The sequence below is a fragment of the Bombyx mori genome, chromosome 9, assembly GCF_030269925.1.
Source record: "Bombyx mori chromosome 9, ASM3026992v2".
NCBI classification, from domain to species: Eukaryota; Metazoa; Arthropoda; class Insecta; order Lepidoptera; family Bombycidae; genus Bombyx; species Bombyx mori.
Window position 1 is genome coordinate 12,698,441 of NC_085115.1, and position 288,358 is coordinate 12,986,798.

General features: G+C 37.5%; 8 protein-coding genes and 2 long non-coding RNA genes across 28 annotated transcripts; 4 read left to right on the forward strand and 6 right to left on the reverse strand.

Moving 5' to 3' along the window:
- The first annotated feature begins 2,633 nt into the window (after positions 1-2,633).
- Positions 2,634-51,387, forward strand: LOC101736107 (histone-lysine N-methyltransferase 2C). Of its 10 annotated transcripts, none has more exons than XM_062670189.1 (53): positions 2,634-3,271; positions 6,228-6,315; positions 7,537-7,747; positions 7,820-7,960; positions 8,052-8,336; positions 8,409-8,670; positions 8,768-8,882; positions 10,833-10,952; positions 11,215-11,384; positions 11,770-11,960; positions 12,215-12,348; positions 12,489-12,589; positions 12,874-13,129; positions 13,208-13,368; positions 14,285-14,531; positions 14,875-15,034; positions 15,157-15,413; positions 15,742-15,840; positions 16,014-16,253; positions 16,465-16,602; positions 16,756-16,931; positions 17,174-17,417; positions 18,001-18,155; positions 18,398-18,513; positions 18,906-19,018; positions 19,485-19,687; positions 20,408-20,524; positions 22,880-23,015; positions 23,618-23,887; positions 24,346-24,468; positions 25,147-25,263; positions 25,670-25,776; positions 26,176-26,375; positions 26,843-27,059; positions 27,368-27,484; positions 28,172-28,246; positions 29,606-29,798; positions 30,489-30,583; positions 31,620-31,679; positions 34,276-34,581; positions 34,765-34,923; positions 35,031-36,026; positions 36,106-36,165; positions 36,511-36,601; positions 36,683-36,786; positions 36,872-42,547; positions 43,419-43,637; positions 44,615-44,770; positions 45,382-45,520; positions 46,408-46,672; positions 47,542-47,671; positions 48,055-48,237; positions 48,887-51,387. In XM_062670189.1, exons 2-53 carry the CDS (start codon positions 6,228-6,230, stop codon positions 48,977-48,979), a joined length of 14,787 nt encoding a protein of 4,928 aa, XP_062526173.1. In that variant the 5' UTR covers positions 2,634-3,271; the 3' UTR covers positions 48,980-51,387. The 10 variants fall into 10 exon arrangements, with proteins under 10 accessions (XP_062526173.1, XP_037868931.1, XP_037868934.1 ...); XM_038013003.2 differs by lacking the exon at positions 2,634-3,271 and adding an exon at positions 5,893-6,079; XM_038013006.2 differs by lacking the exon at positions 2,634-3,271 and adding an exon at positions 5,893-6,079 and having other exon boundaries at positions 23,654-23,887.
- On the reverse strand, positions 4,230-5,475 carry LOC101735759 (peroxiredoxin-4). Its single transcript, NM_001309566.1, is given in 4 exon segments — positions 4,230-4,286; positions 4,431-4,836; positions 5,129-5,246; positions 5,313-5,475. Coding segments are annotated over 4 exon segments (744 nt in total).
- A 4,300-nt stretch (positions 51,388-55,687) lies between the features above and the next one.
- RpS14 (ribosomal protein S14) lies at positions 55,688-57,225 on the reverse strand. 2 transcript variants are annotated; one of them, XM_062669984.1, is made up of 3 exons: positions 57,034-57,225; positions 56,552-56,796; positions 55,688-55,962 (listed from the first exon to the last, which is right to left on the reverse strand). In XM_062669984.1, exons 2-3 carry the CDS (start codon positions 56,786-56,788, stop codon positions 55,744-55,746), a joined length of 456 nt encoding a protein of 151 aa, XP_062525968.1. In that variant the 5' UTR covers positions 56,789-56,796; positions 57,034-57,225; the 3' UTR covers positions 55,688-55,743.
- A 295-nt stretch (positions 57,226-57,520) lies between these two features.
- LOC101735890 (GTP-binding protein SAR1b) lies at positions 57,521-64,031 on the forward strand. The gene is made up of 5 exons (XM_004931110.5): positions 57,521-57,892; positions 58,167-58,217; positions 58,937-59,056; positions 60,208-60,509; positions 61,227-64,031. Exons 2-5 carry the CDS (start codon positions 58,175-58,177, stop codon positions 61,341-61,343), a joined length of 582 nt encoding a protein of 193 aa, XP_004931167.1. The 5' UTR covers positions 57,521-57,892; positions 58,167-58,174; the 3' UTR covers positions 61,344-64,031.
- A 1,328-nt stretch (positions 64,032-65,359) lies between these two features.
- On the reverse strand, positions 65,360-89,739 carry LOC101736372 (cytosolic carboxypeptidase-like protein 5). 5 transcript variants are annotated; one of them, XM_038013102.2, is made up of 20 exons: positions 89,207-89,730; positions 88,579-88,730; positions 87,629-87,754; positions 86,722-86,932; positions 86,234-86,355; positions 85,656-85,927; positions 85,224-85,314; positions 83,177-83,359; positions 81,258-81,425; positions 79,883-79,965; positions 78,280-78,421; positions 77,740-77,856; positions 76,134-76,226; positions 75,568-75,672; positions 74,925-75,087; positions 73,759-73,897; positions 71,444-71,672; positions 67,927-68,064; positions 67,075-67,122; positions 66,779-66,909 (listed from the first exon to the last, which is right to left on the reverse strand). In XM_038013102.2, exons 1-19 carry the CDS (start codon positions 89,307-89,309, stop codon positions 67,117-67,119), a joined length of 2,643 nt encoding a protein of 880 aa, XP_037869030.1. In that variant the 5' UTR covers positions 89,310-89,730; the 3' UTR covers positions 66,779-66,909; positions 67,075-67,116. The 5 variants fall into 5 exon arrangements, with proteins under 5 accessions (XP_012550160.1, XP_012550163.1, XP_012550164.1 ...); XM_012694706.4 differs by lacking the exon at positions 67,075-67,122 and having other exon boundaries at positions 65,360-66,909; positions 89,207-89,739; XM_012694709.4 differs by lacking the exon at positions 67,075-67,122 and having other exon boundaries at positions 65,360-66,909; positions 71,459-71,672.
- A 2,442-nt stretch (positions 89,740-92,181) lies between these two features.
- On the reverse strand, positions 92,182-197,255 carry LOC101736201 (uncharacterized). Of its 4 annotated transcripts, none has more exons than XM_004931112.4 (7): positions 196,890-197,255; positions 102,179-102,375; positions 100,897-101,025; positions 99,114-99,233; positions 96,044-96,206; positions 95,173-95,301; positions 92,182-94,504 (listed from the first exon to the last, which is right to left on the reverse strand). In XM_004931112.4, the coding sequence occupies exons 1-7, from the start codon at positions 196,958-196,960 to the stop codon at positions 94,258-94,260; spliced, it is 1,056 nt and encodes a 351-aa protein (XP_004931169.2). In that variant the 5' UTR covers positions 196,961-197,255; the 3' UTR covers positions 92,182-94,257. The 4 variants fall into 4 exon arrangements, with proteins under 4 accessions (XP_004931169.2, XP_037868656.1, XP_037868654.1 ...); XM_038012728.2 differs by lacking the exon at positions 196,890-197,255 and adding an exon at positions 153,906-154,140; XM_038012726.2 differs by lacking the exon at positions 196,890-197,255 and adding an exon at positions 153,810-154,120.
- LOC119628866 (uncharacterized) lies at positions 127,499-128,966 on the forward strand. Of its 2 annotated transcripts, none has more exons than XR_009973884.1 (2): positions 127,499-128,252; positions 128,798-128,966. It is a non-coding gene; the product is annotated as an uncharacterized LOC119628866 (long non-coding RNA). The 2 variants fall into 2 exon arrangements; XR_005244989.2 differs by having other exon boundaries at positions 128,182-128,715.
- Positions 197,256-197,971: 716 nt separating the features above from the next.
- Positions 197,972-200,710, reverse strand: LOC101736333 (uncharacterized). The gene is made up of 2 exons (XM_004931113.4): positions 200,215-200,710; positions 197,972-198,728 (listed from the first exon to the last, which is right to left on the reverse strand). Exons 1-2 carry the CDS (start codon positions 200,389-200,391, stop codon positions 198,573-198,575), a joined length of 333 nt encoding a protein of 110 aa, XP_004931170.1. The 5' UTR covers positions 200,392-200,710; the 3' UTR covers positions 197,972-198,572.
- A 3,612-nt stretch (positions 200,711-204,322) lies between these two features.
- Positions 204,323-216,184, reverse strand: LOC101736454 (sorting nexin-4). Its single transcript, XM_021351261.3, has 10 exons — positions 215,966-216,184; positions 215,785-215,891; positions 215,201-215,339; positions 214,313-214,490; positions 213,605-213,743; positions 212,588-212,715; positions 208,740-208,902; positions 207,901-208,062; positions 207,359-207,473; positions 204,323-206,539 (listed from the first exon to the last, which is right to left on the reverse strand). The coding sequence occupies exons 1-10, from the start codon at positions 216,041-216,043 to the stop codon at positions 206,489-206,491; spliced, it is 1,260 nt and encodes a 419-aa protein (XP_021206936.1). The 5' UTR covers positions 216,044-216,184; the 3' UTR covers positions 204,323-206,488.
- An 11,951-nt stretch (positions 216,185-228,135) lies between these two features.
- LOC101736584 (uncharacterized) lies at positions 228,136-229,946 on the forward strand. Its single transcript, XR_209990.4, has 2 exons — positions 228,136-228,774; positions 229,626-229,946. It is a non-coding gene; the product is annotated as an uncharacterized LOC101736584 (long non-coding RNA).
- The last annotated feature ends 58,412 nt before the right edge of the window (positions 229,947-288,358 follow it).

The following is a 288,358-nucleotide window of genomic DNA, read 5'->3' on the forward strand; positions in this document are numbered from 1 at the left end:
AACGTTGTTTTTTTTTATTTGATTTTTAATTTACGATAAGTTATGCAAGTGTTTCCTTAGAAAAATACGAGGGCTGCACTAAAAGTATCGGGAATGGAATATTTCCACTGTTTCTGTCATATTAAAATCTTTTTAATTGAAAACTCCTTGGTTTTAAAAATCGAATACCATTTATTTATTTAAAAAAAGATTCTCGGTCTTGTCACAAGGTTTTGTCAAACTTGTTTAGTCGTTGAGAAAATGGAATTGACTCGAGAAAATTCAAGAGCGATGATTTATTATGACTTTCGAAGTGGTTTAACACAATAACATCCATCCAAAACCACAATTTATCGCTGCTTTGCTGAGTTTCAACGTGGACGTGTCAAGCTCAGTGATGATCCCCGTCAAGGTCGTCCAAAAACTGCAGTCACCCAAGAAAACGTTGATGTTGTGCGTAAGCTGATTGAGGAAGATCGACATGTGACATACCGCGAAATTCAGGCAACTTTAGACATTGGCATGAGTCAAATACAAATAATCTTGCATGAACAATTAGGTGTAAAAAAGTTGTTTTCCCGATGGATACCGCATTCGCTCTGTGAAGAGCAAAAAGCGGTTCGCGTTACTTGGTGCGTCAGAACTCTCGAAAGATTCCACGCAGGATCCTCAAATGCTGTATACAACATTGTATCAGGTGACGAATCCTGGATATACGCGTACGAACCCGAAACAAAAAACAAGTCACGAGTTTGAGTGTTCGAAAATGAGTTAAAGCCAACAAAAATTGTTCGTTCACGGAGTGTTGCAAAAAAAATGGTGGCCACGTTTGTCTCCAAAACCGGCCATGTTACGACTATTCCTCTTGAGGGACAAAGAACGGTTAATGCAGAATGGTATGCTAGCATTTGTTTGCCACAGGTCGTTTCTGAACTCCGTAAAGAGAACTGCAACCGCCGCATCATCCTCCATCACGACAATGCGAGTTCTCACACCGCGCACGGAACAAAAGAGTTTTTAGAGCAAGAAAACATAGAATTATTAGACCATCCGCCGTACAGCCCCGACCTAAGCCCTAATGATTTCTATACTTTCCCTAAAATAAAGAATAAATTGCGTGGACAGAGATTTTCATCACCTGAAGAAGCTGTGGGACGCCTACAAAACGGCCATTTTGGAGACTCCAACTTCCGAATGGAATGGTTGCTTCAATGATTGGTTCCATCGTATGGAAAATTGTGTCAAATTTCGCGGAGAATACTTCGAAAAGCAATAAATACATTTTTAAATAGTAATGTTGTGTCACTTCGTTAATTCCCGAAATTTTCAGTGCCGCCTATATAGTAGTACAATTTTACCAAAAACACATTTTTGTAGCTCCGTAATAAAAACTAATAACTATTAAATACTTAGTCTGGCCATAAATACGGTTACAATTTAAAAAAAAACTATTGCAAATAACATTTACAGTGTGTTAGTTTAATACATAAATATAAAAAAAAAGAAGTATAAAAAGCTTATTCGAAATGGTCTCCATTGGCTGCAATACAGTCCTTTAAACGTTGAGGCCAGTTATCAATAGAAGCACGCACTCTTTCCATTGGAAAGTTTTTCACTGCCAATCGTACGGATTGTTTTAGGGACTCCAAATTATCATGGCGTTTAGAGCAAGCCGTACTCTCTAAAACTGACCATATATCATAATCCAGCGGATTAAGATCGGGATTAGACGACGGCCAGCCTTCAGCTCTGATGGAGTCCGAAACGTTCGTTTCCACCCAAGACTGCGTAGACCGAGCTTTATGACCTGGCGCCGAGTCTTGCTGGAAGGACCATTCTTGATTATTGAACATGGTGTTGTTAAGGGGCTTCACTACCTTCTCAAGAATGGTATCTTGATACACTTGTGTCGATGATTTGATACCTTTTTCACAAAAGGATGGCTCAGTCACTCCTTCATAGCTAATACCCCACCAAACCATCACTAAAGTCGGATAGTGCCCACGTTGCACTCTGTCGACTAATTGGGAAGCTTCCTTAGAGCTTTGAGCATAAATACGGTTATTTTGTTTGTTAAAATGTTGCTCAATTGTAAAAAAATTCTCATCCGTAAACAGAAAAATTCTATGACCTCCCTTTGCGTACCGCTTCAGTAGTTGTTTCGATTTTACCACCCTATTCTCTTTTAAATTATCGGTTCAGAAATGACCAGTACGTCTCATATAGGCTGCAAGTCCTAAGTCATCTTTTAAAATACGCGACATGGTTCGAAGTGCTATCTTCATCTCCCGAGATAAAATCTTTTGCTTTCGGACAGGATTTTTTCGAATTCTTTCCCTTACTGCTTTGACCACCTTTTTCGTACGAACACTACGTGGACGGCCAGATATTTTTCTGTCACAAACAGAGGAGGTCTCATTGCACCTATTATTAGCCCGGTAGGTACACAAACATTTTACTAATACCAAGCGTATGGAGAGTTTTAAAAATTGCATTTGGCTCTATACCTACTTTGTGTAATGCAATCACAGCGATTCGGTTCTCTTTATCACCCCACTCCATTTTAATATCGCAAAATATTGTACAATGTATTGGCGCCAAAATGAGAAAACTCAATGAGCAATCATATAAAAATGACAGATTCCAAATTCAAAGGTAATATTTTGTTTATTTTTAATTGTAACAGTATATATCACTAAGTATAAAGGGTTCGTTATAATTAAAAATCTTCGATCAATAATAGTTAAAAATATATTTTTTTATTTAAATAAGTTATCAACAAAACAATAAGTATATAGTTGTAAAATAGGATTAATTCTCTAAAAACGATTTATTCCAAGTTTAGCTAGAATATTTAAGAAAACAATTAAACAACTTTATTGTCCTGCAACCTTGTCAGTACTTAGGCAGTAAAATTAGACAGGAGAGTAGTTTTTTTTCTTTTTTTTTTCCTACGTAAGCTGGTAGCCTTGAGAGGCTATTCCAGCGTAACCCTAACTAGTAGGTGAGCTCACGGGGCTCAAACCTGATGACGTTGCTAACACGAACCCTAACAAGAGCCGTGCTTCGCAGAATCTTCCACCGGATCGGAAACGCGACCCACTGAGAAGATCCGGCGAGAAACTCAGTGGGCTGTGTCTGAGAGTTAATTTAATCGTCGAGCCCTTCGTCGCAAGCGACGGGTTCGACGACAACGGTTACCGGTGCTGGAAGTACCTAGAAGCACCGTCAGTGGATCGGGAGGAGGAGAGTAGTATTTACGCTTTCCGTCTTTGTGCACACAGACCCCAAAGTAAGCGTGTCAATCCTATTTTATATAGTTTGATTTACAATGCCAAATTCAAACAGTACGCCCATCTGAATATTTTTTCCAAAGCTCGTAAGGCAAGCCTCGGAAGAGGATGAGTCAAATTCTATATGTATGCGCTCCTTAATAAATCTATTTGCCTTCTGAATCCTGATTAAAATTAAAATCCAGCTTTTAAGTGATGTACGAACTTTTTTATAGTGATACACAAAAATCGATTTCGGTTATCGTTCAATTCGGTCATAAATCATAAATCTCCATTTATGGGCTAAAAATATTTTGAGTAAGAATTCTTAAGAAGGCTTATACATAAATTTGTGATAAGGGCAAGTGGCTGAAAAATAAATATATTAAGCTATTTCAAAAACAAAAATAAAACACAAGAAAACTGTACTAAGTCATTTTTTTTATTTAAATATTAGAATCTGACGTAAAAAATAATTTTGTTTATGTCATGTGATAGGACCCAGATAAATTGAACTCCTATACTTATTATATGTACCAAAAACAGTAAAAATAATTTCTTTATTAATGCATTATATCTGTAATTTATCAGTCTTATCTTATTTCCAATGTGATGTATTAAGTAGATTTGGAGTATTTTGTAGGTATAAATTTCCAAATTGCCTGCTACGACGTCATCAATACCATTTCAATGATTTTAGTGTAAGCCAGACATTAACATATTTGTATTACTAATTGTCAAGATGTTTTGTGGTTTATATGGGTAGTCAGCCACTGGAATATCTAGTTTCAAGTGAACTTAATGCATTATCACATAAATGGTGTTGCACATCTTACGGCATCTGGGCACCGCATCATGAATATAGCTATCTTACCCTCGAAACCATTAATAATAATAAATTATTGGATTTCATATCAACAGTACAGAAAATAGTTCCCTATACATACTCCTTTTTGATTTTGATAGTAATATTTTATTTTAATTTTTAGCAACCTTTTCAAAATATTTCTTCTTCTCAGAAGGATTTGGTATAATCTGAAACAAATTATAAAAACGTCAGGATTATATCAACATAAATTATGTAAAATATGGTAGCACGTAAATTATATTAATCTTCATTCTAGTAATGTTATTAAGTTAAACAATATCAAGATAAATATAAGCATGTTTATTACTCACTGTGTCCTGACCAGGTTTCCAGCCTGCTGGGCAAACTTCACCATGATTATCAGTGTATTGGAATGCTTGAACAAGTCTCAATGTTTCATCAACTGAACGTCCTACTGGCAAATCATTCATTGTTATTTGTCGTAGAATTCCTTTGTCATCAATTATAAACAATCCTCTTAAAGTATGGCCCAGATCCTCCAAATAAACCCCGTAGTCTTTTGCAATAGAATGTGTTAAGTCACTTAGTAGGGGTATGTTAATCTTTCCTAAGCCTCCCTCTTTACGTGGAGTATTTATCCAAGCTAGATGAGTGAAATGTGAATCAACAGAGCATGCTACAACTTCTGTGTTTATTTTCCTGAATTCTTCAATTCTTTCAGAGAAGGCCAAAATTTCCGTAGGGCATACGAATGTACTGTAATAAAAAAAAAGAAATAAAGTTAGTGTTATCATTGTCATTAAATTTTCTATTGGCATATTAGATATTTTAATCGAAAGTTACTTCTGTACCCAGCGTTTCTGACATTTGTGGTCAAAGGTTACTAATTGTCATTTCCTATTTATTATCACCTACTTTCGACTATACATTAAATAAGGTCTTAAGTTATAAATTGCTTAAAAATACTTATATTGAAATATATTTTTTGTATATTAAAAAATATCGATTTATGTATTTAAAATATATATTTATAATAAAGAATACTCACAAATCCAGAGGATAGAAGAAAAATACAAGGTACTTTCCTTTGAAACTTGATAACGAAAGTTGAGTGAACTCTCCATTAACTACAGCAGTAGCCTCCCACTCCGGTGCCGGTTTTGAAACTGTTAAAATGAGAAATTTTTGTACACAAGCTTTTTTTTTTGTTTATTTAATTCAATGAAACTCACTCATAGCTTTTGTAAATTGTAATTTATGATCGATTTTTCGCGCTCCACCCGGAAAAACATTACCACTTCCAAACGAGTAACACGAATCACCATCAAAAAGTGAAGACGAACAAGTCATTACACTTAAAAGCACAGTTATGATGATAAATAGCATGTTTTTCATAATGTTAAATTGTAATACAGCTCTTTATTAAATACAAGACGTAGACACATTTAGCACAGCATATAAAGGATAACTTTCTTGTTGGTTTAATCAAATGCCAAATGCGAACTTGCCAAGAAATAAAACAACGCGACAGAAACATTACAATTGGGTTGCAAACGTACAAAGAGTAGCCACGTCAGAGATAACAGGTATAACGGCGATAACACGACCATTGTGGTATCACAATATGGATAACATAAAATCTAACTATTTGTTTAGTATGAAATTAATAAATTCATTTCCACCAATTTTACGACACGATACATTTACTTTAAACTACAATTTTAATAAATTTAGATGTATTTCAAAATCGATTTAAATGAATCGTTGAACGAATTAACAACCAAAAGTGTTGTTGACATATCCACAAGTTCATTCGTTTCCCGTCTCTCATGTTCGTAAATTGTAAATTTACACCACTACGAAGCGTTTCATTTCGTTCGCATTTAGCGAATTTAATTTTTTGTGTTTTGTAAATTGTAATACGAAAATGATTTAGATTTTTCTTTTTAATTTTCTTCAAACTTTAAATTAATTTTCCGGTCCATCGCAAGTTCTTGCGGTAAGTTAGGCAAGTTTTGGATCTACTTGTTCATTATGGCGGTCACATTAGTTCGATGCTATGGTTGTAAATAATTTCGTCACAACCATAAAGATGCCTTGTTTTTCGTGTCATTATTATACCAGCGATAAGTAAAATTGTGTTTTAGATGGAAGTACCGGACGAAAATGTTCTAGAGGTAGATTTGTTAGCTGATGATGGATCAGAAGATGAAGGCGAAGCCCCGCCGTCTTCAGGTAATTTCAATTTCTTTATATCAAAAATTAAAAAGTGATGTTTTCTCCTGTAAATTTTTTCATCAATCATTATTATCAAAGTAAGATTTCCCAAAGCTAACATTATGTTCACACATTGATTTTTTCATAAATTATTTTATGAGAAAAGCTTTTTATTTCAAATTGTGCCAAATGAATTTTACTTGAAGAAAATAACCTGAATGAGAAAAAATAATAGCTCATAACTAACTTATAAAATCGTGTTACATGCATTTTATTTTATGCCTTTTCTCAGTGAAATTTTGTCAGCATTAAGTTTTATTTTCTAAATAACTCTCACTATCTAATATAAATTTCTTAAAACAAATTTCCTATTCGATATATCTACTACTAAACATCAGAACAAATTCCAAAATGTATTGTAATTGTGATGCTATTTTAGCTCCCGAGGTCTGCTATTATCTAGGCTAAAATGCATAAGCAATATGTATTTCTTTGTACTGAAAACATTTGGAAAGATACCATTCAGGTGCTGTCATAATTTGGTAAAAGTACTAAGATCAAAGCTTATAAAACTATAAAAAACGTGCAATAAAAAGTTTGATTGTTGTTGTTGTTGTAGTCCTAAGGTACCACTCTGGTACATAGGGCCCTCATAAGTTATCTCCCCTTCACCCTGTCTTGCACTTGCTCCTTAACATTGCTCCAGGTCAGGCCGGTTTGCTTGTATTGCATTAAAATTCTCATTTTGCAAAACAACACTAAACAGCCATTAAGGCTTCATATCTGAATCTGTTGTCCATAATCATGAGTCAGCATCATCAACATGAACCTGCCTCACAACCTCCTTAAAATAAGTGCTACCTACTCCGCAGAGAACTTTCCTATAAATTCTAAGATGCTGGTATTTAATTTCATCTAATCTGTTAAATATTTTAAATAGCCCCCTAACTTTCTTCCTCAAGTACTTCACCAAACAAACATTCAGTTCATACATTCAGGGAACAGTAAATTTAGTTGTCTTTTTGTTTTTGACCATCATCATAAACATCACTTGGAAATACAAAATCATTTTGTGATAATTTAACCAGATGCAAATACATTTTGCAGTGGAAATATTTAACTTACAAACAATGTGGAGAATATCTAATAATTTCATATTCATGTTTTGTCCAAAACATTATTTTATAACCTATTGAATCAAATGTTTAATAATAAATATTTCATGCTTCACATTTAAAGAATTTTACACCGGACCTGGGTCGACACCAACATCATGTGCGTCATCTCCTCGAGGTGAAGAACCAGCATCTCCCCATGCAGGTCTCACACAACCATCCTTCTTCCATCATCAAGGTTACACTCGCCCGTTTTTTACCTCGGCCAGGCGAGGTCCGGGTAGACCACGGAAAGAAGGACCCAAGTTAGCTCGTGAAGGCAAGATTGTTAGAAGGTGAACGTTTAAAAATCTATTTTGTTTCTTTTGAAGTCATGTCCAAAATAATAATAATTAAACTGTATACAGATACAGAGGAAATCCAGGATCTTTAAGAGGGGCAAAAAGACATCGTGGTAGTAGGGATGATGCATCTGAAGACATGATGGACGAAGATGATTTTACAATACCACCTGTCCCCGAGGAACCTCCCTATATGCCCGAAAAATGGTAAATATGGACTATATCTAATGAACCTAATATAAGCTAACTCTATAAACTTATCTATTTTAATCAATTAAAAATATTAAATATATTTTAGGCCTGGTAAAGTTTGCTCACTTTGTAACTTGGGTGAACGCAGTCAACTAGGCCAGGGTGAAATGAGACAAATTCATTGCAATATTGGTGAAGCAGAGGGTAGTACGACACCTTTAGTTACCAATTCAGGAGGAGCCACACCAACAAGCATTGCTACTCCTACTAGTACTCCAACGACACCTGTCACACCAGGCTTAGTTTCTCCTCCACCAGAGCTAGTAGATCCCAACCAACATCCTCTTGGGCTACCGCTCAGCAGGCGCCAGAAATCTTTCAACAAGTGCAAGTAAGGTTTCATTAATCTTAAATTGACTTTTTTTTTGAAATTTTCAAATTATGCTTCAATATAATGTTTTAGAACACCACTCTACAATATGGAACACACAGATGAATTATCAATTATCGGTCACAATGACTCTCTAGAAATACAAGCAGTAGTGTCTTCTGGAGCATTGTACATTCACCGTTGTTGCCTTGAGTTCAGTCCACCATTCCAAGCAACATCATCTGAGGAAGACCTTGAGCAAGCAGAGGAGACGAGAATCAGAGGAATAGTCACTTCTGCTCTTACAAGAAAATGTGCCTTTTGTACTAGACATGGTGCAAGTATTCCTTGTAAGGTATGAAAGATAAATTCAGTGAAGTAAACATATATCAATCAAATTGTATTGCATAAATTACATGGAATGCTAAAAAATAATGTTTCTTTTATTGCAGATGAGCTGTAACAAATACTACCATCTACCATGTCTTCTAGCATCAGGTGGTTTTATGGATTTTCAAAGCAAGGGCTCATTTTGTAAAGATCATTTATATCAAGTTCCCCTTGTCTGTAAGTATATAATTTTTATCATATAAAAATAAAACAAAATTTTAAAATTACTAGCAATCCATGTCTTAATTGTACATGTGGTTTCACAGAAACATATACAGTAGTAATATTTTCTAAAAAAATATATGCAATGCATGCATGCAAAATATCTATGTCCAGATTAGGGATGAAATAAGAGTTTTTATGTTGTCATGTCAATTTAAATGGACATGTAAAGACCTAGTTTAATCAAAAACAATTTGATATTGCTTAGTGAATTCATTTACAACCTGCAAGAGGTTCATAATGACAAAAAATGAAGCGTCTATAGTCGGATTTTTTATTAGACGAAGTCAACTGACGTTTACTGTGTTGTCAGTTTTTGATGAAATAAAAATAGTGTTGTGACAAAGTGAACGTATGAAAAAACTCCTGAATTAATGAAACTGCCTCGATTGTCTAGTGAATAGTTGGTGTGCCGAATTGCCGATATCGGGTACGGGGTTCGTATTTTAGGCGTGCTTTGTACATACCAACGAGTTTTCGACGAAATATTATGTTCCTATAGTATCTACCTGTACTGAATACCGAGTGTTTTAAACATTAAGAAAAACATTGCGAGGAAGCTTGTAAGACTGTCCTATTTCCAATACATCATATAGTTGAAATTATAGACGTATAAAATATAACAATTATGGGTAGGTAATGAAAAAAAAGTGTGTGTCCGCTCCGACGCACGACTGGAGTTTACTGGATATAAAAAATTAAACGAAACAATACGAGAAATAGTTCTATATTACGACAACACGATACACTACAGATTATTAACAAATTAACGAGACACAAAACAAACGACTAACAAATATATGAAAATACAATAATGAGAGAAACGCGCGATCAGTACGAGGCTTTGTGGCGGACTGCCGGCGCAGCAGCCCGGCGTCACCTGCGATAACGCGGCCGCGCGTTGGCTCCCGATTGGCGCGCGCACGCATCACGCCATCAGGAGCCAATCAGGCGCATAACGCATTTCGTGTGACATGCTAGTACGATTTTGGTCCCCATAATTTTCATACCCCGGGCCTATATATGTAAATCGATTCTAAAGGAGTAAACTCCAATAAAAAAACTGATACTACTAGTAACATATATTGGAGCACTTTAATACAATTTTATTGTAAAATATAAATAATATTCTTTTATAGTTTGAAATTAATGATTAACTCTTTACACTCATTGTTCATTCATGTGATTGAACGAGAACTGAACGCATCACTATTACTTTAAATATAGCAACATTATTTCACAAAGTGACATTAGCTACTGTCAGCTGGCTTCGTCTAATTAAAAATCCGACTATATGTTAATTTCTAGCTTTTAAGCCTATTATCTGAATTTTACAATAAATACAAAAATTCGTCCACAAAGTGCTGATTGTGTACTAACATTATACTTACTTATAAACTAATATATATAGTTATCTACACATGTAGTAGACTGTTTAATAAGATAAATCGTCATGAAATCTGATCAGCAAGCATCTATTTTATTTGACCCTGCCATTATCCAATAATCAAATTAACTAGCCAATGAATATATATGATTCTTTCATCATCATAAATGATATGACAGCAAGCAGACCTGGGTAATTTCTTCTATGTCTGCTAATATAAATGTGACAGTTTTTTTTTATGTATTACGTATTATTATCGACTTACAGAGTTATAGGTCAAGCAACTCTTTATCCTATGGAAGTTTCTATCAAACCGAAAAAAAAGTAAGGGAATGGACAAACAAACATTCTTTTTTATTTATTAGTTAAAAAAAACCTTATTTTCCCGCCTGGGCGGCCTCATGCGTCGCCGAACGAGATATTCGACTCGACTTATTTGTTGATTAGTCCCTGCCCCAAAAGTTTTTTTAAATATAATAAAAGGCATTTCAAAGATGTACATTGAATTTAATTTGCAGGTACATCAGAAATCGACTGCAGGACTTGTAGGACTATCGGCGATATTGCGAATCTGATGACTTGCGTGGTTTGTGGAGCGCATTATCATGGAACTTGTGTCGGTCTTGCTCAGCTACCAGGTAGGTTTATCGCTTTTATTGCGTTGTAGATAGACGAGCTGACTCCACACCTGCTATTACGTGATAACTAAAGTCTATAACACGAATGCTGCTGAAGGTAGCTAGGTACCTTGAGACATAAGGTAAAAGATTAATTTGTTGTATAAGAATATAAAACTGGTCTACCATTGAACATGGAGTATTACTAAAAGCAGCTCAGCTGTAAATATAAAAAAAAAAAAACTATTTAAATACTGCAATTGCATTGCGTGTCGTGTTACAGGCGTCCGGTCGGGCTGGGCGTGCCGCGGGTGCCGCGTGTGCCAGGTGTGCCGCGAGCCGGCGCCGGGCGAGGCGCGCGCCGTGTGCTGCGACCACTGCGACAAGCTCTACCACGCCGCCTGTCTACGACCTCTCATGGCCACCGTGCCCAAGTACGGCTGGAAGTGCAAGGTAACTAACACTCGGCTGCAGGCACTGCAATATCTATCTATATATATAAAAATGAATTGCTGTTCGTTAGTCTAGCTAAAACTCGAAAACGGCTGGACCGATTTGGCTAATTTTGGTCTTGAATTATTTGTGGAAGTCCAGAGAAGGTTTAAAAGGTATATAGGATAAATATGAAAATGCTCGGAATTAAATGAACATAACAATTTTGTTTTTCATTTGATGTGTCCCCCGTCGGACGAATTCCTTTTGTTTGTTTTAAGTTTATTTTATACAAAAGTTTAGGTCTTTTATTTATCGATTGAGGCACTATGAAGTCTGCCGGGTCAGCTAGTCGGTCACAAATTAATAACTACGTGTACAGTTGAAATTGAATCCGTGTCGGCAGTGTTGCCGGGTGTGCTCCGACTGCGGGTCGCGGTCGCCGGGCGCCGGGCCGTCGTCCCGCTGGCACGCGCACTACACGGTGTGCGACTCGTGCTACCAGCAGCGCAACAAGGGCTCGTGCTGTCCGCTGTGTCGCCGAGCTTACCGCGCCGCCGCCTACCGCGACATGATACGGTGCACGCTCTGCAAGAGGTACCTTACTACCCTTCACACTTGCTGCTATACTCCAATACTCATATTATGACAACTTCAGGCACAGTAAAAATTGCTTACTAGTAAATTTCTTTTTTTCTGTTCATTCTGAATTTCGAATAAACATTTATCAAAAGAATAGTATACATAGTAATCGGAAAAAAAACCTTTAAAGTATTGGTATTGAAATATTCATCATCATCATCAATCGTTATTCATCCAGTATTAAATGTAAAATGATTGATTTCTTTAAGATACGTCCATGGCACCTGTGATCCAGATGCGGAGCCTCAACAGTATAGGAAAAACAAAGATCAGAATCCATCTTATGAATACAGCTGTCCTATATGCAAGAGTCAACTTGCACTGACCGGATCTAAACCTGGGTGTAAGTAATAGAGTACAGAGTAATAAATATAACACTTATTTCCTGAAACCTGTTATACTTAAATGTACTTATTTCACCTTTCAAATGCTCATCTCAGTATTTTTAAAATTCAAACAACTTCATTCTAATAATTTTAACAGCTTTTGAAGAAGATAGCACTGCTTCAGTGTCTCAAGATTCTTCATATGGAGATGACAACTCTAATTTACAAGATCAGGACCCACTTGCGATTGAAACAAAGGTGATGATCAATTTACTACCTATAACAGATTCAGAACTTTATATGAAAATTCGAATGGCTTATGTCTTATTTAAAGACAGGTTCATGAATGTGTATCTTAATAACATGAATTATATTTTCCATTAATTGGGTAGATTGAAATATATAGGAGTTCTGAAAATTTAGATTGTCAGTCCAGCCCATTACAAAGCACTGTTTTATTCAGTTTCAAATAAATTCTCAAGTCAGAAGTATTCAGTAAAAGGCAACATCTGGCCCTTAGTGATGTTCATTTTTTATTGTAGCCTGATGTTGGTCTTGGAAAAGGAAAACCTTTCTCAGTATCTTCAAAGGTAGCCAAAAAAAAAATTGGAGGCTACAAACTGAAAGGTGGATTCCCTGCGGGTGGCAAGTTGGGCTTCCAGAAACGCCAACGTTCTCTGTTGGACTTCGGTCGGAAAAGGGCATCTAAACCTAAAATGCGAGGAGTTTTTGGAGTACCAGGATTGGGGCTACAGAGACCCCAAGCTCCTGACAGTAAAAGCTCTGAGGATGATCCAGGTATGCATAAATACAAAAACTAGTACAACATTTTTTTTGAATTATTTCTTTGATAAAATTGTAAATGATTAATTTTAGGAATGGAGAATAAACTAGTGCTGTGTTCAAGCAAAGACAAGTTTGTGCTCACACAAGATTTGTGCGTTATGTGTGGTGCTGTCGGTACGGACTCTGAGGGATGCCTTATTGCTTGTGCCCAGTGTGGACAGACTTATCATCCGTACTGCGTAAACATAAAGGTGATACAAAATTAAGTTACATTTTTGTAAATCAAATGATATAGGATTTACTATCATCAAAACTGTCCTGTGAATTTTTGCAGCATTGCTTGCTGCTCCCATTAGTTTTCGATTTTGCCAGTTTGCCATATTTCCAGTAAAATATTCACCTTTCTTTGATTCTGAAATAGTTCTAAAATATCCACGAGTATTCATTTGGAAGTGTAATTGAATATGCAATTTCGAAAAGGGCGCATCTCTGAAAATGTAAAATGTCCAGGAAATGAACAAAAAAACTGATTATTTTCTAAAGCAGTGTAAAATTAAAAATATTAATTTTTGAGATATATTTTAGTGTTAATTAGCAATTGAAAATTACTGGAATTATTATAAAATGGGTGTGGGTAATTCTCAAAACTACATGTATATGAAAAAAAAGACTTTTTGGCGGGAACGCGAGCAGTGAAGTTGTGTGATTTGTTTTATTTTGTCTATTTAGTGTTTCTTCAGGTTTAAATGTGTAATAACGGTGGTTTATTAACTTTTTAATATCTGTGAAAGTGCACAAATGTGGGAAAATGAAACAAAGCTGCTGGACGTAACTTCACGGGTTCCTCCAAAAAGTCCACTGAAAAAATCTCAGTAAATGACCACCATTTTACTGCGATTATATTTCATCCCATATCATCTCATTTCATTAAATTTCATCCCAGTTGATTAATGTCTCAAATTAATCATCTTCATTTCATTTCACTCCATATTATCATTTTTCATAAAATTAAGAATATAAATTAAAATAAGACATGACTTAAAGGTCTTACTTACCAGGTCATAAAATCTCTTAAAAAAAAATATATATATGAAAAAACGTATTTGATAAAATATGCGACATGTGCCCTTTTCGAAATTGCATATTCAATTGAAGAGCGCGTTATAGGTATCTCAAGTGATAGTGACGTTGGGGTGGCGCTGCCTGGACTGCACCGTGTGCGAGGGCTGCGGCAACCGCGGCGACGACATGCTGCTGCTGCTGTGCGACGACTGCGACACCACGTGGCACACGTACTGCGCGCGCCCGCCGCTGGCCGACGTGCCGCGCGGCGCCTGGCGCTGCGAGCGCTGTCGCCGCTGTCTCACGTGCGGCACGCGCGACGCGCTCTCCTGGTGCACCGACAACTACACGGGTAACTACAAACAGACACGGCCCTCTCAGTGGGTCGCCTTTCCGATCCGGTGGTAGTGTTAGTTCGTGTTAACAAATTCGTCAGGTTTGATCCCCGTAAGCTCACCTACTAGTAAGGTACGCTGAAATAGCCTCTCAAGGCTATTATCAGTTAAAGTAGAAAGAAAAGGGTTACTATCGCCGACGAGCTGTATTCATTTGCAAAAGAAATAAAATAAGGTTAGAAGATTCATACTACAAACATAATAATATGGTAGAAAGGTATTAGTTTTGGCTTAATAAACTTCTTGTTTTATAAAATATGTGCTTATATATTTTGTAATGCATCATTATTCTGTTTCCAGAATGTGCACCGTGCGCTTCCTTAGTGATGTGCTGTGTGTGTTCCGAACCTTATTCAGATGGAGAACTAATCATTCAGTGCGAAGCTTGTACTCGGTGGCTTCATGCATCCTGTGATTCAATTCGCAGTGAAAATGATGCCGAAATATGCTGTCGAGCTGGGTGAGCTTCTTCTTCTTGTGTGATGAAGTGTATTGGAGTAATTGACATGTAATGAAATGGGAGTATGAGGATGACGATTAGATAAGCTCAGAGAAGTGAACGAGTGATTGATGTGGCTGCAGGTACAAGTGCGTGGGATGCCGCGGCGCGGAGACGGCGCCGCCGCACGTGGCGCGCGTGGCGTGCGTGCCCAGCGCCGCCCGCAGCGCGCCGCGCCCCACGCCGCAGTCGCTGGGCTTGGCGGGCGAGTACTACGTGGACGACGTGTGTCTGTCGCAGCGCGGCGCGCACCACATGAAGCAGCTGGAGGCCGACCTCGGCATCACGCATACCAGACGAAAGAGGCGTTTCAAAAATGAGAACCCCGACAAAGATGCCGGTACTTATCTCCTTAGTCATCTTCTTATTAATATCAACATTCCATTCACGCTAGTTTAATACTTTTCCATTTTTCATTCAACACTAAACACTACATTGATGCTGCTCTCGGTTGTAATTGATGACTAAGATTTACTGAATTCAATCTTATGTAGGTTATAAAAAGATGAATTATTTCGATTCTGTTTCGAATTTCGATCGCTATTCTGACGCTTCATTCCCGTTCGTAATTTTTACATTTCATCAATCCTTCAACTAAGAATCCAGAATATACGAAAGCAGTATCTAATCTGAGTTTTTGTGTGTGGGACGCTGGCATTTTGGAATAGAAATAATGGCATCTATTGAAACAGTGGTTCAGAACGCTGACGTCGAGATGGCCGACGACTCCAAGCCTGACAGCACAGCCGAAGTCAAAGATGAACCAGGTGCGTTTAATGTTATCATATTTATTTCGTCAACAAGTATTATATATTTTATTTTGTTGAGATAAATCAGTCAACATTGCAGTTTAATAGAATTATAAATATATTCTGATAAATTCCCAAATTTTGTTATTTATTTTCTTGAGATTTAATTATGTTTCTAATACTCTTTCCAGGTCTTCCTCCTAACGCAAACTTTAAAGAAGGAACTCTGTGGAACATTTTAACCGACGGTCCCCCTCCTGAGGGGTTCACTGTATATACAACAGATTCAGGACTGACCGTACTCCGAAGGAAACGACAAAGAAACCTCAATAAATTAGGTATTGGAGGTTTCGTGGTTAGACAAAGACAGACTACAATCAAAGCTCAGGCAGATGAAGACAAAGATGGTGACGGCACACAGGCTTCTGGAGGTAAAACACTGATGGCATTTTGTTTTTCTCTATAATATATAGGAAGAAAGTACTGAAATGGTTATAGTCTTTTATAAAAGAAGTTGAATCAGTTATATATTATAGAATATAGGCCCTTACAGTACAATATCCTGATTCATCTATGCTGAATGAATCTATGAATGATCAATTTAGCGTAGTTAAAATGCCAGTACATCCTCTTTTTATTTAGAATCCCCAAGCAACAAGCGCAAACCTCGTAGAAAGCCACGGTCAAAACTGATGGAACAATTTCCACCTTACATGCAAGAAGCTTTTTTTGGAAAGGAACTCCTCGATCCCCAAGTCAAATCTGCTGTTAGTTCCACTGGTGAGTTTCGTTTCATTTAGTATTTTATCATACACAAATTAAGTATATAAGAAAAGGATCAATGGAGTAGGCATGCCTCTAGAAGTTGCCTCTTTGCCTCTGGAATTGCGTGCTTTTAATATATAGTTACCCTTGAAACTTCACTTATTTCAGGTAACCCTTCAGAGAGTCCAGCTGGTACTCTGAGACCAAATACCCCAGAAGGATACCGTGAACTGCGAGACTTTAAATTTGACTTTGAGAATTCTGACAGTGAAGGCGAAGATGTCCTGGCTGCTTTGACTTCTTTCAATGATCATGACAACACTGTTATCATCACCCTTAATAACGTGAGTTTTGGTGTTGTCTGTTTTTGTTGTTTTTGTCTTGTCATATCTACAAATTATTACATAAGATCTTAGTGGCGTCATCTATGTTGTGGTGTTGATGAGCTTCGTTCGTCTAAGCGATATAAAATAGCAAAAAGATAATAAAAAGAATAATTCATATTTAGAAGCTTAAAATTTATCTACAAAAGAAATCTTTCAAATGGTATGTTACATAAAAAACAAAATAAAAATTTTTAATACAGGAAGAACTAGAGTTAATGCAATCACTAAAACCGAAACAAGAAAAAGAAGATCCATCCAACACTAATTCTGACGGTGTGAAAATAAAGACAGAGTCAGATGATGGTCAAGTGAAACAAACTGAGGATTCTACTGCCCTCAAGAATGCCTTGTTGGGCCCCCAGACCAACGAAGGAGAATCGACAGTGGGTGCGGCTGAAAGCGGATCCGCCACCCATAGCACGAAAACTGAGAACCTTAGCAGCGGTAAGATCACTTAAAAATGTCCTAACCCTTAAAAACAAACCTTTAGAAACACTATCGAAATTACTTTTTTAGAGGTACTAAAAATGTATATGTTGAAGAGGAGAAAAAATAGGTGCTTTCAGTTGGCGATGACGTAAATTGATAGGGGACCCCCTTTATCTATTTGACAATAAAAATGTCTTTGATTTTAGATACTAAAGTTTCAAATTAATAAAGTAAAAATTACTTTTGAGTAAATTAAATTAAAAATTGAAGTCACCCATTTAGGATATAGGCAGTATGCTTAAATAATATATTGTATTTTTTATTTTATTTTATTGCCCTTGTAGGCAGACGAGCCCACCTGATGGTGAGTGGTTACCGTCGCCCATGGACTTCAACAATGCCAGGGGCAGAGCCAAGCCGCTGCCTACCGAAAGTATACAATAAGATTGTTTCAATGTGCCACAATAACACAATCGGGTATATAAAAATGCATGCCTTGTATAATACGGGCAAACGCGCAAATATAACATCTTTATAGTTGGTACTTTAGCTTAAATAATAAGACAAAACGAGATTAATTAACGATTTAACAATCCAGAGACAACATCATCTCAAGCGTCGACAATATCTCCGAAAGATGACCTGTCGCTGCTGGGCGTGAACTTGGACGCCATGGTGCGCGACACGCTTCCCGACATGGACAGCAACGATGTCGACGAGATATTCAAGGGCGTCCTTACTGATGACTCTCAGGTACAGGAAACTGACATGCTCGTTCTTATCTACTGTACAGGTTAAGAGTATAATAGGTATAGGTATAGGTATAGTATATCCCAGGTAGAAAAAATAAGATTGATTTGTGTAAGTTGTAAGTAACAATATTATGCTAGTTTCCCATTTCTCAATATCCATTCCTTGTTCATCTCTTCAGTATTTTCTGATATAACAAAGTTAAATTATAAGAGATAAATATTACATTATTGGTCTGTAAACAGGAATCACAGGAATCATCAGTATCCTATGTGAATGCAATGACTCCATACTCTCAGAGACAGCAGCTGCAGAGTCCCATGGAGTACTCGTCACCCTACCATTCGGAGTTTGGGAACAGGTAAGTTCTACAAGTTGACTCGTTATGAAATAACCGTTCCTTAAGCGAATGTCGTAATATTTAAACTAAACAAGAAGTGCATTATTTTTCAGTGTTTTGTTTTTTTTTTCGTAGCTTAACGATTCGAGCGTTGTTAAGAATATTTGTGATTATAAAAAACAAGAAAATTATTTGAAAAACTGTTAAACCAGACTTTACCTGATTAAAATTACCAGATTAGAACTGATTCTTCAATTTTCATACATCACCAGCAGTGTAATTATTGAAATGTATACTTATACATAATGTTAAATATTCATCATGGATTGGATTTCTCCCAATAAATTTCGTTTATAATTGTCGAATAAAGTATTCGCTCCATCACAAGTAATACGAGTTTAATATTGTTGCAGCAGTGGGGGCGCGCTGAGTCCGCTGGTGAGCGAGTCCACGTGGAGCGAGTCCGCGCCCGCCCCCGCGCCCTCCTACAACCAGCGCAGCGCCGACAAGATGCGCGCCGACGAGAGTCAGTATCGCCACTCTAATAACTAACGGCCGACTCTATAGATCTGTACTTAGTTGTAACTGCTTTATTGGCGGTGTGCATAGTTACGGCGCATTGTTCACATTAAATAGAAAAATTAATATTAATGTAGAGGAGACCTGAACTTGATTAGTTAACTGTGTAGTCTGAAGCGTCTATAGTAGCATAGCATTTATTGTAATGTAAATGAAACTTGCAGAAATTTTACAAATTTACATAATTAGTAGTTGTACGGCATATTGTAAACGGTAGCAGATAGATACCCCAGCCTTATCTATTTGTATCGACATTACAATACACATCCGAGCTGGATTTGGTACCTCTTAGTAGATGGCAACATTTCCGTTTTAGACCTACACTCAGTATAGATGAAAAATCTTTAATTAATGCGTTTGATTGATGCGTTTCGATCATTGCAATAAAAAACTACTCTACCGATTCCATCCAGGCTTAGGTTCTGCGGCTACGATATCCGCCGTGCTGTACGCGAACACAAACCACCCCGAATGGAAAACCGAGTTTCCCAACTGGGTCGATCGGTGCAAGCAGATCCTGAAGAAGTGGCGCGCCTTGCCCTCGGAGCACAAGGCGCCCTACTTGCAAAGGGCTAGGGACAACCGGAGCGCCATTCGCATGAAGAAAGCCCAGCAGGTATGTGTGTCTGTGTGCTCCGTCGATGTGCAGCGTGCTAACCCAACTCACTCACCACTGTGTTTACATCGTGTGCAGTTCACTATACACCTTGAGGACGAGATCACTAATATCTGCTAGAGGTAGAAAATGGAGACGAAATATCAGACTCTGTCCCTTTCGATGTTCTTTAATGATTTCCTGATTCATTTCATTCATTCATGTTGTTTGAAATGTACTTCAATCTCAAAATATAGGTAATGCAATATCCCACCTACGTGTATGAAATTAGATGTTTAACTGATATTTGGTCGCTTTATAGCGATAGTTTAGAAGGTCTATTTGTGTTTAGTTTAGGTCACAAATAACTATGGAGCTATAGAGATTATGCTTGACAAAAATCGCAAGATTGAATATTTCGATTGGGAAGTCCATTGAGAGAGGGACAAACAACATCTCGGCCATAGCTGCCGTTTGCTTGAAATCACTGCTGTAGATTCTATCGCTTGATTCAGTGTTAAATATGTAAATATTCGCGCACAGAGCATCGCGATCGCAAATGGATAAAACGGATTTCGCTTTATTAGCATTATAAAATTGAATGCCAAAGCAACGTGACGTCAGACGTAGTGTGCCGACTGCACGTGGAAGCGAGAGGATCTACGGTAGGGTTCCGGACGTCCCAGGAGACGTTCGTTGGCGTCCCGATGCAGAATAACAGTAGTGAGTGGCGCGCGACAGAACTCGAGCGGCTCCACCGGCGACCGCAGCCCGCCCGCCCCGCGCGCCGCCAGCCCCGCGCCCCCCGCCGCCGCCCCCGCCGCGCCCGCGCTCCTCCTGGCGTCGGTCGGCAGTCCGGTGCGCGCGCCCAACGTCACGGTCACGGCGGCCGGGCTCCTGGAGGCCGACGCGCACATCCGCGTGCTCACCCCCTCCGAGATCATGCGCACGCTGCCGCGCCTCGCGCAACACACGGTACCGCGACACGCGCGCCCTCGCACACGCACCGCCCGACCACCACACCGCTACCGCATAGTGACTACTGATCTAGTGTGGAACGTAGCTTACAAATATTAAATTTTTTGGAAAAAAAAAACAACGAAGTTATAGGAACATAATGTGTAATATTTTCGTCTGTTTGCGACCTTTCAGTACGGTTAACTATTTCAATTTTCGAATATATTTTTTCCGCTACAACATTAAATAACCTTTCACTACAGAAATAAGTTAGTCGCGTCGCTTCGAGATGTGGTTGATAAGACGCATTGTGTACCACTCGACGCCAAGACTAGTTCCACACCCCACTACCAACACAGTACACGTCAAACAATTACCCGCTACAAATTTGCAATGCTTGTAGTGATCGCTAAACCGTAAAGTCAATCAAAACACACATTGTAATTATTGAAGAACAACACATAACTCTGGCCCGAGGGTGCGTATGCGAGTATCGTTCCGATATTGTTGGGTGATCGCACGAACTCGCTACCGCGGTCCTTCGCGATACCTCAATTAAATTCAAAATTTGTAATCACTCAACAAGACTTTTGGCTGCTCGATGGCGTTGTGAGCTGTGTGATTATTTTGTTATACTTTTCTTTAAGCTTTTTATGCGAGGACGATGACCTTCCCGTTGTATCCCGATATGCCTCCCGGAACCGCGTCCTCTGTCGTCCGTAATGTTTATTTTATTTTATTTCCGCTTCGCCTTGGTAGTGTTGGCTTTAACATGGAGCAATCGGTGGCTGGATGTGGCGTGCTAACAACTAACATATCGTAGTTTCTGGTTCTCGATTGATTTGCGAAATTAGCCTTTATTGTACTTACTGTAAGCTTTGTGATTTTAAGAATTGGTATTGTTTTAAATTCGGGAAAATCAAATCTGTATTGATTGAAATTTAGCAAACTCAGATTAGATTTCACCGAATTGATACGATAGTATTTGGTAATAAGTGTTGTATAAATTTTGGTTTTATAATCTTGATATATAAATCTAGAGTAATTGTGTATCTTAGTACCTACCATTCTTCAAGTTGTTACTTAATGTTGTGTTCATGTTATTAATTTTCATATTTAACTTAAGAGTAATGGTAATACATATGCCTGTCGTATAATTACTAAAAGAAAATTATTGTAATTTAATAATTTCGATAATATATTCTTAAATTACTTCGTATCCTATACTATAACAGCGCATGAATTACACTTAAAAGAAATAACAAAATCATATTTTAATACATTATAATCTAAATAATATCATATATTACACACTTGAATAATTTATTCTTGTGTACTTTGTATTTGGTGAAAAGCTTGTAACTTGTTACATTGAACGAAAAAATAAAACTAAATAATTTTGTAACAATGATTTCTGAATCTGTGGAAGTGTCCTAATAATAAATAGTATATCTTAATTTCACTTAGATAACTAGGAACTGTTCTATAAAATCGAACGATGGTAGTGATGTTAATTTCTGACAGTCGAAATAGAAGAGAGAAAACAAAAAATATGTATTTAAAAAGTTTCTTAAATAGATTAACCGTATAAAACTTCTAATATGAGACCCCGTGAATGATCATCAGGCCACAGTTCGCATTACTAAACACTTCCGTTTGGATCAGTCTGGCCTCGGGACCAGTGCTGTCTGTACATTTATAATGTTAAGCAGACTAATGTAAATTGTCTACAATAGTATGATTATAGTTATAATCTGCCTGGGTAGAAAACGCATGTCAGAACTAATGTCATCTTCAGCTATACTTGATATCGTCATTGCATTATTTAACGCGATTCTAATATTTTTTCAAATTGAATAAATCTAACGAAACACGATTTTTAATAAGGACGACGTCAAGTTAAGTGTTCAGTTCCAACACTGATTCAAGCGTAAAACGATTTTGCTGAAAGAAAAATGTTCGACGCTTGAAAGGCAAACGTGACTAAGCGACAATAACTGCTTTATGTATAAATGATAGGAAATAACTATATTCGATGCGCAAAAAATATGTACTTCTATGTCTATTAAAATCATTTCAATCCTACAGCTAGATTCGTTAAAATAGATTTTTTTCAGGTATTCGCTTAGTCACGTTTGCCTTTCAAGCGTCGAATTGTGGAAAATTGTCATTTTAAATTTTAAAACTTGAGTCAGTTTAGGTTCTGTACATTCTATTTGTTTTCGCATGAATAATATGTTTGTTTATATGGTGTAGGAACAGGAACGGGCTTGTGGACAGCAGCGTAGTGCTCGAGAGGCCGAGCAGGAGAGGGCGTGGAAGAACTTGCAGCAACAACGCCAGCAGCAGACCCAGCAGCAACAACAGATCATACACGATCAACGGATGCAAGGTACAGACTTGGCGACACTGCCTAAGGGATTTTGATTATTTATTATTTGAAGACCTGAGTGGATGAAGGGGATATGATACAATTTGTTAATTTTACCAATTTGTTAAAGAAAACGGGCAATAACCTTTTGTTACTTGTACTTTGGTCTTCGTACATAATTCCTTCATCTTAATGTCTAATATGGTTTATAAGCACATAACATCTCTGTTCAATGTAAAAAACTCGAAAATCTTAAAAATGGTACTTAACCCCTTCATCCACTCATGTCTTCATTTATATCATAAATGTAAAGCTACATTCTATTGACTATTGAATGGCTACTAACTTTGAATACATATTCAGTTTCTAACTGCATGAATGGGGGTTCAAATGAAAGGCTTCAACAAAAGATCAATAACCTACTACTAGCTTACTTTATATTTTATTATAATTCATATACAACTGGAGATATGCAATATTTTCAAATATACAATTTAATAGGGCTTATAGATTTTATTACACAGAGAAACAGAAGTCATTGTCATAATTAAGGCAATAAAGTGCACTATAAATGAAATCGTTTTATCGTTTTGACAATGTATCATTTCGATTGACACACCAAGAACACGTACGTAACGAAGTCCGGTATGGTACGGCAGCAGCCATGCAGAGACTCCGTGCCGGGGACGGGACGGCGCCGCCTCCCTCGCCGGCCCCCTCCCCCGCCCCCGCCCCCACCCCGGCCCCCCAGACGCCCAGTCCCGCGCCCCCGGACGCCCCCCGCGCCGCCTTCACCGCGCAACGCTTCCCGCTGCACTACGGGAACAACGAGGACATCAACCGCCAGCTGCGCGACCTGCTGCAACGACACCCAGACAAGATGTGGCCCCCGCGTACGTACCGTGTACCCAACATTACCTTGATCTTTATTTCTAAACTTTATCTTATGGACTCGTGAGTAAATAATTAATCCAAACTTTACGTTTTAATGATAAACGGGTAGTCGCTTTCACGACCCAGTGATGTTAATCAGTTACTGGAACTCATTGACACGATTGTGAATATCGCCGTTAGCCGCGACACGAGATCTAAGTTTCCCTGGCACAGCAGTTGTTATATTCTAGCCTTTTAAACAAAAATACATAATTAGTTGGTAGAAATAAATAAGATGGCAGAATCAACCCGAACAGGCTTGCCACATGTACTTAAGGTCGGAAATAATAGAGAACTCTATGACTCACGCACACCTTTAGTTTAACAGAAATACTTATTAAATAAGACTCTGGCTATATTATGATTGTCCATCATTCACTTTTTATTTAAAAATTATGCTACTAATTTTTATATAAAGGTATGACAGAAGAAGGTGGTGCAAATACAGTACAGAGTCAAGAGGGCCAGCCCTTCCGACCTCCGCTACCCGTTGCGTTGCGCACGCGGACCCTGGGACTCCCACAACACAGACCAGAACAACGTTAGTGCTATTCAAATTCTCATGACTAGCAAAATGGCTAATTTTCTATACTAGTGGTCCCGTGAATTATGGTTCTATTGTCAATAACTATTATACTTCTATAACTAAAGATTTCGCCAAGGCTATGCTATAGACAAGTAATATTAAAGATAAACAATATTAACCTATTCTCAATTTGACCACAAACTTCAAGCAATAACAAAAGTTTGACAATAAACAAAGAGTATATATATTATTATGTATGTGTCAAATACATGGTAGTGTGTGTAATGTTTTTATTATGTGTAATTTAAATAAAATACTAACATTCTGCACTCCTCTATATTCTATAAATTTTGGGAAATCTCATATCCCCCCGTCCGCGGAATTTTCGTAAAAGGTGTACAATTTTTTGCATCACGTATTAATGTATAGATATTATGTGCTTTTGTGTTTAAAAAAATTAGTTCGATTTGAAAATCTCGCAATTGGGTTACGCTGTCGTTGATCACTATACGCAGTTTACATGACCTATATGAAACGGTTAAAATTAAATAATTGCCTTTTTATATACATGAAGTATTTTATGTTTCTTGCCAATAAAGCCTTTTTATATAATAAAACGAGAATTTAATCCAAGAGCTGAACTGAACTGGAACTGTTAATAAATGTAAAAGAAATTTAACACTAACGTTTCAGTGATCATGCAGCAACGCATTATAACTACAGAAAATGTCCAAATGCAACAGAATGCTGGAAACTCTACAATGCAACAAGTCATTGAACAAAAACAAAGTGTCATCGCCCAGTCCCATGGCAAGTATACTGTAAAACTATTTCTTTTTTTTTTTAAATACGTATATTGTTAAAAGTTTCCATGTCTATAATAAAATCTCATACTCTCCATGTTGAGTAGATGGTATTTGCTACACTACTACTAATTTTCATGAACAAACATGAAATGTGAAGCAGAAAAAAATATATAATCATGTTTAACTATTATTGTAGATCCTCTCCACAATCGTTCTTCAAGTTGACTAAAGACATTATCAACTTGATTTTAGGGTGGAGTACATTATGAGGTAGAATGCAACACAAACTAATCTACGAATCTAAATGTCGTATGATTTGAAACTTGAATTACCAACAAATCGAATGCTTACTATGATGTTACATTGTAGCATTGAATAAAGCAGAAAATAATATTGTACATCTCTCATAGCTGGTGCTGAGTCTAAGCAGGAGCACGGTAACCAGGAACATGGCACTGACGAAATGGACATGGCCGACATGGACAAGTTGGAACAAGATCCTGGAAATATTGGAGAGGTATATTAGCATTTAATAACGAAACCCTACTTGACGAGTGCGTGCACCAAGCCGCAGTTCGCAAACTATGGAAAACATCTATCAAGGCTTTTTTAATAAACAAGAATTCCACATGCCACGACTGCTCTGCCAAAAGCAACCGACTACGACGATGATGATAATAGCACTTTATTATGAAATTATTTCAGAAGAAAATTACCAAGATATTTCTCAATGGAGTTTTTAGTTAATATGTTTCTAAAATTATTTTTTGGGAGGAAATTGTTTATGGATTGATAGAAAATTTTAATGTATAGTTAATGTTTTTTGTCTTAACTATTTATGGTCATTTTGTAGATAGTTTTATAGGTAGTTTGAATTTTAGTAACAATTCTATTCGATTATATCCGTCGAATGCAGGTGGGCGACATCTTGACCGGGCTCGGCAGCGAAGACGACGACAAGCTGCTGGAGTCGCTTACGTCAGAGATTGGGGAGCAGTTCAACATCCTCGAGTACGCGGACCCCGAGCTCGCCGCGCTGGACGACGCCGAGCACATCCTCGACCGCCTCGAGCGGGCCGATGACGTCACCGACAGACTCGCCAAGCGGGATCGCACGTTAGTCATCCCCCTTAAGTTACTGCTTTACAATATTTTAAACAGGATATTGGAAAAACTCTCAAATGAAGAAGAATTGTACAACGTGGTGGTAGTCAGTCGACTATTGTGGCTGTGCGGTGTGTGTGTGTATAAGTGTATATATATATATATATATATATTTATTGCTTAGATGAGTGGACGAGCTCACAGCCCACCTGGTGTTAAGTGGTTACTGGAGCCCATAGACATCTACAACGTAAATGCGCCACCCATCTTGAGATATAAGTTCTAAGGTCTCAATTATAGTTACAACGGCTGCCCCGTCCTTCAAACCGAAACGCATTACTGCTTCACGGCAGAAATAGGCAGGGTGGTGGTACCTACCCGTGCGGACTCACAAGAGGTCCTACCACCAACAAACAAATAGTAATAATATTATAAGCAGCTGGAATTTTTTTCATAATAAAATAATAATTTTGTTTTAGCGAGGAACACGAACATCCATCGGAAACAAAACACTTAATAATTCAGAAAACTGGAAAGATTATAGACGGTAACATTACGGAAGTGAAATCAGAAACAACAGAAATTAAAACTGAAAACCAAGATGTTAAACTAGAGGGAGCCCCGCCCGGCATGGCACACATGTACGCTGAGGGAATTCAGAGGGTCATCACACAGAACCATCAAATGACTATACAAGTGAGTGCTTTTTTTTTTGTAGCATATGATTAAATGAATGATGATGAATGAATAATTTATGCCACACTTGAGCTACAATATTGAAGTTGATGGTATGGGAAATTGAGATTTAAAAATAATCATTAGCAACTTGATTCTGCCCTTTTCACAGTATCAGATGATAAGTAAGCTCATGTACCCCGACCACAACAAGAAACAGTGGTTACCCCCCACCCTTCTATCCCAAATAGTAATGCGATCGCTTTGCGAGAGAAGTTGAAGGGCGATGGTTCAAATTACAGCTCATTTATGAATAATTTGTTTGTCAGTCTGCCATGCAAGCAATCAAGTCTGAAGTGAAGCTGGAGAGTGATGACAAAACACAGCACCCCCCATTCCAGCCCATGTTCGCTAACGCACAGCAACGTTTACAAATACATCAGCAGGTTTGTTTTTTAAACTTTTAATGACCTTTAAATTATTTTACAGTATTTTCATATTTACAAAACAGTGGTATTTATTGCGTTTCTTTTACATACATTATATATATATAAATTACGATTATGATATGAATAATAATCACTTGACCAGATAATGTTTTCTGAAGAACAGAAGTTTTTTTTTTTTTTTAAATGTCAATGTTGGTTTTTTGAATATTAATGGTCGATTTCCATCATCCTGCTTATTTCTGCCGTAAAGTATTTAAGTATTCCGGTTTGAAGGATGGAACTGTTGGTACAGTACCCGGCGATAAATATTGCACATCGACCGTGGGAAAAAGCCGGTTAATTTTTGCTTTGTAGAGCGTTATATCTGTCGCACATTACCTAATTGAGATTTAGTCTCCATAGATACAGGATCGTTGGTGTTTCGTCGCACACAGGTAACGCTCTACAACAAAAAACTAAAATTAGACGACTGTCTCTTTCTAAATATCGATGTGCAATATTTATTGCCTGGTACTGTATAATATAATACAATTGAGACTTCGACACCCCGTATCTGAAGGTGAGGAGCGGCATTCACGTGACGTGACCGTGACATGAGGTCGTGCACCAATCTAAACAAAAAAGCGGTAGGATCTACCGATAATAAAAATAAAAACAATATTAATGATGTAACGCATCGTGCAGGGTACACAACTGGTGCCCGTACTACAACGAGCGCAGCCGCAGTACGCGTCCGCACACCAACTGCACTTCACACAAGTATGTATAGTTATAATCTTTGTACTAAAGATTTTCGCTTATCCGTTAAGCTATTGCTACTGAGCTGGGGCTCAGGATACATAAAAACTCACCGAAATATTAATTAATACTCGATTAATTTTTTACGACAATTAAGGTACTTCACTATCACAATTAATTTCTTCGATTCGCTTCAGAAGATCCGTTCGTTATTTTGCTTCGAATAAAACTACTTTCATGTGCATGTGACGCTTTAATATTTGTTTCGACTATGTTTACAATTCTCCAGAACATTCTCGACAGAACTTGAGTAATCATCAACAACAATGTTCTAGGCTCGTTTTGTCTATGTCAAAAATATCAAGTCAAGAGCGTTAGAACACTCGATGGGACCAGAATGTTCGAGAATGTTCTGGAATATATTAGAGACTTTCTGGTTGTTTCGACATCCGTTTTTGCTCTCTGACGACAGATGGTGTTATTCGTATTGGCATAATACAATCAACTTTTTTAAAAGCATATAAATAAACAGATAATATGATTTATAAAAAATAGTATTTGAACACTTTACAAGGGCTACTTCCGCAATGAAGGAGCAACATCTATACTCTATACTAATATATAAATCTACAGTGGTTTTTACGGATGTTCCGTTATAACTACTGAACCATGCATCCGATTGACTTGAAACTTGGTATCCCTGTAGAAAATACATGTAATTAATGGATAGGCTAATATTTATATGAGTGTTGAACTCCCTAATAATTATGACAATAAATAATAATGTTCATTTTAAATGCTTAAAATCAAATTTACATTTTATTTATTTTAGGTTTATTACTAACAGTGGTAGACTATTCTGAACCCATATCTCTTAGCTGAGCCCAAAGATACCCACCCGTCCTGGCAAAGGTCGAAAAGCTAATAGCAATTATTTGAATTAAAAAAAACCTTGATAATTGCAATGAAAATCCAACCTATTATTTAAGGTGGCGGCGGCATACGATCTTCTAATGAGATATTTGCCCAGTTCTGTTAGTAAAGTATCATCGAGATACTCTACTAGACCTTTAGCCATAGTCGCAGCTTACTGAGCTCAAGTTTCGCTAGTAAATCATATATGTAGGGCAAAAAAAAACAGTATATCGTACAAAGTAAAAACATTTTCGTATAAACTTTTATATGAAGGTTGAATTTTTAAGAACTATATCAAATGAAAGCTATAGGTAAATATTAAAGTTATAGACACATAACAATTTTTTTTATACGGTAGATAGGGCTGTGAACTATACGAAAAGGTCGAAAAGTAAAAATCTTAAAAAGTGCACATAGCTAATTGTGGTTTGACAACGACGTTATGGAAATTGCGTATGGGTGCAGAACCGTGTGCAAGGCGCGGTGCAGAGCGGCGTGAACACCGCCAGCATCGTGAGCGCCATGACGGCGCAGGTGAAGGCCGCGCTCGCCACCGGCCGATGCATCGCCGCCGGCACGCAGCTCGTGGGGGCCGACGGCGCCGTGGGGGTCGTCCGCGAGGACCGCTCCGTGGCGCTCAAACACCTGCCCTACGCAGGTCCGTACTCTCGACCTTCTCTACCTACCTCTACCTACAAATAACAAACGAAGTTAAGTGGGATTAATTTCCGAGCGCTATGACATGTCCTTCTTCAAACGAGGCTTGTGGAAACTATTTAATAGTAGGCACCGGCTTGGCTCGGCCCCTGGCATTGCTGAAGTCCATGAGCGACGGTGACCACTTACCATCAGGTGGACCGTATAATGCTCGTTTGCCTACAAAGGTAATAAAAAAAATTAGATTTTTTGTTTTATTATTACTATTGCTTTTGTTTTATTCCGAGATTGTAATTATTGTTTTTATTTAACTCTGGTATAATATGAAATGTTAATGAATGTAATAATAATATGGATGCAAAATCTGAAGCTAATGAAATAAATAAATATTTTTTTTTGTATCTTTTTCACAATGCAATCATTGCATTCATTGTCCTATTTCGCTTATGAGTGAATAATAACTTCATTCGATTGTAACGCTTGTGCCATGATGTTGTATTTTTGCTTAGGAATTCCCTGTAAAACTAGATGATAATCTCAGACGTAATATCATACTTACTGTACTTGTCCTGAATGAAAGTAGCATACATAACATAATTTATGTATCCATTTATCTATGTATAGACTTTACAGAATACCGACGCAATAATATCATATTATATAGTAGCAATAATATGAATTGATTACACAGCGACCGTGGGGGCAGGCAACGCGCGGGCCCCCCCGCCCCCGCCCTACCCCGGCACGGCGCGGCCCCCGCAGCCGCCGCCCCCGCCCTACCCGCAGGTACGCACACCACACTCGCTACCCCCTACCCACACGACCTGCTCGTGCAGCACGCATCGACAAACGTCTTTGAAGTTTACACTGTCGACGCCTATACAGGGATAAACGTGAATTTCATTAAAATTATTGTTAAAATCTGCTGTCATTTATCTTTCACTTTAACATTCTAAAATTAGTTGCAACCCATTAATAAATTAATAATTATACACTCTACATATTATGTAACATGTCTATTAAACATAATAATATAATTTTAATTATATTCATTTAAAATTTCATTATCTTCAAAGACGTTAAAACAAAATCGACATAAAGTAAAACATACAAACCCCGTTGCTGTTTTTTTTCTCTAATTTATTAATAGTCAATATGAATCACGTAAGAGTACCGATTATATTAACGGTATAAAATTATTTAATATTGTCGTGCATGAAGTATTTTTTGATTTCCGTGTCCTACTTTGAGTTTTATTCGACGAACCATCGAATAGAATTCAGCAGCTTTAAGTGTATGCCAGACGCTTTGGTTCACGTTGTCGAGTGCTGATTTGTGATGACCGATTCTGACGCGTATTGTATAATTATACGGACCGGTAATAATTATGTTCGTGAGCTTCTAAGTTGACCGCGTAGCAGATGTGATGTTTGCGTTCTGATATCCAGAGCAATATTAACGCCTTCTTATTGGTGACGGTGATAACGTAACGAATCCCGAAATTGTAACACGGTTTCCATTCAAAATTTAAATACATTAAAAAAAATTTAAAATATTATACCTTATAACACTTTGAGATCTAAATTATAGCTTACATACTCGAGGACTAATATTGCATGGGTATATTGAATCGTTCGCCTTCCGTGTACCACTTCAATTGTTTCGTTCGTATAATTTTGGAAAATGGTATTGTACTATAAATGTGTGAGATTGAGAGTTGTGATGCTGTTTGTTGAGCTGGTACGTAGCGAGGGCGACAGGTAGGCAGGTGTACAGCGCAGTACAGGCGTGTTGTTTGCATGTTGGTTGTTGGCGCGGGCAGGTGCCCTATGAGGCGGACGCGTGGGCCGACTGGCTGCATCGCCGCCCGCTGCTGCTGCAGGTCAGGACACACACTCATCCACCTGACTAAACCCCCGCCCCCAACCCCCCTCACCCCCTTCAGACCTTCGTGCGTATTACGAAAGTCCGCATTACTCTTACAAAATACTAAAAAAAATTCTTTCAAGTATACAAATTTAATTTTGAAAATGATTTTCTTCTTGCGTTCAGAGGAAAGCGAGAAAAATCATCAAAATTTCACCATTACATCCATTAACAACCAATGTTCACATTTACCTACATGACTAATGTTGTACTAACATTATCTGGTATCGCAAGTATAAACTCCACTGATGATCCCTTTAATTATTTTTATCTTTTCACAATAATGAACTATGACTAAAATATTCTAATTAACTAACAATTCGACTTTATATTTAATGGAAACATTTCGTTAAAAGTAATTAGTATTAAATTAATATCTACAATCCTGTCCTACGTTCATATTTACTTTAGATATTTCCCGTTTCCTTCTCTAGAACGGGTCCTGCACACGACGAGCATAGAGGGCCTTGTCACCGCTAACCACCTTTGTGTCTGTTTTAACGCTTATTACTATGCTTTTGTCGTAAGCACGCATGCGCACTGACTAACCTTTTTACCTTTTCAGCATCCTTCTAAACACTAGAACACTATCTTTCTACAAAAAAAAACTAATGTTATCAACTAAAACAGTAAAAATTATTGGTTACCAAGAAATAGGTTGTAAAAATTATCTTGTAACCATCTAAAATACGCAGCTCATATACATTGTGTACTAACTAAAACATTATGCATTCATATTCGATATTCTAACGTTTAGTGTTTAAATTGATTGTAAATATAACAAAAATCATTAAAAGGCATGGAACACAAGGACTAGAAATTATATATTAATAATTACCACATTTCATTTATATGTAGGATTTTGGTGTGAGATAAATATTTTAGCGGGTTCATTTGCGATTCTATAACAAGTATGAATACATTACATTTTACTCAGCTCATATTCTCTTTTAGTAGGGCTTTTCGTTAACAAACCATACCCAATCCTGTGGACCGAATGGTAAACAGCCGACGTCGCCCTAGACACGTCATTACGGATCCTCCCGATCCATTAACGGTGCTTTTAGGTACCTCAAGCACCGGTCACCGTTCTCGCCGAACCCGTCGCTTGCGACGAAGGGCTCGACGAGTAAATTAACCCATAGACACAGCCCACTGAGTTTTTCGCCGGATCTTCTTAGTGGGTTGCGTTTCCGATGCGGTGGTAGATTCTGCGAAGCACTGCTCTTCCTAGGGCCAGTGTTAGCAACACTCCCGGTTTGAGCCCCGTGAGCTCACCTACTAGTCCGGTTACGCTGACATAGACTCTCAAAGCTATCAGCCTAGGTAGGAAAAAAAAGTTATGTATCGGCATCTGGGATATCACGGCCGCGAAGTCTACGTCCCGTATGAGATTTTGACTTGTTTCGAGGTTGATGCATTTACGTATTATATAGATGTCTGTGGTCTTCGATAACTACTTACCACGAGGTGATCCATAACGTCCACTCGACTAATGTAATATAAAACTACCCGCCATCTAAAGTAAAGTCCCTAATTCTGTGAGATCGCGTTCGGTACAAGAGAACTTTTTTAAATAGCGTTTTTACTTTTTTGTTTCGTAATGTTAACTTTACATAAACAATAAGCATTTAGTGATATGGTTTTGTTATTAACCAGACCTGTCTGTCTATATACACGTAAATGGGAGTTCAATTTTTATATTGGCTTAGCTCGTTTGAAAAACTAAATTGCTCTTTTTTTGTTATATCTACGTCGGTAGATACATTGTAGTAACATTCAAATATAATAAGTATAATATAAGTTTTGTGAGGTCGTCATTTTCTGCTTTTTCAACCAGACCATATGATAGTTAACTATACAACGATGATAATCACAAACTCCAATTTCATCATTGAAATCCATAGCTACATGGATATAAATCATATAAATATACTTTACACTTACAAAGTCAGCTTTTATTTCTTAATCTTGAAATTAATGTAAATGAGCTGCCATTTGTAGATACAAATTAGACGGTAATTTCTTTCAAAAAATATTTTCATTTAATCTAAGCTATAAATCTAGGTTGCTTGTCTCATCTGTCTAGTTATTAATGGTGGAGCTATTCAACTTCTAGCGCGTCAGGGATGGTGACCGTTTAATTTTAACAGTTAGATCGTTTCATTATCTTAATTTCTGTATTGTAGTTAAAAAAAACTGAACTTCTTAAATAGTAATTATTGACACAAATGAAGCATTGAATTTAATTAGCCTATTTAATGATTATTTTTTGCTGTAGTTTGTGATTAGACTGCACTTAGTTTTTTAAATAAAACACACTATGAAGACAATCACATACAGTGTTAAATTGATGACAGCCCTAAAATATTACCGAAAACTTTTATTAGTTTCTGTAATATATAAAGAGAATTGAATTATACATTTCTCATATATCAAGATGAGACAGGTAACTTAATGATTGAAAACTACTGAAATAGTAAAAAAATTGAAAGAAATTGAAATATCACCAATGGGTGATAGCAACGTTTAACAATTAGAACATAAATCAGGAGCAACCGTTGCTTCTCGAGGAGCTTCTGGAGCAGGAGAAGCGCGAACAGGAGCGGGAGGGCGAGTGGGGCGGCGGCGCAGTGGCGGCGCCGGCGGTGGTGGCCCCGCCCGCGCCCCCCGCCGTGCCGCTGTTCGCCGGCGTGCCCCCCGTGCAGCCGCCCGCGCCCTCCGACCGCTCGCACTCCGAGGCCGACCTACACGCGCGCCGCCTCTACGAGCAGTGGCTCAAGCAATTCAATGTCTTCGCAGTTGAGCAACAGCGATACTACGAGCTCGAGGTTCAGAAACTTCGCAAGATTCGCAAGGTGAGCTCCGTAGTGCGCTTTCGTGTTCGTAAGCTTTGTAGTGCGTAGCAGAACCCCCTTTGTTTTGCTTTTCGTTTTGGCAATATTTCCCTCTTCTTTATTATTTCGAGAATCCCCTTGGGATCCTGCACTCTTTATTTATTAGTTGACTTTTGTTCTACACCGGTGTTTTTTATTTTTCAGTCATTAAATAGCAAGCAACGGCAGCTACGTAAGTCGGGGAATGAGTTGCTACCAAACGACGCAGCCGAGCTACAGCGCGTGTCAGCAGAACAGCAGGCTCTTCAGAAACACTTGGACGCCGCCAGGAAGCAAGCCAGGCAGCACAGTATGTTGATCCAGGTGAGTTAATGTTATGATAACTACTTCATGTTTAATTTTCTTATCGTATATGAATTCTTAACGAACTACAGTTGTATCATCGCGATTAACCACTTTTAAAATTCCAGGAATATGAAAATAAACAACGTCAACAAAATCCTCAGCTGGCTCAGCAGACTATAATAAATCAACAGCAGATAGCGACAAATCAAGGCACGCTCAACCAGGCTCAGACTATGAACCAACAGCAGCAACATCAGCAACAAACTATCAATCGACCTATGCAGTTGGGCATCCAACAGCAACAGACGTTGATTCGGAGTCAGCAGACGGTTCTCAGTGGTGAGCAAAGGATTGGACTGGTGACGTCACCGCTGAGCGCTCAGAGCCGGCTCGTACAAGGACGCACGCTCGTCATCGAACAGAGCGCCGTCCCGCAGCCGCAGCTGGTGCGGCAACTGTCGGGGCAGGAGCGCGGCGCCGGCATGCTACAGTTCGCAGCGCAGCGCGCGCCCGCCCCCCGCGCGCCCGGCCCGCGCCCCGCCATGTCGCCGCTGCACGTGCAGTCGCAGTCGCCGCTGCACTCCCTCGCGCCGCAGTCACCGCTCCATCATCTCACCTCGCCGATGCAGTCACCGCTCCACTCGCAGCAGTCGCCGTTGCATCACACCTCACAGTCCCCGCTGCATCCTTCCACTCAATCTCCGCATCACACGCAACAGTCGCCACTTCATTCTCAACAATCACCGATGCACGTCCAACAGACCAATCTGCCTCAACAATCTCCGCTGCATCCGCAACAGTCACCGATGCATCCACAACAATCTCCGATGCACCCCCAACAGTCACCGATACATCCTCAGCAGTCTCCGATGCATCCGCAGCAATCGCCAATGCATCAGCAGTCGCCGATGCACGCACAGCAACAAATGACCACACAACATTCTCCGATGCACCAACAGAGTCCGATGCACTCTCAGCAATCGCCAATGCACGTCCAACAATCTCCAATGCATACTCAACAATCACCGATGCAAACATCGATGTCGCCGCAACATTTTCTTCAACAACTACAAGCTCAAAGAACAAGTCCTCAGCTACCTACGCCCAGTCGGAGTCCACAGGTAAAAAAATCTTCATTTTATTTTATACTTAAAATAAACACGAAAATTCTAGTTTTTAATAATTAAAAACATATTCCAGATTTATCAGCAATCACAAATACAAAGTCCTGTATCATCACATTCGCCACAGCTACAAAACGTATGTATTGAGACAAAATAATTTAAATGACTCTGATTTTTAGCTCCATGATGTAGGACTCCATAGGACAAGGATAGATTGCCTACATCGATACAGAATAGGTCGACATCACTTTCATTCGAGTAATAGCTATCCCTTCAGACCAGAACGTATGGACTGCTTCCTGGTCGAAAAATATGGTATAGGTCAATGCGACTAATAGGAAGTAGTGGGAAGGGTAGAAGAAGTTATGTAGATAAGTAAAATAAAGATATTTAACTGCAGATGGGTTTTGGGTTTTCAAGGAGGCTGTATACAGCATATTTTTTGTGTAGCTTTTGTGTGATATGATCTGACCTATTTCAGGCGGACTTTAGTGGTGCTCGATTTTCAAGACCGGCTTCTGGATGTTCACCAATGCCCACTCGGTTTGCTCGGCCACCTCATCATCAACAAGGTAAAAAAGAAAAACTTAATTATAAAAAAGTTAGTTATAACACACTAACAACTTTTATGCATTTTTCGTTTGTTAATGCAGGAATGAGAGTCGGTGTTGTGCCTTATGGTAGTCGGCAGCAAACTTCTCCTTTGGGGAGTCCACAACCACTGCCGTCTCCGGGCAATCCTAGTAACGAGCTAGCTGTGAGTTTATTTACACACATTAAGTAATTATAGATTTCTGAAAACAAATTTTTCAGTAACTAATCAATAAATTATCTTTGTGTAGAGACAACAAATGTTACAACGTCAGCAATACAGCCCAATGGGAGGGGCGCCGTCATCACCTTCGATATCGAGATCTCCGCACGTAGCGCGCACGCCCACGCCCTCGGCATCTCCTGCCGCTTCTCCAGCGCCCGACCACGGCGGCGGCTCCATGCACTCTCACCACGCCGCGCCCCTCCCGCCCTGCTACCGCTACTGCCGCCCCGGGCTGCGAGGGGGAGCCCCACCCTGGCCCCCCGCGCGACCCAAGCTCACCCTACTGAAGCGACGCGCATCTCCGCGCCCGCGCTACCCCGCCGACCAGTCGCACCCCGCGCTCGACGCCGGGCCCGAGACGGACTACGTGCTGTACGCTCGCACCGACGACGAGGACCCCGACGAACTCGAACATCTCGACGACGACGACATCGTGCTCGTCGAGCCGGGCACCATCTCGCCCAGCGAGCGTATCGCCACCGAAGAAGACTTCGAGGAACTGATAGACAGCGGCAAACCTGAAGATGAGGAGGAAGAGGTACCGACACCTCGCACGGAAACCGCCACTAAAACCGTCGCGGTGATCAGCCTGTCGACGGGCTCCCACCAATACAAGCTGATGAGTCCCGCCACGCGCCTGGCCGTGCTCTCGCCGCACGCCAACACTAAAATTCTAAATGAAGTATCGCAGGCGACGGTCGCCTCCGTCTCTATCGCCAACCAGACTATCTCTGTGCCTGTTCTAAAAAACCTTTCCGTGCCCATAGGAAATGCCAAACAGAACCAAATGAAAAAGATGCCACACAACATCGCCCAGTCTCTGTCCATAAACGTATCGGCACCGCCACCCTCGAAGTCGATCAGTTCAGTGATAAGCGTCATATCGAACGTGCCGAAGGTGGCCAATGTGAACAATCCCGTGATCACGCTCGCGACTTCCGGTGCTGGTCCGTCACGCGTTCCCGTCTCTATTTTCACCCAACATCATGTCAAACAAAAGATCGTAAAAACGATCGAAAAACCGATGGGATTATCTCTTTCGAGCGCAAAACTCTCCAGTTTATCTGTGTCTCATGATGCAACTCTTCCTGCAAAAATATTCCAAGATGATGTCGCATCACCGGACAGCACGGTCGCTGTGGACAGTGGGTCGGAACGAGATTCAGGCCCCAGTAGCTTATCTTCGACACCACAACAGAATATTTTGTCCTCTATGACATGCTTGCAGGCACAGATAGAACAGAGAACGACCACTCTATTCAAAGACCCTAGTAAAGATATTGATATAGAAACTGAGATAAGTCAACAGACTGAACTTCCACATACATTGTGTTTGAGTGATCGTCCGCCTCTTCTGTTGGGCAAAGCGGACATCAAAAGTCCTGACCCTATTCCTGAGAAAATTCCAGACAACATAATGGAGGGCGATGATGAAGATAAACCTGAAGATGAAATTCAAAACGATTTGCTACTTTCGTACAATAAGACAATGGCTGAGCCGTTACCACCGCCACCAAATCCTCCGCCTCCAGAAACGAAATCCGATGATGGCGTCTTAAAAACGATCAAAGCGATCGCCAATCAGACGAAGGAAATGGTCATTGACTCAAACATGCAACTCACGTCAGATATGGCGCAAGAGTCTGTCCAGATATCTATTCCGTCTCCGACCCCGTCACAGGAGAGGTATCTCAACGACATAACCATGCAAGAACACCATGAAACAGTCGAGGGTAATTCTAAACATGTAGAATCGTTTGAGGACATGCTCTCAATGTTAGAAAATATATCAGATGAAAACAAACCGTTCGAAATGAAACAACCCAATCAGAAATCTAATACGTCCGCTCAAAATTCAAATGTACATTCAGTTGCGAAAGCAGAAAACAAAGACAATCAGGAACAATCATCGTTTGCAAAACGAGAAATGGAAAGACTAATGCCACAGTCGGCGGCGATACCGCAGCTATCTCCGCTCTCTCAACCTGCGGAGTTGACGTCCAACATGGCGAATGTGTCGCAACAGCTCCGCACGATTATGTCTTCGTTGAACACCAACTCGGCTAAAACTGATAACCAGCCTGGTCTGAGAAAGAACAGTGACGCTACGACGCCGACTCAAGTCAATTTTGAAAATTTACTGCCCTCCTCTAAAGTAGAGGTGGCTCCTCCGAGACCTTCGCCTATTCAACGGATGGAAAAACCAGCGACGTCAATGCCGAGTCCAGATAACATGCCGATGAGCGCTGCCCAGATGGTGGGCTCCCGAGTGAACACATTATCCACTATAGGGCAAATGAGGAAGTCGCCAACTGTGTCACCTATTAACTCACCTGTGGGTGGTATTCAGAACACTCTGATGAAATCCCCAGCCCAATCGCCATTGATTTCGAATCAAACTTTTACATCTGTTGAAGATAACAGTCCAGGATCTGTACCCTCTCAAGTTATACAAATGCCAGCTCTTTCTAAGATTCAAAACAATCCTTCAGCTGCTTCTTCTATCATTCATACCAGCAACACTATTACAACCAGCATTAATACTTATCCTAAAAATCAACCTTTGCCCACTAGTATCTTGGGTCACACATTATTGCAACCTACAAGGCAAATAAACGCAAACAATTTACCTTTCAATCCACAAAGCATTAGTTCCAGTCAACCTCCGGCATTAGTGATGACTTCGAGACCTTTGATTGGAAATAAAGAACCGCCACCAAACGTTACGGTTAGAACGCACAACATGGTAACACCCGGAATGGGTCAAATGCAAGCCAAGCAAAGTCAGGGGTCGTTAAACTTTATTACTTCATCAAAATTACTCCACACGCAATTGACGTCTCCTCTCAAAAGATCAAAGTCAACCGATGAGCCTAAGAGTGAAGTGATTGTAGGGCATATCCAGCCTACGAAACGACATAGCGTGGAGGCTGTCGTAGTAAAGTCGGAACCTATGGAAACAGAGGATTCAACTAATACATCAAGCGGTAATGATATTTCCGGAAAAAATTCACAACATTCGAATGCAAACAACCAAAGAAATGATGAATCACAGAATGTTTTACTCAAACAACTCTTACAGATTACCACAACGGCATCCAATGTGGTTCCGCAACGTACCGTCACAATTCAGAGAACTGCTCCAGCTCTTGGTACGATACCGTCTTTAGAAGCCCAGCTGGCTAGACCTTCGATCCCACCACCGACCATAGCGCTTAGTCAGGAAGTAGAGCTTCCTAAAAATTCTCCGAGGCAAATGACAACCGTAAGTTCTCCCTTCACAAGCCGACCTATGCAAACTTCCATTCCTAGTTCTACTATTTCTACGCTTATTCATCATTCATCGACCCAATCTCTTATGGATGTAAGGAAGCCTCCAATAAAAATGATTACCAAAGAAGAAACCACGCCTATCCCAGAAAGTTCGCCAACCATGAAAACTATGCACATATACCAAGCTATGAATGCGGATAACCAACAAATGCAACAAAACATTAAAAAAGAAATCACACCGCCGCAACAGAGTCCTGTACATCGTCCATTCACTCCCATGGACGTCAAAAAAGAATTGTTAGATGAAAGCTCGCAACAATCTGCAACGTCGGGCGTTTCCACTGCATCCGATCAAGGTAAACTTGATCAACCCATGAAAGAAGAATACCCAGAAGTTGGAGGCTTAGATCCCTCTTCTGAAGCTAATGCACCTGAAACGCCCTCGGAAGCAAAGAAACGAAAACGGCGCGAATATCAACAGAAGAAGAGAAAAATGCAGCTAAGTATGAAAGCTGCCGCAGAAAATAATCTCAACGCAGCTAACGCGAAAAAGAGGCCGCGCAAAGGATCAAGATACGAGGAAGACTATGATACTTTTATAGATAATTTGATGGCACAACTGCGGTTGTTACCTCCTATGCAAATACAAGAGCCCGCTTTAACAACTAATTTTGCAGTTTGTCCAGTGTTCGGATCCGGCGATTTGACTAAATTAAAAAGTAAGGATTGTGATATATTAAAAGGTGACCTGATAGGAGACTTTGGTAATGCTAGAATCCCAAACGTGGCCGATTATTATAATACAAAACCGTTTGGAGACGAGGAACCGCTACCTGAAAAACCACCTGCATCAACACAAAGAGGATTTTACGATCAAGAATTTCAACCAATCATGTTTGATGAAGATCCCGAAGATAAAAAACTAGATTTCATCTGCAAGGAACGTGACACTGACACTCCTGATAGCATTGTTAGTTGTTCTAGTCCAGAATGCCTCGACATCGAGCCCTCTAATAGGTTCCCTGGTCTCAAACTAATCGATGACGAGGAAGAAGAAGAAGATAGTGACTCTGGTTCAGGACGCGTGTCCCCTATCATTCCTATGATTGCCCCCGTTCCAATAAGAATAAAACCAGTTTCCATGTATCAACTGAAAGAAGAGGATGATAATCAGAAGGCCCTCAAATGTCTCGACACAGATTCGCCTAACAAGCCTAAGATGGAAGACTCTCCTGGCAGTACGGAGAGTAATGAAAATGTAACCGTTACGCTTACGCTTACTTCAGGAGCCGCAGAAGATATACTTGGAGTTCTCAAGGAACTTGCTGGCATTTTACACATTCCACCACCGACTTCCTACCAAATAATAGAAAGAACTGCTACTCCACCATCGCATAAACTCGGTTTGTATCGATCTAAAGGTAAAGACGGCAAAGAAGGTACGCCGATCGACATACAGAGTATTCTCAACGGAGCTGCGAAGTTTTGTCGACATTGTGACGTCGTCATCTTAGATTCTGTAGTACGAGCCAAAGCCTCAGAATTTCCTTTGTTATCTGCTAATAAAGGAAACGCCGGCGAAATACTTTGTGATAGCGATTCTGAATTATATTTCTGTAGCACACAATGTTACGAAAGATTTGCATGGCGACCGACCAATATCATTTTAGATGGAAAATCGAAAACTAGTGTAAAGGACGATAATAAGTCGGACGTCGAAACAAATCTGTCCAAAGATCGAGACGACTTCGATACCGCATCCACAGAGAGCATGGAGACGGATGATTTAGATATGAAACCTGACATCAAGGATGAAAAAATGGATCTCTCATTCATGGATTCGCTGGACAACGATGAACTCATGAAAGAAGTCGGCGATGACGTCAGCGCCTTAGACGAAGATTTGAAAAGTGTCGAACAAGACGAGAAGAGTAATCAGAGTACAGAAAAAGAAAAATACCGAGGCATAAGGTACAAAGCTTGGTCGCCGGGCTGCATCGGTCCGCCTGTGAAGTACAAGCGTCCGACAGACAGGGAACTCACAGAGTTGGTGTTCCGCACCGGAGTCGCCATCATGCCTGTGACGAATGAAGACTCTCGCAAATGCGAACTGTGCGGGATCCAAGGAGACGGAGTGGCCGACGGGGTGTCGAGATTACTGAACTGTGACGTAGACCGCTGGGTCCATCTCAACTGTGCACTGTGGTCGGAGGGAGTGTACGAGACCGTGAGCGGAGCGCTGATGAACGTGGAGACAGCCTTAGCTACAGGTTCGAACTCCACGTGTGCGGTTTGCCGTCGACTAGGAGCTACAGTGAGATGTTTCAAAGTCCGCTGTGGAAATGTGTACCACCTCGGGTGTGCCGTAAAAGATAGCTGCGTGTTTTATAAGAACAAGACTGCGTACTGCGCGTCTCACGCACCGAAGGTGAGCATTCAATATTTTACATTTATTTAGACTTTACAAGACTCCCAAAAGCAGACTCAACTATTTTGTAATAAAAGGATGACGCAAATTTATAAAACTTCCAATGAATGCTTGTTGTTTTAGTAACTTCATATTTTGTGATCCCGTAAAGTATCCATAAAGACGACTAACAATCGCCCTTGCTATCTTGAGACAGAAGATTTTGTTGATTTATTGTTATTGTAATACATTGCGTGCTATACAAATAAACAAGTTTTTCGGAACATCTTTTTTTCTAGGAATCGTGTTCGGAATGTATCACATCAACTGGGACCCTTTGTTTTGAACAGTTTCAATATTTTTTTCTCCTACCTACGCCGAAAGTTCGGTTTTCGTCCCGCTGTACAGGGAAGAAAGTGTAACTTTTTCTCCCTGGGTACAAGTGCGCATGCGCGTTAGTGTCTACGTCTGCTCTCACGCACCTAAAATTCTCCGCCATTGTTGTGCTTGGGTAATTTGCAATATTGTGTTTAGTGTAAAAGTTAAATAAACAAAAGGCAATAAAATTTAATAGTGAAGTATTAAACAAAGATGAGTTCATCAGACAGTTCTTATTCAATTAGTAGTAGTTTATTTAAAAATTAAAAATAAATTAAATTGTTTTTTTTATAAGTACGGGGGGGGGGCCTTACCCCCGGCCAGGGCTTCGCCCCTGGACCCCACCGGGACTTCGCCCTTGGACCCCGGTTCGGTACTCCACGAACTTTCGGCCTAGTAGGAGAAAAAATAGTATGTGCACCGCGGGAGTACAATGTACTATTTCCATCATACAATTCAAAGTTCATACTTAAAAGTTTATAACAGATTTGTTAATTTGTAAACTCTTCCTTAGAATGAAAAAGACAATGAGCTCACGACGCTGAGCGTGCAACGTCGCGTATACGTGTCCCGAGACGAGCAGCGGCAAGTGGCCTCGGTGATGCTCCACTCCGACACCAACCATCTGATCCGAGTCGGGGGCCTCATATTCCTCAGCCCGGGCCATCTGTTGCCGCACCAACTGGCCGCATTCCACACGCCCAACTACATTTATCCGATTGGATATAAAATTGTGAGTTTTATTCACTTAGTAACTAATAAAGATCAGCTTTTAAGATGCAGCAGTAGATTGGGGGGAATATGGACTAGAGGTAGAATTTTTTTACTGGTGGTAGGACCTCTTGTGATTCCGCACGGGTAGGTGCCACCACCCCTCTTACATCTGCCGTGAAGCAGTAATGCGTTTCGGTCTGAAGGTTGGCATAGCCGTTGTAACTATACTGAGACCTTAGAACTTATATCTAATATATCCAAGGTGGGTGGCGCATTTACGTTGTAGATGTCTATGGGCTCCGGTTACCACTTAACACCAGGTGGGCTGTGAGCTCGTCCACCCATCTAAGCAATAAAAAAAAAGAATGGGACAAATCTGGGATGTCACAATACTTTTGTTGAGTTGTTAGATTTAACCTTGTTGAATTGAAAATGACTTTTATTTAGTGTTTAAGAATATTAAATAGCTTAATTTAGACATAAAAATTTTGTAACTCATTATAGATATTAAAAAGCTCATTACCTAAAGTTAGGTATCTAACTAACAACTAAATAGTGCCAGCCCTATCGAAAAACTATTGTCCCCATACGTAACCCGATTCACCCCAAAACCTGGTTGAAAAGGGACAAGTGAGTTTTTTATAACTTTTTATGATTATTCTTTAATAAACTATATCTTAATGCATTATAAATAAAAATGTAAACTACCGGAACCATTATGATCTCCGTTTTACTACTATAACTACAAAACAAAAACGATAACAATCAGTGTCAAACTTAAAAATTGTCCCGATTCCCCCCATTTTACAGTGTTCAGAAATAATGAATTAATTTTTAATTAAAAATTAATGTAAAACTAATTTGTTGTAAAAGTTTGACTTGGAGAAAACATAATTATATTCACCAAGCGTCTTGCGGTGGGTCAGCAAATACGTAAATTGTATTGGCTTCTTAATAGAAAGTCTGACTTTACGTATTCTATATCTCGTATTCCAGGTGCGGTTCTACTGGTCCACTCAGCGCGCCAACAACCGGTGCCGCTACCTGTGCTGGATCTCCGAGGAGGAGGGGCGGCCGCGCTTCCACGTGCGCGCGCAGGACGAGCCGCGCCACGAGGCCAGCGCGCCCACCCCCCGCGCCGCCTGGGCTAATGTCCGTTGAATCTCCCTACTGTCATTCACATTGTCCTTAAAAACCGTAGCTGAGCAAGTCGTAAATTATTATTGATTTTATGAATTACGCATCTGTTCTACTATGGAAAATTGTAGTAGAAATAAGAAATTGCAAAATATATATTTTGGGTATTGATAGAACCGTGCCCAGTCATCGTTCTCGTCGACCCGTCGCTTGAGACGAAGGGCTCGGCGAGTAAATTAACCCACAGACACAGCCCGCTGAATTTCTCGCCGTATCTTCTCAGTGGGTTGTGTTTCCGATCCGGTGGTAGATAGTGTTAGCAACAATGTCAGGTTTGAGCTCTGTGAGTTCACCTACTCGCCCGGTTACGTTGAAGTGGTCTCTCAAGACCATCAGCTTGGGTAGGATAAAAAAACCCTGGTCATTTCTGCCGCGAGTCAGCCAGTCGCAGGATTAGGGCAGCCGTTATAGTGTGTATTATATTGTGACTCCACCTTATGTTTCAAGGTATGACGAACTTCATATTGTGATGCATAGGCATAAAGGAATAGGAATTCCGGTAACCACTTAGACCGACTGTGCCGTGAGCTCGTATATTCATCTATATGTATGCAATGAATTTTCAGATACTAGATGCCGTAGCCTCTCTACGTGAAGGACGAGGCGAAGAGGGCGTATTAAAATTGTGGCCGAATTATGTAACTGGGGAAGATCTCTTCGGTTTGACCGAGCCTGCAGTTGTTAGAGTATTAGAAAGTTTGCCTGGTGAGTTTATTTTAGATGTTATTCAAAGTGCCGCAGTATGCACTTGAAAATTAAAAAAGAAAAAATGACCAAGTATTTTGGACCTCCTAGAAATATAATTTACATTTTAATGTTGTGATGCTATATTCATAAAATTGTAGTTTTAGTTAATTTTCAATATGCTCCAGAAAAAAATTGTATGAAAGAGCATGATACCTATACTTTCGAGTATGTTATGTGGTTTATTATTTTTACTATAAAATGAAACATGTAGTAATAAATAATAAGCTATACTTGTTTGTTGTTGTTCGTCACTGTAATGCTAGCGTGGGCATGTCAAGAAAACTTTTATTATAGTGCCCGCCACTAACTTAAGATAGAGCGCACTCGAGTAGTGTTAAAAGTAACAAGTCTTTATCAAGTTGTATCGAAGCAGCGTGTTCAGCTTTATTAGTATAATATAATTAATATGACATTCTTATCCGACCGCGACGGGGCAACGCAAAGCCGCCGTCGCCCGAAACTTGTCTTGTCGGATCACCCGAATTCACTCCTGGTGCTTTTAGGACCCTCAAGCACCGGTCACCGTCTTCGTTGAACTCATCGAATTCGTGGATTACGACGAAGAGTTGGACGAGCGAACTAACCCATAGATACAGCCCACTGAGTTTCTCGCCGGATCTTCTGAGTGCAGAAGCACAGCTCCGGCTAGGGCTAGTGTTAGAAAATTCTCTCAGGCTGAACCCGTGAGCTCACCTACTCATCCGAGCGTAGCTGGAATAGTCTCTCAGGCTACCAAGGAAAAAGAGAAAAAAAGTTGTATGATTTACACGGTAAACCATGGATGCCTTTAGCGGCATAGATGTGTAGAAGGTCGCACACGGTACTCACACGCGCTTGTCCCGCAGGAGTGGAGACGCTGACGGACTACCGGTTCAAGTTCGGTCGCTCGGCGCTGCTGGAGGGCGGGCTGGCCGTGAACCCGTCGGGCTGCGCGCGCTGCGAGGCCCGGGCGCGCACGTGGCGCCGCGCGCTGCTGCCCGCCACCGCGCCCGCCGCCGCCGCCGCGCCCTCCGACACGCCCTGCCCCTACACCAAGCAGTTCGTGCTCACCAAGAGCAGCCAGTACAAGAAGATGAAGATGGACTGGCGCAACAACGTCTATCTCGCTAGGTAACTTCACATCTCGAGAACCCGGTGACTCGAGAACCCGAGAACCCATGAGGCGACAACGCACCCGGTGCATTCGTATCGATCGATGTAACAGTGCCGATGTTCGAGTCCCGTAGGCAGGTGTGCACCGTAGGCACCTATGAATTTTTGTAATGGAATACCTACTTAACAGAAGTTCACGAATGGAGGATAAAGAAATAACATCGTGTAAAAATCAAACCCGCAAACATTTTAAAAACTATACAATTGAGACTTCAACCATATGTTTCAAGGTGGGACAGCATTTACATTGTGATGTCTATAGGCTAGGAACCAACTAATACCAGGAGTTTGTGGGCTCCTACACACAACAGTGCAAATAAAATATCGTCGATAGAGTCGATACCACCATCCTAGTTCTGCTATGAACCAAACACGTATTTTAGTATGAAAGGTAAAATAGGCGTGGTTTCAATTCAATAGGAGTTTCGATCTCGCGTATCATCCATGCTGGTGAGCTGTGAGCTCTGTCAATCTACTTAGTTAAAAAAGTTCTTTCCCAGTACGTATATTGAAGGATTCAGTAAATGGGATTGATGTACACAAAAATTTAATTTAAATAATTTAATGTACTCTAGTATGTTTTATCTTCTCAACTCTTACACTAGTTACAAGTAGATGACGGCAGTCCCGTTTTAATGTCTATAGTCACGTGTAACCGCTTTAATGCAGGTGGCCGTGAACTCGTTCTTCTAACTATTAAAAAGCAAATAAGGAATACACTATATATGGGTACAGAGTTACTAAACCCTAAGAATAGTTTCAACAAAACCACTAATTTAGTTCACTTTATTTGAATTTGTGTTTAAAATATTTCAATTCTATCACAGATCAAAGATACAAGGGCTGGGGCTGTACGCTGCACGCGATCTAGAAAAGCACACTATGGTGATAGAGTACATTGGCGAAATAATACGATCAGAACTCTCAGAAATGAGAGAAAAGAAATACGAATCGAGAGTAAGTGAACGTTTCTATTTTTTTTATTTTTTTTATTGCCGTATATGAAGACGATCATACGGCCAACTTGATGGTGAGTGGTTACCGTCGCTTATGGAAGTCAGCAATGCCAGGAGCAGAGCCAAGCCGCTGCCTGTGGTTTAATAGTCTCTACAAGCCTCGTTTGAAGAAGAATATGTCATAACGCTCGGGAAACACCGTGGAGGGGAGCTCATTCCAGAGCCGGATGGTACGTAGCAAAAAAGGTCTGGAAACGCATTGTGGATGAGCGTAGTGGCTCCAGGTAGTATGGATGAACTCTACTCCGATGGCGGGCGGCGCGATGGTAAAAACGAAATAATTCACATGACTTAATCCTAATCTGTGTGAATATTTGTGGATAGAATCGCGGCGTTTACATGTTCCGGCTGGGTGAGCGGCGAGTGATAGACGCCACGCTATGCGGCGGCCTCGCGCGGTACATCAACCACTCGTGCCAGCCCAACTGCGTCGCCGAGACCGTGGAGGTCGACCGCTGTCTGCGGATCATCATCTTCGCCAAGAGACGCATCTCACGAGGAGAAGAGGTACACTTGACTCATTCATTTAAACAATCGATCTTAAAGTCAATAAGCTGTACATGTCTTGTTATCGGTGTTACTGTACCTTTCATCTTTGGACATTGACGTTTTACAGGCAACATTTATTAAATTGACTAACTGTTTTTTTTTTACTTTTATATTGTCCTAAAGTAAAGTAGCTGTTTTTTAAATTTCTAATTAATAGTGTAGTGTGAAAAAGGTGCACTGTGAGCGCGTTTGACTATTTATAATCATTCATGACTATAAACATCAAAATCAGCTTTAATATAATAGCACTCAAACATGTGGTATACTGCCTACCCACAAACAAGCCTGCAAGATTCCATGGCAGCAAAAACAGATGGTACTATGATACCGATCCATACAGGCTTGCGACACGCTCACTCAAAATCTATTTCTTAACCTAGAAGAGATCGTTTCTAAAGCCCAAAACTGTTAATGACTGAACGAACATAAATGGAAAAATTAAAATTAATTTGATATTTATTTTATTAAATGATTTTATCCTTGACTCGCAAACTAAAGCATACAGATCGGTTGTTATGGAACTTAGATTATTAGTTGTATATTGTTTTCACAGCACAGAGTACTGTTTATTGTGTCAATATTTTAATTTACTTATTTTTCTCAACAGCTCACCTATGATTACAAATTCGACATAGAAGACGATGCTCACAAAATCATGTGCATGTGCGGCGCGCCCAACTGTCGCAAGTGGATGAACTAAATGCTCAAACAAACTGTTGTTACTACATTTTAAAAGAGTGAATAAAATTTATTGATGTGATTCATATTTGTATATAATGCTGGATATGAATTCGTTTGCTAGGTTGATCGAAGGTTATAATGAATTGTGGTCCAGAGAAGGCTATGAAATATTATGTTTACCAAAGGAACGGATCAACCGTGAATGTTAAGGTTTATGAATTTAAGTAAATATTCACAAAGCCTTGTGATCTAATAAATAAGACAATATCAACAGAATTTTATTAATAAATTTTAACAATTTTTATATAAATTATGTTTCTACTATATATTGTAATTAGTAAGTCCTCAACACACTTTTGTAAATAAAACTAGATTCGTGTGAGATATTGTTATTGAATTTTAATATTTTAGACGTGAACGTTTTATAATAGTCGTAGATTGTAGAATTAGTTTTGACTTTTATTTTTCTATGAATATTTTTTTATTTCAAAACACTAAAGTATAGTTTTGGTTATTATTTAATCGATATTAGTGTGTACCGGCACGTATACTACGATAATCTCAGCTGTAGCGTTGCGTTAGGTTAAGTTACCAAATAGCGAAGTATGCATTTAGTTTCCACAGGTAGCACAAGCGTCGTTTCTTTACCTAAAATATATTTAATAGATGTATAAATAAATGTAAATAATCTTATAATGTCACATAAATGTAAATTTTATATTAAATTAAGAATTTCTTTCGTTTTGTAAAATTGAATTTTAAATGCCGTAATTTAAAGAAAATATATAATGTAAAGGTTAGACATACACAAAGAGGTAACATTAGACCACCATGTGCCTGACCTAGTTCGTGGTAGGATAGATTACGGAACGCCACATCGCGCCTTCGGAAAAATCTTTTACTTGTCGTATTTTTTAAGTGAATGTGTTGCACTTTGCCGGATTGCACCACCCCGAAGAAAGATATCTCACTTTAAATTAAATATCACTTAGGGACATTACAGAGTACTCAATAAATTCTATTATTAATATAAATACACAGTTAATTTGATTGGATTTGAGTTTATCGCGTTGCGTTCAGTTTCGAACCTTTTTATAATACTAATTTGCTAATCCGATTACTTAATTTTTCTAATTTGACATTTTGTGAGTCCATAATGAAAAACGTACAAACTCGTCGCCAAAATCGTACTACCAACGGCCGTTCCATATTATGTACATTGTATTAAATAATAAGGTCCAAAAAAATTGCTAGCTTACTTATTTTTACCTCGTAAAAATTATTATTATATAGAGTGAACCCGCAAAAAAATTCTTCCGAAATTCTCCAATGAATTTATATTTATCCTAGACAGTATATACTAATGCATGCTATGTTACGCTTTGTATTCCCTGCCCAAACCGTATACAAACCTTGATTAGTATTACAGATAATTCCCTATCCTCAAACAAATTATATCTCTCATAGAACTTAATTAGTCATTCACTTTTCAATATATGCGTATAAAAATTTAATTACAATCTTTGAACTAGTCGTTTTAATAATAAATCGACTAGACCAATGTCCTAATTTTTTAATGAATTTGTCTCAGTTTTAGAATAACTACTATAACATAACAACATATAACTACTACAACTGATCAACGAGTCTGCACTGCTTCCATTGTGGGCTCAAAATATTTTTGCTAATATATTCGTAAATTAGCAATAAGAATTGTTACCTTAAAAGAGTAAATCATTAAGCTGCATAATTACCTTATTTAAATTGTATTTCTCATAAAATATAAACGGAATTTAACTATACGGAATGGAAAAAAAGTCGTGAGCTGTAGTTAGAATAATTTTATGTAAATGTAATAAAGTAGTCCCAAAACGTGTTATTACCTCACATGTTACGCACGTATGAAATTTATTGTGATTATAATAAGTAGAATTTATGAAAAAAAAAATTAGCTACGCATTATTAAATATTTACACCCGCTGAAGGTTTTATAGAAATTTGCATAAGGTAGTGTGTGTGTAAGATCTGGTTTTAGAAGAAATTTATCGAGCTGTAAAAAAGTTTATTAAATAGAGTGAATTATTTTCAAGCTGGATGCCATTTATCTATGTTATAAATTCAAGTGATTTAATTTTAAGTGTTAAATGTGCAATAAATAAACATATTCATATAAAATCAGATTCTAAATCTCTTCAGCAAAATGACATTTTTATTAGATTTAGATAATTAATGCATTGTTTAAGAAATGAAACTTATCTTCATATTTTTCTCACTGCTCTATTTATTTGAAGCATTCCTGCACGCTGCACTGTGTAACGTAAACAAAGAATGTTGAAAATGTTGTTGGTAAAAAATACCGCGAAATAATCTACATACATTAGTATTTTATTATTGCATTATTTTCCTATCATTAAAGTTTTAATTAGTTGCATGTTTTTTATTTGCATTCCTGTGTGTGGCTTATTATCGACATACAGCAAAAATCAGTACAATTTTGAGATGTCATTTGATGAGAGGTCTCAATGGGCCATGTTTCAGAAATCGCTTAAAAGAAGATAGGCTATGGTCGGATCTTACAATCTATAATAAATATAACTTCATATGTAATATATACCTAGTCATCCAGCGCAATGTTTGATTGGTCTAGAATAATAGTACTTAATAAACTAAAAATTTATTTAACCTGAAAGATGCCACAGAATGTAATAAGGTGTTGGTTTAAATTATTATTTTTATTTTGCATAAATTTATAATGAAGTCGTAATATTAGATTAGGTATCACTGTATACCTACCTAATATCTATTAATACGCTGAACGCCATACTGCCTACCGGTGGGCCTAGCGTACCTACTACACCGGTCGGGCCTAGACAAAATCAGGGAATCAGTAATTTTTATCAACTAGATTTTTATTCTAAAATTTATAAAATGCGAATATGGAAGATAACAATTAGCGACCTTTACCGTTTAGTTTTTAAGATATTTTAAAAGGCTTTAACTTTGTTAAAAACTTCAAGTTTCTATAGGACTTGAAAAGCACGCCGTGCAGCTAAAGGACCACGCGGGTCACTGATAGCTGCAATCTCTTGACTTGTAGGAATCGTTTACGTTGGAACCCTCACGCGGTTCGCGAGTGACTCTCATGACCCAAACGGTTCAGTAAGATATGGCTCATCGGTGAGCACTGTAGCCTGAATGAAAATACTCGATTTTTCATTTGGCGCTCAACGTGCTACGGCAGTTCGTCAAAATCCCAAATGACTAAGGACTACAACATGATCAAATCATTGCAAATATTTGGAATAGTAGACTGGACAAACTTTATATACTTTAGAGGCTCCTCTACATGATGGCCTAGCGAGATGGCCACGCGATTGTCGAAACGTAAACACGATGGCGACATTCGGCTGCGGCAATATATTTATACAGCACCTACCATTATCGTTGTGTTGTTTATGTTTGGGATTCTACATCATGCTTTCTTTCAGATATATGTTGTTTGAAAAAAAAATATAATTTCACTATGAGGTTCATGTATTCATGTTTAGTAAAATTTGTAGAATAAATAAAACCAACGTCCACACTTAACCGCGTTAGGGTCGATTCGACCAAACAAGAGTAAATCTTATTCTTAGAATAACTCGTCAGTTAATCGAGAGTAAATCAATTTTACGTTTTACCAACTACAATTCTAAGAATAGTGGGCCTATTCGGGAATTGTTACTATACCGCCGTTTCGCACGGAATAACGGAGCTATTCCTAGAATAAAGTAATGGCGTCTGTCAGTCCAACATCTGATTTCTGTCATTTCATAAATATTTATTCTGTTTTAATTTCAAGTCAACGCAATGCACTAAATGATTATTAATAGTCTGAATGCAACGTTTAAACGAAAAAAGATAAAACCACACGACAAAACTTGACAATTCCCTCAAACAAACAAGAAATAAAAATAATACGTTTGACAGCTGGATATCTTACACAACAGCTACTTTTTCACACTAAAATACGGCAAAATCGAGTTGACGATTTGTATGCTCTTACACTATGCCGTTGAACAACAACATTTATTTGCCGGATTTTATTTTTGTTCACCATTCACTCTGCTATTCGCGTATTGTTATTCCTAGCGCAAGTATACGTGGAAAAACGACTATGAATTTACTCGAGATTAAAATCATGGAATAGGTTATTCCTCGTATAGTTACTCGAGTTTAAATTTAAGTTTGGTCGAATCCGCCCTTAGAGGATTCGTTGGAGAATGGACCACGTGTAGATGCGTACCACCATCACTAGCCCGCTTACCTTATAGTATTATTATAGTAGCTCTACAGTCTACACGATAGGTCATCCCGAAGTTTTTTAACGTTTTCCATAGCGTAAAAGTTACCTAACTCAAATTTGTACATAGATTATACACTTAATATAAATTTGTATGCAGTTGGGACAGCGCCCCTAGCGGCAAACGGGGCGAACGTTCCAACTCCACACAAACTTGAGTTAACTTTAACGCTATCGAATACGTTAAAAAACTCGCTCTGAGCACACTGTGTATTTGTTACTAGAACGTATAGATCCCAAATGAGAACTACATTACCATGAATTCTTTTAACTAGATCTCAATTGTAGTTTCACAACTGATATAATCCTCCAATTGGTTCATGGCAAAAACCAGCAGATTGGTGTTATCTACTCGTGTCTGCTGAAATTTGCTCTATCACTAGTAATTTACTCAACCTACAAACGAGAACAGAATGAAGGATGCAGAACACTTAACGGCAGAAATAGGCAACTATTATCTACCGGCAAAAGCTTATAATTCTAAAGACTATAATTTAAATGAAATTTAAATTATCAAGGTTTTGGCATTTCCTCCTCCTCCTTGCGTCGGTTTCCTCATTACTGAGAGTCGTGGTCATGGCCTTGAAACAGTTTGTTTTTTATAATGCACCGCCATCTGTTCCTATCTGTAGCTGAGTGCAGAGCATCGTGCACTGTGGTATCAAGGGCTGCATGAATCTTGTCCGTCCAACGGGTCCGGTTCCTGCCTCTTGGTCGCTTGCCCTCGACCTTTTCAGTGACCACCAATTTCTCCAAGTTGTCACTGTCTTTCCTTGCAATGTGGCCAAAGTATTCAAGAATCCCTTGCAGGCAAATGGTTGAGTCTAGTCCGGATTTTGAGCTGAGCTAGGATGGATACATTAGTGCGGCGTGCGGTCCAGGGAATACCCAACATCCTCCTCCAGCACCACATTTCGAAGGCATCAATCCGATTGCGGTCAGCTTTCTTTATAGTCCATGTCTTTTTTTTTTTTATTCCTTTGTAGGCAGACGATCATATGACCCACCTGATGGTGAGTGGTTACCGTCGCCCATGGACTTCAGCAATGCCAAGGGCAGAGCCAAGCCGCTGCCTATCGCTTAATACTCTCCACAAGCCTCGTTTGAAGAAGGACTGTCTCTGCTCCGTATATGAATTTTGAAAACACTAGTGTGCGGACTAGGCTGCTCTTGGTGTTCATAGAGATATTTTTATCCTTCCATATTTTGTCCAGCTGAGACATGTCACCTTTTGCCATCCCAATCCGTCTGCGAATTTCCGGTTCACAAGAGCCATTGTTCCTGATGTTGGAGCCCAGGTAAACGTAAAGTAAAGTAAAGTAAAGTTGTCCGTTACTTCTAAATTAAGTGTACCGCTGAGCTCCAGTGTGCCTGTGCGATCAACGATCATGACCTTTGTTTTAGATCTGTTTATCGCGAGTCCGAGGTCTTGGCTAGTGCGCTCCATCCTGTCCAAGAACCAGCCCATCTTGATTTCGCTGGCTGCCAGGAGAGTGGTGTCGTCAGCGTAGCGTAAGTAGGAAATTTTACAGCCTCCGACGGTAATGCCACCATCCCAACCATCGCATGTTTTCCTGACGATGTATTCGCCGTAAATATTGAACAGGATGGGTGACAGGATACAGCCCTGCCGCACGCCCTTGTGAAATTTGAACGAGTCAGATGCAGTCCTATCGACTCTCACTACTCCCTGGCTGTTGTAGTATGACTGAAGGAGTGCAGTAAGGTGGCGAGGGACCCCAGCTCTGTGAGGACATCCCCTAAGCAGTTTTGGCATTTAACTGTCAAAAAGTCTGACAGACAGACAAAAATATAAAGAAGTCGTCGTGGATCAGACGTCCAGTGCATTTGTATCCACCGACGCACCGATGTTCGAGTCCCGTCGGCAGGTACCAATTTTTCTAATGAACGAACGCTGACGTAGTTAACATATGTTCACGATTGACTTCCACAGTGAAGGAAGAACATTGTGTAACATTTTATTACTGGTGGTAGGACCTCTTATGAGTCCGCGCTGGTGGGTACCTGCCTACTTCTATTTCGTGAAGCAGCAATGCATTTCGGTTTGAAGGGTGGGGCTGCCGTTGTAACTATACTGAGACTTTAGAGCTCATATCTCAAGATGGGTGCCAGCATTTACGTTGTATATGTGTATGGGCTCCAGTAACCACTAAACACTAGGTGGGCCATGAGCTTGTTCACTGACCTAAGCCACAAAAAAAAGACAAAAATGATATAAAATTTATACATTATTTTATTGTCTTTGTTTTTAAATTCAAAAGATCTAAAATATTAGATTTAATTCTCATTATTTATTTATTAAGGATGTAAGTGTTTTATGGTATATATGTACGTTGGTTTTGAGTAGCTGGAAAGTAAAAGGTATTTGTTGTGTAAACTTCTTTATTGAAAGTCCACATTGAACTTAACCTAAAAGCAGATTACAGCCTGCGTCCTCTTCGGCCACCCTTCCTACGGGTCGAGTCTGATGGTACGGGGGTGACATCTTCAATGCGGCCAATCTTCATACTTGAACGAGCAAGAGCCCGAAGTGCAGACTGAGCACCAGGACCAGGGGTCTTTGTTTTGTTTCCACCAGTAGCACGGAGCTTTATGTGCAAGGCCGTTATGCCAAGAGTTTTGCATTTCTCTGCTACATCCTATGACAATTAAATAAATAGAATTATTTTAGGTAAAAACATAATTTTAATAAATTAAGTTATCAAAATTACTAATTTGCAGCTGTTCAAGTATAAACAAAATTAATTTAACAATAACCTCTAATTTACACATTCTTATGTTTTGTATAATTATTATCAAATTTTCTGATAAGTAAACTCTAGGTTAGGTCCTTTAAAAGCATTATCTGCCATAATGGATAGCCAGAACTCCTCATATCACATGCAATTATTTGCTGTCCTTTATGTAGTGTAGGTTTATATTTATGTGCATTGTTTTCTTCTTTAAATGCATACAATTAAAAACGATCGATATTAAATATTACTGTAACAGGAGTCAAATATATTATACATTTTTAAAACGAAGATTAATCAAGTAAGTTCCCTCCTACAAGTATATTTTTATAAACAGAGTAAAATGTACAAAAACTGTACATAAAATTAAATTGCATCTTTGTGAAAAGATTGAAAAGTAGAAGAGGGCTGACAAAATATGATGAACATTGTAGAAAGAGAACTTGTTTACAATACAACCTTAACAATATTTTTATTCTTGGTATTGTTTACTGACCTGTGCCGCCAACATAGCAGCGTAGGGTGACGCTTCATCACGGTCAGCCTTCACCTTCATGCCACCAGTGACACGGGCGATAGTTTCCCGGCCGGATAAATCAGTAACATGAACGAATGTGTCATTGAATGAAGCGAAAATGTGTGCTACACCAAACACTGTTTCGCCCACTAAATGCTGGGGCCCGAGGGTCACCTGGACCTCCTCTTTAGCAACTTTGTTTTTTCTCGGGGCCATGGCTCAGCCTGAAAATAACAACATTTTCAACACTTGTAACCTCAAAAAATCTAGTTAATCTTCATTATAGCCACCACAAAATATATCGTTAACGTTGCGCCTATTCTCTATATGTTTGAACATATAATTATTTTATTACAAATCTAACTATAATCACATATTTCTTTAAATTATGAAAATACCTTTAGCTTGAGAGCTGTCAAAATCTAAAAGAAATTTGGCTAAAAGATCTACTAAAAACTGACCCTTAGGTGTTGCCAAGGAATGAGAATATAGATTACCAAACAGTGTCACAGGGTTAGATTGATTAAAAAAATGTACCTAACATATTGAAATACAAATAAAATGAAGAGTTCAGAGGTGGAACAGTTTCATTATGCCAATATTGCTTTTTATTTAGAGCGTCTGGTAGCGTCTGGTAGGTACATGTCATGCATAGACACTTTCAAATAATGTGTATTATCAATATATAGATACTTAAGTCTCATGTCCTGAAATTTTGGTGATGGTATTCACGTAATGATGTCTGGGTTCCAGTGACCTCTTAACATTAGGTGGGCTCTGATCAAGTTCACCCACTTAAGTAATGAAAATATCAATTTAACAGTATTTCTCTTTTCGTTTTCGCATTAACAGTCTTAACCGGATTTATCATTAATAATATTGTCAACTTTTTTGTGAGAGTTTTGTTAATTATAAAACCACTCAGTGGATGACATAGATAATACACTTAATATTTAATGTGGAGGACAACATGCCTATCTACTGAAAATAATAATTCTGCTGTACATATTCTCTGTTCTGAATTATACACTTGTTAATAATCGATAGTACAGGGACCAATACTACCACCGAATAAAAAGAAGTGGATTCAGGAATCGTTTCAAATGTCAGTACATTTCTAGGAAAACCATTTTTCTAGCTGGCAGTCCCTGTGACATCCGGAAATAGCGTACGTCATTGCCAACAGATTCACAGTTTCATCGCAATAATCATTAGCTAAAGAAATTATCCATTTTACAACGTAACATATTACAAATAAGCGCGAAAACTCGTGATACTCTTCCTTTAGGATTAGTTATTAATATAGTTCAATTTAATTATGTGAGTATTTCATTACGTGTACTTTACGTCCTGAGTGTTTCATGAATGACAATCTGTCATATTACCCAATTCAATAATCCTGCTGCGTTTTATATTTGTCTAGTCGTGTGTGACGGCATGGAGGCTATAAATTAAAAATCTTGTGGTTAATTCTAGCTCTTGATGCTGTTACGCAGTTGAAACTAAAAAATATTTGCAAGTCATTACCATTGTGCCTTAGTCTTTGTAAGAAAGGTGCAAATCCTGAATGTATAGTTGTTACGTTACGTTCCAGATTCAAAAATGTTTATCCTCGACTGGTTCACTGGAGTGTTGGGATTTCTTGGTAAGTTAAACTTTCGTTATCACTTACGTTATATTTCAACTTTATTCATAAACATAAAATATTTAGTTTAATAATTATAAATAAATTTGTAACAATACAACATAAGAGATATAATTTTCTTTAAAGTCTTATTGTTATGTTTGAAAAAGCTTTCCTCTGTTGGGTAAAATCTAAATATTTTTGTCAATAACTTCTGTATACTTTTACAGCATAGTAAATCCAGTAAAATTAAGTACATAATCAAATGGTTTTGTAAATTATTTTATATGCCACAGATCAAAGAGTTTTAAGGGGTTATTGAAATTACTACTAAATAACTAGTATATTAAATGGAAGGGATTTTCAAGACAACAGAGATAAGTTGAGGGTGCAAAGTGCAATCATCTGGCATGACATGAATTGATGATCACTCTTATTTACTCGACAACTACTAATTTTGTAGATTTAAACTTTTCTAACTTACTAGTCTTAGCAGTCCAACTGAATGTAATTAAATTACCAAGGTCACAGTCTTGACTATTGTTAAATGTTATAAATACATCTATTTATTGAACTTAAATAAGCCTTATCTGTTATACTTTGATGGTAATATGACAGAAAACTTAACAAAACAGTCAACAACAAGACTCAGTTTCATCACCATCAGCTGAACGTCTTTGGAATGCATAGAGAACAAACATACTATGATAAATTTGTTAATTAACAAAAGTTGTTATCAGGTCTATGGAAAAAGTCGGGCAAGCTCTTGTTTCTGGGACTTGACAATGCAGGGAAGACAACACTCTTACATATGTTGAAAGATGATAGACTTGCTCAACATGTACCTACTTTACATCCTAGTAAGTATCAACTTTTGTTACAATTAAAAACGGTACTCATTCCTGCGTTTAAAATTGTCGAGATAAAAGTATTTTCAGAAATGGGTTGTTTGAGGTGGAAAAAAATGTGTTTATGATAATATTTCTTTATATATATATGAAATATTGGAAAAGCTTTCCAAAAAACCCTGTTTTGTTAAATATATCTTAGCCTAAATGAATTGAACAAATCACATCCCACTTGTTATCATGAGGTTACAGGAGCCCATGGACACATGGTAGCAGTTGACGATTTTTAAAACTAGAGGTCACAGTCTGTCTTATATTGGAATTGTAATTAATTACTGCTTCACTCACAAATTAGGATCGTTATATCATTTTGTGAACTTGTCTTACCACTCATTAGCTGGTTACACATACAATGACCTAAACCTAACATTTTCTCTTGTGTTATGTGTATTGGTAACAAACAATTGAGACAAGCATTAGTACACATCCAGATCTCAAAAGCAATTTTAAAAGATGATGATTTTGATTCGCAATCAGTCTTTAAAAGTAGTCTTGTAAAACAGTTGTTTTAGTGGACTACTTGAGTATGAGGAAATTGTCCAGAGATCATATTTAACTATCAGTGTCACTTCTATACTAATACTACACCAATGATGCAATTACATTACTGAGAGTAGCCCAAAATATGTATAAATGATTTTTTTGAAGAGTTCTATTAGTTAGTAGGGATTCTATTAGTTAATGACTTCCCTTAGTATGTATCTGCTCATATGCATATGTATGTATTTGTATGTAAAATATAATGTAAAATGAAGAATAACCTTTAATAAAAAAAAATTAAACAATATCCAAATTAATACAAGATTCCTGTAATCTGCATTTGTATTATACAATAAAAAAAATTTATTGCTTACATGGGTGGACGAGCTCACAGCCCACCTGGTATTAAGTGGTTACTGGAACCCATACCTACGACGTAAATGCGCCACCCACCTTGAGATATAAGTTCTAAGGTCTCGAGTGTACTTACAATGGCTGCCCCACCTTTCAAACCGAAACGCATTACTGCTTCACGGCAGAAATAGGCGGGGTGGTGGTACCCACCCGCGCGGACTCACAAAAGGTCCTACCACCAGTAAAGAAATGGAAATATCAATTTTCAGCATCCGAGGAACTGTCAATAGGCAGTATGCGTTTCACGACGTTCGACCTCGGTGGGCATCAGCAGGCGCGTCGTGTGTGGCGCGACTACTTCCCCGCGGTGGACGCGATAGTGTTCCTGGTCGACGCGTGTGACCGGCCACGTCTGCCGGAGTCCAAGGCTGAACTAGACTCGTTGCTCACTGACGAGACGCTCAGTAACTGCCCTGTGCTGATTCTCGGCAACAAGATTGATAAACCCGGTGCTGCCAGTGAAGACGAACTACGTCACTTTTTCAATCTGTATCAGCAGACCACTGGAAAGGTTAGCATATATAACTTGTCAATTAAAATTAAGTTTGCTATATATTTCTAAACTAATTTGTAGAAGTATTAAGTAGGAAAAGCTAAACCCTGTTTAATTTCGTTAAGTGAATATGTTGCAGCCAGTGGTGGATTTACACTCGAGACAGTCGGGGCAAGTGCCCAGGGTGGCAAAGTTTAGAAAGTTAAAGTTTTTTTTTAGTCCTATCAAGATTGCTGTTATTTCTATTAATTAATACTTTTCTGTTTAATTGATAGTTCAATAAATTCAATTCATCCATTATTTGTGAATTATAAATTTGGCACTTTTGGTCAAAATTAATAATCAAAATTATTTAAACAATTTATTTCCTTGGACATTTAAAAAAAAAATCGAAATTTCCATTTTCTGGAATTAAAGAAATTTAATTAGGTTTTTTTTTATGTAATATAATTATGAGCAAGGTGGCAAAGTGCAAAATTTATAATTGTTAGAAAAAAAACAAATATTTATTTATGTTTTTGGAATATATATAACATATGATAAAGTTTCTGCAATAAATTAGTTATTTTAATTGTGAAAAATAAAATATATTAACTATATAAGTTTAGGTAAAATTCCAGTATTGGGGCGGTTTTTTTTCCGGTGCCCAGGAGCGGCATTACGTCTAAATCCAGTCTTGGTTGCAGCTATCATTTTAATTGAAAGAAATAAGTCGATCCACATTTTTATTTCCAGGGAAAAGTATCAAGGTCCGAGCTTCCCGGTCGGCCGCTGGAGCTTTTCATGTGCTCGGTGCTGAAGCGTCAGGGCTACGGCGAGGGCTTCCGCTGGCTCGCGCAGTACATCGACTGAGCGCGTTGCATCCGCGTCATCAAGCTTCGTCAACGTAGCTGCATATTTACTAAGACCAATACTTTATTTTACAATTTTTAGCCATGAAAAATATATTCCTGGTAAGATATTAAAAAAAAGAGTACTGTGAACTTACCTGTCGTGTTATATGATAAAACAGAGCAGATACATCTTCTGGAGCACTAATTACTGGTTTCAAAGTTATTGTTAGTGATGAATACTAAGTATGGCTCCAGAAGGTGCTTCTCTCTGCCTTTTTTTTATTACAACAAACATTTAAGGAAGACAAACGGGACTTTTGGTTAGAGTCGATTTTTAGAAAACTAAACAGAATATCTCGAATTTTACGAACCGTAGTAGTCTCGATAGAAATATTATAATAGTATAAAACTGAATTAAAAGACATTTGAATGTTTCCAAATGTTATGAAAAATTCTTATATTAAGTTTACAAGTAACATTTCTACAGTAATGTATCACATTGAAGAGGAAACACTGTAATAAATTAAGTTGTAATCAGCTTAAAGTATTTTAAAAAAATCTATCGAAATGAACATGAGAGGAGACTAAAGTATGTACCTGTTTAAAGATTCATCGACATTGAAATGTTTTAAAAATTGAAATTTTATAAATACAGAAAAATTAGATGATATGTTCTTAATGAATTTAAATATATTTAGTGTTGTAGTAAGGTAAGTAGCTACGTTTACAAGTAACATTTTAAACTTCATTATAGTCTTAACGCGCAACGCTTACAGACAGGCTCCTTCTCTTGATACCAGCGCCTTCACTTAAACTTTATTGTCTTCATAGGGCCGTTTCTACTGCGCTTATAAATAGTATGTATTGTTTCATTGTTATTTTCGTCCTAAAATCTTATGTATAATCACGATTCAGTCAGTTTTCATTTAGATGAATGATTTTCATGCGGTCAATGGCTTAAGTCAACATGTGGAACAAATAAAATCATGTATGTTATAATATTCTTATCTGTAGTCTAATATTCAGACCAGAGTTTTTATCAGCTAATGTCGTATAGATGATATATGGCATATCGATAAATAACCTTCTGTCGGCGTTACGTATTATACTCGTTTTCCAGTAATGTTTGTTTGAAGTACTGCTACCACTAAGTTCTGTAATGCGTATAAGATTTTGTGACTAGATTACACTAGACAGGTGCCATGTTTCTCCAACATGTTTATTAATATTTTTTATGTTGTGATTTTCTTATGAAAGCTCAATGTTACAATGTTTTCGCCTTAATATCGTGAAGCGTATCCGAGTGCTGTGAAAACAAGCATTCCTAGAAAGCGAGTTAGTGATATTTATAAAATGTTTTGTGCCCTAGTTTGGACTGTAAGTATTCGTAATTCATATATTGAATCATTAACCTTAAATCTAAAGGATGAAGGTTTATTCTTGTAATTCTTTAGGTTTATGAAACCTTGTTTTTCTTTTTAATTCGGGCAATGGTGCAAAGCATGTCCAGCCAGATATATCCTCATGATGGGATATTAATAATATTTATATTTGCGAATTCGCGTCGCATTCAATTAAGCAGATTTTAAAAATTCTCCCGGTATGTTTATTTGTCATTATAATTTATATTATGTACGTATCGTCTTTGGATTCAAACTGTATAAAATAATAAATAATAATTGAAATGACATTATATTTATTTTCTTGATTTCATTCCAACATTGAGTGATGGGCGTTCTGCAAAACTTCAAATCGTAATTAATGTTTTTGTAAATTATTTTCTTGTATTTTTTGGGCTTTGTATTAGAACGGTTAGTCTGAATACTTAACGGCTATTAATTATGTAATTGTAAGGATCATCTCAGTATGATATAATAGGGTATGTGACTATTTAAATTATTGTTCGTTTAGAGGCCTCAAACTCTGGTGACGTCACACGTTGGTGAACAGACTGTGACCTCGTCTGACCTTGTTTCTGTCCAAAAGCATTTTTTATATATTTACTGTTATGTTACGACACAATCACGTGACTAGAAACAATTATTTGGGTGGTTTAATAATAGAGACTTAAGTACAGATTTTTATTGTACTAAATTTAAGGAGCTACAGACTTACTGATTTAAATATTGCATTCTCTTCTTTTTCTAATTAATTTTAAAATGATTTTCTCAAATATATTTTCACTCATACAAGGCGGGGATGCCGTATGACTATAAATATAAACACTATAATAAAATTATTGGTTTTACTAAAAATAGCATTTATTAAGGTAAAAAAAGGAAGCAATGTTGAAAGCTATTACATGTATTTTGTAGCGAATTCTTAGAAACTGCTCAGGCGAAGAACATCAAATAGAAAATATATTCCCCTATTTTAGTTATTATTATTTAATCTAAATGAATTATTTTGCGTGTGCGGCCTTAAAACTTTGCAATACATTACTTTGTAACATCTAAGGTGATACCGTGTGCCCCACCCGCAGTGTACAGAAAATAGTCAAGTACCCTATATAGTTATTTTTGTTTGTTTTTTGAACATCACATGTGTCTGTCGAGTGGGCAGTATTGGTGGGTTGGTAGACAAGCCGTTCTTGGTTCATTCGCGTTCAGCTGGCTTCAGCGCTGCGCCCTGCGTCATTTATACATTTGTTTCGATAATCTGCAGTTTGTCTTAAAAACAAAGTTTGTAATAAAATTTGTACGAAATATTTGTTTTGTTTCAATGTTGTTTTTAGTTTTTATACAAATACATTGCGATACATACTATATGTATTACTTTGATTTTTTTAATTGAAACTACGATCCTTTTGTACGTATTTTCAAATTTGAAATATATTATTTGAAAACAATGACAGGATATTATTTTAAACAAAACGAAAAAATTTAATAGTCAGATAAGATTTCGTATTTCAAACATAATAAATGGGTTTCCCTATTGTCAATCTTGACTGAAGTCTATCATCAGATTTTCTATTATAAAATAGAAAATTGACCTAAAAAAACTATTGTTAAAAGACGTTAGGGCATACATTCTTATCGCCCAGAAATGTAATGGCACATTTGAATTATTCGCTAGTCGGTTACTGCAAGCTCTGAAAAGTATAAACATATCGACGCTTGAAAGGCAAACGTGACTAAGCGACAATAAATGCTTTGTACATAAATGATAGGCAATAACCATATTCGATGCGGAAAAAAAATATATTTCTAAGTCTATTAAAATCATTTCAATCCTACAGCTAGATTCGTTAAAATAGATTTTTTTTAGGTATTTTTCAGGTATATTTTTAATTAATTTCAACATTAAATTAGTCTACTGTAAATTTTACGCATTGTCGCTTAGTCACGTTTGCCTTTCAAGCGTCGATATACGGAAACTTGTGTGATAGCGGCATAGAAATTATTTATTAATAGGTTCAGCGCAGAACTAAAGGCCTAAACCTAATTCGTTCGGTGCATTCGTATCTAGCGATGCAACGGTGTTCGAATCTATGTAGGTACCAATTTTTCTAATGAAATACATACTTAACAAATGTTCACGATTGACTTCCACGGTGTAGGAATAACATCGTGTAATAAAAATCAAACCAGCAAAATTATAATTTGTGTAATTACTGGTGTTAGACGTCTTGTGAGTCCGCACGGGTAGGTACCACCACCATGACTATTTCTGCCGTGAAACAGTAATGTGTTTCGATTTGAAGGGTGGGGCAGCCGTTGTAACTATACTGAGACCTTAGAACTCATATGTCAAGATAGGTGGCGGTATTTACGTTGTAGATGTCTATGGGCATCGGTAACCACTCAACATCAGGTGCGTCGTGAGCTAGTTTACCCGCCTAAGCAATAAAAAAACGCATAAATTGATTGCCTTTGAAACAGACAAGATGGCGGTACTGATACGTGCGGGCTTGCAGTTCGCTCTATTACCATAGACATTGATTTTTTTAAAGTTTTCGCTTTTCGTAAGCAAAGGAACATCGATACACAAAACGATCAGTAACTCACCCATATTTATTTAAAATAAAACACGTAATTTTGAGTTTTTCATAATATATTTATTAATATTTTAGTTGAATAAATAACTACAGTGTGATTTCTAAAGTAAACGCTCACAATGTATACAACTTTGAAAATTTTGAGGTAAATCCGTACGATAATATTCGTATATTTAAAAACGTATAAAACACGAGTTAGTAGCCGAACAGTTATTGCACAATTACGGAGACCACGACTTAACGACTATTTTGTGAATTAATTCGAAATATTTTATAAGTAGATAATTATTTTATGAACAAAATTGTTTTTTTTTTATCACATTTTTTTTAGTATCATCCGTACCCATCATTAAATAAAATTACTCTAAGTAACAACTACACAAGTTTACATAATATGCGATGGGATAAGACGTAAAATTTTCGAGACGAGAGCGCTTTTGAAGTCAGCTGCTTTGTGAATGAGATCAATATTACACGACAATATTAGCACGAAACGTGAGGACCGCTCTAGGAGCGCGACATCAACTGTACAATTCATTAAAAATCTGTATAAAATCATATTATTAAGTATTCGATTATGTTTTTTTTTTTGTTTTATAACATCACTGACAAGGAACATAAAATATTTATAAAATACAAACAGCAATTTTATTTCACAAATCATTCGATTACAAGGTTCTGTGACGTCACAGGCGGCCGCCACCACAAGCCGAGCTAACGGTTTAACGCTTGCAATTCTTATTACATATCACTATCCTCAAATATTTTCCCGCTATTATCATTATTTACTAAGTCCGCTCGCGCCGATCGAGAAGATACTTCTACGGTGCGCTGTTTAATTCATTACAATATAATATTAATTCTAGCGAAATAAGTATTCACGTCACAGTTAGGTTATGTAGTTAGATTGTTATTTTTTTATTTAATTTAAAAGCTAGCAAAGTTGATCTATAGGTCAGAGCTGAGATTGTCGCTACAAGGTCGGCTTGAGTCGGATCTTCTTGAGATGCGAGGGCGGCGGAGGGAAGGGTCGGCGCTTGGAGGGCGCGGCCGCCAGCGAGCCCGCCGCGTCCTCCCACTGGGCCGTCCCTCCCGCCGACGACGACGACGACGAGGAGCCGGCCTTGCTCCGGCTGGCTTGCTTCGGTCGGATGGAGCGCGCGAAGCTCCGCTTGCTGGTCAGCATGGAGGGGCGGCTCCCGTCCGACTCGTCCGTCGGCCGCCGCGCCACTTTGTTCTTGACGACGCCGCCGACTTGCGTTTTGCTCGAGTTCGGTTTCCGTATCGCGAGAATGTTCCTGCGCTTCGTGGACAGAGTCTTCGGTTTGGGCTCGTTCTCTGCGAGGTAGCGCGTGCGCGACGTCGACTTGACCGGCTCGTTCTTCTTGACGAACTTGACGTTAACGTTGATGATGTCGTGTCCGGAGCGCTGCGCGAGTACGGGCGGGCTGCGTCTGCGCTCAGAGTCGGTCCTGGCGGCGACGTACGCGTTCTCCTTGCGTTCGTCGGTGCCTTTAGTCTTGGCGCGCGCGTAGAGAGGCGCCCGCGGCGGTGACGACGCTTTGGGCCGGAGACGGGACATCGTCAACTGAAAACAGACCGGCTCGTTGACTAGAGACGGTGCCGGAGCGGCGCCCCGGACAAACGAAAACCCTGATCCCGCTCGTGAGATTTAGTACGCGCTAATGTACATATGTGGTGTTATTGTTTCGAAATGGGACAACACGATAGTTCTGATAATAACTTTTCTTACCCGGACCAATAAAAAACGACTGGCGATTGTTTTTATTAGTAGTTAACACTGAAAATTAAACAACACATATTGTTAAAAGAGTAATTGGCACTTAAAATTTAAAGTAAGTGCATAGTGTTGGATTTGCGTTCTCCGAGAAGGAAATGTGTGGCTGTGTGTTTAGGAAGCGTAAGTGTGTAAGTGATGCAGATCGAGGCCCAGAGTCGCGGGTACGATTATCTCGATTATATTATATCGATACATTATCTAATAAATCTATATATCCAAACGTATATATAACTAAAGTATGTATATCAATGTTTGGTTTCTATTTAACAAGGAATGTTGGAAAAATTAAATTAAACTATTAGGTAGTTGCTTTTTTTTGTTAGTTCAATTATAGCACTATATATGTAGTACCACGCATTGTACTTTTTGTGATGAATGTTTTGCCTTTGTTTTGATATTTATACCCGTATACAATAAAACATATTCTAGTCGACTCGAAGCGTCTCACATTCGAACTACCCAAAGATACAGATCTTTTTTTCTATGTACCGGAAATACATGTGAGACCAGACTATTTCAATGGTAAGATTCATTGACGATAATTCATTTATGTCAGCCCGTGAACACGCGATTCGTATTTCCAATATTATTTTGTGGCATATCCAGTTCGGTGTACGGCTTAAAACGCTTAAATGGAATCTTGAATTTACGGTAGGCAGCGGCTTGGCTCTGCTCCTGGCATTGCTGAAGTCCATGGGCGACGGTAACCACTCACCATCAGGTAGGCCGTATGCCGTCTGCATACAAGGGCAATAAAAAATAAATAAATTAAAGACAGTTTTATTTAGCACATTGTGTTTTTACCTGGGGCTTAGCAGTTCGTGTGTGGGCTCGGAGCCAGTCCCTCAGCGCGGGCAGGGATCGGTGCTCCGAGCACGGGATGCGGGAGTTCGGATGCTGCCCGGTCAGGTCCAGGATCGATGCACCCAATGACTTCCCCACCTGGATATCCGTGCAACAACCGATACAACAACAGCACGATTTAAACGGCCGTCTCGTGTAGTGGTAAGCGACATGGTCACTACACAAGGGGGTCGCGGGTTCGAATCCCGCCAAGCGAAGATATTTGTATGATAAATATAAAATGTCTTTTCCAGGGTTATGGATGTATATTATATATATTATGTATGTGTATAATAAAAATCTTACATTAATTTCCGTTATCTGGTACCTGTAACACAAGTTCTTTACGAACTTAGCACGGGACCAGTTAATGTGGCGTGATCGTTAAAAAAAAACAACAACAACAACACGAATTTTCATTTTTACTACCTCATCATAAAGCTTATTTTAAGAAATACGAGCAGTTTTTTTTTCGTGCTAGACAGAGATAGCACTATAGAGAAATGTGACGTCAAACTTTATAAGTTACACGAGTTTTAAAAAAAATTCATTTAAGCTGAAAATGAGGACTTTCCTATTCATATTATATTTAACAATAATTAACAGTTTAACAAAGTGAGCTTTCAAAGTTTGATGTGAATACTCAGTGAAGTGTGAAACGTGACATGTTTTCTATAAGTGCTTTTGAGGTGTGTTTAGAACACCCAAACATAAGTATGTTGTAATTAGCAACAATCTTGCAAAATTTTTAGGTAAGTAAGTTAATGTTTTTTTTTACTTTTGTAGTTAATGGTATGGCGTGTGTTTGTAGTGCAATTTTATGTGAAAAAAAACCTGTGTTTCTTTTATACGATTTGACCGAAATGTACGCACAGATGCCTCATGTTCCAAAAGGAATTAATTACTAAAACAGACACTAAATACAATTGAGAAATTAAATTGGTCGTCTCGTGGTGCTTTTTTTTAATTCGTTTTTTTTTTATTGCTTAGTTGGGTGGACGAGCTCACAGCCCACCTGGTGTTAAGTGGTTACTGGAGCCCATAGACATCCACAACGTAAATGCGCCACCCACCTTGAGATATAAGTTCTAAGGTCTCAGTATAGTTACAACGGCTGCCCCACCCTTCAAACCGAAATGCATTACTGCTTCAAGGCAGAAATAGGCAGGGCGGTGGTACCCACCCGCGCGGACTCACAAGAGGTCCTACCACCAGTAATTACGCAAATTATAATTTTGCGGGTTTCATTTTTATTACACGATGTTATTCCTTCACCGTAGAAGTCAATCGTGAACATTTGTTGAGTACGTATCTCATTAGAAAAATTGGTACCCGCCTGAGATTCGAACACCGGTGCATCGCTGAACACGAATGCACCGGACGTTTTATCCGTTAGGCCGCGACGACTTCGTTGCATATATTTCGTATTATTAGTGAGACGGCGAAGCTAGTTTGTGACAAAAGTAATCTTAATTTTTACGTTAATTGTTATCCGATTAAAAGCGGATGTATTTTATGCTAAATCTTCGTAATAAATATCGGTGAAGCTGTTTTCGTATTTTGAATTATATAGCTGGCATTAATAGCTACGTGCAGCTTGTAAATTTTAAGCGATGTGAACTGAAGCCGTGTTTGTCTGGAGATTTTTGAAGAGATCTTTTATAAAGCGGTGTTTGTGACTACTCTTATTCACTATACACGATATTAATGAACGAATCATTGAAAATGAAACATCATTCACTGCTGGGAACAATCCGATCCTAAACTAGTATTAATTAATACAATTTGATATTGTCTTGATTTTGACAAATCAAACATGATTACGAACTCAAACTTTAAGTGTATTATTATCTATGATTACGAACTTCGAGTCGGAATTTGACAGCACAATTATTTGTCACTGTCAACGAAGCTGAACATCGTGCAAGGTTTTTTTTTTTTTTATTGCGACCTTGCTACCCTTGTAGGCAGACGAGCATACGGCCAACTTGATGGTGAGTGGTTACCGTCGTCCATGGACTTCAGCAATGCTCAGAGCAGAGGGGCAGAACCAAGTCGTTGCCAAACGTTAAATTTCAATGGTAAAATCGATATTTTTATTAATGACGTAACGAAACCAGTAGTCAATGATGTTTGCTTCTATTAAGATACTTAAATATATGTACATTGCGTCTATTACATACATTATTAATAGAATTCGGCAATGATACAGACAAACCTTTAGCGGGTCTGTCTCTTCGAAAACCTCCAGAAACATTGACCGGCGGTTCCTGGCCTGTAACGTGTTCCTCTGTATTCATACGAAATCCATTGAAGACATGAGTGGATGAAGGGGTTAAATACCATTTTTAAAGATTTCGGCATTAAATAAAGGTGTTATGTACCTATAAACCATATTAGACATTAAAAGCTCGGGTTTAAAGGCTATTTTTAGAAATTGCATAATTATGATGAAGGAGTTAGTTATATACGAAAAAATAGCACAAATAACAAAAGTTTGTTGCTTGTGCAAATATGTGAAATTTAATTGTCGTTAATTCTCAAAATTAGCAAATTGTATCATATCCCCCTTCACCCACTCATGTCTTCAATTATATCTTTATTTAAAAAACGAAAATGATGGAAACCATTACTTAGCCATCTTTAGAAAATTCATTGCTTGTAGCTGCCTTTAAAAATAGTTTAAGCCAGGGATTCCCAAACTGTTTTCGGCAAAGGATCCCTTGTCCAAAATGAACTGATAACTTTTCTTTTGAGGAGGGAGGGAGAGATTCTTGTGGCTAGGAGGTCTTCGGAGTTTTATTAGGGTGAGTGTGGACTCAGCCGAGATCACAGCGGTGGGATTTGCTAACAGCTGTCCGAGTGCCTCCGAAGCAGACTTAACAGGTCAAGTATACGAACTTGTACGACCATATCGACTTTTTTAGTTTTTTTAAAGTACAACAATGACACTTTCTACTAAAATATTACTCATTTTTATAACAACTTGTTACACGCAACACAACATAAATAGTATCATGAAAATTTCAAATAAAAACTTATGAATACAGTGGTCTATTTTTAGGGTTTGTCAAATCAAAAAATAAGTTTTCGTTTATATCGACATCATGGGTAACCGATATTGACTCCGTGTAGTCGATATGGATCACTTTGGGAATGCCTAGTCTAAGCACTTTATCTATCTGTTTGATGAATAAAAGTTTGTCCTCCATGCGTTCTCAAAGCGTTCATCGGTATGTGATAAAGCTTGGTACAGTTGTTGTTGGCATTCTGGGGAAGGTTTCTGTCAGAGTATCATCGAGCTGGAGTGCGAGTGGTTTCAAATTAAGCCGGCCCTGTGTCAGTAGATTTTAACTTTGTAGACTAAGAGTATCGGTTGCTAATACTAAATACAGTGTTACAAAATTTCTCGAACTACCCGCAAAGTCAACTTTAAAACTTCATACCGAACCTAAAGCCATTAGACTAACGCACAAACCTGGTACGGGTTTACCTCTTCGAATATGTGCGGCGTGTACTTGGGTGGTGCGGGGGGTCCCGTGGTGGGCGGCGAAGCGCGTGGGGGGTCACGCGTGGTGGGGGGCAGCACGTTGACTAGTCGCCCCGTGTTGTAGTTGCACTCTAGGGTGTAGGACCGGACCAGACCTGTCGCTTTCAGTACCGCCACCCGACCTGAGCCCTCGCGGGACATTCCATCGCGACGGTCCCTGGGTCATCACACAGGTCTAAGTAAATTGGTTACTATATTAGAGTAGGCAAAGTAAAAGTAGTACTTCACGTGATTAGCTAAATTCGCAAATCATGATTTTTCGACCGTGTGACGTCATTTGAGGCCAGAATGTACGACAATTGAATTATAGGTGTACCAATACGCACAGATTCCCTACGTAATTGGTGCTTAGCCTGACGTAAGAGATAATAGAATTATTTAGATTTAGTGATTTAAAATAAACATGTAGCAATACACTACCAATCATTTAAGAAATATTTTTTTAATGAGTGTATGTATTTAATTGGCATTCCTTAGAGTTTATTCTTGCGTCGTTTTGTTGCTGGCGGTTTGCTTTATGGGCTTAGATGGATGAATAAATACATGTTCGGTGAATACAGGAATAAAGATAAGGCCATACAAATCAGAACATATGACTGCTTTGCGATAGAAATAGGCAGAGATGCGCCTACCTCTGTGGGCTTACACTACAACCTAATATGGGTTAATCTTTTTCCCCTACGTATTCGCGGAAAGCCTATGGGGTATTCCAGCTACGGACGGGTAGGTGAGCTCACGGGCTCAACCTGAGAGAATTTGCTAACACTAGCCCTAGTAAGAGAGCAGTGCTTCGCTTCTGCGAAGCACTGCTCTCTTATATTCTTATATTATATTCTTATACCACCGGATCGAAATCGAGCCCAATAAGAAGATCCGACGAGAAACTTAGCGAGCTGTGTTTATGGGTGCGCTACACTTATACACAACTTTTATGCTTTTACATAAACCAATTTAGAATTGAAGTGGTTTAACTAACAATTTTAAGAAAATGAGTTTTATATTTCGACCGACTTATAAAATATGTATTCTATGTATCTATTGGTTAAAAAAATAATATTTTTTAGTCTAGAAAAGGACAAAGTACAAATACCGTCTCTTTTAAATCAAGCGTATACGTTAAACTTTATGGTACGCGCTTTAAGGCTTAAAGTATTAAAATCAAAATTGAGAGAATTACAATTCTTCAATACAAATATTTGGCGTTTACCAAACAACAAGACTTTTGGATTACCTAAGCCGCTTCAATTCTAAAGGTGACTTCATTGGACACCGAGAACCAGATTGTTGTGACGTCACCTAAATACGCCATCGCCCGCCCTTCAATTGCAGCCTAGCCGCAACACTACTTTTTTGTTTTTTTTTTACTACCGTATAGGCAGGTGATCGTGCAGCCCACCTGGTGGTGAGCGATTACCGTCGCCCATGGACGTCAGCAATGCCAAATTGCTGCTGCTTATTCATTCGTGCAATAACGTCACGTGTTCCGTGCGTGTACTGACTGCTATCATGTAAAAGGCTAGTTTAAACTTGATTAGATATTTCGTAAGCCAGCAACGCAATGCGTACAAAACTAGGGTCAATGACTTCAATGACAGAATTGTCATGTCGTCTTTTCGCATTAAAAGTGTACAATTTCCTGAAATATTCGAAATTGAGTTAATATGCGGAATTATCATTTGGTATCACCAGTATTTTTCTCATAAATACTGTAAAAAGAGCGTAGTTTTAGTTTACCTATGTTTTGATTACTATTAAATTATTTTAATTACTATTAAATTAATACATAACTTTATCTTACTTTTACTAGACAGATAATGTAACTGGTAAATAATAGAAAAATAAATGTTGCAAAGATGATTAATATTAAAAATATCACAATTTTTTTTTATTACTTAGATGGATGACGAGCTCACAGCCCACCTGGTGTTAAGTGGTTACTGGAGCCCATAGACATCTACAACGTAAATGCGCCACCCACCTTGTGATATAAATTTTAATATCTCAGTATAGTTACAACGGCTACCCTACGCTTCAGACCCAAACGCATCACTGCTTCTCGGCAGAAACAGGCGGGGCGGTGGTACCTACCCGCACGGACTCACAAGAGGTCCTACCACTATTAAAATACCTTTAAAACACTCTCCTGTACAATTAATAAGTTTTGAGATTATACAGTTTTAATGCGAGAAGACGATGTGTATTGAATTTTCTAAAACCATCCCCTCACGACCGGCGCGACTTACTTGAGGTACATATTCTTCTCTGTGAAGTTACATGAGGAGAAGTGGAAGTGAAGGTTGTTGAGGGACATGATGCGCGGCAGCAGCATGCACTCCACGCAGCTCTCCGGGTCCTCGAAATGATTCCCGTACATGAATATACCTGTCCATACGACAATATAAAATTTAACTATAGTAGAATTGTTTTGTCCGTGCAGTTTGGGTCATAAAAAATCGGAGCGGTGAAGCGAGTATTTTGCTCTCTCTTCCACTCACGAGCCTTATGGACGGGCATAGTGATGCGCATTATTGTTGTCGATAAGCGTTATCGATAGTGTATTTTGTGGGTTAGTGATAAAAATGAAAGAAAGAATCACTAATCGAACACTTACACCACATATCACCACAGCAAGTTAACGAGAACGGCAGAAATTAACACTTTGTTTCTTTTCGGGATTTATTTTTATTTCAGTGAAAAATTTTAACACATTGTTGATAACAACACGTGCAAATATTATTTTGAATAAATTCTGCCGTTTTGATACAAAACAAAGGAGTAGCCATTGTGTCACTAAATAAATTCAGACAACGAATGCATAAAAACACATTTCTCTTCAACATCATGTACTATAATTCGCAGGTAAGTACAAATGACTCATAATATAGCAATGCCTCACCACCCTTCGTATACCACCCCGCCGCCTTCGATGACTCATTTGTTTTTATCGATAATGGCGTTGCGCTCGCGCAACATGCTCACCGCCCTAGCCTGGCTATGTTTTATGACCTAAACTGCACGGACAAAATAATTCTACTATAGCTGTACCCGTCCGCTTCGCTGGCCATTTAAAACTAACATTATTATTTCTCACCCCCACAAAGATTCTCAGCATTAACGCCCCCGCAACTGTTGTAGGGAGTCCAACAACAAAGTCCAAGGGAAGGGCGGGGCAGCCTTTGTGACTATACTTGAGACCTTAGACCTCATATCTCAAGATAGGCGGCGGTATTTAGGTTGTAGATGTCTATGGGCATCGGTAACCACTTAACACTAGGTGGGCTGTGAGCTCGTCCACCCATCTAAGCAATAAAAAAAAATACAATTTTATAATAATGATAACTTTAAAAAAATACTAAAGGGATCGTGAAACCCCCTTTTTTATTCGAAGTCGGTTGTAAGGCAATATTACCTTTTTTAGAAGCGTGTCCGTGTAAATCAATGTACAAGTATAATCCAGATTCCTGCTCCTTGTGGGCGCTCCGCGTGCTGACTGCTGGAGGAGGGAGAGGCTTCTTCTTTAAAGCTTTGATCCCGGATTTGACTTGTTCCTCTTTCGTTGCAACAGCTGATTGCTGTGTAAGCACAATTTTTAATCATTTTCTGTTTAAAAAAAAAGCTCAAATAAAATTTTCATTTCATTCCATTTCATTTTATTCCACTAGCTGCCAGCCAGTAGACATCACAAAATAATTGTTCAGCTTGAGGCTTGAGGTCAAGTCTCGTTTGTATAACATTTGTCCCACACTTTAAACTGGGACTTTACTGTAGATTAGTGTTTTGCGACATAAATAGATTGCATGTGTCAGTTAGGTACGTATTTACTGAGCAATATAATTAAAACAATTTTTTGACGGACTATAAAGGTGTTATTCGTTTGACATTTGTTGACGTTTGACGGTAGGCACCGGCTTGGCAACCACTCATCGTCAGGTGGACCATATGATATTCTGCCTATACGGCAATAAAAAAATTTTTGAATATTGTGCTAACTACCGTCAATAATTTTTTTTTGTTCCCACAGTGCGTAATACATAGCTATAATGAGTAATTACCGGAGTATTCGATACTTCAGTGATCGGTTGTGGTTTGGCGTCACCTTCGCCGGTAGAATGTGCCGAAACTGCCGCGCTTCCAGACGAAGCCGCTTCCGATATTTTCTGAAAATTTATTTCCAATATCCAATCATGAGTTTTCGTTATATGGGGTGTTATTTATAAAAAAAAGAAAGTAGAATTGACATAAAGTAAGTTACGAATTGGAGAATATCTCTAACATCATCATCAACAGTCCACTGCTGGACCTATGTTCAATGGCTTCTCCCAATTTACACCACTAAGTTCAGTCTTCGGTTCTTCTCGTTCATTTGGAGATATCACATATTGTAAATTAAGATATAAGGAATATAGTTCTTGAAAATTCATGGGGACAGTTTTATTTTATTGCTTTGATGAGTGACAGGCGTGGTTAATGGCCTCACATGATGCAGACGAGATGTCTTCTAGCTGTTTTTGCTTGGGTCGACGAATTTTATTATTTGAATCTTATTTTTTACTAATATTAAAGTCCATTATTCCCTATTCAATTTCTATTGCGTCCCGTGTATGAAGATAATACTTACAACTTCCTCATTGAGTCCGGTTACGACGTATCTCTTGAAGCAGTTTGCACAAAAATATACAGCGTCCTTCTCTTCGGAACTACTCTCGCTCAACTGCAACGAGACGACATCCTTTTGTGAGCCCTCATTAGAAATATTTAAGGACGCATTTGCTTGTCTATACATTTAAATAAAATTGCAGTGTCTGTTTGTAATATTGAAATAACAGGTTTTTACTACATGCATATGAATATACGGTACATGCACCAAAATAACATTTTTTTAAATTTTTGTCTGTCTGTCTGTTTGTTCCGGCTAATCTCTGGAACGGCTGGACCGATTTTGACGGGACTTTCACTGATAGGTAGCTGATGATATAAGAAGTAACTTAGGCTACTTTTTTAGACAAGCTTCGCTAGGCGGCGGCGACAATAACCGCGGGTAACATCGCGGGACTCAGCTAATATTGAATAAATGTATCAAATCGGGCTAGTAATGAGCTTCAAATGAGTTCAATAGCGATCCAGATCAGAACGTAGACTTTAAATATAGCTTAAAAAGTTGAACAAGCTCCCGGCCTTCATGTTGTTAAGTGGTTTCCGGAGTCCATAGACATTAACAACATAAATTTCATCACTCATCTTGAAACATGAGTTCTAGGTCTCAGTTTTATACGTACAACGGCTACCTGGCCCTACAAGCCAGAATGCGTTGCTGCTTCATGGCAGAAATAGGTTAGGCGGTAGACCATCACCGCCACACCAATGTTTTGGTTATTCGGTAAACAGGATAATTAAGTTTTGTAATTGTGTGATGCGGGTGTGTGAGTTAGTCTTTTGTTTATTTACTTGCTTCTCACCGTGTTTTTTTTTGTTTTCCTACCTAAGCTGATGGTCTAGAGAAACCATACCAGCGTCACCGGGCTAGTAGGTGAGCTCACCGGGCTCAAATCTGTCGATGTTGCAACACGAACCCTAGCAAGAGCCGTGCTTCGTAGAATTTACCACCGGATCGGAAACGCGACCCACTGAGAACATCCGGCGAGAAACTCAGTGGGTTTTGTCTATGGGATCCGATTCCAATCCAAGTCCAATTGCTTCCAACGACTCGTAGAACGAATGTGAAGTGGCCGCCGTTGCAAATAGCAGAATAGGCAACTAATAAAGCTGCATTCGTAATATAGTTGCCGTCTAGCAAATCTTTGCTTACAGAAAGACTATGCGAAATTTTGGTTCACTGGTTCTTTTTTTTTATTGCTTTGATGCGTGGACGAGCTCACAGCTCACCTGATGTTAAGTGGTTACTGGAGCCCATAGACATGTACAACGTAAATGCGCCACCCACCTTGAGACATAAGTTCTAAGGTCTCAGGTATAGTTACAACGGCTGCCGCACCCTTCAAACCGAAACGCATTACTGCTTCACGGCAGAAATAAGCAGGGTGGTGGTACCTACCCGCGCGGACTCTCAAGAGGTCCTACCACCAGTAAAAAGGTTCTCGTCTGGATTGTCGCTCTTTTTAGGACCAATCGTAAAATCTATGTTGTATTAATGATAATCCGGGGATAAATGGGGTTCGGAAGAATCGGGTTCGGTTTTTATGCTATTGACGTTACACAATTTTTACCATTTTCTGTTGATAATCCAACTGCTGTCTCTGGTGTTCTCTGTATTCGTCTATGGTATGACACTTCGGGTTCTCGGAACGGGTCTGGGTGGGACCAGGGATTGTCATGAAAGGATCCTAAAAGGATTGTCTAGTTAAAATAAAAGGATTCATTCATAATTGTCAAACATTGAGCATCTGTGATAGTGCAAAAGTGCGGGAGAATTAAAGTCGCCGGACGCGGCTTCCCAAGTTCTTTCCAACATACCACTTCTCTCAGTAAATTCTCACCACCTTCCCGGGACTATTTGATTTCATTTAATCTCATCTTGATTCATTTAATATCACCCCAAATGATCACAATCTCATATAAATCAACTTCACCTAAATGCGATCTGAATTGGAATTAATTATAATAAAAAATTTTTTTAATTATAATAAAAGAATATTTTTAAATATTGTAACTGGCAACAATGGGATCGTATGAAATCGATTGCCATACTAAAAAAAGGAGGGAAGGTCGCGTGTCCCTTGGCTGTTTAATTACAATGGTATAGTTACCACGTCGGGCGTGTACCCGGGCAGCATGGCGGCCAGCCCCGGCGCCGTGAGGTCCAGACGCCGCGCCGCGCGCCGACACTCTGCGCACCAGCCCACGCGGACGTTTGACGTTATTGACTCCTTCCCCTCCGTTGAACTGTCACTAAACATTTTTCTCAACATTTCAGTTAATGGCGCGTTTTTTTTTTTATTGCTTAGATGGGTGGAGCCCATAGACATCTACGACGTAAATGCGCCACGCACCTTGAGATATAAGTTCTAAGGTCTCAAGTATACACTATACTTGAGACTTGATAAGTATAGTTACAAAGGCTGCCCCACCCTTCAAACTGAAACACATTACTGCTTCACGGCAGAAATAGGCAGGGTGGTGGTACCTACCCCCGCGGACTCACAAGAGGTCCTACCACCAGTAATTACGCAAATTATAATTTTGCGGGTTTGATTTTTATTACACGATGTTATTCCTTCACCGTGGAAGTCAATAGTGAACATTTGTTGAGTACGTATTTCATGAGAAAAATTGGTACCCGCCTTGGATTCGAACATCGGTGCATCGCTCAACACGAATGCACCGGACGTCTTATCCTTTAGGCCGCGACGACGATTTATATAGACATACTGCCGGTAACAGGCAAAGTAAGCGGAGGGCCCAGATTCAGAAGCCCAATGCGGTGGTCGGACTGGATACGACCTACTCTCAACACCTCAGTCCACGACGCCATCCGAAGATAGACAAAGCTAGCGTAAGATAGCATTAAGGACTATCGACACGAAGAGGAGGATATAGATGTGTATGCAATCTTTTTCAGAATAAGACCTCTTTAAATTTTTAATAATTATCTCAAAAATTTTTTTTAATAATCTCGTGCCTTGTTGATGGTATTTTTTGTACTATCTGAGCTTATGCCAGACAGACAATAAGTATAGCCATAAATAAAATTAGTTTTTTTATAATATATCAGTCTTCTATATTCGCAAAATAAATAGTTTTAAAATTGCCCCGATTCGAGTTAAGATTTAACGATAGGCAGTAAGCACTCTTTAGTGTTGTGCTATTCGATTATTTAGAAAATAAAACATACTGGGCACCTCGCTGCTATGTATTCATTATCTTAATGACTAAATATCTAAAGTGTTGCTGTGTAGCTAGTGTTGCTATGCAATTATAAGTTATAACTATAATACATTGTTATAGAAATATTATATATTTCAAGGGAAATTATGTAGTATATATTACAGTAAATCTCTTCATAACTATGAAGAAATTCTAAAGCTATCGATGATATCTAAAGCGATATATTTCTAAAGCCTAATATTTCTAAAGATTATACAAAACTATCGATAATATCTAAAGCTATATAATCTAAATCCTATAGATTATACATGCCAATTTTCATCTTCCTGTCTCTAAAATATAATATGAGTTATGAATTTTTGTATTAGTTTTATGGCTCTGGTGTAAAGTTGGATTTTTCAAGTTACGACTATTTCGCTTTTTTCCGTCGATATAAACTTTCATTTAATATTAAAGGTTTGAAATTTTAAGAGAATACTTTGTAAGCTCTATTAAATAAACTGTTAGCTTTTATACTTAACTTACCCAACAACCGAAGACGATGATTCCATAAGAAGACTGATGCTATTTTTTAATGTATCTCGTAAAGGCCGCAATGGATTGTTTCCCTGCAGGTAAAAATCAAACAATATCCGTTAGCATTTTTTTGATAAAAACAGAATTCCATAGTTAAGTTCTCTTTTAAGTCTTCATAAAGAAACTGTTTTTTTTAATAATTTATTTACGGGCATTGACTATCCGTCCTTTTAGCAAATCTTAGTTGTTTTATTACAACCTTCACCTAATTTCTCAATGAAAAGGCGGGTATCTGTTGACACTTCAATGGGCCACTTGGGAATATCCATGAAGCAACATCCAGATATTTCATTACATTTGCTTATACTTTTCAACTGTCACAATAGAATACGTTGAATTTTCTTCTAAGCCCATCTTGAGACATGAGATATTATTCTTAAAGACATTGAAATAAGAGCTATATTGTGATGTATTGGAATAAGTACGTACAAAAATTAGGCGGTGGGTCAAAACGAAAACCTATAAACGAGTAAGATTCGTCGAATGCAAATACAAAACAAAATATGCGAGAGGTCCCGGATTCAAATCTCGGACGAGCCCTCAAAATGTAAAATCGGGATTGTGGCACATAAAATAACACTATTCCACTGTTGCAGATTTATAGTAGTTCTCTTCTCAAATCTTTTCTATTTAAAAACAATTAAATTGACAGTGACAACTTTTTTGTTTCCTACCTATTCTAGTAGCCTCGAGAGGTTATTCTAGATTCACCGAATTAAGAAGTAAGCTCACGGGGCTCTAACCTGACGACGTTGCTAACACTGACCCTAGCAAGAACAGTGCTTCGCAGAATCTACCACCGGATCGGGTTCGATGAGAATGATGATCGGTGCTTGTGGTACCTAAAAGCACCGTTAGCGGATCGGGAGGATCCGAAATGACGTGTTTTAGGCGACGTCGACTGTTTACCATTCGGTCTACAGGATCGGGTATGTTGACAACTTTTTTAAGTCATTCTCATTTTATCGTCCTCGCCATCTTGCTTTTGTTCTTTCATTTTGTTTCTCCCTTTCTAACAGTTTTGTTTTTATTGCTTAGATGGATTGACGAGCTCATAGCCCAGTAAGTTAAGTGGTTACTGGAGCCTATATACATCTACCTTGAGATATGAGTTCTAAGCTCTCAGTATAGTTGCAACGACTGCCCCGCCCTTCAAACCGAAACGCATTACTGCTTTACGGCAGATATAGGCAGGGCGGTGGTACCTACCCGTGCGGACTCACACCTTAACGCTCCGTTCCAAACTCTTTTCGTACGTTCCGTTCTTACCAATCCTACAAGAACATATATTTTATGTTATGAACATTATACAGTTTGTGTTGACCTGTAGATTGAGTTCTTCGCTGGTGCTCAAATGCACGTCGGAGCCGAGACAAGTCCGCAACACGTTGCAGGTCAGTAGGGACCTCGGGTCGGGCTCGACGCAGTCCGACGCTTTTGATGAAGCGTCGCTGGTCTGCGACGGCATCTCCTGCAGTTTCATATCGTATACCTGTTCACGAAATTTTGTTTAATTTTATTATGACTGACTAACACTAATTGTATTTGACAATAAAATTGAATTTTAAACATTAAATGAATCTCTTGTACAGTTGCCAAAATTAAGCTTAAATTAAATAGCCTTTCATCCGTCGATATGATTGCGGTAATAAAGTTCTTTCATCACCATCACCATCATCATCATCATCATCATCATCAACAGATCACAGTCGTACACTGCTGGACATATGCCTCTCCTAATCCACAACATTGAGTCCGGTCTACGGCTCTCCTCATCCACTTCTTGCCGGCCACCGTTCAGAGGTCATTGCACCACCTAGCCAGGGGCGTCCCACGTTACGTCCTCCGTTGCTCGATCTCCACTCGAGAACCAGTCGAAGTCCTTTCATTAAAGGTAAAATATAAAAAAAAAGCTTGTTCTATTTACATCACTAATATTTATATTTTATTAATACACAACAAATTCGTTATTTTATTATAACCTTGACATTTAACGTTATATCGAAAAGCGAATACTTTTTTATCGCGTATGTGGCTTTTTCTATTGCAGTATAATTTAATTAGTAAGATAAAGTGTGACGCGATTGCGGATGCGTGTACAACGCACGTAATGTATTTAATAATAGGGTAAGTAATAATACTGTATTGTATAAATTAGCTTCGTAAAAAAAAACATATTTTTTTTGTAATATTTAAAAGATACAAATGTTTAGTGTGGGTTATCCTTTTGAGATAAATGTATACCACCGCGGACTTTTTAAGATATATAATTCCTTAGTACATTAATTTGATCTATCTCGTAAGCCAGCTTTTGCGATTTTAACGCATAAAAATATTACACACATTAAAAATCATTGAACAATACACATTTTCTGCTTCGTAATATATATTTATTATATACATATAAACCTTCCTTTTAAATCACCCTGTATATTGTTGAAAGCTGCGTACATAAATAGTTTCAAAGATCTAAGCGAATAGACAACAGAAGCTACTTCATTTTATACTTTTTTCTACCTAAGCTGGTGGTAACCTTAGACGCTATGCCAGCGTAACCGAGCTAGTAGGTGATCTCCCAATGTTTTAACCTGAGGAAGTTGCTAACACTAGCTATAGCAAGAGCAGTGCTTCGTGGAATCTACCACCGGATCGGAAACGCGACCCACTGAGAAGATCCGGCGAGAAGCTCAGTTTGAAGGATGTTTATAAACATACGAATACAATGCAATTGAGACTTTGATCTTGAGGTCGTCGTGGCCTAAACGATAAGACGTCCGGTGCATTAGTATCTAGCAATGCACCGGTGTTCGAATCCCGCAGGCGGGTACCAATTTTTCTAATGAAATACGTACTCAACAAATGTTTGCGATTGACTTCCACGGTGTAGGAACAACATCGTGTAATAAAAATCAAACCCGCAAAATTATAATTTGCGTAATTACTGGTGGTAAGACCTCTTGTGAGTCCGCGCGGGTGGGTACCACCACCCCGGCTATTTCTGCCGTGAAGCAGTAATGCGTTTCTGTTTGAAGGGCGGGGCAGCCGTTGTAACTATACTTGAGACCTTAGAACTTATATCTCAAGGTGGGTGGCACATTTACGTTGTAATTGTCTATGGGTTCCAGGTACCACTTAACACCAGATGGGCTGTGAGCTCGTTCACCAATCTAAGCAATTAAAAAAAAAACTTAAACTTCAAGGCGCATTTCATATTGTGATGTTTGTGGACTGAAAGATAAATACCTGATCTGCCAGTTGTCCTGTCTCGTTCGTGTTCTTGATTGCGTTCTTGTCTTTACTCGCGTTCGCTTGTTTGATGCTCGTGCTAGACTTGTTACAGCCCACGGATTTGCTCGATTTCTCTCGTTTACCGTATTCACCAATTTTATAAGGGGACAAGCTTTTCTTCTTTTTCGTTTCGAGTGGCTGTCGTAAAACAAAATAGAGTTTTTAGATTAAAAAAAAAACAGGTGTGGCACTCGGGGACTGCCGCAGTAAAGTTATTGCATAACATTTTTTATCAACTTATGCAATTATAATTAGACAATAATAATTTAATGTTAAAACAATAATAAAATAAGACCACGCTATACATTAACCAAAGCAAAATTATTTGTCCCCTTCACACTCATAAGCTAGACCGCGCGAGAGAGAGAGATGGGCAGACTTTTCATGATGCGCATGTAGTGCGACGCCACGCCGCGCGCTTATTCATAAACACTACACAAGCACAATGTGTGAATGTGTTGAACGCGAGCTATATGGTAGGCGGAGTGGGGGGTGTTAGGTTTTATTTTCGTTACGGAATTTTTTGATTTGGTCACCGCGCTCAAAGTCCGTAATAAAAGCCATGCAATAGCTTAATATTTAAATGTTAACTTAGAAAGTCAAGCGAATTAATTCTGAACTAGATAAAGGAAATAGAACTAGATAGGGGTAAAAGACGATTTGGTTTAAGTGACATTTTTAAACTTTTACACATTTAAAGTATAAAACAGAAAAAATATCAAGACAAAAAACTTTTCAGATATTTGAATGGGATGAACATAATTAGAGTTTAATCATTAACGTCGAATTGTTGATGCTAATACCAACAAAACGCACCTTTAATTACGAAGATAAATGTCGCGTATTAAGCCTAATGTCGCTTAAACCAAATAGTCTTTCACCCCTCGATATGTGTATCGTATAGGTTATGTTATATAGTTGAATAAAACAAAGTCGCTTTCTCTGTCCCTATGTATGCTTAAGTCTTTAAAACTACGCAACGGATTTTGATGCGGTTTTTTTAATAGATAGAGTGATTGAAGAGGAAGGTTTATATGTATAATAACATCCATTAAATAGTGGAGAAATCAATAATAAATTACAGTTTCCGAAGCGAAGCGAGGGCGGGTCGCTAGTGTTATATAGATGAATGACTCCGTGGCTCGAGAAATGGGGTGGTACAGAAATACTTGCAGAGCGCACGATTCCTTTGCAACATTTATCAGAGTTTCATCAGAGAGTGGTCGGATAAACAATTGTGAAACGGTAAAATAAATAATAATAATAATAATAAAATAAATAAAATTAGGGATGATTAAAAATATTTTTTTTCATTAGTAATCAATAAATAAAATGATGTATAAAGCTTTTTAGCTGATTCTCTTGAAATATTTCCGTGTAAACACACAAACAAAGTGCATTAATTAATTAAACAAAAAAATCATAGAGCAGCGATCAAATTAAGATCGATTATCGATAATCGATTAAACTAAGTCTATTCAAAATTTTAACATTTTTTTTTAAAGTATTGTAAATTGAAAGGTGATGATAAATAGGATAATTTGATACTCTATAAATAAATTATAGAGTATCAAATGGACTTTATGGCGGGAACGCGAGGAGTGAAGTCGTGTGATTTGTTTTATTTTGTCTATTTAGTGTTTCTTCAGGTTTAGATGTGTAATAACGGTGGTTTATTAACTTTTTAATATCTGTGAAAGTACACAAATGTGGGAAAATGAAACAAGCCGCTGGACGTAACTTCTCGGGAACCTCCAAAAAGCCCACTGAAAAAATCTCAGTAAATAACCACCATTTTACTGAGATTATATTTCATCCCATTTCATTTCATTTAATTTCATCCCAGTTGATTAATGTCTCAAATTAATCATCTTCATTTCATTTCACTTCACTCCATATTATCATTTTTCATAAAAATAAGAATATAAATTAAAATAAGATATGACTTAAAGGTCTCAGTTACCAGGTCATAAAATTCCTACAAAAAAAATATTCCACGCACCTCGCTTGTCTCGTTGACATTCTGGATGCTGCGCATGGATAGATTTCCCTCCTCGAAACTGTCTTCTTTTTCACAACCAAAGTGATAATATCTGTTTACAAGACAAACAGACTGAACTCAAGTAAAATGTTTTTATAATTTGAGATCCGGCCGCACCACCTTGGTGTCGTGAGTATTTCTTCAAAAATTCATGTCTGGCGGGTAGTCATCACACAACACAAGATATTTGACAGATGCCTGAATCTCGCTTACGACATTACGACGTAATAGTAGATCATAGACCTTACCCATATCTGCTAAAAATCCCTTTTACATTTTGACTTAAGTAATCACTTATATAATATAAGTAGAAACATCGACTTCATGTTTTAAGGTGGACCACAGACCACACGAAGGTTTACGGTCGGTTAAAAAAGTCATAAAGAAACTCACCTTATCAAGGCCCTCGAAGCGTAGACCGTTGGATGGTAACTCAGAGATGGATTTAAATAAACTCTGTTGAGATTAACGCCCCTCGTGTCGGTCCTGTAGTGGCCCCGGGCGACTCCGTCAGGATTCAGAAACGGTATCATCTTGAAGACGTATAGTTTCCGCAACTGTATCGCGACCGGATCGTTCCTCGTGAGGAGTAGGTTCAAAAACCCATTGAACACGAAGCTGGACGGCGTCTCGCCTGGATGTACCCGCGCCGATATGAACACTACCTGTGAACGAATTCACCTTCTAGTATTTTTAAATTATGTTCAAAATATGCATAAATAAAATATATTAATTAACATGGACATAGAGCATGACAGTTCTTGAACTAGCTTACGTGAATTATCTGTGACATTATCTCAACAATAACAATATCTAAGGGGAATAATTAAAAAGTTAGTGCTCATTAAATGCTAAGCGATTAGCCATAATTAAAAACTATAAAAAATAGTTTTATATAGATTTTATTATAATGGCCAAGAGTAAAAAGATATTATGTAAGCATGTTCTGAAATTTATCTAAATATTTTCACCTTTTTATTAGGAAACTTGAATGGCCTCTCTTGGTTTTCCGGAAAGAGGTTCGTTAGTTTTTCTTCCCTGTCAGTTGATATACCGTGGTATGATGATACAGTTAGCAGATCCACCCGCCTACCTGAAAATATATATTTATATCTATAATCATAAAACACTTCTTATTATATTATATATTCTTATTATTATAATATAAAATTTGTATCCACATAATCTCAAAATATGGTTAGAATTGCATCGAGCTGGTGATACTTATCTCTGGGATAAAATCATGTGCATATTAGTTTAGTCAGTTAATACCCTTGAAATGTTGCTAAGACGCCAGTAAAAAGTAGCAACAAGAAATTAAATATGTGTTCCACCTCTCTCATGGACGGTTGTCTGTTTATCTGGAGGCTTTGGTAAAGCCGGTATACTTGATATGTTATGTATGGTATGACCCTTAAAATTTGTAACACTTCAATAGATAACGTAATTTAGTTCTTACCTTCTAGTGAATGTATGAGACATTCTCTATAGTAGTATATGTCGTCTGGTGACTGAGGGGGCGGTAGAGGTAGCATTTTTAGGTCGATCGAGTTCAAAGCTATCTGTAGTTCGGCAAAAGAGAACGGATATGTGAAGGCAAAGAATGTCGTTGCTTTCAAATTATCTGCCGTTCTGTATTTGAAACTTAACATGAATGTGTTGTCGTCGGTCTGTAAAAAGGTGTAGTCAAAATAAGTATTCTTAAGAATTACAATGGTATGCAAACTTATCAAACTCATATGCAACATCATCTCTATTTATTTTTATTAAATCCTAACACCATCCACCAATGGAACGGAAACCTAGGGCTAATGCACTCTCAGACACTTTTGGAGTTCCCTACAGGTTTCTAGAGTGCCATGACACTTCCTTCCTTATTGTTATGAACTATTAAACTAGTAAGGTCTAGGCAGCTGCTCAACTGTGTCTTTGGTGTCGTTGATGTCGAGGAGCATGACCACTCTTCATCAAGTAATATATATACTTGACTTTAAAGGCACACAAATAATAAAGATTGTATGTTTTGTAATGAACATCAATTAAGAATATTCTCAGAGTGACATGTCTGCTAAACTAGCAGTTTTGCGTTTACATTTTCTTTTTCTATTACATTGCATTTCTAACAAGCATTTAAGAGACAAATATCTTAGTGATCCACGGATTCATCGTGCAGATGCAGGCTTCATCACCACTGGTCTTACAAGGCTACCTACGCCAGAGTTGCAAGAGAACCCCACCGATGAGCATTAAGTCTACCTCCATTCACTGAATTCCTCTCCATGCTTAGTCAAATTGAATACGAACCTCCTAGTGCAGCTTTAGATGCTATTAAACAGAAACAATTAGATATCATTTAAGTAATTTACCGAATGCACGGGTCTATCTCTGATCCTCTCCCACTGTGGTTTGCCTGGTAGGGTTCTGGTAACTGGAGCCATACCTTGATTGTACATCTTTCCTTGTTTGTTTAAGTTTACCAAGTTTAACCGCACCTATATATGATTTATATTTCTCTGTCATTTTATCACTATAAAAAGCTAGTTGCTTTATTTAATGAGTACAAAATTGATGCTTTTATAAAAATATCATTTATTATAGAATTTTATTTCTGTAAATAATAAAGAGTTTTCTTATATTTATTGTTAACTAAACTGATACTTTCTTATTACTGACATTTTCATTTTATCAGAATTTAGAGATACAAATATAATTAACAAAAACATATTTTTCATTTGATTCCATAGTTGCTACCATCGATACATAAATAGGCAAAAAGAAAACAGTTATGTATGATTTTCTTCTCTGTATATCAACTGACTGCCCTTTCCTTTTTGACAAAAAGTTATTATTGAGCTTTAGTGGAAATAATACATTTATTTGGAATCTAATTTTTTTAGATCAACCCTAATCAAACCAAAGAGAAAATAATAAATCAATAAAATGAAAATCTTGAGCTGTCAGTGATTACAGAAAAATATCCATCAATGGGCAAGCACTTGTCAATATGAATGTCTAAAAATCATTATTTTAGTCAGCTTGTTGCTATCTTGAACAATTACTGATGAGAGAGCCCAAGATACAGAGCAGTGGAATAGTCGGAGGACCTATGACACATTTAACCACCAGTAATTATGTACATTTATAAAGTTCTGATAATTACTTATTGTATAATGTTTTGCAGAGTGAAATAAGTCACAGAGTGAAATAAGTTGTTATTATCAAGCCAGATCAATGAGATCATAAAACTACAATATCTGAAACACTGCTCTTTGACATTAAAGAATTCAGTCCTTCATATTTTTAGGGCAATACTTACGAGAACATTTTGCTCTGTTGCTTGAACACCAAAGTAGAACCAGGTTCGGTTTCCATTCTCAAATTCGGTACCAGCACAATCTGGACGCGTCCATATATTAAATTCATAGTCTGGTGTTTCAGGTGCATTTGTTTTATGATTTATGCCAGGAGCTACAAATGGTTTTTAATGGGTCATTAACAGAAATGTAAAAAAATGTGTTTTTTTGAAAATGGACTATATGATACATACACTTGTAAGAATTATCTCAAGCTATTTCTGCGGGAAACAAGGATAAATATATTTTAACATTTATAATAGATTCACTAACAATTTGTATAATTCTGGTATTTTATGTTTGCTAATAGGTGTATACAGGAGTTATTCGATAGCTTAAGGGGCAAATAAAATTGTAATAAATTATCTTTGATACATAATTATTTCTTTTGGAACTTTGTTTTATAACAAGATTTTTCTACAGACGTTTAAATGTATTCTAATATCAAGAAAAACTGGATTCATTGTACTTTTATTTAAAACACCGAAGCACACTTTTAAGACCATGATTGATGTGTTGGCATTTTATCAGAGAAAATGTTTATAGGATTTGGACTTTGTATTTTAGGGTTTTAATGACTGAAACCCTTACCTATAAGCTCTGTCGGTACTCTTTCGACATGTCCCAGATTCCCAGAATCAAAATTATGTATAAAATAAAATCCTCCACATTCTATAATGTTATTTTGATCCATTGTTTGAAATTTTATGTTGGTCTACATTATACAACAATCTTCATTACGAATTTATCTTCTTTGAGCATACATTCACTGTAACAATTTGACTTTTGAAGCATAAATAAGAATTTTCATGATTGATATTTTCAAAAATTTGACACTATCTGTTAGGCTACACTGTTTTTCTAAACAAAATTACGTAATTTTGTTGACAATCTGACATCGATTGACGGATAACAGCTGATTTGTTTTATTGTCGATCTTTTAAATTTTAAATTTTATTTAAAATGGATAAAATTCTAAAATGTGCTAATTTTAATTAAGCACAACTTTTATAAATGTGTTTATTATATGTTCACTATTTATTTGACTGAATTTTGTTTTTATTTGGAAAGACACTAACTACATCACGAATTTCTATTCAAGATGGCGACAAGGACATTCTTCTGCTTTTTTTGTTTTTATTTTTTAAGGGATTTTATGACTTGGTAACTAGGACCTTTAGGTCAAGTTTAATTTTAATTTTAATGAAATCTTTTTTAATAAATATGAAAAATGATATTATGAAATGAAATTAAGTTGGTTAAATGAAACATGGCATGAAATGAAATGAGATGAAATATAATCTCAGTAAAATGAGACATTTTTTGGAGGATCCCGAGAAGAGACGTTCAGCGGCTTTGTTTCATTTTCCTACATTTGTGCACTTTCACAGATACTAAACAGTTAATAAACCACCGTTGTTACACATTTCTTCTCAGTCGTATGCACTCTTGGCAGAGTGGTCGTGGTCATCACTTCGTTGTGGTTACACATTTACACCTGAAGAAACACTAAATAGACAAAATAAAACAAATCACATAACTTCACTCCTCGCGTTCCCGCCAAAAAGTCCCTTTTTTATGTGTCTCACTCTTGCCAGCTTTTGAATTTAAAAACAAACAAACAGTGCTCTCATATCAGTCTTACTTTTTAATTAATTTTATTTAGTTAAACTGGTAGGGGAGTAGAAGAATAAGTTAGCACTATGAATAATAATAATGAAATTTAAACCATTTCTGAAAAACACATAATATTTATTAGTTGTATTGTTCTGCAAAAATGATACTGTCGTTAAAATAGCCCTGTAAAATTAATTGTCTTATTGGAATAAATAAGTATAAATTAAAAAAACCTTCTTAGTTTATTTTTTTTATTTATGAATATTTGGGTAGATCCAAGGATTATTACTTTATGGCCAGATTAAATATTTTAGAAAAGACCATTAAAAAACCTGTAACATTAACATTGATTGATCCATTGACAAGACAGTGACGCTAAGTCGCATGTCACAATTAAAACAAGAAATCGATAATAATCATGGTTTTTTTCGGTTATGGTTCAGATGTAAATTTCTTGAAGTTCTTTCAAACCCCTACTGCTTTCATCATGATGACTGAAGCACCATTTTCAATAATGTTATATTACACGTTCCTCATATCAGAGTATGTTTACAAACATTACAGCATCAACGAAATCCCCTGTGGCGACAACAAACTCTTTCACCACTGTATGGACGAAGTCGTCGTAACCGTTTATGTAGACCGATTTAAAACTATTTAGAGGGAGTCAGGGACACTCACAGTAACAGAGTTTGACAATGACAGGATACTTCTAATTACATTAATACGTTGACTACCTTGTAGGCCACCGGTGCCCCACGTGGGGAACTGGAGTAGTTATGTCGATTTCATTTACTAATCGCCCGGATTGCTTAACTTTGCCTTCTTTTGTTTGTTAATGTATGTTTTAATCTTTTAGATATCTTAGAAATAGATTCATTTTCAGTATCTTCGGACACGTCTTTCCTACGTCTACTAAAAATTCCGGCGCCCTAGTAAGAAGTTCGAAGAGAGAAATCGACATAATTACCTCAGTGCACCACGTAAGGCACCGGTAACCTACATAGAGCAGTCAACGTTTTAAAATATTTACATAGAAGAGTATTTACTTAAAAAATCTTAGATAAAGGTCTTCATCTTCGTGAAGGACTGACAGCGGCCGGCCCAGTTGTTACAGCGAAGCGAAGGTGATATCAGTAGTAAAATGTAAAAAGAACATGACGAGTCGTTGACCGTCTCTACTGACCCCTACTTTTTTTTTTTTATTGTCCTTGTAGGCAGACGAGCATACGGACCACCTGATGGTGAGTGGTTACCGTCGCCCATGGACTTCAGCAATGCCAAGGGCAGAGCCAAGCCGCTGCCTACCGCATAACTTTCTGCCCCGATCGGGCTGGCAGACAATACATAAACTTAAAATAGAGTGTATTATTTAATTAAGACAGAAAACACTCGCAGTAGATGGGAATTTTAACATGGAACATCTTAAATTTCTAATGAGGTCGAATTACTGGTCATAAATCACAAAAATTCCCAATTTTTGGGTACCTCAAGCACCGGTTATCTTTTTAGTCGAACCCGTCCCTTGACGAAGGGCTCGGCGAGTAAACTAACCCACAGACACAGCCCACTGAGTTTCTCGCCGGATCTACTCAGCGGGTCGCGTTTCCGATCCGGTGGTAGATTCTGCGAAGCACTGCTCTTGTTAGGGTCAGTGTTAGCATCTTCGCCAGGTTTGAGCCCCGTGAGCTCACCTACTCGTCTGGTAGGTAACGCTGATATAACCTCTTAAAGCTATCAGCATAGGTAGGAAAAAAAACGAATTCCTTAGCATCTCGCTAATCTAGTTTGAGTACGGGCAGTGACTTTGACAGTGCTAATTTTTCTTTAAAACTGATAGCGTCTATTTCGCCGTATACGTACGGCTGTAGTGATGTAACTTTCAACGATTTCCTTATTATATGGGAAATTTTAACTATTTAAAGGAAATAACTTTAAAACAAAAGACATTTCTCAAATTCATTCTTATATTTTCATTTCGTCCTTACGTTAATATAATAACAATATTAAATAGGCTTAATAAGTATACAATAATATTACACGTTTAGGCGTGGGCCGTGGCACTTATCTATTGATTATAAAATAAAATACATTTCTTATGTTTTCGATTAACTTGGCCATTAAATGCCTTCATCACAAATTTTACAAGTGATAGAGTAATACCAACAGATAGGTAGTGATACATCTAAAATAACATGAGAAATATTTTAACTAATCCATGTCACACACTAAATTGTCTTTTCTGAGCACATAATGTGATCTAAGTATAAAACAATTTTTAGATGAATAATCATAGGTTGTATTGCATTAGTGGACGTGATGAATCCTTACTTTGGCAACTTTTTTGGCTCCCCACCAAAATAATGAAATAATGAATGAAACAAAATTTAGCAATGAATGAAAACGACACAGATAATACAAAGTTCGATTTAAAATAATGATTAGTTATTCAACGAAATAGCTTCATGTACGAATTAAAGGAAAATATCACATTTCTGAACTAAAACTAGGTTATGTTATTGTTTACTGTACCTATTCTTATATTAATAATCTTATACCTACTAACATTAAGTTTAAACATACATCATACGTGTATGTTTGGACAATTTTCTATAAATATCAATACATACTTAGTAATTATATGGAACAATAATCCTAGTGAGCCAAAAATGTTTACGTTGGTACACCGTAAACGCGCCGAGGTGACAAGTCAAAGGTTTGTATGTCAACGACTAGAATGTGGGATGATCATTTGAAAGTTAAGTTCTTTTTACTACTGAAATTTGAAGCTCATACCATACTCTGAGCGCTTTGCTTTTGTAAATTTTTCGAATCCCGATTGAAATATTAACTTGAAATTAGACCAGTGTGCTTAGTGCGAGTTTTTTAACGCTCTCGATAGCGTAAAAGTTAACTCGATTTTGTATGGAGTTGGAACGTTTGCCTGCGTTTGCCGCTAGGGGCGCTGATCCAACTGCATACAAATTATAGTTTACTTTTACGCTATCGAGAGCGTTAAAAAGCTCGCACTAAGCACACTGAACACGATCTTGCGTATTCATCTTTTATATGTTTGATCTTTCGCACAATTTATTAACTTTTAACATTATAACTCATTTAAGCATACATGAAACCTACTACTTTAATTAATGGCTGATTTGCACTAAATAGGTTCTTCGAACACGACAGGCGGCGATAGAACTTCACCACTTATCGGTCAATTATAGACCCCAAATGTCTTTTGAGATTATCGCTTCATTGATGCGAAATTTTTATCAGCGTGAGAATTATTGAAAATGATAAATGTCCAAAACGACTACTTTAAAAAGCTTCAATAGCGAACAATAAAAAGCACCCGCACGGTTCAAGAATATCTTTTTGAATAAAGCAACATTTACTTCAAGCACACGTTAAAGTAGGTATTTAAAACAAATTCAATTCATACAAAAAAAATTAGACAGTTATAAATCTAAAACCTGGAAATAAAAAGATTTTAGTTCTTGGTCACACTCAGAAATAACAAAAATGCTCAGTTCATTTTTTAATTTGGACGAAGTTGTCTTTGTTTGTTCTTCAATATTTTTATACTCTAAATTACTACACATACTTTACTATACTATGTTATCTAAGCAAGATCACCGACTACTGATCAGTAAATATTTGGCGCGTAAATGAAAAACAATTAACGGGTTATTGTCGTTTCTATTTATTAATTCAACTCACACTTTCACTGAAGCATCTAAATAAATATTGGAATTCTAGAAAAATGAAAGCTTTCTTTTATTTCATTTTAGTGAGATTTTTCATCAAACTGGAAGTGAGCACAGCGGAAGACGAACATTCAATTGAGCAGAAGTTATTGCAATTTGTCGATATTTATTTATTAATCGTAATATAAAAATGAAACATTGATTGTGAATATAATAAACACGCCAGATATTTCGTCTTTAGAATTATTTCTGCCCGTTATGAACGTCGATTTATTTAATGTTTGTAAAACTAAAAAGTCCGTTTTTTGGGGGTCGTTAACCTTTCCCTTCGTCTGGTATTGATATTGAAACAGAGACAGGTCTCGTATGTTCGTAGTCAGGATTCTTGTGTACGTTAGCATTGGCCGTAGTAACGCGTTTATGTTCGTCGAAATTACTGATTTTACATTCGACAACGCGGTAGTTGCAAGTAGGCGATCCGCAGTCGAAGTCCGGACGTATGACGATCGAATTCGGGATGTTGTCTTCGAGACTCTTCGATTCGTCCTTGAAAGGTGGGCAACTGCAATAAAAACACTTTTATAGTCTCGTTTGTTAGCTGTAATAACAAGAATTACTCACGCCGCTTTCGGCTATGGTGACTGGCGTCTATATTTCAAATATTTTCAATGAATAGTTTTCGCGTTAAATATTGAGAAATGAGATTATTGTCAGACGTATTTATCCAAAAAGTGTCCATTAGAGACGGTCAACGACTTGTCATGTTCTTTTTACATTTTACTACTGATTTTACAATACATTGCACGCAACGGACTACAATTCTACCGAAGCATTCGCTTTTCATTGCAGGTTAAAAAAAATATGTTAACGGTCGTATTGGAAATGTGTTATTCCATTGAGTTTTATAAGTCTGTTTGTTATGTATTGATAGCACAAAATGACATTTCATTCGTATAATAAATGTATGGTATGACTATGGTACAAATAACTTAATAGAAAAACTCTTCTATACGTTTTTTTTTACCCTTGTAGGCAGATGAACATATGGACCACCTGATGGTAAATGGTTACCGTCACTCATGGACGTTAGCAGTACCTCTGAGTACTTTCCGCCAATCTCGTTTGAAGGACACATTATAGTGATTGGGGAACACCATAGAAGGCAATACATTCCAGAGATACATTTTATGATTTACGACACCTCAAATAGCGTATGGCTATATGTATTACCTCAAAGGTGGTGGAGTTGGCGAACGCGAAAGCGGGAAACTGGCCACTTCTCTTGATATAGCCAAAGATTTGATGGACCCAAATGTTTGTTCCGGGCTAAGGGGAGCTCCCAGTACTGACGCCATACCTCTGTAATACATTACACATACTTTTGTATCATTAAGAAAAATATGACTTTTTTTTTGTTAAACTAATAAAATTGGTTCTTATCTTATTGGTTCAATTATATTTACTGTAGGCGCGCGAGTTCATGTCCATCCTGAGGAATGCGGTAGTGCTGTGACCTAGTTAATTATGGTAACGTCGATAATAACTACCGATTTAGTCAACATCTGGCAATTTGGTTTAATGTAACATAAGGTAATTTTGCAATGTATGAAATAAAATAAATGTGATAAGTAATTACTTGTTTATTTTTAATACAGAAAATTATTTTTTTAATTCCAATTCAATCACTATCAAATGAAAGACAACCGACAGATCAGAGTCGGAATCAGTATGTATCTTTTTTCAGTATCTATCTAGCTCGCGTCACAACCGTCACGGACAACAACACTCGACGTCAGACAAATGCGGGGAGGCGGGCGAAGGCGGAGCGAGCTGTACCCCGCGCGTCGCCTCTGGCCCCGATGGACATGAACTCGCGCGCATACAGTAGGTGTGTAGCCGGCTGACAGTTACAGGGTCCTTCTGATGTTCGTCGGTAATCTGAGTCTGTATAATATATTTTTTTCGAAATTCGAATTGCATGTTTAGGGCGTATTAAGCCCGCACGTTATATAGGTTTTCCTTGTTTCTTTGACCGTGAACTGGCTAGCTCACCGATGTATTTAAAAAAAACTGATTTCTAAAATTTTCATATCATACTTACACAACAGAATCGGATGGCACTAAGAAAGGTAATGGGGGAGGACACGGCGCGTCAGCACGTGCCGGGGACGCGGGCTCCGCGGAGCGGGGACACCGCGGCGCTTCGCCCTCCTCCACCAGGCCCAGCCAGCTCCGCAACCTGTGCCATAGTCCTGATGGACTGTCTGCACAAACGAAACGAAAACATTAAAGAAAAATCTATCAACTTCATATTCAATGTAGCTACAGCTAATTTTGTACACCTAATTTTTTGAAGCCACTGGAATTAGATCTTAGCGCGCACCCAGTATTTAGAGGAATCCACAGATATTACAAGGCGAAACCGTCTTAAGATTTGCCGTCGACGGCTCAATTTTATTATGAAACTTTCCTTCCCTTAGTAGGAACTCATTATTGCGTAGCCGTAGAAATAAGCAGGTATGATAAGAATGGTACTGTCTCTTTCAATATTGAAAAGATATATTTGACTCAAATACGTGAAGCAAAAACGTTGTACCCCTTTTTACGGAAATTGCGTTGATGGAGGAGTATGAAATTTCCTACATTTACAGAGAATACATAGAGCAGGAGTGCAGAGAGCTAATTTTTTTTTTAATTATACAAAAAAATATATTATTATATATTAAATCAATAAAAAAACATTACATTCACTAACATGTATTTGACACACACACACACACACACACAGATATATACTCTTTTTTTTATTTTTAGTCTGTGGTCAAATTGAGAATAGATTAATATTGTTTGTCTATAGTGTAGCCTTGGCGAAATCTGTGATTATAGAAGTATAGTCTTTGACAATAGAACCATAATAATGCTCAAATTGATAACTTAAATGAATTGTGGTCGTATTTCGATCACTGGGCGACCACTGCTTCATATAAGTCACGCAGCCGCATAGCCGCGTAGCCGTAACATTGCCGTAAACGGGTATGGGTGATAAAGACGGCTCTATTATCTATATAACCGAGGCCGCTTGTATCTAGTGAATCTTGGTTCGAGTTTCTAACCACTAATAATAAGTAACTTGAATTATTAATAACACGTATACACGTACACAATAAACACGTAAGCAAAGACAAAACAATCTTTAGTGTTGCCATTAAAAAAGTCTTCATTTTTTCTTTAAAAAAAAAGATAGGTACATAACTAATGAAAGATAATTTTCTATAGATATTTTTTTATTATATTTTTATATCATTTAACTGCCCTTGTAGGCAGTAGGAGTGGGTAATATCGGTTTTGCCGCGTATCGAATCGTATCTATATATCGAGGATCAATATCGGATATTGAATCTATATATTTTCTGAATCTATATATTGATGGATGCTAGTAGATTTTCTCGATTCATGATATTTGAGATTTGAAACGATACGCTGATATAATATCGTAGTAGATATAGATTTAAGTCAACGTTATACGGTTGGTTTTCTGATATCAATTTATAATATGATCTTAAAGTAATAAAAAGAACATGAAAATAAAAATATCAAAAAAACTTTCCTTCATGCTTTTACCAGGCTTAGGACTGGCTACATTATTTTTAGTTTTTAGTATTTTGTGTCTTAATTTAAAATTACAAAATATACCAAAAGAGTGTAGATTTCAAAAGTTTAATACTAAATATAATAAACTCAATTATTTGGATTCAACTAAAAATAGGAAAATGTGTACTTTAAAAATCAAACACAAAAAACTTTTAAGTATTTTTAAACACTTGTCCAAAAATTCTAGTTCAAGGTCAAAGCGCGTGAAATTAAATTCAACGATGCAAATAGGCTATACTGCATTCAAGTTAGGGTCGAAAGTTGAAACTTCTTTCCTTATTTGTATCCTGCTGATACGCTAAGAATAATCTACAAACATATGGACTTAAATATAAGGTTTACAATTGTATGGATAATGCCTGTTTCTGTTTCATTCATCACATGATATCCCTATCGTGCGCTCACTCACTCTGGCCGATTCGATACGAACCAAACGAATATTGCTGATATTAACGAATCGGTACGATATGCCGATGCGCATCACATCGAGCAATATCGTGTATCGGCTGATATCGAAATATAGATTTCGATTCACGAATCGGTCCGATATGGCGATGCGCATCACATCGAGCAATATCGTGTATCGGCTGATATCGATATATAGATTTCGTGCGGGGCGATATCGGATTCAACGATATTGCTGCGATATATAGATATTGAATCTATATACGATTTATATCACCCACTCCTAGTAGGCAGACGAGCATACGGTTCACCTAATGGTGAGTGGTTACCGTCGCCCGTGGACTTCAGCAATACCAGAGGTAGAGCCAAGCCGCTGCCTACCCTTATTAGCTATAGCCATTCAGTATATTAACTGTAGTCACTAAAACTTATCTGTAGCTCAGTTATCAAATTATAAACTTTATTTTATTGAACAGCCAGCATTTCTTTATTATGTCAACAAGAAAACAAAAGAGAAAATACGTTACACAAATCCGAGTTTTAAGCTGTCAGTGATTATGATCGAATTTCGAATGGTGGTCAAACACTGATTATATATATCAAAATTATACTAATTATAAGGCATCATTTCTTTATTATATCAACAAGAAAATAAAAGAGACAATGCATTACGCAAATCCGAGTTTTAAGCTGTCAGTGATTATGATCGAATTTCTAATGGCAGTCAAACACTAGTTATATCTTATATATAAAATTCTCGTGTCACAATGTTAGTTACCATACTCCTCTGTAACGGTTTGACCGATTTTTATATTTTATATGCATGTTCAGTAGGTATGAGAATCGGCTACTATCTATTTTTCCTAAGTGGTAAGGGTTGTCCCTAACTTTTATTTTTTGGACAATTTTTTTTTGTTATAATGAGGCATTATGTGGTTGAATTAGGTTTTGTTATTTTTATATTCCCTCATCGTTCACAGCGCTACATGCCTCTTTCACTCATTTACCACATCCTTACACACTTACGATAAGTTTTTTATTACAATTCCTTAGAAATCTTATATATGGCAAAACAACGTTTTCCGGGTCAGCTAGTGTATGTATATAAAACTTACTGGTGTACTTTCTTGTGTTCTGCGGACTGAGCGGATAGAAGTCGCCGTGGATCGGGCAGTGGAATGCGAGGCGACGCTGACGACGTTGGGCGGCGCGCATCAGCATGCACAGGACGATGCCTACAGTAAGAATAATTAACTCATTATCTAACACCATTGGATCAGACGCACGTGACACACACAACCGAACCGATTTATAAGTACAAAAAAATAAATAAAAAGTTTAAAAAAACTAACAAAATCCAACAAAAAAATAGAAAATAAATTTTAATAAATTTGAATTAAAAATAGTGTAAGAAAAAAATGATTTTATTGTAAAAAAGAATGGGGTGCTTTTCAGGATATTATCAAAGAACCCTTCTATTCATATCTGTTCATAAAATAATATTAATAACTATTGATACCATGCACCCCACGCTATTTTTACAATAAAATCATTTTTTCTTACATTGTTTTTAATTAAATTTTTATTTCCTTTTTTTTAGTTGGATTTTCTACAAAAGCGTATTTTGTTAGTTTTTTTAAACTATGTATTATTTATTTTTCGTTTTTTAGTTGAATTTCAATTTTTTCAATTTTTCGAGTTAATCCGACGTTTTGAAGGGGGTCAAAATCATGTTCAAAGATTCCGTTACATACTAACATACATACGTCTGAAGCTAATAAAAGCGTATTAATAATGTGATATTTTTGCGTGGATTTATGAATGAGTTTACGGCTCATTTCTTGTTTAGTAATCACCGGAGTCTATAAATTTAATATCACAATTCGAATATCTCACCAACCATCTTGAGATGTAAGATGTGATCAATATCGTTCGTATTAACGCTTAAAGACAAAACAAAAGGTGTCTGCGTTTGTTATTTTAAATATGTGAACATTTGGAAAGCATAATACAAATTTTTAACAAAACAAAAGAATGAAGACAGCTTCAACAATCAAAAAAAAGAGAATGTCGTCAATGTCGAAGTAAATTAAATATACATTGTTAATGATAACCAAAAAACGACAAGTCCAATTTTAGTAAAATCCAAATGGAAACGGCTTCCAAATTTAAAAATTTTTTTACTATAAATCAGTTCACCTAGCAAAAAGTTTTTAAGTAACACCTGAAAAATACAGTCGAATTATTATTGATATCTATCTTCCTTCTTTGAAAAGTCAAAACTATATAATAATTAATTATATTATCTATGTGTTGACGGTATTCAAAACAATTAAGTTCTATGTAGTATTTTATTCGATTTTCGCGAGTCGCGGGCATATTTAAAACTGACTGTACGGTTTAATCTTGCTTATATCGTTATTATCAAGAGGTGAAAGGCTATTTGTTATAAGCGATATTTTAGCAATTTTACAGTAGAGCCATTGAAGTTTAAAATTTAGAAAAAAAATGTTTCAGCTATGAGTAAACTTAATTGAAGTTCAATTAAAAGCACCCAACTGCTGATGCTAATACCAAATAAAGCGCATCTTTGATTACAAAGATAAATGTGGGGTATTAAGCTTAAGCTTTTATTACCGGCGGTATGATCTCTTGTGAGTCCGCACGCGTACCACCACCCCGCCTATTTCTGCCATGAATAATGCGTTTCGGTTTGAAGGGTGGGGTAGCCGTTGTAACTACACTGAGATTTTAGAACTTATATCTCAAGGTGGGTGGCGTCATTTACGTTGTAGATGTCTATGGGCTCCAGTAACCATTTAACACCAGGTAAGCTTGACCAGCCATCTCAGCAATAAAAAAAAACCAAATAGCCCTCGATATTAGTATGTTGTTTACCTGCGATTGTCATGAGAGCGCCGGCGACAATGCAAACTGGTCCGAGGACTCTCGAGTTCCCGGTGAAAGCAATACGGGCAGCGTAGTGGTCGGGCTCTTCGTTCTCACCACAGCCGCGGTACGATGCCGCTGTGAACGTCCAAATTTATGATTAAAATCAAATCAAATCAAAGCAAAATTATTTTATTCAACATAAATGAAAGTACATACTTGTTGAACGTCAAAAAGAACTACTGCCAATTCACAAAAACTAGCCTCCGTCCTGAGAAGAATTGGCAAGAAACTCAGCGGGCATGTCTTTTTTTTATATTAGATTTTTTTTTTTAATTTTTTTTTTTTTAAATATTCATTTTTACATCAATCAACACTAGATCATTACTAGAGTTTAATCAAACGACACAATTCGCACCTTTAGAATTATAGAGACCCGTTTCGTAATTTTCGAATTTCGAATTTAATTCAAAAATGGAACTAGAACGACCTTTTTCAGGGACTCTTAATAATCAAATCACCAAAAGTAACTTAGAAAGGGACAAACTTATCCAATGGTCTCTTTTAATCCGCCCCCTTCCTTTTCGGTTTGAAAACTTTATTCGAGGTTTTCCCAAAACACTTTTTTAGTGTCGGGTCTCTATAATTCTAAAGGTGCGTGATATGTACCATAAATATTTTTTTATGTTTTTAATCATTTGAACGATACAACACCACACGTTGCCTATTTATTTAAACTAGTGGCTACCCAGTAGTCGAAATTCGATTATAATTATTGATTTAAACTATAAGTTTGAACATTATTATGTTTCTATTGTCAGACTTTACTTCTTTAATGAGAGATTTCGCCAAGGCTACACTATAGATAAATAATATTAAAAATAAACAATATTGATCTATTCTCAATTTGACGACAGATTTTAACAAAATATAGGCAAAATATCTAAATGTCTAATGTTAGCTACTATAACTTCGTTACTAGTTGTATCATATATTTATATATGTTTAAATTAAAGTACTAGTAGCAAGTGTGATAAAATCCGAATAATATTATTAATCAGATGATGCGTCCGTTTACTCATGTTAAAGATAGTGGTATCAATGTTCAACTTTTAAAATACATATATCTAAGGTGTGTCTATATGAGACGATAAAGGTATAATGGCGCGATATATAAATAGAATATTCCATAAATATATTTTTGGCAACATTCCCGTCGTAGCGTCTATAGGCATTGATAGTTTCCTCGCTGACAGCAAAAATAAAAGCTAAACTTAGTAAATATACTAACCGGTTAGGACGCATCCGACAAGCATGAACAGGAAACCGAATATCGGTAGGATGATTTGGCAGTTAGCTGCGACCACCACTCCGGCGACCGCGAGGCCGCCTTCCACCTTCTCCAAACGAAGCCGAGAGATGGCCGGTGGACATCTTGGCTTCCCCGCTGGCGCGCGTACTAACGGCTCACCAGGTGGCGACGTTGTCCTGTAGAACAAGAATTATTTTTGTTACTTTTTGGTAATGGATACGCGTACATACATACATCAACTTGTGTCGCGATTTCAATCCGCTGATAGACTCATTTTTTTCCCCTATCTAAGCTGATAGCCTTGAGAGGCTATTTCAGCTTCGCCCTAACGTGTAGGTGAGCTCACGGGGCTCAAACCGGAGTGTTGCTGACACTGGCCCTAAAGCAGTGCTTCGCAGAATCTACCACCGGATCGGAAACGCGACCCACTGAGAAGATCCGGAGTGAAAATCAGTGGGCTGTGTCTACTATGGGTTAATTCGCTCGTCGAACCCGTCGTTTGCGACGAAGGGCTCGACGGGGACGGTGAAGAGCCAGCGAAGCACTGCTCTTGCTAGAGCTAATGTTAGCAAATTCACTCAGATCAAGCCCGTGAGGTCACCGACCCGTCTGGGCGTAGCTGGAATAGCCCCTTAGGCTACCACCAGCAAATAGGTAGGGGAAAAATAAATACATCAACGACCCACATATTGGTTCAACCAGACATCTTTAGTTGTATTCTTTTAATTTGAGTGTTACTTTAACATTGGACGTAATATATATATTTTTATATTGTGTGGGTGTAAAAATCACAGGTATTTGTAACCAATGCAAAAAATTAGTATGTAGTAGGTATATATTTTTGCAAAATGTTAATTAGCATAAAACGTTGGCAAGATATTCTTGGCTCAGCCTTGCCGTAGCAGAGTTTGAGTATTTTTGTCATTTTCATACAGCTGAATGCTCTTAAGATCTCCATTGACGAGCCAATATTCTAGAAAACCAGAATCAAATCGCGATAAACTATAAGTAATGTAGAATGACTTTTTATTATTTGTTTTAGTCAAAAAACATTTCAACTGAAGTACATTTACTGTGCCAGCTGTTTACTACGAGTCGAAATCGACATTAAAAATCAATTTACAAAGTTCAACGGAAGTCAAAACTAATTTGAAATTTTTAAATAACCAAAAAAAAAGTACACTAAATGTAGGTTTTTTTTTAAACATTCCGTAATTCCGGAAACATCAATTAAAACGCTGTTTGGACTGCGGGCTGACCAAGAAAAATAAACTGAAAAAGAATCGTGCAATTTACATTACGCATTGATTGGTCGTAAAACAATACCAGATGCAATCCCGTTTACAAAACACAGGGAAAAAGTCGTTAATACGAACAGACTGAAAGCGATGAACGATAAAATATTATGTTTAATGATCCCCGAGGTTATGTCAGGGACCGCAGAATTTCAGGGTATTATGGATCAAGGAGAAAAGGGTCGGTCATCAAACTGGAACTCTCGGTGCAAACGAATTCCCAGCTAAGCTTGAGCCGTAAAAGGATTGAGTTCAGTGTTGCCAATTTTACGACCTTTAGATGTCAAGATAATTCGGTTATATAATAGCTTTAAACGAAGTTAAGTTTGTTTTTATGCTCTAAGGTCTAAGGTTGCAGGGTTTTCAAGTTTTGTTGATGATTAAACAGATCATATTTCTTACGTTCAGTAGTGTATGCTTTTTTTTTGTTTCACTAGCATGTACCTGCATTATTTGAACGAAATAAAGTTGTTATGTGCGCATTGAATTACGAATTGCCGAATACATATTTAGGAATTACGGAAAGTACAAGGTAAATAATGAAAGTGTAATCCCAAAATTTGCAGTAACTTCATAGTAATTTACTCAATAAATACACGAAGAATAAAACTGTAGCTTCGAGAGAATTGTAACGGAAGGTAGATGTTGGTAACAAAAACTATTTTCCTACCTCAAAGAGTTTGTTGAAGGATGCTCAAAGATGCATTCGTCACTTTGATTTATAGCGTGAATTAGACGAGATATTTTTATTTTGTGCAGGGGTGAGTGACACTTTATTGTAATCTGTGATGTTTTCATTCGCAGAGGACAAACGTACGCATATGGTAGGTATACCCGAATACATAGTAAATACATGCAGTGAACACGATGGGGTGTGAGGAGTCTCCTACGTTTTTAAAGCGTTTGGTAGAAATATATTTCGGACTTTATCAAAATATGGGGCGCTTGGTTTCTATACGTGTAACTAATGCTAAATTATTTAAATAGAATATAAACTGATTGACAGTGTACATCCAAATTGATATTATAAAGGCGAAAGTGAGTTTCTTTGCTTAGTTAAACTTTCACGACTTAACTAGTGACCAGTGATTATTGCGTATCCATAATATGATTATTGCGTCCAAGTTGTTAGAAGCACAGAAATGGATACGGGGTACTTTTCATCCCGAACAAGGTCTTCATCCTAATCCTCATATCACAATGAACTTTTTAAAAGCGATAAAATTCGAACTAAGAAATTCCAAAGCATCATTATGAATTAAAATTGCATATTCTTGTGAATATGACACATAGGGAATCGGCGTGGCCTATAATAAAAAAACTCCTACGAATCATTTCCTCGATTTAAAATTAGTCAACTAATCTATTAATAGTTTCAAATGGAGTATCGAATTCATAAGACATCATTAAAATTATATCAATACGTTATATCAGTACAATAGTTACGACTTAAGTTAATTAGTACGTCTATTTATTAGAAGAAACGGGTATGCGATTACATATCGGGTAATTGCTACTCGTCTATAATGTATCATTACTACTGATATATTATCATTCTACTTTCCTTTTTTCCCTTACCTATTCTGATAACGTTGAGAGGCTATTTTAGCTTCTCATTGACGTGTAGGTGAGCTCACGGGGCTCAAAACCGGGAGTGTTGCTAACACTGGTATAAGAGCAGTGCTTCGCGGAATCTAACACCGGATCGGAAAGGCGACCCACTGAGAAGATCCGACGAGAAACTCAGTGGGCTGTGTCTATGGGTTAATTCACTCGTCGAGCCCTTCGTCGCAAGCCACGGATTCGACGAGGACGGTGACCGGTGCTTGTGGTACCTAAAAGCACCGTTAATGGATCGGGAGGATCCGTAATGACGTGTAACTTTCATCGGTCTAACGTAGACTAGAAATATATTGTTAAGCAACGACTACCCAAACCAAGAAATTTACAGGATTCTCCAAGATCACGTTCACAGCGTGAATTCTGTTTTAACAGGCCATTCTAGATATATATTCATCTCTTTACTACAATAAATGAAATTGATGTTACAGGTTTTGCGGGACAGAGAAGTCTAGGTTTTTCTTAGGCCATCGCAAGGAATTTACGGATATTCATTAAACCTTTTTTCGTACTTAAATAAAACAGTATTATTTGCGAGCGGTGTTTCAGCAAAAACAGTATGAGAATCATAGTACCACAGTATGTTGTATAATAACAAGTGAAGAGAAAATTAAGAAAAACGAGTTTGTATTTTCATAAGATTAACATGATAAAATATATTCTGAAGAGTGTTTCGATCTCGCTTGGAGAAACATATTAGGGATGACATACTGGATGAAACACCACGTAGAGGACTTCGTATCAGGTTCTCAATGAGTATAGTTTAATGACACCGAGCGTTGTTATTATCATAGTCAAAATTTCGTCTCTAATTAAGGACTGTTCATATTTGGAGAACAATACAATACTTCAATCAGTCATAAGTTCAATCCCATTTTTGTCTAATACATAATTCATTGTCCATTATATTGAATTATTAGGTACCATAAACAATGTAGACTATTAATGAATGCGGCCCTATTTAGAATACAGAATTCAAAATAATTTACGAAGAATCAATTCAACTCCGAACAACTTTATATTTTAGTAAAATTTTGTGAACTGGCTACTATTTAATTCGGTATTATTGGTTCTCGATAAAAACTTATTTATGACTTTAGCAGCTGTAATGTAAGAACGGTGTCTGTTCACTTCCACTACCCACGCCTATCAATAAACGTCTTCATCTAGAGATAGCTAGGAGATATAGCGCAAATTGAAAAAAAACGACATCAAAGTAATTGAATTGAATAATTCTGTAAAATGCATACACAGCGCCTATAGATACAAAAACCTAATACATTTTTTTTTTAATATCTACCTGTTCGATTTTTCGTGTTCCAGAAATGCTAACTTTGACTCTGATATATTTATCATTAACAGCTCCCTTATAGTAGAGCATGTGTTCGCATTTATTTCGTTTGATTTAAATCTCGGACAATTCGAATTCTTGCCTCAAGATACACAGTGGCTTGTTGGCAGCTGTAAAGAAATTAATCTATCTATCTCTTAGGTTTATGGCGTTAAAGAAATTAATTTTATAAAAAATGAATTTAAACAAATAGCTGTAATTCATTAATTGCGTCACTAGACAGAAATGACAGCTCATGTCAGATACGATGCAGTTTGTGTTTAATAAGTCCAAGTCTCTAAATGTAAAACTATATCTATATATTAATACGTGAAGTAAAAACTTTGTATCCCTTTTTACGAAAATTGCGCGAATGGAGGAGTATGAAATTTTCCACACTTATAGAGAATATAGAGAAGTGCACAATGCTAATATTTTTTTTAAAATAATGCATAAAAGATACATTAAATCAATAAAGAAAACATTACACACACTACCATGTATTTGACACACACACATATACTCTTTGTTTATTGTCAAATTTTTTTATTGCTTAAAGTTTCATTTGAGAATAGGTTAGTATTGTTTATCTTTAATATTACAAGTATTTGTCTATAGTGTAGTCTTGGCGAAATCTGTAACAATAGGACCATAATAATGTTGAAACTTATAATTTCAATTAATTATAGTAGAATTTCGACTACTGCGGGACCACTAGTTGATATAAAGGAGACGATTCTTCACCGTTGTGAATTAAGTTTGATTTAATGTAGTTTTAATTTAGATTATACATCTTACATGTAAGTTGTATAATCCAGTAAAAATGTTTGAAATTTGAAAAATTCTTTAAGTATTTCTTTTTTAATGCGTCTAAGGCAGCGGTATATGCATCTTTATTACTTTAACTCGTTCTGCTGTAATTGCGGTGTACGATGCCTATCGCTCTAGCTAGATTCTATAATAGCGGTTAGATTATTAAGATTGACGAACATAATGAGGTATTCAAAGCGTGTTATGATCTCATAGAAACCGGACGTGGCCAATTGAAATTTGATTTGACAGACTGTACTTATTGAATGTGTGTGTAGTATTATACAGATTTTAAAAAGCCCGAGCATTCGGGGCTTGAACCATTAAATTTTTAAATAAATGCTTCGCCGTGTTTAATTTGGAAATAGGAAGCAGTGTTTTTTTTGGCAACACTATAATTTGATGGTACTGTGTTGTTAGCACGGAATATTATCTATTCCGTGGTTGTTAGGCTTGAATTTAAATATCCTAGGTGGAGTTTTTATGCAGTTTTGAAGCTGATTTATTGGACAACCCATTGATAAGTTTTAAAAAAAATTTGAATTCAGAATTATGAAGAAAAAAAACGTGATATCGTATAACTTATCGCTATAGTATCTATGAAATGTTTTCTCCGAATTTCAAACTTTTCGTCGAACCCATTCAAGCTGTGTGTTGTCTGTTTGTCTCTCGTTTTGATATCTATAGCTGTAGAATTTCCACATTTTCATTCCATTTTGTTTTTTGAAACCAATGGGCATGCGAATTGTAATCACTGATAGCAGGCATGACTGCTACAAGACTTTCGTAGTTTTTGATGCTATTTTAAATACCATCTAAGAGTCTCACTGCACGCCCTTCTATGGTTAGATGACAACTCGGCCTATTGTCAAGAACTGTGTTATCTGTCCAAACTCACAACAGATGAATGGTCAAATGTAACGGTTCCGGTTCGGCGATGCCGATTTACTGTGACTTCCGACTCGGTGACCTCGTAATCATTTACTGCAACATTTTCGTTCCGAATTCTAAAATGAGTTTTTACTGGTGGTAGGACCTCTTGTGAGTCCGCGCGGGTAGGTACCACCGCCCTGCCTATTTCTGCCGTGAAGCAGTAATGCGTTTCGGTTTGAAGGGTGGGACAGCCGTTGTAACTATACTGAGATCTTAGAACTTATATATCAAGAGGTGTGTGGCGCATTTACGTTGTAGATGTCCATGGGCTCCAGTAAACACTTAACACCAGGTGGGCTGTGAGCTCGTCCACCCATCTAAGCAATAAAAAAAAAAAGAATTCGCAATTCTTTTTAGTTAACTTGAGCTTTTCATTCTAAATAGCGCAAACTTGATATCACTATACCTATAGTATAAAACAAAGTCGCTTTCTCTGTCCCTATATCTGTCTGTCCCTATGTATGCTTAAATCTATAAAAGTACGTAACGAATTTTGATGCGGTTTTTTTAATAGATAGAGTGATTGAAGAGGAAGGTTTTTATGTATAATAACATCCATTAAATAGTGGAGAAATCAATAATAAATTACAGTTTCCGAAGCGAAGCGAGGGCGGGTCGCTAGTTGAATATTAAGGAACGAAGCTCTTCGAAACAATCTCTACGTAAACGCTAAAACAACCATTATGAAATATCATTTCAGATCTCACGGGATGATTTATTTCAGTTAGTTTATTCTTGGAACGGACGGGGGACAATTTGCAATCATTACTATGTGCTCGTCGGTCGAAAATAGTCATCCGACCCCCACACAATTGGCTGACGAGAGGACGCTCTGGAGTACATAACCTCAAATTAAAGATATCCGTTAAGGCGAAACGTGTGCCGCTCAACGTTGTACTGTGACGCTCTTGGCTCACATTGCACAGGTCTTTTCTTTTAGGCGTTTTTTTGTCTTCACACTCCATTGTGTCGGACGGCTAAAATAGATTTATTTATAACGTACTAGTGGTCCCGCAGTAGTCGAAATTCGACTATAATTAATTGAAATTATAAGTTTGAACATTATTAAGGTTCCATTGTCAAAGACTAATAATACTTCTATAATCATAGATTTCGCCAAAACTACACTATAGACAAATAATATTAAAGATAAACAATATTAACCTATTCTGAATTTGACCACAATTTGACTTTAAGCAATAACAAAGTTTGACAATAAACAAATAGTATGCATGCATGTGTGTGTCAAATACATGGTAGTGTGTGTAATGTTTTCTTTATTGATTTAATGTATTTTTTTGGCATTATTTTAAAAAAATATTAGCAAATATTAGCATTGCACTGCTTCTCTATATTCTCTATAAGTGTGGGAAATTTCATACTCCTCCGTCCGCGCAATTTTCGTAAAAAGGGGTACAAAGTTTTTGCTTCACGTATTAATATATAGATAGACGCATATTGAAAGGAAAACACGAACTAGACAGTTTTAAGAACGTCCGAGGATGGACTGGAGTTATTTGCGCAAAACACCGACTGACAAAGATTAAAACTACTTGGCACTAAGGGAAGTAAAAGAAGTCTTTTTAAAATAACACACGAAAATCTCATGCCGGTCTGTCTTATTGTGAAAGAGGATGTTGGTTCAGCAGTAAGATTGACTAGCGTTATATTTTTATAATTAAAAAAGGTTTCTCTGGCCTAATGACAAACCGCTTTAGTATTAAGTAAGTAATATTTCCATATTATGCTGATTTTTTTTTCTTGAATGAATGAACTACGGTCTGTTGTCTGAATTATTAATTATATATATTTGGAATGAATTCTCGTTCGTTATTAATTATCGTTATTTTTATGAAATTTACAAGATTCATTCAACTGATAGGGATATTTAAAGGCATATTTGGGTTTGTTTATTTTCGATTCCATACCGCGCATCATGTCTCTAACAGCGTCAGGAGATTTACGAGTGGCGTTTCGAGTAAGTAATTGGGGTGAACGTTTGATCTAGATTCCAGGTAGACGAACTCAAACTTGACCTCTAAGAAAGGTCGTTTTCCAAATGTGTTACAATAAAAAAATCCTTAAAAACGAATAGAAGTCTACAGATAATTAATTTACGACCCGTCTATCTGATTGTTTGTGTCCGTATCTAAAAAGTATTTTTGAAGTTATACTTCTTTAGGCGCGTTGTGAAAAATTGATGAGAGTGAAATTTTACGATGCGCGCGCACCGTGACACAAAATTAACAGAAATGAAGTTGCCCACTAAATCGCTCATTACAATACGACCGACGTAACTTGGCGAGTCTGAATATAGCCGCAGGTGAACTTTCGCGCATGTACATTCGTAAAAAAAAGTGTTATAGCATTGATTTTTTAGTAATATAAATGACAAAATTATTATTTAATATAATTCATACTAAATATTATTAAATTATTAACGTTAAATATTTATTATTAATTATTTAATATATAAAAAAAAAAATACGCGCGTACATAAGTACACGCACCCTTTTTTTTCTCCTACCTAATCGCTGGTAGCTTAAGCCATTTCAGCTGCTCACGGACCAGTAGGTGAGAACACAGAGCTCAACCTAGCAGTTGCTAACATTGGCTTTAGCGAGAGCAGTGCTTCGCGGAATCTACTACCGGATCGAAATTGCGGCCCACTGTGAATGTCCGACGAGAACCCCATGTTTTGTGTCTAAGGGTTAGTTCGCACGTCGAAGTCTTCTTTCGGGATCGTCAAATTCGTCAAGAACTATGACCGATGCTTGAAGAGCCTAAAAGAACCGAGACCGGGTCCGGAAGGTCGGACAAGACAGAAAATGTAATTCATCAGACAAGTAGCAATAAACGTAGCCTTAACAAATGACTAGAGCGATTGCAATTGCTGTTTGTACGAGGTGCTTCCTGATTACCGCTCTCGTCACGCCCGTGCAGCAATCAAACCGAATTAACTATTTAACTCGGCAAGATGTGTTTTATATCATACCCTTTTTGTATAATGGAAAAATCAGCGAGCCTCAAACAAGGAATGGAGTTCTACGTTCAACAGCGTAGTGTGTTACAGACATTTACATATATGTATGTATTTTTTATTTATTTTTATTGCTTAGATGAGTGGACGAGCTCACAGCCCACCTGATGTTAAGTGGTTACTGGAGGCCATAGACATCTACAATGTAAATGCGCCACCCACCTTGAGATATAAGTTGTAAGGTCTCAAGTATAGTTACAACGGCTGCCCCACCTTTCAAACCAAAACGCATTACTGCTTCACGGCAGAAATAGGCAGGGTGGTGGTACCTAACCGTGCGGACTCACAAGAGGTCCTACCACCAGTAATTACGCAAATTATAATTTTGCGGGTTTGATTTGTATGTACGTACGATGTATGTACGTATTTAAAAAATATCTTAAATATATAACCTATTATTGCATTTTCAAGTCAATAATCTATACTAATATATAAATCTACAGTGGTTTTTACGGATGTTCCATTATAACTACTGAGCCATGCATCCGATTGACTTGAAACTTGGTATCCATGTAGAAAATACGTGTACTCAATGGATAGGCTAATATTTATATGAGTGTTGAACTCCCTACATCAGTTGCGGGGGCGTTAATGTTAAGTCTTTGAGGGGGTGAGAAATAATAATGTTAATTTTAAATGCCCAGCGAAGCGGACGGGTACAGCTAGTATTAAATAAATTGGTTAATTTGATGTAGCTCAGGTATATTACTGACTGATTTACTTGACCTAGTTGTTGGTCTAAAATGAAATTCGATACTGATCCTCCATCTATGTGTGTGTGCGTGTGATAAAATTCGCCACACAGAATGTTAGGGCAGACACATTGAATATCGGATAAACTGTAAATTATTTCTGGAAGCAATCTGTGGATATCTGCAATGTCTCTATTGATAGTTTTCGTTGTACTTTCACGCAAGCATCGATAAAATAAATTACATTTTTTATTGTATTATGATTAGATTGGCATTCTATATTTGTTTTGACTTTTGTCATTGACCTATATAACAGGAATTACAGGAAATGTTTGTCATGTGTATAGAAATGTGATCTTAGTATGAGGTGTTAGTATTGTAGTTCTGAGACTAACAACTGATGCATCAGCATAACACGAAAATCACAATTGTCTGGAGCCACTACGATCGTTCAAAATGTTTTTTCTGAGATTTAACTTGCTACGTACTATTCGATTATGGAATGAGCTTCAAAAATGAATAGTGCTGGTTGTGAGTGGTTCTTTAGACGAGGCTTTAAAAGATTCCTTAATTGCTCGAAACGATTTGGTTGCATCCCTAGCAACATCGATGTGTAGTGACAGGTCTGCCTACGAAAACAAGATTTTTTTTGTTAAATTTAATTATAAGCACGTGGTTAGAACGAAAACGCGAATAGCCATTTTAATACGCTTTTATTAGCTTCATACGTATGTTAGTATCTATGTAGTATGTAACGGAAACTTGAACATGATTTTGGCCACCTTCAAAACGTCGGATTAACTCGAAATTGGGCACACTTATCAAGGACTGATGACAATTCAATATTTTAAGCAGTTAGATCTGTTATTTACTTTCGGCAGTTAAAACAATTTCCGTTTCAGAGATTAGCCGGAACAAACAGACAGACAGACAGATAAAAATGTTATTTTGGTGTATGTACCGTATATATATTCATATGCATGTAGTAAAAAGAGGCTATTTCAATATTACAAACAGACACTCCAATTTTATTTATATGTACAGATTTCTATTCCCTATTACTAATTATTGTCCGTGGCAAAATTTAGCATGTCTAGCCCTGAGAAATTTTATATTTCGAATTTTTTATTTAAAAAAAATATATTAAGTTGGATATCATTTAAACTCGTACGCATTTGTCGTTTTCCAATGAACAGATTTTAGTTGAAGCACCGAAGTGGAAACCAGACGGTGTCAACGTCCCGACAGGTCCCGTTCCGTCTGTGACTACTGCCTTGTATATAATCTGTGGTAAATACTGACTGCACTTAAGATGTAATGGAATTTAACTAAAATTATGTAGGCATTCGTATTTTTCTGGATTCCAGTCATTTAAAAAAAAAGCAATACTGAAAAATTTGTTCGTTAATTAATTGGCACTTATTAGATTTTTTTTGTAGAAAATGTATGTTTGATTATGTAAGAGACGATTTAGAAGAAAAAAAAAAAGATATCTCGGCAGTTGATATGTAAGCATGTCAATGAGAAGGGAAAAAATTAGATGCGAATGAACTCACTGAACGCCTTTTTAATTATAGTCCGTAGTAGGTGAGTTTTCATGTACTTTTAAAATCGGTAATGCTAGATCCTATCAAGCATCTGTTTTAAGTTCTTAATTATTGAAATTTGTAGAAAAAAACTTTAAATTATGTTATTAAAGTTTCAGCAAAAATTAATTTGTACAAGATAATTTGTTTGTTAATTTGTTCAGTGGTGGTTAAGAAATGCTATATTAATCGACTGTGCACTATTTATAGATCAGCTACGCATGTAAATTAATTAATATTATTTTTAATTTGCTTTGGGATCTTTATCTGAGCTAGTTGTAACATGAAGGATCTTTATCTGAGCTAGTTGTAACATGAAGGATCTTTATCTGAGCTAGTTGTAACATGAACTACTACACTACTAGTTTTTATTTCGTTTTTGGCTGTAAATAATACAATTGTAATCTAAGCGCATTCCAACACGGAATAATCCTTTTTTTTAATAGTAAATGTACATATTCCTTCTATCTTCAAACAATTGTAGCGGCCATTTTGAAAAAAAAAACTTATGTTTGACGATTGCCTATGATTTTTTTGGATTACAGTAGATTTTTTATTATAGTTTTATTGTATTTGAGAAGTTACGTATGTATTTGTAAAGTCCTATTTTGGTCGACACAAAACCATACATGCATTCCAGAGTTCAACGACATTAGTTTCGTTTCATTCCGGTTTTGTACCTGACGCGTGTCTCCCGTCTACACTAGCCGAAGTACCGAAGCCTAAAATTTTAGTTATTCATGTTTAAATAAACAGAAAGCTAATTTTGCTAAATAAATAATACATTTAATCGCGTACAAATCACTAATAACTCGTTGATAAAGCAGATTTATCATATTTTTTTAAATATTAATTTGATATCAGTTGACACTCAATACAGTTATCAATGTAATCCTTCTAGTCAGTTCGCGATATTTCAGCGCTGTTGCAAGATTATGGTAATCGGTAGGCGCAAAACAACATTTGAACGTCGTGGTCCAAAATCGGCGTGTCAGTTTTCGGGTCGCGATAATTAAGGGCTTTGGTAAGCAAGCCTCTCAAACGAAGCCTAAAGTATAAAATTCGATCACCGTAGCGTTCTAGTTTATTATATATTTTCATTTTACTCCGAATTCAATAAATATTTACCAGTTTACTCGTAATGACACCGCGGTTAATTTTTAGGGCAGACTTGAAATTACCGAAATTATATAGGGTGTTGTTTGTTTACGAACAGAGAAAAAGTGTAATGAAATAAAAGATATAATATTAGTTTTTCGTTTAGTCTTCCGTCAACAATTCATTCGTTCTAGTTCATTTTAACACCAGTTAGAATGTGAGCTGGTCTGACCCCCTGCCTTGATGATATTTATGAATAAAAAGTTCTTATTAATTTTGGAATTGTCTGTAAAACTACATGCTTTACTTAAACTATGATACGGCGTTACGTCAAATCTACTTGGTGGGAGGGAAAGAGAAGATATTATAGTTTCGAATTGAATAAAACAGAAATTTAAAATTAGCTTTTTAATTTTACGCATCCTTAATAATAATGTTATTATTGTTATTTATGTGTGTATGTATATATGTAGTCTGATATATTATGTATTAGTGTTTTTATTTTATTTTTATTATTGTTATTGTTTAGATTGTAAATTGTAAATTGATTAGATTGTATTCTTCTACCCACTCATTTAAAGCTTTCCTTCGTTAAGAACGGTTAGCTGGTAGAAAACTCAATTGTTGAGTTAAGCTCGCCATTTTTATATATTTATCGCAATTACTGTAATATTAACTGTATGTACAATAAAAAATAAAGAATAATGTATTTAAGAAAATTCAGAGCATAATTTTATTTTCACATAAGTAAATTTACGATGATGATGACAATAATTTCGCGGCTTTTAGTATTTTGAAATTTACAACAAATTTATATGAAATTTTAAACGATTTTAGTCACGTTTACACTTTGTGACGTGTTTTAGCGCGAATAAATAATGCAATCAGATTCAAATAATTATTAACACTTCATATTCTGCACGAATGACCGTCACAACAAATACCTACACGATGAGAATCGATCGAACACGTTAGCGAATTGTTAATTCAATAAATATACCTACTATGGATTTAAAATCACATAAACTTGAATCAACTCTGAAGCCGAAACAGTAAGGTTTTATAACCTACATACCTATATATACCGACAAGGAATAAACAATTGAGTTCCTTTTTTACTTGATGTATTGACGAACTTTAGTATTATAAAAAATAAAAACAATACAACAGAATTATCTATAAAAATAACAACCATATTCGACAAAAACAATATCAAATTATATCCATATAATTTTTTTAATAGTTCTATAAAAATATCGAAAGTGTGTTTTTACATTAGAAACTCAACTGTTATATGAGTCGACTATTATCAAAGCCGGCAATCTGACTTTTGGATAATTATATTGGTAAATCAGAAAAACGAATTATTGACTTTGTATTCCATTGGTAGTCACAAAACTCTTCGGAACGACATCTTAGATAAATAACAGGTTAACTATTAACCTTTATTTAATGCAGGTTTTGAACCGTATTCTTTGAAGGAAACGATTATATTCAAACCAATCTGTATTGACATAGCAATAATATTTTTTTGTCCAAATGCACAGATTGCCACCTTTGATAATAGACGACTCATATGCTGTATGCCCAAGAAGAAATTTTGTTTAAAAATATTTCTGTACATTATTCTCGCAAATAACATACATAGTCGACGGTATTTCACTGCCTAAGCTTCCCCGTTAGATCCGTGCACAGGATTTGTGTCGCCGTTTCCTATGTCAACTTAAATATGGCGCCGTGAAGACGCACACGTCCATGGTTTGTTTTCTTTATACTAAACTACATGATAGGTATAGTATGAAATAGACTAGGGATTATTGTTAGAATTTTGATTAAGAAAACACGATTGTTTCAATAACAGAATGAAGAATTTATGTTTAGAATTCCTGTTCCCGTCTATTGTTAAGTTTTTTTATTGCCTTATAGGCGAACTAGCATACGACCTACCGGATGGCGTGTGGTTACCTACGGAAGTCTGGTGGTAGGACATCTTGTGAGTCCGCGCGGGTAGGTACCACCGCCCCGCCTATTTCTGCCGTGAAGCAATGCGTTTCGGTCTGAAGGGTAGGGCAGCCGTTGTAGCTATACTGAGATTTTAGAACTTATATCTCAAGGTGGATGGCGCATTTACGTTGTAGATGTCTATGGGCTCCAGTAACCACTTAACACTAGGTGGGCTGTGAGCTCGTCCACCCAACTAGGTAATAATAATAAAAAAGACGTCAGCAACGCTAGAGGCAGAAGAAAAGCCGCTGCATATCCCTAAGTACTCTCCATAAGCCTCGTTTGAAGAAGGAAGTTAAAAATTCGGTTCACGTTACCTACATAAGTTATTTGAAAACTGTTAACATATTGCGCCCTATCTCGAGCTGACACTGGTCCCAAGTGTATATTGTCATACACAGTCGCAATTACGTAGCGTAGACGACTACACGAGTAATTTTGCATTCGAGTGAAGAATCGATTCGAGATAATACGTTATTCCAAAGAGATACAGTAACAAAATAATTCGATTAAAATGACTGTATCGATCGATTCAAAAACGGTCCTTAATTCGCTAGGGAATGTATCTGATATGAACGTACCTAGTAATTGAAAATCGTACAGCGTGACGTATTTACGATACATCATAATACAACAATTGTGGAACTGTGCTTTTATAGTATCCACGATGAAAGCCTGCAATTATTTATTGTTAGAATTGCAATTCAAATAATCGAGGACGTGTGAATCTCTTCAATGATTTAAGAAAGAAATTGAGTGTGTTATTTTCGACGCTGACGAGACGCTAAAATAAAAGTTTAAAATTTTATTCTGGAACATTATTAAGTACATTTATCCCGAAAGGTTGAGCTCAATTGATTCAATGTTTTTTTTTACAAATCGAAGGTGAATTTTCGTTGATAAATAAATTGCTGTATAATTTGAAATTCCAAAAAAACTAGCTTCGATTCGCCATGCGGTGGACCAATCAAATTAAAACTACATATTAAATTAAAACTACAAATTATAAGTGGTGGTAGGACCTCTTGTGAGTCCGCGCGGTAGGGTACCACCATCCTGCCTATTTCTGCCGTGAAGCAGTAATGCGTTTCGGTTTGAAGGGTGGGGCAGTCGTAACTTTACTGAGACCTTGCAACTTATATCTCAAGGTGGGTGGCGTATTTACGTTGTAGATTTCTATGGGCTCCAGTAGCCGCTTAACACCAGGTGGGCTGTGAGCTCGTACACCCATCTAAGCAATAAAAAAAATACAGTGGGAGATCTCCTAAAGGAGTGCAGTAGGATGTCCTCGAGCAGGGAGAGGAGGGATCTTATTTATTTTCTTAATATCATATTTTAACAAACGAGAAAATATATTATTCACAATTTTATACACGTTTTTACTACACTAGTGTCTATATGGAGACTCATTCATGAAGACCTGAGAGGGGCTCTACAATGTTTGTGTTATTTTTAGGCAAGAATCTGTCGACACGAACGTGCGAGATAGTCATATCACTGGTTATTGTCGGCTTCTATTCTAAACAAAGTGAATTGTTTTGTCAGAATTGTAATTTCATGGGCAAGGATTTTAGAAGTAGATTTTAGAAGATTTCATAAATTTTATTGGGGTAAATTACGATCGACTATAATTTCAGTGCAATTAGGACGTTTTTATTTTGAGTCTCAGTTGAAAATCTTGATGCCTTATATATTTTATTACATAAATGTAATAGTAATGATAAGTTTCACTAACACGGTGGCGTAATAGCGCGCTCTTGACTGTAACGCCGAGGTTCGTGGGTTCGATTCATTTTTTTTCCTTACCTATGCTGATAGACTTGAGAGGCTATTTCAGTTTCACCCTAACATGTAGGTGAGCTCAGGGGGCTCAAGCCGGAGTGTTGCTAGCACTGGCCCTAGCAAGAGCCGTGCTTCGCAGAATCTACCACCGAATCGAAAACGCGACCCACTGAGAAGATCCGGCAAGAAACTCAGTAGGCTAATTCGATTCTAACATAGCGCAAATATTCGTATGATGAACAGGTCTGTTTGCTCTTCGTCTGGGTGTTTATTGTCTATATATCAGTCTCTGGTACCCATAACACAGGGAATCTTAAATTGGGACGAAATTTGCCCAGTTATTATTATTAGTTATTATCGTTAATAGAAATGGTTAGTAAGCACTAAATTATAGTTGCAATAGCAAAGATATCATTACCTTGGAAAATGTAGGAAATTGAAGATTATTCTAGAATTAATGGACACATCAAAGCATTGAATCGGATCTTGTTTACAATGATGGCTTCCGGCTCGGGTCAGATGATCCTCGCAATACGCGACAGGCGGCGGGGGACGTTCTGATTACGTGTAATTTGTATAGTGATATTGCGCAGTTAACACCGGATGTACTATTAGTGCTACCGTGATGAGCTTGGAGCAGGTCGTTTGGATACTTTAGTAGAATTACGCTAAATTAATGGTTTGTTACGGTAGGGAATGGATGGGAAAGGCAAGAGACCGAAAAGAACGGAGTGCATTTGAAGAGACCTACACTCAGCATCCGGTGGACACGGGTTGAAGAAGAAAGAAGAAGAATGGTTTTATTGCTTACGTACTTCTTTGAATTTTGGGAAAAATGTCGTTCTACCCGCAGAATAGATTGAAACCAACTAATGGAGGTTCTCGGACGTCATACGAGGTCATGGACGCGGTGCGTCCGCTGATGTTAAATTGTGTTGAATGGCACGCTGGCGGAACAATACTTTTTTTCTCGTATATATTTTTATTTATTTATTTGGTTAAGAGTCATTTTAACCTCTCTTTCGCTAGGGTGGATGCCTATACAATGTATGTACACGATAACGTTATTCTCAGAGCACACGTGACTTCTACACGTGTGCCGTTTCTTTTAGGCTTTTTGCGAATGCGTTTTGCGACACGTGCTTCTGAATTCAAATGTACATAAACATTTAATATGTCATCAAAAAACTCCGCAACGACTCTAAAGGCATTACAAAATTAATCTGGATGTTTAAACAGAGATTTTCGGAGATAAATTCAGACGAAGTGTGGAACCGCGTACTTTTAATTCGGACAGTAAAAGATTTACAACTTTCCTTGGGATTGTCAAAACAATCGTACTACGAAATGGAAAACGTAAATTAAAAGTGTTTTGATTGTTTGGAAATGTCTTTTTATTTCCTGTTTTGAGGTTTTATTTTACTTTTGATGGAATAAAAGTATTGTAGAAAAACACTTCATATTTTCCAAAGTTTGGGTGACGAAGATCATGTAGAAATGCAAAAATCGTTACTGTCATTAATGTCAATGTCAATAACGTTCATTTAGGAGCATGTATGCTCCTACCGTAAGTCTTACTGTAATCGCAATACGGTAAAATTTATATTTGAGGCCACGTCTAGGCCTTAATTGTGCGTAAGTAGTCCCAAGCCAGAAGTCCACAGATAACATATAGGTAACAGTCAAAGCATTGCTTTATTAAAATACCTAATCATCAACTACTGTTCCAGTAAATAAGCCTATGTAATTACATTGAAAAGACGAACACATTCGTATACATTCGAATTAAAATAACACGAGTCAATGTTAAACCCGTTAATCTCGTTAAATGTTCTAAATAACGGTAATGTTAGCTCATTATGAAGATTAACGAAGCCTTACGTTTGCAGGGTCTTGGCCATTCCGGAGGTCACTGACTAGTCATTCTACTAGTAATATGTTATATCGATACACAGACGTGCATACATTTAGATAGGACTTAAGATCATTTATTGCTGTAAATTACAAAAATCGTTTTATGATTTAAAGTAGTTCTGTGGGTAGTTTGCTCGTGTGACTTTTTCGCCATTTCGGAGGTCACTGACTAGTCATTCTACTAGTAATATGTTATATCGATACACAGACGTGCATACATTTAGATAGAACTTAAAGATCATTTATTACTGTAAATTACAAAAGTCGATTTATGATTCAAAGTACTTCTGTGGGTAGTTTGCTCGTGTGAGTTTTTCGCCATTCCAGAGGTCACTGGCTAGTCATTCTACTAGTAATATGTTATATTGATACACAGACGTGCATACATTTAGATAGGACTTAAGATCAATTATTACTGTAAATTATAAAAATCGTTTTAATATATATATACGTTTTTTAGATGTTACTTATAATAAGCAATTATTTACATATAACTTTTTACATTTTTATTGTATAATTGTATGATTTAACTCAGTAAATTAGAATTACAAACAATTTTGTTTTAAACTTCGACCTCGAATTTTCAAGGACTGTTGTATTTAAATTATAAGTGTTGTAGAAAACATTTAATGGCTGTGAAATTAAAGCTGTCTGTAGTTTCGGTAGTCTGTTATGTTGTAGCACACGCTAAATTAAAATTGTAAGCTAAAGTAATGTTATAAATTCCAAGCTGAGTTGTATGGAGCCGCAGATCGAAATTTTATTATGTTAAAATCAAATGCTCAATACTACAAACACAACATGGATGAAAGCACGGGACGAGGTTAGTACATCTGTAACGAATCTTAACTATTGTCAATCAAAATCATTTCTTAGATCTTAACAAAATAGATACGTTGAAAGTGTTATTAATTAACAAAATTTTTAGCGAACGGAGTATTAATGTATCGGTTAATTATAAGCTATTTTAGCACGTTCACGTGGTATCTACTAATTGACAAAAGCTCTTTGGCTGTACATTAATGCGCTCCGACCTTTGGGCTTTGTATATAGGGCGTTGTAGTCTATTTATAATTAAATGCTAAACGAAACAGAGTTGAATTTGAAATGTACTCATTTATGCAAGTTTTTTGTAAAAAATTTTTTAAAAAGTATTGTTCCTCTAGTTTTTTATTTGTCTATGCTTTATATATGACACTGATTTTTTCCCGCCAAAGTGAGCGTTGTCATGATGAGAAAATGATCAAGCGTTATAAAGTGTTTGGCATCTGAGAAGCTAAAAGGAAGGACACAACGCCAATATAGCTGGCTGTCTGAAGCGCGGACATTGAATTTATTTTCTAAGTTTTGTTTTTTAAGCAAAGGGGTTGGAAATTAACAGCAGTAAAGATGACATCAAATAAACAGGGTCTATATAAATTTTAACACAATTGCTTTGTGTGTAATTTGGTGACAAGTAGGGACAGTAAATAATGTAAGTGAAGTAGCTTTGACAATTAGTTGTAGTAAATTCGAATATTTATTAAAAAATACAATTAGTGAGATATTTAACTCAAGAGTTGGGTTTAAAAATTACGTCATAAAATTCTAATCTGTGTACATTTATAAATATAAAACATTGAAGACAATTCAAGGACCAAGATAAACATCAACAATAATTTTATGTATGATTATCTCGAAGTATCAAATTATTTCCTGATAATTTCGCAGACCTTCGTTTTCCTTTACGCGTAACTGTTCGTTTATTTCTACTTATAGATTAATTGATGTAGATAGCTCGAAGAGATTATACCTAATAAGTCACAATATATTGTCATGACCTCCCCGAAGGTTGCGTCACGTTTCGGGCGCTACACAGGCACGTAATGAGGATTCGATTGTGGGACTTATTTTAAATTGACAGTATATTGGAATTTCATTAATTTTCGAAGAGTTTTCTTGGGGTTTAATGCACACTTAGGTGACTATTCTCAATGCAGTAACGTCGTTAATAAAAACAAGTGGTCACTTGTGTCAAATACAGCGCGAATACTTTTTTGCGTCTGTGTGTTAATATTTACTGAGTCCGCGATATCACGTTTTCGCGTGGACTTTGTCCATCAATGATTTTTTCATTCTGTTGCATTGATGCAAAGAGGAACATCAAGTGGTAGCCAATGAGCTCACTAGCACGATGTTAAGAGGTGTATCCACATCACTTGGAAAGTTTACTGAGACTTCGAGCACAGACTAAATTATTGATTACGTTCGTAATGTTTGCTCACATAACATTACTTTGGTGACTGATAGAAAGTACTTATTCTAAATTACTTGTAGGTGTGGTTTGTCGTAAGCGGGATGAGACAATAAAACGCCTCATTTCTATAGTATATATAAGTACAAGAAATCAAAATCTACTAGTTGAAGAGTTCTAATGTTGATGGTAAAAAAGGAACGGTATAATTCTTTCTCAATCAAATAATCTATAGTCTTATTATATAAAAGTATTTCTGTTGTAAATTCACAGATAAATATTTCACGACAACCTTAAAATATACCAATATTGATTTTTTATATTTAGGTAAGCTAGTTTGTAATATCAAATTTATATGATTATAAAACAAATTAGCACGTAAATGTGTAATTTATTTATCTCATCACAACTATAATGTTTGTCAGCAGAATGACATGAAAAAGTACCAGTCAGAACAATGTACCATGAAGTATCAATAAGAATGAATACTAAATGAGATAAATGTATTAAAATTTTGGGATCCATTAAGAGAGCCTGTAAATTCGGGCCAGTGTTTCGGCAAATCTTTAATAAAAGAAAGCTTAGAGGCGTACGCTTTCGGCATTAACTCCGAAGGTCATGGCGTGTCGTGATTACGTGTTATTACGTTCGTACTTTATAAATCAATGTTCAATCCGAGCTTTAGCACTGGGTGTATAAACAAACTTGAACTTTAGCACTGGACTACAGAATCATATAAACAAATGTGAAACCTTTTTTCTTTTTCTTTTTGGTAACTGATTATCGGGGATCGGTTGGTCCGACCAGATCCGCACCGCTCTTGATTCCACGTTTCACAACGCCCTCCACACCGCCAGAGACAAGAATGGATGGAGAAAGATCGTGCGTGCGAAGGTGATACAAAAGGGTGGTCACGACCCTCAGCAATGAGGAATACGACGCAAGGAGGAGGATCGGGGACCTATGGCGTGGAAGGGTGCCCATGCGATGGACCGACCAAATCAAGTCGGCAGTTGGCGGCTGTTTGCATGAGTGTACCAGGCTCACCACAAACCGGGAGGAGTGGCGATTGCTCGTGAGGCGCATAACATCTGCCCACAACAATGATGCTGCAACCACGACTGCTCTGACAAGAGTGATACGACATACGACTCGCGATATAAATGACGCCAACCTTGAAACGTTAGGTTGAAGTCTTAAAAGTGTTGTAAATCGATTATTCCACCCTTAAACCGGAAGTCGTCAGTGATTCGTTGCAGAAATGGACAGGATGACGGTACCGTGAGAGTAATTTTGTGTTTCCTTTAGTTTTCGCGAATCGTACACATCGCACCTTTAGAATTATAAGAACCCAACTCAAAAAAAAAAAGGTTTTTTGGAAAACATCGATTAAAGTTCTCAAATCGAAAAAACGTAGAGGAAGGGGACGGAGTGAAAGAGACCGATGGATAGCTTTGTCCCTTTATAAGCTACTTCTGGTCATTTGATTACTAAGAGTCGCTGAAAAAGGTCGTTCTAGGTCTATTGTTTGAATTAAAGACGAAATCCAAAAATTTCGAAAAGGGTCTCTACAATTCTAAAGGTGCGACATGATTAAAACTATATAATTACTGTATTTGTTTTTAAATAACTGTATCTCTGTTTAATCTCGAGTTGTTTTTTATTTGTGTCTTACAATTTCCGATGTTTCGGGAAGCTTATGATTTTCGTGGTCAATACGTGTTCATTATTTGTTGAAATTCGGTTATCTACTTTATTATATGAGCGATACGTGTTTTTGCACACAGTTGAAGCCTCACAATTTTGAATTAGGTTTAGATAAGTTTAATGATGTGTTTCTTCATATATCACATTTTGTAATAACAATAAATATTTTGATATTCTCATGACACTTGAACATCCTATTAAAAGTGAGTTTAATTTCGGTTTTCATTTAGTGATTTGCGTCAAGAGTCGAATGAACAGACGCAAGAAAAACTACGCGTAAGATATCACTGCTCTGCAGCCAATATAAATAGTATTTGAATTTATGGAAAAAAATACGAGATCTAATTTTGGGTCTGTTATTTATTCCTTTTGATTTTTTGTATGGCAATTTGAACGGAAATTTTTGTTTTAAATGTTTTTTTTATTTACTGCTTAGATGGGTGGACGAGCTCACCAGCCCACCTTGTGTTAAGTGGTTACTGGAGCCCATAGACATCTACAACGTAAATGCCGCCGCCCACCTTGAGATATGAGTTCTAAGGTCTCATTATAGTTACAACGGCTGCCCCACCCTTCAAGCCGAAACGCATTACTGCTTCACGGCAGAAATAGGCGAGGTGGTGGTACCTACCCGTGCGGACTCACAAGAGGCTCTACCACCAGTAAGAAATGTGTTTTATAACGGAACCAAATATCCGAACGTGCGATACCGCCCTCGCCACCCGCCGCCTTACCCTCCCCTTCCCCGCTGAGACAGAGCTCTCTGAGTCGGAAAACACACGCCCTCGACGCGCGCCAAGACGACCGGCAAAATATTGTCAACCTTAGTTTGTCTGTACTTGTCTCAACTCATTTTGTTTTATTTAATTTAATTGTGTCGCTTTCTATTAAAATCTTATCCAAAACAGTGTTAACATCATTTCCTTTTTTTTCTCTACCTATGCTAATAGCTTTGAAAGGCTATATCAGCTTCACCCTAACGCGTAGGTGAGCTCACGGGGCTCAAACCGGAGTGTTGCTAGCACTGGCCCTATCAAGAGCAGTGCTTCGCAGAATCTACCACGGGACCGGAAACGCGACCCTCTGAGAAGATCCGGCGAGAAACTCAGTGGGTTGTGTCTGTGAGTTAATTCGCTCGTCGAGCGCTTTGTCGCAAGCGACGGGTTCGACGAGGATGGTGAACGGTGCTTGCGGTACCTAAAAGCACCGTTAATGGATCGGAAGGATCCGTAATGACGCGTTTTGGGCGACGTCGATTGTCTACCATTCGGTTTACAGGATCGGGTATAGTTTTTCCATATCCTCTTCGCAAACAGCCCGGAACAGCGAACTCACAGAAACCCACAAAAATACTCACAAAAGCCCCGCCAGTCGGATTTTTTGTGTTAAAGTTTTTCTTAAAATTTGAAACTATCCGATCAAAGTTCAGACAGAGTAAATTTTAATGTTTTTCCACGTTTCTGGCCGTCAAAAGTTATTTAACTAATAATAGTACCTACATGAAAAGATTTCTTTGATCATAAAAATATTTCAAGTGATTTCAAAAAACATTCCGTAGAAATTTTATGTTGTGGTAAGTAGCTTGTTCAATTAATATTTACTTTTAATTGTTATGTTTGTAATGGTGATCGCCTTCCAGTTAAATATAAACGTTTATAAATTTCAAGGCGCTAACCGTGAAGTCATACGTTATTTGTGCATAACTGGATCCATCATAAGGTTACTGTACCGAGCGATTTTGAAACCATAGATGAGATCAACTCTCTTTTGTAGCGTCATATCAACTGTCAAGTTATTGACCATCTTATATATGACAATAATAATAAATATATATTTTTTTATTGCCCATGCAGGCAGGCACGCGGCCCACCTGATGGCGAGTGATTACCGTCGCCCATGGACCTCAGCAGTGCCAGGGGCAGAGCCAAGCCGTTGCCTACCACAAAATTTAGGTACACATCAAAAAATCAGCTTAAATAGCAAATCCTAATGACCCTGTTCAGGATTTTAGACTAAGATAATATCGAGGGGTGAGAGGCCGTTTGGTTTAAGCGACATTTTTGCATTATTACAGGAGGTCCATTGAAAAGTTCAAAATTTGGAAAAAAAATCATAACAAAAAAAGTTCTTCGGCTATTTGAACAAGGTAAAGTTAATTGACTTTCAATTAAAAACATTGAATTCTTGATGCTAGCACCAAAATTCAAATTCAATTCAAATTGAATCACTGGTGGTAGAACCTCTTGGGAGTCTAGAACTTATATCTCGAGGTGAGTGGCGCATTTACGTTGTAGATGTCTATGGGCTCCAGTAACCACTTAACACCAGGTGGGCTGTGAGCACGTCCATCCATCTAAGCAATAAAAAAAAAAACGGAATTTTAATTGCAAAGATTTACATTTCGCGTATTAAGTGAAATGTCGCTTAGCCCACGATATAATTATTGTATTGTCATCAGTCCTTGATTGATGTAAATTTTTAACTTAAGTCCTTTTCCCTAGCTTTAAACCTATCACTGATCCTTGCTGATTACTCGTGGCAAGGCCTACAAAGCGAGGACATCTTCAAGGATAGAAGACGCCAGGCACGTAATATAAAACAAATTGTAATATGAAAACGAAAATACAAAACGGCCATAAATAAAAATCGTTGCGACTTGATAAAGCAAAAGGAAATTAAATTAAATTCCGATTACGCTAGTTGCTTACATTGGTCCGCCATTGAATGACGCCTGCGACTATGCGTAGAACTTCGAAAACGAAATCCGTAGAGATTCTTCAAAATCTATATATTAATACGTGAAGCAAAAACTTTGTATCCCTTTTTACGAAGATTGCGCGGACGGAGGAGTATGAAATTTTCCACACTTATAGAGAATATAGAGAACAAGTGCACAATGCTAATATTTTATTTAAATAATGCATAAAAGATACATTCAATCAATAAAGAAAACATTACACACACTACATACCATGTATTTGACGCACACACGCATACTATTTATTATCAAACTTTTGTTCTTGACGTCTGTTGTCAAATTGCGAATAGATTAAATATTGTTTGTCTTTGTTATATATTTTTTATATTGTAGTCTTGGCGAAATTTGTGATTATAGAAGTATAAAATACAATCATAATAGTGTACAAACTTACAATTCCAATTAATTATAGTCGAATTTCGACTACTGCGGGACGTCTAGTACGTAGAAATTCCTATTCTACAAATTAATCTGAATTTCATTGATTCAGTCGCCAAGTATCCCCACGCTCAGTGACGACACGCGCTTACGTAAAATCGTATCTTACTCGTACTGTTAACGTAAGCAAATAACAGAAAACATAAACCTTAAATAGGTCACGTAAAACCATAACCTACATTTTTTCAGTGTGTAGAAGCAAACCGCATTTGTGGGCGATGTATTTATTATTATATTCATAAAATGTTTCAAGAGTAAGCAATTAATGTTTTAACACTTTGACTTTTTATTACTGAAACTATACGATACACAGTGCTATTTTTGTATGGAGTTACATAATAACGTAATAAGTTATAAGGTTAATTTTGTACCTGCCACTGTGTCGGTATATACCTACACAATATAAATACGACAAAACGCGGTGAACAACTATCCAGCAATTGTTTAAAATTAAATTGTGATTACACGTAGGTAATCATCGGTAGGTTCTCAAGACAAGTCACATTTTGGAAGTGGCAATAACCATTGGTTGCATGTTAAAAGAACAGTTTAAATTGTTGCCAGGCTTAAATTATGCCGGTTTGTCGTGACCTCTGGCGAAGGTCATCAGCCGTGGCACTTAGCGATGTTACCTTTGCCAAGGACAGACGGATAAAAACTTTTAAAGTTTCTGCACCTGTGCCCTACGTAATTAGCGTGAATAATTACTTTTCTTTCATGAGTAATGGTGTGCAAATTTGCTTTTGAATTGTTTTAAAAATATTGTTTATGCTATTTCTTTGAGGTGTTCGTAAATGTTTTTGTTGTGGTAAGGTAAGATGCGTGTGAAGGTAGTTAAGTTGAAGTTTGAAGATTATAATTATGTATTTCTGAGACATTAATTGAGTCGACTATTATCAAAGCCGGCAATGTGACTTTTGGACAATTATTGGTAAATCAGAAAAACGAATTATTGACTTTGTATTCCATTAGCAGTCACAAAACTCTTCTGAACGACATCTTAGATAAATAACAGGTTAAGTTAATACTTTATTTAATGCAGGTTTTGAACCGAATTCTTTGAAGGAGAGGATTATATTCAAATCAATCTGTATTGACATATCAATAACATTTTTTTGTCCAAATGCACAGATTGCCACCTTTGATAATAGACGACTCAATTATAAGTCGATAATCAACTAAAGAGACCTAACCTTTACGCACATTATTGAAAATGAATAAACATATAATATGTAGTCACTACTTACGTACCAATATACAAACAAATATTATGTAGGTATGTATAAATATATAATAATATATACATATAATAAGTCAACAGAATGCTAAAGGAATTTTTTTTAAATTTACGATTATAGACAAACAGCACTGAACAGATATGTAATGTTCATCATTATTGTGAAGCAGTTTAAAGTTATGGCACCCCCCACTGCAGCTAGTAAGTGCATTCCACAATCGAATAGCTTGGATGGAGAATGAATTGTCAAAACCTATTAATGATGAAATAAATGATCTAAAAAGACTTAATATGTGTGTTCTCTTATAATTTTAGTAGCGGCAGTATCAGAGAAATCCTGTAAAAATATGACAATTTCAAGGTTTTTTTTATGTATATAATGCATGCATAGAAATTTCTTTTTTTTCCTCCTCAGAATGTCAATAGTCTTGCCGTGGTTAACATTAAGTTACTGTCGCTCATGATTATTGGTAAGGGGGTAATCAAGTTGCATACATAGATTACTTTTGCGTAAACGACAATGTAAATTGTCAAAAAAGTTAAACAAAAGAAGAATCGTAGAAGGCATGTATGTAACTAATATTACTATGAAATTATTTGTAGCATAAAAAATTAAATAAAAATTGAATTGACTTTGTGATCTGTTCATAAAGTACGTATAATCGTAGGGAAAACACGTTTGATTAGCCATTATTGCGTGCTCAATACGAGAAGCGAAATCTGAAACACAGCAGATGTGAAATAAAATTTGTTTTGTACTAAAAAGTAATCTTGTTTTCTTCGAATTTAAGCTGTGATCTTTTTTTTATTGATCTTAGATCGCGTAGCTTTATATATGAGTTCTATGATCGCTGGAGCAGACGGGCCCTCGAGTGGAGACCGCGCAGCGGAAGACGTAACGTGGGACGCCCCCTGGCTAGATGGTGCGATGACCTCCGCACGGTGGCCGGCAAGAAGTGGATGAGGAGAGCCGCAGACCGGATTCAGTGGTGTGGATTGGGAGAGGCCTATGTCCAGCAGTGGACGACTGTGGGCTGTTGATGATGATGAAGATGATGATGACCTGGCCTATTTTTGTCAAAAACCTGTAGTCTCCAGTGTAAAGTGAAGTTTAAATTTATATAATACCATTAGTATTTCGGAATTCAATTACGGATCAAAATGAGCTCGCATGTCGAAATACAATAAAAAAAAACCTCGTGTCAAACGGCTCCCAAGAGAATACGAATTTATAATTTTCAAAACGTTCGTGTAAGATTTAAATTTTTGAATGTAGTGTAAACACCAAATATATGTGTTTGTCCTATGCTCTACCGATGTAAATTGTACGAGCCGTCAATTATTAAACGTGCGAAATTTCTCAAGGGTTACACTATTAATGTTGGCAACTATGTTTAATTAATACCACTCATTACAGCTTCATTTCTGCGACGACTTAAATAAACTGCGTTATAAGTTTTTAGTTAGTAAGCTTTGAGGTTTTAGCGGGAGGTTTTTTTTTTTAAGGGATTTTATGACCTGGTAGCTAAGTCCTTTAAGTCATGTCTTATTTTAATTTATATTCTTATTTTTATGAAAAATAATAATATGGAGTGAAATGAAATGAATGAGATGATATGGGATGAAATATAATCTTAGTAAAACGGTGGTCATTTGCTAAGATTTTCAGTGGACTTTTTGGAGGATCCCGAAAAGTTGCGTCCAGCGGCTATGTTTTATTTTCCCACACTTTCACAGATATTAAACTGTTAATAAACCACCGTTATTACACATTTAAACCTGAAGAAACACTAAATAGACAAAATAAAACAAATCACACAACTTCACTCCTCGCGTTCCCGCCAAAAAGTCTCACACTTTTAATTCGTAATCATTTTATAATTACCGTCATTCCCAGTCATCCGTGACTACGAAAACCTCGTATGCAAATGTAGTGATCATGAGTCGCGATACGGATCTGGCAGATTTTTCTGGAAAACATTACTCTTCCTGGAACGGATGTTAGCAAAAAACATTTGCTGTCGATTATTTTATTTGTGTTCCAAGAACGACCCCTCATTACGCTTTTGTTAGTATTAAATTTGTCGATTATGGTCCACATCACTACAATGACATAGTATAAAACAAAGTCGCTTTCTCTGTCCCTATGTCTGTCCCTGTGTATGCTTAAATCTTTAAAACTACGCAACGGTTATGCGGTTTTTTTAATAGATAGAGTGATTGAAGAGGAAGGTTTATATGTATAATAACATCCGTTAAATCGTGGAGAAATCAATAATAAATTACAGTTTCCGAAGCGAAGCGAGGGCGGGTCGCTAGTATAAAATATGTAGTTATCATAGAATCGTTTTGTCATTCAAGAAAGTACTAAATTTTGTATCTGTCGTCAGAGAACTGCAGTGCACCGAACCATTACCATCCGGCTATGGAATGAGCTCCCCTCCACGGTGTTTCCCGAGCGCTATGACATGTCCTTCTTCAAACGAGGCTTGTGGAGAGTATTAAGCGGTAGGCAGCGGCTTGGCTCTGCCCCTGGCATTGCTGAAGTCCATGGGCGACGGTAACCACTTACCATCAGGTGGGCCGTATGCTCGTCTGCCTACAAGGGAAATAAAAAAAAAAAAAAAAACTGAATGTCATTAATTCAGTAATTGAGTGCAAAATACGAATAAGCATGCCATCGTTTCACTGCAGTGCAGTGCTTCAATAAACAAACAATCATTTTTTTATTTAGATATTTATTAGAATGCATTAGTCTCTAGAACTGTTCAATAGTAACCGCTATGTAATTTTTCAGTACAGTTTATATTGTCTATTAATAAAAATAGTATTTGTAGCTAAGTGTATAGGTAAATACTTGGCTGTACTATTTAATTAGATACATCAAAGAATATCTTAATTCGTGGATACAATAAAATGAATAATTCTACGAGATATTCAGACTTTGTCATAATTTAATGTGGTAGGTCTTCAGTGCCAAAAATCATTGTTCACCAGTTATTTATGCGCTTATCTAAAACTTTGATAGTATCTGTTAGCTTGTCCCACTTTTATACTACACTGAGTTAATCCATTGTTGAATTGACTTGTCTTTTTATCTTACGTTTATTCATCGTCTGAGCTAAGATATAAACGTAGTTTTGGGAAGGATCACTTGACACGGTGAAGTTTTTTTTGTTACTTCATCTCTGAGATTGCCATGGGACTTTTTTTATATATCTTCGATGGGTGGACGAGCTCACAGCCCACCTGGTGTTAAGTGGTTACTGGAGCCCATAGACATTTACGACGTAAATGCAACACCCACCTTGAGATATAAGTTCTAAGGTCTCAAGTATAGTTACAGCGGCTGCCCCACCCTTCAAGCCGAAACGCATTACTGCTTCACGGCAGAAATAGGTAGGGTGGTGGTACCTACCCGCGCGGACTCACAAGAGGTCTTACTACCAGTAAAATCTTCTTTATAAAAAAACAATTTCAGTTATAGAACCAGTTAAATTATATGAAAGGCAATAAAGTCTTTTATAAACTAGCAATCGTATTCCCACCTGCATTCAACGTCTGGCCCATTTCATATAAAAGCAGATTTAACGAGGCCATTAACACTGTTACTAATACTGTTTATATTAATATAAAATTGGATTCGATTGCAAACACCGACTTCAAAAATAAATTTAGCAGTTCTGGGAAATTCGATTTCACAATTATTGTTGTTCCTCTTCAAATGTTTTCTTATATCGATGGTTAGCGATCCTTAGTCGAAAAAGTATAAAACAAATATGTTTTTGTTACGTTGTTAACACAGATTTTCCGGTCAGGACGATTCTTTATCTATAATTTTTCCATAGAGGTTAATTGTCTTTGCCTGGATTCAATTCTTTTGGCATGTGATAACACATTACGTTATCACGGTGCAAGATCAACAAATTTTTAAGGGCTTATTGAAAATGTAAACAATAATCTTTATTTTTAATTGAAAGTCATTACAGTCTTTAAGAGAGGAAGCGCGAACTAAGATAGACTTCAGATCTAAAATTTATCAATGAGTTTAAAAAAAAACGGGAATAAATGTATGAAAAACAGCGTATGAAAATCATCTGTAAAGTCTATTCACGCGCCACTATGCTACTTTGAAGCTATTATGACAAAAACTTAGCCTGAAGTGACATCATATATTTAAACTTTTCCATTTCTATCTGACAAGAAACTTGAAAGCGTAGATCACGATCGGACAAACACAAACATTAATTTTATTTATTAGATACTTAGTTATCGTTAGTATCATCATCATTATCATCATCATCAGCAGCCCACAGTCGTCCACTGCTGGACATAGGCCTCTCCCAATCCACACCACTGAGCCCGGTCTGCGGCTCTCCTCATCCACTTCTTGCCGGCCACCGTGCGGAGGCTATCGCACCATCTAGCCAGGGGGCGTCCCACGTTACGTCTCCCGCTGCGCGATCTCCACTCGAGAACCCGTCTGCTCCAGCGATCGTCAGTCCTACGGCTTATATGGCCTGCCCACTGCCACTTCAGTATATATATATCGTTAGTATAAACATTAGGCATTTTGTGAATATTTTTAATAACTATTTCGAAAGCCTAATTGAATTGTTAATATAATTCGCAGTTTAGTGAAAATTCCATTCTAATCGACTAGCATTTCGCTTGAAACGTAAAGATTTAACAGTTATCCACAGCATTTCTACTGAATCGAACTATCTGGTATGATATTTGAATTTAAGCTTATCCTCAAATTTTATCGTGAATTTTTAAATAGGTTCTTAGAGATGTGTCTTTTTGCATCTTTAAGTACCTACATATTACAATAAAGAAAATAATATTTACTTCATCAAACATTCTCAGTAATTTTTTTAGTTTTTTTTCTTCTTTTTATTGCCCTTGTAGGCAGACGAGCATACGGCCCACTTGATGGTGAGTGGTTACCGTCGCCCATGGACTTCAGCAAAGCCAGGGGCAGAGCCAAACCGCTGCCTACCGCAAAAGTAGGCAAGGCGGTTGCAAGCACAGTTTCTGTAAGAATCTCATTCGTGATGAGCTAAAATGTTTATAGCGATGAGATTGAAACATTATTTTTTTATTTTTAACTAATCGATATTAAATAATTAATTTTAATGATTTTAATTTAAATTCATAAATACAATTTTTTTATTGAAAAGACCAAATTCAACAAAATAAAAAGAGAATATCATTAGTGTGAGTCGATGTTAGTAAATATGCGTTATTAACAATACTTCAAAGACTATTGCTCAGATCTTGATAAAATGGTCCCACATGAAAAGCGTCGGCTTTCAAAATTTAATAATATTAAGAGAATTATCAAAATCGGTTCAACTACTTTGCAGTGCTGAGGTAACTCATATTAAAAATTGGAATCTAAATCCTCCTTGTTTTTTTGAAGTCGATTAAAATTAAGACGATTTCGGCGTAATGATACCCGCTTAATTAAAAAAAAAAAACAAGTACCCAAAATCTAAACGACGACAGTAAAATTTCTTTGCAGCAAAGTAATAGTTGACTTCATATTTCTGATAACAAACATTCCTTTATCTTGTAATTTTAGTGTTTGCCAGTTGGTTTAACGGTAAGTGAGTACATAATCGTTGTTTGTTCTTAGATTAGTCGCACAGAAATTTCTGAGCAGTTACGTTTTTATTATAAACAATAATTAAGTGCTGATATTATGTTCGGAAATCTTAAAATATTCTTCACAACAAGAACGAATTTTATAGAATGAACATCTCACAGCTTTCTGAACGTTAATAATTACATTTAATACACAGAAACAGATATGCGTATATGTGCATAGTATTTTTTTATTTCGTGGACGGCTGAGCGAGTACACGGGCCACCTGGTGTTAAGTGGTTATCGGGGCCCATTTATATCACAAAGCGAAAGGCGTCCCCAATTACACTTGAGACCAAAACTTTTCTTAAAAACTGATTTGAAATTGATCGCGTTCAATGTATTTTACTTAGTTAAAGATATACCAGTTATATGATAATTTCAGACAGTAAAGCGGCGAAAAAAAAAGATGGTTGTTTTTTTTTTATTGCTTAGATGGGTGGACGAGCTTACAGCCCACCTGGTGTTAAGTGGTTACTGGAGCCCATAGACATCTACAACGTAAATGCGCCACCCACCTTGAGATATAAGTTCTAAGATCTCAGTATAGTTACAACGGCTGCCCTACCCTTCAGACCGAAACGCATTACTGCTTCACCGCAGAAATAGGCAGGGCGATGGTACCTACCCGCGCGGACTCAAAACAGGTCCTACCACCAGTAAATCGAAGAAAAAAAAACAATAACACGTACGTGTTATAATACAATATTAAAAATAAACATCACCAATAATTTAGATTTTCTTAATAATACCGTCAAATATTGACAGTCAATGAACGAATCCGCGAAATACATTTCGTGCCGCTAAACTATTCGAGGGCCCATCCCAAATATCTTCTAATAAATATAGGCAATTACAGAGCTCGCATAAAGCAATAATTAGATTGATGATACGTGTACTCTTACAAGTTATTGCAATTGGTCGCGTGACATGACGCTGTTTCTGGTACTCTAGAAACTATAATACCGACGAAAGTCATACACAGTCTTTGTCAAAAACATTGTAATATGCACTTTACTAAATTTTCTTTAGGTTCCCTTGAAATTATAATAGAGCTTGATTAGCGGCAGGATTATGTAGACTTTTGATTCATTAACGTGGACTCTTGCCTGGGACATTCGCTGTCTTACATGAAGTTACTTACAAGTATTTCTGCTCTACTATATAATATCACTACACGAATTCTTGTCATAGCCGTCAAGTCTCTTATAATACCAAAGTATACTCTTATAAGACCGCCTATTGTACTAATGAATCCACATGTTGACTGTTTTTCTTATTGTTTTTTTTTAAATGTAAAGTAAGTAGTAAAGTATATTCTTTCTCTGTCTAACTCTCTCTCTCTTTATGACATTATTTTATTGCAATATATATGTTCTGAGCTTCGTTTGAAGGGATATCTTCATGTATGCAGTAAAAAACTGTTAGCTTTCCATGACGTTGGTGAATCTCGTGTCAAATATCAACTTTCTAGATTAGTTGCAGACACTAAACAATGTTACACTAAACAATTATCCATCTACTGTGTTTCAATTTAGTACAGCCAATATAGTTGACTAATAGTTGCTATTATATCTCTACACGCCTTATATAACGATGTTGCGCTAAAGCTTGGGCAGATTATAACTTATTATTGTTCTAGAGCAACTTTCACTCCATAGAACGAAATGTCTATGTGGATGACCCTAATATTGGAATAACTACAATATTGGGAACGGTTTTCAATACTTTTGTAGACGTTTGTTTAGATGCATTATAAAGCATTGCGTCTAATGTTGATTTTTCTTGTCGTCTGTTTTTAGTATGTTTTATTATTTCATAGATGTATCGTGAGCTTAGAATGTTGAGAAAGTGATGAAACGTTGATTCTAATAAGTATTTTATTAGAAAATTACACAAATATCCTAGGGATACAAGTGTCGGGCAACATTTCCCCGATCCCTTAATCTATACATATAAATTAAATTTGAGTGTCTGTTTGTAATATTGAAATGGCCGCTTTTTACTACATGCATCTGAATATATATACGGTACATACACCAAAATAACATTTTTTATAATTTCTTTTCTTTTCTTCTTTTATAATTTCTGTCTGTTTGTTCCGGCTAATCTCTGGAACGGCTGGACCGATTTTGATGGGACTTTCACTGATAGGTAGCTGATGATATAGGCCTACTTTTTTAGACTAGCTTCGCCCCGCGGCATCACCCGCGGTACGATAATAACCGCAGGTAACATCGCAGGACTCAGCTAGTTACATATACGTTACTAGAACTAGTGTTCGCTGCTTCATTTCAAATGCTTCAAAATACATTTTGGAAAATTGACTCAATATTACAAGCCACTAATTGAATTTACAGACAGAAAACAATGTTAATTAATCAATAATTTTACCCGGTACAATTAATTAGAGCAATTTAAAGCATTCATGACCACAGATAATTATTTCATTACTCATGTCTTTTATGTCGGCCACTGTTCGACCCAATAATGAAACGAAGGGCAACGAACTTCACCATCACCTGAGTTCGATGGTAACCTCAAACGAGGCCATTTCGCGATCTAGTCACATTTAATGATCATCGCTAGGCTTTTTTAGCTTCCGTATGAAGCACTAATTTCGGATAAGGTGATTTTTATATATTTTTATGTGAGAATTTTTTTTTCTCCTGCCTACGTCGAAGGTTCGGTTTTCCTCACGCTGTACAGGGACGCAAGTGTAACTTTTCCTCCCTGGGTACTGACAAGTGGGCATGCGCGTTAGTGTCTACGTCTGCTCTCACGCACCTAAAATTCTCCGCCATTGTTGTGTTCGGGTAATTTGCAATATAGTGTTTAGTGTAAAAGTTAAATAAACAAAAGGCAATAAAATTTAATAGTGAAGTATTAAAAAGATGAGTTCATCAGACAGTTATCGCCCACTTTGGGAAAGACTGTACTAGATCGTGCATTATTATAGTAGGTCGCGCGTTATAGCATGTCGCGTGTTATAGTAGATCGCGCGTTATAGTAGATGATAAAGTATAGCATTATCGAAACGAATCGAATATTTTATTATTATTTATTAAATAAATAATTTAATTTAATTAATTATTTATTTTAATATATGTATATAAATTTAATTTACTAATTAAAAAAAAAAAATATTTTTTCATTATCTTTATCGAAATCTAACCAGTAGCGGCAACGGGTGATGTCACATGTGGCTAATGGTATAATAGGGTTTTAGTAATCTTCATTAGAAGGAATAGATTGTTATTACTGAACTGTGCAAGGATTTTGATTATGGACATTGTATTGCTAGTTTGTTGCTTATTTTGCAATCGCATCCAGCTACATTTTGTGGAGTTTGTGCGGTCATTTTGACATGCTGTTCTGTATTAAAACCGTTTGGTGGTAATTCACAAATAAAACGCGAAGAGTTGTTATTAGTTATACTGGCTTCTCGATTTTGATAGCGGTTCGTTAGGCAGTTTGTTTGACACTCATTTTTCCTTTTATGGAACAAGCTTTATGCAAGCCATGATTTTCGTTCGCCCATACGTTAGGACACGTCATGTACCGTGCTTTTTTGTAATAACGTGGGCCGTATCTGTGCTACTGTGACGAATATGGAATGACATAGTTTTATAATCTGACAAGTTATTGACGTAAAATATTTACGGATTTTTCTCACCTTATTGACGGAGGTTGACTTAATTTATCCATAGTGTAAGTTTATTAGGCTCGTAACTCACTAGCTCAATAACTGACCGCCTGACTGACATCAATACTTTTTGGAAAAGTTAGTATGAAGAAGTGCATTATGCGATTTACTTGGTTGTATGGGGTCGCCTTAGAATGGCATCTCTTCCTGCTCGTGTCGTAAATGGCTAAAGAATTTACTAGAGAGTGTATGTAATAATGTAATTTAATAGTAAGTCCGTATGAGCTAATACTACCATCCTGCCTAAATAGGTACAGAGTGCCTCATCATAATATGATTTCTTGATAGATCTGTTTAATGTTTTTGCTGCATCAGATATTGTATTGATATGTAACGCCTATTTAATCATAAGCGGCTATCTCATACCGATCATAGATATCGATAATCAAACGATCAATCCGATACGTAGATCGATGATAATAAGTAGCTCTATATTGATTGTTACACTAATTACACCAATTAACGTAGCTTTGTCTTATTTTTATTAATCTCATAAGGGGAAGTAAGCCAAAATATATATAGCTTTAAGTTTAAATATGTTTAAGTATTTGGACACCCGAAATTTTAAGTATGCAGAAATTCAATGAATAATCAATTCCAAGTTTTTCCGCCCAGAATGTTTGCAGAGTTAGTGGATAAAATCAATCTGTTAGAGGTAAATAAACGTGTAGGAATTGACGACGAAAGGAAGATCTTCTACCGAGCGAGTGTAATTGCTCAGTACAAATGTTGTTGTTTTTTTTTTGCCTTGAGAGGCTATTCCAGCGTAACCTTAACTAGTAGGTGAGCTCACGGGGCTCAAACCTGACGATGTTGCTAACACGAACCCTAGCAAGAGCCGTGCTTCGCAGAATCTACCACCGGATCGGAAACGCGACCCACTGAGAAGATCCGGCGAGAAACTCAGTGGGCGCCAAATGTTGTTGTTCGGAACTGGTATATATGCAATCTTATCTTGGAAATGTTGTAAGCGAGATTCAGGCATCTGTCAAATATCTTGTGTGATAGCTACCGCCACAAACGTATGTTCAAGTTAGTGCGGGCCACGTGAGCGAACACGGGGCGTACGCAAGTTTTGTAGAGTGTCACCTTATTTTCTAAGGAGACAATTTACTTAGCTTTCTAATCGTACCTACGTTTTTCAAATTCATCTCGACGTTAAATCGATATGAAACTGATTCGGCTATAAGTGGTTCTTTTTAATAAAAACTTGATTGAAAATTAGTCAGAGAAAAAAGTATTCGTATCGCAAAAACGGAGTCAACGACCTTTTGTTGCACGGGGACACGAACGAAGATTTAGAACGATTAAAACATAATGTTTTTAAAAGTCATTTAATGTTAAATACTGACTACAAAACGTAGTGTGAAAGGTGTTTAACTTAAAGCCAAATTGAGTTACATTCATCTAAACCATTACTGGTCGGAAGGATAAGGAGTCTGGGTCTCGACGTGGCGCTCAATAAATCCGAGGCTCTGTGGTTTCACGGGCCACGGAGGGCGCCACCCGTTGACACCCACATCGTGGTTGGAGGCGTCCGGATAGGGGTCGGGGTGCAGTTGAAGTACCTCGGCCTCGTGTTGGACAGCCGGTGGGCCTTTCGTGCTCACTTTGCGGAGCTGGTCCCCCGATTGATGGGGACGGCCGGTTCTTTGAGCCGGCTGCTCCCGAATGTTGGGGGACCGGATCAGGTTGTGCGCCGTCTCTACGCGGGGGTGGTGCGATCGATGGCCCTGTACGGTGCACCTGTGTGGGCTGAGCCGCGCAACCGGGCCACTATGGCTCGGTTCCTGCGCCGGCCGCAGCGCACCGTTGCCATCAGGGTCATCCGCGGATATCGCACCGTCTCCTTCGAGGCGGCGTGTGTTTTGGCGGGGACGCCGCCATGGGAGCTGGAGGCGGAGTCGCTCGCTGCCGACTATCGGTGGCGCAGCGAGCTTCGTGCTCGGGGCGTGGCGCGTGTCCCCGAGAGTGAGCTGCGGGCGCGGAAGGCCCATTCTCGGCGGTCCGTGCTCGAGTCGTGGTCGAGGCGATTGGCCAACCCCACGTGGGGGCTACGGACCGTCGAGGCGGTTTACCCGGTCTTTGATGACTGGGTGAATCGTGGCGAGGGACGTCTCACCTTTCGTCTGGTGCAGGTGCTGACCGGGCACGGATGCTTCGGGAAGTACCTGCGCCGGATAGGGGCTGAGCCGACGACGAGGTGTCACCATTGTGGACACGACCTGGACACGGCGGAGCATACGCTCGCTGTCTGCCCCGCTTGGGAGGTGCAGCGCCGTGTCCTGGTCGCAAAGATAGGACCTGACTTGTCGCTGCCTGGCGTCGTGGCGTCGATGCTTGGCAGCGATGAGTCATGGAAGGCTATGCTCGACTTCTGCGAGTGCACCATCTCGCAGAAGGAGGCGGCGGGGCGAGTGAGGGAAAGCTCTCCTCACTACGCAGAAACCCGCCGCCGCCGGGCAGGGGGTCGGGACCGGGGTCGTATCCGTGACCTGGCCCCCTAAGAGCTAGGGGTCCCACCCGTTTTGTGCGGGGAGGGACCCAGACGAGGGGTGGCGTGCTCTGCACGCTCACCCACAATAGGAAGCCGGGTGATGGTAGACCGCGTTCCCCCGACCGCTCTGGGGGAAGGTGTAACGCGGCGCCATCAAAGCGGGCTCTCGGCCCGCTGAACGAGGGAACCGGTGGTCGTTTCGCTGGCGGCCACCGGTCCGGCGTCCGTGGGACGGTGGGATGGATGTAATGTGCTCTGCGTCAACCCTGTCCCGCCGTTTCAATAGCCCCGACTGGGCTCCGGCCCGGTCCGAGGTAGGGCGCCGGTTGTGAGCGGCAGGAGTTTTTAGTGAGGTTCAACTCCCACATACCCCACCTGCCGCGCGGGTGGGGATCCGGCGATTTTCTCCTGTGGAAAAAAAAAAAAAAAAAAAAAACCATTACTGGTGGTAGGACCTCTTGTGAGTGCACGCGGGTAGGTACCACCACCTTGCTTATTTCTGCCGTGAAGCAGTAATGCGTTTCGGTTTGAAGGGTTTGTTATGTAATAGAAATGAAAAAAACATGTCATGAATACACCGACATAATGACATTAAGTATTGACTTGATAGCGTCGAATGTTCTCCATTAAATTACTCTATTGACATTTATTCTATACTCTAATCTAAAATGCTACTGTTAATGAAAACAGATCCACATTTCAGAAGAACGAAAGTATATGTAATTGAAAACAAAACACAAATCGAACGAAATAAAAAAAAAACTATCGCATGCAATACAACGATATCGATAATTTTGCAAAAGAGCAAAAAAATATGGCGCACGTTGTGTGTAAAAAATCGCGTGCTTACAGTTAATGGAACCACGCAACGTTCTGTAGGAGCTAGTGCATTAACCTCTGATATCAACACATCTATGAATTACTCATCTTTGCAACTAGGATGACCTGAAAATCGCGATCTAAATTTCTATCGGTGTTAGCACTTAACGGTTGGATATAACGCATTGAACAAATAAACGTTTTGCTGTTAATATTCTGAGGTATATCGAGCTTTGTTTTATTAACTGCTAATAATTTATCGCTTCGTGCAGTAAAATTTGTACTGAGTTTGGTTTTGGGACTGTTTATCATAACTAGAGGTCCCGCAGTAGTGGAAATTTGACTATAATTAATTGGAATTGTAAGTTTGTACACTATTAAGATTGTATTTTCAACGCCAAGACAGAAATATATTAATGAAAACAAACAATATTTTAATCTATTCTCAATTTGACCACAGACGTTAAGAACAAAATTTTACAATAAGTAAATAGTATGCATGGTGTGTGTCAAATACATGGTAGTGTGTGTAATGTTTTCTTTATTGATTTAATGTATCTTTTAAGCATAATTTAAAAAAAAAATTGCATTGTGGACTTCTTCTCTATATTCCCTATAAGTGTGGAAAATTTCATACCCTCTGTCTCCTCCTTTCATACTTCCGTCCGCGCAATTTTCGTAAAAAGGGGATACAAAGTTTTTGCTTCACGTATTAGATGTGATGTTGACGGACGTAAAGTGGTTCGATTTGGACGGCGATATCTCGAGGTACGTGCCATTACACCGTGTATTCTGCGGTTCATCGTGTAACATGATGTCGAAATTATTTAAACCAGAGTCAACTGTTTTTTGATAAGACAGTGGAACAAAAACGTGTTGTCAGACTGAAAAGTCTCTGGCGGTTTATGATTGAAGGGAAGCTTTGAAGTGCTGTAGAGTTTGCGTTGAAATTCTTTTTTTGTTTTAACAACTGATTGTTATTGAGATAAGAATCATTGTGTCAATTTGGGATAAATGTTGTATCTTAGCACTAACTTTAGTGTTGGATCGATAGTGGTTTCTGATCGACTGGACAGACTAGTTTAGAGGGAAGAACGGGATTCTTACCTACTAGCTTACATGCGTACAAAGAAGATAAGATTACGTAGGAGACTTTATATGGTACTATTGACGGTAAAAATCTGACAGATTTTGAAGTTTTTTTTAAAGATAGATGTTATAAAATTAATATTTTTGTTATGTTTTTTATTTGTGCTAATTAACGTTCTGGTCTGTGTATGATATTGAATTCAATAATAAACTTAGTTTGTCATGTAATCTGTGATATTTCAGTTTCAGTTGGAAAGTATCACACAATCTGTAACAATGAAAATAAATCATCATTTTAAAGAAAACTAAAATTAATTTCTGCTCATTATTTTTATTCTCAGAGGTGCATGTACAATGTACCATTATTAATTAGTTTTACGAATGTCATAAAATAGTATGAACTATCGTAAAAATGTAAAAGGACATTGACCGGTTAGTTAAGAAGCTGTTTACGTAACTACTTATTATGTCACTTTAAAAGTTTTTTAAAGAACTTTAAACCAGTTTGCAAGCGATCATTTATGTTATTTATGGCTCATGATTTATTTCACGTCACTAAAGTACAAGATTTAAATTTCCAATGGCCTTTTTTATTGTTATTGATGTGATGAGACGATCACACGAAAAATAGTGTTAAGCGGACGGTTATTATGTATTTCGGATACTTTTTTAACTCGTGAAAACCGAAGAAAATCGTCTTATTACATTTACTAAACTTGAACGTGCGTAAAATTGTAATTAAAAAAACATACGTTTTTATGACGCTATTACGTCATAAAATTAAGCGCAGAAGTGATTATTTTAAAAGCTTTTTTTATAGCTGACAAATTTGCTTGCGTAGCGTATTAACGATTTATTGTTTAAATTTGAAACGTTTTCATTTTTATTACCGACACAAGTACATATGTTTAAGCACTCGTAATGTTTAGTAATCGAAATATTTGTCAACTATACTTTTCTTTTTTGGCCACGTGATTTAAGCCAACATAAAAAGGCACTGATTTTTGTTACACAGGAACAAAGGGAATACTTTTTAAAGCAAATGTTTATCACGCCAAATATTATGTAAATTTTCTTTTTATCTGTATTATAAAAAAAACAAAATAAAAAATATTCATCCTATTGCGACGAAACTTGGTACAATTCTTATTAGTACCGCAAAGTTTCTGATATACATGTAGGTATATGACAAAGGAAAGTTATTCCACCGAGCGGGTGATATTGCTCGGTAGACCGACGGTCCGAATGTTGTTCGGAACTTTATATATGCAGGCTTATCTTGAAAATGCGATAAGCGTAAGCGAGATTCAGTCATCTGTCAAATATCTTGTGTTCTGTGATGGCTGCTACCGCCACATACATAGTACAATTAAAGGACAATACGTGGCACGCGAATAGTCTTAAGAGACCTTTATTTTTCAGACAATAGTTTTCACCAATCCCTTATAATGTTTCCGATGAATATTAAACCATTTTTTGGTTTAGGTTTCAATCAAATTCTAATCAAATTATAATAATGATCAAGATTACGATAATTTCAATATTTTTGTTCATTTCATTAATTTTAAGTTTAAGTTATGTATGCATGTTATAGTATGTGAGCGCAAAACAAAGTAAGGTTTTAGAATAAACGACTCACTTCTTTCCATGATAGGGGATTGTAATTGTGATGTCTCGCTGGTCTTGGCCCTAAAATAGTGTACCCGGTGATTCGGGCTCAGAGTCCGTGGTCTTTGTTAAGATATTTGGCATTCGGGCTATGTACATACTTATCCTTGTCTCGTGTGTATATTGTTGGCAGAAATAAGATTTAGGAGCTCTAGGCTTGGGATTCATTCGGGTCATTGGCTATGTAACGTTTTAGTGGAATATTTGGGTATATAATCAGCATGACCTAGTTTTCCTCCGTTAATGTTTTTAGAGTCTCTGCGCATCACCCAATGTTACCACGTACGTCGTGAGGATAATTACCGTTACCTCGAATAGTTAGTAACTGTATCGGTATTAATTCGGAAGCAAATAGTATTCGAACGGTAAATTATCGAAATCGAAGGTGAAATAATTCATCATTGTTTCTGTAACACAATTCTGATTTTTATGGGTTATGGTATTTACTCAATCAAAAAAAAATGTTTTTTTAATTATTATTTATTACATGGCCATGGCAAAGGTGATTGCATGCAACAGAGATGCGAATGTTGCGATGGATGTGTGGAGTAACGAGAATGGATAGAATACGGAATGAATATGTTAGAGGAAGTTTGAAACTGGCACCTGTGACAGAGAAGCTGAGAAGTGCGCGTTTGGGATGGTATGGACATGTGATGAGACGAAATGAAAATGAGGTTGGTAAGAGTGTTAGCAATGAATATGGAAGAATATAGAGGAATAGGTAGACCTAAGTAGAAATGGATGGATTGCGTGAAAGACGGTATGGGTAAGAGGGGAGTGAGCGAAGAAATGGTATATGATAGAAGAGTATGGAAGGAGAAAACATGTTGCGCCGACCCCAGGTGACTGGGAGAAGGGAAGGATAATAATGATGATTTATTACATGGGCCATGTGCTTCTAAATCGTCATGAGTTCACCACCGAGTCGGCAAAAAATTCAGGGTTTGCTTTTTTCAATCAAATGCAGATAGCTACGTGAGGCACATAATTTCCGATTTTTTGTATGAGTTCATTTAATAAGGACTTTGAGTTGAGCAAGAAGAATCGGTCTGTATTACCGAGCACTGATCAAAGATCAGTACGCACTGTTGTGGGTTAATGTGGTTATCTGGGTTAATGCTGGCATAATTTTATTGCTACAGTGTGCTTAATGCCATCTTCCCTTTGTTTGCCACTAGGGGCGCTGTTCCAATTCCATACAACATTGAGTTAGTTTTTACGCGATCGAGACGTTAAAAAACTCGCGCTAAGGACACAATTACAAATAGAAGCATTTGATTCAAAATGAGATAAAAAATAATGCTGGACACGACCGAAAAGACAGGGAGTCGGGTTGACGAAATCGCCGGATGTTGAGTGTCTAAGTGATTCTCGTCACCCACCTTACCGGTCATCGTTCTCGTCGAACCCGTTGCTTGCGACGAAGGGCTCGACGAGTAAATTAACCCTCAGACACAGCCCACTGAGTTTCTCGCCGGATCTTCTCAGTGGGTCGCGTTTCCGATCCGGTGGTAGATTCTGCGAAGCACGACTCTTGCTAGGGTTCGTGTTAGCAACGTCGTCAGGTTTGAGCCCCGTGAGCTCACCTACTAGTTAAGGCTACGCTGGAATAGCCTCTCAAGGCTACCAGCTTAGGTAGGGATAAAAAAAAAAGTCACCCACCTTGAGACATCTGGTGGAAGTCCCAATTAAGTTCTACAGCGGCCGTCATATCTATTAAACCGGAACGCATTGTTACTTCGCACAAAATACAACTGTAATGGTAGATGAGAATCCATTTTTTTTAAAGTTCATGAAACCACATAGTCCTTCGACTGGTCAAATAACGATTAATAATTTAATGTGATGACAATTCATCACACCACTGATTTCAGTCTTTGGACCAATTGCGTGAGGTGTTCCTAGGTTATTAATGATTTTGAAATCAACAACAATGTGTTTATGCTTGCAATCTATAACGGATAACTTTGAAACGTATTTTGATACGTGAAGATGTACGGGCATGTTTCATTTAATTATTTTTTTGTTTATTATGTTTGTTTTTGTACAATTTGTTGTGTTGCAAGAAATTCTGCGTAGGATTATTTCAAGATTTTTTGAAGGTAGTTTTCAACTGTTTATACTAACGTGATCTCCGGTGGGTGTTCTCGATCAGATGGAATGAAGACCTTGAAATACATTAAGCTGGTAAGATGAGAAGAACCGATAGCTCAGTGACGCGCATTGAAAGAGACTCAACAATAGTCGAATGCGGGCTATTGATGACGACGTATACAATATGTATTTTTTAACACGTCAACTATGGAATTTTCTTTTTTTTTTATTACGGCCCCTGGCCTCTATCTGTAATTTACTCTTGTGTTTAGAACACGAGACGTATGTGACAATAACAAGAACATCTAGATATAAAAGGCGCTGGTTCCAAGCGGTAATAGAATCCGAATCCTGTGGTCACTGACCAATAGACCGATGAGGTGATCAAAATTACATTGTTTTTGCCTCACGTTCGTATAATAAGGTTATGTGTGTGCTCATTCACTTTTTGTAGCTCTTCTAATAAGCGTCACAAAACCACGTGTACTTATTACTGAATCTATTCATGTTATTTAATTAAGAAATCCAAGGAAATATTGAAGTTTTTTATTTATAAATAAAAAAGTGTTGATTTTAATGTTCAGAAAAACCATCCGTAAATAATTTTAAGGTTAACTTCTTTCGAATGTTAAAATTAAGATGTGATACGTGATCAATCAAGAACCATATTATTATGTATTTTACATTTTCGTGTTTTTATTTAGAGTACTGTTGTTCTAAGGACGTTTGTGGGAGAATAATTTTGACAAGCTATAAATAAAATAAAATCGTATTTCCTTACATTGATTCTAAATGAATACACTAATAATATCACCATTACACGCCCTTATTTATGATGTTATAATCATAGCAACCTTGCGAGTTTCACATTTCCTTTTGATTTTTTACAAAAGTAGTATTATGTGATATGGTTTTTACTTTCAAATCATACATTTGTTTTGAATGTAACTTGGTTTGTCTTATATAATTCGCACTAAACACACATAAACATGAACATTTAAACGTTAAAGCGTTTTTAAATAACGTATTTATTAAATTTTTCTTTTTTTTTCAATTAACCTTGATTACGAAAATTACGTGTCCGGTACAGCGTGACGTCATCGATAGAGTTTCGCGACAAAAATAAAAGATAACGCAATTCTACGTATATATAAAGTTTTGGCAACCGTTCTAAAGTCACAATAGGTACGCATCGTGAGAGTGTTCACGTGTGGTATATCGTGCGTGGAACGTAACAAAATGTTATTCAATTTATTACACATCAATTTCATTGATTTTTTTTTAACGGAGAGCGTCACTGTTTAGGTATTTAATAATGCTGGTAGGCGTTTTGACGCTATCGTCAAATTTATGAGAGAAATGTGGCTTAAACTAAATAACCTTTCACCCTTCGATATGCAGTTTTTTTAATTTTTTTATTCCTTAGATGGGTGGACGAGCTCACAGCCTAACAGTCGTTACTGTAGCCCATAGACATCTACAACGTAATGCCATGCGTGCGCCACACACCTTGAGATATAAGTTCTAAGACCTCAGTATAGTTACAACGGCTACCCCACCCTTCAAACCGAAACGGATTACTGCTTCACGGCAGAAATAGGCAGGGGGGTGGTACCTACCCGCGCGGACTCACAATAGGTCCTACCACAAGTAGTTACAAGTGTGATAGGTACAATGGTTATTTTGATATTCGAACCGGAATACAGGACTGCTTGACAACTGCAGCTGAAACAATGATAGTGGAAACAGTTGGCCGCGTGATTATGTCGCTCAGTTCGTAAATGTATTTTATGTTACAGTATATTAAAATTAAAGTACAGCAAATATCTATCTATATATAAAAAGGAATTGCTGTTCGTTAGTCTAGCTAAAACTCGAGAACGGCTGGACCGATTAAGCTAATTTTGGTCTTGAATTATTTGTGGAAGTCCAGAGAAGGTTTAAAAGGTGAATAAATAAAAAACTTCTCGGAATTAAATAAAAACAACAATTATGTTTTCCCTTTCATGTGTCTCCCGTCGGACGGATTCCTTTTGTTTGTTTTAAGTTTATTTTATACAAAAGTTTAGGTCTTTTATTTATCGATTTATCGATTGAGGCACTACGAAGTCTGCCGGGTCAGCCAGTTATGATATATTTCCGTTTATAAAAATAGAATCAAACTTTTCCTTGTTCTATTACATCTATTGCATCAATAATAAAACTGTTTAAAAAAAAACATATTCAAATTACGTTCCACAATGCGGCGTCCAATGTCATTGACCTCTATGGTATATTAGACCCACATTGTATACAGGGATATTGTGCACCATTTATCTAAATCATTCACACGAAGATAAAGTTCTGATTAGAGTTACCATGCGTAAAATTGTATCTGTATTTTTATACTCAGGCAACATTTTGTTTGCGTCATTTCGGTATTTTATGTAAAAAAAAACTTTATGCTTTTCTTTGTCAAATAAAATTTCACAGATCAGTTTTACGGACGGGTAGGTACCACCTTCCTGCCTGTTTTTGCTGTGAAGCAGTAATGCTTTGCGGTTTTGAAGTGTGGGACAGCCGTTGTACTATAGAACTCAGACTTAGAGCTTATATCTCAAGTTGGGTAGAGGCATATATTATGTACTTTGTTTCTATGGGCTCCGGTAACCAGCACGTTTAATAAAAATAAAGATTATTTATGAATACAATTTTAGATATTCTTAATTTATTGTCCTGTTTATGAACTCAAAGGTCGCGCATTGATGATTTGTTTGCTGCCGTGACCGGGAGCTTCTATATGCTTGCCAAAGCTCGTAGCTGTAAAACCGAGGTTAGGCTCAAAGGGCATAGTCTGTAGATTCAATTAAGAATAAAAAGTTTTTGATGGGGAATACTTGTAGATACCTATAATATGTATGGGTACAAACGCATTTGCAATGCTTGGTGATGAGATAACCGTTATCTTAATCTCATCATAGACGCCGTCCGCTTTGAGCGAGTTGGAGGTCTTCACTGGGTACTTTAATTGGGAATTACTGGTATTAGGCAAATTATGAAGGATGCCTCATATCTTGATATACCATTTCAATATAGTGATTTTCTTGGCAAATATGCTTAGTTGTAGAATAAAATAAACAAAATATACCGGATCTTTCCGGATACATCTACCATAGTACCGAACTGATATAGATTGTAATAATATATATCTTTGTTTATAATATAACTTTTTATAATATTATCTGAGGACATGTCTTAATTTGCAATAATCGGTGGACGTACTCACGGTTCATCTGGTGTTATGAGGTTATCGTAACTCATAGACATAAGGCACAATTATAAAGCTTAAAGTTGCCAGTCTGATGACAGTTATTTACCATTATGTTTTGAGCCACTGGGGAATCAGTAACCAATATTAGTTAGCACAATACAAAACTACCGACGTATAACAAACAACACCTTGATCGTATGTGCTCACGAAAGCTCTAAAGTATTCGTAGCATTGAATATAATAAAATCGAAATAATGAAAGCGAAATTAAACCGTAAAAGTCTTTTTAATTATTCGCTGCCATTCGCGAAGCCCGTAGAAAATACTCAATTGTGATAACTACGAAAATTGTAAATGTTTTAATAGATGTTTACCGTTTGACACTTTAAACTTTGCGATTATAACTTCGATCGAGTACAAAAGAGGTCAGTCGTGTGATCCCGGCCACGGAATATCTATTTCAGTTGTCACTTACGTCTGTTTTTGATATCGAAGCCTAATTAAAGATTTATTTGCGTCATTGCGTTGTAATTAATATTTGGGCCACGATTTCTGTGCGACACGCCGACGGAATTACGTAAAAGGACAGAGTTTCTTTGTTTTGGCACATAATACTCTGGCGTCTAATACACCATCCGCCTAACGCAGTTGCAAAACAAGCATAATGTTTTAGTATAGAATGCCTCTTGTGTATCTAAGAAGTTATTAGGTTGAACTGGCTGCATACTATTTATAACGCGTCTATGAACTTAATTTTAAGCTCAAGACTGACCTAGATCATAGCATATGCACATTTAAATTTCTGTTGTGTATTCTTATTGGCTTAAAATCCCTCGTATACTGTAACTGTTTCAGCCTTACAGTAGCCATATGTTCCTGTTAAAAAATCAAACCACCGTTATACCATATGAGACAATTGAGTTTTCGACCTCAAGTCTCAAGATAACCACTCAATACCGGGTTGCACTACTATTCTAATGTAATAAAAAATACAGAGAGAGAGAGCCTCAGATAAGGTTGCTTACATGAGAAATACAAGTACATTGGATTTCCACGCACTGTAAGAAAAGTGGGATTTAATTTATGTTCCTTACTTCCACGTTCATTATAATTAAAATATTTTCTAATTTTACATTTTACATTTGACACTCTGCTACAAAAATGTATCTCCTTAAAGCAAAGTTTTTAGGATTTTTGATGTTATGTAAGTTACGAGTATAAAACACAAAGTCGTGGAAATAAGATCGTTTGTAAACATTTCACAATATACATTATTATTATGGGTCGGAAACAATGGCTGAGATCCGGCGGCCATTTTAATGAAGCAAAGGAAAGGCAGACAATGATACTTCTCTTCCGGGGTTCTGTATAAATTAACAGTTTACAATATTCAATATACTTATCGTCATAAGAATTTAACGAATTATCACTCAGATTGGTCAGTTCTTCAAATAGGTCCTACTCCTTTGAAGAGTATCTAAGCTGGTGGTAAGACGTCATTTGGTTCAGCACGGGTAGGTATCACCACCCTGCCTATTCCTGCCGTGAAGCAGCAATGCGTTTTTTTTTAATTGTTCCGTCTATTTTGAAGTGAAATGTTATTAAAAGAAATAAAAAAAAGTCTATTAACGCAAGTGTTAATAGAATTTACCCGGAACACATATTAAATGAGATTACACGTGTATAAATCCAATTCACAACCTCATTTCGCACTGAGTATATATCCACGTGAAGATCATTCGCGGAATTTGCCTAAATTGTCTTTAACGTAAGGGAATTTCATTGTCATTTTCTCACAATCCGCTCGAGTTCTGAAATGCCTGTTCATTTTTTTCCTTTCAACGTTCCAAGATAAGCACATTACGTGGCGCCTCTATTTTCAGCATTTCCCTTACAAGTGGACCTATCGATTTTATTGAAAGGAGTACTTAGAGACTACGAATATTAACAGCTTGAGAGCTATGAGATGAAAGCCATACATATAATGTAAGCATCACATGATACTCAAACGTTACTATTTTATGCCCGCAACAGTGATGACCCGGGAAAGTGATTCACAATTTATTAACAAGGACATAGAATTTATATGCGGATCACGACAATTCGTTGTTAGAGTGAATTTATCTCGAGCACTTGACTATATTATGTGCAAACAGATTTCCTCTAGAAAGTTTACTTAGGCTATCGTTCAAACAAAATAGCTCGGCAACGAATTTGCGATTATTATAAATAAATAAATCTTGCGACGAGATTATAGAGGACCAAAAAGGTACTTGTCATATGTCCTTCAACTTCAGTAAGTAGTTTTTTTTCTTTTAAAAAAATAGCTATTTTTTGACACAGATTGAATTGAAATACTTAATCATTATTAAATTACGTTTTTTTTTTGCTTAATGCAGAAAACTCTAATGATGTAAAAGAGAATTACAATCACTGTTCTTCGGGTAGCGTTCTTTTCGTTAATTAATTTAGACTAAAACAAAACCTTACGTTTCTCAATTCTAGTCTGTAACATTTGTTATTCCATACGTATTATTAATATTTCTAATTGATCAGTAGAAAGTAAGCGGAGAGAAAGTTTTCTTCTATCGGCATGTGTAATATAAGACATATTGCGGTTAAGAAGCAAAAACAAGTTGAAGGTGTTAATGTGATAATTCTTTTGTTTGCAGACTTCATGAATTATTATTAAGGATTTTAATTAGACCACTCGATTACTGTAGCGGAGAAACATATTTATTCTAATAAAGTTAACGAAAATGTGATAATTCTAAAAAAAATTAATGTCAAGTTAAACACTAAGCATAACGCATCATGCCACACACTTGGATAAACATTGTGTAATAGTGATAATCTATGGTTTACTTGTCGTTTATTTTGGCCCCGAGTGACGTTACACGCTATGAAGATGAGCCCAACCAAAATTGTTAGGTTACCGTACGTGTGACAACAATTTTCAATTAACGGTTTCCTATTTACCTGACCTGAGATTCTAATTACTTTCAGATTCCTGAGAATTTTAACTTTTTTTTTAAATCTCAATTTACATCCTCGTTTCCGTGTTGTATAAATCGTCACAATGATATTTTTAGTTTCCACGTTAATGATTTGCCAAATCGTAATAATTTAATGTATTATCAAATATTATGTCACGTTTTTATGAAGACATGTCTATTTGCACGTAATGCAAATGGAAGCAAATAGACGGAAGCTGGTTTTAGTTGCTTCGTAATTTTCAATGTAAAAATATATACGAGTGTCGTTTTATTTGGACAGGTAAATTTTTAACGCAATATTATAAACGCGCATAGTTATTATAACATATAAAACCTTAAAACTAGTATAGTATAGTGTTCGTCATAGCAAAAGACACACATTTGAATCATGAATAAAATTAAGTAGTTGCGAGCAAATTTTTTATTATTGGTAAGTTAGTTCTTACAGAGGGAGGGAGAGCGAGCATGGATTATTGGGTGGCACTATTTTTACCGGGTAAAAAGCCGGTTCTAGTTTGAAGGGTGGTATATATTAGTTCCAGTGCAATTGATACTTTGAAATTCACGGTTGGTGTCTATGACAACGAGCTCCTCTGTTTGGCTGCATTAAAAAATCAAAGAAAAGACAAATTTATGACCACAGATTAAGTGGACGTTTGAAATCTTGACATGCAGTAGATTAGCTGGAGCAACTGTAAATAATCAGTATTGAGTATTTTGAAATGCCGGTCAAAACGTTGGAAGGTATGCGTTGCGTGATAGACAAAGTGGACTTTAAATAAATAATTACAGACGGACTGTCTGTCAGCGATAATGTATATTACAATATTACAATATTACGTAACTGTTCTATTTCATCCATGAAATTGTTTTTATAGTTAATTACACTCAGTCATTAATCTATTTATATCCATATATTAGGTACAATGAGAATTTTATTGTTCCTTAAATATTTATATTGTACGCTTTAGGACAAAAAAAATAAGTCCCAGAATTATTTTAATGAATACAAATATGTATGACATTTTATCCTAATTAATGTATGTATAATAATTTTGCTGTCATAGAAACTTAGTCTTTAGTTTCAAGGAATTTTATTGTAATCATTAAATTTAATTTCATGAAAATATTTTTATCTGAACTGTAAAAAATATATTAACAATTTGTTGTCCTTTTTTTTCTATGATTAAATGACCTAGGCGTTTTATTCTAGACACAGATATAAGCGACGATAAGCATTATCTATTCAGGGTTTTAGCTGACACTTTTAATGATGCTGAAGGAGAAGTCGTTCGCTCTACAGGGGGCTCTAAGGACTGTCTACACGTGATTTTATGAATACGGATCGGCAGGAGATCTCACCAAACCGGTTGGCCCTTCATGCCGGCAGTCCGTTCGAGCGAGAGCAAAACACGTAAGTGCATCGCTCCAGTTCAGCTACGCGCACCAAACGCATACCATTTGTTGCTGCAGCAAATTTCACCGGTCATCTTCATTAAACAGCACAGCACATGTTCTAATACAATTTGTGTGTCACGAATACACGGTCGGTTTACAAAACTGACGAACGCGAACCTCCCGCGCCGACGTCTGCGAGCGACTGACTGACTGACTCCGTCCGACCAGTCCGACCCCGCAAAGTACGGGCACGGGCAGACCAACGCCGCGGCAAAATAAACGGGATTGTGCGCACTGTCTAAAAGACGTACCTTCTAAAACGTAGCTTCCAAAAACAAACTTTAAGCAAATAAAATTAAGAGTCATGATTAATTTACACAAAATTGGATTTATGATGCTTTCTACGTTACACATGTGCGCGATTGTAAACCGCTAGATGCAGATGAAAAAAGTAGGCGCATTTCCCCGTTTCGGATGTTACAGGCCGGAGGCGAAATAATAACGCGGTCAGAGTATTTTTCGTGTCATAGTAAATAAAGGCACCGCGTTAGGTCGAACCTTATTGATTTGAGCGTTTACAGTTGAAGTAGGCATTATTCTTGAGCCACTCGTAGATTGAAGGCTAGGCAGGTTTTGCTGAAGAGGCGTTGAAACACAAAGGATAAGGCGTTTAGATCCACTCTCTTTGTTCAAAAAATTTCCCTTTGTGTTTCGTGTAAAAAATCACTACATTATATATATTAACTATGTATATAAAATAATTATTTTTAAATTTGTTCTAAAGTACACCTGCAGTTTGTATATAATGTATAAATAGTGTCCTAGACTGCATCATACTTACCGCTTAAGTGTTTGTGGTATTTCTCATTAAAGAAAAACAAACAAAGGCTACTTATTGATTATTACCTGCGGACAAAAGAGGATGTCTTGTTAGAAGGAAACACACAATATAAGTAATAATAGTAGAACTAAAAAGGAAAGTTGCTGTACAAGTTTTTGAAGTAGTTCGCGATATCTGGGTCTGTACCAATACGTTTTGTTGTACGTATTATGAGAATGTTTACAAAATGTAGATGTAACACAAGACGCTACTTGTATTGAAGTTATTGAAAGAGAATTTCCTCAAAAAGTAATTGCACTTAGATAAGATAATTTATAAAAGCATAAAGAGTGTGTTTAAAACACACTTTTTAAACACTCTTACGTTAGAGTATGTTTAAAACGTTTATTTTTGGCGGGTAATATAATTTTTTTATTTCTAACCTTAGGATGCTGTTTCATGTTAGGACTATCAACCTCAGTTCAGTAACTATAGAAATTACACAGATTGCGTTCAAAGAAAAATGGGTGTTAACATGGAATTGAAAAAAAAAAACCTCGGCCCGTGTCATAGTTATTACTTAAATAGATGTTACATAAATGACTGATGGCGTATAACAAAAACTGTACTATTATTAAGAAATAGTTCAATTAAGTGTTAACGTTGTTTTAATGTCTATGACGTCATCATTTTTTGTACAACAATACTGCCAAACCTGAGCCCGTTAGAAGTATCAAGCAGAAAATGGTTGACAGGGTATTCGCCCCTGGGGCTCACATCTTAAATATTAAGTGTATTATATGAGTCGACTATTATCAAAGCCGGCAATCTGACTTTTGGATAATTATTGGTAAATCAGAAAAACTAATTATTGACTTTGTATTCCATTGGCAGTCACAAAACTCTTCGGAACGACATCTTAGATAAATAACAGGTTAACTATTAACCTTTATTTAATGCAGGTTTTGAACCGTATTCTTTGAAGGAGACGATTATATTCAAATCAATCTGTATTGACATATCAATAACATTTTTTTGTCCAAATGCACAGATTGCCACCTTTGATAATAGACGACTCATATATGGCTCACAATTTGTCCAGCCACCAGTCGACATTTTTAATCAATCTGTCGTCAATTTAATAATTGTTTTAGTTAATATTTTACCGCATTCATCATGCGTAGAGCCGGTAAGTTTGGGAAAGTTTATAGGTACCACAAGCACCGGTCACCGTCCTCGTCGAACCCGTCGCTTGTTGCGAAGGGCTCGACGAGTGAATTAACCCATAGACACAGCCTACTGAGTTTCTCGCCGGATCTTCTCAGTGGATCGCGTTTCCGATCCGGTGTTAGATTCCGCGAAGCACTGCTTTTGCTAGAGCCAGTGTTAGCAACACACTCGGTTTGAGCCCCGTGAGCTCACCTACACATCAAGGAGAAGCTGATATAGTATCTCAAGGCTATCAGCATAGGTAGGAAAAAAAAAGTTTGTTCTAAATGTATTAACGTGTTGTTTCATGTTCATTAACAGCCTGTATCTCGTCTTTCAACCGCACGTTATGTAGGCATGTGACCTGTATGTTTGTACAGGCGTGAGTGTCTCATGTCTGTTCATTCTTTTATAAACAAAGGATCATAATGAAGAAAGCGACTCTAATGTGTCGCATTAGGTATCTGTTCTGAACATTCTTTGAATTTATTCTATCCCAAAGAAAAGGTTATTGAAACAGACACATGGAATCATGGTAATCGTTGAATAGTGAAATAAATTTGACGGCGCCAGGGATGGCTGAGCGGCAATTCCGTTATGATTCGTATTCGGTGAACGGAGTATATTGCAATAAAAGTCAATAAAACCTTTCGAATAATAATTATTGAAACACTCAACAAATAATTTTCACAATGACAGGGTTAACCGACAGTTTCATTCTGAGTGACCCGACTCTGTTCTTTTTCTTTTTTTTTCCCTACCTATAACTAGTAACTTTTTACGTTTAATAAAGTTTTTGTGGTCAAAATAGAATCCACAATGACACAATGACTTCAATTCAATTCAAATTATGATTAATGTTATGTAATATAATATTTTTCCAAGAAACAATACTGCTTACGTTACAGAATTTATTTATTGTTCTTCATCATTATTCTAAATCACTTTCATGTTATGTTTATGATTTACGTACTAAAACAAATGCTTGACCACTAAAATCTAAAGAAATAAATAATAACATTATGCAGATAGAAAGAAAAACGAAGAAACGAAAAAGAAAGACCCGACACACAAAGATATTAAAGGCGGCTGTATTGAAGCAAACAAAAACATTCTGCGTTCTTTATTGTCTATGGTTTCTGACGGTTATTAAACATCTGTCATGTTTGTGGAAGGAACCTTTTTCCTTTCAACGTTAGAGATTGTGTAAAAAGAAAATAGGTCATCTCGATACGAAAGGGTCAAGAGTTTCATTATTGTAATAAATATTTATAAAGGATTTTTTTTTTGGTAGATTAACGAACCAATGAATTTGGTTTTGCTTAGCCTTAGCGTATAATGTATATATTTAATAGAAGGTTTCTTTTACAACTTGAGATTTCAAGTGAAATTCTAAAATGAATCTAATGGTATTACGTCTTTACCTACGCAAATGCCGTTTAGTATACAGAAAGTTGAAGTTAAGCAATGCAAGACATGCCTTTACGCGTTCGTCGCGCTGGCGATCCTTCAGTGTGCTTAGTGCAAGTTTTTTAACGTTCTCTATAGCGTAAAAGTTAGCTCATATTTGTATGGAATGGGATCGTTTGCCTACGTTTGCCGCTAGGGGCGCTGTTCCAAACTGCATACAAAATTGGCTTAACTTTTACGCTATCGAGAACGTTAAGAAACTCGCACTAAGCGCACAGATCGTATCCACTTATCAAGTTTTTTACCTTACCAATTCGACGCAAATGGATCAATATTGTGTTGATGCTAACATTGAAAGCTACTGCTAACTCAGCGTCAGATTTATTATTGTTAACTTCCATTATCGTTGTTTTCGGGCAGCCACGCGTTTGTTTTTTAGATAAAAATTTCCATGTCCGAAGTTTTCAAAACAATAATGAGTTGTGCGTTCATTTGTAATGTTCACTCCGTACAAGTTATTAATGTTGTGAGTGGTTTGTGCGGCATTGCTAACGCGACTGAACTCGCGTTCCATAATTACACGTATTTTTACTGTGTCCATATTCACCCACATGAAATAGATATAATTAGATTTCGGAAAACGAAAACTAATCAATAAACAAATGAATGAATTTGAAAATAGAACTCAATATTAAAAAAAAATATCATTTCAATTTAGAATTTATTTATGGCCAGCCATACATAAATTACGTTTCAAATGGCTAGTATTGCAAAACGCTAATTTTATAATTAAAGACCTATTATAATCTCTTCTCGTTCCATTAAGCCGAGAGACATTCTTTTCCAGTGTTAATACAATTTTCTTAAGAAAACCGACTTCAAGAAAATATTCTTTGTCTGCACTTTATCCCACTAGGTGCGGTCGGCACATTGAATTATATTCTTCCAATTTCCCTATCAGCCGTCATCTCAAAACTCAATCCTCTTTCTCTCATATCTCTCTCTTCACACACTCCATCAATGTCTTCTTCGGTCGACTTCTTCCTCTTTTAACTTGCAAGTAAAATAAATTATCATCAATGTAGTTGAAATAAGTTAAATACGCATTATGAAGGAAAATTCAAAACATTTGAATGGGATCAACATGGGACATGACAAGCATCAACTTTTAAATAAATAAAGTAATCATCAAAATCGATTCACCCAGAAATAAATACAGAGGAAAGACAGACATAGTAGTCGAATTGAGAACCTCCTCCTTATTGGTGTCGGTTAAAATAGCCAGAACCGTGGCAATGCGAAAGAATAGTACGCCCTAGCCGGTGATATCCAGATAAATTGGTGTTTATTGCTGTAGTTAGATCGGAAACAGATTTTGCTTTAGACGTATTTCATTAAAAACATCGTTAACTCTAAATTTATGACCTTAATTTACTATTGTAAACGAATGACTCGTGTGTTTTTAATAAACTCGAAATCGATTCGTTAAGAGAAAATCAGTTCCGTTATCTTTTTTGAAGTGAAACTTCTTTAGGCGCGTTGAGAGTAAAATTTAACTCGCGACAGATTTGTTACGGCTAGAGAGAAAAAATACAATTTAGGAAGAGCGAGAGTGAGAAAATAGACAGAGCGTCTCGCGAACCACTCGACCGTGTTCCCGTGCGACCTCTTATACACATCATTCCCTATTACAAGAAATTTGATTTAAGAATGAAAAATGAAGAAAAGCACAATACTACACACCACAAAAATAGTTTCACTTCTTTTAGGTGCCCCAAGTTGCAAGCGCACCATTTTTTTTTATGTAACCCTAATTTATTTTCAAAGTCAAAATGAACTCTAATCAAACTAAGCACGTTTAAATTTTATTGTTTGCAATGTTTTGCGTTGCCACTTCAAGTTATCGTTTTCAACCTTTTTGTTTGATTACAATATAAAACTAGCTGCCAGGCGAAATGATCGAAATATGGTTAAATGAAACATTATTAAATCAAATTAAATCTGATCTGTTTTCGTACTACACCTAAACACAGCGGAATCACAAAGTTAAGAAAATTATTAATATGTTAAATAGAATGATGAGCCTTGGGTTTAGGTAAACAGTTTACTTTTCACGATTACTCCGAAGAAAATCTAATAACAGAGGCTGGTAACTAGAATCGATTCTTAATAACTAGTTCGAATAAATCGAATATTTTTCCTTATCGATTGTATTGAACTCAAATATATAAATTTAGTTAAAAGCTTGAATTTTTACGAACTAGCGGACCCGGCGAACGTTCTTCCGCACACGGTTTGCTTCAAACACATCAACCAGTCAACTTCAAAATTCTACTTTATTTATTATTAACACAATTAACCATAGAATATATTACGTTTAGCTGTCAGTTACGTTTTGTTATAGTTACCACGTTTTATGTCAAGTCCCACGAGAATGTGATAAAAAGTATCCTATATCCTTCTCCTGGTTCTAAGCTACCTCCTCACCAATTTTCAGCCAAATCAGTTCAGTCGTTCTTGAGTTATAAATAGTGTAACTAACACGACTTTCTTTTATATATATAGATTAATGCTTTAGTTGATATTGGTATCATAATTGAAGAAGCCTGCATTTCTTGCAGTATTTTATGCAGGAATACGAATATTTTCGATACACTCAACAATTTTCAGCGTCTTGGTAACTCGTATGCTCGTAAATATCGAGGTATTTCGTCGAGGTATTTTCCAGCGGAGTGCTCATGTCCCGGAGCGATTGTGTTACGAACGAGATTACGACTTGACGAGATCAAGGGAAGATCCCTTGCGTCCAAGGATCCCACCGAGAACATTTCTTCGGAATCGTAAGTATTAAAAAAAACGAATAAGAATTGATTTGGTTCGAAAATAATTCGTTCTGTGACTAATTTAATTTATTAATATGAATCTTAGGGAGCACAAATCACTAGTACGTATTGGATTTGTCATATTTAAGTTTGACAGTTTGTTTTTATATTATCAGTCATATCAAAGCATCAAAGTACCTAATTCATTTTCGTGTAAGTTTTATGCGTTGAATTGAATTGAGTTCTTATATTAAACTAACCGTACTCGCCCTCTTCGTTGGGCATTTAAAATTAACATTAATATTTATTGTCATTATTATTAGGGAGTCTAACACTCATATAAATATGAGCCTATCCATTAGGCACATGTATTTTCTACACGGACACCAAGTTTCAAGTCAATCGGATGCATGGTTCAGTAGTTATAACGGAACATCCGTAAAAGTCACTGTAGATTTATATAATAGTATAGATTAAGCGTACCTGGTTTAGATGATACGCTTCAATCTCAGTATTCTATTAGTAAATAATTTTACAAATAATTAAAAGGTCGTTGTGCAATTCATATTTTCGTTTCCTCATGGCCGCGTATCCGTTATCTACTCTCCAGCGATAAAAACGGCATAGCTGTGTATTACTCTTCAGAATGGCCGGCAGCCCTATCTATTATTGAGAGGAAACTTATGACAGACGCTTTAGGCGAGGTTCTAGTAGAGTGTTTCGCCGACGTCTATATATACATATAAATAGCAGAAGTTTCCTGAAGCGTTATATGCTCTTTATCCTAGGATTTGACGTGTAAACAAATTGTATTGGAAAAATGAAATAATTCGGTATAATTAAAAGACGTCCTCCAATGCTATTGCTATTGTAGTGTTCCAATAACACTAAGAAGAACTTGAGAATTGATTGGTTTTAGTAAGTTACAGGAGCCCATAGATACTCCATCATTAATCTCAGTTTCCACGCTTAAAGTGAGGCTTTCTCATAGTCAGGGACCTTTTAACAGTGTTAATGTTACGGATGCATTTAACCCAACAGTGATAGCTAGGGCTTCAGATGAGCGCTCAAAGCCCAATGTTCCGTTAAAAAACTTTTTTTTGCTTTAGATTGGTAAGAAATGAAGCTGATTTATACTAAAATTGGCAAATATTAACTATTTACTTCATTTCTTAAATTGTAACTAAGTTTACTATTGATGGGAGTAATCAAATTTTAATTAAACTACCCATGTACTTTTTGATTAAAATAAACGACTGCAATATTCGAAGAGAACAGCTTAGAGCAGTGCCGTTGAACTTAGACAGCTTTTTGTATTTGCATAAAAGACTGCATATAGACAGTACTCATGAACGCCGTTTGCTGTCTTCACGAACAGACTGTTCAAATAATCTTTGGTATTTGGTATACATATTACGAGCAGATGTAAAAAAGAAAGTGCCTTTTGATCAAACGGGAAATTACTAGATATCGACAATGCAAGATCGCCTTTTTGGTGAATCTCGGCGGAAGTCTATGCCCAGCAGTGGACGTCTGCGCAATGATAATGATGATGATGTAGGGAGATAGATATAAGACAAAGGGATCTTTTGGGAAATTGGGAAGCTTCCTTAGAGCTTTGAGCATAAATACGGTCATTTTGTTTGTTAAAATGTTGCTCAATTGTAAAAATTTTCCCATCCGTAAACAAAAATTTTCTATGACCTCCCTTTGCGTACCGCTTCAGTAGTTGTTTCGATTTTACCACCCTATTCTCTTTTAAATTATCAGTTAAGAAATGACCAGTACATCTCTTATAGGCTGCAAGTCCTAAGTCATCTTTTAAAATACGCAACATGATTCTAGGTGCTATCTTCATCTCCCGAGATAAAATCTTTCGCTTTCGGACATGATTTCTTCGAATTCTTTCCCTTACTGCTTTGACCACCTTTTTCGTACGAACACTACGTGTACGGCCAGATCTTTTTCTGTTACAGAGGAGGTCTCATTAAACCTATTAATAGCCCGGTACACAAACATTTTACTAATACCAAGCGTATGGAGAGTTTTAAAAATTGCATTTGGCTCCATACCTACTTTGTGTAATGCAATCACAGCGATTCGGTTCTCTTTATCACCCCACTCCATTTTAATATCGCAAAATATTGTACAATGTATTGGCGCCAAAATGCGAAAACTCAATGAGCAATCATATAAAAATGACAGATTCCAAATTCAAATGTAATATTTTGTTTATTTTTAATTGTAACAGTATTTATGGCCAGACTAAGTATATGCAAGCTTATCTTGAAAATGTTGTAAGCGAGATTCAGGCATCTGTCAAATATCTTGTGTCGTACGATGGCTACCCGCCACATGATCAACAGTACCTTTCCGCTAGCACAATAGCAGCTAGTGTTTTCACCTGTTTTTCTCAAATTCTCTCAGACAGAGCCACGTGAGCTCGTCTACACACCCTGTGAATCCAGAATAGACCCTAGAGGCTAATTGTAGTAGGTAGGTAAAACGCGACATCTTTATTGTACTCTAAAGTAGCTTAATTGGAACAAGCATCGAATAAAATATCCGGGAAACGGCCACCGCAGCCCTGACCAGTAAATTTTCGTGCAATTTTTGACGATGGGCCCCGAAAATAATCAGACGGTTTGTCCCGCCTTTATTATTTCATTTAATTAGTTTAGACATTTTGGATTTATTAAATTTTTGTGGATATTGCGAGATTGCTTAAAATTTTTCGTTCACGGTCGACCTGTATTATTATTCGCATCACGTGCTGCCTACCATTAATATTTTTATAATATAGTTATGGATATTTACCATCCAGAGAAATTTATTTCCATTCTTTTTTTAAAATGAAACATACCACGAGAACATCAGTTCAAAATTTTAAATTCAAAGAAATGAATTAATTGTCTATTGTAAGTTTAAAACTAAATTTACCGTTGAAGATCGCAATACTAGGGCCCAGAATACTACACATGTGTACTTACTTCTATGCGAATGTAGGATACATTCATTAGATTAAAAGATTCGGGCTCCACCTGTTCTAATTTGTGGTCCAATGTTAGAAACATTCACGCAAGTGCCAAAAACGACCGATTAACGTTCCAAATGAATAAAACAATATTCTTATTAGCTATGTAGGTACGTTGTAAACTAAAAATACATTTATTTACTATAAACACATTTAGAGTATAATTGTGAGTTCCCGAAGAAGTTGTAGAATATGACCTATCAGAAACCACTTCAGGATGCTTTTAGTGCTAGCTAAAATTAGGTTGTTTTACTGAAGATTTACTTTTGCACTGTATCGTAGAAATCACGAATTTTGGCGTCTGCAAAGAGACTTGAGGTGGTACAAAATTAAAGCAGTCCTATTCTGCTAATTCCGTCCACGCGTTGCCACTATGTTGGCTGGGTAAACATGAGTTTATCACGGATTTCGTGTGTTAACAGTTATATAGCGTGGGTTTGTTAATATAGAGTTATAAGCCAGAACCCTGAATTTTGTATTTAAATTCACCTACAGGGTTCAGGGAATTACCAAAACTCCGGTTTGCTTTCCAGTAGATTCGTTAATGTACACAAACTTTTCAAATGAAATAAGTATTCAACTAATATACTAAAATAAACACAAAAAACTTCTTATTGATCAAAACTAGTTTATATATTTAAACACACTTAAGACGAAACCTTAGAAATCTCGAAATAATAATATTTTTACATACACATTCGTAGAACTGATACAGTTGAACTTGTAACACATGATTCAGTTCTGACTCAATATCTTTTCCTTCACTCTTATTCACTCACACAATAATATTTAGTAATACGTATGTTTTCGCGAATTTATTGTGGCGATCTGAAATGTTTTGTGTAACGTTTCAAATAAACTACATTTATTGAGGTCGTTGGTACGAGAACACGTGTTTCCTTTAATTGTTCCCTCAAATCACAAATGTAATAATTATTCTCGTTGCTCTCAGCTTTATTACCGTACGTTATTGATTCAAAATATGAGTTAACGATTTTCAATATTATAAATTTTATTCTTAATTTAGAATATAAACTCATGACTTATCGACCCCAAGATCGCTTACGCGGCCCGTATTCACATTAACACTCTCCAGATCATCCGATCCCGTTGCAAAATAGCCGTCGGAGCACCATGGTACGTTAGGAATATCGGTCTTCACGACGACTCAGAACCGATATGTAAGTATATTATGGAAGTATCAGAACGTTACTGTGATAAAGCGGCGCGACACGATAACCCTGTTATCGTGGCCGCTACTAATTAGATATCCGACCCAGGCGACGGCGCAAAGCAAAGCCGCGGTCGTCCAAAACATGTCTTTTCGGTTCCTCCGGATCCGCTATTAGTGCTTTTAGGCTTTTCAAGCACCAGTAACCCTCCTTGTCGGATTCGTCGATTGCGACAAAGAGTTTGCCAACGCGAACTAATCTATAGACACAGCCCAATGACATTCCCGCCAGAGCTTCTCTGTGGCTCGTGATTCCGATACGGTGGTAGATTCTGCGAAGCACTACTCTTGCTAGTCAGTTTAGCAATTTTCTCAGGTTAAGCTCGTAAGCTGACCTATCAATCCGTACATAGTTGGAAAAGCTCCTTAAGCTACCAACCACTAGGGAGGGGAAAAAGAAAAGAAAATAACTCGTTAGGCTCCCTAATTAAGGGTATAAGGAGGAAAAAATAACAATAAATTACCACTTAGTTTTTAGTGATTCAGTGAGCTGGTGATTACAGTGCGGGTATCTCAATTCGAGGAAATGTTTTGTAAAACTTTACTAAAACAGGTGTTTGAAATATTAAAGTTCAAATCAAAATTACAACACCATGTATTTATCGTATGAAACGGGTTGAAACCCTCTCCCGACTAGGCGCGTCAACACCTCCGCCTGCGCCATTCGCCCAATCACGATGTTCGACCAGCCCATACCGTGGGCCCCGAAGGTCAAATATTTAGGCGTCACCCTCGACAGTAGGATGACATTCCGCCCTCACATCAAGACGGTACGCGACCGTGCCGCCTTCATTTTAGGACGTCTCTACCCGATGATATGTAGGCGAAGTAAAATGTCCCTTAGAAATAAGGTGACACTCTACAAAACTTGCATACGCCCCGTCATGACCTATGCAAGTGTAGTGTTCGCTCACGCGGCCCGCACTCACTTAAAATCCTTCCAAATTATTTAATCCCGTTTTTGCAGGATAGCCGTCGGAGCCCTGTGGTTCGTCAGGAACGTCGACCTCCATGACGACCTGGACTTAGAGTCCATCAGTAAGTATCTTCAGTCGGCGTCGATGCGCCACTTCGATAAAGCGGCACGACACGAGAACCCTCTCATCGTGGCCGCCGGTAACTACATTCCCGATCATGCGGACAGAATGGAAAGCAGTCGACGTCGCCCAAAACACGTCATCTCGGATCCTCCCGATCCACTAACGGTGTTTTTAGGTACTTCAAGCACCGGTCACCGTTCTCGTCGAACCCGTCGCTTGCGACGAAGGGCTCGACGAGTAAATTAACTCTCAGACACAGCCCACTGAGTTTCTCGCCGGATCTTCTCAGTGGGTCGCGTTTCCGATCCGGTGGTAGATTCTGCGAAGCACCGCTCTTGCTAGGGTTCGTGTTAGCAACGTCATCAGGTTTGAGCCCCGTGAGCTCACCTACAAACGTTAGGGTTACGCTGAAATAGCCCCTAAGGATATCAGCTTTTCAAAAAAAACGGGTTGAACGAACTTGAACTCAGAATCTATCTATTTACGTACGGGATTGCCGAATGAAGGGGAAATTAATACAAGTCGACGGTATGACAAAATAATGATGTTTTAGATCAGGGTGGGAAGCGAGCAATATTAACGCAAAGGTAAGATAATTTGAACATTTTGTCGAAATATCAGTGTTAAGACATTTTTAAATGGTAAAATTCGTAAAGTCTGTTTTCCGTCATACGAAGCATTTAACGTATTTTTTGTATCTAATTATAAAGTTTACATATGGTTGGATAATTTAATTTTAACAGATGTACCTGAATAAGGAATATTTTGAACAATAAATAATGAATATATAATAAATACCCGTAAATACCTGTATTTCATAAGGAAAAGTTGCATTTTCTACTCTAGGAATAAATAAAATATAATTTTCTTTATAATTTTATATTTTTATTGTTCCTTTCTCTTCACATTCACCTTCCATATGAACAGCAAGTAATTTTCTATAATAACTCAATAAATTAATGTTCAAGATTCAGAAAAAAAAACCATCAAGTACTTATATTAAGTAAAGTCGTAATTGTTGTTGTTTATCTATGCTACTTGTTAGTTCTAATATTTGCCAAGAGATGGCAAACACGCGTGTTTATCCACAACGGAGGCTAGTGTAGAGAAATTCGTGATAACATATTCTTATGTTCTATACGATGGTTCTATATGATGGTAGGACCTCTTGTGAGTCTGCACGGGTAAGTAACACCGCCCTGCCCATTTCTGTCGTGGAGCAGTAATGCGTTGCGATTTGAAGGGTGGGGCAGCCGTTGTAACTATACCTTAGACTTAGACTTACCTTAGACCTTAGAACTCATATCTCAAGGTGGGTGGCGGCATTTACGTTGTAGATGTCTATGGGTTCTGGTAACCACCTAACACCAGATGGCTGTGAGCTCGTCCACCCATCTATGAAAAAAAAAACATTGAAATTGTCATAGGTGAGGGAACAGCCCTGATGTTTTATCACCAATTTATCTACAAAAATACATCTTTGTGTTACTTCAAACTCCGAGCTTATTAAAGAGTTACGTCTTATCTGTGCACAAACAAGCGCCTGTGAAATTGCTTTTCTGTACACAAACACGCATCACGGTCCATACTTGTAATTAATTGATACAGTTTTATGAGCTTTTTAATATGGACTGAATTTATCAGGTTTATACAAATTAATACCGGACAATCAATCTACATAAAAATAATTTCTAATAATAAATAAAATATTAAATGATTTCGTATGGTTATGATTTAATTAATTTTCCTCACATTCCGTGCTGAAATTCTAAAATTATTATAAATTTGCAATATTGTTATGTTTATAAATTATTTTATATTTTTTTGATTGTACAGAAGAATTGTACATTAAAAGGAAAAAAATGATAAATCTAACATAGAAACAAAACGAACGATGAGATATTTAAAAGTGGACTTTTTTTTCCTACCTATGCTGATAGCATTGAGAGGCTATTTCAGCTTCACCCTAACGTGAGCTCACAGGGCTCAAACCGGAGTGTTGCTAACACTGACCCTAGCAAGAGCAGTGCTTCGCAGAATCTACCACCGGATCGGAAACGCGACCCACAGAGAAGATCCGGCGAGAAACTTTGTGGGGTGTGTCTATGGGTTAATTCGCTCATCAAGCCATTCGTCGCAAGCGACGGGTTCAATTAGGACGGTGGCCGGTGGTCGTGGTGCCTAAAAGCACCAGCGTTCCATACAATTGCAACCGCTCCAAAGGTTTTATCTATGGTGTGGGTACAGCAAATCCATGTACAGGATGTGTTTTCGTTTAAAAACATTCATTTAAAAAAAATTCTAGATAAGATCAAGCTACCACTCAAAGCTTAGGGCTGTCGGAATCCAAAACTTTCCTAGTATTTATGAGTCGATGCCATAATATTTTTTTTACTAAGTACATAACACAGTTTACGACTTCGTTAGTAAAAAACAACACAGAAACAAGTACTTTCAGATCTTGAAAACCAAATAATCTTATTAATACGAAAGCATAACGCATGCTGCCAAAACCGACCCCAAATAATTAGGTCAACGTCCCAATTATATTATTATTAGCATATGTCTCAATTCTCAAAATACAATGCAATATGTCTACTCCGCCGCAGAAATAGACAGGTTTGTGGTATTGGCCTGTGTGGGCTCACAATTATCCATACGCCATTACACTGTACGACAAGTTAGACAAGATTTTGAACTTGAAGGCTTAATAAAAACAGTAATCTCTGTAATAAGTGGATGGCAATATAAACAACAATTGCTGAGATTATATTTGAAAAATCTTCGATAACAAACTTAGTTCGTTTGTAGTTTCACTAAAACGCCTACGCTTTGGAGATTAATAGTTAGTTATAATGCGATAGTCAGCGGTAAAAATAGATCTTTCGTTCTAAATTAGATCAATATTACACAAGAACGGGACAGAATGATATATAGGATGTAAAAAGAGAAGCACTGGGTTATTATTGTAGTTTCTGAAAGAGTTGGAATATTATTACGTAAACTTGAATTGAGTGCAACGAATATTACGTAAATTTATAAATACATGGCGTTAGCTAGGGATTAGCGGGGATTTGTAAAAAGTAAGATGCAACATATTTTTTATTTTATCTTATACCTTTAAACGAGCAATTCTTGTATATATATTAATATATACATAATCTGAATTTCGGAAACGGCTCCAACGATTTTCATAAAATTTAGTATACAGGGGATTTCGGGGGCGATAAATCGATCTAGCTATGATTTATTTTCAGAAAATGTTGTTTTATTCGTGTTTTCAATAATCAACTCTTCCCGACAACTAAATCGAAAAATAGTATTATTATTCGCATTGGCGAATAATAATACTATTTTTCTTAATTGAGGGCAACTAACCGCTTTAAAGACACAACAAGATGGCGTTATCAAATAAAAAAACCGTCATCGTCTAGTTACACTAAATGGACGAAATGTTTTTGTGAACCTATTGTTAAATTGTAACCAGAGCCCATAAAGGCCCTAAACAACTTGAATACCACCACCCATTTTGAGAAACGACTTCGAAGTCTTAATTGTATAATGAATAATAATAATATTGAATGCACAGCGCACAGCGGTACCTACCCATGTGGGCTCACAATACGTCACACCAATAAATCTGTTTTGGAAGAGTTAGAGCTGTTTTTAGTAATAGGTTATTATTGTCTTGAAAGTATTAATTTTACACGAGGGCTTACGCAAGCGAATTCGAAAACTAATACAATCTGTCGAAATAAATTATAGTGTAACGACAAATGGAAGATCTCCAACCGAGGTTGTTTTTGCTCTGCAGACGGTCTGAACGTTGTTATTCGGAACTTAGTTCGGAGCACAAAAAAGGTTTCTTGCAAATATTGTCTGAGGGATACAGGTTTTTGCCGAATTTAGATAAGAAATTTTCCGATTTCCGCTTTCCTAAAATGATTGCCGTATTCGTTGCATCGATTAATCCTTAAAGCTGAGGGTCATGGCCTCCCTGAATTATTCCTTGAATTTCTAATTTTTTTTTTTATTGCTAGTTGGGTTGACGAGCTTTCTGCCCACCTGGTGTTAAGTGGTTACTGGAGCCCATAGACATCTACGACGTAAATGCGCCACTCACCTTGAGATATAAGTTCTAAGGTCTCAAGTGTGGTTACCTGGACTATTATCTCTAGTTCTCCTGGACTATTCTGCGCTAGCTCTGTCTATCCTCGGCTGCGGATGGTATTGTCGTACCTATATGTAATAGTTTGTCTAAATCTTTTTATAGTGTAGCTTTAGATAATAGTGACACTGCTCAAGTAACTTGGTAGGACCTCTTGTGAGTCCGCATGGGTAGGTACCACCGCCCTGTCTATTTCTGCCGTGAAGCAGTAATGCGTTTCGGTTTGAAGGGTAGGGCAGTCGTTGTAACTATACTGAGACCTTAGAACTTACATCTCAAGGTGGGTGGCGGCATTGGGGTTTTGGGGAATTTTTCTTTTCCTGTTAAAGTGGAATCCGTTAGATGGAAGAACATTTTTTTTTAAATATAAATTGTTTACACAATCTTTATCCTGGTTTTAAAGTAACAATTCTGAATGTTTTAACCGTGCAGAGCATTTTAGTAGAAATCACGCGTTAGCTAAACTGTTAAAATATCTAGGTTTCAGATACGTAATTATCAATGTTTGCATCGAGATATAAATCGTGTGAATGTAATTAATATCAACAAAAAGAGTGTCACTGTACCTAAGTATCACTTTTATTATGGGAAATGTTCGAAATGTATCATCACGAGGGCCAAAACACTACTATCGGTTTTTTTTTTCGTGGACGATTGGACGAGCTCACAACCTACCGGGTGTTAAGCGGTTACTGGAGCCAATAGACATCTACAACGTAAATGCCGCCACCCATTTTGAGACATGAGTTCTGAGTCTCGGTTTTACAGTACCCACCGCTGCCCCCACCCTTCAAACCGAAATGCATTACTGCTTCACGGCAGAAAAAGGCAGGGTGGTGGTACATACGTGTAATGGATTTCTTAATCATCAGCCTCTAACGAAAGCTAATTTGAAAGCTGCTGCAGCTGTTAGCAAGACACAGTTGTTCTTGAAACTTCTGGAAAATTTTATTTTGAGTACGTTAAGTCGAACTCAGAATCGCCCTGAAATTAGTCAAATCAAATCAAAAAGAACTACCGCCAATTCACAACAACTAGCCTCCGTCCTGAGAAGAACTGGCAAGAAACTCAGCGGGCATATTGCCTTTTTTTAATTAATTTGTTTTAATTATTGGAGTTTACTCCTTTAGAATCGATTTACATATATAGGCCCGGGGTATGAAAATTATGGGGACCAAAATCGTACTAGCATGTCACACGAAATGCGTTATGCGCCTGATTGCGCATGTCACACGAAATGCGTTATCGCAGGTGACGCCGGGCTGCTGCGCCGGCAGTCCGCCACAAAGCCTCGTACTGATCGCGCGTTTCTCTCATTATTGGAGTTTACTCCTTTAGAATCGATTTACATATATAGGCCCGGGGTATGAAAATTATGGGGACCAAAATCGTACTAGCATGTCACACAAAATGCGTTATGCGCCTGATTGCGCATGTCACACGAAATGCGTTATCGCAGGTGACGCCGGGCTGCTGCGCCGGCAGTCCGCCACAAAGCCTCGTACTGATCGCGCGTTTCTCTCATTATTGTATTTTCATATATTTGTTAGTCATTTGTTTTGTGTCTCGTTAATTTGTTAATAATCTGTAGTGTATCGTGTTGTCGTAATATAGAACTATTTCTCGTATTGTTTCGTTTAATTTTTGGAGTTTACTCCTTTAGAATCGATTTACATATATAGGCCCGGGGTATGAAAATTATGGGGACCAAAATCGTACTAGCATGTCACACGAAATGCGTTATGCGCCTGATTGGCTCCTGATTGCGTGATGCGTGCGCGCGCCAATCAGGAGCCAACGCGCGGCCGCGTTATCGCAGGTGACGCCGGGCTGCTGCGCCGGCAGTCCGCCACAAAGCCTCGTACTGATCGCGCGTTTCTCTCATTATTGTATTTTCATATATTTGTTAGTCGTTTGTTTTGTGTCTCGTTAATTTGTTAATAATCTGTAGTGTATCGTGTTGTCGTAATATAGAACTATTTCTCGTATTGTTTCGTTTAATTTTTTATATCCAGTAAACTCCAGTCGTGCGTCGGAGCGGACACACACACTTTTTTATTAGATTTTTTCGATCACCGTATCCCAGAATTACCAAAGCTATGATTAAGAGACTCGAAATTCGGTCGTCGACTAAAAACTACCGGATCAATGATTCACTGAACGTTAAAATTGATTGTGAAATGAATCTGAAACTTGGTAACGAGCCAAACCGCCCCGCAGATAGCGTGTCACTTTCTCGGAAAATATTTACGTTCGCAACTTTCGGAAAAATTATTGTTTTCTGGAATGATAAACAATAGAAATATGAAGAAGGTTGCGTTGTAAGAATTGAATTAAGTTCAATCGTTGTTATATCTACGTAATACGTATAACAACTTATATAACACCTTGTGGTGACCGGTAAAATAGAGGGAAAAAGGCCTAGGGGTAGAGGTCCCAAACGATGGTCGGACCAAATAGCGGAGGAACTGGGGATGCCTATCAGCGACGCACTCCACCGGGCTGCAGGGCGGGATCGATGGAGACAGTTGATTGACGAAATCGGACGGAGTCACGATCCTCAGCAGTGAGGAACCGATCGAAGAGAGAGAGAGAGATATCTACGTTTCCTTTGAATTGTGCTTCAACGAGAATTATTAGTCACCATCATTCGACATCGCAATGGAACTTAAATACATTTTTCATCGGAGATATAAGGTACAACTACTAAGGTACTATTATTGTGTTATATGGATTTTTTGGTGGTAGGACCTCTTGTGAACTGGTGGTAGGACCTCTTGTGAGTCCGCACGGTAGGTACCACCCTGCCTATTTCTGCAGCGAAGCAGTAATGCGTTTCGGTTTGAAGGGCGGGGCAGCCGACTACTCTTGCTAGTCAGTTTAGCAATTCTCTCAGGTTAAGCTCGTGAGCTGACCTACCGATTCGTACATAGTTGGAAAAGCTCCTTAAGCTACCAACCACTAGGGAGGGGAAAAAGAAAAGGAAATAACTCATTAGACTCCCTAATTAAGGGTATAAGGAGGAAAAAATAACAATAAATTACCACTTAGTTTTTAGTGATTCAGTGAGCTGTTGATTACAGTGCGGGTATCTCAATTCGAGGAAATGTTTTGTAAAACTTATCTTTACTAAAACAGGTGTTTGAAATCTTAAAGTTCAAATCAAAATTACATCACCATGTATTTATCGTATGAAACGGGTTGAACGAACTTAAACTCAGAATCTATCTATTTACGTACGGGATTGCCGAATGAAGGGGAAATTAAGACAAGTCGAGGGTATGACAAAATAATGATGTTTTAGATCAGGGTGGGAAGCGAGCAATATTAACGCAAAGGTAAGATAATTTGAACATTTTGTCGAAATATCAGTGTTAAGACATTTTTAAATGGTAAAATTCGTAAAACCTGTTTTCCGTCATACGAAACACTTAACGTATTTTTTGTGTCTAATTATTCAGTTTACATATTGTTGGATAATTTAATTTCAATAGATATATATATATATACCTGAATAAGGAATATTCTGAATAATAAATAATGAATATAATGTAAATACCTGAATAATACAAGGAAAAGTTGCATCGTGTTTTTCTACTCTAGGAATAAACAAGTTATTAACATATGAGTTTGATAAAAGTATACCATAGAGGATAATAATAGTATACCATAGAGTATAGTACCATAGAGTATAATAATTCACTTCACATTACGATAACGACTTTCTATATGTTGAATATTTTTCTACTGTAATAGGTCAGTTCTTTCTCCCAAAAGCTTTCTAGTAAGACTTCGTTCGTTCTAAGTCGTTCGTCTGTTCCCTTACTGGTGTTGGAAACACAAATTATATTTTTTTATAGTTTTATAGTCATTGAAGTCTCAGATCATACTAGTCGTACTCGCCCGCTTTGCTGGGCATTTAAAATGAACATTATTATTTATTGTCATTATTATTAAAGAGTCCAATACTCATATAAATATTAGCCTATCCTATTAAGTACCTACATGTATTTTCTACATGGATACCAAGTTTCAAGTCAATCGGATGCATGGTTCAGTAGTTATAACGGAACATCCATAAAAAACCACTCTAGATTTATATATTAGTATAGATTGTTCCTCTCTCTTCACATTCACCTTCCCCATGAATAGCAAGTAAATTCCTATAATAACCTATAAATTAATGTTCGAGATTCAGAAAAAAAATTATCATCAAATAGTTACTAGATTATGCAAAGTCGTAATTGTTGTTGTTTATATATGCTACTTGTTAGTTCTACTATTTGCCAAGCGATGGCAAACACGCGTGTTGATCCACAACGGAGGCTAGTGTAGAGAAATTCGTGATAACATATTCTTATGTTCTGTACTGGTGGTAGGATGTATTGTGAGTCCGCACGGGTAGGTACCACCGCCCCGCCTACTTCTGCCATGAAGCGATAATGCGTTTCGGTTTGAAGGGTGGGGCAGCCGTTGTAACTATACCTTAGACTTAGACTTACCTTAGACCTTAGAACTCATATCGCAAGGTGGGTGGCAGCATTTACGTTCTAGATGTCTATGGGTTCTGTAACCACTTAACACCAGATGGCTGTGAGCTCGTCCACCCATCTATGGAAACAAAAAAAAAACATTGAAATTCTCATCGGTGAGGGAACAGCCCTGATGTTTTATCACCAATTTATCTACAAAAATATATCTTTGTGTTACTTCAAACTCGGAGCTTATTAAAAAGTTACGTCTTATCTGTGCACAAACAAGCGCCTGTAAAATTGCTTTTCTGTACACAAACACGCATCACGTTCCATACTTGTAATTAATTAATACAGTTTTATGAGCTTTTTAATATGGACCGAATTCATGAGGTTTATACTAATTAATACCGGACAATCAATGTATTTAAAAATAATTTCTAATAATAAATAAAATATTAAATGATTTCGTATGGTTATGATTTAATTATTTTTCCTCACATTCCGTGCTAAAATTATCATAAATTTGCAATATTGTTATGTTTATAAATAATTTTGTATTTTTTTGATTGTACAGAAGAATTGTACATTAAAAGGAAAAAAAAGATAAATCTAACATAGAAACAAAAAGAACGATGAGATATTTAAAAGGCACTCGATAGATGGACTTTTGATTTCCTACCTATGCTGATAGCATTGAGAGGCTATTTCAGCTTCACCCTAACGTGAGCTCACAGGGCTCAAACCGGAGTGTTGCTAACACTGACCCTAGCAAGAGCAGTGCTTCGCAGGATCTACCACCGGATCGGAAACGCGACCCACAGAGAAGATCCGGCGAGAAACTCAGTGAGCTGTATCTATGGGTTAATTCGCTCATCGAGCTCTTCGTCGCAAGCGACGGATTCGACGAGGACGGTGACCGGTGCTTGTGGTGCCTAAAAGCACCAGCGTTCCATACAATTGCAACCGCTCCAAAGGTTTTATCTATGGTGCGGGTACAGCAAACCCATGTACAGGATGTATGTTTTCGTTTAAAAAACATTCATTTAAAAAAAATTCTGGATAAGATCAAGCTACCACTCAAAGTTTAGGGCTGTCGGAATCCAAAACTTTCCTAGTATTTATGATTCGATGACATAATATATTTTTTAACTAAGTAACTACATAACAAAGTTTACGACTTCGTTAGTAAAAAACAACACAGAAACAAGTAGGTACTTTCAGATCTTGAAAACCAAATAATCTTATTAATACGAAAGCATAACGCATGCTGCCAAAACCCACCCCAAATAATTAGGTCAACGTCCCAATTATATTATTTTTAGCATCTGTCTCAATTCTCAAAATACAATGCAATATGTCTACTCCGCCGCAGAAATAGACAGGTTTGTGGTATTGGCCTGTGTGGGCTCACAATTATCCATACGCCATTACACTGTACGACAAGTTAGACAAGATTTTGAACTTGAAGGCTTAATAAAAACAGTAATCTCTGTAATAAGTGGATGGCAATATAAACAACAATTGCTGAGAAATATTTGAAAAATCTTCGATAACAAACTTAGTTCTTTTGTAGTTTCACTAAAACGCCTACGCTTTGGAGATTAATAGTTAGTTATAATGCGATAGTCAGCGGTAAAAATAGATCTTTCGTTCTAAATTAGATCAATATTACACAAGAACGGGACAGAATGATATATAGGATGTAAAAAGAGAAGCACTGGGTTATTATTGTAGTTTCTAAAAGAGTTGGAATATTATTACGTAAACTTGAATTGAGTGCAACGAATATTACGTAAATTTATAAATACATGGCGTGAGCTAGGGATTAGCGGGGATTTGTAAGAAGTAAGATGCAATATATTTTTTAATTTATTTCACTAAATGGACAAACTGTTGTTGTAAACCTATTGTTAAATGGTAACCAGAGCCAATAAACAATTTGAATGCCACCACCCATTTTGAGAAACGACTTTGAAGTCTTAATATAATTATTTTTTTATTGCTGGATGGGTTGATGAGCTCACAGCCCACCTGGTGTTAAGTGGTTACTGGAGCCCATAAACATTTACGACGTAAATGCGCCACCCACCTTGAGATATAAGTTCTAAGGTCTCAAGTATAGCTACAACGGCTGCCCCACCCTTCAAACCGAAACGCATTACTGCTTCACAGCAGAAATAGGCAGGGTGGTAGTACCCACCCGCGCGGACTCACAAGAGGTCCTACCACCATTAATTACGCAAATAATAATTTTGCGGGTTTCATTTTTATTACATGATGCTATTCTTTCACCGTGGAAGTCAATCGTGAACATTTGTTGAGTACGTATTTCATTAAAAAAATTGGTACCCTCCTGAGATTCAAACACCGGTGCATCGGTCAAGACGAATGCATCGGACGTCTTATCCATTAGGCCACGATGACTTCATCTAATGTTCTATAATATTGAATTGAATTGACAGCGGTACGTACCCGAGAGTACTATTGAATGCATGGCGGTACCTACCCGTGTGGGCTCACAATACGTCACACCAATAAATCTGTTTTGGAAGAGTTAGAGCTGTTTTTAGTAATAGGTTATTATTGTCTTGAAAGTATTAATTTTACACGAGGGCTTACGCAAGCGAATTCGAAAACTAATACAATCTGTCGAAATAAATTATAGTGTAACGACAAATGGAAGATCTCCAACCGAGGTTGTTTTTCCTCTGCAGACGGTCTGAACATTGTTATTCGGAACTTAGTTCGGAGTACAAAAAAGGTTTCTTGCAAATATTGTCTGAGGGATTCAGTTTTTTGCCGAATTTAGATAAGAAATTATCCGATTTCCGCTTTCCTAAAATGATTGCCGTATTCGTTGCATCGATTAATCCTTAAAGCTGAGGGTCATGGCCTCCCTGAATTATTCCTTGAATTTCTAATTTTTTTTTTTATTGCTAGTTGGGTTGACGAGCTTTCTGCCCACCTGGTGTTAAGTGGTTACTGGAGCCCATAGACATCTACGACGTAAATGCGCCACTCACCTTGAGATATAAGTTCTAAGGTCTCAAGTATGGTTACCTGGACTATTATCTCTAGTTCTCCTGGACTATTCTGCGCTAGCTCTGTCTATCCTCGGCTGCGGATGGTATTGTCGTACCTATATGTAATAGTTTGTCTAAATCTTTTTATAGTGTAGCTTTAGATAATAGTGACACTGCTCAAGTAACTTGGTAGGACCTCTTGTGAGTCCGCATGGGTAGGTACCACCGCCCTGTCTATTTCTGCCGTGAAGCAGTAATGCGTTTCGGTTTGAAGGGTAGGGCAGTCGTTGTAACTATACTGAGACCTTAGAACTTACATCTCAAGGTGGGTGGCGGCATTGGGGTTTTGGGGAATTTTTCTTTTCCTGTTAAAGTGGAATCCGTTAGATGGAAGAACATTTTTTTTTAAATATAAATTGTTTACACAATCTTTATCCTGGTTTTAAAGTAACAATTCTGAATGTTTTAACCGTGCAGAGCATTTTAGTAGAAATCACGCGTTAGCTAAACTGTTAAAATATCTAGGTTTCAGATACGTAATTATCAATGTTTGCATCGAGATATAAATCGTGTGAATGTAATTAATATCAACAAAAAGAGTGTCACTGTACCTAAGTATCACTTTTATTATGGGAAATGTTCGAAATGTATCATCACGAGGGCCAAAACACTACTATCGGTTTTTTTTTTCGTGGACGATTGGACGAGCTCACAACCTACCGGGTGTTAAGCGGTTACTGGAGCCAATAGACATCTACAACGTAAATGCCGCCACCCATTTTGAGACATGAGTTCTGAGTCTCGGTTTTACAGTACCCACCGCTGCCCCCACCCTTCAAACCGAAATGCATTACTGCTTCACGGCAGAAAAAGGCAGGGTGGTGGTACATACGTGTAATGGATTTCTTAATCATCAGCCTCTAACGAAAGCTAATTTGAAAGCTGCTGCAGCTGTTAGCAAGACACAGTTGTTCTTGAAACTTCTGGAAAATTTTATTTTGAGTACGTTAAGTCGAACTCAGAATCGCCCTGAAATTAGTCAAATCAAATCAAAAAGAACTACCGCCAATTCACAACAACTAGCCTCCGTCCTGAGAAGAACTGGCAAGAAACTCAGCGGGCATATTGCCTTTTTTTAATTAATTTGTTTTAATTATTGGAGTTTACTCCTTTAGAATCGATTTACATATATAGGCCCGGGGTATGAAAATTATGGGGACCAAAATCGTACTAGCATGTCACACGAAATGCGTTATGCGCCTGATTGCGCATGTCACACGAAATGCGTTATCGCAGGTGACGCCGGGCTGCTGCGCCGGCAGTCCGCCACAAAGCCTCGTACTGATCGCGCGTTTCTCTCATTATTGGAGTTTACTCCTTTAGAATCGATTTACATATATAGGCCCGGGGTATGAAAATTATGGGGACCAAAATCGTACTAGCATGTCACACGAAATGCGTTATGCGCCTGATTGCGCATGTCACACGAAATGCGTTATCGCAGGTGACGCCGGGCTGCTGCGCCGGCAGTCCGCCACAAAGCCTCGTACTGATCGCGCGTTTCTCTCATTATTGTATTTTCATATATTTGTTAGTCATTTGTTTTGTGTCTCGTTAATTTGTTAATAATCTGTAGTGTATCGTGTTGTCGTAATATAGAACTATTTCTCGTATTGTTTCGTTTAATTTTTGGAGTTTACTCCTTTAGAATCGATTTACATATATAGGCCCGGGGTATGAAAATTATGGGGACCAAAATCGTACTAGCATGTCACACGAAATGCGTTATGCGCCTGATTGGCTCCTGATTGCGTGATGCGTGCGCGCGCCAATCAGGAGCCAACGCGCGGCCGCGTTATCGCAGGTGACGCCGGGCTGCTGCGCCGGCAGTCCGCCACAAAGCCTCGTACTGATCGCGCGTTTCTCTCATTATTGTATTTTCATATATTTGTTAGTCGTTTGTTTTGTGTCTCGTTAATTTGTTAATAATCTGTAGTGTATCGTGTTGTCGTAATATAGAACTATTTCTCGTATTGTTTCGTTTAATTTTTTATATCCAGTAAACTCCAGTCGTGCGTCGGAGCGGACACACACACTTTTTTATTAGATTTTTTCGATCACCGTATCCCAGAATTACCAAAGCTATGATTAAGAGACTCGAAATTCGGTCGTCGACTAAAAACTACCGGATCAATGATTCACTGAACGTTAAAATTGATTGTGAAATGAATCTGAAACTTGGTAACGAGCCAAACCGCCCCGCAGATAGCGTGTCACTTTCTCGGAAAATATTTACGTTCGCAACTTTCGGAAAAATTATTGTTTTCTGGAATGATAAACAACAGAAATATGAAGAAGGTTGCGTTGTAAGAATTGAATTAAGTTCAATCGTTGTTATATCTACGTAATACGTATAACAACTTATATAGCACCTTGTGGTGACCGGTAAAATAGAGGGAAAAAGGCCTAGGGGTAGAGGTCCCAAACGATGGTCGGACCAAATAGCGGAGGAACTGGGGATGCCTATCAGCGACGCACTCCACCGGGCTGCAGGGCGGGATCGATGGAGACAGTTGATTGACGAAATCGGACGGAGTCACGATCCTCAGCAGTGAGGAACCGATCGAAGAGAGAGAGAGAGATATTTACGTTTCCTTTGAATTGTGCTTCAACGAGAATTATTAGTCACCATCATTCGACATCGCAATGGAACTTAAATACATTCTTGATCGGAGATATAAAGTACAACTACTAAGGTACTATTATTGTGTTATATGGATTTTTAGGTGGTAGGACCTCTTGTGAACTGATGGTAGGACCTCTTGTGAGTCCGCACGGGTAGGTACTGCCACCCTGCCTATTTCTGCAGTGAAGCCGTAATGCGTTTCGGTTTGAAGGGCGGGGCAGCCGTTGTAACTGTATTGAGACCTTAGAACTTATATCTCAAGGTGGGTGGCGCATTTACGTCGTAGGTGTCTATGGGTTCCATTAACCATTCAACACCAGATGGGCTATGAGCTCGTCCACCCATCTAAGCAATAAAAAAAAGGTATGCCGCTACTAAATATAATGATCTATCCAATTACCTCTCTGAAATTCTGAATATAGTACTACTGTTTCTACTATAAGGCGTAAATTACCGGAGCCCATAGAATTTACAACGCAAATATCGCCGCCCACTATGAGACAGTGTTACAGTACCACGGCTGCCCCACCCTTGCGGACTCACAAGAGATCCTACCACCAGTAAAAACTAACTCGTGTAAGTAAGTAAGTAAAAACTCGTGTTCTATTTTTGTCTATCATTGACAATTTGAAGCCAAAAATAGATGCAAATTTTAATGTTGTCTTCAACTACTTAACAAAAAAAGGGAATATGTTACTAAACTGTATTGTCGTGCCTTATTTATATTCAATACTAGCTGACCCGGCAGACTTCGTAGTGACTCAATAGATAAATAAAATACCTAAACTTTTGTATAAAATGAACTTAAAACAAACAAAAGGAATCCGTCCGACGGGGGACACATCAAAGGAAAAACAAAATTGTTATTTTTATTTCATTCCGAGCATTTTCATATTTATCTACTTTTTAAACCTTCACTGGACTTCCAGAAATAATTCAAGAACAAAATTAGCCAAATCGGTCCAGCTGTTGTCGAGTTTTAGCGAGACTAACGAACAGCAATTCATTTTTATATATATAGATAATTCTATCCAATGTCTCAAGGTGTACCGTTATTTAATCTGTCTGTTTAATATATAAAAAATACTACGTAATTAGTTAAGTCAAATACGTCGGAACGAAACTAAAATTAATTAACTTAATTATAATTATTTGTACAACTCGCAAAAAAACATCAAACTTCCAAGCTCAAGAATAAATTAAACAAGTATTTAATAATAATACTTATCTCCTTTATCACTCGCCAAATAAACAGTAGACAAGCAACAAATCATTTCGAGCTGTTTATCCAAGCGATCCTTAATGAGGTATAGGAAAAATTTATGTTTTTGTTTACAGGGAAACAAACGGAGGCCCAAGAGCGAAGTCGTAAACTTTGTTATGTAGTAAAAAGAGCGTTTATCGTGTCATCGAATCATAAATACTGGAATATCTTTCTTTAGACTGTGACAACCCTAAAACTTTCAGTATTTTAAGGTTGATCTTAGTTGGGAAACATTTTTCGTAATAATAATGTATAAGTATTTAATACGAACCCACGTGGACGATAATGTTCACGTGTTCAGAAATGTTTTAACGAGGAATTCACGTTGGGTAATAAAATTAAGCCCGAAAATGTTAATATTTACGTTTTCAGAGGCGGCATGTGGCACGTGCACTCATATTACGTATTTCGACTTAAATAGACATAGTTCGCTGGTTTTTTGAGTCAAATTGACATTTAAAAATATTTTATTTATTTATTTATATGAATACAGTAAAAGCTTTTGCTCTATACGCGGGGTATATGTTTCGTAAATATGCTGTGAAGAGAGAAATATGGAATGGTAATTAACATATATAGTATTATAGGGGATTATATATTATGTTACGTTCTGAAGTGACAAAACAAGAATATAAAAAATTTTTTTTGACCATTTTCGTTAATTATTTATTACCTTCAGGCTTAGGCAATGGTTTAAAGAATCTTGTTAAACCTCGCGAATATAGGAATTGAGTCGCATGTTTTAATTCGCGAACAGTAATAACGCGAATGAAGGAATCGCTTTTGAAGTCGTCGTGGCCTAAAGGATAAGACGTCCGGTGCATTCGTATATAGCGAAGCAACGGTGTTCAAATCCCGCCGGTAGGTACCAATTTTTCTAATGACATACGTACTTAACACGATTGACTTTCACGGTGAAGAAATAAAATCGTGTAATAAAAATCAAACCCGCAAAGTTTATAATTTAGGTAGTTACTGGTGGTAGGAAGTTTTGTGAGTCCGCACGGGCAGGTACCACCACCCTGCCTATTTCTGCCATGAAGCAGTAAAGCGTTTCGGTTCAAAGGGCGGGGCAGTCGTAGTACTGTTAGAAGTGAGACCTTCTAACTCATGTCTCAAAGTGGGCGACATTTATATTGCAGTCTATCGGCTCCGGTAACCACTATCATCAGGTGGGCCGTGAGCTCGCCCACCCATCTAAGCAATAAAAAAAATTAGTAATAATAATAATAATAAAGAGCTTTTACTGTATTAACTTAGATCAATCGATAATGACGATAATGACGGACGATATCGTTGCTCAAAGACCTTTGTTTTAGCCAACCAATAGTTAACTGAAAATAAGATAGGAGCGGAATGGCTTTTTTATTGTACTATTCGTGAGCATCATCTTGTGTTAAGTGGTTATAACCACTGAAAAGTGGACCAGGCAAATATTAGACTGATAATCAATCCCTAGCGGAAAAACCTTGTATGAGTCATCAAGAACAACTTTTTCACATGAAAGCCAAATTACGAATACTTCGAATTAAAGTTTAAATTATTTAACCCAATGTTTAGCCGTAGCTAACTAGTGTCCCAAGCATCAGGCTGGTTGCGTCTCTGACATTGTTAGTATTTACGATCAACTAAAATTAGCATTCGGATTCGAAGATCGGGTTCAGTGGCGAGCTTTGGGGGAGGCCTATGTCCAGCAGTGGACTGCCGCAGGCTGATGATGATGATGAAAATTAGCTAATCACCATCAGGTATGCTGTCTATGATAGGAATATAGAAAATCGTCTTAAAAAACAATCACTGTAATGATAAATGTTAACCATTGATCAAAGTCTATAGTTGCCAATTTTTTTTTCTATCTAATCGTTGGCAGCCGAAGGGGCTCTTCCAAAAACTCACGGACCGGTAGGCGAGCTCATGGGCTCAACCAGAAAGATTTGGTAACAAGAAATTTTCTAAAAAGCATTAAGAGTAGTCCTTCGTTAAATATACAACTGGATCGGAATCACGACGCAGTGAGTTATGTTTATGTGTAGGATTGCCACTAGTAACACAATTTCAGCCAAAAGAAATCTCACTTTAGTTAATTCTGCGAAAGGCCAAAAGTGCGCGGCGTTTGAAAAAAAAAAAACACCGATTTTAGTCAAGTTAAAAAGAATCCGTTCTAAAGGGCAACGACCTTAGTTTATTTAACTAAGGTCTATTTAACTAAGGACGTTGCCCTTTCGCAGCAGCAGTTTGTCAGTCAATTTGCTACTAACAGCTTTTCAGTGTTAAAAATGAAGATGAATCGATGCGGCTTCTAAAATATTCTCATGCTTTCGGATAACGTCCCAAACATTCTTTTGTTAAAGTTCAAAATTCTTCGATGATAGATAACAAAACAGAAATTTTATCTTTGTTCCACTTGTACATTAAGATAAATTAAGCCTCCGCGTGGTGTTGCAGTGGTATAGGGACCACACGCATACGAACTTAGTAAAAAGTACATTAGATTCGAAGGCGAATAAAGCTAGCGATATACACGCATCTTATCCTACGACTATCGGATACATTCATATGGTTGTAGACGAATAGAGTCTATGGCCAAGTGGTCATCGTAGCTAACTTTCACTTTGGAGCTAGATAGTCCTCGACTCAACCCAAAACTCCTAGTCTTTAAGCATCGGTGATGTTTGAACACCATACTGACTTAATTGAAGTTGTCTGGTTAGGTTTCCTATCTACCCAGGCGGAAGAAGCACAGCCTCAATGCGCGCAGATGGTCACTCAGGTCAGGCATTCCATTTTATTTTGTTTATACAATATTAATTATCACACAACTGAACAACATCATCATTATTAACAGCCTATTTTAGTCTCTAGTCGTATATCGTCGCTTTGACTCATCTATACATATAAATAAAATTGAAGTGTCTGTTTGTGATATTGAAATAACCGCTTTTTACTACAAGCATAGGAATATATTTATATATGGCACATTCACCAAAGTAACATTTTTCACGATTTTTGTCTGTCTGTCTGTTTGCCTGCCTGTCTGTTTGTTCCTGCTAATCTCTAGAAAAGCTGGACCGATTTTGACAAGATTTTCTTTGATAGGTAGCTGATGATATAAGGAGGAAATTAGGCTACTTTTTTTAGAGTAGGTTCGCCCCGCGGCGTCACCCATGGTACGATAATAACCACGGGAGCTTCGCGGGACCCAGCTATCATCGAAGCGAGGACGGGTCGCTAGTACATAATAAATTTAAAAAACAAAAATATAACCAGAGTATCTACATCATGTTTGATATCTGCCCGCTATCAAACGAAACATAAGATTAGGTACATTATCTGTTTTCCTCAAGAGTAAGATTGTTTTAAAAACAAAACAAAGTGAAGCCGTTTCGCCGACTGTCACCAATGGAAATAACCTGTATTTTTTATACCTACATTCGTCAAAAGAAAACTAAAGAGGGTCGGAATATTGAGATTATGGTCCAATTTCGATCATACAGCGAACACTAGTCTCATGCTTTGCTCTTGCTAGGGCTAATGTTAGCAAATTCTTTCAGGTTGACCCCGTGAGCTTACTTACCCGTTCGGGCGTAGCTAGAATAGGCCCCCCTTTTTTTTTTTGGTCAGGAGGAAATCGCCGGACCTCAGATGTCAGAGTCGAACTGACTAACTGACTAAAACCTCCTGTCGCTCAACAACCAACGTCCAAGCCTCGCATAAGACAGAACTCATGAAGAGGCAAAGGAAGGAAAGTGAAGCGCTTAGTGCGGAGCACATCTCTCCCATCACCCTCCCCCTCGGGACGCCGGACCGGCGGTCGTCGGCGCCACGACCACTAGCCCTCTCGGTCGGCAAGAATAGGCCCCCTAGGCTACCAGCAAATAGGTAGGGGCAAAGTGGCAATTGTAGACTGATCATTGGTGAATATTTGCCATTATAGTGGCTGTTTTTAAGACGCTGTATTCCTACAGACAGACGTACAGTATAGGTACCTACTAGATCATAATTAGTTACTTTTAGTCGATCGTAAATCTAACAATAGATATGTATAAAACTGTTAATCATTATATTCTTACCTGTTTGTCAACTGAATTTCTTTTCCTTTTTTTTGTTTAGTGGTTTAGTACTGACAAACTTTATCGTTATAAAAAATGTGTTATAAAAAATGTGTAAAGAATTAATTTTTTTATTAATACCCATTGAAGGCGCTATCGTTATTAGTATAAAAAATGGGAGTAGTTAGTTTTATCTACAAAAAAGAGAAGTTAATGCATAAAATCTGGCCTACGGGTTTGGTAATTTTGTATTCCTTGGTTATACTGAATAAAAGCTGACGGCTCATCCGGTATTAGCCCATAGTTATCGACAATGTCGTCACTCACCTTGAAATATTGTCTCAAAAGTCTAAAAACGCAAAAATTTAAAAGATACGTCACGAAATTTTATCTCAACGAGAATTTTTCAAACTTCCCAATTTCTTGATGCCCCAAAATAAAGTCGTGTAGTTTTCCCAAGCGTTGACTATTCATCACAGAGGGTGTGTGCGACCCATTTCTTTATGTTTGACCGTGTGTACTCAACCTACTTCATTTCGTACCCACTGAATTACATCTCGACCTTGCAGTCTCTAAGCTTTTCAATTCAAAGACCTATATTTTAAAAAGTCTCGCGGGAAAAGTCATCTTAATGTTGAATCAAAATTAATTTATAATTTCATAAAGTCTTCTTTAATGCAATCACAAACAAATACTTGAAAGGGCCCCAAATTAAGATTTACTCAGTGCTATTACCCGCGACATATAGGTGAGAGAGGAATGTCCGAACCCGAATCCTCATAATTTAAAAAGCCACAGAAGATTATTAGATCTGCATTCTATACTAACTGGACTATGGTTAGGTTTGATAATGGTATATAATAATAATTTTACGCGCTAGGGTTCGGGATAAATAAAAAATATACCGAAGTACAAGTTAACACTGTATTTATTACTTAGAACACTCACAGAACACTTTAAAATTCTTAATTCACTACTTCCTCTTCGCTTCAGGTGATCGGTTCGCTGTTTTGCTTCGAGTAGTTCGGATTACTAACTGGCTCGTGCCATCTCTGCAACACAACATTTATAGTCGATACCACATCCCTAGAATTGTCGAGAGCATTCCTCACAAGTCGAGTATTTTCGATGTGTGTTTCCGCTATCTGACAATAGATGCCGTTGTATTTCCCGAGCATTCTAGATATTACTAGACCCTTCGAAGTTCGTTCGGCTATTCGGCGATAGATGGCGTTACTCTTACCGGCGTAACAATAATATAATACGTACATATGTATATATCTGTGCAATGGCATATTTAAATGTTATTTTCATTGACTTCAAGACTTCATTAGTTTGAAAATTACACAAGCAACTATTGTTACTTCGCTCTAATATCCTGATCAGTGTCAAAGGTTAAAGGTTAAAAAAATATGAGATCAATTGATAATTCAGTTTGCTATTGTTCTTTGTTTTTAATGCGATACAAGTGTTATATCGCAATGAATTGTTGTTTCATTATTTTTTATTTAAAAAAAAACATATTATTATGTAATAGGTGAAGTCGTAGTTCATTATTTATTATTTACATTAATAAGATATTTATTGTTTTACAATTTAGTGCTATTTAATTACATCCCAAAATCACCATTCCTTTTTTAATACGTATATGGAGCTCGGTATAGTGTATGAGTTATTAATCACTAGTTAAACTAATGACTGAAATAGATTGTCCTAATATAGGCAAAGGATATAATGACTTCGATTATCCTGTATAGGCAATTTTAGATATGCAGTTAATTGTCGTTATTAAGTGTATTAAAATATAGTCATAGGCGATTACAATATTGTAACAGTAAATATTAATGTATTTATCTGCGTATTTATGCGTTTATGTACTACGTATATAATTGGTGATGCACGTGAAACATTTTCTTTGTCTATGAATTAATTTACAATTATAAAGACTGTATTAAATTGAAATTGAATTCTGTTCCGCTTTTACATATCTTTATTTATTTTGCGAACAGATTCAATTGGATGAGTGTGGCAATTTTATGTCCGTAAATCTATTGAAAAAAATAAAACCTGTTTATTTAAATCGACTGAATGAAATGTGTTTAGTTGAACACATTGGGCACATGCAAAAAGTCGTAAACCAGGATAAATATGGATACCCATCAGAGCAGAGAGGTACCCATCAGAGCAGAGCATTTGTTTCGCTTGGCGAAAAACATATACAACTATGTATTATTGACGTCTGCTTTTTACTAGAAACAAGTTAATATTCAGCGGTAGTGGACAAGCACAGCAAGAATTACACACACAGCACAGCATAGGAAGGAGTACCAGATATTAATTGTTTTGGTCGTGAAATGTAAAAAAGAAGGCATCTTTAAAATAGTACCTAATCCACATATTTTATTATCAGAAGAATTTGGTAAAGTGAATGCAAATAAATCGAGAAAAGGAATAAACAAATGAAGAGAGATCGAAGTATCCCGTACTGGTAAAATTAGAAAGTCCTACGTAGTAAACGAATATTTTATTTGATTCTCGAAGGAACGTTCTAGAAATCGACGTTGAAATAGTTTATCAGTTTTATTAGTATACAAATAACAAAGCATCCGATAAATAGCGGTACTTAGGTATTTGATAAGAATATATTTATATTTACTTGTAGCTGGAGATGCTGTTGCGAATACGTTTTGCAGATAACAAAATATGTAATCTACATTTGAATATGCAATTTCGAAAAGGGCACATCTCTGAGAATGTAAAATGTTCAAGAAATGAAAAAAACTGATTATTTTCTAAAGCAGTGTAAAATTTAAAATATTAACTTTTGAGATATATTTTAGTGTTAATTAGCAATTCACAATTACTAGAATTATTATAAAGTGGGTGTAGGTAAGCCTCAAAACTACATATATGTATATGAAAAAACGTACCTATTTGACAAAATATGCGACATGTGCCCTTTTCGAAATTGCATGTTCATTTATAGTCGAATTGATTGTCAAAATTTTTGCGAACATATCGCGCATTGCTTAACTATCGTCGATAACTCAGAACTGTAACCAAGCTCTTAGCCTACACACATACCATAAACATGAATTTCACCATCATCATTTTCCCGTGACGCTCTCAGTCCTAAGTGGATATCGGCATTAACATTAAGATATCTACAGGTTCCGAAAGTCCTCAATACGTCTACCCAAAAGTGATGGAAAAAAAATCGTGTAATAAAAACTTTTATGATATACTCTCGCGTTTTTAATTGTCATTATGTTATTTTCGACATTTTGATTACTTTACAGTTTTTCTGATCACAGACGAGTGTCGCAATTAAAAGTATTTCGAGATATGCGCACGAAACGCGAAAACCGAAGGAAACACGAAATTAATGTGTTTCAACCTTAATGACCTTTCGTTGTTTGACCCTCTTACTGTAATTATTTCATTAAATGGTCATTGACACTTCGATGTTTTTCAGTCGAGATTCGTGTTTGCGATAAAGAATGTAGAATACGGACTTTATTAGAGCATTCTTTTATTTTTATGGGACAACATTTCTGGGACAATCATTTATTAATCTATTTTCATACAGGAAATACCAATAACTCACGTATCACGAATTCTCGAAACCGGAAGACAAACAGCTAAGGACTGTTCGAGAGATTATTTTTGGAATGCGGGTCATTCGACCAGCACAAAGCTGTCTTTAGAAGAACGTACCCAAGAATTTTCGAACGTTCTAGATAATTGAACGAAAACCAACTACTAATAACATTCCCTTTATTCGTCAAGGACGACATAAACAAAAAAAAAACTGTTTATTCAAAAAATGTTTTCTTTATTGAACAACGTTTTCAAACAGTCGAAATAAAACACATTCAAAATGCGTTTTTAGCATTGAGGAGAAGAATTGTTATGAAATTATGTAGGTCTTTTGAAAATAATTGTTCGTTTCAAAGCAAACAATAATGTTATTATGGTTACAATAAACATCTCTGTATTGCTAAGCAGTGTGACTAAAGATCATTTCAGTACTGTTGCTATGTGAAGCACAAATTTCAAACCTACGCGGTTTTGTTGTTCACATTGAAACTGACTGTGACAACATCCTTTGCTAAAAGTACTTCAAAAAAAAAGAAAACTGTCATAGTCAAAATTCAATATGGCGATCTTGTTGCAATCATAGATAGATAGATACACTTGTTGCAATGAATCAAAGACTGGACCAAGAATGAGTTATTCATTTTCTGTATTCGATCAATATGTTCAACAAATTATTCCGATTATTTCGCTTAGTATTGTCTATTTCTGCCGTGAAGCAGAAGTACGTTTCGGTTTGAAGGGTGGGGCAGCCGTTGTACTGTTAAAAGTGAGATCTTACAACTCATGTCTCAAGGTGGGTGGCGGCATTTATGTCTATGGTCTCCGGTAACCACTTAACATCAGGTGGGCCGTGAGCTCGTCCATCCATCTATGCAATAAAAAAATTTAAAAAAAGTAACTTCCCGTAATACGCCTTCCGTGCCAATATGGTAGGGAGCACCGTGTGGCAGCTTGTTGTTCCACTGAAATTGAAATATTGATCTCACCTCAGGAATCCAGCAATCACCTATTATATGTTGAACCATACGTTGATACTGGTCAGGATATTAGAGCTAATCTATAAAATTATTTTATTGTTATCTATCCTTGAGGCGTTTACAAGTTTCTAACATAATCGGACATCTTGAAGTCTGTTTTAATTATATTTAAATATTCCGTTACATCCAAAATATACATTCCAGGTTATTGAGCGTGTTAAATTATCTGTAAATTGTGAGTGCATTTTAAATATTTACATAATATATTTTGAACAACACAATATTAGCAAACGGGACAATAATTTAGATTTGCGTAAAATATTATAAATTTTGTTAATGTCCGTTTTTAATTAACGAAAAAGTCGTAAAATATTATCTACGTGTCGCATTGCATTTGCAAATTGATTTGTCGCGAAGTGAATGTTGATTAATTGTCACGTGTATGTACAAATGATAACAGACACGTGCGGGCTTTTATTAATGCTACGATGAAATAGTACATAATATTATTATATTATGGAAATTATTTTAAAGATTAGGTAACATTATTGAGTTCAAGTAAATTATTACAGCGCAACCGGGCAGCTATTAAATTTAGATATTCGATTATGTATACAGACGCAGAGTCTTTTTTTTTTTATAGCTTAGATGGGTGGACGAGCTCACAGCCCACCTGGTGTTAAGTGGTTACTGGAGCCCATAGACATCTACAACGTAAATGCGCCACCCACCTTGAGATATAAGTTCTAAGGTCTCAGTATAGTTACAACGGCTACCCCACCCTTCAAACCGAAACGCATTACTGCTTCACGGCAGAAATAGGCAGGGCGGTGGTACCTACCCGTGCGGACTCACAGTAGGTCCTACCACCAGTGATTACGCAAATTATAATTTTGCGGGTTTGATTTTTATTACACGATGTTATTCCTTCACCGTGGAAGTCAATCGTGTAGGCAGCGGCTTGGCTCTGCCCCTGGCATTGCTGAAGTCCATGGGCGACGGTAACCACTCACCATCAGGTGGGCCGTATGCTCGTCTGCCTACAAGGGCAATAAAAAAAAAAAAAAAAAAAAAAGAACATTTGTCAAGTACGTATTTCATTCGAAAAATTGGTACCCGCCTGCGGGATTCGAACACCGGTGCATCGCAACAACGAATGCACCGGACGTCTTATCCTTTAGGCCACGACGACTTATTTATATTATTATTTATATTATTATATATATTTACCGTTAAATACTCTCGCCAAAATGCATTTAGGTATCTTCTTGTCTTTGCTGTTGTGTTTTTGTATAATTGAAATCCGAAGACAAGACTCCATTGTAATTTACAAGAGAAAACAATCTAAGAGTCGTTTGAGCAAATTATTTTTCTTTGTTTTCTGTATTTCAATATTTTTTTATTGTTCCAGTTTTTTGGCTACGAACTCGACAGCAGCGGAATTATAGGCGAGATTTTAGGGCATCTCTGATACCGATTGCCGCTGGAACCACTTTAGTAACCTTTAGATGATAAAATGATCAATGACCCGTCCGTCGGGCGTTTGCTGGGTGGCAAGAGTCTGATTGTAGTATTGAATACGAAAAACCTCCTACTTTTCCTAGGTGCTGGCCCTAGGCGGAGATCGGACGAAGGGAGTCGTTTGATGGATAGGACCTTAAAAACATCCTTGAGCCCGCGGTCAACTCCCAACATCTGTGGACCGTCCAGACTCATATACAACGCGTGTCCCCTAGGCGTGGAAACCTTATGCATAAGGTACGGCCTCCTGTCCGAAAAAAACCAACTAACTTTATATGATCATTTCATGTTATTATAAAATTTATTACATCATGTAATAATGACATCGACTGACCTAATTTTTTCAATTTTACCTCATATTTTCATTATTTAGCTGTATGTCATTTATTTTGTATGAAATATGCTGATGACGTCACTGCATGCAAAGGCTGCAAGTAGGAACTCCATAATTAGATTGTAACACAATCTCCTTGTTGAAGCGGAAACGTAAGATGTTTGTTTATCCGTCATCCATCTTAAGATTACTGTTTTATTATTCGTACAGATTACTATTATAATGAAAAATTGCACTGATGGAATTAGTCCTATGTACTTAGTCGCCGGTCATCGTCCTCGCCGAACCCGACGCTTGTGACGAAGGGCACGACGAGTAAATTAACCCACAGACACAGCCCACTGAGTTTCTCGGCGGATCTTCTCAGTGGGTCGCGTTTCCGATCCGGTGGTAGATTCTGCGAAGCACTGCTCTTGCTATCTTATATATGGAGAGGGCTATGCTTGTTATTTCTCTACGAGATCGAATCAGAAATGAGGAGATCCGTAGAAGAACCAAAGTTCATAGCCCGTAGGATTAGGAGGACGGTGACCGGATGATTCATATTATCTTGAATCTCGTATTACGAGTATATCAAAGATTCTGTTTTGTCATTTAGACTTATAAAAAAATATATGTATATTGGGGACACATAAACAAAAAAAAAGAGACAATTTTAATTAGTATTCTACGATCCTGGAAATTCGCACTTAACTGTTTCAACTGTCTATTTACACAAAGATAACAATAACGTTATCAAGCGATTACACCCACATGGGAATGTGTTTTAATCTATTCGTATTTTTTCCATAGATTTTATAAAAACAAATGTTGCACTATCAGTGGACGACTAAGTTTTAAATCTAATTCATTTTGCATTACTAATTATTAAAAATACGGTGCAATTTACTTGTCGGAGACGGTCATTAGTTTGGTAGCTAAATGAAACGCAGCACGATTCCCGAGAGATGGCTTCACGATTGCGGTATCCAGAACTCGGCTAACTTCGTGCTACGACAGAGCCGATGGAGGCGCGTAGACGCCATCACAGTCATCACACTTATCAACCAGCCTTCTTGAAGAACCATAGATAATACACATAAATTAGTTATAGATATAAGCCACTCAAGCACTTAACAAAAGTGTTTACGGGCGTCGGTCACTAGATGGCTTTGCTTCGATTAATTTTGTCATTGCTCCTATAGATGGCAGTAACATATTACTTATCCTATATTTTACTTTTAATGACGGATTTTGTAAATTTTCCGAAACCACAAATTGATAAAATTTAATCAATTTGTCTATAACACATAAATACTTATATGATTTATAATTTTTTTTTCTGTGTTTAGTTATAGGATAATTAAATGCCTTAACTTTAACAACATATAAGTTAAGGGGCATCCGCCACATGACGTCGCTAGTTTCCATACAGAAAAAATATTTGCCTTAAAGTATCGTAGTTTCAGGGCACTTTGAAGAGCGGTGCCGCCGTCCTAAGAACTGTCATTCGTTTTTGTTTGCTAACGTCCAGAGAAGATTTCTAAATTGTTCTAAGGCAACAAACGTGATTGGTGTACTCAATATTTCTCTTAGCTCGATCACCCTATTCACCGCTACGATGTCTATCGATGGTGTTAATAATTATGTTTTCTCCAACATACTTTTAAAGCACATGGCACCAATTACATTATCACTGCCTTATAAGGCAGGTACATGTACCTTCTGAAGATTCGTGGTCAGTTTTGCGTACGTAAGTATGTACATAAACAATGCCTACTGCTGATGACTCCTTTCAAAGCTCATTTGCAGGACGCAGTGCTTAAGGAACACTGCTTATAGTCTCACCTGGAGAATCTAGTTTCACATCGAGGTTACTAGAATAGGTAGGAAAAAAAAGTTTACTATTATCTATATTCTATTTATCTTTCAGACCACAGATGTTCACTGCTGGATATAGGCTTCCGTCAAGTCTCGCCACAACGACTGGTCATGCGCGGCCTGCCTTCCCGCTAACCTTAATAGGTCGTCGGTGGTCCACCTTTTTTTTTGGTCAGGAGGAAATCGCTGGTCTTCTGCCCTCCACTGGGAATAGTGGGCGGGGTATGTCGGAGTCGAACCGACTAAAACTTCCTATCGCTCAACAACCCATGTCCGCACCTCGCATGAGACATAACTCATGAATCGGTCCACCTACACACGCTGCGTCTTCCTACTCCCATAATTATATTACACGACATGAGTATGCAGTATGTAGAAACACGGTGCTTATTTTTTTAGTACGCCTTTTTAGACGTATACGTATATAGTCACCCTAAAGTGCCCATTGGATCTTGTGCGTGAGTTTCGTTTGCCCATCAGCTTTAAAAAAAAACAATTAGAAAAAACAGTTTGTTGCACATCCTGACGACAGTTAATTACATCAAGCCGCACGTTAAGACCTTTGTGTTAATTAGCCACACGTAATAAGAACTAGGTACTATTACAAAGTATTCGAAACGCAGCTAATTGTAAAACATAAGGCTGGGTTCACACGGCATTATCCTGCATGTTTTCTTTTTATTCGTTAATTTAACGTACAATCAGCCGGGTGGTTTATACGGTAGATTTTCTTTCGTGTAAAAACGAGCGTGTGAAAGAGACAGAGCTATACTATGCGTCAATTTAACGATAAAGTTCATTCGATTTGCTTGACAAGTCCGTTGAGTATTCGTTTAAACGCATAAGCGGTGTACGATTTTTTGCAGTACAGACGACATGTGAATGGTTCTGTTTTTTTTTTTTTTTTATTGCTTAGATGGGTGGACGAGCTCACAGCCCACCTGGTGTTAAGTGGTTACTGGAGCCCGTAGACATCTACAACGTAGACGCGCCACCCACCTTGAGATACAAGTTCTAAAGTCTCAGTATAGTTACAACGGCTGCCCCACCCTTCAAACCGAAACGCATTATTGCTTCACGGCAGAAATAGGCAGGGCGGTGGTACCTACCCGCGCGGACTCACAAGTGGTCCTACCACCAGTAAAGTATGTACAATGTATGTGCCACTATTCATTCGTTAAGACGTATATTTGAGGATAAACGAATATTTGAGGATAAGTATTTTTTAATTTAATTGTACCACAGTGCAATTCGTTGACAGATAGATAAATTTCAACTTAATCTAGAAAATCTCTTGTAGCATAGTCTTTATCTGCTTCATAGTCTTATTGAGGTAGTTTCAATATCCGATTGGAGCCCCAGCAACGTTGCCAAGGATATTTGAAATTACTTATTATTGTATCCGATGTGTATTTCTGGTGATTACATTATACAGTATAATCCTTTATTTCAGTAAATTGAATCTTTTCCGTTCATTGTTCTCTATGATTATAATCATTTACGTAAGGAGAACTCGAGGGCGCATTCAAAGTGACAAAAACATAGCTCACGTAACAATACCTTGAAACGCGTTTAGTAGAATCGTAACAATGAAGTATAACAATAATTCTGTTAAAATTGTGTTCGTTCGAGACACAAAGTGAACATAATAAATAAATGGGAATAATAGGTGAGAGATTACGAGTCGCCGGCTGGATGTCGATGTGATGATCCACTGGGACATCTGTTGATTAAAGACTACCCTACATAGGGAACAAGGGCGCGGTCTACAGCAAGTCTTTACTGGTGGTAGGACCTCTTGTGAGTCCGCACGGGTAGGTAGGTACCACCACCCTGCCTATTTCAGCCATGAAGCGTTTCGGTTTGAAGGGTGGGGCAGCCGTTGTAACTATACTGAGACCTTAGAACTTATATCTCAAGGTGGGTGGCGCATTTGCGCTATAAGATAAGATCCGATAAGATACGAAGAAGATAAGATATAAGATAGGATATAATTATACGTTGTAGATGTCTATGGGCTCCAGTAACGACTTAATACCAGGTGGGCTGTGCGCTCGTCCACCCATTTAAGCAATAAAAAAAACCTTAATTTTTTCAATATCTGTTCGTAAACTAGCTAATTAACGTTAATTTACCCCGAAATAATTTACGTACCGTAATTTGGTTCGGGCTTTTTTATTACGTAAAAAAGGGCATACAATAGACACACAGCTTTAATGTTCTATTGAATAAATGGTACAATTAATATTATCATAGGATAAAAGAACAAAGCATTTTAATACAAACATAACAAAGCATATGTCGCTGAATTTGTACAATAAAACAGAAGACTTATGTTTTTTTTTGCCTATACTTATACTGATCTTCTATATCATCAGCTATATCAGCTTCTCCTTGACGTGTAGGTGAGCTCACGGGGCTCAAATCGGGAGTGTTGCTAACACTGGCCCTAGCAAGAGCATTGCTTCGCAGAATATACCACCGGATCGGAAACGCGACCCACTGAGAAGATCCGGCGAGAAACTCAGTGGGCTGTGTCTATGGGTTAATTCACTCGTCGAGCCCTTCGTCGCAAGCGACGGGTTCGACGAGGACGGTGACCGGTGCTTGTGGTACCTAAAAGCACCGTTAATGGATCGGGGAATACGTACCTAATGACATGTTTAGGGCGACGTCGACTGTTTACCATTCGGTCTACAGGATCGGGCATGAGACTTATGTGTTATCGTTTTGTGCTATTATTTTGACCAGCGACATCATGAGTTTAAGGGGATTCTATGCCAATATGTTTTACAAACATTGTACTCATAGTTAAATGCGTGCCCGAACAATGGTTTAAAATATAACAACCGCTCTGGTAGAAATCGCTAACGGGGAAAGCTAATGTTTCGAATTAAGAAACCGCTTTTTTTATTTATTTGAAATTGGTTAACATTTTTGTGTTTCGATACTATTTATGTTTGAAGAATGTTTGTTGTTTGTCGGTGTTGAACTAGTGGCTAATGAAACCCTGCTCGAAGAAAACACAGAAAAGGTGCAGAGCCCCTTAATCATACAGCAAATATGTGATAAAATGTTTTCTGAAAGCCTTCGAGAGCTTAACGCAGCGGCTTAATTCTGCTTCACCGCGGGTGGCGCGGTGGAAAAACGGACATGACATGGGATCATCATCAACAATTCCTCGGAGAAGTTCCCGATTGTGGAAACAATGGTCCTATGATATTAATATCCACGTACAATGTTAGCATACGTAAAAATAATTGGTAAATTTTGTGTAATTCTCTCGTTATTCCGTTATTGTATTGATCGTGTTAAAAATTAGTAAAAAAAAAATCAGTATTATTATCAATTATTCCAGCTGTGCAGAGCGAAATGAAACTCATATACTTAAATGAAAAGCATAAAAACACGTTTTACGAGACAATAAAGATAATGAACGTTGTACAACATCGGAGACAAAGCGCGAATTTATAAGTCAGAAAGAATTCTATGTTCTTTTGTTTCATCTAAGCGACACTCACCCGGTCTCGCGCGTGTCCAGCGAGTTGATTGAAGACCTCGGAACCAGCGGACGGTAACTCGACCTCGTCATCTTCGATTCACTAAATCATTTGGCACTTAATGCACGATCAGATCGCAATCCATTCATACGTCACAAGTACGTAACTACTGTAATATCACACGTCGATCTGAGCGAAGCGACGAGCACGCGACAATGACTGAGAGCGACTGATTAACGTTCATAAACATTCTTCATGTAAACTGCAGTTTGCGATAACGCATATAATCGGGGACGAACGCCTGTCGATACTGTTATTAACATAAATAGATTTAAAAAAGCCGAATACGGCGGGTGTTTACGTTCGGTGTGAATGGAACGATCGATATAATTAAACTTTGGGGTGAAAGCTCCCGTGAACCACGCCTTGGGGGCCGGTTTTACGGGCTTCGAGATAAGCTTAGTTTAGTGACATCTGTGTAAGGGCCGCGGAACTAAATAAGTTGAGGGTTGACAATTGGCTGTTGAGGAGGATGGTTGAATATGGTGTTGTTTAGTTTTTCGAGAACATTTGTTTACAAAGTTAAAATCTAATCAATAGATTTTTCTTAAAATTCGTTCCAAGTTTATAATAGGGTTCCATGGAAAATGTCGAAAACGCATTAATCTCTAACTCTCCGACTATAAGGTATAGATAATAAAGAAAACTACTGTTAGAGAAATAAAATGAGACTTTAACGAAAATTGGTACGAACAAGATACATAACTGCGATAACTTCGCTAAGATGGTGTTTGCTATTATTATTAAGAGATAATACTTTACTATTAAGTTATTTGTTAATTTGAATTTTAGCTTGAGTTTGAATGTTCATTCGAAGCGCCGAACCCTTAGGCCAGTTACTGCACACACACAAACTTGCAAATTTTTGTTTCAATTGTTCCAAATTAATAACTCAAGTACGTATCAAAATAAATGTTATATTTGAAGAATTCTTGACTTGTTTCAATAAGTACCCGATAACACTATAACAGTGCTTAGTATAAATAAGTCGAGAATAAAGTTAGGTTCTGTTGAAAGGGAAAAGGTAAAATTAAACGCATTGCTAGATAACAAGTATTACTTAAAGAATTTATATGTACTAGAGGTCCCGCAGTAGTCGAAATTCGACTATAATTAATTGGAATTGTAAGTTTGTACACTATTAAGATTGTATTTTATACTTCTCTAATCACAAGACTACACTATAAAAAATATTAACAAAGACAAACCATATTCTATTCTCAATTTGACAACAGACGTCAAGAACAAAAGTTTGACAATAAATAGTATGCATGCGTGGGTGCGTCAAATACATGGTATGTAGTGTGTGTAATGTTTTCTTTATTGATTTAATGTATCTTATATGAATTATTTAAAAAAAAATATTAGCATTGTGCACATCTTCTCTATATTCTCTATAAGTGTAGAAAATTTCATACTCCTCCGTCCGCGCAATTTTCTTAAAAAGGGATACAAAGTTTTTGCTTCACGTATTAATATATAGATTATATTACCTATAGAGTTGTAGCGTACGTAATATTTTTAATAAAGAATTAATATCGTAATTAATGTAAGACGCATCGCGTATTGAATAATTGCTTATTGATTACTTGTACAAGGTGAGAACGAATATTGATTTTAAAAATTAATTGTTACGATAAATTTTTAAATAGTTTTCTTTGTTTGTTCGATTGCAGGCATTTCTTCTGTCGAGTCGCTTTCAGCCTTATTCTTCTGTCCGTCCTCTTTGATTAGTTCGTCTAACTCTTTCTCTGCGTTTTTCAAGTCTTCTTCGGTGATGTTTAGATCCGGGAATCGCCTCTGAAAATTTGAAATACACATTACGTAAGTTAGATGTTCCACATTGATTGACTCCCGGAACTAGGATTTTCTTAGATCGTTCAGTTAGTTGATTGAGCACAGTGGTTTCCGTTGCCCAAAGACATCATGAATGCCGTCACCTTGAGAGATGAGATCGTAGTCACAAGTATTTTGCATAACGGCTGTCCCACCCTTCAGACATAATTGCTTCGCAACAGAATCGGTGAGGTGGTTGTGTGGGGACTCACACGACGCCCTATCACCATTAATTACGCAAATTATATTTTTGTGCCTTAAGTTCATACTACACAACGTTATTCCTTCGCCGTGGAAGGCATTCGTCATTATAATTGTGAGCTTGAAACATAGTTTTGCAGATCGCAGGATTTATCATTCGATATGAATACACTGGGAATCTTATTCTTCAGAAGTAATTGATACTTCATCAAAGACGCTATTCTCATGGGATGTCATATAATATATGCTTTTTTATTTTATTTTATCATGCTTTTTTAGATTTATTTCAAACCGTATTGAACTTGGAAAAAGCGTATTATTATAAATATCAGAAGATTTACGTGTGAAAACGAATGACGAATAAACATTCTAGTGTCCACTATGGCATAGGACCTTCAATTCTTATCATAGAGCGTAGTTAAGACTTATGTACGATTTTCGATATCACGTCGTGAAGTGATGGCTTCTCATATAGGTACATTACACAAATAATATCAGTTGGGCGGTAACAGCAAAAAACAAAATCAAATTTCATATCGTATTGTACAACGTACTTACTACGGTCATGATTCAGAGACCAATTAGTTAACACTTCTGTCTATTTATCAAAACAATTACGCTTATATAAATAAATAAGATATATATTTTCATCAGAATAAGTTTTTTTTTTTTTTTTTTTATTGCTTAGATGGGTGGACGAGCTCACAGCCCACCTGGTGTTAAGTGGTTACTGGAGCCCATAGACATCCACAACGTAAATGCGCCACCCACCTTGAGATACAAGTTCTAAGGTCTCAAGTATAGTTACAACGGCTGCCCCACCCTTCAAACCGAAACGCATTTTTGCTTCACGGCAGAAATAGGCAGGGTGGTGGTACCCACCCGCGCGGACTCACAAGAGGTCCTACCACCAGTAATGTCAATAATAATTAAAGTCAACAATAAGTAAAGCGTTAGTATCCATTTCAACTGGTGGTACTGGTGGTAGGACCTCTTGTGAGTCCGCACGGGTAGGTACCACCAACCTGCCTATTTATGCCGTGAAGCGTAATGCGTTTCGGTTTGAAGGGTGGGACAGCCGTTGTAACTATACTGAAACCTTAGATCTTATATCTCAACGTAGGTAGCGCATTTACGTTTTAAATGTCCATGGGCTCCAGTAACCACTTAACACCAGGTGGGCTATGAGATCGTCTACCCATCCAAGCAATAAAAAAATAAAAGTAGTTTATCAGCTTGCTTTAATTACCTGCATCTCTTGCAACGTTTTTTGAATGTTCTCCTGCTGTGTCCTCATTCTTCTAGGCAGCATGAAAAACGTATTAAAAGTACGTAAAATAAGCCAGCCCACCGCTGTCATTGCTGCGTACACCAGCATAGCTTTCCCCATTGCCCAATAATCCACATTAACTTGCTGATGCTTCATTGTTAGTTTTAGGGTATTTGTTGTTTTTAAAAATATTTGAATTTGTCGAAAATGTTAAAAATTCACAATTTGGTTCAATTTTTCTTTGAGTTTGTGAGGATTTTTCGACGTGTTGCTGGGAAAGAAGGCACGGTGTGTATGCTGCGAGTGGCCCGCGATCGATTATATGGTACGGTGTTGGTAATAATTGATGGACACTGTAGTGGTCAACAATCATACTGGAGGTTGTATTTTTTAGTTTTTCTATTAATTTTAATGGTCAATGTTTAATGAAATAAGTCTCAAAAATATCTTATCGTTTTTTATTGTTGTATTTTCATATACATTGCTGTAAAATATGAGGATTTAGTATCGGGCGGGCCTTGAACTAAATTTTCGAAATATGTACTTCAAATTATCTGTCATTTTAGATATACAATGGAACTCGATATGACAAGGCCTATATGGCAGTATCTTGCAATTGCTTGCTGACTAGGTTGGGGGAAGGACATGTTCTAAAGTTAAATGAAAAATCGAAGTAAATATTCGTTTTATTTTGACGCTAATTCCAACTTACTGTACTAAATCCTTATCAGTACGCTTATCTATACATCTAAATAAAATTGGAGTGTTTGTTTGTAATATTGAAATAACCGCTTTTTACTAATATATATATATACGTTACATACACCAAAATAACACTTTTTACAATTTTTGTATGTCTGTCTGTTTGTTCCGGCTAGTCTCTGGAACGGCTGGACCGATTTTAATTTTTTTAGACTAGTTTCACGCCGCGTCGTCACCCGCGTTACGACAATAACCGCGGGTAACGTCGCGGGACTCGGCTATCATCAATAATAAAATTTAATGTTTCCAAAGCGTGAGTGAGTGAGTGAGAAAGCGTTCCAAAGTGAGGGCGGGTCGCTAGTGTTATAACAATAATGAACCTGCAATCAAACGTAAATGCAGCCGCCGCGCCGGATCGAGTTTCGTGAGAGCGTTGATCCCGCGCTTTGACAGATGAGTACTAATTGTGATACACATGATTTTTTTTATTTTTTATTTTAGACTATCGTTGGCGAGGAAGAGGAGGCAAGCAGTGGTGTAAGAAAAGAAAGAATGTTTTATTTTTTTCTTCCAGATTGTATTTTAAAATAACGGATATAACGTAGCACAGGTACACGGGTGTTATGCGTAGGGCTCATAGATGATACACATAAATTAGTTATAGGCAACGCAAGCACTCAATAAAAATTTTTACGGGCGTCGGCCACTAGATGGCTTCGGTTCGATTAGTTTCTCGTTCCTGCAGATTAGAGCTATATTGAGTAGATTGATAAAATGTAGTCAATTTGTCAGCCGTTGTAACTATATTGAGACCTAAGAACTTATATCTCAAGGTGGGTGGTGCATTTACGTTGTAGATGCCTATGGGCTCCAGTAACCACTTAACACCAGGTGGGCTGTGAGCTCGTTCATCCATCTCTTTTTTTTTAGTGCCCTTGTAGGCAGACGAGCATACGGCCCACCTGATGGTGATGGTGAATCATTGAACGTAGGAGACCCTAAAATCTCTACCCCAAGCCTCGCCACAAAGATCGGTCCTGTGTTGTTGGCATCTAGCGGATCCCCGCGAACCTTAATAGGTCGTCGGTCCATCTTGATAGTCCTATAATCTCTAAGGCTTAGTCGGCGAAATGATTTCACTGAACAACAGTTCAAAAATTCTCTTAAGTATTCCTGCAACAATGCAAGACAGCCTATTTATTTATTGAGTCGTGTAGATTATTCACTTCAATAAGTGTTATTGATATTAGCAGATATGGCTGATACTGATACCCGAGGCTGGATAGGAAGCCCAAAATAGCTCATAAGATACAGCGAAGTAATAGTGCGCATGTTACTGATAACACTGATAATAAATAAGTTATCCGGTGCTGTGACCTCTTTGGAACATTAAACAACTGGTGTTTTATCGATATTATGTATTATAGTTATAACTTTTTGTTATTAAATAAATTATACTAAATTTCATGATAGATTGTTTTCTTGTAATTCTATATTTTGCTTTGGCGGTAACCATTTGATGATGAACTTTCGACCATAACTATTAGATTTTGATTAGGATTAGATTCTCCTTTATTCTAATTTAAAATGAAAGTCAATTTACAAATAGCTAGAAAGCTAGCCTCTGTATCTAAAAAATAAAACACAGTTGACTGTAAGAAGAGAAATTGTAACATGGTCTTTGCCTATTTTAACAATAATAAGTACGATAGTGTCTATAATTTTATTTCTTTTGTTTAGATTATATATTTTTATTACTCTAGTGTAGGAGTGGCAGCGAGACGATCTGACTGCCGAGCTTTTGTTAAATACCTAAAAGCTCACAGTGTGAAATGTTCACGTCCTTACGGATCCATCAGATCCAATAACCTTTGCATTAGACGCCTTCAGCTCTAACACTAGGAGCAGGCTTAGGGACCTCGGTAACCGTACTCGTCGAACTCGACAAAGAGTTCGCCGTGCAACCTAACCCATGAATCAGCTCGCTGAGTTTCTCGCCGGATCTTCTCAGCGGGTCGCGATTCCGATCCGGTAGTAGATTCATTCGCGAAGCAGCTACTCTTGAGCTGTTAGGTCTCCTTCGGAGGCGCTCGGGTAGCTGTTAGCAAATCCCACCCCTCCTGGCTGACCCTTTGCTCGCCCACCTGTCCTGGTGAAACTGGAAAGGCCTCCGGGCCACCAGTAATCCTTCGATCATAACAGTGTGAAATGCCCAATCCACTTTGAGAAATGAAGTCGAATTCTGAAGCGTGTGGTATACTTGGTGTCCTTCCTTCGAATCGGCAAGCACGAAGGCAAATTATATTGTACAATTAAGTGTCGGAAAACGTTTACCAATATTTAAGGCGCGGCTTTTGTTTAATGCTATTAAAAATCAGAATTAAAAATTTTAATAAACAGATAGATAGTGTATTAATGAAATCGTTGCCAGTGTTGCTCACCCCTGGAATCGATAATGATAAAAGCGGAATGGTGGCATTGACGCCACAATATCACAGCTGGTTGATTCTTAATGTTACACATTCGATTTTGAATATTAGGTTATGAAGAGTATGTATGACGTATGGTCAGAACTTATTTGGCACTTGAACTAATTCGTTAGACAAACGCTAGCATGCTACTCGTGTGGCTTTTACAAAATTACATTTTTAACATAATTAAAATTACAACAACAAAAAATTAAGTATATTCCGGCTCGCTTCCTAAATTCAAGAACTATGTCATGAGTTGGTGGTGGTAGGGCGTATCGTAAGCTCGCATGTGTTGGTATCACCATCCCGTTTATTTATTTAGCGAGGTCCTCCCAGTTTGAAGAGTGGTACTGAGTCGCTCCATAATACATTCGGTTTCGGTCAATCCTCATTTTTCGTGGGTTGGTAATCACGTTATGTGGTCTATGGACTCCGGTAATCTCTTAACACCAGTCGGGCCGTGAGCTCGTTCACCCGACGTCCCGCCATGCGCCACCAGTAATTTTTGAGGGTATAATTTTGGATATACGATATTATTCCTTCATCGTGAAAGTCATCTGTGAGCTTCTATTAAGTACAATTTAATTAAGAAATGGTACCAATCGCATCGCTCGATACGAATGCACTGGGTATTAGCTTATCCTTCAGACCAGGGTCTAGGTGTAGTTAGACAGGAGCTCCGACTTTGAGAACGATTTCGAAGTGAAAGAGATTAATTAGGCGTTTTCCCAGAATTCGACGCGTATGCCTATTTAAATATTGACGAAATTTAATTTTATAATTCTAAAAAGCATGTGAGTTATTTGAGATTATTGGTGGGCTCAGCTAACATTGTCGGAATCCATAGACACGATAATGAAGTGTTGCTAGCACTAAAAAAAAGAGAACAAGAGGAAAAATTAAATAAAACAATATTTTTTTTATATAAAATTTGCGATTTTATTACAAACGTTTTAAAATTAAGGTATTATACATCTCATTTATTGGAATAATTTAAAACTAGCTAGACCATAAGTTTATAAGGTACAAATTATGCGCAAAATATATATAACTTTAGTCTTGAAGTTAAGTGTAAGAAGCAAAGGAAGAAATTGATTGTTCCTTTTTTCCGTTTAGATGTGACCTTGGAAATATGATTACTTAATTCATTAAATTAATAATAATTTTATTTATAATAATATCTTTATTAATTACATTTGGGTAACATATCGTGTTGATATTTACTTTAATTGGACTGCATTTTTTTATTTTAGTTTCATTTTAAAAATTATCTACTGTAAACCATAGAAACTAGAAATACAATCATCACTCAATTTACTCAAGCAAATATATTCACATTTTAACATATTATCAAAAAAAATATGTAAATTATGCTTTTTAAACTTATTGATCTCATACACTTTCATTAAATTTATAATAATAATCAAGAAATAAATTTAAGAAATTTTTAATCATTAATAATATCCTTCATTCGACAACCCTATTCCATTCATTTATTAAACACTCAACAAAGTGAATTTCTGAGGAAATGACTAGTTAAAAAGAGCCATACATTAGACAAAAAGTGGGCTGATGATTAACCAATGACAATGAAGTCGGCAATAAAACGAAAGCTCAGTTGTTTTGTAAATAATAACAAGAAATAAGTTTTTAAAATAGCCCTAGGGAGCTTACGGAGGGCACGACGGCTTTAAACTTAGCCACGGCTTGTACAGTTTCTTTAAGCTTTAAATTGCAAAAATAAATAAGAACAACAAGTATAAAGTATCTTATTAATAAAACAAATGTAGGTAACAAGAAAGAGCAATGTTTAGTAAAATATTCGTTCCTGGAAATAGGTCATTGAGGTCGTCGCAGAGCATTGATTTATATACAGCATGTGTATAAATTAGAAATTTTAAATATGATGCTGGGGCGGGACTATAATTTTGCATAACTTTATTTGAAATATTGCACCCTGTACGTGATACGATTTATTAAGTGTTTCTAATTGATTTTCTATTGTTAACTTAAAGAAGATGTTGAGTGTATTAAGAGCAATCTGTAAAAATTTCAATAAGTTTTCTTTCGAATTCTAATCGAGAGTTTAATTATCACTTACCTAGTTTATGATATTATATTTACATAGTACAACAGACTCCATCAGTTCATTACCGAAGCAAAGATCATGCCCTTAAAATTGTTTGAGCATTTTTATAATATCATCCTTGAGTGATTTACGCATATAATGGTTAGCAGTTTAGTATATTGACCTACGTGTTAGTTTAAATTTCTTTAAAAATCTCACAGTGGTTCACAATGCAGCTTTACAACATAATAATTTTTCCTAGGGTAATAAAATTACGCTTCCAAAGAAAAACACATGATAATGTATCTATAGTAAGTTATATTTGAGTCGTCTATTATCAAAGGTGGCAATCTGTGCATTTGGACAAAAAAATGTTATTGATATGTCAATACAGATTGGTTTGAATATAATCGTCTCCTTCAAAGAATACGGTTCAAAACCTGCATTAAATAAAGGTTAATAGTTAACCAGTTATTTATCTAAGTTGTCGTTCCGAAGAGTTTTGTGACTGCCAATGGAATACAAAGTCAATAATTCGTTTTTCTGATTTACCAATAATTGTCCAAAAGTCAGATTGCCGGCTTTGATAATAGTCGACTCATTTTAACTAGTGTTATTGGCGGGGCGGGTTTGGCTTATGATAAGTGGAACTGCGAAGCTATGTAAAAATAATAATGCCAATTTGTTGTTGTACTCCGAAGGTGCTCTAGAAATTGTTTTAAGTTTAAAATTACGGTTGTTTTCTTTGGTCTTTGGACTACAGTAAAACTTTGATGACGCTTTCGATGCACACGTTATTTACAATCAGACGACGTTATGGTCTGGAATGTATTCTGTTACATCCTATCATCTTTAGTACCGACTTGAATGTTTTTCGTATATTACAAAGTGAACTTGAACGATAAGCTTTGAAATTTGTATCACAAAAGATATAGTAGATAGAATACAGCAGTGAATTAAGTTTTGGTAAATATCAGTATAAAAATCAGTACTAATTTTAGGATAAATTTTTTTAAGGCATATTCTGTAGACATTCTTTTATTTGTGTCCATGCTTGCAAATTCTGAAACAAAACGTATTCTGTTAATGTATTAAGTTTTTGAACAAGCCAAGCCTAATAATTCATGAAAATGATATGTGGTGTCGTGGGACTCCAGGTAGGAACGAAGTTCCTTCGGCTAATGTAGAATCGACACAATTAGCAAAAAAAAATCGTGCTCAATTTTATGTAGGTTTTCTTGATTTTTCTCTTAAATTTTGCTGATTAGTTTTTATTTAAGTATAGGAAAGTATTTAGGAAATTCAGTATTTTAGGAAATAATAAATTACGTAAAATAGAAAGAGAATGGATGAGAGAACGAAAAGAAAGATGGAGAAAGAGAAAGGTATTATACACTACTCGCTTGTGTATGCGACTGTCGCGCCTGCGCAGGTCTCTTTTAACGGTTTTATTCCACGCACTTTTTTCCACGGATTTTTTCTTACGGTTTTACTATCACATTTTTTTCAGTTCGGTCGCGCAGCAAAATCCCTATCCCCTCCAAGCCTGCCGTAAGGAACTTCGTTCCAATAATCATGATATTGTTGTCAACTGTTAGTTGTATATGGAATAGAAGAATCATTTATATAAATATATTGGTATTGTGTTTATCAACTGAGTTAGTTCTCTTAGGTTTCTTTAAAGTTTTGAATTATTTCTCACGATCATTATATCAAAATGTTTGATCAATAAACAAAAAGTTGTGTTGTAAGTAATCAAGAACAAAAGTCCTTATATTATATTTTCGTGTTTACTTTCGCTTTGTTACGCAAATATTCTGGCCTGACCACCCCAATTTACTCTTGATTGATTTAGGAAGAAACAAATAATGCGATATCTTACCCTTTTCGCAGCTTTAACTTGTAAAGTTATGAAATTTACTAGCGACTCGTGCAAGTCCTTATCTTTTTGCTTCTGGAAATGGTCTATTTCTACCATAACTTTCTTTGTGAATTCTCTGTAAGCAATGCCACACAGGATTTAAAAACACTGACGATGAAAGAGTAACACTGAACTTTTGTCGCGAAACAGTTTGAAATGTAGGACAACAGTTAAACAATGGAACTGGGCTTTTGACCTAACGAGGCATTGAAGTGGTGATGTAATTTGGTGTTGGTAAGAAATTGGCAAGTGGGCTGTGATTCTTACTATCAAAACTATTTACAGTTTGATAGGGTATTGTAAATATCTACAACCCAACCGCTTTAGTTTAAAACAATTCATATCCGGTTGTCCCCAACTTATTAGACTGCATATCTACCGTACATTACAGATACAAATGCACTTCTAAATGTGGTCTAAATAATATTCAATTAAATATGTTTGCTGGTCTCATAGGTCTGCCTTTAGGCCCGTTGAAATGTTCTAGAACTTTATCAACTCACTCCAAATCCAGTTTAGCCTTTTCTATAGCTTCGTTATCTGCTTGTATCTTAGCGTCGAGAGCTCGCGTAGTTTGGTCCCGCACTATATCAGGATCCGTGGTACCAAACAGTCGGGACATTATACCGGATTTTCCCGCCGCCGCTCTGGTGCGTTCTGCTAACCTGTAGATTAGAATAAATTTATTTTGGTTTTTTTAGTTACTTTAAAGTTAGTTGGGAAGTGGCGGGAAGCTCAAACCGGGAGTGTTGCTATCACTGGCCCTAGCTAGAGCAGTGCTTCGCAGAATCTACCACAGGATCGGAAACGCGACCCACTGAGAAGATCCGGCGAGAAACTCAGTGGGCTGTATCTATGGGTTAATTTACTCGTCGAGCCCTTAGTCGCAAGCGACGGGTTCGGAGAGGACTTGAGGTGCTTGAGGTACCTAAAAGCATCGTTAATGGATCGGGAGGATCTGTAATAACGTGTTTAGGGCGACGTCGACTGTTTACCATTCGGTCCACAGGATCGGGTATGACCCAAATAATACTCAACGTTCTTGACAACATGAAGCTTTAATTTAATTGCATTGTGTTCGGTGCTCAGAGCTATGGTACTAGCTTGTGTGAGCTCACAATACGGCCTGCCACTGCCTTCATCGTGAAGACATTTGTTAAGAACGTACTTTATTAGAAAAACTGGTCTGCGAGATTTAAACAGAGGTATAGTTGCATCACATAGAGTAATTCCCACTGATATCAACAAAGTTAGTTGTCAGCTGTCAGCTGTCACCGCTCGGCTGGTTGTCACTGTCAAAAAGTCAAAGCGACGACACAGATAAAATATAAGATTGTCTCACCGATTATTGAGCGTGTCTTGTGCCTGTTCCAGGTTTCGTTGGAGAGCCTCATGATTGCTGCACAGCTGCTGCAGAGCTCCCGCATAAAACAGATACTCTTTTAATTGGTCCGCCAGCTGTTCTTCGTCTTCCGCAACCGAATCTATACTGTCCGCTATTGAATCTATTACGAGAAAATTAAATATTCTTCATGTTGTTGTTGCAAGTTAAAATATATTTATTGGAAATGAAACTGACTCTAGCTCTATTTTTTTTTAAAAGTAGCGAGCTCGAGTAGCGATCTTGAAATAACTCGCAAAATTAGCATTGTTAATAGAAATCTTATACTTTTAAACGAGTAATTCTTGTATATATATTATTAGAGGCGACTTCTTCTTAAGTCAAAGTCGATGGGCGGAGCCATTGATGACGAGCACTCACGTGGACTCGTGACGTCATCTGGAGGGGCAACCGACCGACCAGCGGGGACATCACGCCACCTCGGATCACTTTGGCTAGCAGCGCGCGCAGCGTTCACTTGTCTTAGATTTAATATTCTGTGTCGATCGTTCCTACCCACTTTTGTATTTTTTTTATTTATTTAAATTATTAAGCCGTTGCTAAAATCAGAAGTGGGATAGGGCTTGTGCCCTATCCGCTTTTGGGTTATCCTGGCGTACAGTTTGTTTTTAAAATTTGCATTAAATTAACAACGTAATGACCGATATACGTGTAACTGGAAGCAGGGTAGGAGGACGCTCGCATTCGCCGAATGCTCGAGACCAATTAGGAATAATATTGGCGCGTTTAATTGCTTAAAACTCAAATGTGAACGTTGCGCGTGAGTCGAGCCCGCTAGGATCGCAGATAGAAGACGCACGTCCCTCGACCGCGGACGGTGGTGGCGCCGGACCCGTGGTGGCGTTGGGAATCACATCACCGCCGCCGTCGGAGTACCGCGCGTACGACGCTACAGACAGGATCATCGAAGCATTAAGTGCACTGTCCAAAGTAAGGTCGAACAATTTTTATATTTCTGATTTTGATCCCAGCGTTAATGATATCGATTCTTGGTGCGAAGTAGATTTTTTGTCAGATACCCTCTTATCAAATGTAATAAATCACCAAGTAACTAGCTCAACGACTTTATCACAACCGACCTTACGGTCTATTTTTATTGACGCGATAGAACATGCTCGAGACTGAATGCTCAGTTTCGATGGGTGGAAATAACATTCGAAGGGTTCAAAATGTTACTAGTCGGCAACACACTCCATCAATACGTCAATTAGACAACAGTCCGACTGTCCAGGTCGGTGATCATGTAAACGGGACGCCGTCTTGTTCCATCGCCGTGTCGATTGTACCCGCGTTTGATAATAGATGTAAAATAGTTCCACCACGCGTTGTGACAATAAAGAGGCAACTACCACATCAGCACGGATGTTAACCGAATCCATTAGATTCGTAAATTCAGATCGAACTCATGGTTATCTTATTTCTAAGTTTTACCCTGCCGTGCAATACATAGACACATTGTGTAAGGAAGTAGAACGGGCTAGATCCTTAACTGGGAAGGCACCGAGTATTTGTCACGAGTTTTGGGCTGTCTTAAGAGTGATGAGCGTACTTGGTTACACGTGTGATTGTCTTGTGACCGGACGTGGGGTAACTTCGTAAAAGACTTTAAGCCGTTGTGTCCGCGTTAGACTATGCCAATATTCTTTATAATGCTATGCAATTAGCATCAGATTGCTTTGCCTCATACGTCGAGTGCGCCAGGAGATCGTTGCTCTGTATTAAGATGGTCAGAGGTCTGACTGACAAACTCGGAACTTTAATAATGATACGGGGCATAATGGGTCATCTGGTTGACTCGCGAACGCTAGTCTACAGATTCACGATTTGATTTAATTTTTGGTGGAGGTCAGGTTAGGCCGAGTCCTCGTAGGGTTCAGGCACTAGTTGAATCACCAGTGATGCGTAATGTCAAACATTCTTGGGGTTGACTGCATGCTTCCAGAGCTTTACGTGGTAACATAGTTCACGTAGATGTTGTACCGTGGTAACATAGTTCACGCAGAGATTTACGTGGTAACATAGTTCACGTAGATGTTGTACCGTGGTAACATAGTTCACGCAGAGATTTACGTGGTAACATAGTTCACGTAGATGTTGTAACGTGGTAACATAGTTCACGTATATGTTGTGACGTGGTAACAAAGGTCACGTAAAGGTGTGACGTGGTAACGCAGTTCACGTTACGAGTGTATTGGCTTGACATGTTAACTTGGCCATGTCAACCAGACTTTACTCTCACAGTAAATTATACACCCGATATGGTAACAGTGCCATGTCGTCAGTACATCTAACGTAACTCAACAAGAGCCTACTATACATGAACACACTGAAATGTGATGTAAAATGCTCACAAAAACTACTAACTTTTACTAATGGTTCATGGTACAAAAATCATGATGGTAATGCAAATAATCTATTTCTATGACGATATCATAGAACACCCCGATAGAAACGCTGTGCACACAGTGAGTCCTGCATCGTCAGAGATTGAAGACGGTCATGACATCGAGGTGAACGTGGACGTCCACCAGTCAGGAGAGGCCGTATTAGAGGCGACTTCTTCTTAAGTCAAAGTCGATGGGCGGAGCCATTGATGACGAGCACTCACGTGGACTCGTGACGTCATCTGGAGGGGCAACCGACCGACCAGCGGGGACATCACGCCACCTCGGATCACTTTGGCTAGCAGCGCGCGCAGCGTTCACTTGTCTTAGATTTAATATTCTGTGTCGATCGTTCCTACCTACTTTTGTATTTTTTTTATTTATTTAAATTATTAAGCCGTTGCTAAAAATATATAATCTGAATCTCGGAAACGGCTCCAACGATTTTTATAAAATTTAGTATACAGGGGATTTCGGGGGCGATAAATCGATCTAGCTACGATTTATTTTCAGAAAATGTTGTTTTATTCGTGTTTTCAATAATCAACTTTATCGATAATCAACTTTATAACTCTTCCCGACATCTATTGGCGAATAATAATACTATTTTTACTGCTTTAGACACAACAAGATGGCGTTATAAAAAAAAAAAACGAGCAAAGCTCGGTCATCATCTAGTATCAATTTAACTTAGCAGTCAATAAGCAAATGTCACAATAGTATATATCGAGGGAAGAAAAGCTCTTTAATCGACTACCGCGGGGACACTAGTAATTTAAATCGCGTCCGTGCCGTATCCGCTCCACGCGTGCGCCGCGCCTTAATCCTTACGCCGTTTGTGTGTATTTCGCGCTTTAAGCTGCTTTCAGTCTACGCTATAGCATAATAGCATATATTATATATTGTTATAGACACGTTCATACTGTACTGAGTCGACGTCGCCCAAAACACGTCAGCTCGGATCCTCCCGATCCATTAACGGTGCTTTTAGGTACCCCAAGCACCGGTCATCGTTCTCGTCGAACCCGTCGCTTGCAACAAAGGCCTCGGTGAGTAAATTAACCCAAAAACACAGCTTACTGAGTTTCTCGCCTGATCTTTTCAGTGGATCGCGTTTCCGATCCGGTGGAAGATTCTGCGAGGCACGTCTCTTGCTAGGGCCAGTGTTAGCAACATCGTCAGGTTTGAGCCCCGTGAGCTCACCGACTAGTGACATGACATGGTCTCTCTAGACCATCAGCTTAGGTATGAATAAAAAGAAGAAGAAAAAAAGTACTGTACTGTATATTATTGGCTAAGTATACGCTGGTATACTATATGACACTATAGTATAGCACAGTCTGAAAGCAGCTTTAGAAGCGAGTCGCGAACGGATAGAACTAAATTCGAGTTTAAAGTCGTTACCGAAATAATGTCCGGCCTTCTGCAATCCGTCTCCCATCTCCTTCTCGATGACGCTCCATTCACTAAACAGTTTGCCGTAATTCGCGTGCAGTTTACATAGAGCGTAATTTTTTTCTATTATTTTGGATCTGAAAAATAATTTTGGGATGATTAGTTTTTTGAGTAAGTTTGATATTTTAGTTTTTATTGCTCAGATGGGTGGACGAGCTCACAGCCCACATGGTGTTAAGTGGTGACTGGAGCCCATAGACATTTACAACGTAAATGCGCTATCTACCTTAAGATATAAGTTCTAAGGTCTCAGTATAGTTACAACGGTTGCCCCACCCTTCCAACCAAAATGCATTACTGCTTCACGGCAGAAATAGGTGGGGTGGTACCTACCCGTGCGGACTCACAAGAGGTTTTACATGAACATTTTGATGAACGTCACTAACCTACAAGTAAAATATTGAATAATATTAACAAGTGTATATATGTATTGAAATATCAGTCACTCATTATATACTTAAAATTTTGAGATATAAACTCTTTTTTGTGATCTAAGTGCTCACTAAGAACGGATTTTATGTAAATCTTAATCAGAGTGGATATACTATTCTAGGTATAATAGAAACGCATATATTTAGCAAGCGTCGCCATGGCAACCGCATGGGACTAGCAGCCTCAGTACCAGAGAGAGTGACATGATCAACTATTGTAACACGATAATGTTTCATAAATTTTAACATCAATTTAGAGTTAAATAAAGTTGAATAGCAGGGCATATTTAGTGTTGCAAAATGTTAAAATGTACAATATGAAGATTGTTTTCTATAATTAACTCCATTGCTTCTTTTTCACTGAAGATGTCTTCTAAAATGTAAGGCATTAGTGCTACATTGTAGTTATAGATTCATTTCTTGAATATCGAAGTGTTAGGGCATTGTTACTATCTTGCTGCTTGTTTAATTTTAATCTTTACTATTTCAATCTATATAACTTTAAATTTAATTTATATTTATAAGTTTCATTTACCTTGTATATAAAAAGTTTCCTAAATTAGTTTCTAATTGTTTCCCGTAGTTTTTGAAGGACTCAACCTCAGGATCGGGCTTCTTCAACCTTATAGATACGGACAGTGATTTTATTTTATTTTCAGCTTGTAGTAAATATCCTGTTGGAAAAACGTCATGCAATTACTTTTTTTATTGTCCTTGTAGACGAGTAGACGGTACACTTGATAGTGAGTGGTTACTATCTTTCAGGATCACAGCAAAACCGCTGCCTATCATTGAGTAATATCTCCACAAATCTATTTGATTTTTAACTAATTCAAAATAATAATATGAATTGTTCATTACTAAGTAGGCTTTTTCAATATTAATTGCATAGATGGAACAAGCTCCCAGCTCACTTGGATGTAGTCTGGTTAAAGAAGTCAAAAGATATCTCAATGTGAGTATGTCGAAACAACTAGAGTCATGATGTTGAAGTATCTCAACTGTATTGTATATCTTTTCTATTCTTGAAACTGGAAACATGGATCTTGGAAATTTCAAGTATAAGTTACTTTACTACTACTACTAAAACTTTTAGCTAGTTCAGTCAAAGTTATATCAATATTTCTGTACATAATAATATGTATATGTTAGAGTTGTATTCTATTTTTATACTTATTACAATATTTTTTATTAAAATAGTGTTCAGATTTATTTATAATATGGAAATTGCATTTTAACTTACCACTATCGGTGATAGTTTCCCGCCAACCATGTTCTTCTTGTAGGAAATTAATGAATTGATCATCGAAACATAGTCGAGGGTGAGATGCGACTCGTAATAGGAAATTTTCTAAGCCAGCTCGACGGCGCTCCACAAACTCCGGGTCTGTAGTGTCCGATTTGCGCCACGCGTAAAGCACCTGATATTAAAGACTATGTTAAATTATTTTAAAATTTAGTCTTTATATAATTTTTTTTTCTTTAAAATTTCCAAAAATAAATTATAAGTTTTCCTAATGTATCATAAAGGCAGCTAGATCGAAATAATATATCCAGGTACAATAGATCCTATTTGCTAATAAGTAAACAGATGTTGCTTGTATGTAATACTTTTTCTGACAAAAAGGATAATTACGAAACAATAATCACTTATTTATTGTTGTTCAATAAATTAATCTAATTTTGTTTTTATGTTAGTTGTGTTTTTTTTGTTTTGTAGATGTTATCTATATAATCTCATAATAAATTTAAATTAAAAAAAACTCTATAGTGTATTTTCAAATTATTTCTAAAGCCAGGACAGGAATTTTCTGCAAATCTTGAGTCTTGCACAATAGTCTACATAATCTGTAGTAACACCTGTTAACAGTGGACCAAATTCATGCAATACAAAATCTCATGACAAAGAGTTCACCATTTCTCTCAAATCGTCTTGTTGTTTTAGATCCATTTCAATTTACAATTTAACAAAGAATTTAAGACATATTTCTTAAAATATTAAGTGTTTTTAAAAAAACTCAATTGTTATTAAAAAATAATTAGTAATTAATATAAATTTTCTAAAACATAGGAGATTTAATTTCTTCATCACTTATGACATATTTTGGTTATATTTTAAATATGACCTTACCCTTTTCTCTGGTAATGGAGGTATAACAACATGTGGATATGTGACTTGTAGGTAATCATGTATTTGTTCGAATTCAGTGTATCTCCTCCAGATTGTGCTTATTTTTGACTGTACTAATTTGTAATCAGGATCTGTAACTCTGCAAATAAAAAATTATTATATTCATGATGTTAGTTTAGTCCAAGTGTTTCCAGTCAGGCATCAGTCGATGATGTGGGTAAGTGCGTAAATACAAAAAAAATCGGAGAAAATTATTTTTTTCACAAATCACTTTTATTTTCTTTGAGCGTGTTAATCAAATTTTCTTCAAATTGTATTATTAAAACATTGATTAAACAAATGACAAAAAGAGCAAGTAAGTAAAAAAATAAAGTGATAAAGCTTTTTGTAATATTGTGTTATTTCGCTTTTATTTTTGTTAATGAAAACACAACACAAGGGTTGGCGTAAATTCGGAGAATCAAAATTCCATCGCAACCAATCTCCACGAGTATAACGTTACTCAACCCGTAAACTATTCAAATTGGTCTAATTGACTGCCTATTTGGGTGCAATTTGTAATTTCAATCATAGTTGAATCTTACTTTAAATCGACGAGATATACTGTGTAATGATCTCTGACGTGTAGAGTACCATTAGCTCGTTTCTCCGACTCCACAATAGTTATATCGACATGCTTCAACAGTGTGTCCTGCGAAAACAAACCTACGTAAATAAAATTATTAACATACAAAAAGAAAGAAGGCGTAGGTAATAAAATATTACCTGATTTTCGAAGTCTTCTACTGTTTTTATTGCTTTTGGCGATTTAGGTGATTTGACCGGTGTATTATCTTTAGACATTTTAAATATTGATAACAAAGAAACAATTAATATACGGAAAACGAATGAGGATTTCCCAAATTATTAATTTTTAATTCTTCAGGTAGGCAGTGATATGACAAAATAAATACGTCAAAATAGCAGTTAAACGTCATCAGTGACAGATGTGTTTTTTTTTATTTGGCGTAGGGATAAAAAGCAAATTTCTTCCTTTCAGCCAGCAAAGGTGAAATTTGCTGGGATATGTATATATTATATATTATCCCTAAGTACCTACCAAGAACGAAGAAATATAAACCGTTTATAAGAAAGCCCGCTCGTTCGAATTTAGGTGCTTACTCTCCCTTAAACAGAATCCTTTGGGACTACAATAATGTCCACGGTAGCGCGGTCTCCGTCAATGTTCCTTCGGAGTTGTCCGATTGCGCTGAACTTATTTTAAGTGAAATAGATGTTTTTTCAAATTGTCTCACTACTTACAGGAAAAATCTGTCGCGGATCATCTCCCAATTAAATTAATCTTAAGCAATGAATGAAATGTATCCAATTCTTAGCTGTATATTTTATTTTTATTTTTGATGTTAATGCAATGTCGATTGCACCTATAATTGAGGTGACATCTGCCATGAACTTTTGTCAATTTGTCAATGTTTTGTATTGATGATCACTTTGTTGGTGCAACTTATTAAATAAATAAAATAAAATAAAATAAAATTTGTAGCAAACCGACCGGTACGTCACTCTCGCGGCCGTATGCCCGCTCGCTATACATAGTTAGCATCTATGTCAATCTTTTCAACAGTGTATAATCTATGTTCCGGGCACTTCCGTTTTGAGTGTGAATAGCGTGCGCCCGCGTCTAAATGTAATTATTGTGTAAAATTGAAATTGTTTGTGATAAAGGAAGATTAAAATTCGAAAGTCGATATTGGTGACTAACCCATAGTTTTAAATACCCCTGAGATCTACCCCTCACTATATCTGGCTGCCCAACGTTTCCTAATTTTTTTCTTGCTTGGACTAACAAAATGGCGCGCACGCTTTTGTGAAAAATTTGCTAACTATTGTATGCTGTTGGTGCTTAATTGTAAAGAATGCCTTTAACTAGAAATCAAGATCGCCAGCAACGTCGCGAAGACGACGTTATTCCTGCTGCAGATGCAAATGCCAACGAAAATCACGAGGAGCATGATAGCCCCCATGATCGCCCCCACGCCGAATCACGTAGCAACAATTCTACGTTCAACCTGGATGATGTTTCAGCGTTGATGGCCTCGCTGCAACGTTCGCAGGCCGAAACATTTAAGAACATTATGTCGTACGTGATGGAACAAAGATCGTCGACTCCGGCACCTCCGCCGATGCCCCCAGTGAACGTAGATGGTACCTTGGCGCGTTGCAGAGCTTCTTTCAGCGGTGCACCTGGTGAATCTGTTGAGGCCTTTATAGATGCAATTGAAAGTTATACAGAATGCGTTCAAGTATCTGACGCTAACATCATACGAGGCCTAGCCATGCTTTTGTCTGCTGACGCAGCTACGTGGTGGCTAGGATTAAAGCATCACATCTCCACTTGGAACGAAGCCAAAGAAAATTTAATATATGCATATGGCACCCGCCTTCCACCACATAGAATATATTTGGAAATATTTGCTTCCCCGCAGGATAACGAAAACACAGACAAGTTTGTTGCTCGTATTCGTACGCTTATGGCAAAGCTACCGCGGGATGATATTACTGAAAAAGTACAACTTGATATGATATACGGGTTGCTTCATAATAGAATACGCACAAGATTGCGCCGTGAACAAATCACATCTTTCAATTCATTATTAAACCATGCTCGGAATATAGAAGATTCGATAGAGGAGACTCAATCGAGACCAGTGTCGTCCACTAGTGGTGTGCGTTCGATCCGTGCCCAGCCGGCCCAGGCTGCGAGTCGGCCTGAACCGTGCGCCGCTCGTGCGAGTGCCCCGGCGCCGCGCGCGCGCTTTCCAAACTCCGCCGCGGCCGTCGTGCCCGCCACCGCTGTGCCTGTCGCTGTCGCCCAGCCTGCCGCTGCCACGCCTGCCGCTGCTGTGCCAGGTTCTGCAGAGCAATTCGTGACCACGAAGAAACAGCGTCCAGTGTGCTCCTACTGCAAACGGTTTGGACATGCACGGGAACAGTGCCGTAAGTTAAACAACCGAGGTGAGCAAAGTCAATCTAACTTTTCCGAGGGTGTGCAAAATGACAATAATGCGTTTTATAGTGTTCAGTGTAATGTTAATAATACTAACACAATTAGTTCTAATTTACCTGTTCAGAATGCAATGTATGATGTTAAGCAGCATGACAAAAATAATTTTCTGAGTAATTTTGAATGTCAAAATTTTTGTAACCGGGATGCAAATATTAATTATGCTACCATTAACAGAGGCCCTACTTCCAGAAAATCTTATTTTCATGCCTGTAATGATTCTGTGTCAAAGAATATTAACTGTAATTGCACTAGTAATAATGAGATGCCAACCTTTTGTGATTCTCATGTTTTATATAATCAGGATGTTCGGACAAAGTGTAAAAATTTAAATATTTGTTATAACCAGGGAACTAGACCTAAATGTAAGAACTCAATTTTACCTTATAATCAAATAATTGAACCAAATTGTAATAATTTAAAATTTTCAACTAACCATGACTGTGACACAAAAGGCAGTAAGTGTAATTTTGGAAAAATTAACGAATGTGTGGAAATTGATAATTGTTTGAATTTTAATTATTGTACATGTGAGGGAAGTGTTGTAGCGTCCGTGTACGACCGTGAGAGTGATGATAGGTATTTGCATTTACGGCCTATTTTCAAAATTCAAGTTCTCGGTAAACAGGGTACTGCACTTATAGATACACAGCTAAGCATTGTATTGCTGGTCACACGCTGTATGCTCTCCTTCTGCAAAAGGGTCACCCTCTTACTCCCTCCACTAGGCGAGTCAAACTTGCTGATGGGCATGTTCGGAATATGAATGTATTGACAACCATATTACCAGTGAGGTTAGAACACATAGTGATTGATATTCCATTTATAATCTTCCCTGATTCTAATGATAATGAAACTTTACTGGGTATTGATTTTATTAATGCTGCCAAAGTTATTATTGATTTTCATCGTCATGAATGGTATTTTAGTACTGATGCTAAGGTGCATTATAAATTACTTTTTGAACCTATGTCTCGTGGTGTGTGCATAGCTTCTACTAACATGCTTCGGGATGATGAAGGTATGCACTTGCAATCAGCTGAGCGCCAAGCATTATCCGAGTTCCTTATTCGGCATGAAAGTATTTTTACAGCAGGGGGAGGTCCGACACCATTCATAGAACATTGCATAGACACCGGAGATCACCCCCCGATAGCTGTGCCGCCCTATCGCCTTAACCCTTCCAAGAAGGAGACGATGAAGAATGAAATAGAGAAGATGCTGGCAGATGACATCATTGAAGAGTGCGAATCCGCCTGGTGCTCTCCTGCATTGATGATACCGAAGTCCAATGGTAATGTAAGATTCTGCGTGGATTACAGGCGCTTAAATGAAGTAACCAAATCGGATACTTACCCACTCCCACGCATTGATGATCTTCTCCAGAGTACGAAGAAGAATTGTTACATGACCACAATAGACCTTCGTTCTTCATATTGGCAAGTTATGGTCCGAGAAGCAGACAGAGACAAAACAGCTTTTGTCTGCCCCCTAGGCACTTACCGTTTTAAAAGAATGCCGTTCGGCTTGAAGAATGCGCCGGCGACTTTCCAAAGGCTTATTGATCGTCTACGCTCCTGTGCTGCTTTGAAGGATGTTACAGTACTTGCTTATCTAGACGATTTGTTAATTATTTCAGAAGGATTCCAGCAACACCTACAAGACCTGGAAGCTGTTTTTAGACGTCTGTCTGAATTTAAACTTCACGTAAACAGAGAGAAGTGCACTTTTGCCAAAGAAAGGGTCCGTTATCTGGGCCACGTCATCACTCCAGACGGTGTGTCTCCTGACCCTGAGAAGGTCAGTGCTGTCCTTAATATGCTGGAACCATCTAACCTAAAACATTTAAAAACTTTTCTCCAAACATGCTCTTGGTTCAGGAAGTTTATTCCAAACTTTTCAAAGATAGCAGAACCGCTTACTCGACTGACCAAGAAGAATTACACATGGAGCTGGGGACCTGAACAAACACAGGCATTCAAAGAATTGAAGCGTCTGCTGACCACGGCGCCCGTACTTGTTCAAGCGAATTTTAAACAACCCTTAGTACTGCGTACCGACGCGAGCAACTATGCACTTGGCGCAGTTTTAGCTCAAGGGGAAGGCAAGGACGAAAGGCCTATCGAGTATGCTAGCCGCCTACTCACCGCAGCGGAGCGCAACTACTCTACTACAGAACGGGAAGCGCTTGCTGTAGTCTGGGCCGTGGAGCGTTTCAGGCCATACCTCGACGGCCAACCAATTATTATAGGCAGTGACCACCAACCCTTGCGTTGGTTGCTTTCTTTAAAGTCTCCTGCTGGTAGGTTGGTCCGTTGGGCGCTTAAACTCCAAGAATTTGACATTAGATTCGAGTACACCCCAGGAAAAGCTAACGTTGTCGCTGACACGTTAAGTAGACCGATCTGTTCCAACGAAACACAAAATAACTGCGGCATCTGTTCTGTCATTTGCGACCTGCCCACCAAGTCACCTACCCAGTTACGTCAAGACCAGTTGACTGATCCGGAAATACAGAAGATCGTCACAGAACTGGAAGGAGTGGATGAACTTGCTGCTAAAAGATGGTCAGAAAGAGGATTTCTAATGGAACAGGGTGTTTTATATCGACTTAATCCGGATTCTGATGCCGAGGCCCCACAATTAGTCATTCCTGCCCATCAAGTGACCGACGTTCTCAAAGAGCTTCACGATGCCCCTACCGCTGGACATGCAGGAATTGACCGGACTTACCAACAAGTCTCACGTCTGTTCTACTTCACAGGAATGAGAAGAATCATAACCGACTATGTAAAGGCATGTATCCATTGTCAACGCTATAAGGCTGCTAATACCAAGCCTCCAGGTCTATTGCAGACGCCGGTGATGAACCAGCGCAACGAGGTCTTGGCAGTTGATCTTTTCGGCCCGTTACCACCTGGATTCTTGGATCTTGCTAATAGAAGATACTGCTACGAGGTGGACAGAACTTTTCCCATTGAAGGAAGCTACTGCTGAGGCGTGTGCACATGTCCTCATTGAGGAGTATTTTATGAGATTTGGTCTTCCACGCCGACTAGTTTCTGATAATGGCGTACAATTTATTTCGGCAGTCATGCGTCAATGCATGTCCATCCTGGGGATAAAGCAAAACCTTATCCCTCTCTATCACCCAGAAGCAAACCCCGCCGAACGTAAAAACAGAGATCTTAAGACTTTATTAGCACAACTCGTGGAATATGACCACACTTCCTGGCCAAACATGTTACCAGTGATTCGGTTCGCTCTTAATAACGCTAAATGTCGCACCACAGGTATGTCACCTGCTTACTTATCATTTGGCAGAGAGATGAGGTCCCCCACAGAAGTCACCCATGACCTTCGTGCTGTTCTAGACAAAGATAACTTTGTTCCCCAAATAACTCCCTATCTCAGGAAATTTGTTAACTCCTTTTCAGCGGTGCGCGAACGTGTAGAGACGCTTCAAGATAAAGCTAAAGGGTATGCTGATCGTTCGAGACGGCCCATTGAAACATTCAACGAAGGTGACATGGTTCTCATCAAATCACACGTCCTCAGTAAGAGCGCTAAGAGCCTTACTTCTAAGTTTGTTCCAAAACGCGATGGTCCGTATCGCATCGTTAAAAAGGTCAGCCCTACTACTTACCACGTCGCGCATGTTGACAAACCTGATGAAGTTTTAGGGAAATATCATGTGAACGATCTCACTCTATACCGTGAGAATCAGAGTGATGCTCTTCCGCGGCCGGTGATGCCTAAAAAGAAACGTGGTCGTCCCCCAAATAATGTTAAAACAGATTCTCGAGTTCCAGGGCATATGACGACACGGCATGCTGAACCATGTGCTGAAGCTCCACGTCTTTCTCCCGCAGCTGGTGGTATGGTTGGTCTTGCGCCTGTCCCTCAGCCCAGTAGTAATGAGATGCTAGTCCAGGAGCGAGGGCGTCCTCCAGGACTAGAGGGGGAGTATGTAGCAAACCGACCGGTACGTCACTCTCGCGGCCGTATGCCCGCTCGCTATACATAGTTAGCATCCATGTCAATCTTTTCAACAGTGTATAATCTATGTTCCGGGCGCTTCCGTTTTGAGTGTGAATAGCGTGCGCCCGCGTCTAAATGTAATTATTGTGTAAAATTGAAATTGTTTGTGATAAAGGAAGATTAAAATTCGAAAGTCGATATTGGTGACTAACCCATAGTTTTAAATACCCCTGAGATCTACCCCTCACTATAAATTACATTTTGTACAAAACGGTCTTTTGTTGTGTGTTAAAATTTTGTATTATTAAATAATTATTCTCTACATGTTGTTTAAGTTCGTAATGTCATAGTGTATTATTTATATTAATGTCTGATCACTGCCCTAAAAGATCTCGCAAACTATTCTAGATTTTCAAAAAGGTGTCCAGTCGGACAGCTAAACAAAGACTTTATGAGCATCTTTGATGCAAGTAAGTGTTTTCAGATCTTTGTAATACTTTTTTAATTTTTTTTAGTAGTCTCAGTTTTTTTGGCCCACCCGATGTTAAATTGTAACCGGAGCCCATATACATCTACAACGTAAATGCCGCCACCCATCTCGAGACATGAGTAAGGTCTCAGTTTTAACACTACATAGCTACCCCACCCTTCAAATCGAAACGCATTACTGCTTCGCGGCAGAAATAGGCGGGGTGGTGGTACCTACCGTGCGGATTCACATGACGTCTCACCACCAGTCTCAATTGCTTTTTAATGATGACAAATGAAACCAAGCTCAGCCTTAGTTATGCTGATATTTATGGACGAAGGCAATCACTTGCCATTACGTAGACTAAGAGTTCACTGCTGAATTCACCTTCATAATTATTATTTTGTTTTGATCTAATAATAAAATAACCAAACTAATAATATTATAAAGACGTAGCAATAGTTTTAGTTTTAAATTCAATGAATACGCAAAGACAGTTGATGAGCAAGTTTCGGATCTAGAATCACCTGAGGCGATTCTTAAAAGTTCTTCAAGACCAAAGGGCTGTTCAACTATTTATTGGAAGGTCGGACACCGTGTAATGCTTGAGTGCTTTAGTGGAAAGCTTTAAATATTAAGTAGGATTATGTCACTGACTTTCAAGCAGGTGGCTATCTTATCCCAAAGAATTCTTTATTGCATTGGTTTCGGCTTAAAAAAGGATTGCCGATTATATATTAATTTATTATTTTTGTTTCAATGTAATCATAACGTTTGGTAAAAATCTACTTTTAAGTTACGTAATATGAATCATTCTAACGCCAACGTAACATTGGAAATTAAAAAAAAATATTCACGGATTATGTACTTGCGAAATTACAGTAATTTTAAAAACTGAAAAAAATATCAACTCTTGTTTTTAGTAGCCGCTGTGCTTGGAATCCTACCTTGTAATAGATTATGGCAAAATCTTAATTTACTATAATTATTATTTTTATTTTTGTCATAGCAGTCGCTGCCTCGTATTGACTTTCAAGTTAGTTTAATAGTCCAAGTTGAAGACAGAAAAAACGTGAGTAATAAAAAAAAGTCTACACGTACTTGCAGTAAACTTGAAAAAGGCGTCGAAACGGTAAATAGGATTAATTAAGCCACTCTGCAAAAGTTTTTTGTCAGAAAAAAAAAAGAAAAGTAAAATTAGTTTCTGATTTGGCACTGAAGATAAATTAATCTCATTAGGGCAAACTTTGCGAAAGGATCAAGTCTGCGATAAGGCAACGGTGTCTTAGCCATAAGTTGATATCTTGGTAAATTTTGCAGTGTCAAAATTATATCTTTCCAATAATGTCGAAGAGTTTTAAATAAGATTACACAACTTATATAAACTTTATTTAATGGAAATATTGTTTCGTTTGGTTATCGAAAATTAACTACTACCCTGGACAGTCTGATTAACAGGCTTTCTGGAACTAACTATAATATTATTGTTTCTTAGATGGGATTGTATTTCTTATATGTTTCGTATTAGTATCTTCCGACCTGTCTTAGTGCTATTCGAGCAACTCAATCGTAGCAGTTTGTATTAAAGGCATAGGTCAGGCGACCAGCCGTTCCTTCGCGCGGCATGCGGATCTTCAAGGCGATTGGTTTGGTCACAGAAGACTGAACGAATTCGTCTTTCTGGCCATTGTAGGTATTGAGTTAGTGTGGTTGCTACATAAGGTAACATCACTGTGGATGCTGTGAAGAAACGGCAGAGCATACGTTAGCCCACTGAGTTTCTCGCCGGATCTTCTCAGTGGGTCGCGTTTCCGATCCGGTGGTAGATTCTGCGAAGCACTGCTCTTGCTAGGGTCAGTGTTAGCAACTCTCCGGTTGAGCCCCGTGAGCTCACCTACAAACGTTAGGGCGAAGCTGAAATAGCCTCTCAAGGCTATCAGCATAGGTAGGCAAAAAAAAAAAAAGAGCATACGATCGTGATCTGCCTTGCATAGCAACGACTTGTTCTCGACGCACAAAATCTCTACCGACTCAAAATAATATTAATAGTAGTATCTAGTAAAAACAAAATGGACGTTCGCGTTTTGTTCCTTCCTGGTACTTTCAATTTTAAATCAGGTGCATTTCATATTTAAGTTCTATAACGATTGATATTATTGTTTTCCGAAAATAAATACGCAGGAGATTTATCTTAAGAATTTATTAATTGGCTTTCCATTTTATAGTAACAAAAATGCGTGCTCGGAATTATTTAATGTAAATAACATTTTTCCTGTCAACGGGCTGAAATTTTCAACTAAAATTTGGATAGCATAAACATGAGTGATTTGCACATTTCATATACATATTATAAATAAATAGGAAAACTGAACAGGAAACCAGAATTTAAAAAAAACAGAACAAGTGATTTATTTGTTCAAATAACATAAAATTAGACAACACATTACGTAACGTCGCCATTGCATTATTACAATCATAATTATTATCTAAGTATTATAGAGTATATTTGAAATAAAAAATATCATTGGTTAATTAAACAATTAGAAAAACGAAAAATGTCCAGAATTTATATATTAATCATTTAATTCTTTGAGCGTACCCATTAATGAGATTTAATAAAGAAAATTAATTAATGAACTTAAAATGCTCGAAGTGCTTTTCTCTTGAGTACGTATAAAGTTTTATTAAGTTGTTATCGCCTGGTAATCGCGCTAGTCACCTCGTTGGCTTAGTGACCCTGACTTACTGCGGTTACAAGTTCGATTTCCAGGCGGAATCAGTATATTTTTCGAATATTAAATTTTCAGTCGCATTGTCGGGTGCGTGGCTTTATATCACTTGTGCAGTGATATGAAATTTAGCCTTTATTGCTTTTCAGATTTCAATGACGAATTTCGTTAAAATTGGTTTAGCGGTTTAGGTGTTTTTTTAAAAAGTATTGTATGACCTGGTTATTAAGACCTTCACGCCTTATTTTAATTTATATTCTTATTTTGATGAACAATGATAATATGGACTGAAATGAAATGAAATGAAGATGATTAATTTGAGACATTAATCAACTGAGATGAAATTAAATGAAATGAGATGATAATAATATGGGATGAAATATAATCTCAGGAAAATGGTGGTCATTTACTGACATTTTTTCTGTGGACTCTTTGGAGGATCCCGAGAAGTTACGTCCAGCGGTTTTATTTAATTTTCCCACACTTGTGCACTTTCGCAGATATTCAACAGTTAATAAACCACCGTTATTATACATTTAAACCTGAAGAAACACTAAATAGACAAAATAAAACAAATCACACAGCCTCACTCCTCGCGTTCCCGCCAAAAAGTCTGGTTTAGGTGTCAAAATATTAATACACAGATTCACTTTCGTATATGATTTGATTTTTATTTGCGTTACTTTTAAAACTGTACAAAAAACTACTAAATTCTAACCTTATTGTCTACATTATTCACTAATAAACTCCATGTAGGTACGTGCCTTATTTATTACTCTCATTTATCGCTTTCGTTGATTACAGCTCGTTGGAGCCTACAGGTTTGTTGGAGTCCCGCGGGTCTCCGAGCCACCTGTGGGTTTATTTTATAACCCTAACTTCGATTCACGTGAATACGAATTCACTTTGATACGAACAAAGTCCTAGCTTTGTCATAACGAAGTTTCAAATGTCTACTGTTTGTTGTTCTGTTACTCTATTGATTCATCCAATCAAATATATATCTGGTTTGGGAGACCTTTATTTTCTATTTACGTATATGTTTACAACGAAGACAAATGTGGACAAAATACAAGTTAGTACGTAGGTCATATTCTGAGTGCCAACGAGTAGGTACCACCATCGTGCTTATATCATTAAGGGTTGAGCAGTTGGTAGTTAGTCGTATTCGGAGTACAAATGGGTAGGCACCACCATTCCGCCCACTTGGTCTTGGTAGCAATCATACGTTTTAAGGGTAGAACTCTTCAAATTATTATTTTTAGGAAGGAAGGATTACTGGTGGCCCGGAGGCCTTTCCAGTTTCACCAGGACAGAGGTTTATAATTGCATTTGATTCTTCCACTTTAAATTTCAAGGTGGGTACCATTCATTCACTCTATAGTGATGATGTGCTCCAGTAACCATCTAACATCAGATGAGAAATGTGCAGTTAATGGCGCTTTTAGCTTTCGACCCAATTTTTGGGTCAGTAATTTCAAATAAGTTTTATAATCAACATTATCATTGTTGATTGTGAATCGATTACAATGTGAAAAATTTAATTCTCGGGTGATTTTATGATTTTATGGTTCTAATTTCGGGAAATATGTCGTAATAATAGGCGGTGTTCAAACTCTCGAAATACAGTTAATATTCTGGAGGCCTATAAATATAACAGTACATTAAGCCGGCTTATAACTAGGGGTGTCTCACAAAAGAAATGGAGCGAGCAATTTTACGCGACAGATATACTAATGGGCTGCATAATAACGGGCTACCTTTTGTTCAGCTTTAGTGGAAGTTGACAAACCTTCTTTGAAGGTATACAAACTGTGGAAGCAGAAAAAGGCGTGTCATTAATGATTTTCGTATAAGGAAAACTTGGCGTGTTCGGAAAAATAATGATGCAAATCAACGCCGCCCGTAGCTCAGCGGGTAATGAGACTGGGGCTCAAATACACGATGAAACCTATTTTAGGAAGGCTTACTATGTGTATGAACGCTACACTGAAGGAGTAAAATCTATACTAATATTATAAAGCTGAAGAGTTTGTTTGTTTGAACGCGCTAATCTCAGGAACTACTGGTCCGATTTGAAAAATTCTTTCAGTGTTATATAGCCCATTTATTGAGGAAAGCTATAGGCTATATAACGCCACGCTAAGGCCAATACAAGCGGAACACCAAGAAAGAATGTTTCAAAATCAGTGTTTTTTTCCCTTTAGAGAGCTTCCGCTGCGTGCCCTGCAGAAACGATTAAAGTTTCGCTAAAATAATGTATGACAGAATTTTTCCCCTTTAAAAGATTAAAAAAAAAGTCCGCGACAGCATATGTCTATATATGTCAAGGTTAGTTCACTATAACGTTTTTTATGCTGACCAAATTTGTTCTAAAATAAAGCATTATTTGTGAACTATTCCACGCGGACGAAGTCGCGGGCAAAAGCTATCGTATCATAAAATAAAAAAATGCATTTACTAGTTTTCATAATTGTTACGGGTGATGCGTCTTATGAATAAGCACTGACAGGTGCTGTCACCTCGATAATTTCTGCAGCCCCTCTATGATTCATATGAATATGAATGGAGATGAGTTCAGTCTTTGCATCGAGTTCAAGGACCACATGAAACCTTAAGAATCTTGAAACATGACGTGGAAGGCTGAATTCGATTGGGAATATGATTGTTTACGTTTTCAAAAGGTATGTTATTGTTTCGCGGTAGTTTTTTGTTTTGTCCTTGTAGGCAGACGAACAGTAAAACATATAGTGATTACCGTTCCTCATGGACGTCAGTAAAGCCATAGGCAGAACCAAGCCGCTGCCTACCGTTTAATTCTCTCTACAGGTCTCGTTTGAAGAAGGCGTATCATAGCGCTCGGGAAACACCGTGGAGGGTAGCTCATTCCAAAGCCGGATGGTACGTGGCAAAAAAGATCTCTGGAAACGCACTGTGGATGAACACAGTAGCCAGGTGATGCCAGTTCGTGTTGGCCTATAATACACAAATTCACTACTCACAATACATTAACTAGTACATCAGTAATACTAGTTCTTAGAATAATTACTGGTTTCAGCGTTTCCTTTCAAAGTCCTTTCAAGAATCATATTACCGGTTATTCAATTGCTGTACTGAGCCAGATCAATAAAAAAAAAAAAAATTGGCAATCTATTAAAATGACGTCGCGAGACAAACGTCAATTTGCGAGAAGGAAGCGAAGATAGGAGCATCCAATTTTCAATAAGCTCTTAAGCATGAAATATGCCGAATTACAAAAAATAATGAACCTGCCAGGATCTTTTACCGTTCCTTTTTTAGAGAAAAATAAAAATACATACACGTTTCATTTGTAAGAAAAAAAGCTTTATTATAATATAATACAAACCAATAATGAATTGAAGTGGACGTGAATTATTACGCGATGATTTTGTATATTTTAGAAGCCAATAGATAGCACTTTTATGAAAATTAAAAAACTGTATTTTGACTATAAGTAATGCATCACCAAAAAGCAGGGCAAACATAAGATCATCTCATTGTATGCGAAAAATGATTCCGTAGATTTTTTTTATTACGACGATGTATCTATTTTCGGAACTTCCTAACAAAGGCATAATCGCGTCACCTTGCGCCGTACTCACCCTATGTCAGTACCGCCTCATGCGTGAACGGTAGACGTAGACCAATTTAAAAATACACAAGCACGATATCATTGCTTGAATGAGAATTCTGAACATGAAAAGGTCTTTGTACGTATTTCAGCAAATAACCTCATTATTCCCAAATGCTTATACAACATCTGTTGCGATATATTTATTTCAATCACATTTAAATTGAATTAAATTAAAGGCTCATAAAAAAAGAAAGAATGCGGAGACATTGATAGGTTATCCCAAATTAAGACGGCAGTGATGATTAATTAAGTCTTAAGAGTTGTTTATGAAGCAAAAAATATATGGAAATATAATTCACCATTTATTAATAAGCTTTAAGTACATTATATTAATTAAAATTTTAGCAAACGAGAACATTCAAAATCTAGTTAAAATAATTATACCCATTTCAATATTGGGATAAGGAAAAGCGATGATAAAATTAATATTTAGCAAACAAGTAAAATAAATAAAGATACAGCCGGTTTTATTATCGGAAGGATGAAATTTTTAATTAAACCGTTTAATAAAACTCATTGGATTTCAGACCCGCCAACGCCTTTGAAAGGACCCGTAGAATGTTCGAGAAATTCTTATCGACAATCGTATAGCTCAGATATTTGGGGTAAATTTTTGCGGTGTTGTATTTTAAAACGTAATTTAACGATTCTTTCTGAAATGTTTTAGTTTAATTAGATTTATAAAATGTTTTGTTGGGATCAAAATCAACTATGTGCATAGAGACGTACATTGTAACTTATAGCTTATAATTTTGGAGATTTTCTTATGTTCTTTGATTTATTACACATTGTAAACACTACAAACTTGAGATCGGAAATAAAATTTTCATTGCATTGATTCAACGAAAGATGTTTTGCGGCGTAGGATGATTTCATCATGTGATTTAAAAATGCAAATTTTGATGATGACCTGCTCACTAGACTTAAAGTAATAACTGAAGCCTTTACCTTTACCCTGAAGATTAATTAGATCGTGTATGCCGCTACCCAAATTGAGATATAAAATTTCAACTAACATCTTTAATATGCCATACCCTTCAAAATTAGAATATACAACTGATATTCGGCAGAAATAGGAAGGATTGTGGTACATTGAAGCTCATAATTCTTTTATTACCAATAAGATTCTAGGCTAGTGTGAAATGGTACACGACCTTATTCAAAGGTTGTTAAAATTTTACGACAGAAACCAATAAAATGTAACGAAAAAGTTCCCGCTTTCCCATTTTGTATTTTATGATTCTACTAAACTATAATATAATGTTTTATATTCATAGATAATCTATATGTTTCTTTTTTAAACAAATTGTTAGTACTGATAAAGTGGTGAGGAGCTTTTGCGTGATGTGTTGAGAATTTAGGTTATTCACGGTTTTGAGGATTAAGCTCGTTAGTGGATTTTCTTAAACAGAAAATTTATAGAGAAGGAAAGTAAGTAAAGATTACGATTCCCAGCATTGTGGGGAGCAAAACAAGGAGGGGAAGAATGGATGTAGATCGACGATTAAATAATATCAATTTAATGGGATACCTATTCAATATTTCACGACATGCAATGGAATAAAATTAACTGCGAAAACATCTTCTATTTAACCTCATAGTATTTTGCCATATATACGAGTATCTAAGTTTGCGGTTGGGTTGCCCCAAATTTTTCTTTCTTCTCTACTAAGTCACTATTATGATATTATCCACAGGGATGAAGCCTCAATTGCCGCATTAAGATCGTAGTAATCGTTCCAATTTGTGCTACAATGGACACTGATTACTCCTCACCAGGGTCCACAATGGAGAGGATTACTGATTCCAGAATTGTACTTGACGTTTTCTTTTCAGTTCATATTTGTTGTACGAAAATTCTTAATGCCCTATCGTGTCATTCCAGAAAACTTAACAACAGATGTGATTTTATTCGTGGCCGCGTTTTTTGATCTGGGATACAGGCTGCCATATAACAAAACTGTTGTTTGTTTTTGTTTCTGTGTGCAAAGAAACAACGGTCTTATTGTTATCAGTATTTATTCAAATGTCAACGAATAACACATGAGTTGTCAGTGACCGCTTTGGAAACTTTGAAGACTCGAAACATTAGAAAACTAAGCAGATTAGATTTACATGGTGTGGTTAGCTAAGCAAGCTAAGTAAATTGTCCCTTAGAAATAAAGTGACACTCTTCAAAATGTGCATACGCCCCGTCATGACCTATGCAAGTGTAGTGTTTGCTCACGCGGCCCGCACTAACTTAAAACCTCCCTAAGTCATTCAATCCCGTTTTTGCAGGATAGCCGTCGGAGCCCCGTGGTTCGTCAGGAACATCGACCTGCATGATGACCTGGACCTAGAGTCCATCAGTAAGTATCTACAGTCGGCATCAATGCGCCACTTTGATAAAGCGGTACGACACGAGAACCCTCTCATCGTGGCCGCCGATAACTACATAGCCGATCCTGCGGACAGACTGGAAAGTAGTCGACGTCGCCCAAAACACGTCATTTCGAATGCTCCCAATCCACTAATAGTGCTTTTAGGTACCTCAAGCACCGGTCATCGGTCAATTAACCCACAGACACAGCCCACTAATTTTCTCGCCGGGTCTTCTCAGTGTGTCGCGTTTCCAATACGGTGGTAGATTCTGCGAAGCACGACTCTTGCTAGGGTTCGTGTTAGCAATGTCATGAGGTTTGAGCCCCGTGAGCTCACCTACTAGTTAAGGTTACGCTGAAATAGCCTCTCAAGGCTAAGGTAGGAAAAATAAATAAAGAAACTAAGCAATGTAATGTGAAATGAGTAAAACTGTGTTATAATTGTTATAATTGTCACAGTACAATGCCTGGAATATGGCCCTGGCGCCGCGGATGGTACCAATTTAACGCTTCCTGTCCTGCGCGATACGTTGTCTATTTTTATTCGAGGCTTTCAATCGGTTTCTAGAATGAAATTTAAAATTGAACTCTAGACAATTTTAAATTCGACTCTACCTTACGATACATTTTTTAATTCAGTCGTCATACACGATGCAGCTATTAAGTATTTTAGTGCTGAGAACGGAAATGAAGACAGACGAATATAGTGATCCTTAGAATAACAAATAATAATAACAAATCATTAAATTAGAATATTTTCTCTTCAATAAGATCTCAAAATCATACGTTATAATTTATTGACACATGGTAATTTTAATTTTTCCAACTTTCACTTTTTTTATTTGTTATATTATGGATCTGAGAAATTTTAAGAATATTATGTAATATAATATTTAGCACGTCATTCTCTTTATTATCATTGACTTCCACAGCGACAGTAATATCTAGTTAATAATTAGTCAATAATACTGTTATTATAATCTAAAATGAACACTAACACATTGTTATAACGGCATTAAAGATTTTTGAAGAATAAATTAAGTGAATTGGCTTTCCTAATTAAAATAATTGTACGTAATTAGTTTCTTCAAACAATTAAATACACTTACGATTTAATTAAAGGAATGAAATCGTACTGAAAGTTTCATATTAGCCTCGTCTGCAGTGCTCGGTCAAATAAATCAAAGTAATGGTAGTTTACGGTGACTAATCGAAGCAATTCTTGTTTTATAGTTAATGTCAATAAAAGCACAGTCTTCTAACATACAATTCAATTGTTTCGAATTATCGATTTATATTATTAATCGATTTATCAAAAGCTATTTGATAGCGATTTCGTTATCAAATAGTTTTTAATAATTATATATACAGAGTGTTTTAGAATATCAACATCGAATACATCACACAAATGGGATGTGTAGAAAATTCTGGAATTGCACTTCGTTATTCATTAACCTCCTTATTCTTGTATTTCTAATAGGAAACACAGTATGTCATGAAGACAATTATTTATTGGTCTCTTACTACGATTTTTTTTAATCATTTGCCGGTAATTTGGTGCTATTCTAAGTTCCAAAACCATCGGGATCATGTTGTTTGTAAATAATTTTAGCCGCACGAGTTTACAACAATACACTGTGTATGCGTTAGCGAGCGGGATTTTGTTTATCTTCGTCATATTTAGATAGGTACGTTAACGCCCATACATAATTCAGTTTTAGGTTCTCTCTCTCTCTCTCTCTACGGTCAGTCCCTCACTGCTGAGGATCGTGACTCCGTTCGATTCCGTCAACCAGATCCCGTTTTGTAGCTTGGTGGAGTGCGTCGCTGACAGGTATCCCCAGTTCCTCCACTATTTGGTCCGACCATCGTTTGGGACCTCTACCCTTAGGCCTTTTTCCCTCTATTTTACCGGTCACCACAAGGCGTTCCAAATTGCTGGTGTTCCTGCGTGCAACATGACCAAAATACCGCAATATTCTTTGTAGACAGGTTGTGGATAGACGTGGTTCTACTAACCACTTAAATTAGTGCACGCAGCGCGAGCATAACTTTTTATTTTACTTCACTAACCGTCGGCTAGGTGTATGATCTTTTAGCGATTTCGGCCGAACGTGATATGATTTCACGAGTGCCTGACGTGTATTAAATATGGCAAAGGTCAAAAGATACGCCACGCCATCTGGGCGTCGTTAAAATATAAAAGGCAAAGTGTATTAGATAAACCTTAAGTGTTCTTAACATAATGTGTTTAAATGAAATGAATATTCTGAAGAATTATTTTTGGTAATCGGTGTCTGAATAAATCACAAGCTTGTTTTGTTTCTAGGACATAAGGTGATATTGATTGAAAAAATGTGTGGTGTCATGGGACACCGGATAGGAACGAAATTATAAAAATATTAAAAATAAAACCGGAGGTTTCGCAATAACCCACGGTCATTCGGTAACGTGCGAACTTATTGTGGTACACTTCATTCATGGTTGTTTGCATAAGAGTTAGTGTATTGCCCAAACGAACGCTCTGAGATCGTGGTCAATGAATGTTAAAAAAAATGTTATTTTTTGTAAGTTATTACAAAGTTAAGTCGTACACTGTGTGCCTTACTAATTTGTACGTTATTACAAAGTTAAGTCGTACACGGTGTGCATTACTAATAAAAATCTTACGTTACGGACGTTTTTTCCCGGTTAGGGTACCCCTCCGCATCGTCCCATAAGGAACTTCCAAAATATTAGTGGCACTTCAATAGCCCACGAATTTAATAATAAATCGCTCTTACAATTACTAAAACAATCTTGTCGTAAGTTTACCAGGGAAACTCGCGTTTACAATAATAGGAAACACACAAAGCTTACGATTTCATTTTATTTTTGTTTTCCCTCAACCTGTGCTGCGTCGGTTTAAAACGATTTTATTTCAGTAAAACTTGATATAGCTCAGATCGGTTACGGAGCCTCATAAAAGTGTAGATTAGAAAATAGGTTAAGTGCATACAGCATCAACGTTTGAACGTCGGTGTGCATCGTGCATAGAGGAAATTGAATGATGTTCGCCGCGTCGTCTGACAAATATGTGTCAGTCAATTACGCCGTACTGAAACCGGGCAGAGCGGGTAAGTACAGTGCCTGACGATAAATATTGCACATCGGCTTCTGGAAAGAGACGATCGGCTAATTTCGACTTCGTATAGCTTTATCTCTGTCGCACGAAATCTGTTTTGAAATGTAGAACAGCGGTCGAACAATGTATTTCGAATTGATGTGTCAAGATAGGTGACTATTTAATTTTTTTTTGTTTAGGGCCCAGTAATTTAACACCAAGTGGCCCGTTAACTTATTCGCTCATTTAGCGCAAGGGTTGTCAAGTACAACGTTGTCATTACGTTTTAAGCCCAGCCATTAATATTATGGTAGCATAGCTGTCAATGTCACAGTGACCCCGCTAATGGAGTTCCGTTATCGGGGAGCCCTCCAAGCCTTCAGCCATTGTTGTCTTTATTGCCAATATACAGATATACTCGTAAGTACGTCTTTCCGTGATAATGCATATTGTTACTATGCGTATGTGTATTTTTTTTATTGCCGTATTTTCAGACGAGCGTACGGCACACCTGATGGTGAGTGGTTACCGTCGCTCATGGACATCAGCAATGCCAGGGGCAGAGCCAAGCCGCTGCCTATTGTTTAACGTATGTTATGTTATGTTTAATGTATGTAATTTTTTTTTTTAGTACATATTTTGTTTTGAGTAAAGCGATCTAAACGTATTGTGCAATGTAAAACAAAATCCAACAATTTCAAATGAAAAATACATGCCTTATTCGTGATAACTACTTATTTCGCGCAGTGCAAGCTAATCCTGAATTGTGGATAATTCTGGCCTTGAGTTCTGCGTCATCCGCATTAGCAAGTCCCAACGCTCTAGATAACAGCGAAATGTAAGCTGGGTAAAATGAAGCAGAAAAGATTTGGGTAAATGAAAATCCACTGGGGCGAATAAATATTGGCAATGTTAATCGCCGTCGATTTCTCGATAAGAGGCTGTTTCATGAGTTGGGTGATTGATAAATAAAGATATGTTTATTTAGAAGCAAAAAGTCGCCTTTATTATACTCCGTTGCTATTGTAAATACTTTGCTAATGAGCCAATAATGTCTGAGTAGTAAGATCTAGTTTATATTACGTTAAACTTTAAAATAAAATGAAAATCACTGCCACATGTTCAATGAATTTGCATATATTTTGAAAATATTGAAATAATATCATATCGAGCGGTGAAAATCTATTTGGATTAAGCGAAATTTTTGCAACTTTACAGAAGAACCATTCAAAGTTTAAAATTTGGAAAAAACATCATATAAATATAACAAAAAAAATCTTCAGCTATTTGAATGGAGTAAACCTAATAGTTTACTGAAGAATTTTTTGATGATGTTTTTGATAAAACATCGAATTGTTGATGCTAATACCAAATAAAATGGACCTTTGACTACAAAGATAAATGTCGATTATGAAGCGAAATGTCGCTTAAACAAAATAGCCTTTCGTGCCTCGATTTAATTGTCGCATGCAGGGTTTCAATCGCAATGTAAGCGAGGTTAGAAAATGCCTCTTTCCTCACATATTGTTTTAGTTTAGTTTGAGTTTAGTACGTACAGAGTGAAACGCTTTGACTGATGAACGGAATGTAATTTATAATTACAACAAAACAATAATGGGCACCAATCAAAACCCTTTTTTTTTTAATGCTGATAGCCTTGAGAGGCTATTTCAGCTTCGCCCTAACGTGTGTAGGTGAGCTCACGGTACTCAAACCGGAGTGCTGCTTACACTGACCCTAGCAAGAGCAGTGCTTCGCAGAATCTATCACCGGATCGGAAACGCGACCCACTCAGAAGATCCGACGAGAAACTCGGTGGGCTGAATTCCATGAACTATATCGTGATAAACTAATTCGATTTCACCTTCTACGGGTTCGTTCTCATTTCCATAAAATGTTTTCAACGAATTACTTCATTCGAATACTTCTCACGTTCAAGTTTAAAGGAATTCCTCGACCCGCTCAACTCTTCGACCACTCAAATAAAATCTTTACGAGCTTTATCCGCGGTCTTGGGAAGAAAATGTCAGGATTTACGTACATCGACGAACCTCTGTGTCTATTTAAATTTGATAGCTATGATAACTTGCACGGTTAGACACGAAAGAATATTATTTATGTGAGTCGATCATGATTTCTAAATATCTTTATCTATCTATTTTATTAGTTTGATTTGTGTTAACGATTCGAATTTTAATTGGTTTTAAAGGAGAATGCCCATTACAGTATGGAATTTGGTTTCAAATTGTGCTCTCATGTAACTTACCGCATTTTGTAGGGTTTAATATGTTTATTCATTTATAAAAAATATATATATCTCTAGTTCGCCGGAGTCTCTAGTAAAAGACCAATGAAGTTTATAGAATTAGGTTATTTTTTGTACAACACAGCAGTGGATATTTTTTGATTATGCTGAGTTCTTACATACGTATAAAGTATTTTATTAATGAAAACATGTTTATATGAAAACATGCTTATTTACCTAGCATAATATCGTGTGGCTAGGGCCACTACGTCCATTGGTTAAGTAAAGGTAGTATTACGGCAATTCAAAATAAAACAAAAATAGACATAAAATAATTTATTTCTCATATTATGCCGATGTATCATTATACCTACCTCAGCCCAGCCTAACATGGACACAACAATCCACAGTTCGATTGCCAACGAGATAGCTGTAGTAATAACTAGAGATTGTATTAATAGTATTAGCAATGTTTTCATCACGATTAATTGATATGTACGTATAATACATAAATTAATTCTGCCCCCAATATGCCTGGACTTCTGTCTAACAAAATAACGAATAATATGACCGAACGAAACACATGATTTAAAACTCAATCGGAAACATGAGAAACGGCGGCCGGCGCCAGTAAATCAAAATATTATTATTAATTAAGTACTTGTCAAATGTCAGTAGTAGTAGTTGTATTTTTCCAACTAGAAAGGCAAAAGTATCATACCATACAACCTAATATTTTATAATTTTTTTGTGAAAAATGTTAATACGAAGTGAAATGAAAAGAATTTGGAACATTAATCAATTGGCATAAAATTAAATTAGTCAATTCAATTGGCAAAATATTACTCATTTACAATTTAGAAATCTAAACATGTCATCTAAATGTCAATCTCAAACCAGTCACAGGTTTGAGATTGACATTTGACAGACTTTTTGGTGGGAACGCGAGGAGCGAAGCTGTGTGAATTGTTTTATTTTGTCTATTTAATGTTTCTTCAGGTTGAATTGTGTAATAACGGTGGTTTAATAACTGTTTAGTATCTGTGAAAGTGCACAAATGTGCGAAAATGAAACAAAGCCGCTGGACATAACTTCTTGGAATCCTCCAAAAAGTCCACTGAAAATGTTTAAGTAAATAACCACCATTTTACTGAGATTATATTTTATCCCATATCATCTCATCTCATCTCATTTCATTTCATTTTATTTCATTTGATTAATATCTCAAATTAATCAACTTGATTTCATATCACTCCATAATATCATAATTTTTTAATGATTAGGCTGTATGATATATGATCTTTGCTTTTTCATTGGGAAAATTGAACTACTACTAGGTTAGAAGTTTTTAAGTTACTAATTATTTTAATCTTCTGTACCCGGCGAAGTTATAACTTAATATTTTTGAGGAAATTGTTAAAAATAAAAACTTAATTTTTAATATATATTTGATCGTAGCACAACACGAAACCAAGAATGGGCAATCTCCTTTTAATACGTCGACTTCGGTATGAGTTCATCTTGACTATTCAGAATATTTATGTGACAGCATTGAGAGATTCAGTGATATGTAATTTAAAATAATTATAAATAAATAAAAAAACGTAAATTTATAAATAATAATTAGTAATCATTTATTTCCAAAAACAAAGAAAGAAAAAAACACCTTATTAAATAAAAAAATACAAAATTAAGTATAAATTTGTGTTATTGGAACCCCATTCGCCCGAATAGGCCTCCCCCAGCTTACTCCACTCTTCTCTATTCTTGTTCTTCTACCCTTATCCTTCCTTCCCTATCCTTCTTCTTCTTTTCCAATAATCCCAAAAATAAACGTGCGTTATATAAATTACTATTTAGTTTTATTACGATGTATTCTAAAGTCTGCTCGGGTAGAAACCGCCATTCAAGTCGATAGACTACCCCACACATGGAGTCGAAATATGTGTATGTATATATGTACATACATACATACATAAAACTTTCTAACAATTGTCTCTTCAGACCGGAATGGAAGACGAAATCGCAGCATAAGTAGGCAAGTTCAAATTACGCCGCAATAATTAATCGTCAATTAACTTATAATGATAATTAAAAACGAGGCTTTTCTTTCTTGTATAAAAAAAAGTTCTCGTGTGGCGACCGCATACCGGAAAACAAGCTTTTGGACCTATGACGAAAATTCCCTGGATGTGGTAAGCCAATTGCAAGGTTATGTTATGACGAGCCTTGGGAAGCTTACGACCAGCATTGGACATCTGTGGGTCTATGCTAGCAGCTTTTTCTTCAACATGGAACGTGAATGTAAAGCTCGAGGATGGACTCCTACCTTCTAACTTCTAGTTGCAAAGATAAAATAATTATCATTAATTTATTCTGACCTACACAATAATATGGAAGAGACGGTAGAAGCTGGCGCTACAAGGTTTTAGAAATATTAATGCTTTAAGTAATATGAAGTTTTCTGGTAAATGTGTCTTGGAGATTCACCCTCGTCTTAATTACGGCGTGGAGTCGTGTTTCTGATCCTTAACCCTTCTAATGGTACAATATCCTTTAGTTTTCTTACCCTGTAACACGTGTTTCGTATTAGGCAGTAAATTTGATTTGTTAATAAAAAAATGGTATAGCGTAGTAACGGAAAGAAATCGGAATAAAGAAATTGTAGAATAAATTAGCAATATTTAGAATTTCAAAATACCGTTTGAGCAATTCTAGTTTGTAATGCTACGAGCTCATGGACCTCAACGAGTGTAGTGTAGTGAAAGTCATCTAAATGAAGTAGGTACACACACGGTTAACTCTACGATGATTTATTACTCGAACATTTTTCTAAAGACAATTCAAATCTAATCAAAACATTAAAACTGTCTGTCATCGGGACATGACCTGGTTTGTTATTTTAAAGAAAGAAAACATATTTGGCGTAATGTAAAGATGATATTTGAAGCAATATTTTAACTTTATTTTATACTAGCGGCCCGCTCCGGCTCCGCTCGAGGTCTTTAACAAAAACTTCAACGATATTTGACGTTGTTTAATTTTTTTAAATAAAAGAACACTTATTGCGGCATAACTATAATAGTTAGAAATATGGTGTCGCGACACTTTTTGTAATTAATAATGTGTTCTACAAAGTCGTAGTACATTATTTTATTCTATCATCAATAATTTTCGCAGGGCACGCGATATAAAGAATATTTTAGGTATTTTTTTACACCTTGGGTGTAAATTATTGGAGTTTTAGTAAAGATCCCTAATTTAAAAAAAAATATATATAACCTATGTCACTCGGGAATAGTGTAGCAGCTTCCAAACAGTGAAAGCATTTTTCAAATCAGTTCAGTAGTTTCGGAGCCTATTCAATACAAACAAACAAACAAATCGTTCCTCTTTATAATATTACTATAGACAAACACAGCGAGTACAGTGATGAATGATCATGAAACTTTTCTTCCGGTTCGTTTAGGAAACGGAGTTCGTGTCAGAGATACTAGTACAGAGAATAAATAAACAGTGACTTAAGTAATAGCACTAGCAAAGTTGACCAGAGGCTATCCACCAAATGTCTATATAGAGTGCTCCAATACTTTGGTCATATAGCAAGGAAACCCTCTGACAACCTGGAGAGACTCATAGTGACGGGCAAAGTGGATGGAAGACGATCCAGAGGTCGTAGCCGAAAAAGATGGAGTGACCAAGTGTCTGAGTATCTGGACATGAGACTGAGCCACGCACTTCACTATGCCACTGACCGAAAAAAGTGGCTAAAAATTACAAAAAAAGGTCAAAGGCGAGCGCATCACGATGCTCAGCAATGAGCGATCGACTGAAGGAGGAGCAGGAGGAAGTACTAGCACTTACCGACGCCGAAAAAATACTTCATTAAATTACATAATCTCTGTGAATTTCAGCGGTCGGAGTCGGAAAACGTTTTGACGTAACGCAAAGTCGTAGGTAAAGTTTCTTGGTCATTATCAAAGCGCTTTGAACGTAATCAAAATTTAAAATGCGTCACTGACTCAAAGACTCAAAACGTGACCGGCTTGCTTCTAAATTTCAAATACAGGCCGTTAGTTCATTGCCTTTGCGCCGCGTCGCCTCATCACACGGCTAAATGGGATAGAAGACAAATAAATTGAGTGCTGTGTAACGTTTTTTTTTTGGCGATTTTTACCCTGAAACCCGTCTACTTTGCCATTCATTATTCAATGTGCTTGCTAACTTTCCGAGTGATGGCATCATGATTACAGTAAACAAAGGGAAAACGCGAAGCTTCCGTATTGATGTAGTTAGAAAATTCAATGTCACGATGATGGGCTGATAGGGATATAGGCTTCTGAATCTCACCTCTCCGTTTTTGTTAAGGCATATTGATATAAAGTGGAATGGTTTGGAAAACATTTATACGTATATATTTTTATAAAATTTGAAGGACAGGATCTATTCCTTCCTAATATTTAAAGCATTTCATGTATTATATTTTAAAAAAAATAGAAACGAAAGAAATGAAAGTCTAAGCTGCATTTGTTCGAATCTAAATGTTGAGATTATAAGATATTATCTGAAGATTCACGTTTGTTTACGACTTATGTTGAGAAAAAAAAAGATTGTATAAATATATTTTTTTCTTGTTTGAAGGGTAATCCGAATCTATTGTAATTGTTGATGCGCACGATTTTTTAATTATATAAACCCACTGCACTCATCAGAAAAACACTCTCAAATTATTTGATCATTGTTATCAATACTATTCATTTGAAGGTTGCTCAGCCTAGTTTTCGCGTATAAATAACTTTCGTTGAATTTATAAGACGATAGTGGTAGGACCTCTTGTGAGTCTGCACGGGTAGGTACCACCAACCTGCCTATTTCTGCCGTGAAGCAGTATGCGTTTCGGTTTGAAGGATAGGGCAGCCGTTGTAACTATACTTGAGACCTTAGAACTTAGAACTTATATCTCAAGATGGGTGACGTTATTAAGGGTGGTGGGTGGTGGATTTACGTTGTAGATGTCTATGTGTTCCGGTAACCACTTAACACCAGAGCTGTGAGCTCGTCCACCCCGTTATTTATTCGTAGGGCTACCGCCACACAATAATTTCTAGCTTTTTTTCAATTGTTACAAGGCTGTGAACTTAAAAACGCTGATTTTTTTTGCACAGTTACCTATTAATATAAATTTCGTACGTACTGAAATGATATATTAACCTAGTGTGAAACGAATTAATTGCAATAAGTACTAATAAATAGAAATAAGACGAATTTAAATAAATGAAATGAAAATTGTATCTTAGAAATCCTCTACATAATACAAATTATTTTTTAATATTGGCTTAACGTAATATTTGCATAGCGTGATATTAGTCAAAATATCATGGGATCTGGGTTCGCTGAATATATTTAATATTCAATTTCGATTCTATGAGATATTTTTGATTGGCACTGTTGAATGTGGAATGTATCTATAGATATTTAATAATTCTCCGTCTGAGATCAGAATAAAACACGATCTTGTTATTTGTTTCATCGAGTTTTAAATTGGATCCGCGCTAAAGAAGTTTTCAATTCAATAATACTGTGACAATTTCCTTTTTATAGATTACCAGCCAAATCTGGCCCTCTTCGTTGGCCTATATTTGTTCTGTTAGTTTTAATGCAATTGTAGATTGGTACTGAGGATACTTGCTTAAAAAAATAGAAACATAATGGCGCCATATTAAGATATTTAAAAATATATAATATAAAAGTTTTAAGATAAAGGTGCCTCGACCAAATTTGAGCACCGGTGTAGTAGCAACACTCGATACAATTTTATTTTTATTGCTTAAGTGTGTGGACCAGCTCACGGCCCACCTGATGTTAAGTGGTCACCGAAGCCGATAGACATCTACAACGAAAATGCCGCCATCAACCTTGAGATATGAGTTTTAAGGTCTCAGTGTAGTTAGAATGAAACGCATTGCTGCTTCACGGCAGAAATAGGCAAGGTGGTGGTCCCTACCCGTGTAGACCCACAATCCATCCTACCACCAGTAATTACGCAAATTATAATTTTGCAGATTTGATTTTTAATACACGATGTTATTCCTTCACCGTGGAAGTCAATCGTGAACATTTGTTAAGTACGTATTTCATTAGAAAAATTGATACCTGCCAGCGGGATTCGAACACCGTTGCATCGCTAGATACGAATGCACCGGACGCCTTATCCTTTAGGCCACGACGAATTAGAGGATAATTTAAGTTTATCGTCAATTAGTGTGCAAATGCTTAATAACATATTACGCGTATTAAAAAGGACTTACAATAACTTTACTACAAAGAAACAGACCTTTTCTTGAAATACACGAGTAATATCCGGTGAAAGAGCTCAATATTTAGTAAAAGTTTGGCCGTAAAATTGGACTTTGAATTCTCTGTGTTAAGGAGGGGTGCGTTCTGGAAACTTCTGACTAATGGTCGCATCAACAAACATATTGCCCTTGCTTCAATTTACGGGAAGCTTTCATGTCACTTTGGATTAAAACTTTGCAAACGAAACAAGTTCGGAACATAAAATGAAACGAATGTATTGTGGAATATAATTTTATTTATCTGTGTTGAGAATGTATTTCATAAAATACCATAAGCAAAAAAACTCTGTTGTATCAAGTCGAGTTTATTGAGTTTTTGTTATGTAAACTTTTCTTTGCTGATTTGTAACATGGCTTATTGCTTCTTCTAGTCAAATACTGTTATTATTCAATGGTAAACATAAACAATACACAAATCTGAGAGTTACGGATAAATAAAATATACAGGATCCTTTTAGATAAACATCAACAATAGTATTTTATGAATGTATGAAAAATTTGGAAAGGCGTAGGCGTCTACGCAGGAGCTACGAGCTACGACTGTGTAGCACTGCTTTGTACACACAACTCAATAAACTGTAAATTTCTTATTTCAAAAATTGATTAATGTAATTTTATATATTTATTATTGAAGTGACATATTCACAACATATATCAGACACGTTTGTATGTTTAGTGAAAAGGTTTTGCTACTCAAAAACAAAAGGTAGTAAAGTTCTTTAGCGTCTCAAAAAAATAAAACGTTTTTGTTTTTAACAGTTTCAAGTCATCGTGACCTAAAAGATAAGACGTCCGGTGTAGTCGTAGCGATGCGACTACGTCCATGTTAAAATTCCGCCGACAGGTAAATAAGTATAATACTTAGCTTACTTCTTAAGTACAATGAAGGAATAATATCGTGTATTAAAAAATAAACATGAAAAAGTATAATTTACATAATTAATATATAATAATTGAGACACAGATCTCAAGTCTCAAGGTCAGTGGCATGTCTATCAGTTCCAGTAATCGCTTAACACCAGATAGAACATAAGTCCGTCACCAATCCCTGCAATAAAACAAATATAAAAAAATATATGAAATTAATAAAAATTAAGCGACATCAATAAAAATTAAGCGAAATGTCGCTCAAACCATATAGCTTTTCGCCCTTCGATATATTTAAGCATTTTATTTTGTGAAAGATGAACAGAATGTAGAGATTGAAAATTTTAGTCACACAACACCATTAAATTGACAGTTTGACGGGAATGGCGGCGGCTAACATTATATACTGGAGGTAGATTCAATCAATTACCGCCTGGCTGGCGGCTCCATCGGCGCGGGTTGGGATAATTAATTTCTGGTGAAAATTTCTTAAACATTTCACGGAAATTTGTCGGAAATTTTAGTACTAACCTTAGGTTTAGGTTCGGTACTTCATTACTTAAATGTTTTACGTCGCATCACTGTTTTATCTACGTCTTAATTGATATTATGATATTAATTGATTGGTAAGGTCATAGTTTGATGCTAAAGTAAGAAATAATTTTAGTAGCCGCGATCACAAGACCACCACTATTTCGGTTTGAAAGGTCGGATATACAATTGAGAAACTATAGAAAGTTTATGTCCTCAAACTTAACCTCATGTCTCAAACTGGATGACGACATTTACTTGGTTATTCTATGAGCTATGCCAACCGCTTAACACCAGATAAGTCGTGACACAGTACCAACCGGCTATGGATTAAAAAAAAATTAAATTTACCAAAATATCTCTCGAAAAATTACTTTTTATATTCTGCTGCTTTAGCTTAAAAGCTAAAAAACAGCTTACAGAATAGTCGTGCTTCCTACAAAAAAAACAAACAAACAAACAAAAGCAAATCACCACGCGTATTTGCACAGAATCGTTATTATAATACTGTTTTTTTCCCGGTAAGCGTATTATAGGAAGGATGCTACGGAGATAAAAATAACAATTAATTTTGAAAACTTGGGTACATAAATAAATCTTTTTCCACGTAATGTTAATAGGCCCTTTTTGGCTTTTTTTCTTTTGTCGCATTTCTCTGAAATCTTTTATTGTTTATTAACTGCTGTAGTGTCTAACGTGATTTAAAGAATATTCACACATAACCGTTTGCCATTTTTTCATGGCAACCGCTTGGCAGGAGAAGACCTGGTCGCCCTGTACACACTTGGCGACGCACCGTAGAGAGTCAGATGAGGACTGCCAACGTGACCTGGAGTGATGTCAAGGAGCAAGCGCAAGACAGGGTAAAGTAGAGACAACTTGTGAGGGCCCTATGTACCAGCGGGGTACCCTAGGACTACAACAACAACAACAACCGTTTGTCAACATCATCAATGATGGTAGACACTTGAAGTTATGCGGTTAATGTTAATATGTATTATAATAAAAAATGTATGCAAATCTACTATTATTTTCCAAGTGTTGGCCCTGGTTGGGTTTGGTTATGCTGGAGAATATGCAACTTGTCTAATTATTTTTACTGGTGGTAGGACCTCTTGTGAGTCCGCGCGGGTAAGTACCACCACCCTGCCTATTTCTGCCGTGAAGCAGTAATGCATTTCGTTTTGAAGGGTGGGGCAGCCGTTGTAACTATACTTGAGACTTTAGAACTTATCTCAAGGTAGGTGGCGCATTTACGTTGTAGATATCTATGGGCTCCAGTAACCACTTAACACCAGGAAGGCTGTGATCTCGTTCGTCTACCCATCTAAGCAATGAAAAAAAAATATTCCGCGAAAAATTTAATAAGAATTCGACCTCATGCGTTCATTTACATCGTGTTGTCCATTGTTTATATTAACTATATAGGACCAGATGGGCCGTGAGATTATTAACTCACTCACACATTTAAAAAAACAAAGGCTTGGATAAAAACAAAGAAAAATTTAATAAGCACTTCTATCAGAGCATAATAATTGTAGGTACACGTAATTTGACTTTTGTTTAACTTTGAACATGAAAATAGACGACGCGTTGTACAGTTAACCTTTTTTAGTCTTTAATATGAATCACCGAGAAATCTTTTGGAGAGTTCAGCCGTTTGTATACAACAAGATAAACTCGGAGAACAATTTGTAAGGGCGATGGGACTGTTTGATTTTTCCACGCAATTTTGCGTAATGTCTAGTCTTCGTATTTGTGTTCTATAGGGCTGATGATAGTGTATTTTAGACGTAAATTGCTCTTTTAATAGGTTTTTTTTTTTTTTTTATTGCTTAGATGGGTGGACGAGCTCACAGCCCACCTGGTGTAAAGTGGTTATTGGAGCCCATGGACATCTACAACGTAAATGCGCCTCCCACCTTGAGATATAAGTTCTAAGATCTCAGTATAGTTACAACGGCTGCCCCACCCTTCTAACCGAAACGCATTACTGCTTCACGGCAGAAATAGGCAGGGGGGTGGTACCTACCCGCGCGGACTCACAAGAGGTCCTACCACCAGTAAAAATTTTCCAGGTCAATTTTTATAATGTCATCCAGTGAATTGATCTTCGTTCCCGTTTTTCTATACTCAATCTTTTTCTGCTTCGCCTTCACTAAATAACTTTGATGTAGTAATGCCGATTTATTAATCTAAGAAAACTGTGTGATAATTAATCCGTCCGTTCGAGAACTAGGGATTTAAAACGTCATAGAAAACTTTTCGATAATCAAATTGCAAATTTTAATGGTTCGAGTTTTTGACAAAATTATTCCTCTTCGCGTCGTTTCCTCACTGCTGAGGGGCGTGACCATCATATTTCGACAGGATTTTACTTCTTGTAGTGTCCCTCCAGCGCCTCCGATCACTGGCTCCATGAAGGGCTTCGTGGAACGGTACGAGTTTTATACAAAATTATTATTTCATGTAAATCACTTTAGCTCTACTGGTGCTAGGACCTCTTTTCAGTCCGCGCGGGTAGGTACCACCACCCTACCTATGGCAGAAATAATGTGAAGCAGTAATGCGTTTCGGTTTGAAGGGTGGGGCAGTCGTTGTAACTATACTGAGACCTTAGAACTTATATCTCAAGGTGGGTGGCGCATTTACGTGGTCGATGTGTATGGGCTCCAGTAACCACTTGATACCAGGTGGGCTGTGAGCTCGTCCACCTATCTAAGCAATAAAAAAAATTGTTTTTTCCAAAGTTGACAAATTTAAAACTACTTTACGTTTTTATTATTGTTTACCTTTGTTCATTGTACCACTGCTAGAGTACACGGAAACAATGCACTATTCAAAATAATTTGTAAATTGTGAAATTAAATCAATAAAGTCGAGATTTTTACTTACGTACATTTGAGTCGTCTATTATCAAAGGTGGCAATCTGTGTATTTGGACAAAAAAATGTTATTGATATGGCGATACAGATTGATTTGAATATAATCGTCTCCTTCAAAGAATACGATTCAAACCTGCATTAAATAAAGGTTAATACTTAACCTGTTATTTATCTAAGATGTCGTTCAGAAGAGTTTTATGACTGCCAATGGAATACAAAGTCAAGAATTCGTTTTTCTGATTTACCAATAATTGTCCAAAAGTCACATTGCCGGCTTTGATAATAGTCGACTCATTTATTGACACCTTAAACTAAAATATATATTTCAAAAAACAATCGACCCTAGAATTTAATCAAGAGTTTTATCACTCAACATTCTCCGTCTCTATTTGATGATCCCACGAAGGGTTCGTAGTTGATTTTACAGGTTCGCCGATATCGCCAATTCGTCTCCCTCTTCATGTGTACCTAATTATGTTTCACCCCGATTTTAATTAATGACACCTTACAATCCATTTGTGTCAATCTTGGGTATTTGTTTTTTTATTGTTCTTGTAGGCAGACGAGCATACGGCCCACCTGATGGTGAGTGGTTACCGTCGCCCATGGACTTCAGCAATGCCAGGGGCAGAGCCAAGCCGCTGCCTACCGCAAGAATTTGAAAGCATTTTACTGTAATAATAAAACATTATTAATTTATTTATAATGAAACATATAATTGTTCAGAGTTCCGGTAATACTTATAATAATATTATATGAAAATATCATACAGCTAATATCAATACGTTTTTTTTGTTTGTAAAATTTTTCAACAATTGACAGTGCTCATCTTGTGCATCAAGGTGTGAAGTGGTTACTGGAGCCCATAGACATCTACAACGTAAATGCCGCCACCCATCTTGAGGTATGAGGTCTAAGGTCTCAGTATAGTCACAACGGCTGCCCCACCCTTCAAACCGAAACGCATTACTGCTTCACGGCAGAAATAGGCAGGGTGGTGGTACCTACCCGTGCGGACTCACAAGAGGTCCTACCACCAATATGGTAGTTTTAATGATGTAATTTTTAAGGTCTATACGGTCAGATGAGCATATGACGAATCTGATGGTGAGTGGTTTCCATCGCTCATGGATATCAGCAATGCCAGGAACACTGCTATGCCACTGCCTACCGCATCCGCCAATGATGGTTGTACACTAGTTTTATTGACCAACGCAATTTAATAATTTTCAGATATAACAGTCAAAAAATCTTAATACTAAAAATTTTAGTTAAATCTAAAATAATTTTCGTTCTTTGAATAATTTTATTTAATTTCAGATTAATCAAATAAAACCTTACAACACCAGTATGCATACATTTTTTATAGAAATCAAATACTAAATAATAATTAAAACTAATACGTTGAGTTTAAATACTAATTGGTTCGTCGTAATGAGCGATGTTTTTTCTCCAAATTTTTGTAAGGACAGCAATCGGTCGAGTCCTTTTTTTCAGGAGCTTGATGACCAAAACCCGTAATCAAACGAAATCGGGACGATGTAAGAAGATATCTAGTTCTTCAATAATAATTTTGTATTCTCAGTGGATCGACGTTTGAATAACCTCATTTATTGAATCAATAATCACGGCTGTTAATTGTTGATTAACATCGTAAACATCCATGGGGAAATGGGTAAGGCGTTTACAGTATAAGCAGACCTGCAAATAAATGTTAACACGTTGCCATCCTTCTTGCGAAGCTCCGGAATCTTTAGGTTGAGTTCTCAATTATATTCTATTACGAATATTTTATTCTCTACATCTGGCTTTGAGACCTATCCCCACGAAACTATTCGAGCGCTTTTATCGAACGAAGCATTAAAAGAGTTTTTTTTATTGCTTATATGGGTGGACGACGAGCTCACAGCCCACCTAGTGTTAAGTGGTTACTGGAGCCCATAGACATCTACGACGTAAATGCGCCACCCACCTTGAGGTATCAGTTCTAAGGTCTCAAGTATAGTTACAACGGCTGCCCCAGCCTTCATACCGAAACGCATTACTGCTTCACGGCAAAAATAGGCAGGGGGGTAGTACCTACTCGCGCGGACTTACAAGAGGTCCGACCACCAGTAAAAGGCGGCAGGTAGCAATGTGACTATGCCCCTGGTGCTTATGAAGTCTATAAACGACGGTGATCACTCATTAACAGGTGGACCACACGCTTATCTATCTTCGAAGGCTATCTCTCCTCCTTGCGTCAATAATCCTCAATGCCGAAGCTCGTGGTCTCCTTTAATAACTTTCTCCTGGATTGTCTTGCGCCAGCCCTGCCTCGGCTGTGTGGATGGCATCGTGGACTGAAGTTTTAAGAGTAGAGCGTATCTGGTCCGACTTTCGTTGGACTTCTGTCTCTGGGACTGTTACCAACAGCTTTCTGGCCATGTGTCCAAAGAACTCGAAATGCTTCCGCACGCATATAGTGCTAAGCCGCATCGGAATCTTGAGGCTATAAATACTCAATTAAAACGGTATACACGATTACTTTGCGGCAGAAATATGGTATAGAGATGACTTTGGCAAATATTAGAAACTTGGAAAGAACGCGGTTACAATTATTTATGGCGCTTTGTAAACAAATTCCGAAGAACAGCATTCGAAAGATCGGTCAACCGTGCTCTCCGTCAATATCAGTGCTATCCATATATCCAGGCTTGCGATTGCGGCAATTGCTTGCTATGCCGTACAACTAGTATATCTTCTATATCGTTCCCTCACTGCTGAAGATCGCGACCACATGTGACGTTCTTCCACTGTGCTCGATCATGGGTGGCATGGACCACATGGTACAGACTTCCACCTAGTGCTTCTCTTACTAGATCTGACCATCTGGCTGGTGTTCTGCCCACGGTGTGCGTAATAAACTAATATACAAAGGATTAAAAGACGACATTACTACTAACGGTGGTCGTCAGAGAAATATTAGCAGTACTGAAACATGTTGTGAGGATATGGCATACTATTGTCTCCTAAGCTGTCATCGCTAAGATGCACTCAATTTTATTCTATTGCACAGGAATTGAACGATCGTTTTAGGAGCTCGTAGGTAATGATAAATTGATATGATGATAAGTATACTCGTAGCTTATCAATTGTACTATGAATTATTGCTTAATTAGCTCCTTAATTAACTAATTAGTCCTTAATCCATGAGATACATTAATAGGGATCACTATACTCATTTATTTTTTGTTTTTCAGCATCTGTGACCATCAAAAATGTGTATTCGAAATGTCGCAAATAAATGTAATAAAATAAAACGTAGGATTAAGGGTCGATTCGACCAAACAAGAGTAAATCTTATTCTTAGAATAACTCGTCAGTTAATCGAGAGTAAATCAATTTTACGTTTTACCATCTACAATTCTAAGAATAGTGGGCCTATTCGGGAATTGTTACTATACCGCCGTTTCGCACGGAATAACGGAGCTATTCCTAGAATAAAGTAATGGCGTCTGTCAGTCCAACATCTGATTTCTGTCATTTCATAAATATTTATTCTGTTTTAATTTCAAGTCAACGCAATGCACTAAATTATTATTAATAGTCTGGCATTGTATAATGCAACGTTTAAACGAAAAAAGATAAAACCACACGACAAAACTTGACATTTCCCTCAAACAAACAACAAATAAAAATAATACGTTTGACAGCTGGATATCTTTCACAACAGCTACTTTTTCACACTAAAATACGGCTAAATCGAGTTGACGATATGTATGCTCTTACACTATGCCGTTGAACAACAACATTTATTTGCCGGATTTTATTTTTGTTCACCATTCACTCTGCTATTCGCGTATTGTTATTCCTAGCGCAAGTATACGTGGAAAAACGACTATGGATTTACTCGAGATTAAAATCATGGAATAGGTTATTCCTCGTATAGTTACTCGAGTATAAATTTAAGTTTGGTCGAATCCACCCTTAGTCATAAAAGTAGTTTTAATTATATCTACGATTCGCTAAAACAGAAGAAAACACTTTTTTTTTTTGTTTGTTAATAAATAAATATTTACTAACAATCACGCTACGTTAACTGGTCCCGTGATAAGTTCGTAAAGAACTTGTGTTACAGGTACCAGATAACGGAAATAAATGTAAGATTTTTATTATACACATACATATATTTAATATACATCCATAACCCTGGAGAAGACATTTATATTTATCATACAAATATCTTCCCTTGGCGGGACTCGAACCCGCGACCCCCTTATGTAGTGACCATGTCACTTACCACTACACCAGACGGCCGTATTTGTATTAGTCGTGTGAAAATGTCTTCTGAAAACAGCCGATATTTTCGAATTAAGACATTTGTGTTTTACTAAGAATTTGTTAACAATATAACTTTGAATCTTCGAGTGCGGAAAACAGACGTAATTTCCAAAACAAAGCTTAAATTTAAATTAAAACATTTTGGAAGCTAAACTCGTTGTCGTCTCACTGGTTCTTACCAATTAAAGATTATTCCTGAGACAAATTATATTTGTAAAGGATTTGTTGTTAATTGTAATGCGAGAATTAATTAGATTCGTATATAATTCTAACAGAATCTCGGATTATAGGCGATAACGAAATATAATTCGAAGGTACATTAAAATTTATGTATTGCTTATTTAACTCATTTTATTGCGTACTAGCTGACGCGGCAGACTTCGTAGTGCCTCAATCGATAAACAAAAGACACATCAAGGGGACACATCGAAGGAAAAACAAAATTGTTTGTTTTTATATAATTCCGAGCTTTTTTTGTGTTTTCTCACCTTTTAAACCTTCCCTGGACTTCCACGAATAATTCAAGACCAAAATTAGCCAAATCGGTCCAGCCGTTCTCGAGTTTTAGCGAGACTAACGAACAGCAATTCATTTTTATATATAGAGATTATTATGAAAAAGCATTTTTTTTTATAGCTTAGACAGCTTTATTGCTTAGATGGGTGGACGAGCTCACAGCCCACCTGGTGTTAAGTGGTTACTGAAGCCCATAGACATCTACAACGTAAATGCGCCACACACCTTGAGATATAAGTTCTAAGGTTTCAGTATAGTCACAACGGCTGCCCCACCCTTCAAACCGAAACACATTACTGCTTCACGGCAGAAATAAGCGGGGCGGTGGTACCTACCCGTGCGGAGTCACAAGAAGTCCTACCACCAGTAATTACGCAAATTATAATTTTGCGGGTTTGATTTTTATTACACGATGTTATTCCTTCACCGTGGAAGTCAATTGTAAACATTTGTTAAGTATGTATTTCATTAGAAAAATTGGTACCCCGGTGCATCACTCGATACGAATGCACCGGACGTGCTCCGTTATCCTTTAGGCCACGACGACTTAAAGTGCATACATAAGCATACATAAGGTATCATAGTTTGAAGGGAAATATTCCGGTTTTACGAATGCAATTCGTATGCCAGCGGTGTCAGAGATAGGCTCCCTTACCCACATTCAGATCTCGAGATATCGCATTACGTAGACAAGAAAATTGACTTTATATACATGTATATTGCGTATAGGAGTAAATGAGCTTACGATTCTCTTGGGATTAACTCGATAACGGAGACATCACAAAGTGGATGCCTTTATCCACTTTAAGACTTCCACTTTAATAGTAGAAGTCTCATTTGTATGGTATAACAGCTATGTACCATGCATTAAAACCATTATCTCTTTGAGGCACAAATAATCAGGATAATAGTACTTATCCATCCGGATCTCTAATATGCCAAACGATGCTGTATATTTTCTCATGAATTTTTCAGTAGATATTTTACTATACCTATTGGAGGAAATGTAATGAGGTCATCATAGGCCACATAAGCTAAGAAAAGAAACAGTAACAAACCATAATGCACAAAATATAATCAAATGGTTTTTGTTCCTTTAATTTCACAGTTATTAGATGAAGCAACTCAAAATCTTGAATAGAACAGAATCAGATGACTCTACGTAGCAAATTTTGTATATTATGCACAGAGTCATTAACATGGAAAAGCGTCTCTTATTACTCACGTCACTTTGTGCAAACGATTTGACTTTCATGCGAAAATTTTCCGAAGCTCATGCATAAGCTGTTACTGAGAGAGGTTTATTTATTTTGTTTCACTTGAATGTATTGGTGTGCTTACGAACGTAGGCGAGGATGAGATCAGTATTCTGTTGTTTGCCGGATAATTTATTTAATTAACATACATAGGTATATCCATAGTAATACGAATATAGCATACTTGATGTTCTGCTGCCACTATATATACTGTGGCGTGAATACGCATACCCGATCCAGACGTCCAAACGGTAAACAGTCACCGTCGCCCAAAACAAGTCATTTGGAATTCTCCCGATCTACTATCGGTGCTTTTAGGTATTCCAAGCACCGGTCCCCGTTCTCGTCGAACCCGTCGAATGCGATGAAGGGTTCGACGTGAAAATTAACCCACAGACACAGCCCACTGGATTTCTCGCCGGATCTTCTCAGTGGGTCGGGATTCCGATCCGGTAATAGATTTAGCAAAGCGTTGCTCGTGCTAACGCAGATATTAGAATGTCTCCTGGGCTGAGCCTCAAGAGCTCACCTACACGTCTGGTGAAGCTAGCATAACCCCTCCAGATTACTAGCAATAGCTAGAAAAATAAAAGTGAATAGCACCATTAGAGACAACAGGTAAAACAATCAGTTGCATTAGTCCTTTTGACTTACTTTCGTGCTGTCTAATTTGACCACAAATATGCCAAGCTGTTATTATGGTGGTAGGGCGTCTTGTGAGCCCGCACGGGTAGGTACCATCACCATGGTGACCACTTAATATTGGGTGGACCGTGAGCCTTTCCACCCGTTCGTGCAATTAAAAAAAACATGGCTTTCGCCACCCTAACACTGTTGAAGTTTTTGACAACTGCTATTATAGTCGATTTCTAAACATAATTAATGATCGGTTATATGTCATTTGGAGTTTCGCTAAATCTGACAGACGACAAATATACCCACCCGCTTTTAAGGGTTTAGTTTCAGCTTAGATTTTGTGAAAATCGAAAATGGAAATCGAACGCATTTGTTCCTTTATAGGCAGACGGGCTAGCGGTCCACCTAACGGAAGATGGTCACTGCCAGGGAAGAAGGCGCCTTATTGCGATCCAAAAATACTCATCTTAAGAAACACTTGATGGAAGTCATATCGCAGTATATCTTGAGTACCGTATTTTCTTCGGTCTTTGCCTACGTAGCGACGTTAATATAGACATGAAAAACAGCGAAAAAAAAGAAGTTTTATTCTGTATAGTTGGCCAGGTTTTCGATCTTTTAATGCATATCACAAGGTGAGAAGTGATCTTTGTTCATCTATAGCAATAAAAAACTTAACACCTTAACGTTCGACATATTTCTTTTATGTTTTTTATTGCTTAGATGAGTGGACGAGGTCTCGAGCCTCTTGGGGATTACCGGAATCCATAAACATTGCCACCCGCTTTGGGACATGGGTTCTAAGTTCCAGTTCTCAGTACTACGGCTGCCCAGTCTTCAAACCGAAACACATTACTGCTTCGCGGCAGAAATAGGCAGGGTAGTTGTACCTATCCAGTAAATTGATGGTGTATTATATATTTGAGACACCAAAAATGTAATTAACTGGAGGTTTATAAAAAAAATAAACGATCTAAAATCTTCGGTAAGAGATAAATCGTATAGCATGGGAATCTCTTAAGGCATTAAAAAGGTTACTCTCATAAATTTTACTTGCGGCTGGGATTTTGGAAGCTAGTAATTACCCTTTGCAATTACCAATCGATTAGCCGTGTTCGTTTTCTTTTTGTTTTTTTATTAAATCCTCTGAGGAAACTTAATTTAAGTTGTTCCGCATTGAGGAAAAATAGAGTAAGCGGGTAATGTTTCGAGGAATCGTGAAACGTTGCTTAGATTTTAATGATGATTTCCCCAATGGAAGTTGATGCATCCGGATGGGCTTGCTTCTATGTAACTTCCTAATTTTATAATGTTTTGTTATTCAAAAGAGGGTTCATAGTGTATCGCAGCGTCAAGCAGCATTTTAACTGCAATAATTGTTGGAACAATACGCTATAGTGTTATGCTTGATACGTTTGCTTATTATTTAGAGAAGTACGTAATTCAAATATCAAATGCTATCAAATAACAATATCAATACAGCGCAGGATCTTAATAACCAATTGAAATGAGAGCTATAATTACAATTCAACATGCTTAGGTACTCTCAATCAAATGTTCGTTAAGAGGGTAGGTGTAATCTACAGACCGATCTACTGATCAAAGGGCTTACTCGAGTTGATGGTTTTAGGTTATCTTACACGGTCGCTGTCAAGAAGGCCTAGCTGGTGTCGCCAAGATTCGTCATTACGTCATACGTCATACGTCACGTCACGCGGGACAGCCTCATTTCCTGACCCGATAGGTGGATTATGGCATCACATCGAGCTTGCAGTTAAATCTTTAGCGAAAGTTTAAAAAAATTGCAATTAAAAAAAAACGATGCGTGTGCAACTTAGCGCACGTGAATGAAGTGAAACTTCTTCGCTGTGTAGTATCGTGGTTTTCTTCATTTATCATCCTTAAATCAGATAGTTCTTGTAATGGGAAATGCTGTGTATAAGAGATGCGACATCTTCAACATTTATATTATATATATTTTAAGTTATAGATTGAAAATTAAATATATATATATTTTATTAAATACTTCGTTAAAATATTGGACGCTACTCGTTGCTAACGCTCGCACTGGCCTGTAACTTATAGATAGATATACTACACGCCTGCGTTCGACTGACACGCATTTTTCTCTCGCTCTGTCTTTTTCTAGTATGATAGCGTTAAACGTCTAACGCTACCTTGTTAGAAGTCGCATTAGAAGTTTCACTTCAAAACTTGCTTTACGTTGCGTGGTAGACCCGACGTTCACATTAACCTTGGAATTCCAACTTCCAAGAAAAGAAAAGACGCTTTTGTATGTTAAGCCGTTCCGAGAAAGCTTGACGGTCTCATCTTAATGACAAGATCGACGGTTTACATCAAAAGGCGACCTACTTTTCGCGTTAACATATCCATTCGTGACATTTTGCGAACATTACAATATTTGAAAGGACTTCTTTATAATTTTTTCTTGCTATCGTAGCAGAATAGGAATATAAACGTTTGCCTACATAAGTACAACCCACGTTCCACTGGATTCAAAGTTGCTACAGCCATAAACAATGTTAATACGAGGGGCAGATTCAATTTGCAGCCTATGGCCAATCGAGATGGTCTTAAGACTATAGGACTATAGGAAGTGGTGACGTGATCATTAATAGCTGGTAGTAATTGTGTGGTTCTTTGCTAACATTACCAACTCTATTAACAGTGTTAGGACTTTATGAACTTGTCATTTTAGGATATATTTTACATAAATTTTGCGTAATTTTGTCACACGCATAAAATACTAGTGGTAGGGCAACTCTGCCGTCAAGCAGTAATGCGTTTTAATGCGTAAGGGTGAAGCAGTCGTTGTACTGTAAAAAGTAAAACTTAGACTCATATCTTAAAGTGGATGGCGCGATTTAGTTGTTGATGTCTATGGGCTCCGGTAACCACTTAACGTAAGATGGGTAGTCATCGGTTTTCTCAATCATCGCAAAAGATGTATAGCTTTAAAAGGTGGACACGATTTCATCTTTGTTTTCCATCACCATATTTGGTCGTATTTATATTATTGATGTCATATATTATAAAGTTCTAGTGCATTTTCGTATTGTGTGATTCTCACACACTTAAAGGGACTCAATAGAAAAATAAAATAAAAAATACATAAAATATAATTTGTAAATATTAAATCTATTAATAAGACAATCTCGTGGTCACATTAGTCTAAAGATCATAATTACGACATGTTTTTGATATCACATTCATTTAACAGTACGTTCAGTACTATTATAATATTCCTTTGAAAGACTAGATCTTTAATTTGAATTTGTACGTGGTTCTAATTATGTTAATTCTAGTTGAATCTTCTGGGATTCGCACAAGAGTGTCCCGTGTCTTAGCTTTTTACGTGAATTCTTTCATCTTGGAGACACAATTTAGATATAACAATCTCAAAAGACTGGGGAGGTGGTCCCACTCTTCGAGCAAGAATGAATGATTACTTCGCGCCAGATTTAAGTGGGTTCGTTATGTGAGTCACTGTTGCGTCGTTTTTTCTTTACTTACTTACTACATCTCGGTGCTTTTAGATACCACAAGCATCGGTCACCGTTCTCGTCGAACCCGTCGCTTGCGACGAAGGACTCGATGAGCGAATTAACCCATAGACACAGCCCACTGAGTTTCTCGCTGGATCTTCTTAGTAGGTCGCGTTTCCGATCCGGTGGTAGATTCCGCGAAGCACTGCTCTTGCTAGGACCAGTATTAGCAACACTTCTGATTTAAGCCCCGTGAGCTCACCTACATGTTAGGGCGAAGCTAAAATAGCCTCTTAAGGCTATCAGCACAGGTAGGAGAAAAAAAACTACTTTTTTACTTTACTTTTCGCTTAAGTTCTAACAATGGTAGTAAAGTTTAAATGGTGAGACAGTAGGTCTAAGGACTAAGTGTTCATCTTTAAAAGAAGCGACATTTATGTTGTGCTCTAGTTGAACGTATTCCATTACTTTGTTGAAACGACCCAAAATACCAAATAGCTTTAACAAAGTTATTGGCTCTGAGTGAGAGCGAAACTTGAACCCAGTTGAGAGAATCGTTATTAACTATCCACCAGCTCGAACGACGAGTCGATCAATTGTCTTTTAAAGAAGTAGCATAACTTTTTTTTTTGGGAACATTTTACAGAATTTTCTTAAGACAAAGTTTTTCCCCTTATCTGTCGTCGGACGGCAGATGGTCGCTAGGTGCCGAGTTTTTATCCTTTCCGGGAGTTATTATTGAATAAGTTTCAACTTTGATAACTTCGCTCCGCGTCTTAAGACAAGATAAGTTATAGCTACGCAGGAATTAATATGAAACGCCTTGGTTTTGACGTTGACATTCTTTGTGTGTATTCGTGTTTCCTTATTGGCATTATCATTGACTTATTGCGCGGTTTGTTCTTGACTGTTGACATTTTAAAATTCGATAAACTAGTGGTCCCGGCAGTGGTCGAAATTCAACTATAATTAATTGAAATATATTGAATTGAATACATTTTTTTTGATTTGATTTGATATTATACTTCTATAATATAATCACAGATTTTGCCAAAACTACGCTTTAGATAAATAATATTAAAATACAAACAATATTAATCTATTCTCAATTTGACCACAGACTTTAAACAATAACAAAAGTTTGGCAATTGACAATGAACAAAGAGTATATTTATATGTATGTGTTGTGTCAAATACACGGTAATGTTTTTTTATTGATTTTATGTATTTTTTATGCATAATTTAAAAAAATATTAACATTCTGCAGCCCTTCTCTATATTCTCTATGAATGGAAAATTTCATACTCTTCCGTCCGCGCAATTTTCTTAAAAAGGGGTTCAAAGATTTTGCTTATTACGTATTATATAGATGACATTGTGATTTTGCAACGTGCTTTCAACCCTAGTATCTAGTATTAATTGATCAGGTTACAGTATTAGTAAATCTAATAGAATATTACACTTAATGCTGTTCTATTCAAGTGTCGCAGCACGGGCTTTCACTGGGAGCCCACATGTCCCAATAAATATGATGCCCGGTGCATTATTTATGTACTATGAATGTACCATAGTTTGTATTCAATTGCAGCGATATTTTTTATAAGTAATGTATCTAAAACACATTGCCACTGATGCACAATTTTTACTGCGAAGTCTTTAGGAGCTTCAGTATGAAGTCAGCACACCATCTACTTTAAAAAAAGCAGCACCTTAACGTCACGTCGCCTTGGTTCAACCGCTAGAATAAAACAAAGAATTTTCCAAGTTCAAATCGTACATAACGTTACCTTTATTGTAACTATAGTTTAATATAAATAGTATAAATTTAAAAAGGTCACGAAAATCTACTTTCAAATAAATTCTAATTAGCAGAAAGCTAAATTAAGTGGCAGTTAGTGGAATATTTTACATAGGTAATCTTTGTAAACCACGACTACTAAAACTTTGAAGTATACGAAAAAATCGAGATTGAAAATTTAATTAATTTAATTAAAAGAAAAAATATTACGAATTTATAAAGTAATTTTAAGAAACAAAGACTCGCAAAGACTTGTAGAATACTAATTTCGGATTTTATTACTTAGGAAAGCAACGTTAGGTTTTGACCAGTGGTTTTATTTTTCTAGCTATGCTGGTGATCTAGGAGGCTATGCCAGCGTATCCGGGTGAGGTGGGTGAGTTCACGGAGCTCTAACCTGAGGACGTTGCTAATACTAACCCTAGAAATTGCAGAATCGAGTGCTTATGGATATCTATACGTAAAGCAAAAACTTTTATGAAACATTTTACGGAAGGGTATGAAATTTCCCACACTTATAAAGAATATAGAGAAGGAATGCAGAATGTTTTTTTTTTTTTAATTATACATAAAAATAGATTAAATCAATAAATAAAAACATTACACACACTACCATGTATTTGATACACACACCCATTCATACTATTAAATCAATAAATAAAAATATTACACACACTACTACGTATTTGATACACACACGCATTCATACTATTTGTTTTATGTCAAACTTTTCTTATTGCTTATAGTCTGTGATCAAATTGATAAGAGATTAAATATTGTTTGTCTTTATTAATATTTGTCTAAAATGATGATGAGTGTATAAACTTATAATTTCAATTCATTATAGTCGAATTTCGATTACCGGGGTATCACTAGTTATAATAATTAGGGCAATGCGAAATCAAAAATAACTGAACGAAAATGAGCACACACCTTTGAAACTAGCTAAAAATTTCGAATTTGATGCATTCATCTAAGTTAAATCCGCATTAAATGTATTCTTCGCTGAAAAGTCTTTAAAGAAAAAGCGAATAGAGCTGGCTGTGTGCCATCAATAAATCCATCTACGTCTGAGCATTCCTAAGCTTTTGAGTCTACGATTTAGTAATGTAGATTTAATTCGTAAAATGTTCCATTTAGTTTAAAGTCATGGAAGTGAATCCAATTAAGCATAAGCTATTGAAGACAGCACGCGATATTTTTTCTTTTCTACAATGTATTTAATGAGTATTTTCATTGACAACTAAATAAAATTTGAATCGTATGGACATAATCTTTATGCTCGGAAGTAAAATTCTAGATAATATAGAAGCACAGCTATTTTACTTTGGTGAAAAAATGTCTTAGTCACTTAAAAGTCGAAGTTTCAATTTCAATTCAATCGTTGACGAAACACTAGTGCCAAAGTTTGTACGCGTGTTCGTTCAGTATAAAGTTATGATTACAAATATGTATTATTTCAATTGTAAAAGTATCAAAAATTGTATCAACTCATTTGACTAAAAGACGCGCAGAAGAGAGTTGAGTCTTAAAGTTGAAAATTTTCTGAACAGTTATCCGTAAATGAAAGAGCGTGTAAGTACTGTGATGTCTTCGATTTTGAAAATAGAATCACCATTAATATCTCTAAGTTAAGTTGAAGTAATTACGTTAAAATGCATTGCTTTATTACATCCAGTGAAATTTGACAGTGGAAATAAATAGAGGATTTAGCGCTGAGACGAGTTTAATTAGTCAAATGGTAATAAAGTTAACTGTTGAGAATAAAAGAGGACCTGTACCTTACTGCTGGCTCTTCTTGGATTGATTTACGATTTTAGTAAGCGGTCTTAAAGTTTCTTACACTAAGATTTATATTGGATTTCCAATGCGGGTTGAATACTGAATGGACGCGTGCTTGGCCCAGTGTTCTTTACGACTCAACTGGTGGTAATTATTTTTCGGACCCCATATACGCCACAAGGTGGTGACAAGTTAACAAAATACCAATTATTTAACACCTGGAATCTTCCTAACATGAAGATGAAAACCCAAGTCCAACAAACTGCCAGACTTAAAAATAGTTCGGTACAAAATGAAAAGTAAAAGTCTAGAAATATTTTTTGTAGAAGAAATATGTACGCTACGTAGTATTAAAATATCGATGAACAATAACTTAGACGTCCGCGACAACGAAAAGCTAGAAATAATATAATGTTAATAAAAAACGCCAGATTAAACCGTTTTATTTAATTAAAAGCAGTTCTAATTAAAGTACCGATGCCTTGCTTGTAACACATACGGAAAAATAGGGGGTAAGGTATTAGACAGTTTGGTAGAAAAATACGCGAGGCAGTTTCTAACCTCAAAACACACGAGACCACACTTATGTTACCAACAAAATGTCTTCTCATTATTGCTAGAAGAAGAACAAGTCAGGACAGTGATAATTGTTTTTAGTAATTTATTCTCAGCTATGAGGGAGCGTTTTAAACGCAATTCAGAAGTAAATTGATTCAAATTATGAAGAGAAAAAAAATGGTGTTTGTGGAAAATATAATCGCCAACCGTGAGCGATCCGGTGGGGTGCCGGGAGATGTCTTCTGATGCTTTCAACCCAGAAGGTCCGTAGTCTCGCTGGACAAGTACAAGAGTGAGCTGTCGCAATCTTCCGTAGACCCTGGTACCACAAACAGAACCAGTGATTTCTTGATTAAGGGGTCAGGTTCACCGTTAAGCTCTTAGAGCTTTGCACTCATATACTATAATTACAAACTTTTCAACTGAAAAAATATAATAATAAATAAATTATTTTTGCACAAAAACATTACACGATTTTATAAAGCCGACTTCTAAAAGTTAAGCAGCAAAGCGTTCTTAAAGTAAAGTAATTAAATCGTTAAATTAATATGAAAAGTCTGTTCCTTTCCCATTGAAATAATTAATTCCACGGAATATTAATATAATGAGATTATACGTTCTATAAGATGGTTGGTCGTTGATAATTGTGAGCTTTGCTTCTTAGTAGGTATTAGGATATATATCTCGTATTTCTTTTCAATGTACTACATTGAATATCACGGGTTTCTATGTAATACATTGTATATGTACCAAATGTTATATGTACCAAAATCTTTCTATACACGTTTTATCATTTTTCACATTTATACATGTTTGACTTTATCAATAGCTAAATCCATTTCAATTTTAAGTAGAAATATATCGTTGTATTTTATATTATAAACTTTTATATATGTGCGAAATGTTCTAATGGAAATCAACAAATAACCCTAGCACCAGTTAGGTGTTCAAGTATCCGATGAATATTATAGCTTTGAGTGGTAGGACGTCTTGTGAGTCCGCGTGGGTAGGTACCACCACCCTGCCCTTTTCTGCCGTAAGGCAGTAATGCGTTTCGGTTTGAAGGGTGGGGCAGCCGTTGTAACTATACTGAGACCTTAGAACTTATATCTCAAGGTGGGTGGCGCATTTACGTTGTAAATGTCTATGGGCTCCATTTACCACTTAACACCAGGTGAGCTGTGAGCTCCTCCACACAACTAAGCAAAAAAAAAAATTTGTCAGGGCGCTGATACCTACCCGAGCGGAGTCACAAGACGTCTTACTACTACTACCAGTAAAATGAGTTGAGATGAAATGAAATTTGTAACTGAATACTCCAATATTGAGAATTTATCGAGACTTGAACTAGAAACCTCTTGTAGGAACTTATTTCGTCATGTTCCCGCCAGAAACTCCTACTTTGTTTTTGGGCGTTACCATTGGAACTGGATAAATCTTCCCGAATTTTGCCTAGGTGTTGAAATATCGCGAACTCAATAAAATTAATAATCGCTGTATGAAAACTTGGTAACAAGGAAAGTTACGAATTGGGAAACTGATATCCCGGATTTGAAGAATTATTGCGTGACTACGCGTGAACCCAGTTGTTTTTCTTATTAGATGTAAATTTAAACTTAAATAGCGAAACTTTGACGTAAGATTTGTTAGCTCATTCATCATTTAATTTTATAGAAACTAGTGGTCCCCCGGTAGTGGAAATTCGACTATCATTACCTAATTGAAATTATAAGTTTGTACACTATTATTACTCTATTGTCAAAGACTATTATATTTCTACTTCTTGCTCTACAGGAGCACAAGTTCAAGGTGGACTTTATTTATTTATTTTTATTGCTTAAATGCGTGGACGAGCTCACAGCCCACCTGGTGTTAAGTGGTTACTGGAATCCATAGGCATCTACAACGTAAATGCGCCACCCACCTTGAGATATAAGTTCTAAGGTCTCAGTATAGTTACAACGGCTGCCCCGCCCTTCAAACCGAAACGCATTACTGCTTCACGGCAGAAATAGGCAGGGTGGTGGTACCTACCCGCGCGGACTCACAAGAGGTCCTACCACTAGTAAGTGGACTATTTAATTTTATACGAGCTCTTCTTTACCACTAGTCCTGAACGACCTAAGCTTAGATTAAGCTTTCTGTGCTTAGGAGCAGTTCAATTTTGTTTCTGCATATTGTTCTGATTTAGTTTGCGTTGCTTTACCGCAGTCTCGGTATAATGAACAAATCCATTTAACTTACCCTTGTTCACAATGCTATGAAAACAGTATGGAAACAGTTTTAATATATATTTTTTAATTGCTTGAGTGGGCAAACGATCTTAGTGTTCACATGCTCTTAAATGGCTATCACAGACCATAGACATCAATGCGTGACCGCTGTCACTCACCTTGAGACATTAAGTCAAAGTCTTGATCGTACTCTATAGCGACTGCTTCATAACGATGCGCATTTCTTCTTTGAGGCATTATTAAGCAGAATGGTAGTACTTACCCCTGCGGGTTCACATGACATCTTACCTTCTAGTATAATTTAATTTCATATCTCAAGGTCACCATAAATAATCATACACAAGATGAAAAGTAAGTTCTTAGCAATAAAGAAAATTTCATAATTCTTGTCAAGTAGGTAGGTATCATTAGATCGCAAAAGAAATTGGTGTAAATTTAGCTGGTCGTAAACGAAAAAGAATTTCGAGATGTTGTGTTGGAAAAACTGAGACTTTTGGACTCCTGTCTCAAGGTGGGTGGCGGCATCTAAGTTATTGACGCTTATGAACTCCGGTAACCCGTCACCTCGTCTACCTATCTAGGCAATAAAAAAACAAAAAACAAAAATTAAACGTCTTGCATTATACCGTTACTCCCCTGTCGAAGGTGCAGTCAAACAATTAATTCTACGTGCACGAACTGAGCTGTCAGCTCGCATAACTGTTAAACGATCGGTCTGAAGTTTGCTGAGAAGTGAAATATGGGCGGGGACGGGGGCGATGATCCGAAGCGACACCAGAATGCGACGACTTAAAAGGAATCATGTGGTTCATAATTAAATCCACTTTTACGATTTGATCTCGCGTTTTCGCGCTTACCGTCATCTGTCCAGTATTCTTAACGTCGGAGATGCGAGAAAGATAGAGAGAAAATATGCTTTATTGTACACTAAAATAAACAAAAATGCAAAACATTAAATACACTTACTGGTGGTAGGACCTATTGTGACTCTGCGCGGGTAGGTACCACCACCCTGCCTATTTCTGTCGTGAAGCAGTAATGCGTTTCGGTTTGAAGGATTCTTGTCCACCTGATTGATAGTTGTGTGCCAGAGATCGCTTTTAGTGATAAAACCACCTTAGAACTTCCCGCTCGATCCTCCCGCGCTCGCTAATATCGAAGCATCAGTGTGCCGAATCTCACTGACGGGACACGCGCCGATCGTTATCGCGTCCGTTTATCTTCCACCGGATAAGATCGTTCTAAGCAGGGATATCGAGGCGCTGCTCGGTATGGGGAGCTCTGTCATTCTGGGGGGCGACCTAAATTGTAAACACATCAGGTGGAACTCACACACCACAACCCCGAATGGCAGGCGGCTTGACGCGTTAGTCGATGATCTCGCCTTCGATATCGTCGCTCCGCTAACCCCGACTCACTACCCGCTAAATATCGCGCATCGCCCGGATATACTCGACATAGCGTTATTAAAAAACGTAACTCTGCGCTTACACTCGATCGAAGTAGTTTCAGAGTTAGATTCAGACCACCGTCCCGTCGTTATGAAGCTCGGTCGCGCTCCCGATTCCGTTCCCGTCACGAGGACTGTAGTGGATTGGCACACGCTGGGCATCAGCCTGGCTGAATCTGATCCACCATCGCTCCCGTTTAACCCGGACTCTATCCCGTCTCCTCAGGATACCGCTGAAGCCATAGACATCTTAACGTCACACATCACCTCGACATTAGATAGGTCATCGAAACAAGTTGTAGCGGAGGACTTCCTTCACCGCTTCAAATTGTCCGACGATATTAGGGAACTCCTTAGAGCTAAGAACGCCTCGATACGCGCCTACGACAGGTATCCTACCGCGGAAAATCGTATTCGAATGCGTGCCCTACAACGCGACGTAAAGTCTCGCATCGCCGAAGTCCGAGATGCCAGATGGTCTGATTTCTTAGAAGGACTCGCGCCCTCCCAAAGGTCTTACTACCGCTTAGCTCGTACTCTCAAATCGGATACGGTAGTAACTATGCCCCCCCTCGTAGGCCCCTCAGGCCGACTCGCGGCGTTCGATGATGACGAAAAAGCAGAGCTTCTGGCCGATACATTGCAAACCCAGTGCACGCCCAGCACTCAATCCGTGGACCCTGTTCATGTAGAATTAGTAGACAGTGAGATAGAACGCAGAGCCTCCTTGCCACAATCGGATGCGTTACCACCCGTCACCCCGATAGAAGTTAAAGACTTGATCAAAGACCTACGTCCTCGCAAGGCTCCCGGTTCCGACGGTATATCTAACCGCGTTATTAAACTTCTACCCGTCCAACTCATCGTGATGTTGGCATCTATTTTCAATGCCGCTATGGCGAACTGTACCTTTCCCGCGGTGTGGAAAGAAGCGGACGTTATCGGCATACATAAACCCGGTAAACCAAAAAATCATCCGACGAGCTACCGCCCGATTAGCCTCCTCATGTCTCTAGGCAAACTGTATGAGCGTCTGCTCTACAAACGCCTCAGAGACTTCGTCTCATCCAAGGGCATTCTCATCGATGAACAATTCGGATTCCGTACAAATCACTCATGCGTTCAACAGGTGCACCGCCTCACGGAGCACATTCTTGTGGGGCTTAATCGACCAAAACCGTTATACACGGGAGCTCTCTTCTTCGACGTCGCAAAAGCGTTCGACAAAGTCTGGCACAATGGTTTGATTTTCAAACTATTCAACATGGGCGTGCCGGATAGTCTCGTGCTCATCATACGGGACTTCTTGTCGAACCGCTCTTTTCGATATCGAGTCGAGGGAACCCGCTCCTCCCGACGACCTCTTACAGCTGGAGTCCCGCAAGGCTCTGTCCTCTCACCCCTCCTATTTAGCTTATTCGTCAACGATATTCCCCGGTCGCCGCCGACCCATTTAGCTTTATTCGCCGACGACACGACTGTTTACTATTCTAGTAGAAATAAGTCCCTAATCGCGAAGAAGCTTCAGAGCGTAGCCCTAGCCCTAGGACAGTGGTTCCGAAAATGGCGCATAGACATCAACCCAGCGAAAAGTACTGCGGTGCTATTTCAGAGGGGAAGCTCCACACGGATTTCCTCCCGGATTAGGAGGAGGAATCTCACACCCCCGATTACTCTCTTTAGTCAACCCATACCCTGGGCCAGGAAGGTCAAGTACCTGGGCGTTACCCTGGATGCATCGATGACATTCCGCCCGCATATAAAATCAGTCCGTGACCGTGCCGCGTTTATTCTCGGTAGACTCTACCCCATGATCTGTAAGCGGAGTAAAATGTCCCTTCGGAACAAGGTAACACTTTACAAAACTTGCATAAGGCCCGTCATGACTTACGCGAGTGTGGTGTTCGCTCACGCGGCTCGCACACACATAGACACCCTCCAATCCCTACAATCCCGCTTTTGCAGGTTAGCTGTCGGGGCTCCGTGGTTCGTGAGGAACGTTGACCTACACGACGACCTGGGCCTCGAATCAATTCGGAAATACATGAAGTCAGCGTCGGAACGATACTTCGATAAGGCTATGCGTCATGATAATCGCCTTATCGTTGCCGCCGCTGACTACTCCCCGAATCCTGATCATGCAGGAGCCAGTCACCGTCGACGCCCTAGACACGTCCTTACGGATCCATCAGATCCAATAACCTTTGCATTAGATGCCTTCAGCTCTAATACTAGGGGTAGGCTTAGGGACCCCGGTAACCGTACTCGTCGAACTCGACAAAGAGATCGACGTGCAACCTAACCCATGCATCAGCCCGCTGAGTTTCTCGCCGGATCTTCTCAGCGGGTCGCGATTCCGATCCGGTAGTAGATTCATTCGCGAAACAATTGCTCTTGAGTTGTTAGGTCTCCTTCGGAGGCGCTCGGGCAGTTGTTAGCAAATCCCACCCCTCTTGGCTGAGCCTTTGCTCGCCCACCTGTCCTGGTGAAACTGGAAAGGCCTTCGGGCCACCAGTAAGCTTTCAATAATAAAAAAAAAAAAAAAAAAAAAAAAAAAAAAAAAAAAAAAAAAAAAACCTTAGAACTTATATCTCAAGGTGGGTGGCGCATTTACGTTGTAGATGTCTATGGGCTCCAGTAACCACTTAACACCAGGTGGGCTGTCAGCTCGTCCACCCATTTAAGCAATAAGCAAAATATATTTTATGTACATTTTTGTATTATATTTTTTACAATATTAGAAGGTATATTCTAACATACGGACATACGTATTACTTAATGAAAACAAATGAAACATTAATTCCTGATGTTTCCTTCAAATCGGAAAGCTTGACTGCGTCGCGAGAGAAATGAGTATGATAGTGACGTATGTTGGCTTACAAGCAAAACATGGAGTAATATTTTATGTTCGACATGATCTAAAAATGCATTACCTAGAAAATAAGATTCGTTAAAAAACACATTTTACATGTATACATACGGGCAAGACGCAGCCACCGTAATCTTCTGTCACACATTAGATATACAACCGTAACTATCCATTACACTCTGAGACCTGGTTTTTCTATTACCCCTGAACAATAGCTACAAATAACAGAGGTCACAGATGAATGGGTTTGTCCGTTCGTAGATCAATCAAGTCAGATAGAATCAGTTACGGCAACAAAAATAGCTGCGGTTTATTGTTTTCTTAGGGAATTGATATGCCTCATTTGTGACAACGTAGGCTGTCACTAGGGTATCAGAGCTACGCCGAGACTGCCTAATTTTTTTTCGTTATGGTCTTTTGTGAGATCTTCATTAAGACGTGATGAGTTTTTGTTGGTGTAGATAGGGAGATTTGATGTTCAGCCGCTGGTATTTGGTTAGAACTTGAACGTATTTGTCTTTTTCGGTAGAACTGGTAGTGTGTGTTGTAATCGAAGCGGCCACTAGCCTGTGCTGATACATCTTACTACCAGTCTTTAAGATATGCTCTAAATACTTTAATCATCTCTTATCATTTACTTTACTTAATTTTACTGGTGGTAGGACCTCTTGGGAGTCCGCGCGGGTGGGTACCATCACCTTGCCTATTTCTGCCGTGAAGTAGTAGTGTGTTTCGGATTGAAGGGTGGGGCAGCCGTTGTAACTATACTTGAGACCTTAGAACTTGTATCTCAAGGCGGGTAGCGCATTTACGTTGTGGATGTCTATGGGCTCCAGTAATCACTTAACACCAGGTGGGCTGTGAGCTCGTCCACCCAACTAAGCAATAAATAAAAAATAACAAATAGGCAAACAAGTCACTGTCCATGTGAAGTGCGGAACCTCTGAGCGTGTATACCAGGAGGAGTAAATCTTAATTGTATTGTATAACGCTTGTTCGTACCTTCAAATCTCATTGAAAAACTAAATTGCGCCAAAAATAGGAAGGATGGTGTTATCCATGTGGTTCCCAGCCAGTGTATAGAAATTAACTAGGACAAAAAAAAATGTAAATCCCCAGAACAAGTTGATCGGTGGAATAACGTTCGACCGCCGATAATCCAGTCTAAAACACTATTTCAAAAGAATAGGTACTTGTTTGGATTTATCGAATACATTTAAGAGGCCCATAAACATGTAAGTAACAATATCGGTTGCAAAGAGTACGTAGAATAGTACTCATATTTCACGTTGAGCTCCCGCATTAACCCATATTACCTTGTTTAAGGAGGTTCGTAATGGTTGCTTTATTTATTCTTGTCTTCGAGTTACGAGTTTTTGGATTACTATTTTGAGTGGTTATAGTATTTCATCCTTTGATGTAAGCTAAGTTTATTAGAGAATAAGATTATGGTTTTAATTACAAATAAATGTCGCAGTATTATCGAGTTCAAATGAAGATCATGAAATATGAATTAGCTTGTAAGAATGCTTATACTATTTAATTTTATTTTCAAACTACTCTTAACGTTGTTTAATAAGCTTTTATATTTGTTTTTTATTTTATCTTACTGTATATGAACTTTAATTATGCCAACGCGCGAACATGAGCTAGATTCTTTCACAATGTATGTATAATACCTAAGACTTTTTTATTACTCACGTATTTTATGTATTACTTAAAAATAAACATACTTTAGCCGAATTAAAAAGTAAGACATTCTAACTATTCTTATGCTAAATGTAATTGTAATTAGAAATCGTTTTCCATTTCTATAATTAAAAATTAGCAAACTGTCAAGCTTGTCAAACTGCGAAACTTAATTTCAGGATATTAAAGGATACTATAGGATTCAGTTAAAACCGACAGTCTTCGACAAATATTAATTTTGTTAACAGATTTAGAGTTACAAGGAGTTTTAAATTGTATTCGAATATTATCGGCTTGTCGGCTTAGTAGTTAGTGCCTATTGGATTCTGTGGTCACGGTTCGATTCTTGGTTGTGGTCTTTGAGATCTAACGAATGTCTCACCCCTCAAGGTAACTGCTTCTTGGCAAAAATAGGTGAAATCTACCTACGACGATTTACAATACTTATTACTATTACCGTGTATCCATGAGAAATGATTGAAACTAAGCTAATTCACAATAATAATCATCATAAACAATTATTTAAAATCTTCCCGGCAATTGTATGTTCAAATGTCTTTAGCCACCCTTAAGTAAGCTTTTTAACCCTCCGTTCTTACGAATTGGCCAGATCAATAAGTTGCTAACTGAAAATAGGAGTTTCGTTAAATTTCAAGAAAACACAACAGCCGAGATTAATACGTACAATACAAAACAGAATCTGGTCATTTAACTTAATATACCGTTCCCCTTTTTAATATTTCTTCAAGAGATTTTATTTCAGTCGCGACAGAAGCTTAGGAGTGCCTTAAAATGAATAAAGTGTGCTTTATAGTATTTGAACACAAGCCAATGTAAATAAATAAATCATGTGTGGCCTTATATGGCCACTTGTAGGAAATGCCGCAGCCAAAATACATCCGAAATAATCGTTACGAAATAGACGGTTTGAAATTCGAACGATGATGGGGTTGTGCCGTGTTCTCCATTTCGCGGCAGATTTTTTAAAAGGAAATACGCATCGTCACGTGCTTAAGAACAAATGGGACATTGTATGCAGTAGTTTGGCTGTGTTTTGGATCTTGTTGATATCCACAGGCTAGTATAGTATTACTAGTGGTAGGACGTCATGTGAGTCTGCACGGGTACGTACCAGCACCCCCTCTATTTCTGCCGTGAAGTAGTAATGCGTTTCGGTTTGAAGGGTGGGGCTGCCGTTGTACTGTTAAAAGTGAGACATTACAACTCATGTCTGAAGGTGGGTGGCGGCATTTACGTTGTAGACATCAGGTGGGGCGTGAGCTCGTCCACCTATCTAAGCAATAAAAACAAATAGTCTGCTTTTGTAAGCAAGAATGAGAAGCACTCTTGGGATGTTTTGTGAGTTCGCTCGCGTGGGCCGGCCTTGTCTGATAGCATTTAAATAGTGATGTCAATTAGTTCTGCTACTGCTACTACCATATAGCATCAGACTGTAGGCTAATTTTCTCAGCTAAGATTGTAAAAAAGAACGTAAATACTGTGAGATTTGATTTCGAAGTCCTAATCACGAAATCGTTGAATTTTTTACCCACCCAATTCACAGCCCACTTGAAATTTAGCATATACCATGAATGCCGATGCTCAACTTGGAATTTAAGAATGCCGTCTTAATTGGAACGCATGAATGCCTAGGCATCTTCGGTAGTTATTCTGTTAAACTCCGCCACTTCTTAATATCTATATATTAATGCGTGAAGCAAAAACTTTGTATCCCTTTTTACGAAAATTGCGTGGTTAGAGGAGTATGAAATTTTCCACACTTATAGAGAATATAGAGAAGACGTGCACAACGCTAATATTTTTTAAAATAATGCACAAAAGATACATTAAATCAATAAAGAAAACATTACACACACTACATACCATGTATTTGACGCACACACGCATGCATACTATTTATTGTCAAACTTTTGTTCTTGACGTCTGTGGTCAAATTGAGAATAGATTAAATATTGTTTGTCTTTATTAATATTTTTTTATAGTGTAGTCTTGGCGAAATTTATGATTATAGAAGTATAAAATACAATCATAATAGTGTACAAACTTACAATTCCAATTAACTATAGTCGAATTTCGACTACTGCGGGACCTCTAGTTTAAATAATTAGACAGACAACGTCGATCGCCCGTGAAAAAGTATTTTAACTTGTTTAAAATAAAGAAATCGAGACGCCAATATATTTTAGTATTTATGCACATTTTATGAGCAAATATTTAAATTCAATATTTCGAAATTAATAATATAAGTACATAGAGTTAAAAATATACACAGAATATAAATACGATCTGGCTGTCTTTCGCTTTGGTATTAAATGCAGCAGCGTAATTCGTTTGTCGTGTAGATCGTTTGCAGTTTTTCAATTGTCTAGACTCTCCTCTTATTTACGGGCAATCGGTAAATTTGAACGTTCCAACTTTATTAAATGCTTACAGCACCTCCTAATTTATTATTAAAAGTTTAACTCGCGTGAAACTCAGAGGTGAGAAAACAAATAAAAAATAATAATATATTGTTGTTACAGATCCGTACAATTAATTCACTGGACAAATATTAAATCACTACGTAGTATAAAACACAGTCGCTTTCTCTGTCCCTATATCTGTCTGTCCCTATGTATGCTTCAAAACTACGCAACGGATTTTGATGCGGTTTTTTTAATAGATAGAGTGATTGAAGAGGAAGGTTTATATGTATAATAACATCCATTAAATAGTGGAGAAATCAATAATAAATTACAGTTTACGAAGCGAAGCGAGGGCGGGTCGCTAGTTTATAAATAAAGAAAAAAAAATAATTTTATTAAAAAAAATTTTTGTTAAGGCAGCACCTATTTTATCACAGGGAGCAGCTCGTCTGGTCTCCGGGGTTACCAGGTTATAATCTCCATGAGTGACGCTAGGCATTTATCGTTAGAGGCACCGCAATCGCAATCTAATATTTAAAAAAAAAGACATGCCCGTTGAGTTTCTTGCCAGTTCTTCTCAGGACGGAGGCTAGTTTTTGTGAATTGGCGGTAGTTCTTTTTGACGTTCAAACAACTATGTACTTTCATTTATGTTGATTAAAAAAATATATTTGATTTTAGTCGATTTGATTTGCCTCTGGCTGTTACAGTAGAGTAATAATTTCATCTAATTGCAGATCCGTCATTTTTGTTGGAATTTGATAGGGTCACGCTAACAAATTATGATTGATTATAAAATGAGATATTAATCCTGGTGTTTGTTGATAAAGAGTAAACGTCTTCTGTTTTGATTTAAGTAGAATGTCCTGAACATCCATTCGTGCGTTGGGAATAGCAAGCAGGGTAAGCTTCGAAGCGTAAGTTAGATGAGAAAGGACTCAACCGAAGCAACGGGAGGTCAAAGAGAATGTTTTCGTAAATAGCCCCCGCCACATTAAAACTGAGTCGGTCTCTGAATTGTCCCTGAACTAGAGTAGTGGGCTACGTACGTGAGAATTTTCTCCAATAGATTTATTTGGCGATAAATAATACGATCAAAACGTTGTCTCGTGCTCGAGTATTCTCGAAGTTTTATTAATATGATCACGACTGCTATTATAGAGATGTTTGAAATATTAATCATTATAATCATTATTTCAGTATTACTTATACTCGTTAGGTGACCGAATATTAACGGCTGAATTCGTGATATTTAAGAACAAAGGAAAGGTATTAATAATTAAGGATTCTAAGGAAAACGGTTTATTTTAATACTATAAACGATCAGATTATATTTCAAAGTAAAATTACCACCCATCGAAGCAATAAATGCGAAATCATCTGCTACTAATAAACGCTACAAATTGACTACTAAATGCTTCTCTCAATGCATTACGGAAACCCTAGTCCACTGAGTTTCTCGCCGGATATTCTCAGTGGGTCGCGTTTTCGATCCGGTGATAGATTCTGCGAAGCACTGCTCTTGCTAGGCCCAGTGTTAGCAACACTCCCGGTTTGAGCCCCGTGAGCTCACCTACACGTCAAGGAGAAGCTGAAATAGCCTCTCAAGGCGCAGACCTGAAAGCATATTGCCTGGAGGGTGGTCCTTGGGAGCATGAGCGACCTAACGGGTGCTCCTGCATATACGTCGTCAGAGCAACCGCAACCACTCTGGCAAGAGTGTGCGACTGAGAAGAATTACATATTGTCCTACAGACGTAGCTGTTTCGTCATAAGTTGAATTTTAAGTTGAAATTATTAGACATGCTCATCCTTTTTTTAGGAAGGAAGTGTTACTGTTGGCCCGAAGGCCTTTCCAGTTTCACCAGGACAAGTGGGCGAGCAAATGCTCAGCCAGGAGGGTTAGGTTCGGTTAGGTTTGTTAACAACTGTTCAAGTGCCTCCGGAGGAGACCGAATACTTCATGGGCAGCTGATTCGCTAATGCATCTACTACCGGATCGGAATTGCATTCCACTGAGAAAATTCAACATGAAATTCAGCGGCTGATGGATTAGGTTGTACGTAGTACTTTTTGCCGAGTTCGAAGCCTTAGATTAGAGCTGTAAGCATCTAATGCAAGAGTTATAGGACCTGATGGATCCGTAAGGACTTGTCTTGTCTTGTCGATGCGGACTGACTCCTGCGTGGGCAGGATTCGGGGAGTATGTAGCGGCGGCAAAGATAAAGCGATTACCATAACGACATGTTGATTCATAAACGCCAGTCTGGTATATAACTATATATACATAAGTATTGACGCTGTGAAACAAAATCTTTATCATCAACAAAATAAGTCACAGAGTCAAAATCAGAATAAAAAAAGTTTTTTATCGTCAAAATGTATCCTCTAAAACCCTTTGCGTACCAGTAATGTTATTATTGGTTAACTGTTGTTCGCAAAATAAACGTATTTGTTCCCATTTGACAAAGCGTTGTTTATGGCAACACTAAATCGTTAGAACTAAAAAAATTCAAATTAAGGTTCAAACACCCGACGACCATAGGGCCCTCTCTTCTTACCTCCGTAAGGAGCGTATAAGTTTCCATACGTATACGCTCCAGGAGGAGCGCGAACTCCGCGTTGTAATACGCGGAATCCCTAAAGAGTTAGATGTAGAGCTCGTAAAAGCCGACCTGTTAGAACAAGGCCTACCAGTGAATTCTGTGCACCGTATGCACACCGGTCGCGGTAGGGAGCCATATAATATGGTTCTAGTCGCTCTCCAGCCTACCCCCGAGGGTAAGAAAATCTTTAACACACAGACCGTCTGTAGGCTCTCTGGTATCGCTGTCGAAGCCCCCCATAAAAAAGGCACTCCTAGCCAGTGCCATAACTGTCAATTGTACGGGCACTCTTCCCGTAACTGTCACGCGCGCCCCCGATGTGTTAAGTGTTTGGGCGATCACGCCACGGCCCTCTGCGCTCGCGACCAAAAAACCGCGACGGAACCGCCTAGCTGCGTCCTGTGTCGAACACAGGGTCACCCCGCGAATTACCGTGGTTGCCCCCGAGCCCCTAAAATAAATCGCCGCGTCGCCCGCCAAAACCGCCTCCGAGCTTCCGGCCCAGACATCAAAGCCTCGGCACCCTCTGCGTCGCAGGCTAAGCCAGCGTTCGTTCCGGCGGCGGTGCCCAGTGTCTCGGCCTGGGCAAAACCGCTGCCGTACACGAACACGGCTACAACTCCCTCCTCCGCGATTCGTCCCGCCCCCGCGACTCGTCCCTCTCCCGCGACTTGCCCTCCGACCGCGTCCGACAATCTCGCTTTAGCGATCGACTTCTTTCAGTCGATCAACTTTGAGCGCGTTAACGCTTTGGGCGACGCCATTCGCGCTGCCTCCACTGCACAACACTTTATCGCCGTTGTGCAGGAATACGCCGACGTATACGCGTCATTAAATACGTACGTCCTCCCCTCACTCCGCCGGTAATCAATGGCGTATATAAGTAGAATAAAGCCCCTATCCGTAACGATAGGATTTTTTAACGCTTACGGTCTCGCAAATCAACGTGATCAGGTTTCTGACTTTTTGCGTGACCACCAAATTGATATCTTTTTAGTGCAGGAGACCCTACTTAAGCCCGCGCGCCGTGACCCTAAAATCGCGAACTATAACATGGTCAGGAACGACAGGCTCTCTGCCCGTGGTGGTGGTACCGTCATTTACTATAGAAGAGCCCTGCATTGCGTCCCGCTCGATCCTCCCGCGCTCGCTAATATCGAAGCATCAGTGTGCCGAATCTCACTGACGGGACACGCGCCGATCGTTATCGCGTCCGTTTATCTTCCACCGGATAAGATCGTTCTAAGCAGTGATATCGAGGCGCTGCTCGGTATGGGGAGCTCTGTCATTCTGGCGGGCGACCTAAATTGTAAACACATCAGGTGGAACTCACACACCACAACCCCGAATGGCAGGCGGCTTGACGCGTTAGTCGATGATCTCGCCTTCGATATCGTCGCTCCGCTAACCCCGACTCACTACCCGCTAAATATCGCGCATCGCCCGGATATACTCGACATAGCGTTATTAAAAAACGTAACTCTGCGCTTACACTCGATCGAAGTAGTTTCAGAGTTAGATTCAGACCACCGTCCCGTCGTTATGAAGCTCGGTCGCGCTCCCGATTCCGTTCCCGTCACGAGGACTGTGGTGGATTGGCACACGCTGGGCATCAGCCTGGCTGAATCTGATCCACCATCGCTCCCGTTTAACCCGGACTCTATCCCGTCTCCTCAGGATACCGCTGAAGCCATAGACATCTTAACGTCACACATCACCTCGACATTAGATAGGTCATCGAAACAAGTTGTAGCGGAGGACTTCCTTCACCGCTTCAAATTGTCCGACGATATTAGGGAACTCCTTAGAGCTAAGAACGCCTCGATACGCGCCTACGACAGGTATCCTACCGCGGAAAATCGTATTCGAATGCGTGCCCTACAACGCGACGTAAAGTCTCGCATCGCCGAAGTCCGAGATGCCAGATGGTCTGATTTCTTAGAAGGACTCGCGCCCTCCCAAAGGTCTTACTACCGCTTAGCTCGTACTCTCAAATCGGATACGGTAGTAACTATGCCCCCCCTCGTAGGCCCCTCAGGCCGACTCGCGGCGTTCGATGATGACGAAAAAGCAGAGCTGCTGGCCGATACATTGCAAACCCAGTGCACGCCCAGCACTCAATCCGTGGACCCTGTTCATGTAGAATTAGTAGACAGTGAGGTAGAACGCAGAGCCTCCTTGCCACCCTCTGATGCGTTACCACCCGTCACCCCGATGGAAGTTAAAGACTTGATCAAAGACCTACGTCCTCGCAAGGCTCCCGGTTCCGACGGTATATCCAACCGCGTTATTAAACTTCTACCCGTCCAACTCATCGTGATGTTGGCATCTATTTTCAATGCCGCTATGGCGAACTGTATCTTTCCCGCGGTGTGGAAAGAAGCGGACGTTATCGGCATACATAAACCCGGTAAACCAAAAAATCATCCGACGAGCTACCGCCCGATTAGCCTCCTCATGTCTCTAGGCAAACTGTATGAGCGTCTGCTCTACAAACGCCTCAGAGACTTCGTCTCATCCAAGGGCATTCTTATCGATGAACAATTCGGATTCCGTACAAATCACTCATGCGTTCAACAGGTGCACCGCCTCACGGAGCACATTCTTGTGGGGCTTAATCGACCAAAACCGTTATACACGGGAGCTCTCTTCTTCGACGTCGCAAAAGCGTTCGACAAAGTCTGGCACAATGGTTTGATTTTCAAACTATTCAACATGGGCGTGCCGGATAGTCTCGTGCTCATCATACGGGACTTCTTGTCGAACCGCTCTTTTCGATATCGAGTCGAGGGAACCCGCTCCTCCCCACGACCTCTCACAGCTGGAGTCCCGCAAGGCTCTGTCCTCTCACCCCTCCTATTTAGCTTATTCGTCAATGATATTCCCCGGTCGCCGCCGACCCATTTAGCTTTATTCGCCGACGACACGACTGTTTACTATTCTAGTAGAAATAAGTCCCTAATCGCGAAGAAGCTTCAGAGCGCAGCCCTAGCCCTAGGACAGTGGTTCCGAAAATGGCGCATAGACAACAACCCAGCGAAAAGTACTGCGGTGCTATTTCAGAGGGGAAGCTCCACACGGATTTCCTCCCGGATTAGGAGGAGGAATCTCACACCCCCGATTACTCTCTTTAGACAACCCATACCCTGGGCCAGGAAGGTCAAGTACCTGGGCGTTACCCTGGATGCATCGATGACATTCCGCCCGCATATAAAATCAGTCCGTGACCGTGCCGCGTTTATTCTCGGTAGACTCTACCCCATGATCTGTAAGCGGAGTAAAATGTCCCTTCGGAACAAGGTGACACTTTACAAAACTTGCATAAGGCCCGTCATGACTTACGCGAGTGTGGTGTTCGCTCACGCGGCTCGCACACACATAGACACCCTCCAATCCCTACAATCCCGCTTTTGCAGGTTAGCTGTCGGGGCTCCGTGGTTCGTGAGGAACGTTGACCTACACGACGACCTGGGCCTCGAATCAATTCGGAAATACATGAAGTCAGCGTCGGAACGATACTTCGATAAGGCTATGCGTCATGATAATCGCCTTATCGTTGCCGCCGCTGACTACTCCCCGAATCCTGATCATGCAGGAGCCAGTCACCGTCGACGCCCTAGACACGTCCTTACGGATCCATCAGATCCAATAACCTTTGCATTAGATGCCTTCAGCTCTAATACTAGGGGCAGGCTTAGGGACCCCGGTAACCGTACTCGTCGAACTCGACAAAGAGGTCGACGTGCAACCTAACCCATGCATCAGCCCGCTGAGTTTCTCGCCGGATCTTCTCAGCGGGTCGCGATTCCGATCCGGTAGTAGATTCATTCGCGAAACAATTGCTCTTGAGTTGTTAGGTCTCCTTCGGAGGCGCTCGGGCAGTTGTTAGCAAATCCCACCCCTCTTGGCTGAGCCTTTGCTCGCCTACCTGTCCTGGTGAAACTGGAAAGGCCTGGAAAGGCCACCAGTAAACTTTCAATCATAAAAAAAAAAAAAAAAAAAAGAACTAAAAAAATAAAATAGCGCCACAAACGCTCGTTTGGGATTAATGTACGGTCCCGAAATGTTTCTCTGGAGTGGCAGCACCGACGTAAGTATTGACATTTGATGTATTGTTCCATATTACGTGACGAACGTGAAAAAACGAGCCACCGTTAAATACTACTCAATAAATATATTTATTTACTGGCAACATTTTTTATAGCCATTTTATACCTATTCACGTCTTCAAAAACATATTTCTCCATCGCAATTATTTATGGTCTGCAGATAAGTTGATTAACTGGAATTGACGTTGAAATAAAGATTAACTATTCAGTGAAATGTAGATCTGTTTTAATTCTTTTAAATTTATACATCGTATATCTATTTCGTTATATTACAGCGAGAGTAAATACCATGCGTATTTAGCTAAGTATTTTCATTTATTTTCTTTCACAGATCGTTTATTACTACACATCTAAATACAATTTCAATTCGAAGCACGAAATTTATGTAATAGTAGATGATGAATTTGTAATGCTAACCTATTCACTGGTGGTAGGACCTCTTGGGAGTCCGCACGGGTAGGTACTACCACCCCGCCTATTTCCGCCGTGAAGCAGTAATGCGTTTCGGTTCGAAGGGTGGGGTAGCCGTTGTAACTATACTGAGATCTTAGAACTTATATCTCGAGGTGGGTGGCGCATTTACGTTGGAGATGTCTATGGGCTTCAGTAACCAATTAACACCAGGTGGGCTGTGAGCTCGTCCATCCATCTAAGCAATAAATAAATAAAAAATTCAAATCTTTGGTACAAGTTATATCACTAAAGCCAAGGAATCGGTTAGTAATAATGTTGGTCCCCGTATCTGGTAACTAATAAGAAATTTATCTAAAGATTAGAACTCTCGGCCTTGTTGATTACAATATCATCACATCACAACCACATCACAACACGCCCTCTCATCAGTAATCATGTAAAATGTTTACGGGTTTAATTTATATCACACTAAGATCGTATCATACTATTAGTAGTAGTGACTCCTGAATACGTCCTCGGTATGTAAATATTCACAAAATTTGGTCCAGTATACCAGTACACAGAGCGTCTTACTCTTCACGAGATTCTACGACATTTTCTCCATCACCCGTTCATAGTTCGTCATCTAGGTAAGGAGTAGCAAGTAGCTAATGGATAAGACCGGTGTGTGTTATAATTACAAGCCAAGTTTGTCAGCGCTTGAACAGTAATTATACAGATCGGTGACGTCTTTTTAATAGTCGATGGAAAAAATTAGAATGTTCTAGATGAATAAAAATTAATTAAGCCGCTTTCAGACTACGCTATACTATAGTGCCATATAGTATAACAGCGTATACTTAGCCAATAATATATAGTACAGTACAGTGTGAACGTGTCCATAACAATGTATGGTGCACGATATTGTTGTGCTATGAGCTATCTCATATAGTATACTCACTATGGTATAGCGCAGTCTGAAAGCGGCTTAATTAATTTTTTATTCATCTAGAACATTCTGATTTTTAATAAGAACTAATAATAACGCGAATTATAAGTATATAGTACTATATACTAATAGTATATGCTATTATACATATTATAGCGTAGTCTTATTATTCTGAAAGCAGCTTAAAGCCGTTACTCACAATTTTATTTATTCCCTTACAAGTTGTAATTGAAAGATTACCTGAGACTCGAGCTTTCCTTGTAATCCATTTCATTAGGAACAAAGAAGATTAGTTCGCTGTAAGTAATTAGGAGAACATCTCTGAAGTGGGAGGATTTTTTAAATTTCACTGTAAATAATGCACTTTTATTAAAGCTTATTTACCTGTAGTATCTGTAGAGCATTTATGATGATAAATATCGGAAACAAACAAAGGTTTCTGCTTTCAAACTATGATTCCCTGTAAGTAAGGAATCATAAACCATATTAAGATAGATACTAGTTTCGTCCTGAAGCTAAATTAAATATTGAACTAAATATTGAATATTTTATTGTTGATTCTTTTGATTATATGGTCGGAATATTAGGCTAAAATAACATAATATTTGAAGTATTTCATTACACGTTATATAAGTATACAGTCAAACCTGGATAAGCGAGAGTTCAAGGGAGCACAATCTCATTCTCGCTTATAGAGGTTTCTCACTAACCCGAGTTTCTCGCTAATGCTCCCTCTGAATTTCGATTCGCGATTTTCCGCATTCAAATGCATTCACTATTTTAAGTTTATGACTTTAATGATAGTACTTTAATTTTCCGTTTTTACATGATGCAGAACAGAACTTTCCTTCGCAATTGATTAACGATAAATTGAGTAAGTCCGACAAACAGGACGGTACACAGGCACACGTGTCCATTTGAAAATAATGCGATAAAAGAATACGATAAAATAACAACGTTATTTAGTTCCACGAAATAGAATATGTTCAATATTCACGAGAAAACAATACAAAAACAATGATAAGAAGTTCCACGAAAGTTTAAAATGAGTCATAAAATAGCAGATGTTAAATTTGTAATTTGTTTTGTCATTTGTTCCTCCTAAATAATATAAATAAATAAATAAAGCTCGGCTGTCGCTTATAGAGGTATAGATAGGTAGCAGTCTCACTTACGGAGGTCCATGAGGAAAAAACGACTCTCTCTTATAGAGGTTTCTGTTTCTCGCTAATAGAGGTTTTGGGAGCTTAAAATGACGGGTCTTTGCTATTACTCTCACTTATAGAGTTTTCTTACTTATCCAGTTCTCACTTACCCAGGTTTGACTGTATATGTATGTATTAATAATAATAATAAGCGTGTTACGAAACAGTAAAATCAATTAAACAATTTTTACGGTTTAATTTCGCGTTTTTTATTCGCATTATATTATTTTGGACGTGTCGAATACATAACAGATTTCGTTCGTCATTGAATAAAACTATATAGTTTCAATTATCTCTACGACTCGTGAATACCGGAGAATATACTAAATGAGATCAAAGGTGCCATATATAATTTTGAAATGTAATAAAAGTCTTTTGTCAAGCTAAACAAGGTTCAAAAATATTAAATGACGAACCCAGATTTTTATCATTAAATGTAAAAAATGAAAATAAGCTGAAAAAACTGGCATAAAGTTGAGATCGACGATATTTCTTTCTGCAAACGGCCATTAGAAAATTTCATGGAGGCACTGTTATACCTATATCAGTAGTATCTTTTTTTACCCACTTATTCGCTGGAAGCTCAAGGCGCTATGCTCAAGGGCTCAAGCTTCGCGTGGACGCGTAGGTGAACTCACGGGGCTCAACCTGATAGAATTTGATAACATCAGCCCTAACAAGAGTAGTGCATCGCATGATCTACCACCGGATCGGAACCGCGACTCACCGAGATGATCCGACGACAAACTCAGTGGGTTGTGTCTATGGGTCTTCGACGAGTTCGACGGGAAAGTAGTATCTATATCAAACTATTATATTGTTTATTTATTTTTGTGTATAAGAAAGTAATGTCATCAATATTGTTATTTATATTTGTACTGTATATATACTGCATTAAACTTTTTCAATCAGTATGTACAACGCGATTAATTTCTTTCTTTAAATGATTCTTGTCTATCTGATGGTTGTCTGGACGAGTTATAAGACCGCCCATTGAGCGTTTTTTGAAGTTATACTTCTTTACGCGCGTTATGAAAAATTGATGAGAGTGAAATTTTACGATACGCGCGCACCGTGACACAAAATTAACAGAATGAAGTTGCCCACTAAATCGCTCATTACAATACGACCGACGTAACTTGGCGAGTCTGAATATAGCCGCAGGTGAACTTTCCGAACCGTACCGAGAATTACCGAATTTATACGATGTCAAGAAAAGGGATGTCCAATATGCGTGTTTGAGGATATTGCTTAATCGATTTTTTTCAAATTGATTAAAATTTAAAAAAAAAAAATTTAATACAAATAATCTATAACTTCTTACGCGCGTACACGCACCCTTTTTTTCTTTAAAGTTTTGCGTTAGTTTTGAGTATGAATTGGTAATAAAAAATACTCTCTTGTATTCTAAAAAAAATACAAAGTAAACCTTAATAATTTGCACAAATCAATAAATAATACACAAAAACAGATAAACACGTACGTGTAGATATTATTAAGATAAATAAATGGACTATAATATTGTATTGTAAGATAGAAAATTGTTCTTCGAAAGAAACTTGCGTAGTTACTGAACGTAGGAAGTTTGTTATCTCACGCTGATACAAACGTGTTGTCTTCTGTAATCGTTTACGTCATTTCTATACGCGGTAATCGAGGGGTGAATTGATGTCTATATCATTTAATCTTCCTTTTGTATTTAGAAGAGAAATACGAGAGGTCAGAACGATGCCTCCAATGAACACTACTCTAACTCAAAATTTTGAAATTTTGGTTTTCCACGCAAATCGCTTCACTATGTTAAAAGTATTACAATTAATCATTATTGATGGGGTTCGAAGCAAAAGTAAATCAGCTAGTTACACAAAAAAAACCATAAATATATCTGCAATAATAAAGATTTTATCGACTTTTTTCGTTTAAACGCTCCTCCTGTAAATCTACGAATTTGGAGTTAGCGTAGTGTTCATTGGAGGCATCGAGAAGGCCTTGATGAAAAATGTCAGAAGATTCGGGTATTTCTCTGTAACTTTGAGCCTCTATTGCCGGTTCTAACGAGTGACAGACGCACGATCTTTTATCGTTCAATTAGTACAGTGGAATCTCTATAATTCGAGTCTTGTTAAGTCGAAATCCTCAGTGAGTCGAAAAAAATGCCTTTGCCTTCAAATAAACCCTCAAATACTCTCGAATTATTTAGACATCGGAGCAGAGCTCATTCATATATCTGGAACCGCTGCGTTCATCGACAATGCGTTTCTAAAGATTTTTTTTGCCACGTACCATCCGGCTTTGGAATGAACTCACCTCCACGGTGTTTTCCGAGCGCTATGATATGTATTTCTTCAAACGAGGCTTGCGGAGAGTACTTAATGTTAGGTAGCGGCTTGGCTCTGCCCCTGGCATTGCTGACGTCCATGAGCGACGGTGACCAAGTCAAGTGGGACATATGCTCGTCTGCCCACAAAGGCAATAAAAAATATATTTGCAACTCTTACAAAATGTTATTTCACTGCGTAGGCATTTTAGTTTAAATTAACATATCCTCCTATTAATTTTTATATATTATATACTTAATAAAAAACATAGCATAAAACTTTAGACTCCTCGAAAAATATACTCAATAATCGCGTCTTCATAAGATAAAATTTTAGCCATCAAATACTTAACATCTGAAATTTCTTGTTAAGTAGAAGCTTCAATAGTTTGAAGTTTTTTTCCCCTGATATTTGTAATATCGAGATGCTGTTGTAGTTAGGGGTCATAGGAGAAGACATCGATAACTATAGAAGCACTTTTCAGCGTTGCAAAAATCTTTCAATGGTATACTATACTATGGAATATATTTTAAATACCTACTATGGAAGAATTAATCATCATCATCCTCCCGTTGTAATGTCCCACTTTTACCAAACCCCCCTAATTCTTGCTCTATAGTTACTGTCTTAAGAGTATAGTTTAGCATGGCCTGGTTCAAAATCATTATCGGAATATTGTCAAAAGTTTGTTATCAATATATTAATACGTGAAGCAAAAACTTTGTACCCCTTTTTACGAAAATTGCGCGGACGGAGCAGTATGAAATTTCCCACACTTATAGAGAATATAGAGAAGGAGTGCACAATAATAATTTTTTAAATAATGCATAAAAGATACATTAAATCAATAAAGAAAACATTACACACACTACATACCATGTATTTGACGCACACACGCATGCATACTATTTAATTTTATTGTCAAACTTTTGTTCTTGACGTCTGTTGTCAAATTGAGAATAGATTAAATATTGTTTGTCTTTATTAATATTTTTTATAGTGTAGTCTTGGCGAAATTTTTGATCATAGAAGTATAAAATACAATCATAATAGTGTACAAACTTACAATTCCAATTAATTATAGTCGAATTTCGACTACTGCGGGACCTCTAGTACTCAATAACCGCGTCTTCATAAGACATTTTAGCCACCGAATTTCTTGTTAAGTAGAAGCTTCAATAATTTGAAGTTTTTCTTTTCTTTACATTTGTAATATCGAGATGCTTAGAAGCACTTTTCAGCGTTGCAAAAATCTTGCTATGGTATACTATACTATGGAATATATTTTAAATACTATGGAAGAATTAATCATCATCATCTTCCCGTTGTAATGTCCCACTTTTACCAAACCCCCTAATTATTGCTACACAGTTACTGCCTTAAGAGTTCAGAATAGTCGGGCTTAAAATAATTATCGGTATATTGTCAAAAGATTATGTTTTTAATTAGATGGTATTAAATGGATACCAGGGGCTATGGACATCATACGAATAATGTTCATTTTCAGTAATGAAGTCCAAGCCTTAATAGCATCGTAATCGTATCGTGGCCTAATGATCCGCCCTTCAACTGGAACTTATGAATATTTCAGGGCTTCAGATTGCCTATTGCCTTGCTTATTTTCGCCGTGAAGCAGTAATGCGTTTCAGTTTGAAGGGTGGGGCAGCCGTTGTAACTATCCTGAGACCTTAGAACTTATATCTCAAGGTGGGTGGTGCATTTACGTTGTAGATGTCTATGGGCTCTAGTAACCACTTAACACCAGGTGATCTGTGAGCTCGTCCACCCATCTAATGTACCAACCAGGTATTCAAGTTCGCAATACCTCCATAATAATCGCAAATTTAACATATACACTATTTATTCGTCTTACATTTTTCTTTAAAATTGAAAATAAAAAATGACAATTTTAATTTCAAAGTAATGAAATTCTGAAAATTTTATATTCTTTTGTATAGGTAATATGAATTGACTGAACTTAAATGGCATTTATAAGCTTTTCGATATATTAAATTCCTTTACGCATCGTTCTGATAGAAAATCAAATATGTTTATCGAATTTATTTTACGATATGTTTGGATATTACTAACGCGTCGAGAATACAAATAAGATCCGTACATGACATTGTTTGGCACTCGGAATGTTTATTCAACTAGACACATATATTTGTGAAATCAGTTAAGCCATTTGAGAATTGCTCATGCCTGGTATCTGTTGGGTTTTGTTGCCTATTGACTTTGGGTGACGTAGGAAATAAGTTACCCAACCCCATCGCCCTACCCAAAAAAGAAATTTTTGGAATAGGCGGCCGAAATTATGTGGGACTTGATGGACTGCAGATGTTGGGAGCAGACCACGGGACCAAGGATGTTTTTTGGGCCGCATACCAAACCCCGGGATAAAGAACCAATGGTGGCTAGTTGTCGTACTGGAATCTAGTTGAGTTTGAGTGAACCGCGATCAAAATTGAAAAACAATGGCGGATATTTTCACCCATTTGACGAACTGAAAGACGTGCAAGTTTCTCTTGTTCTAGAAACCTCGCTAAGATTAGTAATAATGTTTCAATATCAAACCTATTCAAAGCATTATTATGAACACTAAATGAACAAGGCAACGTGTATTGTCGTGACAGGTCTAGATTGAGAACGGTTTGCCCAGAAGGGATCTATGCAAGGGTCGAGAGTTTAGAAAGAAATAAGATTTAGTTTAGAAACTTTACATGTTATTTCATTACGTGACTTCAGTCTCGAAGATGAAAGAAAATAAATTTCTACTCTGCTCCGAAACGAAAAACAATATTAGCTTACTAAATTTACCATAAATATGGAGGTATTAGTGGATTTAAGTTTAGTGTACCCGGCGTACTAGGCGTTCACTAAGAGAGTTCACTGTGAGAGTTGCGCACTTTTCAGGTCGCTTCATCAATTAATTATCACTGTTTCCTGCTTTGCCTTTTATGGGGCGTGTTCTGGATAATCGTTCGAGATTATTCCTCTATCACCTTTTTACGATTCCACCTCTGCCAAGCGCTGCAGAGTTCATCCCTATAATCTAGTTCTGTGAGTAGCTTGAATATCCCCTTATCCCAGAGATCTTTTTTTTTGTCACGTATCATTCGGCCGTCTCCAGAGCGCTATGAAATGTTCTTCTTCAAAAGCCAGGTATTGTTCGCGTCAAAAGGCGACGGTAGCCATTCCCTATCGGATAGGTCTTACGCCCGGTCTACCTACAAAGACAACAAAAAAATAAAAAGGAAAAAGGATATTCACAGAGCACCGGTACCCGTTTTCCTGTAAAGTAGAATGGTATTAAATATCCAAGTGATCACACTCGTATTTCCCATCAAGCAGACAAAATCCACATAAGATCTTTGCATACAAAAGATATTACAAGATTCGTCTCTGCGTTAGCGTTGAGTGAACAACTTCAAGTATTCGTGTTCACGTCTAATTTTGCCGAGTTCTTTGCTCACTGTCACCAACTTTCCAATATAAGCGAGAGCGTCGGTTTTGAAGTCAAAACTACGCTCGGGAGATTCTCGTGATTTCTATCGTCGTTCGCAGACCTTACCTTTTAGAGTTTCGGTAATTAATTCGATTTGAGGACACGATGCTTGGTCATGATCTTGGATTTAGCTCCATTGGGGACTTTAGTTGTATAATTTTCGTAAAGAAGTTAGCCTCCATAGCTATCATTGGGGACTTTAGTTGTGTAATTTTCGTAAAGACGTTAGCCTCCATAGCTATTATTGGGGACTTTAGTTGTGTAATTTTCGTAAAGACGTTAGCCTCCATAGCTATCATTGGGGACTTTAGTTGTGTAATTTTCGTAAAGACGTTAGCGTAGGAGTGGTGTTACATAAGAAGAGGTTAGGGGGTACGTTTTAAATATATACTTTTAGATGGTTATTCGATATAACAGCCCTGCTTTATTACACTAATGATATTGCAACCTAATTTCTATGTAATAGGAAGTATTGCAAAATAAATACAATGTAAATAGTGTTATAGTAATATATAGCAACGTCCTAATCTATCTCTACTATCTCCTCGTTCTATGTATGTGCCTCTTCTTTGCCAAAATCATTGCCCAATTTCATATTAACGTGAGTGTAGTGTGTACCATTCAGTGTACCAGTGTGTACCATTCAGGTATGTAAACCTTATTTAAAGTGCTTCTTCGGCACTACTGTCTTGTAACTAATTATACCTTTTTACACATATAACCTGAACTTCGAACTAAATGGACGTATTATTTCAACTTTTCTAATCTATCGTGACCAG

What these genes read in the sequence shown, in the direction of transcription:
- LOC101736107 (XM_062670189.1), top strand. Translation starts at nt 6,228, where the DNA reads ATGGAAGTACCGGACGAAAATGTTCTAGAGGTAGATTTGTTAGCTGAT. An exon ending in GTTTACAAATACATCAGCAG is followed by an intron (nt 27,485 to 28,171) that starts GTTTGTTTTTTA and finishes CGCATCGTGCAG; the next exon opens with GGTACACAACTGGTGCCCGT. An exon ending in CGCCCAGTCGGAGTCCACAG is followed by an intron (nt 36,027 to 36,105) that starts GTAAAAAAATCT and finishes AACATATTCCAG; the next exon opens with ATTTATCAGCAATCACAAAT.
- RpS14 (XM_062669984.1), bottom strand. Translation starts at nt 56,788, where the DNA reads ATGGCCCCGAGAAAAAACAAAGTTGCTAAAGAGGAGGTCCAGGTGACC. An exon ending in CTGCTATGTTGGCGGCACAG is followed by an intron (nt 55,963 to 56,551) that starts GTCAGTAAACAA and finishes TAATTGTCATAG; the next exon opens with GATGTAGCAGAGAAATGCAA.
- LOC101735890 (XM_004931110.5), top strand. Translation starts at nt 58,175, where the DNA reads ATGTTTATCCTCGACTGGTTCACTGGAGTGTTGGGATTTCTTG. An exon ending in TGTACCTACTTTACATCCTA is followed by an intron (nt 59,057 to 60,207) that starts GTAAGTATCAAC and finishes ATCAATTTTCAG; the next exon opens with CATCCGAGGAACTGTCAATA. An exon ending in ATCAGCAGACCACTGGAAAG is followed by an intron (nt 60,510 to 61,226) that starts GTTAGCATATAT and finishes TTTTATTTCCAG; the next exon opens with GGAAAAGTATCAAGGTCCGA.
- LOC101736372 (XM_012694706.4), bottom strand. Translation starts at nt 89,309, where the DNA reads ATGGATCAAAATAACATTATAGAATGTGGAGGATTTTATTTTATACAT. An exon ending in CCGGACTCAATGAGGAAGTT is followed by an intron (nt 75,673 to 76,133) that starts GTAAGTATTATC and finishes ATAAATTTTCAG; the next exon opens with AAAATATCGGAAGCGGCTTC. An exon ending in CTGAAGTATCGAATACTCCG is followed by an intron (nt 75,088 to 75,567) that starts GTAATTACTCAT and finishes GTGCTTACACAG; the next exon opens with CAATCAGCTGTTGCAACGAA.
- LOC101736201 (XM_004931112.4), bottom strand. Translation starts at nt 196,960, where the DNA reads ATGACGAGGTCGAGTTACCGTCCGCTGGTTCCGAGGTCTTCAATCAAC. An exon ending in TGTCGGATGCGTCCTAACCG is followed by an intron (nt 101,026 to 102,178) that starts GTTAGTATATTT and finishes GGACGTTCACAG; the next exon opens with CGGCATCGTACCGCGGCTGT. An exon ending in CCAACTCCACCACCTTTGAG is followed by an intron (nt 94,505 to 95,172) that starts GTAATACATATA and finishes TTTTTATTGCAG; the next exon opens with TTGCCCACCTTTCAAGGACG.
- LOC101736333 (XM_004931113.4), bottom strand. Translation starts at nt 200,391, where the DNA reads ATGAAGCATCAGCAAGTTAATGTGGATTATTGGGCAATGGGGAAAGCT. An exon ending in AAACGTTGCAAGAGATGCAG is followed by an intron (nt 198,729 to 200,214) that starts GTAATTAAAGCA and finishes TCAAATTTTCAG; the next exon opens with AGGCGATTCCCGGATCTAAA.
- LOC101736454 (XM_021351261.3), bottom strand. Translation starts at nt 216,043, where the DNA reads ATGTCTAAAGATAATACACCGGTCAAATCACCTAAATCGCCAAAAGCA. An exon ending in GAAGGCCGGACATTATTTCG is followed by an intron (nt 208,903 to 212,587) that starts GTAACGACTTTA and finishes TTCTCGTAATAG; the next exon opens with ATTCAATAGCGGACAGTATA. An exon ending in CAAGACACGCTCAATAATCG is followed by an intron (nt 208,063 to 208,739) that starts GTGAGACAATCT and finishes TCTAATCTACAG; the next exon opens with GTTAGCAGAACGCACCAGAG.